Genomic DNA, 288358 nt, shown 5'->3' on the forward strand with positions numbered 1-288358 from the left:
AGGGTTAAGTATCCGGCATTGCCTTGAGCTGTGGTGTAGCAGGTGGCTGTAGCTCTGATTCGCCCTCTAGCCTGGGAACTTCCATATTCTGTGGGTGCGGCCCTGAAAAAACAAAAGACAAAAGATAAAAAAAAAAAAAAAAAAAAAAAAAGAATGACAGTAGATAAGCAAACTCTTGTCAAAAAAAAAAAAAAAAAAAAAATGCAAGCCAGATGCCAATGAAGCAACTGCTTTACATGCTGACAGAAAAACAAAAACAAAAACCCCTGTCAGCCTAGAATTTTATACCCAGCAAAGTGAAAGGCCAAATAAAGACTTCTTCAGACACAGAAACACTGAAAAGCTTTTCACTTATGCCTAATCCGTTAGGCATAAGGAAAATGATACCAGATGGAAATCTGGATTATACATCTGGAGGGAGATCATACATGAACATAGCTAACTCTACGCCATTTCTCAACCAAACCAAGGTAGAGAGAGGGAAAAATGGACACAATAGGACAAGGTAAAGATGGAGAGGGGGTTGGAGTTAGTAAAATGGTCTGGATATTTCCTTATTCTCACATATGTCCTTATTAGAAGCACCACATTGGGTTGGTTTTTTACAGCCTTATTTTATTTGCCTTTTTTCTCAAGAATATGGGTCTTACTTCCTTGAGTAGAGAGAAGACTCCTTGATAGCAGGGACTTCACTTTGGCCTATCTGAATGTATGGCATCTAGTCCATGGTAGGTGTAGCAAAATTAATAAAGAGGAAAAATACTTTATATTTATGTAAACACAAATGAGTTAAAAAGTTATTGTAGGGATCAGGCCTGCAAGTTGGAGAGGGGATGAAAAGAAATCAGTTATCATTTGGTACCTGTTTGGGTTTTCTCATCTTTGACATATAACTGACAAATAAAATTGTAAGATATTTAAAGTATACATTGTGATGATTTGATATATGTATACACTGTGAAAAGACACTGAATTAAACAAGTAGGTAATAAGGTGGTGTATAGTGGGAGCAAGATAAATATTTACCAAGCTGAGTGGTATGATTTTAGACCCTTTTTCCTTGTTTGCCCATTTGTACATTCTACTTTTTTTCCAAGAGACATTTTATTTACAAAAGTAGAAAAAAAGATATGCAAGTATTTTTAAAACTGAGTGAAATTCTGGATTCTCATTAAGAATTTGGACACTCAGGGACGTTTCAAATATCTCACCTGTCTTCAATGCCTCAGAGGTGTTCTTACCTGGGGAGAAGGATGTGTGCACATTCCCTTCAGTGGAGGATAAGCCATTCATCCGACAGTCCAGGCAGGTATGAGAAAGCACAGGGCTAAGGAATCCTCAGGAAACCGACACAGAAGCCTCAGGGACATTGAAAACAACCTAATGGTAATGGCATTTTTAAGTAAACAGTAAATTATGGTACCTTGAGATAATTGGAATATTTGCAGCCATTAAAATCTATGGTTTATACGAATATTTAATAGCAAAAGTGCTCAAAGTTTTACATTAAATCTAAAAAGTTATTTGCAGTGTTATGCTATTTGAAAGAGAGTTATATGTGTAATTTAATTTCCAAAAGGAAATAGACCCTAATATGAATAAACATTATCCCTGGGTGATAAAATTTGAATTATTTTGGTTTCTTTACCCTGTTTGCTACTTTCAAAAAATTTCTACCATGACTTACTTTTATAATTAGTGCATACACAATATCATTATTACAATTATTTTAAGAGGAGTTGGCTTATAGAACTGGAGAGTGGTTGTGGCACTGAAGCAGGCAGCCTGGGTGTGCACATTCCAGTTCAGCCAGGCTGGGAAGCCACTGCCCCTTTCTGGGCCTCAATTTCCTTATCTTAAAACAGAGATAATGATAGCATCTACATAACAGTGTGGCTGTAAGACTAAATGAATTAGTTCATGATAAAGTACTTAACATAATGCTGGCAGTAAGCACTCCCAATTTATCTAGATTTATTACCATAGGTTGGAAGCTCTAACCTCTTACCTATTTACAAGTTTATTTCAATAAAGGCTATTTTCTGAATAGAACACAGACCTTCAAGACCAAAGAACTTGCATAAAATATTTATTGCAAAAAAACCCTAACAATTTCCTGGAGGATGGGGAGTTAAGCTTGCTCAATCAGGCAATGGAGAACAACTAACTGGAGAGCAGGCTGTGTCTGCTTTGCCTCTTTCTCCATGGCTTTAATGCTGCAGGTGGGATCACTGAGTTATACCTGTTTATTCAAAGAGTTTAAGGGGAAAGGAGCCCCCTCTGAGTTTTTCTTTGGTGTGCTCCAAATTTAGAGCTGTATCTCCACCTCTCTGAGTTTGGTTCAATCCCATGATCCAAATTTGGGTGAAAGTGTTCCCATCATGGCACAGGGGAAATGAATCCAACTAGGAACAATGATGTTGTGGATTCGATCCCTGGACTCACTCTGTGGGTTAAGGATCCAGCATTGCTGTGAGCTGTAGTGTAGGTCGCAGAGGCAGCTCAGATCCTGCATTGCTGAGGCTGTGCTGTAGGCCAGTAGCTGTAGCTCTGATTAGACCCCTCATCTAGGAACCTCCATATGCCACGGGTGTGGCCTTAAAAAGAAAACAAAAAACAATTTAAAAAAGACAAAAAAAAAAAATTGGGGTGAAGAGATTCCATGCCCATGATTACCCAGTCAACAAAGGGCAGATCTGGGGTTTGAACTTACATCTATCAGGCTCCACATGTTAGTGTTTAATTTATAATTTATAATACCTTCCAGCTATAAGACAAAAAACTTTTAAGAAGGCCACTTTATTCTTCAAGACCCAATGGTGGGACATAGAGATGAGAAGTTTGTTTCCCAACTTCTCATTTCTGAATGCCATCAACAAATCAAGACCTAGCATTGCACCCATACAAAGATCAGTTCCTGACTCTAAAATAGAGCATAGGGGAGTTCCTGTCCTGGCTCAGTGGTTAACGAATTCCACTAGGAACCATGAGGTTGCAGGTTTGATCCCTGGCCTCACTCAGTGGGTTAAGGATCTGGCGTTGTCATGAGCTATGGTGTAGGTTGCAGACATGGCTCGGATCCCGAGATGCTGTGGCTCTGGTGTAGGCTGGCAGCTACAGCTCCAATTAGACCCCCAGCCTGGGAACCTCCATGTGCCAGGAAGCAGCCCTAGAAAATACAAAAAATAATAAAAAATTAAAAAAAATTTTTTTAAATATAGCATAGGGCAGCAGGGACCTACTTTCCTCATAAAACAGAGGATGAGTTATAAAAGAGGCCCCATATGCACCTTGAATTGGGCTAGAAATCCATGTTCCAGTGTCATGATCTCAGGGAAATCAATCTCAGTCGAGGCTACAACTCTAGGTGACTGCTTAGGAAGGGAGGGGTGGCTTGGTCCTCTGAGAGCCTGGAGTTTCCCTGGATCCTACAGTGCCTACAATCTGTGTGATCAATCCCTGTCTGTCTTTCTGTTGTATGTCTAGCTCGCTCTCTGTGAGGCATGTCTTTTTCCTGCTTAGAAACTACAATGCCACCCTATGAAGACTGCCCTTACTCTCTGGGGACAGCAAATCCTTTCCTCCCTACTGAGCTTACCAGCCCTGGTACTGTTGCTTCGTTACAGTGTTCTTTTTTTTTTTGGTCTTTTTCTAGGGCCACACCCGTGGCATATGGAGATTCCCAGGCTAGGGGTCTAATCGGAGCTATAGCTGCCGGCCTACACCAGAGCCACAGCAACGTAGGATCCAAGCCACGTCTGCAACCTACACCACAGCTCATGGCAACGCTGGATCCTTAACCCACTGAGCGAGGCCAGGGATCGAACCCGCAACCTCATGGTCCCTAGTCGGATTCGTTAACCACTGAGCCACGACGGGAACTCCATGGCAGTGCTTCTCACACTGTATATTATTATTCTCTGTCCTGTCAAAACCCAATGAACAATCTGAGGTCAAAGACTACAACTTTTTTTTTTTTTTTTTTTTTTTTTTAAGGTTGATGGGAGATTAAATTGAGGCGATGTAAGTAAAGTAATAGTGTCTGGTACATAAGAGGTTCTCAACAAATGTTCTCCCACCTTGTTGATTCTCGATCATTTGTGGACCCAGTACTCATGGTAATTCCTTCAAGGACATGGTGACTAAACATATTTTTCTTTTGGGGCACCCCCTGTGGCATGTGAAAGTTCCCGGACCAGGGATCAAATCCACACCACAGCAGTGACCAGAGCCACTGCAGTGTCAACACCGGATCCTTAACTGCTGGGCCATAAAAGAACTCCCTTAAGATAGTTTTCTTGAATAAATGAATGAGTAAATAAACAAATGCATTTGACCTCCTGCTCCCAGAGCAGGTGCCACATCTTACACTTCTCTATATCTCCTGGAATATCTTCTCTCTTTTATTTATATCCCCTGAAATATCTACAACAAGACTGGTCATGTGATTAGGCACAGTACGTAACCTGATTGACTTTCTCTTCTCACAAAGGATATTGATAGATTGAATATTAACCTCTGAGGCAGCTGCAGGAAATATATATTCTATTGTTTGTTTCATCTGGAATGGAGTGAGACTGTCAGGGGTCTTATAGTCAGTTTTCAGTCTCGCTAGTAAAACTTCAACTTAACCCATGTGTTAAGGAAAGAGCTGTTTTCTTTCTAAACTATTAGCAACCGAGGTAAACGATAGAAGGATAAGCCCTGCAAAATGAGAACCAGGAAGAAATTCAAGTGGTTACTGTTATGATCCTAAGTAGGCCTGGAAAATCTCATTGATTTCCATATCCCCAGTGCTGGCCTTGTAGGTACTCAAAAAGCGTTTCTTTAATAAATAAAGTTCCTTTTAAGGAAATAAAGCGAAGGAAATTGATGAACTCAACACTGTAATTTTGTCATGGTCTGTGGCTTTAAAGCCAAATAGTACAGAGGAGGGATGAAAAAATAATACTTCATATATCTGGATAGCATTACACAATTGTAAAAGCATTTTCCCATGTGTTATACAGTATTAGTTACATAGAATTAATTGAACCTTTACTGTATAATAGGTGATTTAAATACCATTTAAATAGCATTGTGTCTAATCTCAACAACAAATCTTGAAATGTTATGATAGTGCCCATTTTATAGCTGAAAAAACAAGCTTAGGCAGGTTAAATGATTTACCCAAGGCCACAGACAAGTATTGATCACCTTCCCCTCCACTAAAATGTGAACTTCATAAAGGCAGCATCTCTAGCACCTAGAACAGTACCTAGCATATAATAGGTGCCAAATAAATATCTGTTGACAAATTAACCTGGTTGGCTGATTCCAACGCCTTTGCTCTTTCCTTAATGCCACGTGCTATTCTGTAAAATGGTCTTTTGAAGCATTCAGAGAAAGCAATGCCCTCTTTACAGCCATGAGGAACTGAGGTTCTGGGACATGAAGTTAATTTGCCTATAGCTAACAAGGGTAGCTGGGCCAGGACTGGAACTCAAGGTCCAGACTCCTAGCAGTATTTTCTGTCCATCTGCAGTTGGCTTGTCTGCATGGAGGCTGTGAGGCAGGGACAAATTGCAGCCCACTTTCTTTCCCCAGGGAAATCCAGGAAGTGTGGCCTGAAAACAGTTAAGAAAGAGTTAGGGAATAGAAGGGATAAATTAGGAGTATGGGATTAACAGATACACAGTACCATATATAAAACAGATAAGCAATGAGGATTTACTGTAGCACAGGGAACTATATCCAATATCTTGTAATAATCTATAATGGAAAAGAATTGAAAAAATACATATATACCAATTCACTTTGCTGTACACCTGAAACTAACACAAATTATTAATCAATTTTTTTTTTTTGTCTTTTAGGGCTGCATCTGTGCCATATGGAGGTTCCCAGGCTAGGGTCAAATTGGAGCTGCAGTCACGGCTTACACCATAACCACAGCAACGTCAGATCCAAGCAGCGTCTATGACCTACACCACAGCTCACAGCAATTGCTGGATCCTTAGCCCACTGAGCAAGGCCAAGGACCAAACCCGTAAACTTGTGATTCCTAGTTGGATTCGTTTCCGCTGTGCCATGACAGGAACGCATCAAACCGTAAACAAATTTTTTAAAAAAGTTACATCCAAGACTTTCTACCTAGAAACCAAAACGCAAGCTGATACTGGAGGAAAATTATATCCCGCAATAGATGAATGGATATTTGGGGGTTATTTTCTTATTATGCCAAAATTTGCTGTTTTGAGATAGGTCTAGTCTTGTGATGTCTAACCAGGTGGCAGCAACCTGACAGTAGCTACTTCATCACACCATCGCACATGGTTTTTTCTCCTAATCATATTACTTCAAATGCTCACGGGCCTTGAATTTTTCAATTAAGCATCCTAAGGTTATACAGATATCATTCATTCATATATATATATCTACATATTTAAATATATATATACACACATACATAGTATATATACACATATATGGATATACACATTTTTAATAAAAAATTTTGCATAATACCTTTTTCTTCTCTTTTTTCATTTTATTTTCAATGCCAAAGAAAATATCTACGTATATCCTACTGTTATTATAAGTTAGGAGTTAGCAACTCCTATATTGATTGGTTAAGTACCAAACTGGGTATGTCTCTATATTAGGTATAGTGTAAAACAAGTATGTACATATATACCTAAAGAAGGAAAAGCTGGAATTCCCGTCATGGCTCAGTGGTTAACGAATCCGACTAGGAACCATGAGGTCTCGGGTTTGATCCCTGCCCTTGCTCTGTGGGTTAACGATCCGGCATTGCTGTGAGCTGTGGTGTAGGTTGCAGATGTGGCTCGGATCCCGCGTTGCTGTGGCTCCGGCGTAGGCCGGTGGCTACAGCTCCGATTCAACCCCTAGCCTGGGAACCTCCATATGCCGTGGGAGTGGCCCAAGAAAATGGCAAAAAGACAAAAAGACAAAAAAAAAAAAAAAGTAAAAGCTTACAGTATTCCATGCAACATTAAAGAGGCCATGTAAACGTAGATATTCCAGTTCCACAACAATCAAATAAATCTATTATTATCTGATATAATGGACAATGAAAATATTTATAGGACATTTTGACTGTCATTTCTTTTTTTATTTTATCATCATCATTATTATTGTCTTTTGAGGGCCGTACTCGAGGCATATGGAGGTTTCCAGGCTAGGGGTTGAATTGGAGCTGTAGCCGTCAGCCTATGCCACAGCCATGTCAGATCTGAGATGTGTCTGTGATTTACACCACAGCTCACTGACAACGCAGGCTCCTTAACACACTGTATGAAGCCAGGGATGGAACCTGCGTCCTCATAGATACTAGTCAGATTCGATTCCACTGAGCCATCATGGAATTCTTCCTGTTTTTATGATGTCTTTTTTTTTTTTTTTTTTAGGACTGCACTCACAGCATATGGAAATTCCTTGGCTAGGGGTTGAGTTAGAGCTGTAGCTACCAGCATACACCACAGCTACAACAACACAGGCTGTGCCAGGGATCAAACCCGCATCCTCATGTATACTAGTTGGGTTTGTTAAAGCTGAGCCACAATGGGAACTCCTGTCATTCCTTTTAAAAAATTGTTTTTTCTGTTTTTGCTGCCCCATGACACATGGAGTCCCCCGGCCAGGGATCAGATCTGAGCCGCATTTGCAACCTGGACCATAGCTGTGGCAACTTGGGATCCTTTTACTCACTGAGCTGGACCAGTGGCATCCTGACACGGCAGAGGCATCTTCGATCCCATCATGCCACAGTGGGAACTCCGTCATTTGTTTTTTGCTTTCAGTCTATCCTTCCTCTTTCTTTCTCATCAAAAACACAAAAACCCCCACAAAACCTTATTTGGTCGTTATTCTTTTCAAAGCATCACAGTGGTTGGAGACAAACCTGAGCCTATTCTGGTTACATCCACCTCAGGAATTCCCAAACCTAAATTTCTGGCAACAGCTTGCAGAATAGCCATAGAAACTACTCCTGGTAGGGAAAGAAGTCATCAACTTACTAGCAGCTCATGTGTTAACAATATCCCAACAAAGGAGATGATACATGGTCATAACAGCCCCACGGATATACCTTCTGCAGCTGATATATCAGCTCCTGGATTCTCACACTGTATCTGCTGTATGTCCTGGCAAAGCTCACTCTGAGGACACCATGGAATAATGGAGCTGTGTTTTCCTTGGCTGTTGTTCCTCCCCTCATCTCCATATTTAATAAATCCACATTGTACAGTGAAATCCTTGGCAAGGTAAGGAAAAAATCAAGCCTGGGAGCCGGAGACGGCTGCTGTCACTGGAAGGGATCCGTGTTTCTCTCTTACCCTTCTCTCTCCTTCTCAGTGCACTTTTGCTCTCCCCTAATTTTTCCATCTTATACATCTTTTATTGTTTTCTAAATATAGCCTGGCTGAAACCTCAGTGGAAAGACCATCTACTGAAACCAGAGTGATAGCAAGTAATGCGCCCAGCAGGCAAATCACAAAACAAACAGAGGGTTCACTCAGCACTTTTGCTTCTGCTGCACAAAAGCACCCAAATAAGGCTCCTGGAAACATGGGTTGAGTAATCAAGTCCTTTTCCTGAATGTACAACAGCACAGCTTTGGGAGATAACAAATTCAGCTCGTGTAACTCTGCACCCGTCTAGAAGAGCAAAAGGAAGCACAAAAAGGGAGAAATGGGGAGCGGGCCAAACTTTTAACTGCTTGCCCTCCTTTTGCACCTGCCATGACTCACAAGCATAATATCATGTCCCAGCTGGCCACTTGTCCTGAATCCTGAGCCCCCAAGACACCCATTGCCCTTGGAATTAAAGAATTACTAATGGAATTTTTGCACCTGCAAGTTTAAAAAAAAAAAAAAAAAGATAGTGAGAGAACATAGAAAAGATCCTTTGAAATGTTCCTATCACCCTCGTTAGGCTGTGTTTTCTGCCCCGGTGAATGCTAACCAGACATATGAGTAAAGACTCCTGAGGACCATTTGGCTGTTTTACTGAAATTAATTTTGGTTCCTACAGATTAACCATAAAGATGTGCACTGGTTGCAGGTGTACCAAAGCCCGCATTAGAGCAAACCCAGAAAATTTTGTGGAGACAGTTAATGACTCCTGCAAAATTAATTTAAATTGAAATAGGATAAGAACATATGGAAAGAATCAACTATTCCCCATTTTGAGTGAATATTATTTTAGCATGCATAGATTTCTGATATAATTTTCTTTCTTTCCCTTAAGGGCCGGGATGTACTCATACACTAAGTCTTTTTGCAAAAGAAAAGATTTTTTTCCCCAGGAAAGAGGAGATATGTGTTTCATAAATCTTTTTCCTTGTCTAATGCCTAAACATACATCTGGGGCTTCACAGACACTGATAAAAGTCCTTCCAGAAAACACAACTCTGTTCTCGGGGTAATTATGCTTTCCTAGTGTCTGGACACTGGCTCTGGCTTCCATTTAGAATAAGATCTGGGCCCACTTATTATGCATGTCCACACTAACTGGAAGGTTTACAGAATTTAAATGTGAAATGAGGAGAAAGCACAGAGGCAATGGCAATAGAATGGAAAATATCAAAGAAAAATATTTTTCAAGTATTTGGAAGGAAATGACTACATTAACAAAAATCCCACAGCCACATGTTCACACGCTTGTACTCCCACTCCATGTGCAAAGCCATCTCCAGAGTTCGGCTCCAGTTTCTCTGGAGGGGAGTTAAGACAGAGGTAAGCACAGGCATTTTAAGGGATGGGTTCCCAGAGCAGGAGTTACACTGGTGTAGCCCCTACCTCTCCACAGACATTCTTCTAATACTATTTATAGTTTATTTACTTTAGTTACTTATACCTTGTTCCACAAAATATTTAAGGTATCGTTATTGATATAAACCCTCATCTACATCAATCACAGATATTTATGAACATTTATTTCATGATATTTATTTATTCTTTTTTTTTTTTTTTAAGGACTGCACCCACAGCTTATGGAGGTTCCCAGGCTAGGGGTCAAATCAGAGCTGTAGCTGCTGCCCTACACCACAATCACACGGAATCAGAGCCTCATCTGCCACCACAGCTCACGGCAACACTGGATCCTGAACACACTGAGCGAGGTCAGGGATTGAACCCGCATCCTCATGGATGCTAGTGAGGTTCGTTACCACTGAGCCATGATGGGAACTGCTATTCATTCTTTTTTTTTTCCTGTTCATTCTTTATTCGTCAAATGTGGATTAAATTCTGCTCTGTACCAGGTTGTATGAGGCACAGGGTAGGGAAGGATACAGAGAGGCATAAAGACTAGTCCCTAGTTATGTTAAGGATCACATAACTCTGGCATGAAATTGACATGTAACACCCTAAATTTAAATATAGCAACATTGTTCATGCAAAAATGATCTACTGATTTTTTTTCCCTCTTTTCACTTTGGATTTATTTTCACATGTATTTATTGGACATCTATTACGTGGCAGGCAGTATGCTAGGAATTGGGGATATAAATTTGGATACAAAAATCCAGAGAAGAATTTCAAAACAACATTCCACAATTCTACGGACAGAAGGAAAGAAGTCAGCAGCCATCTATTTGCAAGATCTGTGCCAGTGGAGATGGAATAGAAAATTCAGAAAATTAAAAAAAAAAATCATTTCTATGTGGCTTTGGAAGAGATCTTAAATTCTGTGAAGAACAGGGGACGAGGGGAGCGGTGAAAAACTAATGACTATCTAATTCAACTTTCCTTAGGCTAATGTTACAACTAATCCCTGTTCCCCAAGCATTCATCAGCTGGGGACCATGGGGGTGGGGTAGGGTGGGGGAGCTGGTGGCAAAGATTAAATCCAGATTCCAGTAGTCAGGTTTCAAACATTAATTGTACAAAATCCGCAGAAGAGATCCTCTGGAGTTGGCTGTGCAAATAATAAAAAGTAGGGAAAGAAAGGGGATGTGAGGGAGCCAGGAAAGGAAATCCTTAGAGAAAAGGCAAGCTGGAGGAAAGTAAAATAAAAGACAAAGCCAGATAGTAACAGACCAAAAGAATTGCAACCTTCTTTCAGCCTTGCTGACTAGAATCCTGGTTTAAGTACCTAACCAAGGGGTGAGATCAGTTTATGTGCTCCATCTGCCTAGCTAGTCTCTAGGGGGCTGTGACCATGTTCTGGTCATCCGTATCCCTAAATCTCAGTACGGTGTTGGTGTTGGCTTTCAGGAAGTGCTGGTTAAATAGATAAGAATCGAGTGAGAGAGAGGATAGACATAAGTTCAACAAGCACATGCAGGAGTTCTCGTCGTGGCTCAGTGGCTAACGAATCCGACTAGGAACCATGAGGCTGTGGGTTCAATCCCTGGCCTTGCTCAGTGGGTTAAGGATCCGGCGTTGCTATGAGCTGTGGTGTAGGTTGCAGACGTGGCTCGGATCTAGCGTTGCTCTGGCTCTGGTATAGGCTGGTGGGTACAGCTCTGATTTGACCCCTAGCCTGGGAACCTCCATATGCTGTGGGAGCGGCCCAAAAAATGGCAAAAAGACAAAAAAAAAAAAAAAAAAAAAAAAGCACATGCATTCTGTGCAAAGGAGGCTTTAGCTGCATCCTGTTAGTTTGTAGTATGTTGTATCTTCACTTTCATCCATTTCAAAGTAGTGTCTGATTTCTTCTTTGACTCACTCACTGGTTATGCAGCTGTGTACTGTTTCATTTCTCACATTATGTGTGAATTTCCCAGATTTTCCATAGGAAAATGATAATGTAAACTGCCTTAGTCTGGGAAGCTCAAGAAGAACACCATTTGGAGAGGATGTGAGCTGAGCAGCATACAGATTAGAATAAGTACAAGGTTTCCTGGTGACCTCTGCTCAGGGTGAACTCATCTAGATAAACCTGTCCTCCAGCTCTCCACCCAGAGAACACAGATGTGTGCTACAGGTACATATTTTTCCAAAATAGAGATGAGAAATAAATGGCCAATAACATATGATCTCAGATGTGGAAGAGTGGATACATAGCAGAGTCAGGATTGCAGGCAGGCTCTAAGCATCATGGTTAGAAATTTAGGTTCAAATCCCTGATCTGGGAGTTCCTGTCATGGCTCAGCGGAAACAAATCTGACTAGCATCCATGAGGACGCAGCTTACATTCCTGGCCTTGCTCAGTGGGTTGAGGATCTGGTGTTGCCATGAGCTGGTCGAAGATACAGCTCGGATCCTGAGTTGCTGTAATTCTGGTGTAGGCTAGCGGCTACAGTTCCAATTCGACCCCTAGCCTGGGAACTTCTATATTCCATGGGTGCAGCCCTAAAGAGACCAAAAAAAAAAAAAAAAAAAATTCCTATGCTGCTATGTTTTGGGCTGTATGACCTTGGGAAAGGTACTAATTTCTCTAGGTTTCGATTTCCTCCTTTGCAGAAATGGGTATAATAATAGTACCTACTGCATAGGCTTTTGTCATAATAATAATTCACATAAAACACAGCACCATAGGAAACTTTCAATAAACATTAGCCAGTATTCTTTTTAGTGCGTTAGGACCTGGAATCTGAAATTTTTAACATCGAAGATGCTGCTGTCCTCCTGGGCCCCCATGGAATAAAAGAACTGGAGCCAGACTTCCCGGGTTTGAATTCTCCCATGTAACTCTCCCATGTAACAGCTATGTGACTTTTATCAGATTACTTAACCTCTCTGTGTCTCAGTGTCCTTATTCCCAAAGGTCAGGTCAGAAAGACCCTCACAAGATTATTGTGAGTAGGTGAATTAATTCAGGCAAAGCTCTTGGAATAATGCCTTCTGATGCCAGTCCCTGCAATGATGATTCAATTTTGTTAAGGAAACAGACAAAAACCAATAAAGAGACAATTAGATAAAACAGTTACAAATTTGTGATAAGTGCTAGGAAGGCAATAAAATAAAGCTGAAATAAAGAATGGGGAGGGACACCTAATTTAAGATATCAGGTGGTCAGGAAAGCCTTTCCTGAGGACTAAATGTTTTTGAGCTGAGAGTTAAAGAAGAAAAGGATGACAAACAATTCAAAAATTTACATGGAACCTTAAAGAGCCAGAATTGCCAAAGCAATTCTGAGGAACAAAAACCAAGCAGGAGGCATAACTCTCCCAGACTTCAGGCATTATTACAAAGCTACAGTAATCAAGACAGTGTGGTACTGGTACCAAAACAGACATACAGACCAATGGAACAGAATAGAGAACCCAGAAAAAAACCCAAACACCTATGGTCAATTAATCTTTGACAAAGGAGGCAAGAACATAAAATGGGAAAAAGACAGTCTCTTCAGTAAGTATTGCTGGGAAACCTGGAGAGCTGCATGCAAATCAGTGAAACTAGAACACACCCTCACAACATGCACAAAAATAAACTCAAAATGGCTTAAATACTTAAAAGTAAGACAAGACACCCTAAAACTCCTAAAAGAGAACAAGAATATAGGCAAAACATTCTCTGACATCAACCATACAAATGCTTTCTTAGGTTAGTCTCCCAAGGCAACAGAAATAAAAGCAAAAATAAACCAATGGGACCTAATCAAATTGACAAGCTTTTGCATAGCAAAGGAAACCATAAAAGAACCCCAAGAAGACAACCTATGGAATGGAAGAAAATAGTTTCAAATGATGCAACTGACAAGGGCTTAATCTCTAAAATACACAAACAACTTATACAACTCAACAGCAAAAAACTCAACAACTCAATTGAAAAGTGGGCCAAAGACTTGAAGAGACAGCTCTGAAAAGAAGATCTACAGATGGCCAACAGGCACATGAAAAAATGCTCACCATCACTAATAATTAGAGAAATGCAAAGCAAAACTACTCTGAGGTATCACCTCACACTGGTCAGAATGGCCATCATTAACACATCAACAAATAAATGCTGGAGAGTGTGTGGAGAAAAAGGAACCCTCCTACACTGTTGGTGGGAATGTAAATTGGTACAACAACTATGGAAAACAGTATGGAGGTACCTCAGAAAATAAATATAGAACTACCATATGACCTAGCAATCCCACTCTTGGGCATATATCCAGACAAAACTTTCCTTGAAAAAGATACACACACCCGTATATTCACTGCAGCTCTATTCACTATAGCCAAGACATGGAAACAACCTAAATGTCCATTGACAGATGAATGGATTAAGATATGGTATATATACACAATGAAACACTACTCAGCCATAAAAAAGAATAAAAGAATGCCATTTGCAGCAACATGGATGGAACCAGAGACTCTCATACTAAGTGAAGTAAGTCAGAAAGACAAATACCATATGATATCACTTATATCTGGAATCGAATATATGGCACAAATGAACCTATCTACAGAAAAGAAACTCATGGACTTGGAGAACAGACTTGTGGTTGCCAAGGGGGAGGAGGAGGGAGTGGGATGGACTGGGAGTCAGGGATTAATAGATACAAACTAATGCATTTGGTTGGAGTGGATAAGCAATGCAATCCTGCTGTATAGCACAGGGAACTTTATCTAGTCACTTGTAATGGAAAATGACAGAGGATAATGTGAGAAAAAAGAATATATATATATATATATATGTCTGGATCATTTTGCTATACAGTAGATTGACAGAACACTGTAAATCAACTATAATGAAAAAAAATTATATAAAATAAAACAATTTTAGTTCTTATTTACCAGCAAAAAAAAAAAAAAAAAAAAAAAAAAAGAGAGAGAGAGAGAGAATAAAGGATGAAAAGTATTCAGCACCATCCCAATCTCAACCTTGCCAAGGACTGAAGTAAAAGCCTCTTATAGGCACAGGGAACAGAAGAGGCAATGACCGGAAGCGCATTTCAAATTGAATTCCTAATAATATCTGCAGTTGTAACATTCCTTAACATAAATATGTGTTACAGAAACATGATACAAAATGATATAACATGATGAGACATGAGATAGGTGCCAAATACACATGCCTTAAGTGGACACGTGTGGATCTGAATTTTTATAAGAGACTAGCACAGACTTGGGCCTCCTAATTAATGATTCTTTTCCCCTGGCTGCACCTGTGGCATATGGATTGAATCCGAGCTGCATCTGTGACCTATGCCACAGCTGTGGCAACACCAGATCCTGAACCCATTGCACCACGAGAGAGCTCCTTTCAATGATCATTTAAAACATTCAAATAAAATATAGAAGAGGCAGGGGGATTTTTATTTTTAGGCTTGCACAAAAATACATTTACCTGGCAGCTCGAGCTGATGATGACTTGTTTCCAGTGTGTTCACAATTTTGATATGTAACGTGTGTTTGTGTGTGCATGCTGCGTTTTAGCAGAGCTTTTAAATTGTTAGGGAAAAATGTATTTAAAACAAAGGAAGAAAAGTCTGTGGAACCCCTAATTTCAATAAGCTCTTTGTGTCACAGAACAGTTTAAAAAGCCCTCCTGCAGAAAGATTCCAGGTGGGAAAAAATTATTGATCACTGTCCTCTATTCTTTTCCTATTGGCTAGTTTTATTTCATTCATTCATTTAACACATTTATTGAGCTCTGTGCTGGTTATTCTTCAATCTCTGCTCCTTTCCTGCTCAAATCTATTTATTTCCCACTTTTGTCTGCACTGCTTCGTGTCTTGGGAAGTGCATCACTCAGCGTCTCTTGTCCTTAGGGGTTTTGATTCCTATAACTGGTGGGAGCAGAGCAGATCAAAGGCGAGTTCTCTCCCTGCTGGGTTCCGGTGCTGGCAGTGACTGGATCCCTCTGTAACTGAAGCTGCTGTTAGGAGAGCCTCTATGGCACCTCCAGTGCTCACCAAATCTAGTAACATCACTTCCTTCCCTACCCTTTTAAGCTGAGTGTTTTTCACGGCTCTCTTCTGTTTCTCCTCTTTGGTGCTTCAGCCTCCTTGTGGATTTCTTTAATTTGCCCACACTTCTATAAATCATCCCTTCATTAATATCTCTTCAAAATCCAAACTGAGTATACCTTCTTTTGCCTGCTAAGACCTGACTTAAACAAGCCTCTGCTATGTTCTAAATCAATCCTGTCCAATAAAAATCTGAGGGAGTTCCTGCCATGGCTCAGTGGTTAACGAATCTGACTAGGAACCATGAGGTTGCAGGTTTGATCCTGGCCTTGCTCAGTGGGTTAAGGATCTGGCGTTGCCGTGAGCTGTGGTGTAGGTTGCAGACGTGGCTTGGATCTAGCATTGCAGTGGCTGTGGTGTAGGCTGGCAGCTGTAGCTCTGATTGGACCCCTAGCCTGGGAACCTCCATATGCCATGGGAGTGGCCCTAGAAAAGGCAAAAAGACAAAAAAAAAAAAAAAAAAAAAGGAAATCTAAGAGGACCCCCTTGACTTCCCTCTGCAGAAAAAGGAAAAAAATATAATGGGAGTGACATGTGAAATTTTAAAATTTTTAGTAGAAAATGAAACAAATTAAATTGATATTTTAATTCATATCCAAATATTATCATTTTAATGTGTAATCAATATAAAAACTTAAAAAGATATTTACATCCTCTTATTCATATGTCAAAATCCAACACATACTTTACATGTCTCAATTTGAACTAACCACAGTTCAGATGCTCAACTGCCACCTGTGACCTGTGGCTATTGTGCTGGAGAGTGCAGTTCTGGATACTGGGTTGGGGCTGGAGATACAGAGATAAAATATATTGTCCCTATCATCATGGAGCAGATGATCCATTAAGAAATATGAACTAGAGAGTTCCCGTCTTGGCTCAGTGGTTAATGAATCTGACTAGAAACCATGAGGGTGTGGGTTCAATCCCTGGCCTTGCTCAGTGGGTTAAGGATCTGATCCAGCTTGGATCTGACGTTGCTGTGGCTGTGGTGTAGGCTGGCAGCTACAGCTCTGATTAGACCCCTAGCCTGGGAACCTCCATATGCTGTGGATGCTGCCCTAAAAAGACAAAAAAAAAAAAGAAAGAAAGAAAGAAAGAAGTATGGACTAGCACGCCATTACAAAACAAGAGTAGTAAATACATAATCAGTGTTATGTACAAGATGCTGTGGAAATAGAACTCTCTACCAGTGTGGTTTAGGAAGAGTAGATAATAGGGAAGATTTGAGTTGATTCTGAATGCTGATTAGGATTTCATGGCGGGGGGAATTCCCATTGTGGCACAGCGGAAACGAATCTGACAAGGAACCATAAGGTTGTGGGTTCAATCCCTGGCCTTGTGCAGTGGGTCAAGAATCTGGCATTGCCGTGAGCTGCGGTGTAGGTTGCAGATGTGGTTTGGATCCTGCGTTGCTGTGGTTGCAGCGTAGGCCGATGGCTATAGCTCTGATTTCACCACTAGCCTGGGAACCTCCATGGGCCGCAAGCGCAGCCCTAAAATAGCTTAAAAAAAAAAAAAAAAAAAAAGGAGAGTGGATAGAGCAATACAAGCAGATAGAGTCCTCACCTTTCCATGTGCCCTAGCCATGTCAGGGCTTTTTGGACGACCTCTGAAATGGATGTCCTGACCATCTAGGGTACACTTGAATCTCCCTCACTTCTTCTGGCACAAATTTGAATGGATCTCTGTTGTCTTAGTACAGGCTATGGGATGAAAAGTTTTCAAAGGAAACTCAAGGAGGCAATCAACTCAAGTAGGGTGCTGATGAGCTTTGGTTGTGAGCATGCCTGTAAACGGACATCTTGAGAGAACCTGGACCCATTTTCCGAGGTAATGTGAATCTGGCCACTGATTGGCTTAGTTGGTTCAGTTTCCTTAGCACGGAGCCCAGTTTTATTTTTCTTATGTTTCCTTTGCTATTCAGTATGTGTTGTCACTGGACGGATATTAAAGCTCATTGTTCCTATCCTTTGGAGATGCTTTGTTGTTGTTGTTGATCTATTGTCCTTATATGAGCCTAATTTCTCCAGCGGTTCTGAGGACCTAAGGCTCAACATCAACATCCCCAATGTCTGTTTCATTTGAAAATCCTACTGGGAGTTCCCATCGTGGCTCAGTGGTTAACAAATCCAACTAGGAACCATGAGGTTGTGGGTTCGATCCCTGGCCTTGCTCAATGGGTTAAGGATCCGGTGTTGCCATGAGCTGTGGTGTAGGTTGCAGACACGGTTCGGATCCCGAGTTGCTGTGACTCTGCTGTAGGCTGGCGGCCAAAGCTTGGATTAGACCCCTAGCCTGGGAACCTCCATAGGCCGTGGGAGTGGCCCAAGAAATGGCTAAAAAAAAAAAAAAAAAAAAAAAAATTCCTATTGCCTTTAGCCAAAGATGTCTATTTTCCAATTTCGAAATGCGGACTCCCTATAGGGCAGCTCAAAAAGTTCTTATTTCCCAGCTGAGAATGGCTGGTTCTCTACTCTTGGAAGAAAGGATATAACTTAAGTGACACTGAGATGGTCGCATATTCCCTGCCTCAATTTACCTTCTCAAGTTACTTTTTGGAAGACTCGCCAAATCCCCCAACTTGTTTGTTTGCATAAAAGCACTTCACACATATAATAATAACAACATAGAGCTGCTCACCTTTTAAGACCGGGGTCTAAAGCCGGGTTCCTCTGATCCTCTTCAGGAAGTAATGAAGAACCCTGTGCCACAGGCTTGACCCTATGGGGCCTTCCAGAGACAGGTCCTTCACTCATATCCTCTGTTTTAGCTCCTCTCTAAAGTATCAGAAGCACATTTCTTGAGTTGTTTTGCAAATGTGAACACCCCCCTCCCCACCCTACACACCAAGTGGAAGATGTTGATTATTTGATGACCAGGAGCACAAAGCCCTCAAGCCTCCTGGAACCTAAGGACTGATAAATGTGAACCCTTGTGACCCCGCCCTATTACCTATCAACCAATCAGAACTGTGCACCAGCTGATCCTGGACCCTGCCACGCCCTCCCTCACCTGGCTTTTATTTTTATTTTTTGTCTTTTTAGGGCCTCAGGTGTGGCATATGGAGGTTCCCAGGCTAGGGGTCAAATTGAAGCTGTAGCTGCTGGGCTACGCCACAGACACAGCAACACCAGATCTGAGCCAAGTCTGTGACCTATACCACAGCCCACGGCAATGTGGGAGCCTTAACCCACTGAGTGAGACCAGGGATCGAACCTGTGTCCTCGTGGATACTAGTCAGTTTCGTTTCTGCTGAGCCACGATGGGAATTCCTCACCTGGCTTTTAAAAATGCTTTAATGAAAACCCTTGGGGGAGGTCGATGATTTGGCGGGGGCACGAGCCAACCATCCCCTTGCATGGCACTGCAATAAAACTTTGCTGATGTTTCGGTTTGGCCTTCCTGTGTGTTGGGCATGTGAACTTGCACCAACACCTGCAGATCTCTGGGTAATTCCATGATGCTTAATGGCTGGTGGGGATTTTTAAGGATACTCAAACAGTATTGGGAGAGGAAAGGAGGATAACTATTCTTAGGTACTGAAAAAGAAGTGTGCACTTAACTCAGACAAACATTCTGGCGCCTTTCTCTATGAGCCTTTGCTGATTTCCAGGAGTTGGAGAGCTATGGCTGTTTACATCCTTTGTCTGCAGCAGTCAGATGGCATATACACTGTAGCCTTATTTTCCTTGTCTCCTTTTTAAATCAACCATAAATCATTTTCAATGCCGAGCTTTCCACAAAAATTCCCTGTGGTTTCCTTCCGTCTCGCACTCCAACTATCACGTTGCGATTCCCATTGGCAATAATGTCAGCATCTGTTCTCCATACCAGCACTATTTGCAAATACTTTGAGACCAAGTCCTTGATTACTACGCAAAAGTTCAACTTCTGTTTTCTCAGAGCCAAAACACATACTGGGTGATCCAGTTTAAATAGTTTCCAATCCTCATCTGGGCAGTGGGCTTCTTCAGTTCCTCCCACTCCTCATATTACTATTCTTAAAATTTTCTTTATCCTTTTCCTTCAATTCATTCACTGCTATGAATGGTTAACTTGGGTCTTGGACATGATTAACTCTGCCCTGCTGGGCTGTGCTTCATTCCCTCCCTAAGAATTTCCTCCATCCATGATGTTGTGGACTCTGGGTTCTTTTACTCCCCAAAGCAATTACTGGAGTTCCCGTCGTGGCTCAGTGGAAACAAATCTGACTAGCATCCATGAGGACGCAGGTTTGATCCCTGGCCTTGCTCAGTGGGTTAAGGATCCGGCGTTGCCGTGATCTGTGGTGTAGGCCAGCAGCTACAGCTCCGATTTGACCCCTAGCATGGGAACCTCCAAATGCCTCGAGTGTGGCCCTAAAAAGACCAAAAAAAAAATTTTTTTTTAATTGATGCCACCTTTTTGTTTTCCCTCTGAGTGGTCTAAGTCAGATCGCAGTTCGCCAGGAATCAGGCAACAATTGTACACAAAGAATCAATTACTCTTAAAGAGAAATTTTCATGGCTTCCAGCTGGCTATCTTTATTTCTGGCTTAAAACCTCTGTAGTTTTGTTTGTTTATAATGTGCATATGTGCACATGGTTTGTTTTTGATTTTGATTTTGTAAGTGGGTGTATGTATGTGGTTTGATTTTGCTTCTGGTTTTGTTTGTTATTTTTCTAAATGGCTTGGTTGAACAGTTCTTCAACCAAGTTGGGCGTGCCATTCTAAGCACTGTCCTAATCAACATTTTTCTGATCTGCTACTTTTGTATAGACACTGGTTTCTGGATTTGTGAGAAAGTATGTACTCATTCACTTGTGTGTGAGTACATACGAAACCAATACAGAAATTGAAAAAAGAAACAGTAAAAAACCAAACCCAGCAGACTAAAGGAGTTCTATCTAATGATATAAAGAGGTCTCTTACCATTTAGTCAAAGATAGTATGCACTTATACAAAGACTAGAAAGAATCATAAAAATTATAAAGAAAATTACTAATATTTTATTAGATAACTAACACCGATGCTGCTACTAGCTCTTTTTTTTTTTTTTTTTTTTTGGAAGGTTCTCCATGTGGCAAGTACTATTTTATATGCTTTACATTTATTTATTTGTTTATTTATGGCCACACCCGCAGCCCATGGAAGTTCCCTGGCCAGGGACTGAACCCATGAACAGCAGTAACCCGAGTCACAGCAGTGACCATGCCGGATCCTTAATCTGCTGAGCCACAGGAAACTTTACATTTAGAAGATCTATTTAAATCCTACAACAACTCTGTAGCTAGGTGCTATCCTTAGTCTATTTACAGATGAGAAAACAGCAACAGAGAGATTAAGTGACTCATTCATAGCTGCACAGCCAGACAGATGGAAAAGGGCACAAGGAGACAATTCGCAGAAGATAAAATGCAATCACAAACGGAAAAATATTCAAGATTGCCAGCAATCAAAGAAATGTACATTGACATTAAGTATAATTTCATAGCACACCTTTGTGAGGCTGTGGTTAAACTGTCACTCTCAGATACGGTGAAAACAATGTAAATCATTGTAAATTTTTAGGAAAGATGTTTGTCAATATTTATCAACAACTATAAAGAGGCTTCCTTGACCCCTAGAATGTATTCTTAGAGAGTTATTCAAGGAGTTCCCATGTGGCTCAGTGGTTAACGAATCCAACCAAGAACCATGAGGTTGCAGGTTCGATCCCTGGCCTTGCTCAGTGGGTTAGGATCTGGCATTGCCGTGAGCTGTGGTGTAGGTTGTAGACGTGGCTCAGATCTGGCGTTGCTGTGGCTGTGGTGTAGGCCAGCGGCTACAGCTCTGATTAGACCCCTCCCTAGCCTGGGAACCTCCATATGCCATGGGAGTGGCCCTAGAAATGGCAAAGAAGACAAAAAAAAAAAAAAAGTTGTTCAAAAGAAGAATCATATGAATAAAAAGTTTGCTGTAACATTATTAAATATTTTAATTATTTATTTTTATTAGAGTTGATTTGCAATGTTGTGCTAATTTCTGCCATACAGCACAGTGACCCAGCCATAAATATATATATATATATATATATATATATACTCTTTTTGGTATTTCATCTCCCATCATGTTCTATCCCAAGAGACTGGACACAATTCCCGAGCGAAAAAGTAGGACCTCATTGCTTATCCATTCTAAATGTAGTAGTTTGCTTCTACTAACTCCAAACCATATTATCAAATATTGAAAGCAACCTAAATTTCCAAATATAGAACTACTTAACTATGGCACATCAATGAAACTGAATATTATATAGCCATTTACATATAATTATGAGTGATAATGATAATATATAATGTCAGATAATATCAAGTAAGGTAAGTCAAATATACAGTTTTAACTATTTGGAATTATATAAAATTATGTATACAGGTGTTCAAGAGCAGCATAGAACAGGAAATGAAAACATTTGACATGTTGGGGTGGTGGGACTTTTTCTCCTATTTTTAATTGCCTTTAAATCCCATATGATGGCAAAACCAGGAGTTAGGGAAAAGATAGATGTTTCTGCCTTTTGATAATATATAATTTAGCTGAGAATTTATAGAATCATTGACTTTTAGAGCCGAAAGGGAACTTATCAGACTCTTAGTTCAGCTTCCTGATTTTACAAACAAATACTTTGAGGCAGAAAAAGATTGACTTGCTCAATTGCTCATATTTAATTAGGAACTAGAAATTATAACCCCTAAATGACTCACAATCATTTAGGGCACATTTGCTGCAGAGAAATTTTTGGAACACTATCTTGAAATATATCCATAAAAATAACTCTTTTACTAATTCTACTTTCTTATCTGCATTATCGACTGCCTCCTTTCCCCACCTGAAATAAGTGTTATGCCAAAGCAAGAGCTCTAATTTTTGACTGTATGGTACACATCATGCATATTTTTGGCATTTCAAAGAATGTCAAAATATTTATCAAGAAAACGAGTATTTCAATAACAATGGGAAAGCTGCTAGTCATTTTCCTTTGATGGTAACAGTAGGAATTCAATTAAGATTTTATAAATCAATTAAATTGAATTTCACTTTAAAGCATTTTAAAAATGTTTTCTAACACTGACTGACTAAAAAAAAAACTATTTAAACCTCTTAAAAACGAATTTCTGGAATAGAAATGAAGAATATGGGTAAACATATAAATGTTTACATAGGTCTTGCCTGGAGGCTCTCATCTACTCATCTGGGACCACAAAAGAAAAGTGTGTCTTCAGGAGAAGACCCACCTGGCAGGTGACACTCTACACTTAAACCCATTTAGATTATGATTGATTCCGCTGGGCTCTCTGAAAGGACAGATGAAAAACAAATGAGAAGTTCCTGCTGTGGCTCAAAGGGATCAGCGGCAGGGTCTTGTGAGCCCTGGGACATAGGTTCGATCCCTGGTCCGGCACAGTGGGTTAAGTGTCTGGCGTTGCTGCAAATGCAGCTTAGGTGGAAACTGGGGCTCAGATCTGATCCCTGTCCTGGGAACAACAGACAAGGAAGAGACTAAAAAAAATGTTGAAGTTGCCTGTTAGTGTGGCGATAGTAAAGTTCTAGTAAGCGTGTGTCTTGGGCAGTTACAGTGAGCCCCCAAGGCTGATGTATAAGTGTGACTAAGGTCAAGCTGAGGCCATGATGTGCTCACTGCTGGGATTCAAGCATGCCTGGGCAGAGTGCATTAATACAGTGAGTTTCTGGGGGCATCAACCAAATGGTACCAGCAGCCAACGTGACAGTGGTGGCTGCCCCTACCAATAGCCTGTACCTGAGCCTTCAACAGCAGCGGGAAGCAGCATCAGCTTTGGGCACTGGGACAAGAGCATGGCCTTCTCACTGGGCTTGGTGGAAAGCCCTGGATGCCATTTAAGAGGAGAGAGCTGTTGAGATGCCCAAAGGACTAAGGAAAAAGACAATAAGAAACAACTAAGAAATGAGAGGAAGACTTTTAAATCACTTATACATACAACCTGCAGTTTCAAGTTAATATTCATATATTTAGATGTGAAGCCTATTTAGATTTAACAATCTGACTACATTTTTACAACTCCAAATCAGTTCAAAATTCATGGACTTCTCTGAGATATTTTTCTTTAAATCGTACTCTTATTGGTTCTCCACCTTGGCTAAACATCAAAATCTCTTGAGAAAATCAAAACCAAACACCAATGCCTAGGGCCCCGGGGAGATGGATAAAATCAAAATCAGGTGGTGGGACTGAAATGTCAACAGGTTTTAAGAGCCCCCAAGTGCTTGTAAAGCACAGCCAGGTAGAGATCTCTTGCTCCAAGAGAAACAATTATGAGCTTTCTAGATAGTCCTACTTTTAATATGCATATGAATTACCTGGGGAGCTTGTTAAAATGCAGATCTTGATGTAATAGGTCTGGGGTGGGGATGGAGATTCTGAATTTCCAACTACTTCCCCTGGTGATGCTGATGCTGCAAACCACCTTTGAGTACAGAAAGGATCTAGGATAATTAGGTCAGTGGTTAATTCTAGAATAGAATGGGCAGAGATAAGCAACAAAAAAAATAATAAACTTTTTTTTTGTAATAAAAAAAGGGCAAAACAGAAAGTGAACATGGCCTCATTTTGTATTACCAAAACTTTTAACTTGCTCGCCTGATCTAAATATTTCCTTTAAAGTCAAGGAAATACTGAATTTGGTAGCATGGACCTTTCTATATTGTCCTCTACCTCTCAGGGTTGCCATGGGTATCATATTTGTGACACTCCCTAGGACCAACCTTTAGGGAGCACAGTTGGAAGGGACATTTGGATTGAAAAAGCGGGGGAGCCACGGTAATAAGTAAGATGAGAATGAACTCTGAAGGGAGATGCAAGATCAGAAAAAGGGAAACGAACATTTTTGTCAGAAGGCAGGAGGTGGAAAGCCGGAGTAAAGGCAGTGCCTAAAATTCCAACAAAGGGCTTCAACAAAGACAGGGGTGGTTCTCTTCTGTTGTGCCAGTGTACCGTGCTGGAGACTCAACCATAACACGTTTGCTTTAGGCCCTTTCCATCTACCCATCACTCCCAACCCCGAGGGTTGGTGGAAGGTCTGAAATTTTTTCTGTCTGCTTGGTGAAGGATCTGATGATCTCAGGGCATTCTTAGTGGCAAGTGCTACGAGAAGGTACTGTGGTGCTAATAGCCCAGGATCCCTTGTACTTAAGTCCCCTCTCCTGGGACCAGGTGATTGAGTGTATGCAGAGTGCCAGGGTGAGTCCAAGTGGGCAAGGCATAGTGAAGAATGGTGGGAGGTGGGGTGGCGTGCACGGGGAGTGGGAAGGGCAGAGAGCTAGAGACAGAGGCAGCAAGTTCACCATCTGGGAGATCAGGTTGAACACAGGGCTAGCTTTCGTTTGTTTTTAACTGTGGCAAAAATACACATTACATAAATTTACCACCTGAACCATTTTTAGTGTACAGCTCAGTGGCATTAAGTATATCACACTGTTACCATCACCACCATCCACCCACACCCTCTTTCCATCTTGCAAAACGAAAACGCCAGCAATCCCAGGCTACTTACTGTGTCTATGAATCTATGAATTTGAATATGGTGTCATATTCCAAGAAATCATTGCTAAATCCAATGTCACGCAGCCTATTTCTTTGAGTTACAGGTACTTCAAATAAGTGGAACCATACCTTGTCCTTTTGTGACTGGCTTATATGAACTAGTATAGTGTCTTCGAGGTTCACTCATGTTACAGCATGTGTCAGAATTTCCTTTTTATGTATATACCATGTTTTGTTTCCCCATTCATATGCTGATGAGGTTGTTTCCATCTTTTGGTTATTATGAAAAATGCTACCAATGTATAGGATCCTTAACCCACTGAGCCACCAAGGAACTTCCCATGGTTTTTTTTTTTTTTTTTTGTCTTTTCTAGGGCCGCACCAGGAGCATATGGAGGTTCCCAGGCTAGGAGTCTCATCGGAGCTGTAGCTGCCAGCCTACGCCAGAGCCACAGCAACACCAGATCCAAGCTGCATCTACGACCTACACCACAGCTCACAGCAATGCTGGGTCCTTAACCCACTGAGTAAGGCCAGGGATCAAACCTGCAACCTCACGGTTCCTAGTCAGATTCGTTAACCACTGCACCACCACAGGAACTCCCCATAGCTCTTTTTTTGAGTTTTTTCTTGTTGAATTATAGGAGTTCTTTATATATGCTGGATATTAACCCCTTATCAAGTATATGATTTGAGGATATTTTCTCCTGTTCTATGGGTTGCCTTTTCAATCTGTTGAGTCTTTTTTTTTTTTTTTACTTTTTTGGCTGTACCTGAGGCATATGGAAGTTCCTGGTCCAAGAATCAAATCAGAGTCGAAGCTATGACCTATGCCACAGTTGCAGCAATGTTGGATCCTCAACCCACCTCACCAAACCAGGTATTGAACCTCTGCCATTACAGAGACAATGCCAGATTCTTAACTTGCTGAGCCACAGCAGGAACTCCCAAAATTTTAAATCTTGATGTATTCCAATTGATCTATTCTGTTGTTGTTGCTTGTGTTGTTTGTGTCATATTCCAAGAAATCATTGCTAAATCCAATATCATGAGCCTTTTAGCCTATGTTTTCTTCTAAAAGTTTTATGGTTCTAGGGTTTATATTTGCTTTTAAAAAATCCATTTTGAATTAATTTTTCTATGTGATTTAAAGTTAGGTTCCAGCTTAATTCTTTTACATGTGGAGATCTAGTTTTCCCAACATAATTTGTTGGAAAGACTGTACTTTTCTCATTGAAAGCTCTTGGTTCCCTTTGCAAAAATCATTTGAGATTATATGCATGATTCTTCTATTTCTGAGCTCCACAGGGGCTGGTTTTTTAATTTATATGGTCAGGTGATGACTGTGGCAAGAGATGAGCCAGATCAAGTTCCTTGCTTGGATGACCAACTCAGGTGAATGCAGTGTGGTGGGGTGGGGATTTGCAGCATTAATAGGAGAATTTTTTTATTTTTATTTTTTGGTTTTTAGGGCTGCTCCCGAGGCATATGGGTCCAACTGGAGCTATAGCTCCCGGCCTACGCCACAGCCACAGCAATGCAGGATCTGAGCCGTGTCTGCTACCTACACCACAGCTCATGGCAATGCTGGATACTTAATCCACTGAGTGAGGCCAAATGGAGGCTAATCAGATTCGTTTCCTCTGAGCCATGATGGGAACTCCAACAGGGGGAGTTTTGTAGCTTTCTAGAAAGCAGCCCAGACCTCGCCTCAATTGTGACAGGTTGGACGGATTGTGGTAACCTGAATGGTACTGTAAGTTATAGTAAGTGGAAGCCCTAAATTCTGTGGCAGGAGGTGATTGGTGTATGGGCAGCATTATTAAGTGACCTTGGACACCAGATTGTATGTGACACAGGGGTTACACCTTGAGGACTTGTTTCACATGCTTTGTTTGGATTTTGCTGTGTAGCACATGACCAGATTTTCCTTTTTTTCTTTCCCAGGCTAGGGGTCCAATCAGAGCTGCAGCTGCCAGCCTACACCACAGCCACAGCAATGCAGTAACTGTGCTGCATCTGTGATGTACACCACAGCTCACGGCAATACTGGAGACCCTTAACCCACTGAGGGAGGCCAGGGGTCGAACTTGCATCCTCATGGATCCTAGGGGTTCACTACCACTGAGCCACAAGGGGAACTCCCAGCACATGACTAGATTTATTCATGGAGAGTTTTGAAAAGGGTCTCAGAAACTAGGATGCTAGTTGATATGCCAATGATGGGTAGTCTATGGTGGTTAAATTGTGGTGGCCAGCTGAAGCCAAATATTTGAGTAGGAGACACTGCATGTCAGACAAATGGGAATCCACCCTAAGTTGTAGGCATCTAAAAAGCAAGGGCCAAGTCCTATTCATTCCAGTCTTGTGGGTCTGGCAGTTTCTGGGACACAGTGGATGGATGCCTAATATGCGTTTGCATGGAACTGAATGTAAGCCAAAGAAACAGCAATAATACGAAATAAGAAAACTCTTCATAGTTAGGATAGTTTCTTATGGCTAATTTAAATTATCTATATTGCAGGAGGAGTGCATTTCTCCTCCCTTCTTCAAAAAGATAAAGACTTGATCAACATTCCTTTGTTAAAAAAATCTATTAATCACTGCTTATTAAGCAACAAATATCTCCAGACATCATGCCCTGTACTTGATATGCATTATATTCAGTCCTTGCAGCAGTCTTCAGGTAAGCAATAATAATCTCTAATTACTGAGGCTCAGAGATGCCAAGTGTCTTAAGATTATACAACCAGCAGGAGCAAAGCTAGGATTTATATCCAAATGGGCCACATGTTCCTTCTCTGAGAACCCTTCTTACCTGTTTCTTCCTGGGAGCTATCATTCTCACCTTCCAGCATGCTCTTCTTCTAGGGTAAATACACACGTTTTCTTCAGCCTCTAATCATGGCCCTTATAAAACAAACTATCAATAGTCTTTTAGCTTTCTCTGGCCTCTCTCCAAGTTCTCCATGTTGAGTTTGGCATCAACCCTGTATTTAAATACTATTGAGTGTGTGTGTGTGTGTGTGTGTGTGTGTGTGTGAATCACAAGTGTTTTTTTTTTTTTTTTTTTTGTCTTTTTGCTATTTCTTTGGGCCGCTCCCATGGCATATGGAGGTTCCCAGGCTAGGGGTCAAATCGGAGCTGTAGCCACCAGCCTATGCCAGAGCCACAGCAACGTGGGATCCGAGCCGTGTCTGCAACCTACACCACAGCTCCCGGCAACGCCGGATCGTTAACCCACTGAGCAAGGGCAGGGATCAAACCCGCAACCTCATGGTTCCTAGTCGGATTCGCCAACCACTGCGCCACGACGGGAACTCCCTGAATCACAGTTTTGATCTCAAGGAAAGGACTGAATCATTTCCCTTTCCATCTTACGTCAGCATAGAAATGATTTTGCACCAAATCACATATTCACAAAAAGTCAAAATTTTAAAAAGTGAACAAATGAAAGGAACAATAATCACCAGGAACTCTGAGGGAGCTGGGTGGTGAGATGTGGTTTTATGTGCTTAACAAAGACAACGGAATGAAAAAGATACTGGTGGAAAGCACGGAACATCTGGACCAAACATTTTCTAGGTGCAAGGGCCCAGGCCTTGGCACTGTACACCCTGAGGTGAAGAGAGACAATAGGGCTCAGGAGGCCAAGTTGGACAAATACTGTGACATAGATTTAGTCTCTCTGTGGTTTAGAGCAGAGCAGCTCAAGTGGTGGGTTGTGGTTGGGTGCTGGTCTGTGAACCGTTTCATTCCCAGTCTTGATGGGTAAGTACAAAGACTGAGTAAGTTTATATCTGCTGAATCTAGCAAAAATCTTGGGTTTGTCTATCTATACTTTTTATTTATTTATTTATTTTTATTTTTTGCCTTTTCTAGGACCGCTCTCGCTGCACATGGAGGTTCCCAGGCTAGGGGTCTAATTGGATCTGTAGCTGCTGGCCTATGCCAGAGCCACAGCAAAGCGGGATCCAAGCCATGTCTGCAACCTACACCACAGCTCATGGCAACGCCGGATCGTTAACCCACTGAGCAAGGGCAGGGATCAAACCCACAACCTCATGGTTCCTGGTGGGATTCGTTAACCACTGAGCCACGACGGGAACTCCTATCTATACTTTTTCTCTGTTCATCCCTTCATTCCCCAAACCTAGAGCAATGCTTGACAGGCAGCTGGTACACACTTGCTGCCTGGGGGGGGGGGGGTCATAGGAGATTGTGGGGCGAGGACAGTGACCAGGAAACAATGCCAGGTAGTGGATTTTCCCCTACTAGTCCATCTTTATTGTGTTTTACAAAAGTATTGGTCTGTGACAGGTTGGAAATGGACAAAACCAAAGGCAACCACTGGTCCTTCACCTCAGATAGTTTGGGAAGTGCTGGGGTACACTAAGTCAAGGTAGACGTGGTGCTTGGCAGAGTTGCTAGACCTTCTGGCCATTTATTTGGCAATCTGGTAAAGATTTTAGTGTTGTAGGGTTCAGTATTGTTCCAGTATTCATTGTGTTTGCAGTTCCAATATTCTAACCACGTACAAGCATCTGATGGGTACAGAGTCCACCTATCACAAAGGCAGATGCTTCCAGACCAGGTAAGCTGCCGCAGGCTTACAGGTAAATGCTGGTGTGTCTCTGAGCAGACGACTCAGAAAGTGACAAAAGGACAAAGCACAGGCCATTCCACACTGCTCCAGCCTCAGTGTGTGTGGGGTACATTTTACCTGGCACTTACAGAACGTTTAGGCAATTCCCACTCCTGTTGGTTTTTGCCATGGAGAGGGACAGCAACTGTCTTCCTCATCCCTGGGAGAGGTGAAATGACTGAGGTAATAATTCATTTGGGAAATGAATTAGGCATCTTTCTCCTAGTCCTCTTTCACTCTCTCTTGGAAGCCAACTACTCTGTAAAAAAGACTTGACAAGGGCAGACCCCCATGAGTAGAATCTTGGGGCTGTCCGGCTAGGGGTCTTGATTCTGGGGTTCACTATTAGGGGGAGAGCTTTTTTCATGCACCCTGAGCCAGTCTCTCCAGGATCAGCTTCAGCAGTAGTTACGTTTATATTTTAATCTTCATCTGTTGACCCCTTAGTCTTCCTTAGTTCGTTTAAAATGTTGGCAGGGAATATAGTGGTAATCTTTTGGGAGCCTTTCAAACCTCACCAGATAGTGGTGACTGCAGATTGTGGCACTGTCTTGTAGGCTGTTCTGGCCTGTGTTCTCCCCTTGCCCTCTGTTTGTTTCCTTGCAGAGGGTCAGCAGATCTTGAATCACTTGGTGACTCTATTTATACTAATACTTAATCTGTTTCCCTTCTGCAAAGTAGGAGCTAGACCCTCCTCTGTCACACTGGGGAATGAGGACAATCTCTTGGCCTGGCCAATGTCTCCTTCCACCTGTACCTCTCTGGGTGTGTTTATCCTAAAGCTGTACCCCACCTTCCCAGGTTTATGAGGACAATAAAGTCATACTGTGTGTGATATGTCATGGTGGAAAACAAACACAAGGGCTCTGGAATCAAAAGTAAGAATCTGGTAAAGGCAAGCTTTTGCTCTTCTAAAAAAGTATCAAGAACAAAATGGAGTTCCCGTCTTGGTGCAGTGGTTAACAAATCCGACTAGGAACCACGAGGTCGCGGGTTCGATCCCTGGCCTTGCTCAGTGGGTTAAGGATCTGGCATTCCCGTGAGCTGTGGTGTAGCTTGCAGGCGTGGCTTGGATCTGGCGTTGTTGTGGCTGTGGTGTAGGCCGGTGGCTACAACTCTGATTAGACCCCTAGCCTGGGAACCTCCATATGCCGTGGGTGCGGCCCTAGAAATGGCAAAAAAAAAAAAAAAAAGTATCAAGAACAAAATGTCTTAAGGGCCATTTCTGTGATCCAGTTCAGATACACAGAAACAAGAGCTCATGGCCTCTGCAACCTTCCTATTCCCAAGACTCGGTGAGCTTTCTTTGGTTCTTCCTGAGCCAGGCCAGGGGGCATTTAAGCTTACAGTCTAGTTCTCTTCGGTTCAGTTAGAAGTCACTCTTGCTACAATCTTCTGTGACTTTGCATTTTTCTTTGGGTCACTGGAACCATATTTGGCTATTCTGGCTGTGAACACTGACTACTTTCTCTAAGCTAGAGTGCCAGCTGCTTCTGCTGGTAGCCCTTCCTAGTGGTCATTGTCTATGCTTGGCTGAATTTTAGAGGAATGACTGACCCTAGATTCCTTGTCACCATACTGACATGGCACACTTCTTCAACTGCACCTCATCTATACCAATGACATTGTCTTTGTCTGTAATCCCCACCACCACCCACACACATATCATATTTTATTTGCCATATTATTATTTTTTTCTTTTAGGGCCTCACCTGCAGCATATGGAAGTTCCCAGGCTAGGGGTCCAATTGGAGCTGAAGCTGCTGGCCTACACCACAGCCACAGCAATACCAGATCCGAGATGCGCCTGTGACCTATGCTGCAGCTTGTGATAACACCAGATCCTTAACCCAGGGAGGGAGGCCAGAGATCGAACCCTCATTCTCACAGAGACAATGTCGGGGTCTTAACCTGCTGAGCCACAATGCGAACTCTGCCGTATTATTTAATATTAAAGATTAAGACCTTAAAGACAATGCCCACCCCAATGTAGTTAAGATCTTTGTCAGTCGCTTTCTATTTATCATCCAACTTTCCTAGTTCAAACATCTTTGAATATAAAAATGCATTAATTTTATATAAAAAGACTGGCTCCAGGTTTAGAAAGCCAGTCTCTTTGGAAAGTTACTGACACCTCATAACAAACTACGAATAAATTCCCCAAGGTAGGATGAACCAAGAGTAACTTGTATTCACATATACACAATGATGGTATAGACCCAGTTGCATAGCTGGGTCTATAATAAAAAGTAATGTAAATGTGCCAAAGAGAAGAAACAGCAAGATGTTTAACACTTACATGAAATAAGAAAACGTTCAGTTGAATAATAACCGAAGCTTCATTAACTCAGCAGTCTTGGGGATCTAGAGCATGAGGTAGCTCGAGCCAAATTCCTTAGATGTTATGGTTCCTCCTGTACCAAGCCAGGCAATTGGTAATGGAACTGCAGTAGGGGTAAGCGCTGCATGGGTTATGTATCATTTTCATTGGAGGTAAAAAACAGCAAACAGGGAATTCTTTATTCTTGAGAGGTTCTCTGTGCCCATGATCAGCTTCTGCATGCACTTGGAGGAGAAACAACACTACTAAAATATCTTTTAAAAAGCCAAAGCTAAATGACTAAACATTAAAACTCCGAGGAACAGAAGAAGAAGAAAAAAAAAAAAATCTATGAGGAAAGCATCCACTTGCTTATCCAGGGAATGAGCAGAATTTAATTCTCATTCCAGCATGGGACTGCTGGGCACCCAGCTCCGTTCACTCTGGGCAGAAAACGAATCCCCAGGTTGCTACTGAGCCAGACTTTAAAGGCCAGTGAGGAAATGAGCAGCACTCCCGAATGGGAAAGGCTGGATCAGTGTTTTTCTGCTTTTTTTTTTTTTTTTAAGTAAACAAAAGATCTGCAAAAGTATTTTCTTGCACTATTTGGCAAGAGAAAGAAGCACCTGGAGAGTGAGTTAGGAAGAGAAAGCATATAAGACATGGGAGTAAAACAAGGATGGCCATAATGAGGCTTTGTCTCCCTAATCTCCAGAGCCCAAGTGTTCTGTTATGAAACAAAGCAGCAAATGAAGAGACCGCTCAGAAAGACTGGTTGATTAAGAATACATTCATGCACAGGAGAAACAGAAGAAATGCTTTTCTGGATCCTGAATTTCATCTTTCGTTTGGATTTTTTACAAACCTTTAAAAATATCTTCTGGAGAGTCAAAGTGGAAGATACACATTAAAATAAATGAGGGCTGTGGAGGAAGATGTATGAGCCACGAGAAACACTATTATCCTTGGAGACGAATTTCCTTGCTTCAGTGTGGCAAGTGACACTGGCAATTTCAGCCATTCTCTTTCGGGCTTTCAAGGCAAGTTCCAATTGCTGCTTAAGGGGACACTGCCTCAGCTCACCTGAGGGAGGGGCCATAAGTACAGGTGTTTGGTGAGCTCTCGAGTTCTGTATAGCAGGATGGCCTTGGGAGAAAGACAAGTCACTCTTGGGAGGCAGGGGGTGAGAGAAATAAGGCAGCAATGGCACAATGTTGCTTGTGTTAACTACACAGCATTTAAAAAAAGGACAAATAAACAGCAAACAAATGCAAGTGACTCAACAGACTCTCATCATTTTAGGAAGTTACAGTTTAGAGCTTTTTCCCAAAGAGAAAGGCTTAAAGACTGGAAGGGTGATCGCCCGTCCCTAAATTTTTTTTGAAGCAATCAACAATTAATTCATAGAGATTAACCAAAAAAAAAAAATTCTGCTTTTTCTGCAGTGAATTAGGAAGTTTCATAAAGAAGAAATGGTTTGAAAACATTCCCAAAGAATTTGCATGAGGAAAACACAATTTGGTTTTCCTGGACTAAACCCCATCAGTCCAAATAGGAGAGATGTTTGGGGCTTTTTAGGAGGCAATCAATAGCTCACTTAATTTGGTAGGTAACACCTGATTCATACTCAGAGGAAAGCTTCTACTTTCTGGATGGAGTTCAGGCTCTGCTTGGTGCCTACCTACTGGAGAAAATCAAAGAGAAAGATGCAAATCACTGGGATGCCAAGGACACAGCTAACTAAACACTATCTGTGACTATTTGAATTCCATGTGCTTCTAAATAGTATTGATTTTTTTCCTCCTTATGTAATGTTAACATGTATTTATCCATTCGCCTGCCTCTAGCTGTTCCTCACTAAAGGTTAAGTGGCTGTGAAACCACATGCACTGCAGAATCCAAAGCAGCTGTTTTAAACTCTTGAACAGTGGTGGTGCCTCGTAGCTTGCTTTTGATGAGCTGTGAGAGCAGCTGAGGGTGGGCTGTCTTTGACCATCTGGAGGTTTGAATGTGGTCCATGCAGCTCGTGCCAACCTGGCTTGCCACCAGGGTTGGGGCCACTGTGCCCTGAAACACTTCAGGATGGTGCTCAAGGGCGCTGTAGGCTAAGCCTCCTGGGCCTCTTGTGCAGGTGAACTTGCATTTGATGCTGTTTTTCTTGCCCTCTGTAGGCATTCACACGAAGAACTATTATTACTTGCTTGTTACTGCATGTTGCTGATTCATACTCAGAGGAAAAAGTAATTTTGTCTTAACACCTCTTCTCTGTCATTTAAGGCATATGTTAATGAAAGACAGACCTTGGCATCCTCTCTCCTTTGTAGCTTTGAGGCCACAGTATATACTCATTACAAATGAAGATGCAACTGTTATTTTACTTCTATTTATATTTATAACTACACCAAAGCCATCATCTTGCAGGTAGCTGTGTGCCTCTCAAATCCCAAACCATATTCCAAGAAATGCTCAACATTTCATGCTTGAGTTGGCATTAATGTGGCATTGATGTACATACAATTTTTAAAATAAAGATGTTTTCACTCAAATTTTATTATTGACACTCCCTGATCACATATTTTTGATTATGCTGGAGCTAATCCCTTTGAGGGCATTTTAAGGGTCCCCCTCACCCCCGCCTTGCAGTACAGACTGATTTTTTTCTTTAAGTGAGGAGTGTGCAAGTGATGGGTGCTCTGGAGGGGAGCCAAGCGGAAGGCTGAAGCCTGAAGGGGGTGGGGTGAGAGCAGAAGTAAACACATGCAGAATGCTGAAAAGAACCGACTGCAAGCTTTTGCTTTGTCATTCCCCGCCATTCCTTTCCTTCTCTGCCTTCCCAGTTTGTAGCCGTGGACAAGTGCTACTTACTTACTTCATAGACTCACTGGATCCAGAATGAGCTGTCAAGTGAAGAGAGTCTGATCCAAACTCCCACCCATTGCTATAATTCTGCTTGATTCAGGAGCTCGTTTTTCTTCTCCAGCAGCTTTCTCAAGCAGCATTTGAGTCTATCAATTGAAAGTGCATTAATGAAAGGAAGGGTTTTGGAATCATACAGTTCCAGGTCCAAATTATGTTTCTGCCACTGACTGGTGGTGATGTCCTAGGCAAAGTACCCAATACCTCAGAGCCCCAGCCTCCTCTGTTAAATAGTTATAATAACAACTAATCTATAGAAGACAGAGGATTAAATGAAGGAATAATGTGGTATATAAAAGTGTAGTCTATAAAGGACTTAGCACTCAGAGCTAAATTAAGAGCAGCTTAGTGGTTCAGTAGGAACCAGGACCCATGCTTCACTGTCTGACTCCCAGGCAATCCTTTTCCATGTATTTTTACTGTCTTTCTCACAGGGTCTCATAAAAGCATGGAAAAAGTTTCTGTTGCTGGAGTACTCTGTGTACTGCCTTGTAGGCTGTAAATGCTGTTACTAATAACAATACTTCACATTTCTTCAGTGCTTCAGATTTTACAATGCACTTTCACAAGGTGGGGGAATACCCACGCCAGCATGTCATCCACTGATGACTAATAAGAGACAGGAAGCAGAAGGAGCTGAGGCGCTGAAAGAGGTCTATTAATGATGCAAATGTGAAGTTTATCTACACTTGTGAGGAGCATAATAAACATTAAAACCAATTAGAAGTAACAAGGCATGATATAGTCCGGCTTCAGAACTTGGCTTTGATGGGTTGGAAAAGCAGAAGGAATACAGCATAGGAATTTGGGGCAAGAACTGAAGTTACCTGAAGTTTAATGGTGAAAATGGTTCAGATGCCCAGGAGGGCAGCTCTTCGCATCTGTGTGAATAATTTTCATGTACAAACAAGTATAGCAAAGATTTAGACTGCATGACGGTAGAATCCTCGATGTGTTTGTAATGTAGAGACAAAGCATATGGAACCGAGACAAGCAAAGCAAATAAGTTCTCAGAAGTCAACATTAACTGGCTGTTTCAATACGACAAATGTGTCATACCGAAATGCAAAACTTTTAATAATAGAAACTGTTACCTTGGCTTTCTCACAACCTTCTTGAAACAGGACTTTATGCGTGTGAGAATTTTTTACATTTGGAAAATGGCTCAAAAGTGTTTTTAGAAATGGAGGAAAATGGAAGGTGCATTTTTAATAAAGCATATTTCATTGTTTCTGCATTATAAGATGAAGGAAGATAGCTTTTTCTGTTAGAAAGAAAATGGTCCTTTTGAAATTCAGCTCCCTCAACAGATGAATTTTTAAATATTAAACTCTACCTACATAACTAGTCCTAGCTCTATTGATAGGAGGGAAAAATGATAACTTCAAGCAGTTATCAAATACTTGAACCTAATACCCAAGCAGATACATTTGCAACATTTCGTGATTTCCTAATATCTATAGGCAGTATAACAAATCAGGTCTTTCTCTCTTTTTTTCCCCTGCCAAAAATCTACATTCTTGTCTGGCAGCAAACTCCAAGTAAGGGGTTGATTGAGATAGGCTAAGGGACAGAGAAACTGACCAGATAAGCAGAAAACACTGGTAGAAATGGCCTGAAGAGCAGCCATGTGGAATAGGAGGTCTATGCTAGACAGAGCCCAAAAGAGCCCAGTTAAGTGTCTCACAGTCCAAATTTGGTTGATGTATTTTTGAAGTTTCTAAAGGTTAACTACATGCTGTAATACATTATAGAAAGACACGAAGCAGGATTTTACTGTGCCAGTCAAGAAGCTGGCTTGAATCTGCTATTTAGGACTGAGAGAGACAGTACAATTTACATGTGTGAGAATGTGGGAATAATTTTACCTTCTGTTGTTTTTAAAACCACCTTGGGCCATGATTTTTAAATTGAGACACAAGAAGAGCTGCTGGGGTTCCCATAGCAACATTAACTTATCTAACTGCCCTTGTTGTATAGAATACTTTCATTACTAGTTTGGCTTTTAAATGTATACTTCAATTAGGAAATACAATGGAGCTAGGAGTCTTGGGCAAATTCTAACTTTACATTTATTGCACACTTAAGCAGAAACTTTGATACTGTATTTCTGAGGCCTTGCCACCAAGGCAAATGTGTGCAAAAACACACATTTTTGTGTCTTATGCTGTCTTCTTTCCAATCTCTGACCTCACTGGATTCCATTCTACAGCTGTCTCCTCAGTCGATCTCTCTATGTTTATAACATGCCATGACCAGGATAAAACAGAAACAACCTTCAGATGGCTCCAGTCCAGAGACTAGAACTCAACACAGACTTTATTCAAGGCTGTCCGCAAACTGATGCCCCCCTCATCTTTTCTCCACTATTCTGGATCATGAATGTCTCAACCAAACATACCTGTTTTCTCATGATCTTCTGGGAACATATGGTCAAGGATGAGCCTGACACTCACCTTCTCTCAGGACACTGATTCTCCCCCTTCCTTTCTACAGCTGATCTTTCTCTCTCTTCAGAACCATTATCACCACTGCTACCAACGCATGTTGTTTGTGCCTGGGCAGCATCCCCCCCTTCTTTGTTGTGTTTTTTTTCTTTTTAAGGCTGAACTTGTGACATATGGAAGTTTCCAGGCTAGGAGTCGAACTGGAGCTGCAGCTTCTGGCTTACACCACAGCCACAGCAGCACAGGATCCGAGTCGCATCTGTGACCTGTGCTACAGCTTGCGGCAGTGCTGGATCCTTAACCCACTGAGCGAGGCCAGGGATCCTGCACCCTCTAGAGACAGCGCCAGGTGCTTAACCCACTGAGCCACAATGGAAATTCTTCCTTCCCTCTTTTTGATGACAGCATTTTTATTTTCCTTTGAGGAACTTTCCCCCATTCCATATAGACTGGTGGTGCCATCAAATAAGCTGCCTTGCCCTAGCCTGTCAAGAGATGAATCCATGACCCAAACTGGACCTATCACATTCTTCCAGGAAGTTGAATTTTTTTTTTTTTTTTTGGCTACACCTGAGGCATATGGAAGTTCTGGGGCCGGGGATGGGACCTGCACCACAGCAGCAACACAAGCCACTGCAGTGAAAATGCTGGGGATACCTAATCCACTGCGCCATACGAATACTCCCGGGAAGTTGAATTTTAAGTTATAAAAACAGTTGTAACTGATCATTCTGATGGTGGTCTTTCTAAGAGACTGTCTTCTTGGGATAGACTATGATAGAAAATAATAAGAGAAAAAGAATGTATTTATGTGTATGTCTGGGTCTCTTTGCTGTACAGCAGAAATTGGCACATTATAAATCAACTATACCTCAATAAAAAAAAAAAAGATTTTCTTCCAGATTTCTGTGGCTCATAGTCAACGTTTAGCTGATAAGCTCCCTATTTGAGTATTTACTTGTATATTATCTTGGATCATGATTTAGAGGCTTGGGATGTACACATTTTGCTTAGCCAGCTTTATTTGTTGTATTATTCTATGTAATTCAGTACAATGCAAGTACTAGGTAATGAATGCAAGACCAGTCTTAGAAACTCCATTTATACCAAGTGCAATTTGAAAGCCAACCTATATCCTCTCTGAAGCAAAGTGGTAAATACATTTTTAATTGCTATAATTGAAGACTTTTCTTGGGTATAACAGTTACCTTAAAGAGGGCTTACAACTTGTATACCTAAGAATAGCCTGAAAACAATGTTCATACTTCCCCAATTTAAGGAAAGAGAAACTAAAATTCTATTTCAGACATTAGTCTCCTAAAAAACACAAAGGTTTGAGACGGACAACAACAAAACAAAAAACAATATACCTTTGTCTTGGCCTCGTGACTTTCCTTGGAAACAAGGTGAGCTGCCTCTCTGCTATCAGTTAACAATGGAGAAAAGTTCAACTGTATTTAACTAAAGCATAAATAAAGTAGATGAGTTTTCTCACTTCTAGAAAATGGCAAGTTATGGTTTCTCAGAATCCTTAATATCAGGAACTTAAGTGAATGCTTATAAGACTCAAAGAAGAAACAAAATGGTTAAGACGTAATAAATCCAAACAAGCTTGGGTATATTAAGGATTGAAAACACAGAATAATAGTGCGCTTTCTTCCAAATCACTTGCATGTGCTTACAAATGCACAAAAGAGCTCACCCATGGTAAACAGCAGGATATACACATTTTTTTCTTTTGGTTGTCTTTTCAAAAGTGAAAGATTTACAGAAGACTTTGAAGAGTGTGATCCTCTGGTTTCTACTTTAACATGATACACAGTTCAGCCATGAGAAAGGACGGAAAATACCCGTTTGGAGCTTTTTTGAGTCAAGTATAATGGTTTCTGGAATTTGCCTTGGACCCACACTCGGTGCATTTTCACTTTTTTCTTCCTATTAACTTGCAAGCGACGATCAACCAAATTTTGCTTCTCATCTAACCCAGCCTTGCAGAACATATCGTGGACTTCCCCTGTCGAATAGAAACAGCAATCAAATGTATGATATGTGATGAGGGAGGGTTCGGTCAGGAACAATGGGACATTAATAGAACGGAATGGAAATTCATGGAATGACGGACCACCTAAATTTCATTTTTACACCAAGAAACACTCTCTAGTTCAAACTGATAAAGGAAACCTGTGACACCAAATGGGTTTCTTCTACTTCACACAAATGCACCAAGAATAAACAGTTGAACGCAGCAGTTGTAAATAGATATATAACACTACTAGTTGCAGCTTTCAATGTTTTGTGTTTGTGTTGGTTTGCAGAGATCCCAAATGACACACTATAAGGGTACTCACATACGTTTGGGGAAAGTGCCTGAATGTATGATTCATTTTAAATGCTTTTTAAAAATGAGGAATTGACTAGAGATAAGTCATTTTCTATGGACTCTGAAAATCAAATTCCTTCTTTTGGTAGTGGTACATCATACGAATATTTTCCTATCTGGGTTAATGGTACCTCCAAAATGGAAACTTCATTTGGTTATGAGGAGGAACAAGTGATTCTTTAAAGCAGTTTCAACTGGAAAAAGATGAAAGGGCAAAAAAAGGCCATTTTCAAGCTTACTTACAACAGGTATTAATCACCAAAGTATAAAGGCATTTAATATTTAATCAACTATTAAAGCCTCATTTTTAGAGCTTTTGAATTTGTCCCTACAAATAATACCCAAGGAGAGGTGGGTTTGCTTGTTTGTTTTTTAAATAAAAAACCCCAGCTAATTATTTCCTTTTATAGATAAGCATACCTTTTGTAAAGAAATATGCTCTGGTACCATCTCCTCGAACATAAAAATTTTCAGATAAACAGTGTCCTAAAAAAAAAAATTGTGACAAGAGAAACTTAATGTTTCTTAAAAAAAAGAAACTACCACCACCACCAATAAAACTGACATGAAATGTAAACAATGGCATTCTTTAAAACACATGAAAATAATTTCAAACTGTATACCATTACCCCTTTTAAAACGAAGCTGAGTCTTATCATATCTTCCATAGTCCCGAAATAACAGCATCCCCCCAGGTTTCAGTAACTTGGACAGCTGCTTCACAACACCTTGCATCCTTTGAAAACAAAGCAAAAGACTGTTTGTGGAAGTCTTGTTTTATATGCCACATTTAACCTTCTCAATGATAAAAGAAGCAAAGCTTGATGACAACAAAGAAATCTAAGCCACAGACATAAGGGCAACAAAACCAAAAATATTTTGTATAGAAAGAAAAAAGGATACCCGCTTGCTAAATAATCAGGTTAAAAAAGCCTAGAATATCAAGAAATCACCCAAATAACCAGAGTGGTAACTTCACAGAGCTTGAGGTGTGATGTCAAAGCTAAATTGCAAAACCATATAGACATTCCTGATATTTATAGCAAATTAAGGTGGTTCCAAGGCAGAAAAAACTGAAGTCATTTCACTTCTCTTGCAAGATAAAAAAACATGCCAGAGCCGTCCCAAGTTGTACATATCTAATCAGGGGTCATCTTTCCAAAACTAGCTACTACCTCCCAACTTCTTTCTTTAGTTAAAAGATACCATCACTCACCAAACACCCCAGAGAAATCTTTAAGCCCTTTCCCTCTTTTATTTTTCTCTTCTTCCTCTATCCTCTCCACAATCATTTGGTCATCAAATTGCATGTCTTTCTTTTTTCTTTTTTTTTTTAAATGGCGTATATTTGATGTTGTCTCCCTTTTGTTTTCCAATGCTACTCCCTTAGTACAAACTCCAACCTCTTCCAGCTGGAAACAGAATTACTTTGCAACAAACTTTCTTCTCCCTGCCAATCCCTCCTGCATATTATTGATGAATTATTTGCATAAAACGATGGTTTTGTCAAATCATGCCTTCGCTCAAATTTTCATGATTTATCCATAGGGTAAAATCTTAGTTTCCTAGCTGAGCCCCTACAACTGGCCTCAATCTTTCCAACATCTTTCCCACTACTTCCTAATCTGAAGCATCTCTAGCAAACTGTTACATGCTAGGCTTTAGCAGTCCATGGCTTTGCTCACGTGGTTTCCCCTCAAAGAATTCTCCTTACTCCCTGCCTATTTAAATTCTATTCACATTCCAAGTCCCAGCACAATACTGGGAAGCCTTTAGTTTCTTTCTTTTACTATTTATTCTACACGTCTGTCTCCCAATCAAATATGACCACTTGTAACTGCTCTTGATTTAATGTTTTTGGTTAAGCATTCAAGGCTTTATGTGTGATAAAAAGAGATAGCAAAGATTTCGGATCTCCTATCAAGACAAGTGACTGGCATTGGTTGCCTACAGAGCTCTTTTGAGAAGGACTCTTAAGACTCACAGGGAATGACAATCTACAAAATCAGTTATCAATGTCTGCCCTGGGCAGAGAATGGTAAATGGCAGCCTGTGTACTAATCCTCGTCGTCTCTGCCTTATCCAAGCAACTTAAAGCTTCTGAGGGTTCCCTATTTTTAAAATGAGGGGTTTGGATCTGTTAATCTGTAAAGTCCTTCCAATTAAAACATTGTTCAGTGGAATCATGGGTGAAAGTATGTCAGGCTATGAAGGAAGTAGGTGGTGAGAAAAAAGAAGAGAGAAACATGACAGAAAAAGGTGGCATGATTAGAAGAAAATCTTTAAAAAAAAATGGAACATGAGTACATGAGAGAGAAAAAGAAAAGCATTTTTCCTTGTTTATTTTATTACAGGTTATTTTCACACTGTGTTTACATGCTTAGGACTCGGCAATTAAAGAAAACCATATCTAAACCTTAAAATGTTCACTTTCAGGATAAATGTTTTATGTACAGAGAAAAATCGCTTTGCAATTATCTGCAAAACAAGCATGAAACAAAAATACAGAAAAACAAAGAACCAAATACTTCAGCATGTAGCCTGCTTCTGCAAATCCTTTCCTCCCAACTGTCCTTTAACATCTGTGTGTGGGTAAAGGCAAGAGATGGGAGCTGCTTCTCTTACCATCTATTCTGTCTTGGTTCATTTTGTAGTTCCAGAGACATTTTCTGAGAAATGCAGGTGCGAGTGGGTTGGGGGTGAGATGGACAAGATAAAAATGGAGGAAATCTCCTTTTTTAAAAAAAATATGACTTGGGCCAACTCTGCTATCCTCACCTACCTCTGGATGGAGGGAGAGAAGAAGGAAAAGAAGCGATTTTAAAAATGAGTACTGACTATCTACTTTATGCTCGGCTCATTAGAAAATACATTATACTTTTATTTCTGTAACAAGAAAGACAGTTATCTCTTCTTTTGTAGCCTTCTATGGTTTACTCCTATTTAAGCTGGGAACCTCATATTCAAAATCTAGCTAATCACTTGTCATTCATTTTTGCATGGATTTTCCAAGGTAGCAAGAAGACACTTTGCTAGAATTTTCCTAGGTCTGAATCTACTACCATGGTGCCGGATGACCCTAAAGATACTGCCTTACTTTTTACTTTACTCTTACCCATTTTCTACTTATTCATCTTATTTTTAGATCATTTCTAGGTAGGTAAGAAAGTAGCTACTTAACACGATACATCTGAACTTATTTTATAATAAATAAATAGAATGAATATACGTACTATGAAAACAATCTTCCCAAGGCATCTGCTTCCCCTTCTCTTTAATGTTCAATTTAAATCATGAAAAAAGACATCATCTAAACTAATGTCAAATAATCTTTTTGAGGTCTTATTTTGAATTTAAACATTTCCTGTTATGGGTGTCAGATAGAAAATCTTGTTCACTACCCTCCTACTCTATCCTTTTAACTATGAAACAAAATACAGAGATGACATCTTTCACCAAGTACCTGAATAATGCCAATAGTATAAACAGATTAACAGAAAGAAATAGGTTATAGAAACTGGGAGGGAAAAGTAACTTCATGGAACTTGATATATCACACCAGGTGCAATTATCTATTTCATTCATTATCTGGAAGTCTAATTTGTTTTTCCACCAGTAATTCCACTTGCTCATCTCTGAATGAGAAGTGAAAGGACTATGAAGGGTCCTCGTGACCTTGTAATAGCAAAGAAAGATGCACACAATAACTCGATTTCTTTGGGTAAGAGTCACATTCACCAAACAAAAAGCAGTCGGGTGCCAAGTCTGTGCTGACTACCAGAAGATCATGAAAATCCAATTTTAAGAAAACTTATGAAGGCACAACCTCTGACACTTGCCACATATGTGTCTTAAAACATATGAGGTAGTGAAATTTTAAGAAAAGTGATCATTTTAATTGCTGGTACTAGCTCCTTGGGCTCCTCTTTGAAGAAAAGCTGTATTTATTATTTCAAAACAGGGAACAAAAAGATTTAAGCCATAAATATTTAAATGATGGCACTAGGCCACCCTTAGAGGATAAAGGTCCCAGGTTAATCTGGTAAATCTTGATAACCCCCTAATTCCCCAGTGGGCTTCTTTAAAACAAATTATTTTAAAGCCTGTCCCAGACCTGTGTGAAGCCAAACAGATTCACAGCCCACCTCTTCAAGAACATTCAGCAAGATGTTAAATCAAAGATGTTTGTTTCTGATCACCAAGTACAATTTTCCTCTTGGGAGTCTATTAGGCTGTTCTGAATTTGTAATTTCCTTGAAGCACTGTCACTTTTAATAGGTATGTGCTTTGCCAGAAGATGCTCACTTCATTCTGACAGTGACAGAAAGCTCACTAATGAAGTAGTCTGACCAGTTTCTAAAAGTCTGACGAAAGGAAAAACCGCACTTAAAAGGCTGCATAGTATACATAATGTAGTTCACTAAATAATAAATTCCAGAATTGTCATTTTTGCTTTGATAGTTCTGAAAACCACTCCTGATAAAGGGGCTGTACACGTGTGCTCTGCCCTTTCGTCGTAGTCATTTACCTGTCAGGATGAATAGAAGAGAGCACAAAGACAAGGAGAATGACATCCAGGATCCCGTCTGGGAAAGGGTAGGCTAAGCCATCGTCACAAACGTCATGAACAAAAGCACAGCACTGGGCTGCTCTGTAAGATGGGTGTGACTGTCACGATAAAGGAATGAAGAGAGACAAAAAAGGTGTCAGCAGACTACGAATATTTTTCTTAAATTAAAAAGGTCCATTTTTTTTTTAACCTCTTCAAAGCGCCTTTCTTCTACAAATTTGATTTTCCAATCATGTATTCTGTTAGCTTATTTCAAGATGTCATAAAAAATTAAATCTAGCACTGGGACTTGATAACAAATATACTTTGCAATCCCTCTTTAATTTAAAAAGCAGGGTAGGGCAGTCATTTCTGAGTCAACAGGCAGTGTTAATGGGAAGCCCACCCTGTTTTACTTCTGAGACATTGAGATGGTCCCGGGCTCTGTGTTTCATGCCTCCTTTGGCTTAAAATATAAATATCCTATGGCACATAATCAACATACGTAGTGGTGATGTTTGCACAAATAGAGAGAATAACTGGATTCTATACTTGAAAATGGTAAATGTTATGGTATGTGAACTATATCTCAATAAAGACGCTATTTTTAAAAATGGCATTAGAGCACACACACAATTTCCCTATTAAAACAACACCAGAAGGATATATACAAAGTACTAACACTGATTCACCTGAGGACTCCAGGAAGCATAATCATAGGTGGATTTTAATTTCCCCTTTGGGTTTTTCAGAATTTTAGAAAATGTCTACAATGAAAAACTATTAACTCCATTATCAGAAATTATGTTCCGTGTGTTTACTATACATTTTTGTTAGGAGAATTCCCTTTCCTTTTCCATTTCCTGAGTTATTCTTTTTGCTATGATAATGCTTATTAGCATTTGGGAATTGGTTACATAAAGCCAAGTTCCCACCACTATTTTCCTATTTTCCTGATAGTCTAAGACATTTTAGATTTGTAATATACGTCTTTTCAGACTTCCCCCCCCCCAATTTTTAATTTAATGAGTGCTTACTATGTGCTATGTGTGTAAAGCTCTAGGAACATAAATTGGAATATTACCTTCTAGGAGGTGCTGGCCTCTTTCTTTCTTTCTTTCTTTTTTAAAGACTCCACGGAAGCATATGAAGTTTCCCAGGCTAGGGGCTGGGTCAGAGCTGCAGCTGCCAGTCTACGCCTCAGCCACAGCAGCCTCAGCCACAGCAACTCAGGGTCAGAGCATCAACTGCAACCTATACCACAGCTCATGGCAAAGTTGGATCCCCAAGCCACTGAGTGAGGCCATCCTTATGGATGCTAGTCAGATTTATTTCCACTGAGTCATGACAGAGCTCCAGCTGTTGGCCTTTCTATGTGTACCACTCCCTTGAACTCTATGTTAAATCTAAGACAACGACTATTGTTTTAGGATAATATCTTAGCCGTCAGCTGATGATATGATTCACAGAAATAGTAACAGCTCAGTTAAAAATGGTCACAGATATAACATTAAAAAATCCACCTCAACAGCAAATAAATTAGATTTTTAAAAATATAGGTCTCTTTAAAGAAAATATAAGGCATACCTTTACTAGTTCCACAGCTCCAGAAGCAAAATCACAACAATAAAGAAAGGACTCTGGAGTATTCCTATGAGAATGGAAGAAATATTTAAACATAAGAGTCCAGATATGCTACAGCTAAAGAAGAAAGAAAACTATAGGTCTGAACTTGTTAAAAAGTGTTTCTTCAATAGAATTGTGAATGACTCTTGGCTTATCATTTCCTCTTTTTAGATACTGTATAGTGACGTGTGGGTGTCTGCATGTTATTTCTGAACCAGCATTGTCTCAAACACTTACCAATTACAGGGTAACTTTCAAATTCCTGTCCTGGTTTTAAGGCCCTCCATTACTTGGGCCTACCTGTCCTCTATCCCATCATGCTCTCACGTGGGAAACTTCCAAAGCCATCCATTGGCATCGCTCAATTTTCCTCCTACCGCCCACAGGCTCTCTTTCTTCTCTGCCTCTAGCCAGCATGGCCTGTAACCCCTCTTAGCTTAGCTAAGTTCTTCCCTTTTCAAACTCCTGTGCCCTCTTTCTGTGTGTGCAACTCATTTGCCCCGGGCCTCTCATGGAAGCTCGATGTACTAATGATGATGATGATAAATATAAACACACACATATACATTTTTAGAAGTTTTATTTATGTGCTATTAAATGTTAATAAAATAATAAAACACCAGTATGTTAACTTTTTGTTATCTTTTCAAGTTATTTTCAAACTTTTATTGAGCCTCATATATGTACCAAGCATGAGAATACAAACTAATAAATGAAACTAAGGAAATAGTAAGAGTACAGGATTTGGGAACCACTTAAATCTGTGTTTAAATCCTGCACTTGCCACTTTTTGGGGGGCCACTCCCATGGCATGCAGAAGTTCTGGGCTGGAGACTGAATCCATGCCATGACAGTGACAAAGCTGGATCCTTAACCTACTGAGCCACCAGGGAACTCACTGCCACTTATAAACACTGCATTAGACTTAGCTTCTCTGAGACTCATATATTCTAAATAAAGTAAACAAATTCAGGGTTTTTTTTGGGGGGGGAGTGGTACTATTTATCCGTATGAAAATCTTGACTAATTTTAATTGACCTCCACTGAACTCAGACAAGTTCTATTTAGCCTTTATCTGAAATCCAGGAACAATGGCTGAGCCATGGTTACTAATGGGCAGACATATACAGTTGTCCCCTGAACAACATAGGCTTGAACTTTGCAGGCCCACTTACATGCAGATATTTTTCAATAGTAAACGCTACATGGCCCTTGGTTGCAGCTACAGAGGAACCACAAATAAAGGGTCGACAATAAATTATTCATGGATTAACCTCCACTCATTACTCAAGGGTCAACTGTGTTCTGAATTTTGTGGGTGAGTAGCCTTCTTGATCATATCTTGTATGCTATTATCAAAGAATCCTTGCATCATCTTGCTTAGCAGTGTATATGAATCACAGAAAGAGATCAGTGTGTCCTTAAAACAGTAATTAAAAGTACGGTCCTGGCTCTTATGGGTTTTACAGCCTAGCTGGGGACATATAAATGTCTACAGAAGTATGGATAGGGCAAGCATCCTGAGGTGAAAGTCTTAAGAATTTTGACGGAGGGGGATGGCACTGCTAGCTAAGCGGGGAAAAGGGGAAAGGGTTTTTTAGAGGTGGGAGTCACATGCCAGGGATGGGAAGCATTGTGGATCCCAAGAGCCCAGAATGTTGTAGGAGAAAAAGATGGGCTTTGAAGCACATGATTAGAACTTCTAATTTGATTCAGGAGGCATTTCAGTGACGAGACTTCTAAATAAATATGGAATACAAGCACAAGCATGCATGTAGCAGAATCGCACCCCGACTCACATTACACTCCTAAACACTACTCATTGATGAATACTACATTCGTGTATAACTCATTTATTCCATGGCTCTAGGGATTTGCATTATGATCTGTGCAAATAAATTAACATTTGAGGAATAGGATTTGGCCATGAAAAGTTAACCAGTAATGAATCAAAGTTAAAACTTGTGCTGCTTGTCTTTTCTCAACCACCCCATATAAAAATAGTGCTTTATTGCAGCATATGTCCTTATTGTTTCCTATGAAATTCACACATTTGTGACTCACAATTTGTTGGGTGGTCACACATGTTTGAAATGTCCTCAATATGCATGTAGTATTATGTGGTATGATGGCTGAAGGCAAGGGCTCTGAAATCAGACTGCTTAAGGTTGAATCCTGACCCTACTACTTAGTTGGGTGACCATGGAATAGTTACCTAATTTCTCTGTAATTGGTTTCTTCATCTTTATTTTTTTTTTAATTTTTAATTTTAATTTAATTTAATTTTATTTTTGCTTTTTAGGGGCCATTAACTGCGGCATATGGAAGTTCCCAGGCTAGGGGTCAAATTGGAGCTGCAGCTGCTGGCTGACACCACAGCTACAGCAACACCAGATCTGAGCCGCATCTGTGACCTACACCACAGCCCATGGCAATGCTGGATCCTTAACCCACTGAGTGAGGCCAGAGATCCAACCCTCTACTTCATGAATACTAGCTGGGTTTGTAACTTGCTGAGCCACAATGGGAACTCCCGGTTTCTTCATATTTAAAACAGAGATAAATATGGCATCTAAGGCGGTTGTGAGGATTGAATGGACTCATAAGGTAAAGTTTCCAGAAAGGTGCCTGACTCAGAGTAAGCACCTGATAAATGTTAGTCATTCTTATTATCGTCGTCATCACTATTAATGTCATCATCATTGAATGATCTGCCTTTGCCTTCCAGGAGAGCAGATCATCCAATGAACTTAAAAACTGAAGAACTTAACATGGGTCTGTAAAAACTTCCATAGAGCTCAAAATACCTTTTTGGGACACTGGCACATGTAGCTCATTATGAAAGGTATGCAGTCTACCTTCAGGCAGTGGTTACTGAACACCCACAAAATATAGAATAGTCTAGTAGCTAAAGGAAAGCATGTGCCATCTGCCATGTGTCCTACCCAGACAGCAGCATGACCTCTGAGGCGGAATTGCCATTGCATCAGCAACCCAAGTTGAAGTCTTGTGACCACCCAATGACTTTCCAGAGATCTTCTGTAAAATCAGCTGACTGCCTTGGCCCTTTTCCCAGCAAACAGGTGTAAATATCACTGCCACCACCACACCACCAAGCACTATCTTGGCAGGGGGCTTAAGAATTAAATGATCCTTGGAGAATGATAAAACCAATCAATTTCAGAGGTCTAATTACGGTAAAATATTCTGAAAATGTAACACATTACTCCTATACGCTCTAAAAGTAATAAAACATAATTTCTTTGGTAGGGAAAAAAAGTCTAATACTCCCTTTGGAAGGCTAATCACTGGTTTCTTTTTAAAAGTGAATTAATTATCTCAGGTTTTTGAGCTACACGACTTCTAAAATATGGATATGAGGCAAAAAAGACACAGCCACAAAAAAAAGTCAGGGGGTGAGGAAGGAGGAGCTTGAATTATTAGTTGGAGAGAGAAGTAGGAAGCAAAAAATACAAATGACAAGTGGGAAATCAGAGATACTAATCAGTCAGTATATACTGAGCTCTATCTAACTATATTGTACTGTTAGGCTACCTGGAAAATCAGATTAGAGTAAAATACACTCTCTTCCTCAAGGAATATATAAACAGTGGTTGGAGAGAAAAGACATAAAAGAAATGACATGCTAAATATAGCCTGAGTTGAGTCATAAAGTAAACACATAATCAACTGTCAATGTAGTAGATTTGTGTGTATTACAAGTTCAGAGGTCACTGGGGTGAAGGGATGTGGCTATGTGGTGTAAAAGAACAGGAAATTTGGCCCAGAAATTGGAAAAGGAAAAACAAAGAAAATAAATCCTGAAAGAGAAAGGCCATTCAGAACTGCAGACTGGCCAGCATCACTTCTGGCTAACCACTTTAACTGGTAATTTGATGATATTAGGGAATTCTTTTTTTTTTTTTTTGTCTTTTTGCCATTTCTTGGGCCTCTCCCATGGCACATGGAGGTTCCCAGGCTAGGCGTCGAATCGGAGCTGTAGCCGCCAGCCTATGCCAGAGCCACAGCAACGCGGGATCCGAGCTGTGCAACCTACACCACAGCTCCCAGCAACGCCGGATCCTTAACCCACTGAGCAAGGCCAGGAACCTGCAACCTCATGGTTCCTGGTCGTATTCGTTAACCACTGAGCCATGATGGGAACTCCTAGGGAATTATTAATATTTATATTATATTAGGTTTATAAGAGTAATGAAGAATATCCTAATTTTTGGAGATTCATCATAAGTATTTAAAAATGAAGTATCATGTTGGCTTTAATGTTAATAACTGCTGCATCAAGGTGGTGGGTATATGAGAATCCATTGAATGCTTTTACATTTTCACAATGTACATTTTTTTCTGAATGCTTTTACATTTTCACAATGTACATTTTTTTAATAAGGAAATCTTTTTTTTTTGGCCAGGCCTGTGTCATATGGAAGTTCTTGGGCCAGGGATGGAAACCACACCACAGCAGCAACCCAAACTGCTGCAGTGACAATGCTAGATACTTAACCTGCTGCATCACAAGAGAACTCCATCCCATCATGGCTCAGTGGTTAACGAATCCAACTAGGAACCATGAGGTTGTGGGTTCGATCCCTGGCCTTGCTCAGTGGGTTAAGGATCCGGTGTTGCCTTGAGCTGTGGTTGGGCTGCAGATGCAGCTCAGATCCTGCGTTACTGTGGCTGTGGTGTAGGCTGGCAGCTACAGCTCTGATTTGACCCCTAGCCTGGGAACCTCCATGTGCTGCGGGAGTGGCCCTAGAAATGGCAAAAAGACAAAAACAAAACAAAACAAAACAAAAAAAAAGAGGACTCCAAAAAGGCATTCTTAAATTTAAAAATATGCGTAGTGAAAAGACTGAAAGAAACAATAATAAAAATTCTGTCAAGAGCTATGCTATGATGTGGGAAGAATGGGTTAGGCCCTCCTGCCCCCGATCTTTCACCTAATGGACATGTTCTATGATGTGCTTATGTTTATTTTGTCATGGAAAAATAATGGGAAAGCTACTGTGTAAACTTAAAAAAAAAAGAATAGGTCCTGACAGACCAGCCATAGGTCAAATGTGCTGAAGTTTATTGAGGTGTGTCTTCCTTGTTACCTAGTAAAATGCATAGGTGAGGTGGTGAACAGGAAGGGCAGGTCAGGAGAACATCTCTGTTCCTATCAGCCACTTCTGCATTTTTGAATCTTAGGATTAAGTGCTATAATTCCAAACAATTTCAAGTCTACAGTCATTTGACGCAGGAAGTTTTTATACCAGGTGTGACTCCAAAAGTCATGTCAAATAAAATGAGTATAAAGTGAGTATAATGCTTACCCCAAATAAAGCGTAAACTCTAAACTCAATTCTCTATGTGTAAGACGATACCTAAGTATCCTGGAGGAGCAAATAAATCTCTGAAGTTCAGCAATTCCCAGCTTAGCAGAAGGATCAAATCTCTTGGTCTTTTCTTATTCCCTTATCCACACAAACATAAGCTGAAAAAATGACTTTAACTCATGGTGGACAAGCCATGCCTGTAAAACATTATTTTCAGAGTAATTCCCAGTTCACATGAAATTAGACCCTAAGACTTCTATTGAAATTTACTTTAGTCATTGTTTACATGGGAATAAGAGCACTACAGGCATATACAGGACAACATTTTCCCAGAATTTCTCCACATCCCATATATATATGTAAAATCTTGTAGGAAAAAACTCTAGTAAAACTCACTGCAGAGTGTTCAGAATTGGAAAAACACTATTCCCAGCACCACAGCCAACCTAAAATCAAAAAATAAACAAATATGAAAAAAAGTTAAATTTTCTTCACCCATGTCAGATTTTTAATTAAAAAAACCCTAAAAGATATTTACTGGCTCTCTGGGTATAGTTTTCAAAATTCAAAAGCAATGGAATAAATCACAAGAATAATACGTACTGAGAAATTATTTGACTATGGAAATATTTAAAATTTTTATACATCCAAACCCCAAAATAAACCAAATTAAAAGGTGACCAACACACTGAAAAAAAATCTGCATTAAATATGATTCAAAGAGCTCATTTAAAAAAAAAACTGATAAAGGAAATAAACAGAAGACAAAAGAAATGTAAATGGCTTCTAAACATATGAAGAACTATGTGACCTATTCAACAATCAGAGAAATGCAAATTGAAACAAGGTATAATTCTTGTCTAACAAAGCAGAAAGCACTAAAATAAGACTATTCCAATCAATGAGGGTATGATGAAAAAGACCTACATTTGCTATGAATGGGTATCAGTACAATTTCTTACAAAGCAGTTTGGCAATATATTTTAACAGCATTAAAAGTTTTAATAAATTATGAACTAGTAAATTGAACCCAAATAATAAAGGAAAATGCAGAAAAGTCTATACTCAAAGACATTTGCTGTAGAAAACCTGAAAACAATTCGAATGCCCAGTCAAGTAAAAACAGATAAGAAGAATTACAGTACTCCACACAGTAAAGTATTTTGCAGCCATGAAAATGTTTATAGAGAATTTTTAAAGATAGAAAGAAAATTGCTTATAATATTAAAAAGAAACAAAGCAAAACCCCAAAATGCAGGTACAGCACAGCTCAACTATGTAAAACAGTATAAATAAAAGGAGAAAAAGTCAGTTACATATTAACAATAGTTAAATCCTTGTTTATAGGATCGTAGACAATTTTATTATTTCTCTTCCCTACTCTTTTAACAAATTCTCTGTGATCAATATACACTACCTTTATGATCAGAAGGAAAAGCTTTTTTTTTTTTTTTTTTGTCTCTTTGCCATTTCTTGGGCTGCTCTCGCAGCGTGTGGAGGTTCCCAGGCTAGGGGTCGAATCGGAGTTGTAGCCACCGGCCTACGCCACAGCCACAGCAACGCGGGATACGAGCTGTGCCTGCAACCTACACCACAGCTCACGGCAATGCCAGATCCTTAACCCACTGAACAAGGCCAGGGATCGAACCTGCAACCTCATGGTTCCTAGTCGGATTCGTTAACCACTGCGCCACGACGGGAACTCCAGCTTTGTTTTTTTAAAAAAGAAAATCCAGGTCTACATAGCAAATCATATACCTCACTTATTTCTATCTCACCTAAGAAGTAAGAGTTAGAAATTAAAGGCAAAACTTTATTGGTATTTAAAACTGCCTTTAAGTTAGAAATTAAAAGACAAGTTAGAAAAAAATTTACAACTACAAATCAAAACCTAAGATATAAATCCCCTAAATAATTTTTATGTACAAAAGTACATGAACACTTAGTTAGACTTGATCATTTTCCCCCTAAAAAAAATGGATTGTTAATGAAGTAATATGGAATGTTACATTAAAAAAATTTTGCCCCTGTGGTACAGTACCTCTAGGATTCTGAAAGTGGCATTGCTACCAGGAAACAATTCAGTCTTCGAAGGTCCTTTTCTGTCTTCTTTAGAATCGAGGTTGGAAAAATCAGATCCTGCTTTGCTTTGACCATCAGATAAGCCAGAAATTTTTTTATAATTTTTTTCTTCAGGCACAGTAGTGCAGTACATTCTTGAGAAACAATTTGGAGCATTCATTTTTACATGATCCTGTGGTAATTCTTTCGTCTTCTCTTCAGTATTTTGATTGATTGGAAGAATTTCAGGAAATTCCCTCAATAGCCAATTACGATCTTTGAAAAACTTATTCTTATGAATCTTGTAAAATGTGTCCCAATATTTACTAGCTTCATTTTCATACTTAACTAAAATAAAGGGAAAAAAAGATTTATTTTACTATAAATTATATTTACTGCTAGTAACTGTATTTTTTTTCTGGCTGCGCCCACAGCATACGTAAGCTTTTGGGCCAGGGATCAAACCTGTGTCACAGCAATAACCAGAGCCACTGCAGTGACAACAATGGATCTTGAACCCACTTCCTAATGGATACAAGCTGGGTTCATTACTGCTAAGCCACAAAGGAACTCCTACTAGTTACTATTTTAATAACTAAATACATTTAATAATTAAATATATTACATATACTGTTTATCATATAAAACAATTATATTTACTACTATTCATAATTTTTATCTTATTTAACCTCCTAAAGATTAAAACTACAGAGTATTAAAAAAAAACTAGAGTACTAATCCTTTTTTTTTTCTTTTTTTTGTCTTTTTGCCTTTTCTTGAGCAGCTCCTGCAGCACATGGAGGTTCCCAGGCTAGGGGTCGAATTGAAGCTGTAGCCGCCAGCCTACACCAGAGCTACAGCAATGCGGGATCCAAGCCATGTTTGTGACCCACACCACAGCTCAAGGCAATGCCGGATTGTTAACCCACTGAGCAAGGCCAGGGATCGAACCTGCAACCTCATGGTTCCTAGTTGGATTCGTTAACCACTGAGCTACGACGGGAACTCCCTTAATCCTCTTAAAATGTGTCAATGTGTGGGGTATTTAGGACTACATCTGTAAATTTGCTTCTGTCTTTATAGTTTAGCCAATAAATTTTTGTGAGGAATATAATCATAGCAAACTACTTTCTATAGTCTAATCCTGGAATCTTAGTAATCAATTTTTTTTTTTTTTTTTTTTGTCGTCTATCTTTTCTAGGGCCACACCCACAGCATATAGAGATTCCCAGGCTAGGGGCTGAATCGGAGCTGTAGCTGCTGGCCTATGCCACAGCCACAGCAACACAGGATCCAAGCCGCATCTGCGACCTACATCACAGCTCAGGGCAACGCCAGATCCTTAACCCACTGAGCGAGGCCAGGGATCAAACCTGCAACCTCATGGTTCCTGGTTGGGTTCGTTAAACACTGAGCCACGACGGGAACTCCAATAATCAAATTTTATCAGTAATCCCCAAGGCTTTTTATTGCCTTAGACAAAGGATACCTCATCTTTTTTGTCTCTGTAAATGCAGTTTCAACATGACAAATGCCTGTGCAAACTGGTAAGCAGACACGAAACTGGAATTATAAATGACATAATCTTAGAGGAGTTCCCATTGTGGTTCAGTGGTAATGAACCTGACTAGTATCTGTGAGGATGCAGATTCGATCCCTGGCCCTGCTTTGTGCGTTAAGGCTACAGTGTGAGCTGTGGTGTAGGTCGCAGGGTCAGCTTGGATCTGGCATTGCTGTGGCTGTGGCGTGGGCTGGTAGCTGCAGCTCCAACTGGAGCCCTAGCCTAGGAACTTACATATGCTGCTGGTGCAGCCCTATAAATTAATAAATAGATAGATAAATGACACAATCTTAGAGTTAGAATAGCCCACTGATATAATCTATTCCAACACTCTTGTTTCATATCTGAAGAAAGGACAGCACAAAGAGATGAGCCCACTTGTTCCAGGTCCTGGAGCCCTGTCACAACAGAACCAGGACCACGTATCCTGACTCCTGAAATCTAGGGGCCATCCCCATAACTCCATTCTTCCCTCACCTCCAGAGGCATCTCTTCTTACTGACACTTTCTAGTATGAAGCCTGAAGAGAATTTCTAATGCATTTTTTAAAAAGATATGCATTTTGTGATGTCATCCCTTAGATTACCCTGGGTCCCACCATCAGGGTTAGGTCCACAGTATCAGAACTTCAAGTAGTTCTTAGCTTTCTGCCTCTTTCTATCTCTAGCTTAAATTAATAAAATCATTAATTCACTCACTCTCTCACTCATTCATTCAACAAACATTTACTGGATACTAATATATACCAGGCCTAATCCCTGGGTTAAGAATTACTTTCACCCAGCAGTTCCTGTCGTGGCTCAGTGGTTAACGAATCCGACTAGGAACCATGAGGTTGCGGGTTCAATCCCTGCCCTTGCTCAGTGGGTTAAGGATCTGGTGTTGCCTTGAGCTGTGGTGTAGGTTGCAGATGCGGCTCAGATCCCACGTTGCTCTGGCTCTGGTGCAGGCCAGCAGCTACAGCTCCAATTTGACCCCTAGCCTGGGAACCTCCATATGCCGCAAGAGCGGCCCAAGAAAATGGCAGAAAGATAAAAAAAAACAAAAAAAAACTTTCACCCAGTGTAGGCACAGGACATTTTTTTAAGTTTTATTGAAATATAGTTTATTTACAATGTTGTGATCATTTCTGCTGTACAACAAAGTGATTCAGTTATACATATACATATACACATATCCATTCTTTTTCAGATTCTTTTGCCACATAGATTATCACAGAATGCTGGGTAGAGTTCCCTGTGCTATACCATAGTTCCATATACTACAGTGTGCATATGCTAATCCCAAACTTGACACAGGATGTTTTTAAAGTGCCTTCAAGAAAACAAAAGCAAAAACAAAACTTCCATTGATATAGCGTAGTTTCTAAGACTTAATGTTAGGTGAGAAAGCAAAGTGTAAAACATTATGTATATGATGCAACCATTTGTTAGAACAAAAAGAAAAAGAATATATGCGTGGACATTCACATAAAAACAGTCATGTATGTATGTATATACACATATTTGCTGGTATATGGACAGAATACTTCTGAAAGGATAGTCACATAATTACTAATACAGGTTGCCTCTAAAGAGTGGAACTGAGTGACTGGGTACCAGGGTTTGAGGAAGAATTTTCATTTGAATTTTGATCCATGTGAAATTACTATTTATTCCAAATATAAACCACAACTGAAACCAATAGTCTCGTTTCTTTCATAATTTTAAAGAAGCCCCTACCCCTCAGAATAAGCAGTTCATCTCTGTTAGAGAACCCCATCCTGAAGCCCTTGTAGTTTTCTCTTTCTTTCCACTTTAATCTTTATGGCCTTGTATCATGGACCTCCACCCATGTGGCCGCAAGACTTCCTTCCCATCCAGGCTGAACTGTATCTGGCAGCAGGACCACTATAAAGACAGAAACTCCCATCTGCATTTAAAGTCTGAGAAATGAAAGTATATTTTTGTAACAAAAGAATTATGTGATGCTGAAGAACAAAACACGCTCACATCTGCCCTAATGGGAGGAAGCCTATTTTTGGTAATCTAAAAATATTGTCTATCTTTAATATAGTTCTATCTCTACTTTAAAAAATTGGAGTGTACCTGATATACTATGTAAGAAAACAAAACCACATTCTGACTCAGGAGGAATTAGGAAACTGTCAAGTTTCCCAAGGTCTTCTTATACCTTCTCATCTTCCTTTTACTTTTAAAAACTCTATTTGTAACTTACTCTACGGTGGTAAAAGATTTTTCTGCTTAATAAAAAGCAACCACCTAAGAAGACCTATATTTAGTCAAATCTCTATTATCTGAGTTTCCAATACTAAGCTACTTGTGAAGTGAGTTTGAACCTAACTATCAGTAACTAGAAAGTAATACTATACCTTGATGATTTTGTGGAAATATTCCCCTAAGAATTAATGGAGGGGAAGGAGGGATAGACAGTAGGAACAACAGCAGGGGAGTAACTTGAAAGGAAAGATGTTCATAACAGTGCTATTTATAATAAGAAAAAGTGGAAATAACTCAAACAGCCAACAACATAGGAATGACCAAGTGAACCATGCATGTCAAAACAAGAGTAATCTTACATAGCAACTAAAAGAATAATAATATTGAGAGAAAACAGCCACACAGAACGGTCTATACAGTGATTGCAAATCTAAAATTTATTTTATTGTCATTTGTAACAATCAGATGAAAACCTGCAGTGATGGTGACAATTTGACAATTTTGAGGTCTGTCTTTTGCAAAGCTTTGGCTATATCTTACACAAAGATAAAGAATCAGGGTTGAATTCTTCATTCTACTTGCCTGAAGAGCTTCTTCATTTGATGGGGTAGTTGAATTAGAGTATCTCTATGTTCAAGCTCTAAAAAGTCTATGTACTTTCATATTAAATCCCGTGAATTTATGAACATTAAACATTATCAGTTCTACAAACTGCAAAATCTTGGATCAGATTACTATCATAAAAATGAGCCTCTACTACTGTTTTAATTTCTACAGTTCATAAAGAAAATGAATCTGCAGTGAGGTGACTGGGATCTGGTTCAGATACCAAATATATCAAGCACCTAAATTCAACCCTAGGCTGTCCAATCTTTAAAAAGGACCTGATTACTATTAGGAGACAACAGTCAAGGTCCGCGAGTATACACACTTTCAAGTCTTTTTCAAGTATTTCCCACTCAGGAATTAGGAGGGAAAAAAACCAAACAAGTCCATAAATCATTATACCAACAACAGCAGCATTAAAAATAACAATAGCATGCACTAAGTGTTTATTTTGTGCCAGGCATGTCCAATGCTTTACTTTTTCCCATTCAGTCCTAATAATACCTCTCAGATAGACATATTATTTTGATTTACAGACAAAGAAGTTCACGGTCAGAGAGGATAAAAAATTTGCCCAAGGTCATCCAGCAGAGCCAGGACTTGAACCAAGTCTTTCTGACTTCATGCTCTTAACTATTATACTATATTGCCTTCCTAGGACAAAAACCAAGATTAACCCCCTCCAAAATACCTCTGAAAATACTGTTTTCCTAATTCTATCTTTTCCTCTCGTTATGAAGCATCAAGTTGAAATTACCACCTTAGTGTGACTTATAATTAGTATAAACAAATAGTAAAAATAATGCTGACTGGAGTGGACCTACATAAAAAACAGATCAGAAATACAGAATGAAGAATTCCCGTCGTGGCTCAGTGGTTAACGAATTCGACTAGGAACCATGAAGTTTTGGGTTAGATCCCTGGCCTTGCTCAGTGGGTTAAGGATCCGGCATTGCCTTGAGCTGTGGTGTAGGTTGCAGACGTGGCTGTGGCTCGGATCCCGCGTTGCTGTGGCTCTGGCGTAGGCCGGCAGCTACAGCTCCAATTTGACCCCTAGCCTGGGAACCTCCACATGCTATGGGAGCGGCCCTAGAAAAGGCAAAAAAAAAAAAAGAAAAGAAATACAGAATGAATTAAACCCGATTTGTGTTATATAAAATATAAACTATGCAAGGTTGTAGGATGAAATTATGACAAGCAATGGGAACATACAATGCTCTATGCAAATAGCTGGGTTTGTGGGACAGCAACAAAACAAACAAAACAGGATGGGCTGGGATAAAGGCTAAGGGACTGGAACTTTGTTTTGTCTTTCTTTTTAAAGTTGTGCTTTCAGCAGCACCTTCAATTAATGCTGGCAACTCCACACTTCCCAGTAAAATGTAACAGCTTCTGAGACTCCATGGAAGCTCAAACAAACTCATGATTATGGTTATGAGACAAGGTAAACACCTCTAGCATGATTTAATTTCCTGAACTGCAAGAGTATTTGTGATAACAGGGAAACTGAAAGAGTGACTTTCCTGACCATGAGTGAAAAACTGAGTTTAAACCTGCTGTTCACTCATCTCAAGTGCAGGCCATTATAATGATAAAAGAGTATAGTGTGGAGAAATCTGCTCTGTTTTCTCTTGTCCAACTGATTTTCTAAACAGGTATATTAATGATGAATTTTTCCTGGAGGAGCATTTTTTCCTTTTTCCTTTCCTAGTTTGCCAATTCAGAGTTAACTGCTCAACGGCAGTAAAACGGATGTAGTGATTTGTTCACACACAGACAAATGAAGCAACTTCTCATTTATTTATTTATTAAATTCAATACTGCTGAGGGGAAGAAGGAATATGACACAGTAACCATACTTAAATATTCAGAACTCACCCTGAATCACACTGAATATCACAACTTAGAAATTGAATTAAACCATTTATATCTCTGACATCTATGATATGATTAATATGAATTATGAAAATTTATTCTAAGTTGCAATGTAACAAAAGGCAATTTAAAGTCATTTCTGCACATCAGTTACACAAATACCTGAGCTCTCAAAGTTGGAAATTTCCACATGACACTGTCTAATAAAAGAAAACTCTTGAAGTTATGAAATTTAAAGTATATTTCTAAGAGCACTGTATGAAATTTTAAACAACCAAAGCTGACCTATAATCAACTGCCCTAAACTTATCAGCACACAAAACACTTAGCTACTCTCTGTTTTGTTTTTTCACACAGGACACCCTCAAATGGTGAAGTACCCACAAAGGAAGGTATAGTGGGATGGATTCTCTTACTATTCCCTTGACATAGGTAACTCAATCTAGGTAGATGGTTATTTACAACAGTATTTTAAAGCAAACATAGCAGCTGTTATTAAGTTTTAGAAACCCATTACATTTGCTAAGTAACCAGCTGAGATATAACACACTGGAGATGTTTTTAGGAAATTATAAAATATAATCATGTTAACTCAAAAACTGCCAAATATATCTTTCTCATGTCTCTGCATTAATCTGCTCTAAAAAGAAACCTGAGCTATTATAAAATTTAAAATAAATTACCCAAAGGAAATGTGGAATTAAAAATCATTAATCTGGGCATCTAATTGAAAGAAATATTGCTAATCAGAGCTTGGATGCTATACATTTTAATCACAGATTGAAATGTCAACCATTGTACAGCAAAAGACTGTCTCATTTGTGATGGATAGGTTCTTATTTTCAGAATTGTGAGGGTGTTTCCTGACTTCAGTTCTCACCAACAGCTGAGACAATAGGTGAGAAATGGGAAATGGGAGTGACAGGAGAGACTGACACACACAGAGACCAAAAGAAATGTGCCAGAGAGCTGGCCAGCCTGGAAGAACAACCTGTATTTCCTCCCAGCGGCACTAAAATAAGGAAGACAAAATCAATGAACAGTGGTAATGCCGTATACTAATCTCCAACTGGAATACTACGATGGACGAAACTGGCTCTTGCAAAGACTTAGGACCCTGCTGGATAAGAAGAGATGGTAGTTAACAGGAGCACTGGGAGAAGAAACGGGTCAGAGCTTCCTCTGGGTTTTCACAATGTCTGGGAGTAGAGCTTTTAAGTGCATCTATTCACCCTGACCCATATTCATCAGAGATGTTAAGTATCAAATTAGAAGTCTCACCTAGGGCTTCTGCAGACTAGCAGGCTGATCATCCCTGGCAGACATTGGACTGGGGGGGTGGGTAGATGTGTGCTCTCACTGTAATGTCCTGTTACTCAACATAGTTCCTGAGGACACAAGTTTGCTTTCTTTGCCACCCTCACGGCAGCCTCAGTTGCTGCTCTGTGCAACTTTGCTTAAGGGTGAGGAAACAGCATCCTCGTCGTGTGGTCCTCTCCTTGGAGCAGCCGTTCTCCAACATGCACGGCATGTATGAAGTCCACTGCACTGAGCAGTGTTAAGGCGGGACGCAGAGGGGACCCAGCAGAAGCCTTGATCCCTCTGAGTCATTCTGAAATGGACTCTTTTGTTCTGTGTCTCCAAGGCAGCCAGAAGGCTTGATCAGAAAGGGACTGGACATGCTAATAAGCAAACCAAATGCTTCAAAGCAATATCCTCAGTCCTCTCCAGCCTGCTTTTCCTGCTTCTATAGAAAGAGGCCAGTCACCACCTTTCTATTTCAGTCACATTATGGTTCTGTGGGAACTGTCATTTTTCCTTTACTGTGGTTTCCAAGGCCTGAAAATAACCTTCTCATTAGCTTCACTCAAGTTCATTGTTAACATAAATAGGCCAAAATAGGCAGCCATGTACAAGAGCACTTAAAGGGAACATTATCAGCACTGCTCATCTATTTATGTTCTAAATAGAAATATTCAAAAGAGTATGGACAAAAAAATCCTGGGTTTTTCATATTCTCAGGAAATACACTGTGGATAATTTTTAACTTCCTGGAAAAGAATTAAGATGACTGATATCTTTTAATTCTCTTTAGGCCTGACTCTGTCACATCCAGGTGGCCACTAGCAGAAGCTTGAGTAATGTGGAAAATATGTCTGTGCAGCTGCTGGCAAAGAAGCAAAATTATACTTCCTCGGAAATAGTGTGACAGAGTTCCTGCAAAGGAATGCAATGTTGGCTGATTTGTAAGCAGAACTGCCACTGGTATGCACTCTCAAATCCAACCCCAACACTCCCTGGCCACATCCCACTCTGGGAGTGCATGGCTGGAGCTCATAAAAATAGAATGGTTCCACTGTGGATCAGGTGCTCTTCTTTCCTGTCCATCCTCCAGGACACATTCATGCTTAGGGTAAAGAAGGAAAACGAGTTCTGAGGGACAACAGATGATGCCAGAAGATAAGACAGGGCCACAGTGCCCACTTCACTGGGTAAGGGCAGCTAAGGAGGGCTGTCTCATTAGCTGTTTCAACAGCTACCTTTGCTTCAGACTTTAGCTTCAATTGTAGACGAAAGTCACCCGAACAACAGTTAACTACCAGTGGGATTAGTGATTTTCACTATGCTTGGCTTGCACAGAAGAATGCGAACATCTTTCCCTGGGGAGTTTCAGGACAGCTGATCAATCTGGAAACAAAATTCTATTTCATGGGTTGGCAAATTTTTTCTGTCAAGGGCCAGATAGTAAGTAGTCTGTGTGGGCTACATAAGGTCTCTGCTGCAACTATTCAACTCTATATAGCTCAAAAGCAGCCACAGGCAATGTTAGCAAGTGAGCATGTGTTCCAATAAAACTTTATTTATAAAAACAGGCAGTGGGCTGGATTTGGCCCCTAGCCATAGTTTGCTGCCTCTTGTTTTAACAGGCACACTGATATTGCTACAAGAGTGATTGAGAAATGATGATGGAAGTTCCCTGATGGCTCAGGGGGTTAAGGATACGGTGTTGTCACTGCTGTGGTGTGGGTTTGATACCTGGCCTGGGAATTTCTTTATGCTGCAGGCGCAACCAAAGGGGAGGTGGGAAAAAAAAAGGAAAGAGAGAGAGAAATGATGATGACCAGGACCAAGTGTTCTGGCAAAACTAATCTATGGCATTAGGAGTCAGAATAGTGGTTGCTCTTTGTGGAATTTTAGGGGTTTGGGAAAATAATAGAAACGAAGCATGGTGAAGTTTCTGGGTTACTGATAATATTCTATTTCTTCATGTGGGTATTGGGAAAATTCACTGAGTTTTGTGAGAACTAGTTTATGAGTTGTGTTAATTTCTGTGTGTCTGGAACCTCAATACACTGTTTTTTAAGGAGAAATCATTTAAGAAAAATAAGGTAGAAAATCCTCTCTAGAGAGTGGAGGGGTTGGGCCAACTGTCTGTGGGTTCCCAGCTACGCAGTGACAAGGACAGAGGTCAAATTTTTTTCAGTGTGCTTTTTAAAAAAAATTGTGGTAAAAACCACATAACATAAAATTTACCATCTTAACCATTTTTAAATGAACAGTCCAGTAGAGTTAAAGTATATTTACATTGTTGAGAAACAGATGTCCGGAACTTTTTCATCCTGCAAATCCAAAACTCTACCCATTAAATAACAACTCTGTGTTTCCTCCACCCCTCAGCCTTTGTTAACCACCATTCTGCTTTCTGTTTCTATGAATCTGACTACTTTAGGTACCTCATGTAAGTGGAATCACAGAATTTGCCTTTTTTGACTGGCTTATTTCCTTAACATAATGTCCTCAAGGTTCACTCAAATTACAGCATGGGACAGGGATTCCATTTCTTTTTACGGCTGAATAAAATTCCATATTAATAGACCATGTTTTGTTTTTTGTTTTTGTTTTTACAGCCACAACTGAGGCATATGGAAGTTCGCAGGCTAGGGGTTGAATTGGAGCTGCAGCTGCCACCTGCAGCTGCCATCACAGCCACAGCCACGCCGGATCTGAGCCCACTTCTGCAACTTACACCACAGCTTGTAGCAATACCAGACCCTTAACTTACTGAGCGAGGCCAGGGATCAAATCTGTACCCCCCAGACACGGTGTCAGGTTCATTTTTTTTTTTTTTTTCGACTTTGTGCCTTTTCTAGGGCTGCTCCCACGGCTTATGGAGGTTCCCAGACTAGGGGTCCAATCGGAGCTGTAGCAACCAGCCTATACCAATGCCAGATGTGAGCCACGTCTGTGACCTACACCACAGCTCATGGCAACGCCAGATCCTTAACCCACTGAGCAAGGCCAGGGATCAAACCTGCAACTCATGGTTCTAGTCAGATTCGTAAACTGTACCACGCCATGACGGGAACTCCCGTGTTGGGTTCTTAATGTGCTGAGCCACAACAGGAATCCCAACAGACCACATTTTGTTTATCAAGTTATGTTGGACATTTAGGTTGCTTCCACCTTTTGCCTATTGTGAAAGTTGTTGCTATGAACATTGGTGTGCAAATATAAATATGTCTTCAAGACCCTTTGATTCTTCTGGTTGTAATTCAGAGGTGGAACTGCTACATCCTACGGTAGTTCCATTTTTAATTTTTGGAGGAAATTCCATACTGCTTTCAATAGAGAGTGTATACCCTTTTATAATTACACTGAGAGTGCATAAGGATTCCATTTCTTCACCTCTTCATGCACACTTATTGTTTTCTGGTTTTGTGAATGTAGCACAGACCAATTTTTTAGAAGTCCCTTCCCCCCCTTTTTTGGGTCTTTTGTCCTTTTAGGGCCACACCCGAGGCATATGGAGGTTCCCAGGCTAGGGGTCCAATCGGAGCTGTAGCCACCAGCCTACACCACAGCCACAGCAACGCAGGATCCGAGCTGTCTGCGACCTACACCACAGCTCACGGCAACACCGGATCCTTAACCCACTGAGTGAGGCCAGAGATGGAACCCAAAACCTCATGATTCCTAGTCGGATTTGTTAACCACTGAGACACGATGGGAACTCCCAGAAGCCATTTTTTGAAGGCTGGCAAAGCTTTACCCAAATTAAACTCTAAGTAGCAAAGGCCTCCAAAAAAAGAACCTCAAATCCATATGGAAACTTTACATTCATCCTAAAAGACCAGCGACATTTTGATATGACTTTATCCTCTCAGCTCAAAGTTTCTGAATTGGTTGAATGATCCTAGTAGGTGAAATGTCTAACAGCATACTAAAAGATGCATAGCAAGAGAGAAAAATTTTAAATTATGTTTTGGAGTTCTCCTGTGACACAATGGATTAGGATCCAGTGTTGTCACTGCAGCAGCTTGGGTTGCTGCTGTGGCACAGGTTTGATTCCTGGCCCAGGAACTTTCACATGCTGGATATAGCCAAAAAACCAAAACCAAATAGCAAAAAAAAAAAAAAAAAAAAAAAAAGTGTGTCTTCATATCTTGTTTGAAATGCCACCCTTATGTATCTCCCAGAGAAAGCAATAATATGACTATTGAAAGAGCAAGTCTAGGGTGAATTTATTTAATTAACTTTGGTCCCACTACACTGCAATAACTGGGAATTCTCCCAAAGGAACAAGTAGATTAGCACAGGGAGGAGCTAGAAACCCTCCAAAGTAGTCACACAAGCAGAAAGAAAAGAGAAAGTTGCGAACTGAATCAGTGGAAGGTCAAACAGAAAAGCCAGGCTCCAGGTGCGACAACATGCAGTTGCCTACCTTGCTCTTCTAAAAGGACACGAACAGCTGAGTTTTCCTCCACTTTTTTTCTGGCTGCTGCTTCTTCTTCTTTTGACCACTGCATGTGATCCCTTTCAAAAAAAAATGAAGATTATAAAACATGCTTTATAACTGAAAAAGGCAGAAAAAGAGTGACAAGGGATACGTCTTTTATTTTAGATACAACAAAGACAAATGATACAAACAAATTCCATCTCAAATAAATATACTCTGTCGGATGTTCCTTCAGATGGTGCTGGTACAACCCTGGAACTCCTACGGTTCTGTTTAAAGCTTGTTTTGTTGCAAGCCCCAGCCACTTCTGGGAAATGATTGCTAAAGTTATGCTCCAGGAGGACCATGGTGTACATTTATTTGGGTGCTGGCATGGTTTGCTATTTCACACTAATGCTAAATTTATTTACCTTTTTGTTAATTTATGAACAGGGCACTCTTTGATAGTTTTTTAATACTCCTTTTACACTTTTCTTATTAGCTGCCTTAATTTCTGTATATGAATTCATTTATATTTAAATGATAGACTATTTGATATAGCTTGTAAGGTCATCTTTCTAGGATCCGGCACTTTCTACATGTGTTTTCATTTTCCGAATTTACTCTATATGAAAGGATATTATTTTCTGCTACCAAAATTTCTTGGAATAGAAGAAACATCTTTATACAATAAAAGGTTTTTTTTTTTTTTAGCACGAGGCATATGGAAGTTCCCAGGCTAGGGGTCAAATTGGAGCTGTAGCTGCCAGCCTACGCCACAGCCACAGCAACACCAGATCTGAGCCATGTCTGCAACCTACACCATATCTCACCGCAACGCCAGATCCCCAACCCACTGAGCCAGGCCGGGAATTGAACCCACATCCTCAGGGATCCTAGTCGGGTTCGTTAAGCACTGAGCCATGAAGGGAACTCCAAGGTTTTGTTTTTATAAAGTCTGCATTTCTTTTTTTTCTAATAAGTAAAACTGTAAGTGAATGATGTAGTTTCCTGGAGAAAACCATTTTTCTAAACAATAAAGAAACTGCATGCCCAAAATTCAAGTCTGTTGCAGTGGCCTAGGAGCAATGAGTCCTAGACAAAGCTAGTAGCAATGGAACACAGAAGCGCAGAGTGGAGGGAGACACACTATGAAAGAAAACAGTAGTTATGACCTAGAGATTAACTAGACGTTCGGGGGAGAAGAATAAGTCAAGAATAATTCCAAAGTCTTAAAACTAAGTATGAAGGAAAATGAGGGTAACAATGACAGAACAAGGAGTTGCTTTGGGTGGAATGATAATAAGCTTGCTACTATTTTAAGTCATGTTTATTCAATCAGATATGAAAGGGTATATTCCAATAACCTGGCTATAAATATACCACTGAAAGATGAGAAATTTTTTCTTTTAAGAAGGATGAAAACTGGTATATTGAAATTCCTAGGAAACGTATATCGTAATGCAAAAATCAGAGTTTCACAGATGAAATTTTAACTACCATTATTTCAAATAAAATGCAGTTATTTACAACCCAAGTAATCACTAAACAGCTTTGTCACTTGCTGTAATAAATGACATGAGAACAAATTCTTACTTTGACTTACTTTAATATATATGAGCAATCAAATACATAATTTGGAGCTGGTAACTACATTTTAATTCTGTACATATAAATATAGAGAGGATATTAATCATCATGTGACACTTATGACATTAAAGATAATAAACCATTTATTGAAAAAACGGTATTATTAAGACTGGGGACAAGTTTCTCATCTATAAATTTCTACAAAATATAAGAAGGAAAATAGAACAGTCCATTTCTCTGTAAAAAAAATTAAGCTCTGAGACAAAGACAGTGAATGTGGTTTTTAGCTTTGAGCATTTGTTTTAAACTGTTAGTTTAACTTGCCTCTTCCTGAGTATTTAATAGATTGAGTTATTTCTTAAATTGTTTTAACTTCCTTACATTGTTTTTTATGTTGCTTCATTTTCTTAACTGCTAAGTAAGGAGAATATTATACCCTAGGCCCCTACAGAACAGATCTTCCACTGTACCGTTAAAGAATCCCCATAGAAATCTATAAAATGTTTCTACTGTATTTATGGGGACTTCCTCCAGACCTGCTGCTTTATGGCAGTTCTTTATATTAGAAGAGTCTGATTCATGCACACCAAAACCCAACAGACGGCAATAAAAGAATCATCCAGGTTTATAAGTAATAAATACAATTATAGTAGGATTCAAACACAGAGACAACTAACAAACAAACTGCAAAATAATCAGGTATTTAACAACAACTACCAGCACCACCGAAGGGAGAAAATGGTTCATATTGTTTGACTTGCAAATTGTACTTCTGGGAATTTATTGTAATGAAGCCACTAAAAAAGAAAAAGAGAGAGAGAGAAGTTCTATACAGAGAAGTATCTGTACAACAGTATTCACTGGAATATCAAATGTAACAATAGTAAAAAATTAGCAACAACCTCAGTGATAAGAAATGGAAAAATTATAGTAACTCAAAGGAATATTATGTCGACATTTAAAATGGTAGATATGAAGGTTATGTAACAACATGGAAAAGTATATATGAAATAGCATGAATAAAGCAGCAGGTCACCAAATGCATATGTATTTTAATCACAACTATATAAAAGTATATATACACTAGGTGAGATTAAAAACAATTATATTAGAATAGTGGAATTAAGAGATAACTGCCTTAAAATTTCCCTAATATTGTACAGCTGCTTCAACTAGAGATAATTTTTTAAAAAATTATCTTTAATTAAAAAAACTATACTGTATGTTTAAGACATATAAAAACGGTCATTAAAATTTTTATCATCCTTCTTATGGGAAAACCTAGCAATCTTTGTAATTAAAAAGAAGATATATTCTCTTGGAGTTCCTGTGGTGGCTCAGTGGTTAATGAATCTGACTAGGAACCATGAGGTTGAGGGTTCGATCCCTGGCCTCGCTCAGAGGGTTAAGGATCTGGCGTTGCCATGAGCTGTGCTGTAGGTCGCAGATGTGGCTTGGATCCTGCGTTGCTGTGGCTCTGGCATAGGCTGGCGGCTACAGCTCTGATTAGACCTCTAGCCTGGGAACCTCCATATGCCGTGGGAGCAGTCCTAGAAAAGGCAAAAAGACAAAAAAAAAAAAATATATATATATATATATTTTTTTTTTCTTAAATAAGAGAATTGAAAAGAAAATACAAAATATTCTGAGTATTTTTCCTGAAAACTTGAATTTGAGAAAAAGAAATCCTATAAATAAAAGATAGCAGAGTTCCCTCGTGGCTCAGCAGATTAAGGATATGGCATCGTCACTGCTGTGGCTTTGATTATAGCTGTGGAGTGGATTTGAGTTCTGGCCCCAGAATTTCTGTATGCCTTGGGTGTGGCCAAAAAATGTTAAAAACATTTTTTCGGGGCCACACCCATGGTACATGGAGGTTCCCAGGCTAGGGGCTGAATGGGAGCTACAGCTGCCAGCCTACACCACAGCCAAGCGTGCCTGCAAACCACATCACAGCTCATGGCAACAATGGGTCCTTAACCCACTGAGTGAGGCCAGGGATTGAACCTGTGTCCTCATGGATACCAGCGGGGTTCGCCACCACTGAGCCACAACAGGAACTCCAAAAATTTTTTAAAAAATAAATAAAAGATAGGATTTTTAGCAAGAAATTTTCACAACATGGCTAGTAGAATTAAGTCATAAATCCTATGACTTTAATATGTGTGTGTGTGTGTGTGTGTGTGTATTTCATATTCCTTCCATGTGTATAGTGCAACTGGATGATGATTCCTTCCTTTAGCTTTAAATTCATGGCAATAAAAGTCTAACCAATTGTGTATTTGGTTTGATTTGGAAAAGTTAAACATACACACACACACCCCTTCTCCTCAGTTGTTTGGCTTGGGTACTAATATTTTTGAGAATCCTACATATAGAAAATTCTGCTAAATGTGGTGCCACTTCCTATTATAATTTTTAACAATCAGATATAAACCAAAGCACCCACAGTGTAAGCTATGTGGCTAAAATATTTTTCTGTCTTTGTCATTTACTGTGTATGCAAAAGTGTCGTTAAAGGACAAAATTTAAAGACAAATGTAACAAATGTATTAGGAGACTAGGGCATTAAAAATAAAATATTCTTAGGTAAAGGGAATAAATAAAGTTTATTAGTTTCACCTTAAAACAATTTCAATAATCTTTGGGAGTTCCCGTTGTGGCTCAGTGGTTAAGGAATCTGACTAGGAACCATGAGGTTGTGGGTTTGATCCCTGGCCTTGCTCAGAAGGTTAAGGATCCGGCGTTGCTGTGAGCTGTGGTGTAGGTCACAGACTCGGCTCAGATCCCGAGTTGCTGTGGCTCTGGTGAAGGCCGGCAGCTACAGCTCCGATTCGACCCCTAGCCTGGGAACCTCCATATGCCACGGGAGCGGCCCTAGAAAAGGCAAAAAGACAAAAAAAAAAAAAAAAACAACAACAAAAACTATTTCAATAATCTTTAATTCCATAACAGAGTCATTTTAAAGTTACAATTATAGTAGTAACAGAAAATTTTAAAGAGAAAAAGTCTCACCCTAATCAATTAACAGTTCCCTTCCTGTATGGACACATACACACACACACAAAACATTCTTCTCTATAGTTACAAAATCTTCATAATTCTAACTTAAAACTGCCGTATAGGACCTATGATTTGGGCCTAGAAATGGTCTTACCCTCCTGCATAAACAATAATAAAATAAAAGAGTACATGACACAACTGTATTTAGGCACTGGAACAAAATTTAAAGACAAATTTAAATTTTCAGACAGCACAGAACTATGTTCCTTAAGAGAAACACAAGAGGCCAATCCTCACATTTACCCTGGCCTTCTAGACATGTTCTAGACTGTGGTGCAGAGGTGGAACTCGAGCAGAGCCTTGCTCTCTCACTGAGTAGCAGTGTTGTGAATTGAGAAGGCAGCGATCAGGGTTCAGAGTTGCTGAGATGGTGAGACTTTGTGCAGCAGAACACTGAAGAAGAGGGGTGGCTGGACAAAGGGGAGGTCCCTGAAGTCTGCAGAGGCAGTGACGTGCAGTGCTTGGAGATAGATACTGGAGTTCTGGCTAAGCAGAATGGAGAGATCTCTCTGAACACTGTGAGTATTCAGTTAAGACCCCAGAAATGCCTTGCTACAGGAATAAGACTACCACACTAGACTCAGAATTAATATCAAAATAATCCCACCCTAACAATACCTAAAATTATACCTGACCTGACCAAGAAGATCTGGCAATAATTTAACCACTTGCCAGGAAAAAACTCAACACCTTTAAAGGAAGAAAAAAACATAATCCAGATTCCACATAAAATCTCATCCATAATGTCCACTGTACAATCAAAATTATTAGCATGTGAAGAAGTAGGAAAATGTGATCCCTAATTAAGAGAAAAGGCAGTCAACAAATATAGACTGTGAGAAAATCCAAATGCTAAAATTAATACACAAGGACTTTAAAACAGCTTTTAAAAATGTTTCAAGATTTAAAGGAAAAGTTGGACAGAGTAAATGAATAGATGGGGGACACCTTAGCAAAGAAATGCTAACTATTAAAAGGAAATTCTAGAACTTATCCATATGTAATATCTAAAATAAAAAATTCATTGTGTAGGCTTAAAAGCTGATACTGCACAAAGAAAGGGTCAGTGAGGAGTTCCCACTATGGTGCAATGAGATCAATAGCATCTTGGGAGTGCTGGGACACAGGTTCAGTTCCCAGCCCAGCACAATGGGTTAAGGATCATCACTGGGGCAGCTGTGGCTTAGATTGCAGCTATGGCTCAAATCTGATCCCTGGCCTGGGAACTCCATATGCCTTAGGGTGGCCAAAAAAGGGAAAAAAAAAAAAGAAAGAAAAAAATAAAGATGAGTGAACTTAATGATATAGAAAATATCCAAACTGAAGAACAGAGAAACAGAGGATTGGAAAAAAAAGTACTAGTCTTGGTAAACTATGGGATAATACAAATTGGTCTAAGAAACACATAAATTGAAGTCCCAGAAATAGAGGAGGGGGTGGGGTGGGGAAAGAAACTGAAAAAATACTGGCTAAAAATTCTCCAAATTTGATTTTTTTAAAAAGTGCAATCAATAAATCCAGGAAGCACAGCAAACCCGAGGGAAGATAAATACATACAAAACTGCTAAAAATTAAAGCTAAAGAGAAATACTAAAAGTGCTATTATTTATAACAGAAAAAGCAATGCAAATGACAGATGACTAATCAGAAAAAATGGAGGCCAGAACACAAAGAAATAACATCTTTAAAATGCTGGAAGAAAAAAAAAATGTCAACTTTGATTTCTATATTCAATTAAGATACCATTGAAAATTTTAAATAGTCATTTTCAGGTAAATAAAATCTAGGAGAGGCTATTATCAGCAGAGTCTACAAGAAATGTTAAAGAAGAATCTTCAGACTAAAGAAAAGTGGTACCAGATAGACTCAGACCTGCAGAATGGAATAAAGAGACCAGAAGTGATAAATATGCAGCTACCAATAAAAGACAATCTTTTTTTAATGCTTTCTTAATTTCTTTTTAAAAAAGCACTAACTCTATACAACAAAAATAATAAGGAATTATAGAGCTTATAACATGTATAGAAGTAAATGATAGGACAACAATATAGCAAACACTGGATGAGTAAATGGCATCACAATATTGTAAGGTTCTTACATTTTATATAATGTAGTACAATATTAATTCTAAGTAGACTGTATTAAGTTAAGGAAGCAAACTGTAAACTCTAGAACTGTGGTTCTCAAACTATGATCCATCCACTCATTCAGTGTCCCACTAAGTCAAAGCTACTTTTGTTTTCCCTTTTTTTCAGCCCCACTTGCAGCATGTGGGAGTTCCTAGGCCAGGGGTCAAATCAGAGCTGCAGTTGGGGCCTATGCCACAGCCTCTGCAACACCAGGTCTGAGTCGTGTCTGTGACCTACACCACAGCTTACGGCAATGCTACATCCTTAACCCACTGAGCGAGGCCAGGGATCAAACCAGCATCGTCACAGAGACAATGCCAGGTCCTTACCCCACTACATCACCACAGGAACTCCTAAGTCAAAAGTATTTTCATGGGAGTTCCCTTGTGGGGCAGCAAGTTAAGGATCCAGAGTTGTAACTGCTGCAGTTCAGGTCACTGCTGTGGCACAGGTTCAATCCCTGGTCCAGGAATTTCCACATGCAGCAGGCACAACTAAAAAGAAAAAACTACTTTCATAATAATACTGTTAATTTGCCTTTTTCACTGTGTGACATTTGCCCTGATGGTATAAAAACAATGGTGGGTAAAACTGCAACTGCCCTAGGATGAACAAGGCAGTGGCATCAAAATATATAATCTCTAACTTAACGATGATTCAATTTATGATTTTTTTTTTTGTCTTTTTGCCATTTCTTGGGCCGCTCCTGCGGCATATGGAGGTTCCCAGGCTAGGGGTCCAATCAGAGCTGTAGCCACTGGCCGACGCCAGAGCCACAGCAACGTGGGATCCAAGCCGTGTCTGCAACCTACACCACACCTCACGGCAATGCCAGATCCTTTAACCCACTGAGCAAGGCCAGGGACCGAACCTGCAACCTCACGGTTCTTTTTTTTTTTTTTTTTTTATTTTATTTTATTTTCCCACTGTACAGCAAGGGGGTCAGGTTATCCTTAGATGTATACATTGCAATTACAGTTTTTTCCCCCAACCTTTCTTCTGTTAACCTCATGGTTCTTAGTCGGATTTGTTAACCACTGCGCCACGACGGAAACTCCAATTTATGATTTTTTGACACTACGATGGTGCGAAAGTTCTATGCATTCATCAGAAACAGTACTTTGACTTTTGAATCTTGATCTTTTCCTGGGCTAATCATATGTGGTATGAGATGGCTCTCATGATGCTGGGCATTGGCAGTGAGCTGTAGCTCCCAGTCAGCCAAGTGATCACAAGAAATATACCTGCAACCATTCTGTGTCCACCAACATTCTGTTTTTCATTTTTGGTACAGTCTTCAATAAACTACATGAGACATTCAACACTATATTATATAATAGGTGTAATTTTATAGGCTAATATTAAGTGATCTGAAATGAATTTTTTTTTTTTTTTTTTTTTTTTTTTTTTTGCTTTTCAGGGCTGCACCTGCAGTATATGGAGGTTCCCAGGCTAGGGGTCAAATCGGAGCTATAGCCACCAGCCTGCACCGCAGCCACAGCAACGCCAGATCCGAGCTGCATCTATGACCTACACCACAGCTTGTGGCAATGCCGGATCCTTACTTTAAGCCACTGAGCAAGGCCAGGGATCAAACCTGCATCCTCATGGATACTAACCATGTTCATTTCTGCTGAGCTACAACGGGAACTCCCTGAAATGCATTTTTGACTTTTAATATTTTCATCTTACACTGGATTTACTGAGATGTAACCCCACCGTGAGTTGTGGAAGAGCTGTACTAGTAGGCATTAATTCTACACTACCAGCCAGAGGATGATAAAGAATACACCAATTTTTATTTTAAAAATTTCAATTCACTGAAGAATCTGCTTGATGAAGTGGTATGCTATTCCACAAAATACTGACCCTGGGATACAATTATTTTTAATATTCTATAGGACAAAATAGGAGGCATGCAAAAAGCTGCATACTGAAATCTGATGACCAACTTATGGAAGAGCACTTGAATGACTGCATTGCGAACTGAACTTTTTTCATGTGCTTTTTTCATGGAATGCTATTTCTACTTGAAAGAGCAACTGTAGACAAACCAATACTATTCAGACTTGGGCATACAACATCTCTTAAAAGAATAACAAAGTGAGCCTAGCCCTTGAAGAAAAATAATGACAGTAATTGTTATCAAGGATAAATTTTGTGCTCTCGAACAAAAGTTAGAGTTTTTAGTTTTGGAAAGTTGTGTCCACCATCATGAGCTGGATAGCTTCCTAATTATTATTTAGAGATTTTCCTGATGAGAATAATAGTAATATTAAAAATGTGATTTTTAAATATTGTATAATGAAACGTGTCATTTGGATCTACATAAAATAAGGTACTAAACTTATTCATGTATGATGTTATAAAATTATGCATAGGTTAAAAAAAAGATCCATCCAAAGTATAAGGTGTACAAATGGATTACAGTATAGCAGAATACCGAAAGTTCATGTTCCATATCGCAACTAGAAACTGCTATTGCTGAGGTTTAGTGTAATCTCAAGAAAAATACCTAAAATTACCTTTAAAAGCTATTATAAAACTCCTTTCCTTTACAAGTACTTATCTGTGTCAGGCCAAATTTTCTTCATATAATTCAACTTAAACAACTTAACACAACAGATTGGATAAAGAAGCAGATATGAGAATCCAGCTTTTTCCATTAAGCAGACATTAAAGAAACTGTCAAACATTTAAAACAATGCCATTCTCTGCACTATATTTGTTGGAAGAAAATAGATATTTTCATTAAAACATATAATTTATGTTAATGTATAATGAGTTTACTGTTGTTTTAAAATGAATTAATAAATATTTTTAATGTTCAGTTTCAATCTCTAACATGAAACATATCAATAGGTATATAATCCACATAAATAAAAGGTTTTGTAATCCTCAATGATTTAACAGTGTACAGGGCTCCTAAGGCCAAAATACTGCTCTAACATAACACCTAAAAAAATAAACTAAAGATGTATAGCTGGAAAACCCATAGAGAAAATAAAAGAACAGATGAGCCAAAAAATATACAGAAATAAAACCAGATGGTATTAACCTTCAATGCTACCAGGACTGGATGTTAGCTTAAATTTCTTTCTCTATCTCTTTCTCTTTCCTTTTTGGTGCTATCTTAATAGATCTAAAAAGGTACCAAATTGTTTTGATTTGTATTTCTCTTACTGTTGTATATCTTCCTACACGTTCATATGTACTTCCTCTGGGCCAACTTTCTACCCATGTCTGTTACCCACTTACCCATATAACAAAAGGTTTTCATGCTTTTCTAACAATATAACAGGCACTCAAATGTTAACCTTGATGTATGGCAGTAGAAAATAATTTACATTTTCTGTGTCTCTCAGTTTTTGTATCAGTTAAGTAAATATTCTTCCCAAAACAGGGTACAATTAAGATTATGTACTTTGAAATTATAATTACCTTACTTCATCAAATCTAAGACCAATTATAATTGTAAGATGCCATCAATTGCAAGAAATACCATGATTTCAGAGATGTTAATTGGTGAAAAAAAAACGTGATTCTCACATGGATAAAATATAGTTGCTATGGGTATATTGGTGAATAGCTGAACTAACTTCAATTAAATCTTTTCAACTATTGACACTAATTTATATTTCTGACTCCTGGCTTTCCACTTATCTTTTTGGCTATACTAAATATTTCAGCTGATTATTCTTATTAGCAAATCAGTTTCTTACTTCAGAATGAGCAACTTACAAAAGACACAGAGAAGAACCAATGCCTTCCCATTTCTGCGTACAATGGAGTAGAGGTCACAGCTGTTGGAAGAAACCAACATTCACTTCTCTCGTTACACATTTATTGAGAACCTCTACCTATCAGGCATTGGGCTGTGAACTGGGAACATGAAAATGAAGATTTGGTAGAATATAAAATTGCTAAGAAGATGAGGAATGGTAATTGGTTACAGATAGGCAATAAGATGGGAGTAGGTTCATGGGGAGGCATTCTTTCTAAAAAATTCAAATTCAAATACTACTAATGCTTATAAAATATGAAGTTTTGACTCTATCCTACCTCTCATCTCTATGCCCATCCTGAGATAAACATTGTTATCAGTATGATGTGGACCTTTCCAGATGTTTCTCTATGCATATAAAAACAGATACATATACACACATAGCACACGTACATCAAAACCAATTCCTTAATAAAAATGAGACCATACCAGAGATACTTCTCTGCAACTTGCTCACTTTGTTTAATGACATATCAAAGTTATTTGTTGATATCAATACACATGGATCTTATTTTTATTCACTGTTGCGTTATTTTCCAATGTAAGGATGTAACCATATTTTTAAAATGGCTTTACTGAGGTATAACTGACATATGGCATATACTTAAAGTGTACGACTTGATGTTTTGACAAATGTAACACTCATGAAACCATCACTACAATCAAGATAATGACTATATCCATCACCCTCAGAAGTTTCCTTGTGCACTTCTGAAATTCCTCCCTTCCACTTCTCCTCCTCTTCCTGCTCCACTGACAACCACTGATCTATTGCTTGCCTCTATAGATTAGTTGGCATTTTCTAGTAGAGTAAAACTACAATATGTACTCTATCTCTAGCTTCTTTCACTTAGCATAATTATTGTGAAATTCATTCAAGCTGTTATATATTCCTTTTTTTTTAAATCTTTTTTTTTTTTTTTTGAGGTGGGGGGAGGGCCTGCATCTGAAGCACTCGAAAGCTCCTGGGCCAGGGACTAAACCTGTACCACAGCAGTGACCCAAGCCACAGCAGTGACAACGCTGGATCCCTCACCTCCTGCACCACAAGGGAACTCCTGTATTCCTTTTTATCAGTAATATTCCACTATATAGAAATACCACAATTTGCTAATCCATTTACTTGTGGATGGACATGTTGTTTCCAAATTTGGCTATGAACAATCCTGTCAAAGTATCTGTATGGACATATGCTTTCTTTCTTTTTCTTTTTTTTTTTTTTTTTTGGCCTCACCCATGGCATGTGGAAGTTCTGGGGCCAGGGATCAAACCTGAGCCATAGCTGTGACAATGCCGAATCCTTAACTGCTAGGTCACCAGGGAACTCCTGAACATATTTCTTTTCTCCTGGATAAATATTTAGGAATGGAATAGCCTAAATCACATAGAGGGCATATTTATTTATTTATTTATTTTCCCACTGTTCAGCAAGGGGATCAAGTTATCCTTACATGTATACATTACAATTACATTCCCCCCCCCCTTTGTTCTGTTGCAACATGAGTATCTAGACAAAGTTCTCAATGCTACTCAGCAGGATCTGCTTGTAAATCTATTCTAAGTTGTGTCTGATAAGCCCAAGCTCCCGATCCCTCCCACTCCCTCCCCCTCCCATCAGGCAACCACAAGTCTCTTCTCCAAGTCCATGATTTTCTTTTCTGAGGAGACGTTCATTTGTGCTGGATATTAGATTCCAGTTATAAGTGATATCATATGGTATTTGCCTTTGTCTTTCTGGCTCATTTCACTCAGTATGAGATTCTCTAGTTCCATCCATGTTGCTGCAAATGGCATGATGTCATCCTTTTTTATGGCTGAGTAGTATTCCATTGTGTATATATACCACATCTTCCTAATCCATTCATCTGTCGATGGACATTTAAGTTGTTTCCATGTCTTGGCTATTGTGAATAGTGCTGCAATGAACATGCGGGTGCATGTGTCTCTTTTAAGTAGAGTTTTGTCCGGATATAGAAGGCATATATTTATTTTTTAAAGAAACTGCCAAGCTATTATCCAAAGTGGTTACACCATTATATATTCCACCATCAGTGTATGAAAATTCTAATTCTAGCCTGGGAACTTCCATATGCCATGGGTGCGGCCCTAAAAAGGCAAAAGACCAAAAAAAAAAAAAAAAAAAAAAAAGAGGAAAAGAAAAAGAAAAGTTCAGACTATATAAGAAAAAATTCTTGATATCTGAACTCTATTGGGATTCTGAAAACAGTCAATTATTTAAATAGGATATATAATAGAAAGCCATGCTGCAGGATATAGGTTCTACTATGGATCTACAGAGAATTGCTTAGCTCAGTGTTTTTAAACTAAAGTGACAACATGTTTTATGAGTTATAAAATCAACTTAGTCTACCTACACTTAAAAAGATAAACAAAAATGAAACAGAAAAGAATAAATGGAAATTATCAGCACATGTCTCACATGGTAAAACTGTATAGGAAACTTTTATTCCTATTTCATATATGTGCATGTGCTATGTGTTTACACATTGGTCCATGATGTAAATTGTACTTCTTACTGTGGACCATGCCAAAAAGCCCAAAAGCTGCTTGCCTAGCTGATTTTGTCTAATGATAATACAAGTGCTTACCACTTCCTTATAAATTTCAGGGGTTCCCTGAAAAGTTTCTACACACTTAAACTAGGAACAATGTGCAATAAAGAATGATTTTTCCAAGTAACAGTGTAAGTTGCTCAATGTAGACAGATGTCTGGGAAATGTCTCACTAACATTCTGAATATAGTTTCAGGTCAGTGCCCACCAAATTGATAAATGTATAAATGATAAACTAAGTATAATTAAAAGACTACAAGCAGTATACAAAGTGGTTCAGTCACTGTGGAAGAGTTTGGCAGTCCCTCAAAAAGTTAAATATATTGGGAGTTCCCGTCGTGGCACAGTGGTTAACGAATCCGACTAGGAACCATGAGGTTGTGGGTTCGGTCCCTGCCCTTGCTCAGTGGGTTAACAATCCGCCGTTGCCATGAGCTGTGGTGTAGGTTGCAGACGCGGCTCGGATCCCGCGTTGCTGTGGCTCTGGTGTAGGCCGGAGGCTACAGCTCCGATTCGACCCCTAGCCTGGGAACCTCCATATGCCGCGGGAGCGGCCCAAGAAATAGCAAAAAACCAAAAAAAAAAAAAAAAAAAAAGTTAAATATAAAATTACCACATGACTCCACAATTCCATTCCTAGGTATATTTCTTAAAGAGTTGAAAACAAGGACTTAAATAAGTACATGTACACACGTGTTCACAGCAGCTCTATTTACAAGAGCCAAAAGGCAGAAATTGCTTAAATGTCCATCAGTGAATGAATGGATAAACCAACTCTGGTATATATACACAATGGAATATTATTCTGTCATAAAAAGGAATGAAGCATTGATACATGTGTAATGCGGATGGGCTGCCTAGATTTTAGGCTAATTGAAAGAAGCCAGACCCAAGAGATCATACATTGCATGATCTCATTTATACAAAATATCCAGAAGAGGTGACTCTGTAGACACAAAACACAGATTAGTAATTGCCAGGGCTCAGAACTGTACATGAGTATAAACTGCTTAACAGGTAAGGGATTTTGCTTTAGAGTGATAAAAATGTTTTTGAATGAGTTAGAGATGCTGCTTACACAATGTTGTGAATGAAACTAATGTCACCGAATCGTTCACCTTAAAATGGTTAACTTTATGTGAAATTCATTTAAACTATTAAGAATTAAGAGCCCATAGGCAGATGTAAATACTAGCAATACAAATATCCAGATACTTGAGGGCAAATATTATTCAGGATATTAGAAATTTAAAAAAGGGTATTTTTATTTCTTCTCATAAAAATTTTGAAAAAAGGTTCATATATAAATAGTTTTTACTGACTAAACTAGAAGCTAAAGGGAAAGTGAACTATAGACAGTTCTAACGTCTCTGAGAGAAAACATGTGTGCCTTTAAAGAAATATCTTAAAGAATCAAAATTCAGCACAAGAAAACATTATTCTTTATATAAAGGAGGAAATGAAAGAAGAGAGGACTTTTTTTTGGTCTCTTTAGGGCCAAACCCACCCGCATATGGAGGTTTCCAGGCTAGGGGTCAAATTGGAGTTGCAGCCGCTGGCCTATGCCACAGCCACAGCAATACCAGATCTGAGCCGCGTGTGCAACGTACATCACAGCGCACAGCAACACCTGATCCTTAACCCACTGAGTAAGGTCAGGGATCGAACCTGCGTCTCCATGGATACTAGTCAGATTCATTTCCGCCGAGCCATGACGGGAACCCTGAGAGAACTTTTGGACAGAACTTTGGACCTGAATTAAGGGGAAAGTAAACCTGTCCTCTGGTTTTCAGTTTAACTTACATGTCTCCTCCTCAAGCCAAAAAAAAAAGGAGGGGGTGGAGGTAAGGGGGGTGGGGACGCAGGAACGTGATGTGAAGCAATTACATGATGTGAAGCAATTTCCTCCCTCCTCCTTTGGAGGAAATTATTGTTATGATTATTAGAGTGTGTCTTTGAAGTGAGTTCACTGGAGATATCCTGGCACAGGCAGGATAACCTCTTGGAGGGTACGTTATGGAGGAGGATGGATTAAGAGAACAGATCAAGGTTTTTCAAATGGATCAACCGACCCCTAAAGGTCCTCTAAGCTGCTGGAGTGAGGGAGGGGTGGGAGAGGAAAAGGGAGGTAGAGCTGTTGACACCTTAAGCCTCCAGGCCCACTTCACTCAGAGTAGGGTTTTTTTTTAACCTTTTAAATATTGTGATTGTAATGTTAAGACTTCACTTATGAGAAAATTCTGCTCCTAAGGAAAAGCTTGGAAGTTCCTGGTGTGGCTCAGAGGGTTAAGAACCTGACTAGCATCCATGAGGATGTAGATTTGATCCTCACTCAGTGGGTTAAGGATCTGTTGTTGCCTCGAGCTGCGGCACAGGTCACAGATGTGGCTTGGATTTGGCATTACTGTGGCTATGGCGTAGGCCTGTAGCTGCAGCTCCAACTGGACCCCTCGCCTGGAAACTTCTGTATGCCATGGGTGCAGTCCTTAAAAAAATAAAGTTTGAAAACCACTGGACTGGCTCAAGGATTCCTAAACCCGGCTACTCAACAGGTTTACTCAAAGAGCTTTTTCAAATGACAAACTCCTGGGCCATACTTCTAGACCTAGTGAAATAATAACCTTCCAAGGGATTCTTGGGCAGCAGCCCTAACCACAGTGTTTGAGAGGCACTGAGCCAGATGACCCCTGCCTCCCTGAAAGCCTATGACGACAGAACTTAAACGTGCAGGCAGGAACCTTGGGCAAAAGAACTGGTGGTAGCAGATGGAAAAAGAGATGCAGAAACTAACTCTTTAGAGTCTAATGACAAAGAAACAAAAAATAAACAACAACAACAACAACAACAACAAAACCCTGGCAAATGAGGAGCTTGCCTAGGATCAGAAGTTCTTCTGGAGGTTTAACTGCTTGGCATTTGTCTCATAGCCTATTATAACTGTCCAAATTAATGATGATAGGTAAAATGGTTTAATTCAGCAACCTTCAAGAAAGTCTAATGTCAACCACACATGTAATTTAAAATTTTCTAGGAGCCACGTCAAAAAAAGTGAAAATAAATTAATTTTAATAATACATTTTATTTACTTCAATATATGAAAAATGATTTTTAACATTTAATTAAGTTCAAAAACTATTAATGATATATTTTACCTCTTATTTGTATTAAGTCTTCAAAAGATTATAGCACATCTCAATTAAACTAACAAGGTTTCAAGTGCTTAATAATCACATGGGGCTAGTGGCCACCGTATCATATAGTGTAGGACCAATTCATAAAAGGTCAATCTATTTCCTTTTAAAATTGAAATTATGTTGCAGCAAAAACACAAGAAGTCCATGAATCACCTTCCAAGCTTTAGAGGCACTGCTCTCAAAAATAGTCAGTGAAGAATTTTGTCTGCAGATATCATACCCAACCTTACATCTTCAGCCCTCCCTCTCTCTTCCTAGCAGTGGAGTCTTGTGTTCTGGACATTTTTCTCAGAATGTCTTGCTCCCAAAACCTATTAAAAATATTTTAAACTAAATGCACCATCTTTGGAGTTCCCATCATGGTGCAGCGGAAATGAATCCTACTAGGAACTATGAGGTTGCGGGTTCAATCCCTGGCCTCTCTCAGTTCATTAAGGATCCGGCATTGCTGTGGCTGTGGTGTAGGCCAACAGCTATAGCTCTGATTTGACCCCTAGCCTGGGAACCTCCATATGCTGCAGGTGCAGCCCTAAAAAGCAAAAAAAAAAAAGTTAAATGCACCATCTTTATTCCAAAATAGAAAAAAAAAATCAATGTACCTCTTGAATTTTTCTATTTCCATTAGTCATCTAGGATCAAACCTTCAGAATCAAATGTTTCCTTTTCCTTTATTCTACAAAAGCACTAAGTTCTCATTTTTCTTTCTTTGCCATCTCTGTCTCATCAGCCCTTCCTGACTCCTAGTTCCACCCACTGATCTGCCCAGTATACTATTACCTAAATACTTACACTTAATATAACATGTATAACAAATGCCATTTCTCTTCAGGGGCTCTCTAATACCTCTCACTGAAGCTGCAAATTTAAGACCACACACTATCTTGCTCCTGCCCCCACATGGCCTTTATCATCCCAACCTTACTATTTACCAACCCCCTGGGAGAGCCTTTATTTTAGGCAAAACATCCTGTTCTGAATATGCCTTACACTCTCTCATCTCTAGGTGGTATGACTCTCTATCCACCTAGAATGACCTCAGTCCAGCATCATCATCTATCTAAGTCATTATTCCGCAAATACTTATGTGTCAGGCACTATACTAGGTACCAGACACGTTTCCATTTCCCCACTTAATTCTTCCTTTATATGCCAATTATACCTCAATAAAGTGAAACTAAAAATAACACAATTTAAAAAAATCTTCCTATGCCAAAACAGAAATGGTTTTGTATTGCTGAGTTGTTCTTACAGAGACTCAAGCCTGAAAAGAACACACTGGGCCTTTATAATTTACTCCCTTATATTGATAATCACCAATTTTCCCTATAAATATCCATTTATCTTTACAAATAGCAGGTGGAATTCCTAAAAGCATGGATTAAGGTCAAACCAATGCATTCTCCCTGGTTCTCAGTAAGCAGCAGGTACAGGTACACATTTGCTGGTAAGTACTGGCAAGAGGGAAGAGTCTGTGGGGCTGGAGGAGGGCTGTACCTAGAAAAGAGGCCCCCTTGCTGATATGCTGCCAAATCAGCATCAGAGATGAGTGGAAAAGGGCCTGCAAAAACCCTAAAGCTGAGGAAAGCACTTGGGAACCTTCACTTTTCCAATTCTATTTGCAAAGAAATTCAGAACTGGCAACACTTAAGTTAGGGTCAGTTACCCTGGCTTCTGAACCTCAACAATGTAAGTTAAGTGTTTGGTTTTAAAAACCCTTTTCAGGCACTAAGTGAAAATAGTAACACTGGTGATGCTTAATGTACCAACATAATATCAGACCTAGAAAGATAACTCACCACATGTTGTGTTCAAAAACTTTAGCTGGGTCAGTTAAAATCCTTGATCCCAGAGGGGCCGCTGGGTGATAATGACTTTGGTACCTGTGCGGCAGCTTTCTTATTCTTCGACAGGAAATATAATTTCTCCACATCACACTCAGTACCTGGAAAGTTACAATGATTAATTGGTCAATATAGATTACACAGTATAATGTTTATCTAATAGCTAAAAACAGGTATAAAAAGGTTTATAAAGCTGAGAAAGGACATGAAAACTAAAAATTTTTAAATGAAAGATGGGCATGATAGCTTCTCTCCTACAGCATTTTTTTTTTTTTTCTTTTTATAGTCACACCTGTGGCATATGGAAGTTCCTGGGCTGGGGTCAAATCGGAGCTGTAGCTGCTGGCCCACATCACAGCCACAGCGATGCCAGATCTGAGCTGCTCTGTAACCTACACTGCATCTCACAGCAATGCAGGATTCTTAACCCACTGAGTAAGGCCAGGGATCGAACCATATCCTCATGGGTACTGGTTGGGTTTGTTACCGCTGAGCCACAACGAGAACTCCTCCTATAGCATTTTTCAGGCCAAGAGAAGGGAAAAGAATATCTGGAGTGTGAAACCCTGGCTGGCATTCTTTATTAGTCACAGTCTTGACCAACTTTGCTTTGTTTGGAATTTGCTTATATAATTTTTAGCAATGGTCAAAGCATGTAAGCCCAGAAATCTGGACTTTGTATATTAAAAAGCTCTGTAAAGTGATTTTATTATTTTGTTTTGGGAATTCTAGGCAAACATAGTTCTGGGATTACATGATAACTACTAGACCCAAAAACCCAATAGGAGCAGAATAAGAAAACGAATGTATTAGATCTCATTCTTTGGGCTAAGCTGAATAATATGAAAATTATTCAAATAAATAAGTAAATACTGTATTAAGATATGATCTTAGCAATTCTTAATTCTAACAAGCCTGTATACATACATTTTAAAGAATAGTCAGTAATATGTTTGCAAAGTAGATTTCCCTGCATAAAATAAATGCTTAAATTCTGTCTCAAGAGGAGACTCATCAGCTGATTAGCCAAAACTACCCTCATTTCTGGAAGAATAACTTAAACATTTAAAGAGTATGATAATTTAATTACGTATTGGTATATATATCAGTCTAAAATCTTTATAAAAGTATCAAATAGCAGCTCTAGAGAGCTTGCTTTTTCCAATAAGAATCCACTGTAATACCACTCGGCATTTCACCCCCATTCAGTTTTTCATCACAACATTCAGCCTAATGGTGTAAGCTGTCAGGTAGAAACAGATGCTAAAAGGTGTATATATATAATATGCATTAGAGACTATCCAAGATGCCATTAGGCATAAAAATGACATGTATTCTATATCTTTTAGCACCTTACAGAAAGTCATTGGGTTTTAAGACTGAATTCCAAAACAAACTGCAGAATATCAAAAACATTTCATTGTGATTTTAAACATAAAATTTAACATTTTTCTTTAAAAAAAAAAACAAAAAAAAAAGGCTTAGTTATACACACCAAAAAGACTGTAAGGTTCCATTCAAATGTGATGAAGAGTGATGAGAAATGAAACATTTGATTGCTAGTGCAGATCTCCTGTTTCTTATTTGTTTTTCCTTCTCCACTAAAAGCAAGCTCTTTGGCAGAGGCAAAATAAAATCAAATGCTCCGCCTACCACTACCTTTCCTCTGATGTGCCTTTGTTCTTTTCTTCTGCTGCTGTTCCAGTAAGACTAACAAAATCCTTACCAGCACAATTATTTTTAGAGCTCTCTTTCTGCAGCGAATATTATTCATAAAATCTCCTACATGCTGAAGAGTAGAAAAGGATCACACTTTAAAAAAAGAGGCAATTCCTGCTCAAAAGTATAAAATGATGTAAATGTTTTCCACCCAGGAAAGCCAAATCAAAATGAAATTTCAATCCTTCAAATAATCATGTGATACTTATCTCTATCTATCTATATATAGAAGAGGAAGAGAGGGGGAAAAAAGATATGAGTTTCTCTCTATAAATGACCAAGAATCTATATGGACAGCAGGAGACAAAAAAGTCATAACCAGACTGGATATTAGGCAATTCACAAAAATGTCAGGGAATTGTGTGCCTTGCAAGCTGCTAGCCCATAAAGTAAGTATGGCATGGCCAGGGCCAAAATATGTGACAATTTGTCCTGCTTCGGCAGCTGTTTTACTAATTAACAACACAAACATCTTTATCCATTTCATTTATTTACTATCTGTAACAGTCACACACAGCCTTGCATTGCTCTTTATCATTTTTATTATATAATCATACAGTAAACATAAGTAATAAGTTTAATGTAGACAAATACATAATAACATTATATAAATGCCTTCTCAACTAAATTGCAAACTTCTAAGAGCAGCACTGAGCTGCTTGTGAGTTGTATGACTGGTCACCCAACAATGATACTTGTCTTGACATAAATTAGGTTGGAAGGAAGTTACTTCATATTTCTCAAGGTTGCTCCTTAGATCCTTGCAGTGTGGAAGAAGGAAGTGACAGAAGACTGTGACGGTATGCAAGCAGCTATCCAGTTTTAGACTGCAATGATTAACAAATACGTGTTTTATATCATGATCATCATGTCGGCTTAATATTTACTAGGTCATGGTTCCATTTTTTGATGGGAAAAGAACAGAAGGGTAGGGTCAGCCTCAAAAAGAAATCTAGTAGAAAAAGTTGGTTTCTGCTACCAGGGAGCCCCACTTTCTTCATATACCCTCTATTAACTCTTTTTTGGTATATCCTAATTTGAACACAAGTTTAACTATATTATTTGCATAATGAAACTATATGGATAAGTAGTATTTTTATTTGAAATAACACAAAGTAGTATACCTAAAAATATTCCATTTATCCAAAAGATCCAAAAGAAGGCAGGAAAGGAAGAAAGAGGAAATAAAAACAGATGGGACAATTAGAAAGCAAATATCAAGACAGCATATTTAAACCCAATCATATCAGTAATTACATTAAATGTAAATGTTAAAAGACACAGATTGCTAATTTGTATGAAAAAGCAAGACTCAACTATATACAGACTTCCCCCACTAACTAAAAATGGAATATTCCTGTGAAACCTTTCGTAAGCCAAAATGATGTTTAAAGCAAAAAAGCAATTACCTTCTGACACATCTTGCTAATAGATGTGCAAAATAAATCCAGAAAAAGCACAAATGCTCAAAACTATGGCAGTTTGATGCCGAGCGTCATTCCCAGGGAAGGAGCTTGGAGGTGCCACTCTTGATGCTCAGGGTTCACACTGCCTTCTATAACAGCTCGCTGAGAAACAAGTGCTGAAGGCTATTTTTGTTTTCACTTTTTTCCGTAAAAGTGAAAATCCTCTTCGGATTGTTTTCATTTAGTGAAAACAGGTACCAAGGCAGGTCTTCTATGAAAGTGAAGTGGGTAAAGCAATCTTTTAAAAAGTGGGGCATACCTGTATTGTCTATAAGAGAAGCACTTTAAAGATACAAATAGACTGCAATTTAAAAAGAGACACCATGCAAACACTGCATGAAAAAACTGGTTGGAGGTATAATAACAGAAAAAGTAATTTTTAAAAAGAATATTGCATTCAATACTGATGAGCCAATTCATCGAGACACCACAAGCCTAATAAATGTGCATGTACTTAATAACAGAGCTTCAAAATACATGAAACAATAAACGGAATTTTTAAAAGGAAAAGTTAACAAATTCTCAGCAATACTTGAGAGATTTTAATAGCCCTCTCTCAGTAATAAAATAGCGCAACACTCAGAAACAAATTCTCAAAAAATCAATAAGGACACAGAAGATTTGAACATTACCAACTTGACCTGAATGACATTTATAGAAAAAACAATATACATAATAACAGAATATACACTCCTTTTAAGAGAACATGGAGAATTTGCCAAAGCAGACCATATACACTGGGTGATACAATTCATAAATTCCAAAGTATTCAAATCATACAGAGTATGTTTTCTGACCACAATAATAACAGTAAATGTTAACATTTTTATGAATTGATTCATTAATAAATATCCCTCATTTCTAGTAATAGTCATTTTCCTTTTTTTTTTTTTTTTTTTTTTTTTTTTTTTGCCATTTCTTGGGCCGCTCCCGTGGCATATGGAGGTTCCCAGGCTAGGGGTCCAATCGGAGCTGTAGCCTCCGGCCTACACCAGAGCCACAGCAACACAGGATCCGAGCCGCGTCTGCAACCTACACCACAGCTCACGGCAACGCGGATCCTTAACCCACTGAGCAAGGCCAGGGATCGAACCCGCAACCTCATGGTTCTTAGTCGGATTCGTTAACCACTGAGCCACGACGGAACTCCATTTTCTTGAAGTCTACTTTATCTAACAACCCCACCAGCTGTCGTATGCACTATTGTATATGGTATATCTATTAAAAATATGTTTCTGTGGTTACATTTGAAAAAGGAGCATATTGTTGATCCTTGCTTTTTTATCCAAACATAAAATAACAAGCTATCTAGAAAAATTTCCAAATATTTTGAAATTAAGCAACATACTTCTAAATCACTACATGAGTTAGTAAATCTTAAGGTAAATTAGAAAATATGTTGAACTGAATAATAATTAAATCTTAAAATATTAAATATTATGGGATGTAGCTAAAACCCTGTTTAGGCAAAAATGTCTGGTTTTAAATGCTTCTATTAGAAAGGAAGAAAAATCTCAAATTAATGATATCCACTTCCATATCAAGAAACTAGAAAAATAGTAAATCTGATACAAAGTAAGCAGAAAGGAGGAAATAATAAAAATAAAAGCAGAAATCAATGAAATAGAAAATGACCAAAACAGAGAAGATCAAAGTCAAAAGCTACTTTGAAAATATTAATAAAACTGATAAACCTTGGCAAGACTGACATCAGACGTTTGTTTCAAAAAATAAAAATTTCTAATAACATGAATGAAAAAGGAGACATCACTACAGCCCCTACAGACCTTGAAAATGCTAATAAGGAATTTTTTTTTTTTTTTTTTTTTTTTAGGGCCACTCTTGCAGCATATGGAAATTCCTAGGCTAGGGATCGAATCCAAGCCTCCATCTGTGACCTACACAGCATCTTGCAACAATGCCAGATATAAGACGATTATTATGAACAATTTTATTCCATTTATTAGGTGGGATAAATGCCTTGAAAAATACAGTTTACCAATAATAATTTACTAAAAGAGCACAAAAATCTAAATATCCCTAAATTTATTAAGTAAATTAAATTTGCAATTAAAAGCAAAACAAATATCACATCCATTAGGATGGGTATATTAAAAAAAAAAAAAAAAAACAGAAAATAGTAAGTGGGAGTTCCCGTCGTGGCACAGCAGAAACAAATCCAACTAGGAACCATGAGGTTGCGGGTTCCATCCCTGGCCTCGCTCAGAGGGTTAAGGATCCAGTGTTGCCGTGACTGTGGTGTAGGTGCAGACGTGGCTCAGATCCCAAGTTGCTGTGGCTGTGACTATGGCCAGCAGCTGTAGCTTTGATTAGACCCCTAGCCTAGGAACCTCCATATGTCACGGGTGAGGCCCTAAAAAGACAAAAAAAAAAAAAAAAAAAAAAAAAAGAAAATAATAAGTGTTTGGTGGGATATAGAGAAATTGGAATCTTTGTGCATTGCTGGTGGGTATGTTAAAATGGTGTAGCCATTGTGAAAAACAGTATGGCAGTTTTTCAAAATATTAAACATGGAATTACCACATAATCCAGGAATTTTACTTCTGGATATATATCCAAAAGATGCTAAAGCAAGGGCTCAAAGAGATATCTGCACACCAAGTTTCACAGCAGCATTACCCACACATACCACAAAAGGTGGAAACAATCCAAGTGTCCACTGAAAGATGAATGGGTAAACAAAAGGTGATATACACATAAAATGGAATATTACTCAGACTTTAAAAAGATAGGAATTTTTGGAGTTTCTGTTGTGGCTCTGCGGGTTAAGAACCTAAATAGTATCCATGAGGATTTGGCTTTGATCCCTGGCCTCACTCATTGGGTTAAGGATCTATCATTGCTGTGAGCTGCTTGGATCCAGCATTGCTGTGGCTGTGGTGTAGGCCGGCAGCTATAGCTCCAATTCAACCCCTCCCCTGGGAATTCCACATGCCACAGGTGTGGCCCCCAAAAGACTTTTAAAAATAGAAAAATAAAAATAAAAAAAGAAGGGAATTTTGGCACATGCTACAACATGGATAAGCCTTGAAGGCATTATGCCAAGTGAAATAAGCCAATTGCAAAAATATGTAAATGTTATATCATTCTTGTGTAAAATTTCTAGAGTGATCAAAGTGTACAGAGACAGAAAGTAGAATGGTGTTGTCGGGGTCTGGGGAGAGGGGAAATAGGAGAGCTAAGTGTTTAATAGGTATAGAGTTGGAGGAAGATGAAAAAGTTCTGGAGATGGTTGGTTATGGTGTTTGCACAACAGTATGAATAAACTTAATGCCACTGAAGTGTACACCTACAAAAGGTTAAAATGGCAAATTTTACGTATATTTTACTATAATAAAAAAAAAAAACCTTCCTACAAAGAAAACTGGAGGCCCTGATGTCTTCTCCAATGAATATTAAATGTTCTTACACAGTTTATTTCAGAAAACAGAGGAGAGAACACTCAATTTATTTTACGAGGCCAGCCTAACTTGGAAAAGTAGTATATGAAATAAAGGTTTGAATACTGGCCACACTGTTACATGCAGTTTTCCCACAGACTTATGGCCTCTCATTATAGTTCTGAGTTACCAAGTGTCTATCAGGAATAAAATTTGCAGAATTCCAAAGAGTGGAAACCTGGCAAGAGTTTTCTAGGTATGTCTTGGTATACTCTAATTGCTAAGGCTTATATTTAGTTTGAGTTATATCAGTCCAGAGTAGAGAAATATTTTAGGAAACAAGAATCTCCACAAATTCTTGTTAGATATGTTTGCGAGAGTTTTTATTTCCTGTTGGAAGCACCTGAAAGGTTTATGGTCCTGACGCTTAACTTTGCTCAAACTAATTCTGCCATATCAAATTCTAGTCCATACATTAGTTCAAATACTAATCAGTAGTATTTCTTTACTCACTTGGTCTACAGGGTCTCACTTTCAGCTCACAATCCTATGGCAATTCTTCCTCTCAAGTCCTGTTAGGGTCAAAATGAAACAGAATGAAGAATGAGCATGCCTTTAGGACCATGGCCCTCTGAGATCTCCAGGCCAAGACTCAGACATGAATAGTCAATTGGCTAAAGTAATCACTAAGGAACAGATTCAGAAGGGAACTGAAGCTCATGTAGGTATCAGAGTGACAGAATTTCATTATCAATAGCATTTATTATGCTATAACTATACAGAAGTATGCCATGAGGAGCTGACATACTTTCTGCCAGCTCTTAGACGTAGGTATGTGCGCACTCACTTTAGAATGCAAGGAAATGAACAAATATACAAAATGACTTGGGTTTCACATACATGTAGTATGACAGGCCAAGGAGAAAGTGGTTTTAATACAAGTGTTCTGAGCCCACCACTACCACCACATACGCTTGTGGCAAAAGCAGCAGCCTTGGTGTAGAATGATGACTTGTGGGGAAAGAGAGCTCCACCCTATTTCCAAATTTTGGCTTTTCATTAAAATGAAGCCCTTTTTGGAGTTCCCATCGTGGCGCAGCAGAAACGAATCCAACTAGGGACCATGAGCTTGTGGGATTGATCCCTGGCCTCCCTCAGAGGGTCAATGATCTGGCATTGCCATGAGCTGTGTAGGTCGCAAACGCGGCTCAGATCTGGCGTTGCTGTGGCTGTGGCATAAGCCGGCAGTGACAGCTCCGATTCTACCCCTAAGCCGGGAACCTCCATATGCCGCGGGTGCGGCTCTAAAAAAGACAAAAGACAAAAAAATAAATAAATAAAAAATAAAAAAATAAAATGGAGCCTTTTTTACAATAACTCACAGACCTTACCATACCAACAAACTATATCATATTCTATCATAACAGGTAAGCTGTAGATAGGATATTTCATGTTACAAACATGAAAAACTATTCAAGTAATTGCAAATGTTATTTTTTGTAGATTAAGTAGTTTTTAATGAAAAGGATGATTTTAGTTAAAGGAAACACTCCATAGTATATTTTGCAATTTGAAAAAAATCTTTGAGGAAGTAAAGCACCAATCCCAATTTCTCTCTCATATAAAACTCAATTTTAAAAAAGGTAATTATTAGCCATCGAGGCCCTGTTCTAAGCACTTTACATGTATTATCTTATTTAACCTCCATTTCTCTACCAAAGGGTTCTATTTTTATACTCGTATTACAGAGGAAAACCTCACATAGTATGAAGTAATAGAACACACTTAAAAGTTACCCAACTAGCAACTGATAGGGCTTCAATATGAACCCAGGCAGTCAACTGGAGAGCCTATGCTCTTTTTTTAACATCTTTGTTATCCACACACATACAATTTGCCATCTACTTTTGCACATCACATACAACAAGGGTCACGGTACTGATTCCCTAGCCATGACTAGGGTTGCTGCTTTGTTGTATTTGATTCAAGGAGGCCTAGAATTTCTTTCTCTCCCTTCATCTTCCTCAATCCCATTTTTTTCTCTTGGGCCTTAATCAAATAGCAAGCTCTGTCGCTGGCCGACACCACTCCCAGATGTCGGGGAACATAGTTATTCTCTTTTTAGTACTCAAATCTCAAGATACAGGCACAGTGCTCTTGCATCACGTATGAAACATGACTTTTTTTTTTTTTTTCTGGCTGCCCCCATGGCATATGGAGCACCCAGGTCAGGGACGATATCTGAGCCGCCACTGCAAACTAAGCTGCAGCTCCAGCAACGCCGGATCCTTAGCCCACCGTGCCGGTCCAGGAATCGAACCTGCATCCCAGTGCTCCCAATCCTGTTGTGCCTCAGAGGGAGCTCCTGGAACATGACATTTTAATGCCAGTTCTTTTCACTGCTCTTCTACTTTTACGCAGCTGAGGAGGAGAGGCAAAGAAGGACTTACTTCCCTTGCTCTTTAAACTTGAGCCTAGATTGTTTTCCAGTACAAATGGCGGAGCACTAGAGAACTAGAGCAAGTGGTATTGCCGTTTGTGTGAATCTGCAATGATTATCCTTGGAGCACTTCTCGGGCTCTGAGCTGCCTCCCTAAGAGTGATTCCCCGTGGTCTCAGCTCACTGAGGGAAAGAAACTGCCATTAATCATACACTAAATGCCTGCCCTTCGTTTAAAAGTTAACTTCCCTTCAGTGTTTCCTGGGTTCTCAGCATCCTTTAAACAAACAAATGAGTGAGACATTCGTGTTTTAGCTTTTGTAACTGTTTAGCTCTTCTCAGATGGGAAGCTGGTACAAAGGTTTCATTCAGAGGAACAAACATGATCTAGATAAAGCCGCACTAACATGACCTGAGGGGCTCCCATTAACGAGGAGCAAATTAAAATGCTATTGTTGTACTATTTTGGATAGTGAAAGCCGACAGGTAGGAAACACTGAAGTATCAACCACACTGCGGTGAAAACTGAAGCTTCAATTAACTCCGGCGATTTCAGAGAACTCTGAGGGTGACCGTCTGTAAGGCAAACAGCTCAGGCAACTCACACATCTTGTTTTAATCTCTCTTTGGATGATTATAATTTCAGAGTATAAATAAGGTTATTAGCAGGAACAGAACAACAATAAGTACAGTAAGTATTTGCAGAGCACTTTGATCACAGTATGACTTCAGTCACCCTGCAGCTTCAAAATGGGAATCTCATGCTGTTTGCTCTCCGTGACCACCCTTAAAGGCGTCCCCAGTACTCACACACAAACAGGTTACTGGGACTCACATGTTTTTTGAGGGATTTCATGTAAACCCATCTCAGAACTAAGTAATCCTAAATATTTGAAGGGTATATTATTCTATTCTTTCTTTTAAAATTTTACGGTTGTACTCCATGGCATATGAAGTTCCCAGGGCAGTAAGTGAATCTGGGCCGCAGCTGCAACGTATGTCACAGCAGCAACACCAGATCCTTTAGATGGAATGTCCTGAAAATGTCGATTAAGTCTAACTTTTCTACTGTGTCCTTTCGGGTCTCTGTTGCCTTACTGATCTTCTGTCTAGAGGGTCTGTCCACTGTTGTGAGTGGGGTGTTATAGTCTCCTACTATGATTGTATTCCCATCAATTTCTCCTTTTATGTCTGTTAGTATTTGTTGTAGGTATCTGGGTGCTCCTATATTAAGGGCATATATATTGATTATTGTAATATCCTCTTCTTGAATGGATCCTTTAACCAGTAAATAGTGTCCTTCTTTGTCTTTCTTTACGGGCTTCGTTTTAAAGTATATTTTGTCTGATATGAGTATTGCAACTCCCGATGTCCTGTCTTGTCCAATGATATGAAATATCTTTTCCCATCCCCTCACTTTCAATCTATATGTGTCCTTTGCTCTAAGGTGGGTTTCTTGTAGGCAGCAGACTGAAGGTTTTTGCTTTTTTATCCAATCCGCCACTTTGGCAACACCAGATCCTTTAACCCTCTGCATTGGACTCAGGATCTAACTTGAATCTCTGCAGCAACCCCAGCCGCTACAATCAGATTCTCCCTTTTTTTTTTTTTTTTTTTTTTTGCTTTTAAGGGCTGCACCCATGGCATACGGAGGTTCCCAGGCTAGTGGTCGAATTGGAGCTGCAGCTGCCAGCCTACACCACAGCCACAGCAATGCAGGATCCAAGCCACATCTGCAACCTACACTGTACCTCACGGCAAAACTGGATCCTTAATCCACTGAGCAAGGCCAGGGATCAAACCTGCATCCTCATGGATACTAGTCAGGTTTGTACCACTGAGCCACCATAGGAACTCCTGCAGTCAAAGTCCTTAACCCACTGTGCCACAGTGGGAACTCCAAGATATACGATTCTAATTGCCATGGAAGTTGTCTCCAAAAACATTATGCTGGACCAGAATAAACTCTGTTTTAACTCATCCACCTGGCATTTCACATTTGTGTGCACTATGATAACTTCTGGCAGTAGTAATCAGATTTTGGGTACTAAGAAAAGTATTAAGTTATATGCATGCTTTATGCATTACTAGTCCTTGCAAGTTCTAGTAAAAGACTCACATGGACGACATTAGTGGATTTCTAATGAGACTTCTAATGAGATTTCTGCTGTGTGATTCACTGCAGATGTCTCTAAACCTAGGTACACTAGAGGGCAGATGATGCTTGTACCTGTATGTAGGATTTACCCAGTCATGTTTGGACAAATGTACCAATAAGGCTGTCCTGGCACAAAAATGGAATATTATTAAAAATTCAAGCCATGAATGAATGTTATATATAAAAAATTTGAAATATAACACTAGTGAATAAAAGTGTCCAAATGAACGTATTTCCATAATTTCAAAAGAATGTGAGATTTAGGTAGGCAGAGGTTATAGCGCTGCATAAATTCTATTTTAAAAACTATGATTAGTTATAATCTGCAAAAAAGCAAGGCAAACTGCATGGTCTATCAGGTAAAATTTTAGCTGCCAACCACAGAAGGCATGACATAGTCGGAAAAGGGGCCAGAGAATGGAAAATAAAATTCACAGGAATGGTAGAAGTTCTTCATGAGAACAGACACGTTGAAAGTTTCCAGAAAGCAGTACAGAATGCTAAAGGACAAGATATAGTGGGTAGATAGAGTATGTTAAGATTCCTCACTAGATGTACTGTGCTTTATACTTTAACAGTCAGGTGCTGCTCCCACTGGGATCACCCCTTTTCTCCTCTTGCCTTGAAGAGTCTTCTTGGCCTGGTCTTCTATCTATCCTTGGGTCTTTCATTCAATATGAAACAGATCCCTGATTTCTTTGTGGCCTTGTGATTACACGGAGCTTAATTCCAACATCTTCTCATTGAAAAGATTAGCCATCCTAAAAAATTCACCTCCCCAGCTTCTCTTGCAGTTGGAGGAGACATGTGACCATGTTCTAGAGGACAGAAGTCTGCTAAAGGGCAAAAGTCTTCTTCTATACAGAAGGAAAAGGGGTTGGAGAAGAGCTCACTGGCACCTTCACTCTGCCTCTTTCCTGAACAAAGGAAAGTGATGCTGTGTGCATGGAGGAGGAAAAGGGCCTGCTTCTTGATGGTATCATTGAATAGGTAAACCAATGATGGTTACCACCTTCCTATGAACTTCCTGCTAGATGAGAAAAACAAATCCTTACATAATCTGGCCACTATTAGGTTTGCTGTTATTTTCACTCAAGAGCATTCTAACACAACATCCACTACTAGGAATCCAGGGACAAATCTATTTAGTTCCTGCCCTCAAGAACCTTACCACCAAGTGAAGAAGAATGAGATACAAAGAGCCCTGACATGTTCAGGAAAGCCTCCTGGTGGAGGGAATATCTGTGCTGGGTCCAGAAGATGGGGTGGCAATATTCTAAGGCGATAAGGGTAAAAGCTCAGGCACCTCAGCAAGAGAGATGAGCACAAATAAAGGCAAAAAAGTGTGGAAGCATGATACATTCAGGGAATCAAAAGTAATTTGAAGAAAGACGCTAAGTAACTTTGGAAATGAGTAGAGTCTGTAATACTAAAGGCAAGGAGAATTGTAATAAGCTCTGTACTTAATTGATAGAGGGTTAACAGTTCTGAAACCACTATACAAATATACTGGAGTTGAACAATTAAGAAATAGATGGTAGAACACAGGTTTCTCACCAGGAGTGGAAGGTTACATATATGCGAGGGGAGAAAGCTAGAATAATTCATATGTTAATGCATTAGGACTGGAGTCATCAGTATGAACTCATATTTAGCTTAATATAAATACAGATAGTACATACAGAACTATATGTAGATATGTGTGTATACATGGGTTAGTATACACGTATATCTCTTTATTCTGACAGTTGAGAGGCAAACATACCCCTGTGGCAAGAAGCCATTGGTTTCTAATACCATTCTCTGATAAAAAGGAACCAGGGCTTTTTAAAGAAATGGCTCATGTTAGGATTAGGGCAGGAAATATATAAAATGAGCCTGTGGCATAGTGCCAGAAAGTAAGGAACTGCTCAAACAAATAAACAAATAAAAAGGCCCACGACAATAAGGGTATGTCAAGGGACCCATAAGCAAACTGCAAGAGCTCCCAATGGCCAAAGCTGAAATTCTCTGAACAACAAAATAATCTTGGCTTATAACGCAAAATATAAAATAAATACCCATGTGTTTATATTGATACAAATGACTGATAGGATAAATAAATGGGGAAAAGAGACAAATCTCCCAGGCAGAAGCAATCCAAATAATTTATATAGACACGCCACCCTCAAGGAGGTGGAGCCTAACTCCTCATTCTTTAAGTGTGGGTCATGCTTAGTTACTTCCTTCTAAAGAGTACAGTGCGGGGAGTCCCTGTTGTGGCACAGAGGAAACGAACCCGACTAGTATCCATGAGGACAGGGGTTCGATCCCTAGTCTCACTCAGTGGGTTAAAGTTCCAGCGCTGTGAGCTGTAGTGTAGGTCGCAGATGCGGCTCAGGTCATACGTTGCTGTGTCTGTGGTATAGGCCAGCGGCTATAGCTCTGTGCCCCCTTGCCTGGGAACTTTCATATGCCCCAGGTGCAGCCCCAAAAAGGAAAAAAAAAAAAGAGTACTGTACAGGGTTGTGGGGGAGTAACTGCAGTGGAGAAAGTGCGCACTATTGCAGTCAGGTGATCAAGGTTAACCTCAACAGTGAGTAAGTCCTGTTGACATGTATTCTTTATGTTATGTGATGAGAATATTGCTTTGTTCCTGTATTTTTCCTCCCCAAACTCACCACTCCAGTCTAATCATGAGAAAGACCTCAGACAAACCCCAACCGAGGAACACTCTACAAGGTATCTGAGCAGTACTCCCCCACACTGTCAAGATCATCAAAAAACAAGTTAAATCTGAGAAACTGTCAGAGTCAAGAGGAACCAAAGAGATACAACGACTAAATGTAATGTACCTTGGATGGGTTCCGGAATAGAAAAAAGAAATTAGGTAAAAACAGAAAAAAAAAAAAATCTAAAGAAAGTATTAATGTAAGATGTTGATAATCAGGAAATCCAGTATGGAGTATATGGTAACTATCTATTCTATCTTGATGGAGTATATGGTAACTATCTATTACTATTCTTGAAATTTCTCTGTAAATCTACAACTGTTCTAAAATTAAAAGTTTATTTTTAGAAAGTAATTTAGTATGCTTAGAGCCTATATGTGAGGGACAGATGGAGGTTGGAGTGGAGAGGTGTTTATGAGGTTGGAAAATTAGGGAGGGGCCAGATAGTGAGGAATCTTTATGTATACCACATTAAGCGGTCTGAATATTTTCTTACAGACACTGCTAAACAACTGAAGAGTTCTAAACACGTAAGCCACATGGTCAGATATTTACAAGGATTGTTATGATGGTCTTACCATGCCAACTGCTAGGCCCTACACCAGAGCAGTAAAAATCAAAGCTCTGGGAACAGGATTTTTATAGCTGTTTAAATCTTCATATATGATCCTGGTGTACATCAGTGACTGAGAACCACTTCTATACAGAATTGATTAGATGGGGGCTATACATAGTGACAATCTGTCATCTCCCTTTCTTGCTCTTTCTGTCTCTCTCTCTCTATCCCTCCCCTTCCCCCCAACCCTGCCTGTGCTTTCTCCACACCTATCTTTTCTCTCTCTCTCTCTCTTTTTTTTTTGCTTTTTTTAGGGCCGCACCTGCAGCATATGGAGGTTCCCAGGCAAGGGGTCAAATTGGAGCGACAGCTGCTGGCCTACACCACAGCCACAGCAATGCAGGATCTGAGCTGTGCCTGCGACTTACACCACAGCTCACGGCAACACCAGATCCTTAACCCACTGAGCAAGGCCAGGGATTGAACCCGCAACCTCATGGTTCCTAGTCGGATTCGTTAACCACTGCGCCACGATGGGAACTCCTCTTTTTTTTTCTTTTAATAAATACTTATTTACCTTACTTAAAAAAAAAAATTATCCCAGATCATCACAGCCAAAGGTAGTGGCATAAAAAAATCAAGGAAGGGGAAAAGTCAAAACATTTCAGAAGCTGAATCAACAGATTTTTTGAAATGACTAGCTGTGAAAGCAGGATGAAGCCAAATAGGAGCAAAGATTTCTGACCTGGGTAACTGGGTAGGTGATGACACTATTCAAGACAGAGTTCCAAAAAAGGTGGATAATAGTGGGATGGGGGAAGGGAAGGGGAGAGGGTAAGTTCAGTTTGCACATACATTTTAAGGTTCCCACAATACACTCACATGGATATCCTCAATACGTACTTGGAAATGAGTTCAGGTAATTTGTAGGCATCAGAGACACAGATTTCAGAGGCAAGTCTGGTTTACAGGTGGCGGGTGAAGTCATAATGAATTGATCAAGAAAAAGTGAGACAGAAACAAGTCATGGGACTACAACACTTAGGAGGCAGGCTGAGGAAGAGGAGCCAGTTTATGTGATCAAATATTAAAGAATATTTTAAAAGAAGCTAAAAATAAATAATTGGTTTTGGAAGTACAGATCAGTGATGACCTTTATCAAAGTGATGTGAATCCTGGCTATGCCAGCAGAATGCAGAGTAAGAATAAGCAGGTCAGTGGGGTGGTGGAGCCGTAAATGCAGATGACCCTGAGAGTCAGTGAAGAGGAAAAGAGAAGTTGGGCTGTCTCTTTGGGGATTCCCGAGGTCAAAGAAGAGTATTTGTTAAAATGCAGAGAATACTAATTATCTTTGTAGAATGAGAGAAAACCTAATGATGGAAACAAAATAGACTGAAGATATTAGAAAGAGATGGATAGCTGACAAACAAGTTTCAAGAAGTAGGAGGCACGGAGGAGGACTAAGTACACAGAAAACGTGTTATCCCCGTTAAGTTATCAAGAACAATCTCATCCGCTGATGAGTGACAGCAGGTGTGTTTGGAGTAGAAGGGATGGTTGCTAAGAGAGCCCCTTGTGCTCTTTTTCGTGAAGGGAGAGGCTGCAAGGTAGGGGACTTGAGAAAAGAAGGAATCAGAAAAAAAATGAGAAAGGAAACTAACGACATTTGAATAAAGGAATGTCAACACCATAACTGGCCCATGTGAAGTTGCATCTCAAGTTAGCAATCATTTATTGGCTGCCTCCTGAGCAATGACTCCACACTTCCAGTAGCTCATGGACCTGGGATCTATGAGTCTGCAGGGAGGCCACAGGGGACCTGGCTGAAGCCAGAAACGGACTGTATAACCTATGCTAAACCAGTCAGCACACTCCACACCTGTGGGCATAGTGTCTAGTTCAGAGGTGAGCAGGAGACAAACTCTGGCCAACAGAATGCATCTTAGGTCTAGTGCTAGAGATGTGGAGATAAAGATGATTTCTCACAGCTGTTATACACGAAAGAGGAAGTATGAAGCCCTAGAGCTGTTGAAAGCTGTCTTAGTCACTCAGGCTGCCTTAACAAAACACCACAGACTGGCTGGCTTAAACAATAGACGTTCTGGAAGCTAAAAACCCAAGATCAAGATGGCATCAGGACTTGTTTCTGGTGAGGCCTTTCTTGCTGCCTTCTTGTTGTGTTCTCACATGGCCTTCCATCTTACATTGTTGTGGAGAGAAAGACTGCTGATATCTCCTTCCCTTCTTATAAGGACACAGTTCTAGGAGTTCCCTGGTGGTACAGAGGGTTAAGGTCCTGGCACTGTCACTGCTGTGGCTGTCTGTGGCTCAGGCTACTGCTGCTGCCAGGTTCAATCCTGGCCTGGGAACTTCTGCATTCCATGGGTGTGGTGCGTGTGCACGCAGGCACACACACAGACATACACACACACACACACACAATCAAAACAAAAGGCAAAAATCCCATAAGGACACAGTTCTATCGGATTAGGGTTCCACTCTTATGACCTCATTTAACTTTTATTTACTTCCATAAAGGCCCTATACACAGTCATATGGGGATTTGGGGACTTCAAAGTATGAATTTGGGGGAAGGAGACAATTCAGTCCACTAAAAAAAGCTATCTTAAAGCCATGAGTTGTCTGGCCTAAGGATGATTGGCATGGTACAACTTTAGGACAAAGCCAACTCTGATGAAGGAAAACTGGTAAAATAAAAAGAAATTAGGTCCCACTATTAATTTGTTAGTTTCATTTGAAGCAAGTCACACCTCTGCCTTTTTCAGTTATTGAGTCAATATGTCCCCTTAACTGTTTAAGCCAGTCTTGAGTTTTCTGTTATTTCCAATCAAAAGTAACATAATATAGTAGTTATGTGACTTCCTCTATCACTTGGCAGTCTGGGGGAAAATATTTGGTTTTATCCAGATTAGGCCTGTCCAGGCTTGCTAGTATAGAAAGTAGTGGTGATTTAGGATGCGGAATTAGGGAGACTATAACTGATAACCATAAAGTAAGCCCCAAATGCCTAGAAATTTAAAAATTAAGAGGGGAGAGAAGGAGGATTGGAGGTGGGGGAAGGTTGATGTGTTTGATGTGGCTGAGGTCTGAGTTTAACAGAAACAAGGGGAAAGAAAGACAAATAGAAGGCACTGGTGAGTAATTAGACCTTCTGAGCTTGCTAACCCCTGTCACCAGTAACAAAAGGTCATACTGTAACAAAAAGGAAATTCTGCTTTGAATGAGAGACTTTTACAGGGTGAGAAAACAACAAGGCCAAAAACACTTAGGAAAAAGAAACTTTTTAGCATGGACAAAAAGTTGAAATATGAACTCCCACCCACCACCTCATTTTAATCTTTAGAAGGTTGTTAAAATAAATCACCATTCTTTGCTCTCCAGGAACAATCACCCACTGGATACAAATGAGATCCTATTCCTGTGGTGGCTCAGTGGTTAACGAATCCGACTAGGAACCATGAGGTTGCGGGTTCAATACCTGGCCTTGCTCAGTCGGTTAAGGATCCGGCATTGCCGTGAGCTGTGGTGTAGGTCACAGACGTGGCTCGGGTCCCGCGTTGCTCTGGCGTAGGCTGGCAGCTACAGCTCCGATTCGACCCCTAGCCTGGAAACCTCCATACGCCACGGGAGCAGCCCTAGAAATGGCAAAAAGACCAAGAAAGAAAAAAAAAGATCCTATGACACCTTTTTAAATTGTGTATTTATCACGGTAATCTAAAAATAAAATCAGTAAGAGCAACCATCTAACTGCTAATTGATTTCAGGGCCTCTATGGTGATCTTGTTGGCAACAAGCAGTACAGATGAAAGATGGAAAAGATGCATCTGAGTATACAGCATACTGTAAAAAGATTCTGCAGCATTTTGAATTGAGAGAAGTGGTGAAGGAATTGAGAAGACACAAAGCACACAGTACAGATAGGCTGAAATCAAAAGAACCTGTGTGGTGGACAGTTCCTTGTTTATAATGAGAGCTGCAAATCAGTTGGGTGAAACATCAGCAGTCAGATTATACTGTTTATTTGAATTTTATAGGCTTTGTGGTTCTATTTGTACTTATTTTGATTTTATAGCTGAATAAGAGCTCTATGTACAAGGAGCTTTTACCGAGATTTATGTAATAATGTAGTAAAAGATCAACTCGGGGTCTGAGAATTTTGTTTCCTTTAAATGGAAGTTTATATATTTTTCAACATTGAGAAACGCAGAGAAATACAGTATTAGAAGATTCTGTTGCGGAGATTTCTTCTCTCACCCCACCTTAAGAAATACTCCAAGTAGGGCCAAATCACCTCAGTTCTCCTTGGAAAACAATTTCAGGTGAAGAGGCAAAGAGTGGATTAAGTTGAATCCAGGCTCTGCCCTTTACTACCACATAACCTCTGATACTTAACTTTGTTAATTTTAATTTCCTCAATACAATGTGACTAAGAAGATTATTGCAAAGTATGGGAAGGTTTATAGGAGGTGATCTATCTAACATCTATATAATAGTGCTGGGTGAATGGTAAGTGCTCAAAACACTTTAGATGATATTACTGTTGTTACCATTACAATTCCATAGGGCTCTTCTTTCAATTTCCATAGGGCTTCATGAATATCATAGGATCAAGCCTTCCACTCTGTTTATTAAATAGCCCTAAGTAGCCCCAACTTCCCAGGAAACTAAGAGATTAATTTACCAATAAAGTATATGTAAGAAAGGTGCTGAACTGAGAACAGTATAAGCATCAAGTTATGGTCCAGCCAACTGATCAATCATGATTTTGGGGAAAGTCACTTACTTCGCCTAAGGCTCATTTGTAAAATAGAGATAATCCCAAAGACATAAAGTTCTTATAAAATACATAGTGTTTTACAAATGTAAAGTCAAATTATTATTCAGTGAATTCAGGGAACATTTCTAAAGGGTACCCCTTCAAACCTGAAGAGGAAAAAAAAAAATCACACAAAATAAATCATTAGGAATATCATTTCCACTTTCTACTGTTGAACAATCAGGTATTGAGGTGGCCCATTAGGACAAAAAGGCAAACCGAAAGTAATAATCAAGCCTTTTACCTACTGTAACAGTACAGGCAAGAGGCGAAAAGAGGCACAGCTCCCATTTTCTCTTGTGCAACAGCAGCAGGCCAGGATCGAAGGGATGCAACACAGATGGGGGCAATTGGCTCACTGCCCAGGACCCCTGAAAAAGAGGCTAATGCCTTTTTGTGGGCCCATGGACGGGGGTGGATGTGGGGGTGGGGCAAAGGGGATGGAAAGAGCTAGAGTGGAATGGTATGGGGCGGAAGCTGAGAGAGTGTCTCCTTAGAGGCCTCCAGTAAGGAGTCTTCTGAATGCATCTGGTCTAGGAATTCTCAAATGAAAACACTAAACAAGTCAGTAAGGACATGGATGCCCTTGATTCAAGGGGAAACAATCCACGGACTGAAGGAATATAAAGCCTCACAAGTAGTGAGGCGCAACTCCCAAGGGGTCTGGGCCAAGAGTGGGTTTTATAGTATCTTAGAAGAGCAATGGGAACTCAGGACATGATTGCCTAGGATGTCAGGGATTTCCTTATAAGGCCAGCAGGCCCTGTTTTCTAGAGTAAGGTGAGCTAGCTAAAATTAGGTTGGAGGATTGTAACTGGAGTATGTTAGGTTTCCCTGACAGGTGTTTCCCACAAGTGCAGGCTAACTGAGATTTAGAAACATGACCTGGACCAGGCCCCTGGACCAAATGGGTCCCCATATATGAATTAACTTTATCGGAATGCAGATATACCTAAGAGCATGGCCGCAAGGAGCAGGGAGGGCTGGTGGGAGAGAGGAGGTCTTGACTGAAATTCCTCCAGAAAACGCAATGCATTGGTTATATACCAATGCTGGTGTGCGGATTTCAGCTTCTCCTGATGAGGCCTTGCAGTAAAAGTTCTAATTGCTTATGGTCAAGTCTGAAAGATCACGCACATGATTCTGACCTAGGGCCACACTCCTCACTCCCACCCCCCAAAAAGAATACAAGCATTCTTAGCATATACCCATTCCAAGAAGTTATGTAAACTAAAAAAATAAATACCTTTAAGAATGATTTTTTTTTTTTCTTTTTAGCCCCCCCCCCCCGGCCCGGCATCTGGAGGTTCCCAGGCTAGGGTTCCAATCACAGCTACAGCTGCTGGCCTATGTTATAGCAACAGCCACAGCAACGCAGGATCCAAGCTGTGTCTCCGATCTACACCACAGTTCATGGCAACGCCAGATCGATCCTTAACCCACCGAGCGAGGCCAGGGATCAAACACGCAACCTCATGGTTCCCAGTCAGATTCGACTCCACTGCTCTACCATGGGAACTCCAAGAATGATTTTAAAACAGCCCATGAATAATAATGAAACAGCAAGTTGCTTAAGAATAATTGAGAATACTAATTATACTCTTAACTTCTTTTTTTTTTTTTTTTTTTTTTGTCTTTTGTTGTTGTTGTTGTTGCTATTTCTTGGGCCGCTCCCGCGGCATATGGAGGTTCCCAGGCTAGGGGTTGAATCGGAGCTGTAGCCACCGGCCTACGCCAGAGCCACAGCAACGCAGGATCCGAGCCGCGTCTGCAACCTACACCACAGCTCACGGCAACGCCGGATCATTAACCCACTGAGCAAGGGCAGGGACCGAACCCGCAACCTCATGGTTCCTAGTCGGATTCGTTAACCACTGCGCCACGACGGGAACTCCTATACTCTTAACTTCTAAGGACTACAACATGTAGAGAAAACTTGGTAGTCTTCAATTTATTTTTTAAATTTTTTTACGTTTTTAGGGCCATACCTCAGGCATGTGGAAGTTCTAAGGCTAGGGGTCAAATCGGAGCTGCAGCTGCTGGCCCACATCACAGCAACACAGGATCCGAGCTGCATGTGTGATCTACACCACAGCTCATGGCAACGCTGGATCCTTAACCCACTGAGGGAGGCCAGGGATTGAACCTGCATCCACATGGATACTATTCGGGTTCATTACCGCTGAGCCACGACGGGAACTTCTATAATTTATTTTAATTTTTAACTTTTTATTTTTTAAATCTTCACTTCATAAACGGTTTTATTTCTAAGACCACTGGTAAGTTAGCTGTTAAGAGCTCAGAACCACATGTTCTATATGAATATACATATATTTGCTTTTTAGGGTTGCACTTGCAGCATATGGGGCTTCCCAGGCTAGGGGTCGAAATGGAGCTGTAGCTGTGGGCCTAAGTGCCACAGCCACAGCAATGCCAGATCTGAGCCAAGTCTGTGACCACAGCTCATGACACCGGATCTTTAACCCACTGAGCGAGCCCAGGTATTGAACCTGTGTCCTCATGGATAAATCTGATTCATTTCTGCTGAGCCACGATAGGAACTCCTATAGGAATATTTTAATTGATGATTAAAATACCAGGCTAGACTACACATGCTTTTGAAATCCATAATGTGGATGAAAAGAAATTTGTTTGTTTATTTTACATACTCTTAGAAAACTGGCAAATTCCATTTTCCCAAACAGCTGAAACACTGCCAAACCATAATGCCTGGGGCAACATGAATCTTAAAACAAAAACAATCAGATTAAATGATTCTTTTAAAACAACAACAGCAACAAACACATAAAAAACCTGTCAGCCATCTCTTTGCCACTGGATAACATAAGATGTGTCTATAAAGTAATGTTATTTAACTAAAAACTACACCTTTACATCAAAATAAATGTTGTCCTTTCAAGTAAATCTTAAGAGATTATTACTTATGCCCATAACAGTAAAACATCTTTAAAAACATTACTTTTAGATAATGTCCTCATAGTAAGCTAGTAGATTTTTTCCATATATATCTCCTTAGTGGTGGCAATTTTTTTGCTTTTTGCTCTTTGTTGTTTTTAGAGTAAGTTGTTCTTGTTGCTGTAAGTGTATAGATTCCCAACAAAGCCAGCTTGGAAGAGGATCATATTCACTGAGATATAGCTCTGGTATGTCCTGTTTCCTTTAATGGCCTTAAACAGTCATACCTCATAAATCAAGTCCACACTGTACGACCACAAATGACAGTATGCTTTGTGCTTAATCTTTTTGGGAAACCAAAACTAACTGGAAATATGAGCTAGACTTTTATAGTTTTTTTATATATTAACAATGAAAACAGTAAATATACAAGGGAAAGATCTTTCTTATGATTGCGACAAAAAAAAAAGTATGAAATACCTAGGAATCAAGTTAGTCAGATATGTACAGGACTGATATGAAAAAAGTTAGAGAACTCTACAGAGAAGCATGGAAGATAATTAATAAAGACAGGAAGATAGTGCATGGGTTTTATGGAGCTGAAGATTCAGTATTGTAAAAAATGTAAATTCTTGCCAAAATTAAAGTAATTCCAATCAAAGTTCCAAAAACTTTTTTTGGGAACTTGAATAAATAATTTTAAAGTTCATCTGGAAGAATAAACATGCAGGAAGTATCAGGAAAATACTGGAGGGGAAATGAGTGTTGTTGACTGTGGTAGGGCAGTGGAGGGTTAAGGAGAGTGGGGGCAGTGTTTGCCCTTCCATACATTACAGCAACCTATAAAGCAAGTATATATGCTGGCCATGTCTATAGTGCCAGGACAGACCATCAGAGCAGTAGAACAGAATAGAAAGTCCAGAAACTAGTCTATTTCATTTGTAATAAAGCTAGTATTTTAATCAGTAGATTAAGGCTGGCTAATTCAAAGAAAGTATTAAGAAAAGGGGCTATCAATCAAAGATGACACAAATAGATGGAAAGACATACCATGCTCTTGGATTGGAGGAGTCAATATTATCAAAATGACTATACTACCCAAGGCAATCTACAGATTCAATGCAATCCCTATCAAATTACCAAAGACATTTTTCACAGAACTCGAACAAAATATTTTAAAGTTTGTTTGGAAGCACAAAAGACCCAGAATAGCCAAAGACATCCTGAAAAAGAAAAATGGAGCTAGAGGAATCAGGCTCCCTGACTTCAGACTATACTGAAGCTACACTCATCGAAACTGTATGGTACTGGCACAAAGACAGAAATATAGATCAGTGGAACAGAATAGAAGGCCCAGAATTAAACCCACGCACCTATAGTCAACTAATCTATGACAAAGGAGGCAAGAATATACAATGGAGAAAAGACAGTCCCTTCAATAAGTGGAGCTGGGAAAACTGGACAGCCACATGGAAAAGAATGAAATTAGACCACTTCCTAACACCAGACACAAAAATAAACTCAAAATGGATTAAAGACCTAGATATAAGACCAGATACCATAAAACTCTTAGAGGAAAACAGGCTAAACACTCTCCGACATAAATGACAGCAACATCTTCTCAGATCCACTTCCTAGAGTAATGACAATAACAAAAATAAACAAACTGGACTTAATTAAACTTAAAAGTTTCTGCACAGCAAAGGAAACCCTAAACAAAATGAAAAGACAACCCACAGAATGGGAGAAAATCTTTGCAAGGGAATCGACTGACAAGGGCTTAATCTCCAAAATTTATGAACACCTTCTGCAGCTCAATACCAAAAAAACAAACAACCGCATCAAAAAATGGGCAGAAGATCTAAACAGACAATTCTCCAAAGAAGACATACAATTGGCCGAGAAACACATGAGAAGATGTTCAACGTCATTGATCATTAGAGAAATGCAAATCAAAACCACTGTGAGGTACCACCTTACACCAGCCAGAATGGCCATCATCCAAAAGTCTACAAACAAGAAGTGCTGGAGAGGGTGTGGAGAAAAAGGAACCCTAGTACACTGTTGGTTGGAATGTAAATTGGTATAACCACTGTGGAAATCAGTATAGAGATTCCTCAGAAAACTAAAAATAGAATTACTATTTGATCCAACAATCCCACTCCTGGGCATCTATCCAGAGAAAACCATGACTTGAAAAGACACATGTACTCCAATGTTCACTGTAGCACTATATACAATAGATAAGACAAGGAAACAGACTAAATGTTCACCAACAGAAGAGTGGATAAAGAAGATGTGGTACATGTACACAATGGAGTATTACTCAGTCATTAAAAGGAAAGAAATAATGGCATTTGCAGCAACATGGATGGACCTAGAAATTACCATGCTAAGTGAAGTCAGTCAATAAGACACTAACATCAAATGTTATCACTTATATGTGGAATCTAAAAAAAGGACACAATGAACTTCTTTGCAGAACAGATACTGACTCACAGACTTTGAAAAACTTTTGGTTTCCAAATGAGACAGGTTGGGGGATGGGGGGGGTCCACTGAGGGTTTGGGATGGAAATGCCCTAAAATTTGGTCGTGATGATTGTTGCACAACTATAAATATAATAAAATTCATTGAGTAATTAAAAAATAAAAATAAAAAAAGTTGCTATGAAAGAAAAAAAAAAGGGGGCTATCTACTTAGTAAAAATAAAGTTATATCCCTACTCCATTAACATCAAAATAAATTCCAGATGAATTAAAGTTTCTAATGTAAAATATACTTTTTAAGAGGCCTAGGAAAAATACAAGTGACTACTTAATAAAAAATAGGGGTGAAAAAGACTCTTTTAAAAATGATACCAGGAGTTCCCGTCGTGGCGCAGTGGTTAACGAATCCGACTAGGAACCATGAGGTTGCAGGTTCGGTCCCTGGCCTTGCTCAGTGGGTTAACGATCCGGCGTTGCCGTGAGCTGTGGTGTAGGTTGCAGACGCGGCTCGGATCCCACGTTGCTGTGGCTCTGGTGTCGGCCAGTGGCTACAGCTCCGATTCAACCCCTAGCCTGGGAACCTCCATATGCTGCGGGAGCGGCCCAAAGAAATAGCAAAAAGACAAATAAATAAATAAATAAATAAAAATAAAAATGATACCAAAGCCACAAAGTATAAAAGAAAAAAAGATTAACTGCTTATAAGAATGTATGAGATGATACACTATAAAAGACACTCATGGAAATAAATGCAAAATAGTATGTTATGATTATTAATATATAAAGAATGTCTAGAAAATAATTAGAAATGACCCTTAGTAAAAAAATGTGCTGGAGTTCCCAACGTGGCTCAGCAGAAACAAATCTGACTTGTATCCATGAGGACAAAGGTTCAATCCCTGGCCTTGATCAGTGGGTTAATGATCTGGCATTGCCATGAGCTCTGGTGTAGGTTGCAGATGCAGCTTGGATCTGGCGTTGCTGTGGCTGTGGTATAGGCCAGTGGCTACAGCTCCAATTCAACCCCTAGCCTGGGAACCTCCATAAGCCGCAGGTGCGGACCAAAAAAAAAAAAAATTTGGAGTTCCCATCGTGGCTCAGTGGTTAACAAATGGGTTAAGGATCCCGGCGTTGCCGTGAGCTGTGGTATATGTCACAGACTTGGCTCGGATGCTGAGTTGCCGTGGCTGTGGCAAAGGCTGGCGGCTACAGCTCTGACTGGACCCCTAGCCTGGGAACTTCCATATGCCTCGGGTGCAGCCATAGAAAAGACAAAAAAAAAAACCCAATAGTAATTAAATTTTAAAAAAAAAAGCTAAGACCGTCAATAAGCATTCACACAAGAAATGCAAATGCCCTCGAAACACTTAAAAATGTTCATCACATTAATAATAAATATCTTTGGGGGATGCTTTTGACTGCAAATAACAGAAGACACTATTCAAATAATAAGAGAATGTTATCTCTCATAACTGTAAGTTCCAGGTAAAGTTTCAATTCCATAATGTCATCAAGGACCCAGGTTCATACCATTGCTCCATCTCGATCCAAACAGCATCACCTTCATCTTAAGGCTCGTTTGCTTTGCCAATTATAAAATGGCTGCAGCAGTTCCAAGCATCACACTGACATGGCAACATTCAGAGGAAGAAAAGGATCACCTTATATTTTTCTTTTGTGATGAGGAAACTTTCTCACAGGCTCCTCATAAACTTGCTCTCAAATTTCACAGGCCAGAATTCGGTCACAAACTATTTCTAAACCAGTCTCTGGTAAGAGAATGGGTTCCTATGATTACCTTCGTCCAGAGATTCTCAGAGTGTGGTTCACAGATCCCAGGAAGCCCCAAGACACTTCAAGGGGTTCTGCAAAAGGTCAGAATTATTTTAATACCATCCATAGGTTCTTTGCCTTTTTTACTGTGGTGACATTTGCACTGATGGTGCACAGGCAATAATGGAAAAATTGCTGGCACCTTGGTCTGAATCAAGGCAGTAGCACCAAAATGTACTGGAGGTCACTGCCTTCTTCAGCAGCCATGCATGTGAAGAAAAAAGAGAAAAAAAAAATTTTACTTAAGTATACCTTTGATGAAGCAATAAAGACTGTTTTCGTGGAATACCATTTTTACTTTGGCATTTTCTCAAAAACAAAGTAAGCCTGTCAAGACAACAACGGACATCATCCGTTGCCACTGATAAAATTTAAGCTTTCAAGCAAAAAATTAGAATTTTGGAAAGCCTGTGTCCACTACTGTGAGCTTAACAGCTCACTGATACTTTAACACTATTCTGTTGAGAATAGAGTATTTTCGATGTTATATAATGAAATGTGTCAACATTTGGAAGACCTGCACAACTCAGTGAACCAATATTTTCCAGATGGCCAACATATCACATCACAAAATCATGCACAGGTAAAAGATCCACTCAAAGTGCAAGAAAGACCAATGGATTTTAATGTCACAGAGTATAAAAAGTTTACAGATAATGATTTCAAATATCATATTCCAATTAACCTTTAAGAAACTACCACTTACTGGGATTTAGTGTAGTATCAATGGAGACTCTTCACCTTCATCTGAATAGAGTATTAAGGTACCTCTCCCCTTTCCAACCACTCATATACATGAGAGATCAAATTTTCTTCATATATATCAACAAGAACAACATATCATAACAGACAATGCAGAAGCAAATATAAAAATCTAGTCATCTTCTCTCAGTCCATACATTAAGAAGATTTGCAAAAATGTAAAAACCACATCACTCTTCTAACTATTTCTTTTGGAAAATATTTTTTAATTAAAAGGGCATTCATGCTAATATGCAATAGGTTTATTACTGCTATTTTAAATCAATTTAAATATTTAAATTTTTCTTAGGTTTAATCTTTAATATAGCAAATATGATAACTATGATCCACATAAACAATAGCTCTGGGGTGGGAGGATTTATAATTTTTCAGCATGCCAAGGGGTCCTGAAACCAAAAAGCTTGAGAACCACTGCCTTAGATTAATTTCCTGGGGTACATGTCACTTAAAAAAATGGTGCAGGAGTTCCTGTCATGGCCCAGCAGTTACCGAACCCGACTAGGATCCATGAGGATGCAGGTTGGATCCCTAGTCTCGCTCAGTGGGTTAAGGATCCAGCGTTACGGTGAGCTGTGCTATAAGTTGCAGACACGGCTGGGATCCCTCATTGCTGTGGCTGTGGCATAGGCCAGCGGCTACAGCTCCGATTGGACCCCTAGCCTGGGAACCTCCATATGCTGCGAGTGTGGCCCTAGAAAGCTAAAAAAAAAAAAAAAAAAAAAAAAAGGTGCAATGGCTTACTATCATTTTGGCAAAGGTGAAATACTGTGATCAATGATGTGCAGGAACAAGCATCCTCACACATTGTCACGGATATTGCACCAAAAGGCCTTTCTGGAGGGAACTCTGGCAACACACATGAAAATTTTTAAAGAAGAAATCTGATGGAAAATTCCATTTCTAGAAATACATCCTAAGACTATAATCAGAAGAATATATTGAGGGTTTAACTTAGCTTGCTGAAAAACTGCAAGCAATCCAAATACCCATCTTCGGAGGATTGCTGAAATTATTGTACACCCCTATAAGGGAAAATTTTGTAGCTACTTAACAATTTTCTTTCTTTCTTCGGCATCGCCCACAGCATGTGGAAGTTCTCAGGCCAGGAATGGAACCCACGCCACAGCAGTGATCCCAGCCACTGCAGTGACAACACTGGATCCTTAACATGCTATACCACAAGGAAACTCCTGTAGCTACTTTAAATGTTGCTAAGGACTTAAATTTATTGATATGGAAAGAAATCCAAAAAAGGCACAAAAGAGTACTCAGGATATTATCTCATTTACAAAATGAATATATATATACCAAAGGATATATGTATACTTAGAAAAAGTCTAGAAGAGTTTACCATAGTTACCTTTGATTGAAAAGCTCAAAGTGATCCTTTTCTTCTTAATATGCCCTCGCAATGTTCTTTTCATGTAAAATCCAGTCACCTTTTTTTTTCCCCTGTGTCTGCACCATGTAGAAGTTCCCAGGCCAGGGACTGAACCTGAGTCACAGCAGCGACAATGCTGAATCCTTAAGTGCTTGGCCACCAGGGACTCCAAGTTACTTTCATAATCAGAAAACATAAAAATATTATTAAAACCACTAAATACATACATTCTAAATAATATTCATGGGTAGAATGCTTGGTAAGGAAGGGGGGGTAAAGATGATATGGGCAGTAGTGACAGTAACACTAAAAGGTTGCAAAATTTTCCAAGGAGGAAAAGATATCATGGAGTCTGTAAGTGCCTGGTTAGTGGGACCCAGACAGGGTGCTGTGGCTGGCTGGATTCAGGACCCAAATACCTTAGGGCCAAACAAGTCCAGAGAAAGGCTACTTTTTTTTTTTTTTTTTTTTTGGCTTTTTGCCATTTCTTGAGCTGCTCCCGCGGCATATGGAGGTTCCCAGGCTAGGGGTCTAATTGGAGCTGTAGCTGCCAGCCTACGACAGAGCCACAGCAATGAGGGATCCGAGCCACGTCTGCAACCTACATCATAGCCCACGGCAACGCCGGATCATTAACCCACTGAGCAAGGGCAGGGATCGAACCCGCAACCTCATGGTTCCTAGTCGGATTTGTTAACCACTGTGCCACGACGGGAACTCCGAAAGGCTACTTTTAAAAGACCCCAAGTTTTTAGACCACATGAGGCAAACAACTGCAGATGCTGAGAAGGTGAGGCAAAGAACCTGGAAACAGAAAGAAATTGGAAAAGGCAAAGAGAAGCAGCAAGAGGAAGAAAGCAGAATAGCTTATGATAGAATGTCAAATTCCAGTTATCCAGAAACGTCCTATTCACCCTCTAGGGCAGGTATTTGCTACATTGCTGTGTGACATTATGGCTGCTCTCGCTGTCTCTCTTCATTTGGTATTTCTGATGTGCTAGAACCTTTTCATTTATAGTACTTGTTAATCATCAGGCAGCAAACACAGATGGCACCAGTCAGGTCTGCCCAGCCTAGCTCCTGGGAAAGCTCGTGCACCCTCTGCTGGTCAGCTCCACAGCAAGACAGGAGGGGCTGTGTCTGCAGGAGACAAATTCCTCAATCAGAGGGATACAATTTTGTGTTCTCTATTTAGCCAATTTCAGGGAAGAGTTTGGAAACCATTTCCTCAAACTGCCACTTGAAATAGACAATTCCAGATTAAAACAATGCCCTCCTTTGTTACACCAAAGAAAAATATCATAAAAACCAAAGTCCTGTGAGGAAACATACCATCAAAAGCATTTTAAATTCAAATGATTTCCATTTACTACATAATAAATAAGTAAAGGTGTGCAGATGACTACAACAAGACGTGGCTATAAAGCGCCGCTAGAATTTTACTCTGGTTGAAAACCTGAGATTATTATAACAAATAATACTTGTATAGGCTTTACAACTTACAAAGAGCTCTCACATTCATTTTCACACTTAATCCTTATAACAATTCTATAAGCCAGGGACGAAGGCAGGGCAAGATTTTCTGTTATCACCATTTTACAGATGGGAGCTAAGGTTCAAAGGAGTTACATGAGTTGCCTTGATTACACAGAGCCCACACTCCAGGCAGGTTTCCAGACTCCAAATTCTACCTGAGATGCTATTCTATAAGGGGTGTTCTGAAGAGTTGGTATATAAACTAGGCAGAGAAGTAAAAGGTCAAAACATATTGCTATAATACATTCATTCCATTTGGTTTCAAATATCATCAAAATTTTAGGTGCTGAATTCTCAGTCTGAGGGTGCGCCCTGTAGGCAGTGTTTTGCCCTAAAAGAACATCAGTTTAATAAGGGAAGTGGATATTTGAATGAGGATCTACTGAAAACCAACAACGTTAACTTCAGAATTTCAATGTGTGGCATGTCTAGCCCCATAAAAAGTAGATCCTGTCAGGTTTTGCAGTTTCTGCATTCACTCAGTTGATACTACTTGCATACAGCAAAAAACTGGGGCTGGGAACCAGCAAGTTCTAGTCCCGCTTTCTCTTTATTCTTTATAACTTTAATGATTTCCACCTTACCAACAAAACATGAATACTGTTTTGTCAGAGTGCCAAGCTAAAAATTAGTATGCTGAAGGAGAAAGAATCAGCGAAATTCAGCTATAATCACAGAGATCCTCAAAACTAAAGAGCAAAGGAGGAGTTCTCGTCGTGGCGCAGTGGAAACGAATCCGACTAGGAACCATGAGGTCGCGTGTTTGACCCCTGGCCTCGCTCAGTGGGTTAAGGATCCGGCGTTGCCGTGAGCTGTGGTGTAGGTCCAAGATGTGGCTCAGATCTGGCATTGCTGTGACTCTGGCGTAGGCCAGTGGCTACAGCTCAGATTGGACCCCTAGCCTGGGAACCTCCATATGCCGAGGGTGCAGCCCTTAAAAAAAAAGATGAAAAGACAAAAAAAAGAAAAGCAGTAAAGATAAACAGATTCAAATAATTATATAGTACTGGCTATATGGCAGGCATTACTCTGAATGCTTTACATATATTAGTTCACTTAGTCCTCCCAAGACCTCATTTAACAGATAAGTAAATTGAGACACATACAGGTTAAGTAATTCTAGTTACTTAGGGTAACAATGTTCACAAAGCTAATAAGTAGTGAAGCTGAGATCTGAAGCCAGGCAGACTGGTTCATCTTCTTTTTTTTTTTTTTTTGTCTTTTTGTCTTTTGTTGTTGTTGTTGTTGTTATTGTTGCTATTTCTTGGGCCGCTCCCGCGGCATATGGAGGTTCCCAGGCTAGGGGTCGAATCGGAGCTGTAGCCACCAGCCTACGCCAGAGCCACAGCAACGCAGGATCCGAGCCGCGTCTGCAACCTACACCACAGCTCACGGCAACGCCAGATCGTTAACCCACTGAGCAAGGGCAGGGACCGAACCCACAACCTCATGGTTCCTAGTCGGATTCGTTAACCACTGCGCCATGACGGGAACTCCTGGTTCATCTTCTTAACCACTAAAGCTACGCTGCCTCTATACAGTGGTATCTACCATATTCCTTTTGCTTTTTTTTTTTTTTGGCCATGCCCATGGTATGTGAAAATTCCCAGGCAGGGATGGAACCTGCACCACAGCAGTGACCTGAGCTGCTGCAGCAACAATGTTGGATTCTTAACCGACTGCACAAGGGAACACCCCTGCTGCATTTTTAAAGTAAACTTTTAGTTCTAGAATGGTTTTAGATTTACAGAAAAGTTGCAGGTAGTACAGAGAACTCCCATAGTCTGACAGTTTCCCCTACTATTAAAATCTTACATTCCATGGTGTACTTGCTACAATTAATAAGTCAATATTAACAAATTATTATAAACTTAAACCCACACTTTATCAGATTTCCTCCCCCCCCCCCAATGTCCTTTTTCTCTTCCAGGATTCTGTCTAGGACACATTATATCTCGTCATTGGGTCTCCTTAGGAGCATGCTTGGCTCTAACAGTTTCTCAAACTTTCTTTGTTTTTGAAGATCTTGACAGTTTCAAGAAGTACTGATCTTTAGATAAGTTATTTATCAATATTTATGAGATGTTCTTCTCATGTTAGACTGGGGTTATGGGTTTTAGGGAGGAAAACCACAGAGGTAAAGTGCCATTCTTACCACATCATATCAAGGGTACATGAGAGACACATGACTTATCACTGTTGATGTTAATCTGATAAACTGGCTGAGGTAGGGACTGACAGGTTTCTCCACTGTAATCTCCCCCGACTCCCACACAGTGTCTACCTCGGCAAGAAGTGACTACACACAGCCAACACTTAAGGAGGGAGGAATTATGTTCCACCTTTTTTTTTTTTGGCTGCACAAGGCATGTGGAAGTTCCTGGGCCAGGGATGAAACCCATGCTGCAGTTGTGACCTACACCACAGCTGCTGCAACGCTGGATCCTTAACCTGCTGCACCACAAGGGAACTGCCTGTTTCACCTTTTAAAATCATTTGGAATTCTTTCGCCCGGGAGATTTGTTTCTTCTCCCTCATTTATTTCATTTCTTTATATCAGTATGGATGCACAGATATTTATTTTAAACTTTGTGCTACAACCTAAAACTACTTAATTTTGTTGTTCAAACTATTCCTGCTTTGGCCATCAAGGGCTCTTTCACTTGGCTCCTATATCCTTTTGCCACCCTCTTATCATTGTATTTTGAGGCACTTCCCTACTTTCTGGCACTACGAGATGTTGCAGGCTCTTGTATATTCCTTGACCCAGTCCTAGAATCAGCCATTTCTCTAAATGTGTTTGTTCCTTTTATTGGAAATGGTCTGGATGCTGGGTGTGCCCCTTGCTACTAGGCTGTTATTGCTTCTAGGCCCTCTCGACCGACAAAGCAAGTAAATATATATGTGTATACTAAACTGTGTATATATACAAATATCTTCATCTGTAAATCTTCTCATATGTATCCATCTAAATCCACAGTAAGCTAAACTAGAGTTTATACTAATGTCGCCAACTCTAATCCATTATCACATGGATCCTTCTAGGCTTCTCCTCTTGTATATAACCTCCTACTCCACCAGTAAAAAACCTGGTTCCCATCGTCCACCATCAGTTATTAATTGTTCAATTCCAGACACATGTGTGATAATTTCAGAATTGTTAACCCATACCCCTCTGGGAAACTTTTATCAACTAGAGTACAGTGCTTATGCATAGTTCTCCTACTGCCTTTAGTTTTACAGTGTCAATTTCAAAGTTACTTAACGTCAGCACTTTTTCCTTGGCCTCTTTCACTGAGGCTACCACATACATTTGTAATAAGGCTAGATTCTTTGGTTATAGCATGCATTCTATCCTGGAATAGAATAGAACTGCCCTTGTTTTTTAAATTTTGTATACATTAAGGTTTACTTTTGTGCTGTAAAAGCTATACAGGTTTTAATAAATGCACAGTGTTAATGCATCCACCATTATATCATACAGAATCATTTTCTCCACCCTAAAAAGAAAAATTCTGTGTGCTACCTAATCAACTCTCTCTCCTCCCCAAATTCTCTACAACTTTATAAATTCATGTGATTCTCAATCCAGTTCTGTTTCCACTTAGCAGATGATTGAATGAGACTCAGAAAGAGTAAATGGCTTGGTCAAGATCTTACTAAGTGATGCTGTTGGTGCTACAACTTGTGCCTTTAGATCCTGCTGTGATGCTCTTTCTTTTTTCTTTTTTTTTTTTTTTTTTGGTAACTCGCTGAATTTATTTATGGCATCTATTTTGAATTCTCTATCAGATCACAATCTTTCATGAGTTTAACTTTTGTTTCTGGAGAATTGTCATTTTCTTTTTGTGATTCTGTGTGACCATAGTTTTTCATGGTGTTTGGTGAGTTATTCTTTGGCCAGTGCATTGGAAGTAGCAAATACTTTTCTTCTTTAGATAAAGCTTCCCCCCCCCCTTTTTTTTTTGGCTTTTTGCTATTTCTTTGGGCGCTCCTGCGGCATATGGAGGTTCCCAGGCTAGGGGTCTAATCGGAGCTGTAGCTTCCAGCCTACACCAGAGCCACAGCAACGCGGGATCCCAGCCGCGTCTGCGACCTACACCACAGCTCACGGCAACGCCGGATCGTTAACCCACTGAGCAAGGGCAGAGACTGAACCCGCAACCTCATGGTTCCTAGTCGGATTCGTTAACCACTGCACCACGACGGGAACTCCCTGTGATGCTCTTTCAATTACACAACTTTACTTCCTTGTTTTCAACAGGAAGGATCATGGTTGTATACAGAGACAAGGATAAGACAGAAATGGTGGTAAGTGATCATATGTTGCATTAATGGAAGCTTTTACACTAAAAATATGAGGAAGTGGAATTCTAGTCTAGTAATTTGGTGAACCTGATACCCCAAAAACTTTCTGCTATAAATTATTCCCAAAAGGCTGGACAAATACATTAGAAAAGTATATCTTGTTAAAAACATCAGTGAACCAGCAAGAAAGAGAAATCCTCAGAGACCAAAAGAACTCAGAGACCAAAGATACAAAGAGCTGAGAGAGCAATGAAGCCACCAGTTGTCCAAATCCCACAGTGGATTAAAAAAAACAAAACACAAAAATGTATTTAAATAAATTCAAGCTTCATTTAACATCAGAAAATATATTTATGTAATTACCACATTATCAGACAAGAAAAAAATTACGTCATCTCAGAAGTTACAAAGTATTTGATAAAATTCAACACCCATTCATGACTGAAAATAAAATGAACAAGGAGTTCCCGTCATGGCTCAGCAGAAACAAATCTGACTAGCATCCATGAAGACGCGATTCAATCCCTGGCCTCTCTCAGTGGGTTAAGGATCCAGCGTTGCCGTGAGCTGTAGTGTAAGTCACAGAAGCGACTCAGATCTGGCGTTGCTTTGGCTATGGCATAGGCCAGAGGCTACAGCTCCAAAGCGACCCCCAAACCCAGGAACCTCCAAGTGCTGCAGGTGCAGCCCTAAAAAGCAAAAAAAAAAAAAAAAAAAAAAAAGAACAAAACTTTTAGCAAATATAAAGTGAAAAAGGAATTCATTAACCTGATGAAAGGTAGCTACCAAAAACCTACAATATCATCCTTAATGGTGAAGTATTAGAAGTATTCCATTTATAAACATAAATAACACAAGGATGTCCACTATCACTGATTCTATTCAACACTGCATGGAGGTCCTGGCCAGTGTAGTAAGAAAAGAAAGAGAAAAAAAGGTAAAAGAATTGACTTTAGTCCTTTTTTTTTTTTTTTTGGGGGGTGGCCCCCGAGGCATATGGAGTTCCCAGGCTAGGGGTCCAATCGGAGCTACAGCTACCCGCCCACGCCACAGCCACAGCAATGCAGGATCCAAGCTGTGTCTGCGATCTGCACCACAGCTCGTGGCAATGCCGGTTCCTTAACCCACTGAGTGAGGCCAGAGATCCAACCGCAACCTCATGGTTACTTGTCGATTTCGTTAACCACTGAGCCAGGACGGGAGCTCCAGAGAGAAGAAAGTAACAAAACCGTCAGTTTCCTGAGGACATAATTATTTATATAGAAAAATCCCCCAAATCTTACAAATGACAACTATTGCTATTAAAGTTTGGTAACATTGCTAACCAAAAGATCAATAAACAAAGACAATTACATGTTTATATACAGCAAAATATACTTAGAAAAATCTAATTTAAAATATTATCATTTACAACACTGACCAAAAATATAATTTACTTAGGGAGTTGTAAAATATGCAATGCATTAAGAAAAAAATTATAAAATATCGCTCGCCCTTAGCGCCATCTTCTGAGAAACCTCCGCGCCATATGAGAGCGAAGTGGAGGAAGAAGCGAACGCGCAGGCTGAAGCGCAAAAGAAGAAAGATGAGGCAGAGGTCCAAGTAAACTTGTACACCATGGAAGCCACAGGATCAGAAACAAAGAAATCCCAGAGGCCAGGGACGTTGGTACAATTTGTTGGACTGCATGCCTTCTGTCTAGAACTTGTCTCAATGGGTCTAGAACAACTTTTCACCGTTCTGATCGCCTGGACCACTCTGAGACCCACCTTGCTCATATCAAAATGGTCCCTTTTGGTTTTTTGCCCTGGACCTGTGACTTTCTGGACTAATTCTGTTCTCAGTTGTGGCTGAATGTAACACGTGTACAATAAATTATCTGCTGTCTTAGCTGAAGAGAAAAAATTATAAAATATCATTTAAAGACACTAAAGAGGAGTTCCCGTCGTGGCGCAGTGGTTAACGATCCGACTAGGAACCATGAGGTTGCGGGTTCGATCCCTGCCTTGCTCAGTGGGTTAAGAATCCAGCGTTGCCGTGAGCTGTGGTGTAGGTCGCAGACTCGGCTTGGATCCCGTGTTGCTGTGGCTCTGGCGTAGGCTGGCAGCTACAGCTCCGATTAGACCCCTAGCCTGGGAACCTCCACATGCCAAGGGAGCGGCCCAAGAAATGGCAAAAAGCCAAAAAATAAAAATAAAAAATAAATGGAGTATAAAATAAATAAATAAAGACACTAAAGAAGATCTAAATAAATAGAGGGATGTCTTCAGATAGAATAATTTGATATGGTAGAGATGTCAGTTCTTTTCAAATTCATACGTAGACTTAATGTCATCCCAATCAAATTTCCAATAAAGTTTCTACAGAACTTAAGCTGATTTTAAAATGTATGTAGGGAGTTCCCATTGTGGATCAGAAGTAATGAACCCAAGTAGTATCCATGAGGATGCAGGTTCGATCTGTGGCCCCGCTCCGTGGGTTAATGATCTGGCACTGCCACGAACTGTGGTGTAGGCTGGCAGCTGCAGCTCTGATTCAGCTCCTAGCCTGGGAACTTCCATATGCTGCGGGTGTGGCCCTCAAATTAATTAATTAATTAGTTAAAATGTATGTAAAAGTGCAAATGGCCAAAAAAAAGAAATGACACGCTGGAAGCAAAGGAATAAAGTAGAGGACAAGCTCTACCAGCTAACAAGCCTTATTATAAAAATGGTCAAGGATTCATTAACCCTGAAATAGAAAAACAGAAATAGACCAGAAAAAAGCACCTAGAGATGGACTGACATGTATCTGTGAAGAAATGAAGCCCTTTAATAAATGGTTCTGGGACAAGTGGTTATTGGATTATTGGTGTAGGGAAAAAAAAACACAATAAATGGGTATTAATTTAGGCTGCTTAGTTTGTGGTAATTCGCTCCACAAATATGTTCTTTAATGCATACACTAAAAGACAGGTTGAAGGAGGTCTATAGCAGCGCTTTTCTAGAAATAAAAAGTCCAAAAGAAACAAATGCCCAGCTACGAGAAAATGGATAAATAAATTGTAGTAAATTCATACAGTGAAATAACTATATATTAATAAGAATAAATGAACTACAGGTATTTTGTCAAGTGTAACATTGAAGAAAAAACAGACAAGTTGCAGAAGAGTACATACATACAATATGATTCCATTTATATGATGTTCACTTCAAAAACATTCAAAACTTATGTTTTATTTGGAGGAAAGAGAGATCCAGGAAGCCTCACATGGGAGATGTCAAAGTTTTAGGTAATGTTCTGTTTTTTTTAAAGTTGACATTAGCTATCTGGGTATTCATTCTATAATTATTTGCATTATGCTAAGCTATGTTATCTACACATGTTCTTTTGAATAAATAAAATATCTTTTCAAATAAGAGGAATAGTTTGCGAACTTCACTACCAATCCTTCAAAGATAAATCTTCCCGATTTTTGTAAATGAATGAATGTGCTACAGTTTCAGACACATATCATTAAAATATATAGAGAAAAAAATTGGTCAAAAGACTTGCTAATTTCAAAATAAATTTCCCAAAGTGACTCACTTTCACCTGAAACTACAATTACCTGCTAACTGGTCTCTCAACTTCACTCTCGTCCCTGATATTGTACCCAACCATATCTGAAAGGGAATGTTGTATCCATCACACCACCACGGTCCCACACGCTCTGACCCCTGCCTACTTCTGGGACCTGATTTTATTCCTCTCTCCCCACATGCCCCAACCACAGGACAGATCCTAACATTCGCCAGCATTAATGTCTATAATGCGAATGTATAATAAAACCTATGCATCATTTCACTGATACCACATCATGAGCATTTCCCTGTTTTCCATTTGTTCTGGGGAGTTTGGGGTAGATTGTTTGTGGTTATGCTTTATTATGATTTCACTTGACCCTTTTCTTCATCTTTAATATCCACTACATCAGAAGTCCTATCGACTCTACTTTCAAAATACACACATCCTGAATCTGGTCCCTTCTTTCTATCTTTCTTGCTACCACTCTAGTCTGTCTATTATCTCTTATGGGGACCAATGCAATGCCACCTGTCTCCTTGCTTCCATTCTTCCCACTGCTGTTCATCTTCCACACAACAGCCTTAATGATGTTATTACAACAGATGGGATCCTGTCGCTCTCTTCTTCAAGGTGTCCTACGGCTTCCCATCACAAGAGAATAAAATCCAAAACTCCTTTCACCTGACGTCACTCGGTCCCAGCCTACCTCTGCAAGTTCACCTCCCTCATGCACACTATAGAATCACACCAGCCTTCTAACAGTTTGAGAATAAACCAATGTTGTTGTTGCCTTGGGGACCCTGCACTGGAGCATCCCTCTGTCTGGACTACTCACACCTTAGTTCTGTGTAGATGGGATCATCCTCATTACTCAGCGCTCTGCTCCAAAGTCCACTTTTCAGAGAGGCCTTTCTGACCATTCTGGTTACAGCAGGGCTCCCAACCACTCACTGTGGAGCACATCACCCTGTTTTATCTTCCTCACAGCACTTACAACTACCTTAAAATCTTATTTTTTAAATCTATTGTCTATCTCCCCCCACACATGAGGAACTTGTTCCCTGTTCCCTGTTCGACCCGATGCCAAAATAGTTCCCAGCACAATGTAGATGAAAAAAGTTACATGTTGAATCAATGACCTCTTGTGACCTTGGTCCAAATTTCTTTGTCTCTGAACAAATGTTCAGGCTTAATAAACAGAGTGTCTTATGTCTTTATTCCGTTATACTATGCCTCTTTAAACAAAGCATACAAACAAAAAGCATTTTATTAACTTCTGAACTCACATCTCCTCTTTTTTGTCTTTAAAATATCATGGCAAGGATGGTTAAGTATTCCATAAATATCACAGACACAGAATGAAAAAAATCAAACAAACCAAACACCAATGTTTATTTTATGCCCCAAATTAAGAGAAGTCATTTCCAAATCTTAAGCTAGAGATATATGTTCATGCCATTTTACCTTCAATAAGAAAATATCTACTTTATAGGTAAAACTGTTAGGGATTAAAGTTTTTAAAATGTTATTTCTTCTGATTAATATTGTCATTTCCTATTTATTTGGAAATAAAGAGACTAAATCTGATTCTATGTTACAAGTACTTAGTTGCTGATAATACAACCTACACAAACATTGTTTTCAGAATAGTTCATTCATTCCATATTCATATGCATCTGGAGTATACTGCCTAAAATGTGGTTAATGCATAAGGAGGCTAAATGAATGAATGGACAGCTCTGAACACAATATGTTGGGAAGAGAGACAAACAACAATTCTATTAGTGCCACAACCAGTGTATGCAAAGTACATGTGAGAAGAGGCAAAACTACATCTAAAACGGAGGGGTCTGGAAGTGTCTGAGTGGAGCTAGAAGACCTGGGATGAGTATTGAGATAAATAGACAAGAGAAGAAGGGAGCTCCAGACAAAGACATGTTCAATGTAAAGGCACCCCAGTTTGAACAAGTAGGCAACATATCAGAACCATGAGAGCAAAATGTGGGCAAGGCTGATGAGGCTGAAAATGGGGGCAAGATACAGATAAGAGAGTGCCCTGTATTCTACACTAAGGCATTCAGATTTTGTCCTATAAGGGGACCTAGACATACCTAGAGGGATTTGTATATGTAGCCCCAAGGTGATGAGATGTCTCGAGAGAAGTTTTTTATTTCCAATTTAATAAAAATCCAAAGAGAAAAAAAGTTTTTTTGAACAAAAGGATATTCTGGATCACCTGGATGGCACCTTTTAATTGATTACTGTCACAAGATTTCATTTTACACGTTTGTGTTCAGGACTGCACTGGCAAACAAGTGGTACCATTTGTCACTGGTGCAGGATAATGAGACATGGAGACTGTCAGGTGAAGAGCAAATGAAATCATGACATATGGATCAAAGGAAAGTTTTACAGGCTTAAATAAAGGGGTGAAGTCATTGTGTAATCTCTCAACACAAGGACAATATAAACGGGCTTTTCGGTAAGGAATTTATGCCCCAAAGTACAGTGAAGATTGTTTTAGAGCATTATAGGTCCAGCAAAAACAGTCTCATTGGTAACAATGAACAAGCAATCATCAGAATTTATGTGTATTATAGTTTTGCTTCATTTAACATATAATTGAGCATTATAGCTGTACAAAAGATACAACATAAGGAGTTTATATACAGTTTCATATTTGCATATATTTAACATACTGATCATATTTTAAGTTAATCCTGGGTATCTACGTGGGTTTGAGAAATTCTGCTCTGGGTGATTGGGAGCCACGTAAAAGCTTTAATAGGGAAATGACAGATTTGTGCTTTAGAAAAATCGTTCTGGCAGCAGAGTGGAGGGCTGGAATTGAAAGTATTTAAGTAAGGCAGAAAGGAGGCTATTTAACATAATAATGTGATAAAATGGTGAGGCCCTAAATTATGCTGGGGTATGAAGAGGAGACAGATATCAAAATCAAAAGTACTTGGTTGAGGATGAGGGAAAAGATGGCTGTCCCTTGGGTGACTTGGGGCTTGGAAGGTGAGATAAAGACCACTGGAAGACAAATAAGTGGGGGTGAAGGGGAAGATGAAAAAAGATTATGAGTTCAATTCAGCAATGATTTGAATTTCATTTCAGCCAAAGAAAATCCCGTTATCTTTTCTGGGTCCCAGTTTTCTCAGCGACAGCTGCATTCATGAATTAGCAAATTAACTATTATAGCGCTCTCTAAAAATATACAAAGCACTCCACAGTATGCTGTAAATAAGATATGAAAAATCAGCAAAAGCCTAGGCCCTAAAGGAAATTCAGCAGGGTTAAAAAGAGATATGACAAATTTTTCCTAAACACTTAACCCAACACACTCACCCAGGGTTGTACTTTTTGCTCTGTCAGATGGAGTTGCTGCCTTGCCTACCTCTGAACAAGAGGCCACGTGGGAAATGCAAAGACACCACCCTCAAGGGACTCACAAGCAGAGCAATAGGACAAGTCTGGTGCAAGATTGCTGAAAATGCAGTGTAGTGGGAACTCTGACCTACAGGCAGGGATAGTCACAAAGTCATCTTTTACTTAAGAGCAATCAAACTGGAATGCCTCGGGCAGTTCAATAATAATGTAAATATGTGATATTTCATTCCCGATAAGGAGGGAGTAAAATGTGAAAGGAAAATGCAGCAATTATTGCAAAACCTGCCCGCGTCTCTGAGGGCCACAGCAGGGCAGACCTCTGGTAAAGGGTAATTCAACTCCAGTTTGGCGGGAATGCCAGCATCTTCACCACTAACTCATAACACAAAAGCAGTGTTTACTGATCCCAAATGTTTAACTATACATCTCATCCAAAACGTTCACAGTACACTGAAGGGAAAGCCGAGGGCGTACCTTTCTTTAGCACATGATGCTGCCTCGGGGGGAAGGGATCGCACACGACACAATGCCCCTCTCGGCGTCCCGCCAGAGCCTCCCAAAGCAAGAGTCCAGGGGTTCAGAGGCTTGGGGGTACCGGGCGGCAAGAAACGAACCCCTGGGCGAAGGGCGTATTCTAAGAAACCGAGACCAGGAGGCGGCAGTACAGAGCCACCAGGCCCTCCCCCGGCGCCGCGTGCAGACCCGGAAAAGCGCGCCAGGCCTACAGCGCAGACTCAGCCCAGCCCCAGGAGGAGGGGCGGGGCGGGGCTGTGGTGGGTTGAAGGCGGGGCCAGGGCAAGGGCTCGCTGCCCGCTGCCTGATGGGGATTGTAGTTCTGGGAACAGGCCAGGCTCCCTCAGCGTGTACTGGGAACTACATTTCCCGGTGAGGGAACGGCTCCATCCGACCGCGCGTTACGCAGGCGTCGCGCTGTCGGCAGCCGGGTCCCGAGCCCTAGAGCGTTGGAGGGGCCGACGGAGAAGGGAGTTGCTTTTCCTTCCCACTTCTCCACTCACGGGCAGCACCGGCTCTGCCTCCCCTCGCCCCACCGCCCTGCGCCCACTGCCAGGCTCCCGGTGTCACCTTTTCCTGGGCCCCTCAGGGAGTTGGGGCCTGGAGGTTCGGCGGTAGGGGCCCTTGCTCTGCGCGGGAGTGAGGGGCGCGCCCCTCTTGGGCCCGGACAACTCCGCGATTGGCCCGCGCCTCCATGGGGCCAAGTCAGAAGCCCAACGTGTGCTGCCGGCTAAGTCGCCGGGCGCTGGGCTTCTTCTCGCGCGACGCGGGCGTGGTGCAGAGGACCAACCTGGGCATCCTGCGGGCGCTGGTGTGCCAGGTGACCACCCGCCACCGGGAGCCGGACCTGGGGCAGCGGGGCGACGGGGCGACGGGGAGGTCAAGCCTTCTTGCTGGGGTGCAGTTTTTCTGCAGGACAGCCCGTTTTTAAGATCTCACATGATGGTCAGGGTGATCCAGGCCTTGAAGCGGGGGGATTAGTAAATAACCATTAAAACGGAACCGCCGCATGCTTTTAGTTTTAACCTTCGTATATCTTCTTAGAAACAGTTTTTCTAAAATCGATCACTCCACTTAAGCCAAAACGCGAGGGCAGATTGAGGAAGCATTGAACATAATGTTTTCTAAAAAGTACATGAAATTACTTTGCAAACTGTCAATTTAACCATCCAACTTAAAATTGGTGCAGAGTGGAAGCTTATGAGTTATTTCCTAAACTGAAGTTCCTTGTGTCTTTCAGGAAAGTACTAAATTTAAGAATGTTTGGACGACTCATTCCAAGTCACCTATAGCCTATGAGAGAGGAAGAATATATTTTGATAATTATCGATGCTGTGTCAGCAGGTATCTGGTGAAAATTTTTGTTGTAATTCATTTGACTGTTGATCTGAACTCTAATATTTATGGAAACACTTATGCCTACATTAGTGCTTGTGAAATAAGAGAATGGAAAAATGGGTCCAAAAATAAGAGTAGGGGATAAAATGTGTGTAACTTAAAAATCTTGTTAAACCTAAAGCTTGAGGTTTCATTTTCATTTTATTGGTATTCGCTATAATACCAATTTATAGCGAATTCATGTTGCAGGCAAAATGATAGCTTGCTGGGTACAATGTAGTATTTTATGCTGCTTAAAAGATAGAGTCAAGAGATACAGGTATCTAATAATTAGATGCTTATTTATTTATTTACTTATTTATTGTCTTTTTGCCATTTCTTGGGCTGCTCCTGTGGCATATGGAGGTTCCAAGGCTAGAGGTCTAATCAGAGCTGTAGGTGCCGGCTGACAGCAGAGCCACAGCAAGGCGGGATCCAAGCCGCGTCTGCAACCTACACCACAGCTCCCGGCAACGCCAGATCCTCAACTCACTGAGCAAGGCCAGGGATCGAACCCACAACCCCAGGGATCGAACCCACAACCCCATGGTTGAACCCGCAACCCCATGGTTCCTAGTGGGATTCGTTAACCACTGAGCCACAACGGGAACTCCCTTCGTTCCTTCTTTTTAAACAGCTTTATAATTCACTGATTTAAAGTGTATGATTCAATGAGTTTTACTTCCTTGAAATTAGTATTCAATGAAAATGAATTTGATGAACTATTGGTGATTCATATAGGCAACCATCATTACGGTTAATTTTAGAACATTTTCATTACCTTAGAAAGAAACACTATACCCTTTAACTATCACAGCAATACCTTCAACACTCTCAGGCCTAAGCAACTAGTAGTTTATTTTCTTTCTCTATAGATTGATCTATTCTGGACATTTCAAAAAAATGAAATTGCATAGTATGTGATTTATTTGTGATTGGCTGTATTCCTAGTAGATTACCAATTTATTTTTTATTTCTTTTGTTTTTTTGCCATTCTTGGGCCACTCCCACGGCATATGGAAGTTCCCAGGCTAGGGGTCAAATCGGAGCCATAGCTGCTGGCCTACACCAGAGCCATGCCAGAGCCACACCAATGCGGTATCCGAGCTGTGTCTGCAACCTACACCACAGCTCACAGGCAATGCCAGATCCTTAACCCACTGAGCAGGGCCAGGGATCGAACCCAAAACTTCATGGTTCCTAGTCGGATTCGTTAACCACTGAGCCACGACGGGAACTCCCTAGATTACCAATTTATTATAAAAGTTCATAAGTCAGGAGCAGCCAGAAGGGAGAGATACATAGGACAAGGTATATGGAAAGGAGCACAGAGCTTTGATCAGGCTCTGCGTTCAGGCCACTCTCCCTAAATCTTCCTGTGTTTACTAACCTGGAAGCACTTTTCCTTTTCTAGTATCTTTATTTAATGCCGTACATTTCCCTTTAAGCACTGGGGGCGGGGGGGGGGGGTTGCTTTTTAGGACCACACCTGTGGCATATGGAGGTTCCCAGGCTAGGGGTCCAATCAGAGCTACAGCTGCCGGCCTATGCCACAGCCACAGCAATGCCAGATCCGAGCCATGTCTGCGATTTACACCACAGCTCACAGCAATGCCAGATCCTTAACCCACTGAGCAAGGCCAGGGATCGAACCCAAAACCTCATGGTTCCTAGTCAGATTTGTTTCCACTGCACCATGACGGGAACTCCTCTCCTCAACTTCTGAAGGTTAACCTCCCAGGACACAGAATTCTAGGTTGGTAGGAGGTTTGTTTTGTTTCATCGCTTTAAATAGTTCACTGTCTACTTGCTGGCATGGTTTCTGAAGTGAAGTCCTGTGTAACTCTTACCCTGTTCCTTTAGAGGCAAAGTGCTTTTTTCCCCTCTGCCTTCTTTCACAATGTTCTCTTTGTTTTTGCTTTTCTGCAGTTAGAATATGATATGCCTAGGTATAGATTTTTGGTATTTAGCATACTTCACCTTCTGCAAGCTTTCTGTACGTGTAGTTTGGTGTCTGTCATTAATTTTGGAAAATTCTCAGCCATTATTATTTCAAGTGTTTCTTCTGTTTTGTTCTTTTTCTTCTCCTTTTGCTATTCCCATTATGTATATGTTGCACATTTTCTAATTATCCCACAGTTCTTAGTCTGTTCTGCTTTTTTCATTCTTTTTTCTTTCTAGTTTGGGAAAGTTTCTGTTGACATACCTTCAGGCTCAGTCTTTCCTTAGCAATGTCTAGTCTACTGATAAGCTCATCAAAGACATTCTTCATTTGTATTATGGTGTTTTTGATTTCTAGCATTTCCTTTTGATTTTTCGTAGGGTTTTTTTTTCTCTCTCTGTTTAATTATCCATCTGTTCCTGCATGTGTTTGCTTTTTCCATTAGAACCTTTAGCCATATTAATCATAGCCATTTTGGGTCCCCAATTTGATAATTCCAAAATTTCTGCCATCACTTAAGTCTGGTTCTGATGCTTGCTTTGTCTCTTCAATCTCGTATTTTGCATTTTAGAATGCTTTGTTGTTTTTTTGTTGAAAGTTGCACGTGACGTATCAGGGACTAGAAATTGCAGGAAATAGGTGTTTAGAGTGAGATTTATGTTTATCTGGCTAGGGGTTAGGCTGTGTTTTGTTGTTTGCTGTAGCTGTAGGTGTCAGAGCCTAAAATTTTCTCTAGTGTCCTTGTTTTTGTCTCCTCAGTATGGACTCGAGCAACTTACCCTTGGGTTTTTGTTTCTAGTAAGCTGTGATTCTTGGTATCTACTTTTTTCTCTGATTTGGGGTGGGGGGCAGCAGTTTGTCCTGTGACCTCAATTTTCTGATGTCATCATAAGAGTTGTTGATTTTCCAGTTTATTTAGTTTTTTCTTGTTGTGAGAACATGAGTGATGGACCAGAAACCAGGAGTTAGAGACGATGGTTTTTTTGGTAGTGTTGAGTTGGGGCTAGGCAGAAGAAGGGAGTTCCACCTCTTGACAGCACTTAACCCAAGACTCAGGCCCAGCAACGAAGTGGTAGAGGCTGGATGAAAAATGCTGTCATTCTACCCTTCGAGGGAAGGTGATCCTCTTGGAACTAGGGGTTGAGGGAGCCCTATGCTCTTGGCTCTTCCAGTCTGGAGTGGAGTTTTCATCTTGCTGAGCTGAGAATGGTGGGGAGGAAGCACATCCTATTTCAAACACCATAGACTCTCACTGTTTTTACTGAACTCTAGTAGATATTTTAGTAGATGTTCTTCTGTTTGCTGTTTGGTCCTAGGAGCACTTTTGGAGATATTAATTAGTTGTCCTTTTAAAATTTTCCTGGGGAGCAATGCCCACAGATCTCATGCTGAAAGTGGAAATCTGCATACCTTCCTATATGAGCATATGTCATTTATCATGTGTAACAAAATTAACAGTAATTATTTGGTTTTTTGTTTGTTTGTTTTTACTTTTTAGGGCCCTGCCCATAGCACATGGAAGTTCCCAGGCTAAGGGTTAAATCACAGTTACAGCTGCTGGCCTATGCCACAGCCACAGCAACATGGGATCCAAGCCACGTCTGTGACCTATACCACAGCTCATGGCAAGCCAGATTCCCAGCCCCACTGAGTGAAGCCACGGATTGAACCCACATCCTCATGGATACTATTCGGGTTCGTTTCCACTGCACAACAAAAAGAGCTCCCAATTCTTTGGGAATTTAATGTCCATTTCATGCCCATTTTCATAATTTTTCCAATTTTAAGGTATCTGCTTTAATTAATTTGTGTGTGTGTGACTGCGTGTGTCTTTTGAGGGCCACACCCATGGCATATGGAAGTTCCCAGGCTAGGGGTCTAATTGGAGCTATAGCTGCCAGCCTACACCACAGCCACAACAATGCAGGATCCGAGTTGCATCTGCGACCTATACCACAGCTCACAGCAACAACAGATCCCTAACCCAGTGAGCAAGGCCAGGGATTGAACCCCTGTCCTATGGTTACTAGTTTGGTTCGTTACCTCTGAGCCATGATAGGAACTCCTAATTAAATTTAAAAAAAATCAGAGTAAGTGGCACTGGTTGGTGATCCAGTGATAAATAGTATTAGAGTTCTTTAATATGCCATTCAGAGGTGTTTTACCCATAGGTTAAATCATACATAGGGTTTCAGAGTTCCCTTCATGGTTCAGTGGTTAACAGACCCAACTGGGATCCATGAGGATACAGGTTTGATCCCTGGCCTTGATCAGTAGTTCGGGGATCTGGCATTGCTGTGAGCTGTGGTGTAGGTCGCAGATGCATCTCAGATCCCGCATTGCTGTGGCTGTGCCATAGGCTGGCAGCTGCAGCTCCAATTTGACCCCTAGCCTGGGAACTTCCATATACCGTGAGCGTGACCCTAAAAAGAAAAAAAAAATCATATATAAGTTTGCTTTAATTCCTGTGAAACTCTGGTTTAAATCTTTGAATCAGTAAGAAAACATCAAAGGTGAATGAAATTATCACCTTAAGAATCGTTTGCAAATAGTTTAATTTTAAAGTTCATGTGTTTGAAAAAATGAAAACATCTGTGATCACATCTCAGTAGTAATCAGAGAAGTATAAATTAAAGGTAAGGGACTCTTTTTCATATCAAAAATGTAGTGTTCAGGAGTGCTTATTGTGGCTCAGAGGAAACAAACTTGACTAGTATCCATGAGGATGCAGGTTCAATCCCTGGCCCCACTCAGTGGGATAAGGATTTCAAATTGGCACAAGCTCTGGTGTAGGATGCAGACTCAGCTCAGATCTGACATTGCTTTGGCTGTGGTGTAGGCCAGCAGCTGTAGCCCTGATTCAACCCCTAGCCTGGGAACCTCCGTATGCCAAACATGCAACCCTAAAAAAAATAAATGAAGTGTTCAGTATTAGCAGAAGTGTAAACTTGTTCAACCTTTCTGAGAGGCAACTTGGAAATAAAAAAGACCTTAAAGAATATTTCCATTTTTATTTACTAATTTTCATCTTGAAATAAAACAACTCTCTAACTAATTTTCATTTTACAATGTTGGAATGATATGGAATTCCACAGAGATATTAATAGTAAATGTTTAAGGGTAAAGAAAGAATTCAGTATCCAATTTTGGAAAATGATCTGCAGGTAGGTATATAGATGTAAGGAAAAACTAGAGAGAAATAAACCAAAATGTTAGTAACTGTTATTTTGGATGGTTTTATAGTGTAATTTACTATATATTTTAGATTTTTCTTCAGTCATGATCAGAAGAAATGTTAACATTTAGTTAAGAGGGAAAGCAAAGTAGCAAGTTGTATTTTTGGTATTCTGAATCTCTGAATTTAAATAAAACAACAACAAAAAAACCCACGCAAATCTGAGTAAACATTCTCATTTATAAAGAATAATCTTTTTTTTCCTTCAGTGTTGCATCAGAGCCAAGAAAACTCTATGAAATGCCAAAATGTTCCAAATCAGAAAAAATAGAGGATGCTTTATTATGGGAATGCCCAGTGGTAAGATTTGTTTTTAAGCATTTGTTTCTAAAACATTTTTAGCCTGGAAGAACTGAGTATCATTACTATATTGTATAAAGAAATAAAACTTAAGTATCATAGTTATTCTTAAATCTTGAAAGGAGTCAGGAAGAGAGCTTGTCATTTGATTGTCATTTTTCTCATGAAATAATTTCGGTCTTAGCTATATTTTTTGATACTATGAATATATTTTTAACTTTTGATACCATTTATAAATCTTAAAAACTAGAAAAAGTTATGAACTGATTAAAAGTTTCATTAGCAATATAAGCTGGTTTATAGTTATTCTTAGTATTTAAGAGATTATTCTACTTAATATGTTGAGACAATAAAATATTAGGGCAACAGTTATCTTTGAAAGTGGATTCTTATGAGTTTCCTCTATGTATCTTGTTAGGAAAATAATAAGATAAAAATAAAAAATAAAATGATAGATAAGCTCATTCCATCAGACTAGCATTGCCCCAATGTGGATTTTTCAGAATACTGTTTTCATAACCTGTTAACATTTTATTCTTGGTTAAGGACTTGGGAGAATTAGGTTGTTTAAAGGGTTAAACAAATTTATTTATAGAATTACTTCTCAGAGCTTTTAATAATGATAATAATACTTAGAATAATTATGTGTATGATGATTGTAAGGCCATTTTCCCAACTCCATTGTAGAACTTTTTTGAGATATATTTCTAAGCATTATTTTTTCATGAGATCAGTGTTCTAAGAAACACACTTAAAAAGTACTGCAACAGGGAGTTCCCATCGTGGCTCAGTGGTTAACAAATCTGACTAGAAACCATGAGGTTGCGGGTTCAATCCCTGGCCTTGCTCAGTGGGTTAACGATCCAGCGTTGCCCTGAGCTATGTGCAGACGTGGCTCGAATCCCGAGTTGCTGTGGCTCTGGTGTAGGCCAGTGGCTACAGCTCCGATTCAACCCCAAGCCTGGGAACCTCTATATGCCATGGGAACGGCTCAAGAAAAGGCAAAAAGACAAAAAAAAAAAAAAAAAAAAAAAAAAGTGCTGCAACAAATTAATCAGGTCTCTAAATCTGGCTATCTGTTTTTTGGGAAAAGTAGAACTCAGAATCTGTGGCCAAAAATAATGTTTAAAGGTTAAGAGACTAGGCTTTGAATTTACTATTAAAAATTTTTTTTTGGAGTTCCCTTGTGGCACAGCAGGTTAAGGATCCCTCGTTGTCATTGCAGTGGCTCCAGTTGCTGCTGTTGCAAGGGTTCCACCCCTGGCGCAGGAAGTTTTCACATGCTATGAGTGTAGCCAAAAACAAAAATTCTTTTTTCTTTTTTTTCCTTTTTTGGCCACCCCGTGGCATATGGATTTCCTGTGCCAGGAATCAGATCTGAGCTGCAATTGCAAAACCACTGTGCCCAGCCGGGGATCAAACCTGCATCTTGGAGCTGCAGCAGAGACACTGCCGATCCTGTTGCACTGCAATAGGAACTTGTTTTTTTTTTTTTTTTTAAGACTTGCGTGTACATAAAATTATAGTTTTCTAGACTGCTGCTTTCTGTTTTCCTGGACAGTTACTCTCTTTTCCTAAAAGGCTCCTTTTTAAAAATCAATAAAACTTTAAATCTATGCTTTTTTCTCTAACTCCTTATTGAAAATAAAAAAAAAAAAAAAACAAAAAAAAAAAACTATTGTGACCCCCACATCCAGTCTTTTAATCCATGCTCATTGGTGAGGGCAAGAAGATGGCAGATTTCTTTTTTTTTTTTTTTTTTTTTTTTGTCTTTGTCCATTGAGGGCCGCACCAGTGGCACATGGAGGTTCCCAGGCTAGGAGTCTAATCGGAGCTGTAGCCACCGGCCTACACCAGAGCCACAGCAATGCCAGATCCAAGCCACGTCTGTGACCTGCACCACAGCTCACGGCAATGTCAGATCCTTAACCCACTGAGCAAAGCCAGGGATCGAACCCACAACCTCATGGTTCCTAGTTGGATTTGTTTCCGCTGCACCACGATGGGAACTCCATGATGGCAGATTTCTTAATAGAAAAAGTTTCAAAGACACCAGTGCAAAATAACAAAAATTTAGAGCAATCCTGCAAAAATAAAGTTTCTAGTAAACTAATTCCTAATCTCACCTTTCTTTAACATTTTGTTCTTATTTGAAGTGAAGCAGGATTTTCCCCTAAGAAAAACTATGAAGCATATTGTTTTTGTTTTTGTTTTTTTTTTTTTGTCTTTTTGCTATTTCTTTGGGCCGCTCCCGAGGCATATGGAGGTTCCCAGGCTAGGGGTCCAATCCGAGCTGTAGCCACTGGCCTACGCCAGAGCCACAGCAACACGGGGTCCGAGCCGCATCTGCAACCTACACTGCAGCTCACGGCAATGCCAGATCGATAACCCACTGAGCAAGGGCAGGGATAGAACCCGCAACCTCATGGTTCCTAGTCGGATTCGTTAACCACTGCGCCACGACAGGGACTCCATATGAAGCATGTTGTTAACATGCTGATGTGAAACTACATTTAAACTAGCACCTTTGTTTTCTGATACAATGTGCGAAATATAACTTTTAATTTAGGAAAATAGCTCAAATCTATTATATATTCTACCTAATTCTTTATTTTAAGGAAACAAGGTATGAGTGGTACATTTTTAAAAGCTTTAAATTCTCCTTGAGATGATGCTTAAATAAGACACCAAATAATAAAAATATTTACATTCTTTTGTGATGATGATTTTAGTATAAAATTTCAGTAGCTAATAAGCTTAAACACACACGCAAAACCAAGAAACAACAAAAAACCTTGATTCTTTCCCTAACATTTGAAAGGGGAGGTAAAGCTTAGGAGTATAAATAACTACACCTACATTCTTTTCTATTCACTTTTCAGCCTAACCAAATAATAGATTGATTTCAACTTTTCTTAATTTTTCTGTTAGACCTTCCCTTACAAATCAAAGTAGAACCCTTTGCTTCTCTTTCTCTTCCTGCCTTAGACTTTCACCTTGTGACAGCTCCTCAGGGGCAGATACACCTAGGCAGCTTTCCTCTCTCATTGTTGAGAGTATTTAACTGGAGACAGAGGTACTTTTTTTTGTTTTTGTTCTTTAGGGCTGAACCTGTTGCATATGAAGTTCCCTGGCCAAGAGTCAAATTGAAGCTACAGCTGCTGGCCTATACCACAGCAACTCAGGATCCGAACCGCATCTTCGACCTATACCATAAGGGTAATGCTGGATCCTTAACCCACTGAGTGAGGCCAGGGATCGAACCTGCATCCTCATGGATACTAGTGGGCTCATTACTGCTGAGCCACAACGGGAACTTCCGAGACAGAGGTTATCTTTAGAATTAGGTACATTTCTGTTCTTTGGCTGCCTTGATTCTGGATTTTAGCTTTTCATTTGAGGTTAGAGTAGCGCCACAGTGAACAATGGGTTAATTTGCCCTTTTGCCATTTTGCCTTCTAGCAAAAGGAAAACAAGACTTGGAATAAAGAAATATCTATTCTAGCAGATGACTCGTAATTTCTTATGCTAGTGTTATACGTAGTTTTAAGAACTGTTACTGCTATTGTCATTGTTATCACAGCAGCATCATTAGTAGTACTCCTATTGCTGTAGTTATTATGATGACAGTTGGCTGACATTTGTTGAATACTTAGTGATTGATTAATAGTTATAATAAGTTATTTTTTAAGTTTTATTGAAGCATAGTTAATTTACAAGGTTGTAGTAATAAGTAATAATAAATTATTACTGGTACTGTTTTTGTACTCTATATGAATAAACTCAGGAAATTAATGGTGAAAAAATTACTCAAGTTTTAATATTTCTTATCTTAATTCTGTGTTTGTGCATTAATATTTCTTCTTTACTTATTTGACTATTGCTTTAAGTGTTTAGTTACTTTCTTTGGAGGTGGATTACTGCAGATCATTCATGACCAAGCAGTTTCAGTTTTATACCTCATTTCTTTTTTTAAGGGCGAAATGCTTCCCAATTCATCCGATTATAAATCCTCACTCATAGCACTGACTGCTCATAATTGGCTACTTCGTATATCAGCAACTACCGGAAAAGTCCTTGAGAAAATATATCTTGCTTCATATTGCAAATTCAGGTATTAACTGTGACTCTGTTATTGAAAATTTTATTATAAAAATTTGAGATTTGTGGCCTAGGATATTTCAAGATTTTTTTTTTAAGTTTTCCATTGTGTACCTGGATCTCACTTTATTAACCTATTCTCTCTTTTTCTCTCCTTATGACTACTTTTGAAGATCTGAGGGTAGAGATATTTTATCATTTATCTGTGTATTCCTCATAAGTAACTAACTTCTAGTAGTTGGCAAATACCCTTTTTTGAAAAGTTGCCTTTGTACAAGTAGTATTTTATAAGTAGGATGTGTAGGATGTATTTTATGGCAGATTTTTTGAAGGCTAGTTTGTTGCAGTTAAATAACCTACCTCGTATAATCTAAGAACTGTTATTTTAACCAGTAGTTTTATAAATTAGATATAAATTTTTGCAGTGAATATGTGCATACAAATGTGAATGTAACATTTTAAATGATTTTGTAACTTGTAACATTCTACAGCAGGAGTTTTTTTGTTATCTAAGTTTTGAATATTATCAAATGGAAACTATTTTTATTCATTGATACTCTAGAAGGATTAAAATTATATGTGTATTTTTAAATAGGAATAAATGCATAGAAGACTCTAAAGGGAATTCTTTTAGCTATTTATTTGTTTAATAAATTACTTTGCTTTTATAATTTAAGTAACTGAAAACTGTTCACTCATAAAATATCTATTTTGTTTTAAGCGTAAGGAAATGGACTCAAATAATAAACTTTTCTTCATTCTTTCAAAAGATACTTGAGTTGGGATACTCCTCAAGAAGTCATTGCAATCAAGTCAGCTCAAAACAAAAGCTCAGCATTGGCCCGGCAGGTAGACATCTTTAAACATTCAATAAAATGAAGAATTTGTTTCCAGAGGAATTTGTCTGAAAATTTGTTATGAAAGAACTGATGATCTTTGATTTCTAAAGGACGCCATAAAAGTTGCATACCACAATTTAAGAAATTCTCTTCAAGCCACTCTGGGGAAGATTGTTTTATATTCTATAGTGAAAAGAAATTGGCTAAACCTTATTCTTCAAAGTAAGGGAGCTGTTGTCTTCAGGCAGAGAAATGGCTCAACATTTTCTGTTTGTTTTTTTTAGGGCCACACCCATGGCATATGGAGGCTCTTAGGCTAGGGCTTGAATTGGAACTGGCCTACACCACAGCCATAGCAATACCAGATCCTTAACCTACTGAGGAGGCCAAGGATCAAACCTACATCCTCATGTATGCAGTGGGGCTCGTTACTGCTGAGCCACTATGGGAACTTCCTGTTGATATTTTTAAAATTTCATTTAGCCATGTCAGTGTAACGCTATTTTGTAATGTTAAATGATATAACCATGATAACTATGTATCTTTTGATGAGGCTCTTTACTATTGGAATTCAAATTTATAGTATAAATTATATTGCATAATAATGTATTATAAATATGCTATATTTATATTATATTCATGTAAATATGTACTCATTTATATTATAACAATCATATAGTGTATACAATATATTTTGCTTTTAGTATGTAAAATATGTTTTTGTAAAATGTATTTTGTTGTTAAGAAATTTTTACTGTTAGGTTTACTTTTATAGATTTTTGTGTGTCATGCATTTTGTAGTGTCTGAAGAGCTAAAGGTTTAGTGGACATATTTTGAATATGTAGATCTTCCTGTTTAAGTAAATTTGCTATGTAGATAGAGGGATGTTTTCAACTCATGGAAGCAGTGTTTGGTTTTTTGGGATTTTTTTTTTGGTCTTTTTAGTGCTGGCTGTACCTGCACCATATGGAGGTTCTCAGGCTAGGGGTTGAATCGGAGCTGAAGCCACCAGCCTACACCACAGCCACATCAACTCAGGATCCAAGCCGAGTCTGCAACCTACACCACAGCTCCTGGTGACACTGGATTCTTAACCCACTGAGCAAGACCAGGGATCACCCGTGTCCTCATGGACATTAGTCGAGTACGTTTACTGGTTAGCCATGACGGGAACTCCCAGAATGTTTTTTTTTTAATTTAAAAAATTGTTTTAAATTGAAGTATTGTTGATGTATAATACTGTATAAGTTACAGGTGTACAATGTAATGATTCATTATTTTTAAAGGTTATATTCCATTTCTAGTTATTATAAAATATTGGCTTTATTCCCCAGTTGACCAGTGTACCCTTATAGCCACTTTTATACGTAATAGTTTGTACTTCTTAATCCCCTGCCCACATGTTGCCCCTCCCCACTTCCCTCTCCCCACTGGTAAGCACTAGGAAAACATTGGTTGTAAAGTACTCCTGAGAGCTGTCTATGATTTTAGTTTCTCCTTTTAGGCAGGCATTCAACAGCCTGTTTTGCTGTACCTTGCAGTGTTCCATGTGCTACCTTTCTCACTAATAGGGATTTTGGAAATCAACAAAAAGGTAAGAACTCATTTCTGATTTAATTGTAATATTAATTTTTGACAATGAGATGTAATGTCATTGTTTAATGATAGGTTTATTAAGTCTGTGGATTGGAAATGGTCCATTAACTATAAATGCTTGCTGATCTGGTTTGTTTCATATCAAAATACACGAGAACATTCGGGAAGAGAGCCTAATCATCCCTTCATCTTTCTGCATGTTTTTATGTTTCTCAAGTGGACAATGTTAAGTATCTGTGGTCATTAACAAAGCGCTGTTTTAAAAAATTATGAAATGAGTATTTTTTTCAGAGGGAATATTCCAAAGCTTGTTAAAATGATCATTAAAAAAGGTGGAAAGCTGCAACAAAGAGCCTTATTTTAATTATAAGGTATAGCTCTACCTTTTTATGAATTAAATATGTAAATTTTTCAACTCATTCAGTGTTGGGTTTTTTTGTTGTTGCCATTTTTCTTGATTTATAGGGTGATTATATGGAGAGAAAGAAAGGGCATATTTCTTTTGAGTAAAAGAATCAATAGTTATCTACTCTTCTTTAAAAAAATTGTTACTTAGACTGGGTAAATAGTTATTTATTGGTCTAGTCTACTAAAATTAAGCACCAGAAATACTATTGAGGCCAGATCTTGAGTGTCCACTAATATTCATGAGCAAACAAGATGAATGTATTTTTGAAAAATTTATATAAGCATAATATACTAAACGGCATAAAGGCATAATGATGTTAATTATTTATGGTTTGTTTTGTACCAGGTATTTTGAATATTTTACAGAATATGATAATAGTGTAACATAAAAAGTATTCAACTAGGTTAAGTGGCTGCCGAAATCCTAAAGGTAGTAAATGGAAAAGCCTAAGTTTGATTCCAAAGATTAAACCAAATTTTAAAATAGAATGTCTATTATAGTGTTCATTATTTGAAAAGTACATAGGAATTACTCCTTTTTAAAGTGAGGAATGAGGATAAGATAATAAAAAGTCATAGTAAGAACAAAGCAAACCGTATTTATTCTTTTAAGAGGTGACAGAAAACACAACTCAGTGAATTTAATTGTTCTCTTTGTGCTTGTCAATATACTTATTACAGTTTACAACAGGAATGAACACTTAGCAAAGTCATAAATTATTTCTATTCTTACATATTCAAATAATCATTTGAGGGATCTGATTTTGATTATGGTCATTTGAATTTAAGTAAATTTTTCACTTACCATGCTTAACAAGACTAACCAGAGGCCAGGCTCAGAATGTACTTTAAGCTATTTGTTGGGGTAGTAAATATCACTAAATGATTTATCTTGAGTAGAAACAGAAACAGATCCTCACTTATTTCTAATGAAGATCCTTCACTTATTCTTTCAGTGCTGTGAATATTTGCCTATGTTGGTTGGCTTTTGTTAAATATTAAAATAGGCACAGAATTAAGTTCTTTACCAGAGCTCTGTAGAGAATCATGACATAATCCTGTACATAGAAGAGAGACAGAAAGGGCAAAGCGTTACAGTCAACTAGGCTAAATGTCTTTGTATGTATTTGGTCTTTAACATATTTGGTTTTTATGTGTCTAAAAAATCAAACAGTATTAGATATTTAAAGAACAGGTAATGATAAAATTCTGGAGTTAGTTGGTTTTTATTAGAATTATGTTCCTAGACCCAATCATTTCATCTCTAGCTTAAAAATGTCCTTTTATAGATAACATTTTACCCTAAAGGAATATATCCCTGTACTTACTCAACTATGCATATCCTGCATGGTGGTATTAAATAGACTCAGTTTACACCTATGTCCATGAGGAAAAGGATTTGTTATTTAAAGATTGACAAAACAGTGAAGCAAATGGATGAAGCAAATGAATGCTGTGGCATCCTTTTGAGGGGTTTGTGCTGCACTCCCATAGTGCTTCAGTTTGAGACCCCAGTGGCTTCCGCTCATGCCTAATAACACCTTAGCTTCAAGTTTCTGAATTATAATTATGATATAATGTTAGGCAGCAGTGTTATAGGGATTACTTGAGTATTAAGCAGATACACAAACACTGTAAACACTCAGAGGATTGGCCTTCTGGTCTTTTCTCAGGTGATATCTACCTTTCCCCTCAGATTTTCGGGAACGTTACAGATGCCACCTTGTCTCATGGAATACTGATTGTGATGTATAGCTCAGGACTGGTCAGACTTTATAGCTTCCAAGCCATCACTGAACAGGTAAAGAAAACTGAAAGTTGCCATATCATACTTAAGGTGTAGACTGAAGTATGATTTTTTTTTTAATGGGATGTTTTTAAAGTAAGGCACTTGTGTAGATTGCAACTCTACAAAACTGTAAAAATGCAGAAAGACAAAGTAACCTTTAAAAGAGGGGTGGGAAGATAAACAAGAAAGGCCCTTGAATAAATAAAGCCATTTCCTCTGTCATATACATGTCAATTTGATTTTTTTCTCTCCAGACAGCAAATAAGTAGGTGCTAAAGCCACCATTTTTTGTTTTGTTTTGTTTTTAGTTCATGCAACAGAAACTTGACTTAGGGTGTGCATGCAGATGGGGTGGGACTACTGGAACTGTAGGAGAGGCTCCTTTTGGCATTCCTTGTAATATTAAAATCACAGGTATGGCTACAATATAGTACTTTTTTCACCTTAAAAATTAAGTGGTTATATTAGTATTTATTAATTGTATCATCCAAATGTTTTTCTCATAATTTAATTATAAATTCCATTCATTTTACTCCTATACAGAGTATTCCTTGCTTTTGAATAGGTGTCCACAAAAATCTGTTATTCATTGACATAAAGGCCTGGGGATGCTGGACTTTGGTTGGCCAGAGATCAGTGACCTTTGGCAAGTTACTTTACCTTTCAGTCCTTGATTTCCTTATTTGCAAAATAATAAGTTGCAGCAAATGATACCATCTTAGTTCCTTTATAACTTGAAATTTTACAAGTCTGTGAAATTTACCCAACTTAAAAATCAACAGGGTTCTCTTGTGGTGCATCAGGTTAATCATGTAGCATTGTCACTGCTACAGCTCAGATTTGATCTCTGGCCCAGGAACTTCCATATGCCATGCGCACAGCCAAAAAAAAAAAAAATTAACAAAGTACAAAAAAGAAAATTATACATAATTTTATAAATATAATAAAAATGTTCTATATTTAACTAGCTTATCAAATTCATCAGTTTATTAAAAAAGAAATCACCTACTACTCAAATAAACCATGACTTACCAGAGTTTGTCTCAGCAAAACTGGGATAAATTAATGCAAATAGGTATAAAAATCATGTGGATAAATAAAATATATTTTTTACCATAATTTTTATCCTTGTTTAGGTCATTAAGAACCATTATCATGTTGAGGACATTTCCTTTTACTTCTAGCCAATAAACACATATTTAGGTGAAACTCCAAAGGTTTTTCTAACATGGGTCAAATAAGGCAATAATTTTTTTCTGTTATTATTAACATTGTATCATCAACAGATCAAGAAACAAATGAAAGATTTAATTGTGACAAAGATGTTCTTTTTTTTTTAAATCTTTTCTAGGCCCTCACCAGCAGCATATGGAGGTTCCCAGGCTAGGGGTCGAATCGGAGCTGTAGCCGCCAGCCTACACCACAGCCACAGCAACACGGGATCCGAGCTGCGTCTGTGACTACACCACAGCTCACGGCAACGCTGGTTCCTTAACCCACGAGCAAGGCCAGGGATTGAACCTGAAATCTCATGGTTTCTAGTCAGATTCGTTAACCACTGAGCCACAACAGGAACTCCCAAGATGTTCTTTTTATTAGTAACTGACAAACTATAAAAAGCAGAGAGGAGCTATCATGGCTCAGCAGTGATGAACCTGACTAGTATCCACGAAATGCAGGTTTGATCCCAGGCCTTCCTCAATGGGTTAAAGGATCTGGTGTTGCTGTGAGCTGTGGTGTAGGTTGCAGACAAGGTTTGGATCTGGCATCACTGTGGCTGTGGCTGTGGCAGTGGCGTAGGCCGGCAGCTGTAGCTCTGACTCAGCCCCTAGCCTGGGAACCTCCATATACATGTGTGCGGCCCTAAAAGGACAAAAAACAATCAGAGTCCAGTATAGCCAATTAAGTTATCCGAGAGGCTCAAAATACTCAAGTTTTGGAGTTCCCACTGGGTTAAGGATCCAGTATTGTCTCTGTGGAGGCTCTGGTTGCTGCTGAGGTGCAAGTTCGATCCCCAGCCCAGGAACTTCCATATGCCACAGGTGTGGCCCAAAATAAATAAATAAATATAAATTTTAAAAAATAAATCACATTGTTAGATGTCTTGGACAAGCTGAATTAGGCAGTTTTGTGAAAACTCTGCTTTGGCAATACCTCCTAAATTTGATACAAATTCACTAGTAGGAATCTATTAAGAATTTTAAAACGGTAGGCCCCAGTAGTACCTAAATTGAATTATTTTATTTATTTATTTATTTTTTATCTTTTTTTTTTTTTTTGTCTTTTTAGGGCTGCACCCATGGCATATGGAGGTTCCAGGCTAGGGGTCAAATCAGAGCTGTAGCTGCCAGCCTACACCACAGCCATAGCAACTTAAATTGAATTATTTTGAAGAGAATTTACTACAATGGCAGCATTGTTCTCATTGAAATGCAGTTAACAAGCAAGTAAAACAAAGAACAGGGTGACAAAGAAAGCTCATAGACCCTTTGATTGTGCCGTGATTTTGGTCCTGTTTGTAGAGAGATTGGCTTTGAAATCACAGTCTTATTCTGCTATTGGTAAGAGTGAAATTCCACTGTAACCAATGGTATGATAATGAGTAAATTACTTAACCTCTCTGGGCCTCACTTTTATCAACCTTAAAATAATAACGTTTCAAAATATGATCTATAAAATCATGAGCCATTGTAAAACAATACAGTGATTGTTGGATGTTTGGCTAATAAAAGTAGCATGTTATATAGGAAACTTTGAGTATTTTTTCATACCATATTGACTGAAATCCTGTTTATTTCTCCAGTTCTGTTTTTCAGGGTCATTAACGTCTATACAAAATAATGTTCATTTTAACTTTAAATATTTTTTTTAATGCAAAGCAGTTCATTTTCATTACGTAAAAACTAGGAAATAATGATAAACAAAATAAAGTTTTAAACAGTCATAGTGTTCCTGCATAGAGTTAACTGTTATCACCTGTGTGGGGTTTTTTTGTAATCTTATAATGTATATATTTCTATATGTCTAAAACCAAAAAAAAAATCATGCTGTGAATACGCTTTCGTAACTTGCCTTTTAAAAAATCAGTTCTGTTGAAGTATAATTTATATGCACTTAAATGCACTCATTTTAACTGTACAGTTTGAGTTTTGCCAAATGTTTATATCCATGAAACCACCACTACAATCAAGACTTAGAATTTCTTCATCACTCCAAAATGTTCCTCTGTGCCCTTTCCAGTTAATCTCCTTCCTATTCCCAGTCTTAGGCAACCAGTGAAACTGCCTTCTTTCACTCTGGATTTCTAGAGTTTCATATAAATGGAAGCATGTGACAAGTCCTTTTTTTGTCTGGCTTCTTTCACTCACCATATTACTTTTGAGATCCATCGCATATTATTGCACATATCTGTAGCCTAACCAGCTTTTAAATGTTAATATATTACAAACATTAATTTTCATCTAGATTATTTAATAGATGGTGTTAGGAAATCAAAAAAGTTGGAGTCCTATATTACTCTTTACATCAAAATAAATAATAGATGGATTAAAGTTCTATAAAAACTTGGAGAATCATTTTATCTCAGAATTGAGAAGAACTTTCTGACACAAAACCCAGAGACATTAAAGGGATTGATAATTTGCTTACATAAAAATAAAGTGCTGCAGGGCAAAAACAAAAACAAAAATTAAAACACACAAGGGAGTTCCTGTCGTGGCACAGTGGTTAACGAATCCGACTAGGAACCATGAGGTTGCGGGTTCGTTCCCTGCCCTTGCTCAGTGGGTTAAGGATCTGGCGTTGCCGTGAGCTGTAGCGTAGGTCGCAGACGTGGCTCGGATCCCGCGTTGCTGTGGCTCTGGTGTAGGCTGGTGGCTACAGCTCCGATTTGACCCCTGGCCTGGGAACCTCCATACGCTGCGGCAGTGGCCCAAGAAATAGCAAAAAAAAAAAAAAGACTAAAAATAAAAAAACTAAAACACACAAACCAACTCAAAAATCAAACTACAAACAGGACATATTTGTAGTGTATATAAGGGGTAATTTACTCATTATATACAAATTCTGCAGATCAGTAAGAAAAAGTGACAACACAAAAACAACAACAAAAAATGAGCAAAGGATATTGTTCAAAAGAAGAGGAACTATCAATGACTTTTAATTAGGGGAGGACAAAGCCCAATGTCACTGATAAGAGAAGTACAAATTAACATTATCATAAGATACTTCTTTTTAGTTTCTCAAATATCAAAATGTTAGGTTACAGGGTTGATGAAAGCCTAGAAGAGTCACTTTCAGTTACTTTTGGAGTCTCTTGTGAAAAACAGTTTTGTCAGTATGTATCAAAATTTTAAATGCATATAGTCTTCAAACACTTACATTTCTAGGAATTTACCCCAGCTATGTTCACATGTGTACAAATGACAACTGTACAATTACAGCATTGTTTCTTACAGCAGAAGTTTGGAAATAATGTGTACATTGATAGGTGACGTTAGTATTATTTCATTGTTTGGCTTTGTCATAAATTTAATTGTTAAAAAGAAACCGGAATTATTTTTACATGGGTAGAGAGCAATTTCCAATATAAGTGGAAAAAAAGGAGTACAAAACTGTGTAATAAAAAGCCTTATTTTGGATTTTGCCAGTGGCTCAGCAGATTAAGGATCCAGCATTGTCACTGCTGTGGCTGAGGTTTGATCTCTAGCCCCTTGACTTCCACATGCCATGGAGGTGGCCAAAAAAAAAAAAGCCTCATTGTGTTTAAGTATTCATATGCATGTATTAAAAGTGCGTGTGTGTGTGTATATATATATATATATATATATATATATATAAGCTTATGCTTTTAGGATTGCTTGAAATATCTGGAAGGACACACAGAAACCTGATAAATAGTAGTTACCTCTGGGGGATATAAATGAAAAGAAGACTTGAGTTTTCGTTATATTTCTTCAGATGCTTTTCGAGTCAGTGCTTGTATTCCCATTGCTAGGAAGTGGTCCTGTGTATATGTGTACACACACTAAGCAACTCGAGGTTTCAAGAACTTGATTTATACCATTTTATGCTTGAACTTTAAATTTATTTAATTAGTTTACTATGGACATTTAGGTTGTTTTTAATTTTCTGTGACTATAAACAGGTCAGGAATATTCCTGTAACTATTAATAATCCTAAAATTTCCTCACCACAGACTTGAAATCAGCCATTCTCTGAGAATTCCTTGGCCCTTTCAATTGACCATGGTATTAGAGATCAAAATTTGGGCTCCTGGGGCTAATGGGGACCCATCAGAGTTGTGGTGAGCAGAGTCCTGCTACTGCTTTGGGGCCATTTTTAGCAATTGCTGAGAAAAGTATTTCTTTTTATTTATTTATTTGGTCTTTTTGCATTTTCTAGGGCCACACCCGTGGCATTTGGAGGTTCCCAGGCTAGGGGTCTCATCAGAGCTGTAGCCACTGGCCTACTCCAGAGCCACAGCAACGCCAGATTCCTAATCCACTGAGCAAGGCCAGGTATTGAACCGCAACTTCATGATTCCTAGTCGGATTCGTTAACCACTGAGCCACGACGGAAACTCTGAAAAGTATTTCTTTTTAAACACATGTTTTTGCATTGATTTTTGTTCTATTTTGAATTCCTATTTTCTCTGCAACATACCTACTTAAATTTTAACCCCCAATTCAAACTCTAACTGTATTTTTTCTTTTTATAATTCTTAGTTTCCTCACTGACCATCATTTGATAGCCACCATATTATCATATATTATGTTTGTATTTCTTTCATAATTTACCTTTTGGTGTCCTTTGCCCATTTTTCTGTTGGGGTACTCATAGTTTTCTTATTATTTAAAAAGACCTCTAGGAAGTTCCTGTCTTGGCCCAGTGGTTAACAAATCCAACTAGGAACCATGAGGTTGCGGGTTCCATCCCTGGCTTTGCTCAGTGGGTTAAGGATCCAGCGTTGCCGTGAGCTGTGGTGTAGGTCACAGACGTGGCTCGGATCCTGTGTTGCTGTGGCTGTGGTGTAGGCCAGTGGCTATAGCTCCGATTCAATGCCTAGCCTGGGAACCTCCATATGTGCGGGAGCGGCCCAAGAAATGGCAAAGAGACAAAATAATAATAATAATTAATAAATAAATAAAAATAAAAAAATTAAACGATCTCTAAGAATATTACCTTTTCTTTAAAAGTTTAATGAAAGGGCACTTTATATATGTTTGATATATTTATACCTGTCTCTTCTTTCTTCTCAAGATTGTCAGTTTGTAAACTCAACTTTTCATCATTTTTTTCCTTTGTAAAGCTCTAAGTAGTAAATTGCCCTTATGAAGAGGCCTAATAAGGCACACACTTTTTTTTTTTTTTTTTTTTTTTTGTCTTTTTGCTATTTCTTGGGCCGCTCCCGTGGCATATGGAGATTCCAGGCTAGGGGTCGAATCGGAGCTGTAGCCACCAGCCTACACCAGAGCCACAGTAATGCGGGATCCGAGCCACGTCTGCGACCTACACCACAGCTCACGGCAACGCCGGACCCTTAACCCACTGAGCAAGGCCAGGGACCGAACCCGCAACCTCATGGTTCCTAGTCGGATTCGTTAACCACTGCGCCACGACGGGAACTCCGCACACTTCTGTATGTAACATGTGACTCTTCAGTGAATGGTCTCCCTAAGACAAGTTTCTTTACTGACAGTGGTAGCCTCATAAAACCAAAAAATTAAACTCTCAGGTTAGAGGGGTCAGCAAACAACATGTAGATCAGCCACCTTCCAAACACACTCAAATGGTGTTTCATAAGGGCTTCCCAAAGGAATTCTGGTCTTCTAAAGCAGCAGAATGTATTGCTCCAAAAGTAAATCAGTTATGCTCTACCTAAAATTAATTGTCATCAAAGAAGGCTAGGATTAGTAACATGTGCACTAACATGTTAGTTAGTTCATTAATAACATTAACACTAACAGATAGTTCTTTTGTAGTGTCAACCTCTGAAAGACAATGGCTGTTTGGACGTGTCTAAACTACCTTAAAATTAACCCATCTCATAATTATATGACAGTAGTGACTATCCTTTGGTAAAGCTTCCGCTGTGACAGAACCCACCCTAAGCAGTGGTTAATGAATCTGACTAGGAACCATGAGGTTGCAGGTTCGATGCCTGGCCTTGCTCAGTGGGTTAAAGATCCAGCTATTTGATACCACTTCCAAAGTGGAAATCTTTTTTTTTTTTTTTTTTTTTTTTTTTTTTTTGTCTTTTTGCCTTTTCCAGCGCTGCTCCCGCAGCATATGGAGGTTCCCAGGCTAGGGGTCTAATCTGAGCTGCACTGTAGCCGCCAGCCTATGCCACAGCTCACGGCAACACCAGATCGTTAACCCACTGAGCAAGGCCAGGGATCGAACCCGCAACCTCATGGTTCCTAGTCGGCTTTGTTAACCACTGAGCCATGATGGGAACTCCCAAAGTGGAAATCTTAAACACTTCTCTTGTAAAGTTTGCTTAAGTATAACCTGTTAGTCTAGAATATGAAATTCCTCACATTTGAAGAAATTATTAGACCTAATTACCTTTTTGGATTGTTGTGAAAGTTGGAAATAGTATCTAATCCTTATAGATAGTAGGTGCTTATTAAATGGCAGCTGCATTTATTTGGTCTACTTTGTCATTTTTTGTCACCATAAGCACCTTCAGCCCACTTTTTATCTCCATCCAGTTTCATGTCACACATATCCTCAAAACAGATGTCTAGAAAGTTGACTCATAACAGTTATTTCCTACCAGCTTTTTCTTTTCTTAGAAGTAAGCCTCTTACTTCAATTGTATTTTATTCCCTTGAACATAGTAATTTTTCATTAATGGAAATTCATAGGTGATGCATGCAAAGAAAGGTTGAATCCAGTTAATGAATGTTCCAAGTATTCCAGAACAAAGAAGCTAATAAATTCCTTTTGCCCATCTTTACAGACACACCACCACTGCTCTTTGAGGTGTCCTCCCTAGAGAATGCTTTTCAGATTGGAGGCCATCCTTGGCACTACATCATCACACCTAATAAGAAGAAACAGAAAGGAGTTTTCCATATTTGTGCCCTCAAGGACAATTCCTTGGTAAATCCTGGTGATCAGACTTTAGTAGTAAATTTATATCGGAAATTCCTTATTCTCTGCTTTTCTAGTTGGTACCCATTCCTATGAATTACTTTTTTGTTTGTATTAATAATTTGTAAACAATCTAAAGTACAGAAGAGTACAAAGAATATAACAACACTGTACATACTACCCAGAATTTTAAAACATTAACATTTGAATATTCTCAGGGCACCAAAGATTTATTAGTTTTTTTTCTTACCAGTCTCCTTGATCCCATGTAAAACATCTCTGAAGCTCTATGGAGGGAATTGTTGGAATATATTCAGGCTGTCTCTGAAATTACTGGCGGAATGTGTTTTTGGTTCTACTGCTTTGTGGTTTGTTGCTCTTTGCCTTCCAGAGCAGATCCAGATGGAATTCTGTTGGTCACAATATAAGCATTAAAACACTTTTGAGTTTTGGAGTTCCCATTGTAGCGCAGTGGAAATAAATCCGACTAGTATCCATGAGGTTGCGGGTTCCATCCCTGGCCTCGCTCAGTGGGTTAAGATTCTGGCGATGTCATGAACTGTGGTGTCAGTCGCAGACGCAGCTCAGATCCCACATTGCTTGCTCTGGCCTAGGCCGGCAGCTGTAGCTCCAATTCGACCCCCAACCTGGGAACCTCTATGCCGTGGGTGTGGCCCTAAAAAGACTAAAAAAAAAAAAAAACCGCACTCTGTAAGTTTTCAAGGATATTTTTAAGTTATATATGGCAGAATAGAAAGAAAGGGTACATGGCAAGACAATAGAAATTTCTACCCCTTGAATTAATTCTTTAGTTTCTTTAAAAATATGATTTAGACATTGACTTATTTAATAAACATCATTTAGGGCCTGCCATGTGCCAGACTTGCTGGGGACGTATTCCCTTCCCACAGGGTGCTTACACTCTCGAAAGCAAACATGTAGATAAATAAGATGCAGTCCATTAAGTACAGTGATTGAGATAAGTGCTGAAGAGTGAGTGCACAGAGGGAGGTTCTATCTCTATTGTATATTGCTGTTTTAGTTTAGTTTGTTTCTGGAACTTCTGAGGCAGACTCAGCCTATTCTACGCCTTTTCTTCCAGAATCTTTCTTATCAGTCACTGTTAGATCCAGTAGCTATGAGAGTCACAGGTCGCCTATCACCACACTGAAGATCTGCACAGTCTTAGATCCAATTATCCATTTTCCTTGATGTCGTGGCCACCTGGGAATATTGTGTATAGTGTCTTGTTTTTTTCCATAAGAGCTTTGTTGCCTTCCTTTTTCTTACAAACTTATCACATGTGGCAGTTCCTGTTTGGCCCAGCCCAGTGCCTTCCTCCCTTATACCAAACTTTTGCATCCAGTCAAACCCTGCAGTTTACATTCTGGACAGTTAGTACCTAGTCTTCTAATATAAGAACTGATAATACATTTTCTTTTGTGTGTGTGTATAAAATGGCCTCGAACATCTACATCAGGTGTGCTGTCAAGTGGGCTCCTGTAATTACTGATTAACATTTAGTCAGTTCTGTATTTCAATATATTCTTAAATAATCGCTAAATCCAGGGGAGTTTTCAGTCCTTTTGCTGTACTACTTTGTTGCATTGATACTATCTTAATGATGTATATGCCCATTACCTCCCTACCTGTCAGTCAGGTAACCTCAGTTTAGGTAACCTCAAAACATATATGCAGGCAAACTGAAGGATTCAGAAAATGATTCATAGCCGTCTCTTAAACTGAGCTTCAAACTAACATTTGAGCAATAATAAACACTACAGAAGCTAGTAATAATGCTGCCTAGTATTTAACAAAAGAGAGATAATGTTTCATTTACGTGTTGTATTTAGATATTACAATAAAGAGAAGAGTCTCTTAAAGAAAGGTGTGTGTGTTGGGGGGTACCCACACAAACAGTATAAAAAAAGTTTTATGTTAAACAAAAGAACATTTGGAGCTAATGCCAAAATGGACACATTAATTTCACTGGTTGTAACCAAGATTTTTAATGGCATTGTTTTTCTTAGATGTAAAACGTAGTAATACCACCATTTCTATTAGAAAATGTTAGGATACTTATAAAAATTCTTGAAAAATTAAAGCTCATAATTTTTAATTGATACTTAAAAAGTATTAAATACCATTTAAAAAAAAAAGCATGGCATACAAAGCACTTGTGATGTGGCCCCAGCCTACCTCTTGACTAAACACTCTACTGCTTAGTTTAATTTTGTCTGCTACCCATGTTTGTGCACATGCTACATGTTTGTGCACATGCTCCTGTGCTTTTGATTTTGCTGTTTCTTCTTTGCAGCCATTTTCTTCTCATTTCAAGGCTAAGTTCAGGCTCTTGAAATTCTGTTTACCTAGGTTGGATGCTTGTTAATATCCTGTGTATGGCTTGACTGCTTTGTCTTTTATTTTTTGCTTTATTTTCTATTTGTGCTTCTCCCTTGAATATGAGCTTCTTGATGACAAAGATTATGCTTAATGGATGTCATGTGAATGCTTAGTGTGATACCTTAAATATAGTGTCCTGTGAGTATATGTGAATGGAGTTAATAATTTTACATGTCAGAAAATCTTATGAATATCTAATAGGAAAAATGGTATCGTTTCATTTATGTTGGAGAAATTACAGTAAATGATTCAGATAAAGCCAGTGAAGTTAATGTATCCATGCTGGTATTAGCCCCCAGTGCTACTGTGTATAAAGTAAAACATTTATGACATTATGTGAATATACCTGGAGGTATCTTTATTTTAATGTCTAAATATACTGACATGAAATAAATCACTCTGCTTACCTTAAATGCTAAGCAATCTTAAGGCATATCCTTAGCATCAGCATTTAATATCTGACTTAGCCAAGGAGATTTAATGACCTGTTTGGTCGCATGTTTATTTTTGTTCTATCCACTCTTCTGATTGACAGTTTGTTGGGGATGGGAAAGGGAGGAAGAAGTTATAGGGGGCTGCATGTACATAATTTTGGCAAAATTAAATAGTGGAAAATCCATGGATTTTGGAGTCTGATCTGCTGTTTAGTAGGTGCAGAACATTAAGCAAATGATTTATCCTCTTCATGACTCAGTTTCCTCATCCATAAAATGGAGATAATAGTATATGCTTTGAGTTGCTAAGATCAAAAGAAATAATGAGTATAAAACATCAAATACAGTACAGACACAAATTAGGTGCTCGAGATATGGTAACTGTTAAGTTATTATTTGTGAGGATTAATGTATGATGCATGGTTAATCTATGAAATTTCGGAATTTAAATGTTCTAGATTTCTCAATTTTGAGTGTCCTAGTTCAGCCCTAATACATACTGCAGTTCAACTTGTTAATATTTTCTCTTCCTTTTACCTTCGACTTAACTGATCTATCACTGTGTTAAATTTGCAGAATTATTTTATTTTCCCTTAATTTTTATTTTCAATACTTTGTCCCAATTTCAGGCCAAAAATGGGATCCAAGAAATGGAGTGTTGTTCTCTAGAATCTGACTGGATTTATTTCCATCCTGATGCTTCTGGTAGAATAATACATGTTGGCCCAAATCAGGTCAAGTGAGTATTTTCCTTTAAAGTTAAAAGTAGCTTTTGGTAGTATTTAGTGGCATCTTTATTTTTGTCAGCTACCTGTTGAGCCAGTTGAGGAAATAATTAACTTATGGTAGGGTGCTTCTGTAGAGACCAGCATGGAGAAAACCTGACTTTATTCTTTCAACCTCGTCATTGACTGTTTGAAAATAGTACATTTGACTAAGTTCTTTGATGGGTGAGAGATGATGTATTAGTGAAAGGAGATTACTGGTCAGTTCATCCTCATCAGGCCTTAATTCATTCTCAGGGATTATTGAGAGAGACGATTTATTTTTATTGTAAAAGACAGCATTACTTGCAGAGAAGCGTGAGGTTTTTTCAAGTAAAACTTGGTTTGTTGGGGGTATTTTTGGCCATGTGTGCGGCATGTGGAAGTTCCCCTGTCAGGGATAAAACCCAAGCCACAGGAGTGACAATTCCAGATCCTTATTAACTGCTAGGCTACCAGGGAGCTCCAGCCCTTGTTTTATTTTATTTTATTATTATTATTTTTTTTTTTTTGGTCTTTTTGCCTTTTCTAGGGCCACTCCCATGGCATATGGAGGTTCCCAGGCTAGGGGTCCAATTGGAGCTGTAGCCACCAACCTACACCAGAGCCACAGCAACGCAGGATCCGAGCCACGTCTGCAACCTACACCACAGCTCACGGCAACACCGGATCCTTAACCCACTGAGCAAGGGCAGGGATCGAACCTGCAACCTCATGGTTCCTAGTCGGATCTGTTAACCACTGAGCCACAACGGGAACTCCCCTTGTTTTGTTTTCATTACCCGCATCTTCCACACAGTTGACCTCACCTTCCTTTAAACACTCTTCATTTGGCTTCCCCAACACCACAGTGCTCCTGAATATTTTCCTCCCTCTCTTACCTTTCTTAGGATCCTTTCACGTTCTTCCTCTTCTACCCAGACTTTAATTGTTGGATGACCTCAGTCCTTAGACCTTCTTTTCTCACTCTTCATTATCTTTCTATATGATTTTTCTGTTTTATTCCTTGGCTCCAAAGATTATGTATGCCCCAAAACTCCAAAATATATATGTTAGCCCAAAGCTCTCATCTAAGCTTGTGTCATAAATCTGGAACCATTCTTGACACTCTCTTATCTTTTTGTCTTTCATCAGTCTACATATACTTAAAACGCCTGCATTCCCCACCACCTCTCTGTCACACACACACACACACCCCTGTATAGTCTGTCAGTGTAGTTTATTTTGCTACTGAATATTTCTTAAATCTGCCTCTTTCTGCCCTTGGCCACTACCACTATTTTGGTCAGACCATTGTCATCACAAGCCTATACTACAGTAAATAGCCTGCCTATAGGATTCTAAGAAACCACTTTTTACTCTTTTATGTCTGTTTTCTTCTCAGCAGCTAGAGTGATTTTTAGAAACATTAACGGATTATACATTAACCCTCTTTATGTCCTCCTGTTGCATTTGAGATAAAGACTGACACACTTGGAGTCCCCGTCATGGTGCAGCAGAAACAAATCTGACTAGGAACCATGAGGTTGCAGGTTCAATCCATGGCCTTCCTCAATGGGTTAAGGACCTGGCATTGCTGTGAGCTGTGTTATAGGTCATAGACGCAGCTTGGATCCTGCATTGCTTGTGGCTGTGGTGTAGGCCAGCAGCTGTAGCTCCAATTTGACCCCTAGCCTGGGAACCTCCATATGCCGCAGGTGCAGCCCTAAGAAGCAAAAAAAAAAAAAAAAAAAAAGACTGACTTACTTAACTGGTCTAAAAGATTCCTCCCACTCCGATTACATCAGTCATGCTGTCTTTTCAGAAAGCTGAAGATCTGGTCCTTCTGTTTGGAGCCGGTTTTCCCTACCTGTACTCCATCCTAATTTCTATTCATATTTTATGCCCTGTTAAATGTCCCTTTTTCAAAGAGTCCTTCCCTGATAGCCCTCATTAAGTTAGCTCTCCCATCATATTTTCATGGCATCCACTCTGTAATCCTCCGTAGAACTTAACAGCAATTTAAATTAATTATTTGTGTGATTATCTGTTGAAATACCTAACTTTGGAATCATGAACTCCATAACAACAGGAAATGAGTCTGTTTTGCTGACACCTATAACACTCGCACTGAGCACAGGTCTTAGTACAGAGTAGGTGCTCAGTATTTGTTGAATAAGAAGGGCAGTGTCTGCCTTCTTTATTTTTTTATACTTCATGACAATTAGTCTACTCTGAATCAATTACAAGGAGGATGAAGGTGCTTAAAAAAAAAAGATAATGAACTTTTACACAAGGTGGTAAAAACTGTGGTTAAACTTTAGTAAGCCTTACTCTTTTTTTTTTTTTTTTTTTTTTTTGCCTTTTTCCAGGGCCGCTTCCCACGGCATATGGAGGTTCCCAGACTAGGGGTCGAATTGGAGCTGTAGCTGCCAGCCTATGCCAGAGCCACAGCAACGTGGGATCCGAGCCGCATCTGCAACCTACACCACAGCTCACGGCAATGCCAGATCCTTAACCCACTGAGCAAGGCCAGGGATTGAACCCGCAACCTCATGGTTCCTAGTCGGATTCCTTAACCACTGCGCCATGATGGGAACTCCAGCCTTACTCTTAATGTTTGTTACCACTCATATTAGTTTGAGTCTAAGAAAATAAGGTCCACAGAGAGTTTGTTCCCTTTCTCCAGGTTTTGAAAGATAGCCAGTCTTAAATGTTGCCACTAATTAACTAATTAATGAATGTAAAATATAATCTAATTTCGTTGTCTGGCAAATTCTAAGACATCCAGTTCTCCCCAACCACAGCAGCAGCTTCTTGCTGCTGTTCTCTTTGCCTGCATTTGAGACTTTGGGATTTGAGGACATTGTATGTTTGATGCTTGTTAATGCTATGAACAGATTTGTGTGGGTGGTGAGAAAGTCATTTTATTTTCACTTGCTTAATAAGCTTGATCCCTGAGGCCATTTGCATTCAGAAAACCCAAATCTTTCAGTAAAATACTAAGAAAAAATAAAAATATTAAGTCATTTGCAGGTTTTTGTTTTTGTTTTTTGTCTTTTTTTTTTTTTTTTTTTTTTTTTTTTTTTTTTTTGCCATTTCTTGGGCCACTCCCGAGGTATATGGAGGTTCCCAGGCTAGGTGTCCAATCGGAGCTGTAGCCGCCGGCCTACGCCAGAGCCACAGCAACTCGGGATTCAAGCCGTGTTTGCAACCTCCACCACAGCTCATGGCAACACTGGATCCTTAACCCGCTGAGCAAGGCCAGGAATCGAACCTGAAACCTCATGGCTCCTAGTCGGATTCGTTAACCACTGCGCCACGTCGGGAACGCCAAGTCATTTGCAATTTTAAAATATTACTCTGTCATGAGGAGTTCTCGTCATGGCGCAGTGGAAATGAACCCGACTAGGAAGCATGAGGTTTCGAGTTAGATCCTGGCCTCCCTCAGTTGGTTAAGGATCTGGCATTGCCATGAGCTGTGGCTGTGGTCAGCAGCTATAGCTCTGATTAGACCCCTAGCCTGGGAACTTCCATATGCCACAGGTGCGCCCCCACCAAAAAAAAAAAAAATTACTCTTATCATGAAAACTCTTAGGTTAGGTTTTGTTGCTAATCCAGTCTGTATTATATTTAATTCAGGGTGTTGTTCATTGATACCTCGTTCTATATTCAGAAATAGAAATGTAATTATCTACCATAATGCCATTGCTAAAGCTGAAACATTAAAGATGCTGCAGGATAGCAGAGGGGAGGTTCTTTAAAATAGCTTTCATTAAGCCAGTTTGGAAGATGACATAAGCCTCAGCAGGCTGCTGCATTAGCACCTGCTGCCACAAGTCTTTATGTTTTTCCGTTTAACAAAACCTCTAAATTTAAAGAAATTTATGGACACAAGTTATCAGATATGAATATTTTGGGCTAATCAGGAGGAGAAGAGAACTAACTCACTGTTGTTACTGTAATTTTCATTTGTTGAGTTTCTTTTCAATAGTTCAGTTTTGACACTTTGATGGTATGTTGAGGTCTTAGGTTCTTAGAATCTTTTTTACTTTTTTCAGAGTTTTAAAACTAAGTGAAGTAGAAAATAATAGTGCCCAGCATCAGATCTCTGAAGATTTTGTCATTTTGGCTAACAGGGAGAAGAACAAAGTAAGTCTGGAGTACTTTAAAATCCTTTGTATATCACTGCCTTTCTATATAAGAATATAATATGCAAATATGTTTGCCTTTTAGTGTGGCTGAAAAGAACAGTACAGTCTGTTCGTTTTGACCTGGGTAGCCAGCCAGTCTTAGCCCATGTACCTAGGAGATTTGAAGAGAGTCGGTTGTACTGAGCTTATCTTTTGCTTAGTTTCTGTTTCCTTTCTGGGTTTCTCTTTAAGCTTTTATTGATGAATTATTATTGACCTTTGGGTTTGTTTAATTAATTGTGCAAATTTAGGGTAAGTTGGGGTAGATGTAAAGCTTTAAAAATCATCACCATTCTTTAGCTTCAGATGGTTTTTTTTTTCTTTAGCACACAGATTAAGAACATGAAGAAAATCATGCAGAGAGAAATTTCCAAAAGCAGATCCACTCTTTATTTGCTGTACTATTACTAAGGCAAAAATCAGAAAAGCAAATGAAGTAGTAACCTTTGTATTTATTTTTGCCTCTTTTGGTATTTTATCTATTAAAAACTTTAATGAAGTATTTTCACTAAGGGGAAGATCTGAAATCTGATTCAGAATTTTCTCATTGAGGGAAGAATTGTGGATGTTGGAGAAAGGTTGGTTAGTTTTAACAAAATTGTTAATAGAGTTTTGCCATTGACTACATATAATAGGACTTGTCATATCTTTTTATTTCTCTCCACACTATAGAATGAAAACTTACCCACTGTTACAGCTTCTGGACGGGTGGTAAAAAAAAGTTTTAACCTTCTGGATGATGACCCAGAACAAGAGGTATTACTTTAGCCAGAAATAATAAACTAAACTAGTATAACTTGCTGTGGGGTAGAGATGGGGTAGCTCCATGCGCCCTTAGTCTGTAGGACTGTGTGTGCTATTTGAACCAATTCATCCCTATCATCCTTCTCTTTTCTTTCTTTTTTTTTTTTTTTTTTAAGCTGTGCCTGTGGCATGTACAAGTTCTTGGGCCAGGATTCAAACCCCTCTGCCACAACAGCAACTGCAGAGACAATGCCAGATTACTCTGCTTCGCCACTAGAAAACTTCTCATCCTCTCTTTTCATAAGATTTTGTTTGCAGAAGCATTCAAAGGACCGAAATAATTGAAAACACTATTATTATTAGCTTACTGTTTTGTTTTATTAATGTGTATACTTCCTAGGGAAATCTTTTCATAGAAAATTATTGAGTTATATCCTGATGACTGTGGCTTTTGCCTTATTTTTCACTTGCTAGATGTAGATGTGTTTGTCGGTGTTCATAAGCCAGGGGAGGAGGGTGTGAGGGTGTGGTGAATCAGTTCAGCCTTTGGCCGCAACTTGACATTGCCAGTCACTGAGCTAATGCATTTTTACCCTTTCCTTTCAAAAAGCATTGGAAGTACTTATGAAATCAACTGAAAGTGATCGTATTTCAAATACATAGTCATTGCATAAATACTGAATCCATTTATAACTATATTGTTTGTATAACCATCTCTAGGTAGAAATATAGAGTGGACCTCTAAGGATGGTCTTTGAAAATCTTTTAAAATGGGCTGGAGGTGGTACAGTATGTGGCTACTCTCAAAAAAGCAAAAATATATATATTTATTCTTTTAGACCATAGGAATCTATTGAGAACAAAGCAGAAGCTTCCTATTTGGCATATAAAACTGGATTTAAGGAAAACATACCAGAAGTAGCAAGAGGTAGCAAGAATAAGAGCAGAGAAGTTAGTAGCAAAGAGAAAGATACTCTTCATTGTGAGATTAGAAAACAAAAACTTTTCACTTGTAAAGGAAAAGTTAAAAGGAGTTATAACTAAAATCCTGACACTCAGGCAGGAAGTCACACTTTGAAGTTTGACAAGGTAAGATGAAGACAAAAAAGTAAACAAAAGGAATCACTATGTAAATTTTTATGTCATCAGTGAATAAAGGCAGAAAATATAAATGGATTAAAAGGCAGTTTGACCAAATGTGAATGAAGGATTAGTATATGGTGCCTGCCAAGATGTGCCATCCCTGGATGGTGGACATGGATCTGCTTTCTCATGAGGCTGCTGGGGTCCAGGTTACCTTCCTTGAGACAGAGTTGTGGGGTTAGATTGTTCTCTCTTATCATCTTTACCATCGTTAGTCATTTCCAACTAACATTTCTTATCCCCGTCTTGCTCTATGGGTTGGATTTCAGTTCCTAATATTCTCCCTCAAGTACAAGCAGCCATTTTTGCTTTCTTAGGGAACCAAAACGAAAATGGAAAATAGAGTCAAAGTAGTCGTGTATGACGGGCTCTCAGTTCTTCTTGAAATGACTTGTGCTTTTCTGGTGTAAGCACCTTCTGAGCACGGCAGGCCGTCTTCAGTTCAGAACAGAACGTCGTACATTTCGTCCTGTCTGGAAACCAGTAAACATACTTGTCAGCAGCAGCAGTCGAAAACTTCCTTTGAATTTGGAGCTCTGGCTCACTATCATAATAGAGAATTTCAGTTTTGCTTTGGCTGAGAGCTACATGGACTTGGTTCTGTTCATCAAAATCTGTAGGCTACTATTTGATTCTTAAAAATCTTGGGAGTAGTGTTTTACTAGGCAGATAAGTGGAGACATTTCTATCAATGTTCCTACCCTTTCTTTTTTCTTTCTATGTATTTTTATAAGTAATAGAATAGTTAAGCCACAAATGTGGAAATAATACTAACTGGATTTTGCTCCTCTTTTCTTCTGCCTTATCCATCTATTCCCCAAGACTTTCAAAATTGTGGACTATGAAGATGAGTTGGATTTGCTTTCTGTGGTAGCCGTTACTCAAATAGATGCTGAAGGAAAAGCTCACCTGGATTTCCACTGTAATGAATATGGAACTTTACTTAAAAGCATTCCACTCGTGGAATCATGGGATGTGGTGAGTAGAGTCCATGGAATATGTAGTTGTAAGAGATTTCTTTGTGGGTGACATTTATTGGAACAGATGTTACTGCGTTCATGTCAGTCCAGGTTCACCTATACCAGTGATCACATGAAAGAGGTTATCATCCTATATGCAGGACAAAATGAGTACCTCTTCAGCCTTTCTCCCTTAGAGTAGAGGGTGCCTCCTTACCAGTGGCCTCAAAGATAAAGATTTATGTTTTGTTTTGTTTTTTCTGAGACATGCTGCCTATTTCCTTACCATGGTCTGGTTTTCTCCTATTTTATAAGTTTGGTAATGTTTTTTCAAACAAAAATAGACTGTGTTGAATCCCCACAGTTATTTAATAGAGACAAGTCTAAGCATGTAGCGATTTCAAGCATTCTTGGAAACATTTGTCTGCTCTTCTGAGTATTATAGAATATAAAAGTTATAAGGAACAGTAGATGTGACTTTATCCCATCATTGTTTTATCAGTGGAGAACCTGAAAGGTTTAGCAACTTGCCCATGGTCACGAGTGAAATAGCAGTAATCTTGGTGATAGAATCTGGGAGTCCAGGGCTCTTTTCATTCTCAATGTTTTGTGTAATGCTTTTCTCATAAGTCATTTGCGTATTCACAAATAATGAAAAATAAACTATTTCTGGCAACTGTTTTGCCTCCTAGTGTATATATGAACCTCCATGGCATAGATGCGGTGACATTTTAATGAAACAATAGTGAATATGGTTATGTGAAGAGGAGATCCCATTTGCCTGTGTTTTCATTACAGACATATAGCCATGAAGTCTACTTTGACAGAGACTTGGTATTACACATAGAACAGAAACCCAGCAGGGTCTTCAGCTGCTATGTTTACCAGATGGTATGTGACCATGGGGATGAAGAAGAAACCACAAACAGAAGTTGTAAGAAAGACTGCGGTAATTTTAAATTTTGAGATGTAACTTATGAGACTTCTAGCCACACACCCCAGCAGCCATGTCCAATCCTCCTTTTTATTACCTGCATAACATATTCCCCAGTATTTTCCAGAAAAAAACCTTGTGTTGACTTCAGATGACTATGACTTCTTTTTTAAAACTCTTGCCCTATAAGGTGTAAGGTTTTAAAGAATAACATCTCAAGAAGGCTAGTAGCATTTTGCAGCTTTTAGGTGGTGGTCATGCAAATGAAGAACAGAGAAGGACAGGTTAATTTCAGTTATTAGAAGAAAGTCTTTGATAAGGAGGTGCTTAACATGGTTATTGTAGGATGGCATGGAATTTCGATTGGTAAATCCAAGAGGAGAAACAGAAAGAAAGATGCAAAAGATACAGAAAGAAATCCTCTGTCCTCTAAACAAAACTTGGTTTAAGCATGGAAAATGGGATCTATAATATGAAGGCGTACTTTGAACCAAAAAAAAAGTTAATCACAGTTTTTAGAAAATATGTCTGTATATATGTTTTCTATCTGTATATAGTATTAAGAAATTGGGAGTTCCCATCATGGCGCAGTGGTTAACGAATCCGACTAGGAACCATGAGGTTGCAGGTTCGGTCCCTGCCCTTGCTCAGTGGGTTAACGATCCGGCGTTGCCGTGAGCTGTGGTGTAGGTTGCAGCCGCGGCTCGGATCCCGCGTTGCTGTGGCTCTGGCGTAGGCCGGTGGCTGTGGCTCTGGCGTAGGCCGGTGGCTGCAGCTCCGATTCAACCCCTAGCCTGGGAACTTCCATATGCCGTGGGAGCGGCCCAAGAAATAGCAAAAAAAAAAAAGGAAATTGGCTATAGTTCCCAAGTTGTCCTTTCTTCCATGGTTTTATTCTCTTGGCTTGATGTTCCCATTGGTTTTTTGTGTTTCTATTAGACTAACGTAAAAAATTTCAAGCAAGCTTTAAGTGAAATTTTTTTCTCTTATGTAGCCTGTTAGTGGTTAATAATCTAAGAATGTTGTATTCATTTCAACATTCTGTTTATTTGGTGAGTCTTTCAGTTCTGCTTAGGCAACATGTTCACACCTAAGCCATAAGATAAAAGTATCCTGGGTTGTACCAGCTCTGCTCCCTGTGAAAGAGTAGATAAAGTCCAAGGAGTTCTTACTAGCTTGGAAACGGACTGATAGCTAGAAAAAGCTTTTGGCTCTATCTTAGTTGCGAAATAAGCATTTTTTCTTCTTTGTTGGAAGCAATAGAAATATGATCCTTGAACTCAAATAATCATTCTTCAGAATGTTAAATAAAAGCAACCAAAGTAAAGGGAGAAATTGTTTCTTTGTGCTTCCTGTTTGAGACATCCAGTTGCTTACAGTCTACGTGTTTATTAGCACATTTCTCTGATTTTGGCTTAAAAGAGTAGCTAGTAAGAACAGAAGGGCAAGAAACAGCAGTAAAAATCTTTGCTAATTCAAATTTAAAGTTAAAATATGGGATTTTAGCTTGGATGATTTATATTAAAATTTTCCAGTTTTTGGAGTTCCCATTGTGGTTCAGTGGTAATGAACCCCACTAGTATCCCTGACGGTATGGCTTTGATCCCTGACCCTACACAGTGGGTTAAGGATCTGGCATTGCTTTGAGCTATGGTATAGTTCACAGACATGGCTCCGATCTGGCATTGCTATGGCTGTGGTGTAGGCTGGCAGCTCCAGCTCTGATTCAACCCTCACTTGGGAACTTCCCTACACTGTGGGTGCGTCCTTAAAAAGACAAAAAAATAAATAAATAAAAAATCCTCAAGTTTTTCCTTCAGTTTTGGCTTGATCCCTTGTTAAGAACATGTTCTACTCTTGAAGTTTGCAGATAAATTTCAAGCTTATTATGATCAACAGGGCACCTGTGAGAAGGGTGTTAACTATTCCAAAAGTTAAATTAGTAGCAGAGTCCAAAAACTGACGAGAAATAAAGGGAACAAACCTAAAACTGTCTTTTTTACAATAAAAAAGAAGATTGCTAGCATTTTAGAATAAGGGAAAATATATGTTGGCAAAAAAAAAATCTTTCCAAATCTGCTCCTGTGTGTAATAACCCTGTGGGAAAGTAGAAATGATTACCTCATGAGCAAGATGATAAAACTATCTTCATATATTAAATTCTAATACTTTTATATTGAATAATTGAAAAATCCATTCTCATTTTATGCATATTAAATGGTCCTATTTAATATAGTATTTGAAGCTCTCAGAGTATTTTGGAGACATGATTGTGATGACAAAGCAGTTGTATAGTTATGATGTGCTAGATATTGCCCCAAATTTCCAGCTAGACAAGAGCTATTTCTAAACAGTCTGTGAATTCATATCTTGAAAAACAAGTCCAATAAGAGGGAATAGATTTTAAAAATACCAGAGAAAAGAAGTCAATGTGTGTGGGTTTCAAAGTAGATGCTGTGCTTTGTAGAAGCAGAAAGCCTGCTCTCCATTTCTAAAAGTGTCTCAGAAAAGGATCTTCAGTCCTCTCAGATTTTTTCTTAAAGGGGGTTTGTTGAGTTTTCTCTAAGTCATTCCCTTTTGATGAAGTGATAGAAAGGAACTCATCTATTCAGAAAGGCATCTAAGAACTGTCTGAGATTGCTGGCTGCTTTTTTGGTGGGGGCAGGGGTGAGTGGAAAACTTCTAGTGGAGATGGAAGCTGACACTAAGAACTCCTGATGTCTCACTGCTTCCCAGATCAAACTAGACCTGGATCCACATGCCTTATGGGCCAGGCAGGAAACACACCTGGTGCGAAAGACAGCAGGGAGTTGTGGGCAGTATAACAAGCGGGAAAGCCTATGCCCCAACTAAAGGGACAAGCTGCTACTGCTTAGTTTCAGCCAATTGCAACATTATGTGGGAATGTCGACTCCATGATTGTTAACAGGAATGTTAATAAAAAGATGCCAAAAGATAAAGAAGACAGCGAAGAATGTGGGAAGTATTCAAATAACACACATCGCAGGAGACAGTGCAGCATGCTTCCCCCCACATTATGGACTTCCCAGCTTCCACAGTGGCATGCAGCTGCTCATTCTGCCACCTGCCAGGCATGAGACTGCCATTTGTACTTTTGAGGGTAGAGGGAAATGGTAGTTAATGTCCCCCTGCTCCCCTTAACCCCCCTCTACCTGACTCTTTGAGAGACTTTATGTGCCCACCTACTTAACAGGTCCTAGCGACAGGCATGAAACATTTACGGGTGACATTCTAAGTGTTTAATGCAAGATTGGGTGAAGCAGGGTAGCTTCTTTCAGCAGGTCCAGATGTTAAGCTGATAAGAGATGTATTTTTGCATTTTACTCTTTGATCTAAGATTCTGTATTCTCAAGTATCAGTGCAGCAAAATTATTGCTCTTTGACTTTCTAAAACATTTCTCACACCCTGGAGAGAAAACAAAACCAAACCTATTGTAGTTGCTATTTGACCTACCTAGTGAGGAGATAATACTGTTCTATTTAAACCGATTAAGGTACTCCACATTCTTCATCAGTTGAATGTTTTGTTTCTTGTACATACTTTTTTCCTTAATGAAAGCTTATATTTACTGAGTGCTTTCTATCTGCCAGTCACTGTGCTACAGGTAAAATAAATGGTCTAACTTAACATTTAGAATAACCGTATAAGTTATGGACTACCATTATCCTTCCTCATTTTACAAAGGAGGAAAGTGAGATTTACAGAAGTTAATTTGCCCAAAGTCCTACAACTAGAGAGTATAGAGATGGGAAACACATTCAGATTTGTTTGATACAAACATGCCAAATCTCCTCTAAAGCTCTCAAAAGGCCAAAAACGTTATTATATCCCTTATATAGCATATTAACAATGATAATATTGGGTACATAGGAAAATGGTTTTTAAATGATGATTGTACATGCAAATTTTGGACAAAGTTTGGGTAAGATGCACTGGGCCTATTCAGGTATATAACTTGACATAAAAGATGGCTCTTCCTGCAATGGTTAAAAAAATCAGTTTTTTAAAAGGTACAAAAAATGGAATTCTCTTCTTGTTTGTGGTGATAATAAACACCGGTATTAGTAATTACTCTCACTGGAACTTGGTTTCCTTTTCAATAATTATTATATTTTCTTACCTTTCTTACAATGTTTACATGTATGACTTACCTTTTAGGATCCCAGGAAGGATGCAGGTGCTAATTTCTGGTCCCTGTGTTTCTATAGAGTCTCTATCCTATAGAAAGAATAATTTATTTCAGGCCAAGGATATGTAATAGAAAGATAAGACCAATGGGGGGTTTTTCCCCTCATTTTATTATAAAAATTTTGAAACATACAGCAAAATTGACAGAATTTTACAATAAATACTCAATACCAATCATATGGATCTTTTTTTATTCAGAATGTTTTATTAATCATCCATGTTATTTTATGATACATTTCAAAATAAATTGCAGGCATCAGTCTACATCCCTATAAATACTTCAAAACAAGTATCATTAAGTAGAGTTTAATATGATTTAGTTTTTAAAATTGTTAATGTACACTTACATGCAATGCAGTGCACAAATGTTAAGTATAAATTTGCTCATTTTTCACAAATCCATAGACTCATGTGACCTAAACCCTTATCAAAATTTAGAACAATGTTGTTATGCCAGAAAGTTTCCTCATACTCCTTTCTAGTCAGTACCCACCCCACCTCTCAGATGTAACTACTCTTCTGGTTATTTTGCCTCACAGATTAAGCCTGCCTATTTTAAAGCTTCATGTAAATGAATTCATACAAAGCATAATGCTTCTTTCACTCAGCATGTTTTTGAGATTAATTCATGTTGCCTGTATCAGTTGTTCATTCCTTTTTATTGCTTGAGTATTCTCTTACATGAATATGTCATAGTTTGTTTTTCTTCTTTTTCTTTCTTTTTTGCTATTATGAGAAAGAGTGCTATGAACATTCTTACACAGATTTTTTTTTTTTTTGGGTCTTTTTACCATTTCTTGGTCCACTCCCGCGCATATGGAGGTTCCCAGGCCACGGGTCGAATCGGAGCTGTAGCCACCGGCCTACGCCAGAGCCACAGCAATGTGGGATCCAAGCCATGTCTGCGACCTATATCACAGCTCACGGCAATGCCAGATCCTTAACCCAGTGAGCAAGGCAAGGGATCGAACCCACAACCTCATGGTTCCTAGTCGGATTCGTTAACCACTGAGCCATGACTGGAACTCCTTTACACAGATTTTTAAAATTTTTTGTCCTTTTTTTTTTTTTTTGCCTTTTCTAGGGTCACTCCCGTGGCATATGGAGGTTCCCAGGCTAGGGGTCAAATCGGAGCTGTAGCTGCCAGCCTACACCACAGCCACAGCAACTCGGAATCCAAGCTGCGTCTGTGACCTACACCACAACCCACAGCAACACCGGATCCTTAACCCACTGAGCAACACCGGATCCTTGCGGCCAGGAATCGAACCCGCAACCTCATGGTTCCTAGTCGGATTCATTAACCGTGAGCCATGAGGGGAACTCCCACAGATTTTTTTTTTTTAATGCATGTCTTTATTCCTCTTGAGTAAATAGCTAAGGATGGAATCATTGAATTGTAGGGTAGGTGTATGTTTAGTTTAATAAAAAACTTCCAGAGCTTTTTTCCCAAAGGATTGTACCATTTTACATGCCAGCGGTGGTGGAAACTATGAGCTGCTTCACATCTTGTGGTTGTTTTTCTTTTGTACCTTAGTATTTATTACCATTTCCGATTGATACTTAGATTGTTTCTTCTTGAACCTAGCAGCCCTCTTGTCAGATTTATCCCTTTATCCTTTTGAACACCACTCCCCACCAGGAATTCCTAAAAATATTCTTTCTTTGTGGTAATAGTTAAGGTAAACCCAAACTCAGCTTGAGTTATTCTTTCTCAACCATGGAATACATTGCTCACCAAGGAACCTTTTTTCCTTTAATGGAAAACCAACATGTGAGAAAAAACCTGGATTGCTAAAGGGACATCTTAAACTGTTCCACATGACTGCTGGAGCTAGATGGCACCAGAGAAGATGCCACATAAAACATTGTAATAAAAGCAGAACATGACCTTTTCCTGTAAAGATTATGAGGTCATGTTATTTCTAAATCAGGTGAATTTTTGATGCTAATATGAAAGTATATTAAACAAGCTTTATCCTTTTGCCAATGACTATATTAGATCTCTGCGTGGTTTTAATATATATTTCCTTTTAACTAGTGATAGCACATTTTCATATGCTTATTTGCCATGTGTAAATTTTTAATTTTCTTAACAAATTTATTGAGGTATAATGTACATACAATAAACTGCATATTTGAAGTGTACAGTTTTATAATTTTGACATGTATGCACTGAAGAAACCATCACCACAATCAAGATAAAAATACATCCATCACCCCAAAATGTTTCCTACTTCCTTTGTGATTCCTCCCTCCTGCCTCTCTCGCCCCTCCCCCTTCCCAAGGCAACCACTAATCTGTTTGTGTCACTTTATTTACTTATTTATTGTCTCTTTAGGGCTACACCCACAGCATGTGGAGGTGCCCATATGCCGTGGGAGATGTAGCTACTGGCCTATGCCACAGCCACAGAGACACCAGATCCCAGCAGCATCTGTGACCTACACCACAACTCACAGCAATGCCATATCCTTAACCCACTGACCAAGGCCAGGGATTAAACCTACATCCTCCTGGATACTAGTCAGATTCATTTCCACTGAGCCACAATGGGAATTCCTGTTGCTTTAGATTAGTTTGAATTTTCTAGAATTTTCTATAAATGAAGTTACATTGTAAGTACTTTTTTCTTCTGGCTTCTTTCACTCAGTATTGTTATTTTGAGATCAATCCGTGTTGCATGTATTAATACTTCATTTCTTTCTTTTTTTTTTTTTTTTGTCTTTTTGCCTTTTCTTGGGCCGCTCCCATGGCGTATGGAGATTCCCAGGCTAGGGGTCTAATCGGAGCTGTAGCCACAGCCTATGCCAGAGCCACAGCAACGCGGGATCCGAGCCGCGTCTGCAACCTACACCACAGCTCACAGCAACGCCAGACCCTCCACCCACTGAGCAAGGCCAGGGATCAAACCCGCCACCTCATGGTTCCCAGACGGATTCATTAACCACTGCACCATGACAGGAACTCCTTTTTATTGCTGAGTAGTAGCACTCCATTGTATTTATGTAGTCACAACTTGTTAATGCAGTCACCTGTTAATATACATTTGGGTTGTTTCCATTTTTTGGCTGCTACCAATAAAGCTACTATGACCATTTACAGACAAATTTGTATGGTCATATGCATAATTATATTTGGACATATTCTTTTTAAGACACTTCCAAACCATTTTTCCAAAATGACTGTACCATTTTATATTTCCATCATCAGTATGAAAGTTCCAGTTGCACTATGTCTGTGCCATACTTCCTGTAGTCAGTCTTTTTAATCTTAGCCATTTAGTCTAGGTTTTGCATTTAGATCTATAATCCATATAACTTTTGTATATGGTACAAAGTATGGATCAAAGTTCTTTTTTTGCATATGGATATTGAATACATAGGGGATAGCATTCAATTTTTTACCATTAAGTACGGTATTAGTTGTAGGTAGTTCATAGATGCACTTTAGCAATTTGAAAAAGTTCCCTTCTAGTCCTAATTTTCTGAATTTTTATTGGATACAGATGGAGTCTGTCAGATGCTTTTTCTGCGTCTAGTGAAATGGTCATATGGTTTTTCCTATTTCAGGCTATTAATATAAGCAGCTTTGATTGCTTTTTGAATGTTAAAACCAACCTTGAATAATTGGGATAAACTCACCTGAGACTTCTAAATTTCTAACCACATTTTTAGTCAGACTATTTCTGCAGTTCCACTTTTTCACATTGTGTGAAAAATAATGAATTCATAAATTTACCATCATATTTGTACTGTGGTACACATTAATGGTTTCAAGTTATTTACATTTAGATGATGTTCTGCCTTTACAGATAATTTCCAGATATTTTTTGGCCCTTTGCTAGAGGCTTTATTCTCATATAAACAGAATTTACTAGCAAGTTAGGACTTATAAGCTAATTTGGAGAAGCTTTGGGCATGTTGCCAATCTCTCCCTGTCTTATCTCAGTCTAAAAATGTGATACACTAAATAAAATTATATCTGAAGTAGGTCAGTTAATATGCCTTCAATTGTTGCTTTGAACCCATTTTAGTTTGATATACTTTGAAACCTAGGACCACTGTGGAAGTGATGAAAATTAGTTAACTAAATTCATAAAGATTAAATCAGTGAAAGGATTCATATTGAAACCTCTCTTCCTGCTCAGGTAATCAGCATCCATAAATTGCTCTCTCAAATGAAATTTTCAGAAGAAAATTATTTACCAGTAAATTCTTTACCATTTTTTTAACCAATAAGTTTTATGCCTCAATTAAGTATTTTTGATTGTCTCTTAAAAGCGCATCTGCTCAGAAAGACAATCCCTTCTGAATCCTTCTATCTTAAACACCATTTTTTTTTTCTTGGAAAATCACAGCCTCCAAGGGCACAGTTTTTCAAGCTTTACCTGGAAGAACAAGACTATTTAAAGCAGGCTGATGAAATACAGTTTAAAAGCCATTCTAACACTTAATTTACCTCCGTAGTCTGTCTTTTTTTAGCAAGCAAAGCCAATGAGAGTTAAAGCGTCTCCCAACCCCAGCCCCTCCCACACCTAAAACCTCACTTATTGTGGACTATCTGCTTGAAGATGTGCTGACACCTAGTGTGAACTTGAAGAGGCCCTTGGGCCCACTACTCCACTAATGTGAGATCCTGGATGTCCCATTCCCAGAGTTTCTCTTGGTCTCCCTTGCCAGCTAGACTCTTGATCCATTGGTTTCTATTTCAGCTTCCTCTGGAGCATCTCAGGTACCTCTGCCACTTTGGCTAGAGTTAGAGTGATAATATAACCTATTGTCCAAATACAGACCCTTTTGAGAGTGAAAGGAAACATTACTAATCATCCCTGGCCAATAGGCATAAACCAGGCCTCTTGGGAGCCTGGTCACCCTACCTAGATCTAATAGAAGTAATCAGGGAATTATAAATCTACCTACTTAACACATTGTAATTTCTTTTCAATTAGTATCCTAGTTTCTCAAAGTCAAGGACATACCTCATTGAAACAATTTCTCATTTTCATCTGCAAACCATTTACAGTCCCTTGTACCAAAGGTGATCCTGTTGTTACCCTTGTATTCCAGGATGTTTCCTCCTACAGTTTACCTATGTCTCTCTCAAATCAACCCAGCTGTTTTAAGGTCTAGGGTCTTTGTGTCAGTCTCATTCCTGATACCAATTTGTATCTTCAAACAGAAAAGTAAAATGAATGATAGAAGGACACCAACAGTCAGAGCTAGAGGATACAAAATTTTCTGTAATAAAAAAGTGTGTGAAAATTTACAGATCTGATCCCCCCCCCCCCACCCAATACAGGGAACCACAAAGCATGCTGAAGATACAGGCTTTACAAATTCTCACAGGGATAAACAGCTGATGAAGTTCATGCCAAGTGAGGTTCCTCCAGGCATGAACCACTTTATTTTCCCTCTTCATTGGGAATTTTATACTTACCTGATTCTAGAGACTGTTTTGTGCCTCCATTTAACCAGGTACTACTACAAAGCCATCCCAACACATTCTTGAGTTTTTACTGTGAGACTAGGTAAAGTGAAGATCAATTCCCTAGGCTTAACATCTGTCAGTAGACCCACCATTTCTACAAGAATCTAATATTGCCAGGTCTTAGGATTTTTTTTTTTTTAAATGGGAGAAATCTTGATTTTTTTTTTTTTTCCTTTTTGTCTGTGTCTGAGGCGTGCAGAAGTTCCCAGGCCAGGGATCGAATCCACACCACAACAGCAAACTGGAACCACAGCAGTGACCACACCAGATCCTTGACCTGCTGTGCCACCAGGGGAACTCCTAGAAATCTTGATTTGTGTTAAATGTTTTCATTTTAAATGATGGCCCTTAATTCTGATTTTTAAAACACTACACAAGCCAAACAATCTGCATGATGTGATACTCTATATAGAGAACCCTAAAGACCACATAGAAACTATTAGAACTAATAAATGAATTCAGCAAAGTAGCAGGGTACAAGATTAATATACAGAAATCTGTTGCATTTCTTTACACTAACAATGAAATGCCATAAAGAGAAAGTTTTTTGTTTTTTTTAATACTTTAAAAAATTGCATCAAAAGGAGTTCCTGCTCTGGCACAGTAGGTTAATGACCGACTTGTCTCTGTGGAGGCACCAGTTTGATCCCCAGCCTGGTGCAGTGGGTTAAGGCTCCATCATTGCTGCAGATGTGGCATAGTTTGCAGCTCTAGCTCAGATTTGATCCCTGGCATGGGAATTTTCATGTGCTGCATCTGGGGAAAAAAAAAAGAAAAAAATCAAATAAACTTAACCAAGGAAGTGAAGACCTATATACTGAGAGCTATAAAACACTGATAAAGGAAACTTAAGATGATTCAAAGAAATGGAAAGATAGCCCATGCTCTTTGACTGGAAGAATTGATGTTGTTAAAATGGCCATACTACCCAAAGCAATCTACAGTTTTAATGGAATCCCTATCAAAATACCCAGGGCATTCTTCACATAGAACAAGTAATCCTGAAATTTATGTGGAACCATAAAAGACCCAGAGTTGCTAAAGCAATCCAGAGGGAAAAGAACAAAACTGGAGGCATAATCCTCCCAAATTTCAGAAAATACTACAAAGCTACAGTAATCAAAACTGTGGTACTGGCACAAAAACAGATACATGGATAAATGGAATAGAATAGAGTGCTCAGAAATAAACCCACATACCTATGGACAGTTAATCTGTGACAAAGAAGACAAGTGGTATTGGGAAAGCTGGATGTAAATCAATGAAAACAGAACACTCCTTCACACCATGTTCAAAAATATAAGACGTGACACCGTAAAACTCCTAGAAGAGAACATAGGCAAAACATTCTCAGACATAAATTGTTGTGATATTTTCTTTTATCAGTCTCCCAAGGCAATTGAAATAAAAGCAAAAATAAACAAATGGGGCCTAATCAAAGTTAGAACTTTGGCACAGCAAAGGAAAGCATCAACCTATATACTGGAGAAAATATTTGCAAGCAATGCCACTGATAAGGGGTTAATCTCCAAAATATATCAACAGCTCATACAACTCAATGTCATAAAAACAATCCAATCAAAACATGGGCAGAAAACCTAAAGAGGTGTTTCTCCAAAGAAGACATCCAGATGGCCAATAAGCTCATGAAAAGATGCTAACCGTTGCTCATTATTAGAGAAATGCAAGTAATAATGAGGTATCACCTCACACCTATCAGAATAACTATCATCAAGAAGTCTACAGGAAGTTACCTTGTGGCACAGCAGGTTAAGGATCTGGTGTTGCTGCAGCTGTGGTGCAGGTTTGATCCCTAGCCCAGGAACTTTCACATGCCATGGGTATGGTTAAAAAAAAAAAAAAAAAAAAGTCTATAATAAATGCTGGAGAGGGTGTGGAGAAAAGGGAATCTGCCTACACTGTTAGACTGTAAACGGTGAAGCCACTATGGAATACAATATGGAGTTTCCCTAAAAAACTAAAAATAGAGCTACGATATGATTCAGCAGTCCCCCTGATGGGCATTTATCTGGAAAAGACGAAAACTTAATTTGAAAAGATACGTGCACCCCAGTGTTGATAGCATCACTATTTACAGTAGCCAAGACATGGAAACGACCCAAGTGCTCATCAACAGACAATTGGTTTAAAAAGATGAGGTATACATATACAATGGGATATTAGTCATAAAAAAATGAAATATACTGTCTTTTGCAGCAACATGAATGGACCCAGAAAATATCACACTAAATGAGTTAAGTCTGACAGAGGAAGATAAATATGTGATATCACTTATCTGTGGAATCTAAAAAATAATACAAATGAATCTATAACAGACACAGACTCACAGACATGGAAAACAAGCTTATGGTTACCAGAGGGGAAAGAGGGGTGGGGAATTAGGACTGGGATTAATAGATACAAACTACTATACATCAAAAAGATAGACAACAAGGTTTTATTGTGTAACAGGGAACTGTATTCAAAATCTTATAATAACCTATAATAGAAAATAATCTGAAAAAACATATATATATAACTGAATCACTCTGCTGTACACCTGAAAGTATCATAATGTTGTAAATCAACTATACATCAAATTTTAAAAATGTAAATTGGTATGGACAAAGACAAATTGGCAGACTCCTGACTGCTTTACAGCATACTCATGGGTATACCTACCAAGGGTCAACCGTATTTCTAAATCTCTTTTTGCCAGTAATGTGTACTACTGCCATTATATAATTATTTATTACATTAATCCATGAAATATGAGTATTAAAAAAGAAAAGTTTGCTTTTACTATTAGAAAGATTAAATGCTTTAGAGGAGTTCCCCTGTGGCACAGCTGGTTAAGGATCTGACATTGTCACTATAATGCCTTGGATTGCTACTATGGCGCAGGTCCAGTCCCTGGCCTGAGAACTTTGTAAAAAATTACAAAAAAAAAAAAAAAAAAAAAAAACCACTAATGATTAAATGCTTTAGAAAGACTGCTGGGAGTTCCCGTTGTGGCTCAGTGGGTTAGGAGCCAAATTAGCATCCATGATGATGCCAGTGCAATCCCTGGCCTTGCTCAGTGGGTTAAGGATCCTGTGTTGCTGTGAGCTATGGTGTAGGCCAGCAGCTTCAGCTCCAATTCAACCCCTAACCTAGGAACAGGTGCAACTCTAAAAGGAAAAAAAAAAAAAGCAAAAAACACAAAAGTCTTGCTAAAATCAGGTCACTATAAATTGCCATTAAATGAATGGACAAAATAGCTGTGAAAGATTGAGAAATGTTTTAGCTTTGAGTTCCCTCAAAAATAGCCTGAAGCAAAGCTTATGTACTGCTCTTGTGATAGTGAAATCCCTACAGGAATGAGAGGCAGAGGGAATGAAGGAGATACAGAAGGAAACCCAGTATCAAGCTGGCTAAGTGCAACTTAATGCTTATCTCATGGTTTAACCTCCAAGAAGCCACATAAATTGCCCCTGGGCAGTTTGTGATGGGGGAAATGGAGAACTTGTCCCCCAGTTCTTATCACCTGCCACTCTTCAAAGGCTCACCCCGGAACATAATTCCCCTGAATTTCCAGACTGTACAAGGCTAAAGTTCACCTTGACATCAACGGGCAGGGAGGAAGGGGAACTCAGAGCAACATATGGTATGAATGAGGTCCTGTTAGGCAGGCTGTGCCAGCATGAAGTTTGCAGCGTCCGCACAGAATGGTGTTGGTAGCAGTGGCTAGAACAGGAGGGGGTGAGGCCAAGAGGATCTGATTTCATGCCGGGTGTCTGATAAAAGTGGGAATTGGAAAAAATGGAAGGATTCTAGATTCAGATTCATTCATCTGTGTCTCCAAATTCTGGTCTGCTTTAAAAATGCCAGTTCTGGAAGTGATATCTGACAAGTATAGTTTATGCCAGAGACCACCAGTCAGCAAAATCAAACCTAAAGAAAACTCGTTAGCCTTACATCAAGGATAGTTAAATGAATATACCCTTTTATGTTTTAAGTTTAATAAAATGGTTACAGGTTGTGTGTGTGTTTGTGTATACACACATATATCTTTATACAATGATTTCCTTTTTTTTTTTGACTTTTCAAGGCCACACTTGCAGCATATGGAGGTTCCTAGGCTAGGGTCTAATTGGAGCTGTAGCCACTGGTCTACACCACAGCCACAGCAACACCAGATCCGAGCCGCATCTGTGACCTACACCACAGCTCATGGCAACACTAGATCCTTAACCCACTGAGCAAGGCCAGGGATCGAACCTCATGGTTCCTAGTCAGATTCATTAACCACTGAGCCATGATGGGGACTCCTCCTTTTTAATTAACTTTCAAATTTAACTGTTCAGCCTTCCTCAATAATGTCAGATAATAGAACTTGTTTATTCTTTCTAAAAGATTAAGGCATTGATTTTTTTTAATATTTCTTTGATTTTAAATAGTGGGGAGATATTGATTTTTGTATTGAAATGTAGTTGATTTACAATGTTAGTTTCAAATGTACAGAAAAAATAATTCAGTTATTAATGTGTGTGTGTATTCTCTTTCAGATTATTTTCCACTATAGGTTATTACAGGATATTGAATACAGTTCTCTGTGCTGTACCGTAGGATATTGATTTTTTAAATAACAGCTTTATTGTGCTATAATTCACATACCATAAAATTCACTCTTTGAAAGCATACAATTCAATGATTTTTAGTGTATTGACAAAGTTGCAACCATTATCACTAATTCTGGAACATACCACTATCACTATCTAATTCTAGAACATACCACTATCACTGTATAATTCTGGACATACCATTATGACTACCTAATTCTAGAACACTTTCATCACCCCAGAGAGAAGCCCTGTGTACCTTTGCAGTGATTCCTCCCTTTCCCCCAGTCTCTGGCAACCACTACTCTACTTTCTATCTCTATGGCTCTGCCTATTCTGGACATTTCATAAAAATGGAATCATACAAAATGTAGTTTTTTGTGCACAGCTTCTTTCATTCAGCATAATGTTTTCAAATTTCCATCCATGTTGTGTCCTGTATCAGAACTCCGTTCCACGTTATGGCCAAATAATATTTCACCATATAAATGTAACACACTTTGTTTATCCATTCATCTGTTGATGGATGCGTTGATTCCGTTTTTAGCTATTTTTCAATAACACTGCTGTGCACGTTTATATACATGTTTTTGTATAGCTACTTGTTTGCAATTCTTCTGACAAAGACCTAGGAGTAGAATTACTGGGTCATATGGTAGCTCAGTTTTTGAGAAACTGCCAGACAATTTTCCAAAGTAGCTGTGGCATGCAGAAGTTCCTGGCAGAGTTCCCGTTGTGGCTGAGTGGCTTAAGAACCCGACATAGTCTCTGTGAAGATACGGGTTTGCTCCCTGGCCTCTCAGTGGGTTAAGGATCCAGTGTTGTTGCTGTGGCTGTGGCATCCGCTGGTCGCTGCAGCTCCAATTCAACCCCTAGCCCAGGAACTTTCATATGCCACAGGCGTGCCTGTTAAAAAAAAAAAGTTCTTGGGCCAGGGAACCCTTGCCACAGCAGTGACAATGCTGGATCTTTAACCTACTGAGCCACCAGGGAACTCCTCATTGTGGTTTTGATTTAGACCTAGTGTCTAATGATGTTGAGCATCTTTTCATGTGCTTATTGGCCATTTATATCATCTTTGGAGACATAGCTACTCAAATCCTTTACCCATTTTAATGTCATTGTCTTTTTATAATTGAGTTGTAAGAGTTCTCTATATATTCTGGATATAAGCCCCTTATCATGTGCGATTTGCAGATATTTTCTCTCACTCTGTAAGGTTTTTTTTCTTTCTTGATACTGTCTTTTTTTTTTTCTTTTTAGGGCCCCACCCACAGCATATGGAGGTTTCCAGGCTAGGGATCGAATCGGAGCTACAGGTGCCAGCCTATGCCACAGCCACAGTAACTCAGGATCTGAGCCACGTCTGCAACTTACACCACAGCTCATGGCAACACAGGATCCTTAACCCACTGAGTGAGGCCAGCGATCAAACCTGCAGACTCATGGATATTAGTCAGATTCGTTTCCACCCCGCCGCAATGGGAACTCCTCTTGATAGTGTCTTTTAAAGCATAAAAGTTTTTAATTTTGATGAAGTCCAATTTATTTATTTTGCTTTTGTTTCTTGTGCTCTTGATGCCATAAGAAACAATTGCCTAATCTAAGGTTTTAAACATACTCCTATATTTTCTTCAAAGACTTTTTCATTAGTCTTTATATTTAAGTTGATTGTTTTAATCTATACCTTGAAATGAATGGAATTTAAAGTTAACACTGCTAACTTACATTTTTTTTTTTTTCTTTTTGCCATTTCTTGGGCCGCTCCCGTGGCATATGGAGGTTCCCAGGCTAAGGGTCTAATAGGAGCTGTAGCCACCAGCCTATGCCAGAGCCACAGCAAAGCAGGATCCAAGCTGAGTCTGCAACCTACACCACAGCTCACGGCAACGCCGGATCCTTAATCCACTGAGCAAGGTCAGGGATCGAACCCGCAACCTCATGGTTCCTAGTCGGATTCTTTAACCACTGAGCCACGACGGAAACTCCTGCTAACTTACTTTTTATCTCTCCTTCTAATACCCAGAAAACAAACAACAGTTTGAGTCTATGTTTATTTGCAAATGTGAGGCTAAGGCCTGCCCTGGGAAGGGTGAGCATGAAAGTTAGGAGGGATGTTGCTAGCAGTCCATTCCCAGTTGGGGGTGATGAGAAAAACAGGCCCCAGCCACTGGCCTGACCTAGAGCTGAAGGTGTAAGATTTCTTTTCTTTTCTTTTTTTTTTTTTTGTCTTTTTGCCATTTCTTGGGCCACTTCCGCGGCATATGGAGGTTCCCAGGCTAGGGGTTCAATCAGAGCTGTAGCCGCCAGCCTATGCCAAAGCCACATCAATGTAGGATCCAAGCCGTGTCTGCGACCTACACCACAGCTCATGGCAACACCCGGATTCTTAACCCACTGAGCAAGGCCGAGGATCGAACCGGCAACCTCATGGTTCCTAGTCCGATTCGTTAACCACTGAGACACGATGGGAACTCCTGAAGGTGTAAGATTTCATCTACTTCATCTGCTCCTCCTGTGGGAGAAACACAAAGGTACTGCCAACATATCAGGCCCATTGACGGGGATTATCTACTCCATAATTCTTAAATATGTTGACTTCCCCAAAGTTGAGGTAATTGTGGTTTTTCACATGCTCCTCCTGTGAATGAATATGCATTCCACGATGAGTGAAATTAATACCTGTAATTTTATAAATATTGACTCAACGTGTGAGGGCAAAATACAGTTTGTGTTAACAAGCTTGTATAACTTTCTGAGCAATTATTAACTTTTTCTGTCTAGCATCTATCTTAGAATTTTGATAACATGCTATGATAAATACTTGTTACCCATTTTGAACTTAATAGACTACGTAGAACTGTCTAAGAATGCTTTTGAGTCATCGCAGGGACGTGCCTGCTTTAAAGACTAAAACATTTAGACCCAGCAACGTCCATGGCCATCTCATGAGTTTGATCATTGAACTCATTAGGTGTGCTTATCATTGAAGAACACCATTGTTAATTGTGCTTTTTAATGACATAGGAATAAAACAAGATGCCTTTTAACAATTGATACCTGCTAGAAGAAACGTATGTTAGGCAAGAAAGTGCAGTTAGTACTAAAATGACCGTGTCAATGAATGCTAAAATTACATACAGATTATTGAAATAAGACTCTGTGTGCTGATGTTAATCTAAAACTCTGGTGAGGGAAAGTGCTATATATAGGTGAGTTCACAAGTGCAAAGTCACAGTCATTCTAATAATATTATTTGAGGTTATGTACTATAGTTAGTACTATAGTACTGTAGTTAGTTAGTATAGTATATAGTTAGTGAGGTTTTTTTTTTTTCTTCTGTCTTTCTGCCTTTTCCAGGGCCGCTCCAGCGGCATATGGAGGTTCCCAGGCTAGGGGTTGAATCAGAGCTGCAGCTGCCGGCCTACACCACAGCCACAGCAACACGGGATCCGAGTCACATCTGCAACCTACACCACAGCTCACGGCAACGCCGGATCCTTAACCCACTGAACAAGGCCAGGGATCGAACCTGAACCTCATGGTTCCTACTCGGATTCGTTAACCACTGCACCACGATAGGAACTCCTAGCTAATGAGTTTTTAAGACTTAGGACATTTACTCATCTTTAAAGTTTTGAAAAAATATTGATGATCCCAGGAGAATCAACAGATTAATCAGGAGGAAGGGGAATTTCTGAGTTCTTTTTTTAGTAGCAAGACAGTCCACACTTATGAAGGACTATGAGGAGTATTCCTCCCTATGAGGAATAGGGAGATGTCCTCATCCAAGGTGTTGGAAGCAGCTGGAAATGCACCATATACTGGATTGTCAGTATATGACTGAGGATAGGAACCCTGGGAATCCCAGCTCAGTGAAGCTCTTGGCCTCAAGGTCCTAATCACAAAGGAAGAACTTAGTGGTTTCTGATAGTGTCTCTCCCAAGTCTGGGTCTGTATTTCAAGAACAGCATCTAGATCTCTTCAAAGAGCCAGTTACTATTAGCCTCCATATCTATGTCACTTAGATATGTTTTAATGGGGTACCTTCCAGTTCCAATGCAGGTACAAAATTCAAAATGTTCGGAAATGAGAAGTAAATCTCTCTCACCCCTCTCTGGGTCTGTGCCTGGGCTGTCTCTTCCTAATCCTTATCTTTTACGTTTGGAGCTACAATCCTCGTGGAATTGGTTTTTGCTTATGGTGTGAGGTGAGGGTAGTGGTGTCTCTTTCCCTTTTCATAAAAAGTCCAGTTAATCCAGCACTACTTTTGCAGTGACACCTTTATCATATGAAGTGTCTATTTATGGACTCACTCTGTTCCTCTGGTCTATTTGTCAATATTTTCACTCATATCATACTGTATTAATTACTGTAGATATGTATCTCAATATTCAATAGGGTATGTCCTCACCATTTTTCTTTCTCAGGAGTGTTGTCATGGTTATTCTTTCTTTTTTGTCTTCGTTTTTAGGGCTGCACCTGTAGCATATGGAAATTCCCAGGGTAGGAGTCAAATCAGAGCTACATCTGTAGGCCTATGCCAACAGCAACTCCGGATCCCAGACGCATCTGCGACCTACACCACAGTTCACAGCAATGCCGGATCCCGGACCCACTAAGCGAGGTCAGGGATTGAACCTGCATCCTCATGGATACTAGTCGGGCTCGTCTGCTAGCCACTACGGGAACTCCCTGTCATGGTTATTCTTGACCCACAACATATTTTTTACCTTTACATTTTATTTTTTAATTTCACTTTTTTTGAACACACCTGGCCAGGGATCTAACCCACACCACAGCAGCAAGCCAAGCCACAGCAGTGACAATGACAGATCCTTCACCAGCTGAACCACCAGGGAACTCCCTACCCTTACACTTTAGAATCCATTGGGATTACATTGACTCTATAGGTAAACCTAGGGAGAAATGACATCTTTACTATTTTGAGTCTTCTAATACATTGACATTGTACATCCTTCCATTTATTTAGATCATTTTAATTTCTCTAAAAATGCTTTAGGTTTTCTGTATAGAAGTATCGCACATATTTCTTTAGATTCATTACTAGGTGTTTGATGTGTTTTGATGCTGTTGTAAATGGTACCTTTTTAAGTTTCAGTTTTTAGTAGTTTGATGCTCAACAAGGGAAACCCCACTAGTTTTTGCATAGTAATATGTATCCTTTAAACTTGTTAAACTCACCTAATAATTTTTTTTGTTAGTTTGTCTTTTTAGGGCCTCACCTGCAGCATATGGAGGTTCCCAGGCTAGGGGTTGAATCAGAGCTGCAGCTGCCGGCCTACACCACAGCCACAGCAATACCAGATCCGAGCTGCATTTGCAACCTACCCATAGCTTGCAGCAGCACCAGATCCTTTACCCACTGAGTGGGCCCAGGGATCGAACCTGCATCTTCATGGATACTATGTCGGGTTCTTAACCCAATGAGCCACAATAGGAATGCCTCTTTCACTTTCTTTGGGTTTTATTTCTATTATTTTTCTTTTTTTTTCAGGTGCTTTAAACTTTTCATTCTTACAAAATACTATAAAAATGAATCCAAACTAAAAAGATGTGTACATGTACATATGTTCAAAATTTTACTTCTGAAGAAGAATCTATAAAAGTAGACAGTTAAATAAAACAACTTAAAAAGATTAAAACTAGCACTGTGAAATTGATTTTCTTGAAGTAAAAGTAATTTAAAATTGCTGATTTTGGAGTTCCCGTCATGGCTTAGTGGTTAATGAATCCGACTAGGAACCGTGAGGTTTCGGGTTTGATCCCTGGCTGTGCTCAGTGGGTTAAGGATCTGGCGTTGCTGTGGCTGTGGTATAGGCCAGCAGTTACAGCTCGATTCGACTCCTAGCCTGGGAACCTCCACATGCTGTGGGTTGATCCCTAGAAAAGACAAAAAGACAAAAAATGAAATTAAAATAATAAATAAATAAATAAATAAAATTGCTGATTTTAATTGGTTTTGTAGGCTTATTTACATATTTTCTTGTTGTCAGGTATAATATAAAGGCGCTTCTTTTACTTTAGAAGTATTTGGTTTCATTTTATTTCATCAAAATTGTCCTGAATGTTTTTTCCTTTGCACATCTTTCAACACAAACGCATGGCATTTAAGTTACAAATCAACTTTGGTCTTCCTATTGAGTCACAGGTCAGAATTCTAATCAGTTTACTTGCCAGAACTGAGTTCATGCTTTGAGGAGTAAGCAAGATAAATTGTCTGAAACACTGAAAATCTGCTGTCTTAAGCATCACGTCCATTGTAGTTTATCAATTAACCTTGTATCACATAGACATCATACTTATCCAGGCATCTGAAAGGAGATTCAGCAATAGACCACAGAGAAAGAATGAAGCAAACCATGGAAAAAGAACATTTACCTCCGATCAAGACCCTCATGCCATTAAAAGCAGCTTTGTTTCCCTCTCCAGACTGAACTGATATAGTGAGTGTTTCATCCTTGTGGTCAAAATTCATTTCTCCACACCAGCTCTACTGGGATAACAAGTTGTCAAAGTACAATTTGCATTGCAAAGTAAAACACCTTCTAAATTGTTGATATATTTGTATCTATAGGTCCTTATTTCTTTTAGTAATTTAATAAATCTTTTTAAAGTCCTTACATTATTATCCAGGTCAAGATAGATTTCTCTTGCTTCTTAGTGCTGCCTCATTATTTCCTCTTGAACTACATGAGTAGCATGTTCTGCCTGTATCTTTTGTCTTAATCTATTCATTTCTTTGTCTAGAGTTGATGCAGAATTTTTTTCTTTTGTCTGCTCTGAGCAGATTTGTCTTGCTTTTTTGTGCCATTTTCTCCTCTAGCTCTTTTTCTTTCAAATCTAGTTCTCATTTCTTTCTATTTAAAGTATCTATCTAAGTGTTCTTTTTGTTTTTCTTCAGCAAGATTTTTTTTTTGGCCATGCCCACAGCATGTGGAAGTTCCCATACCAGGGATCAAACCCTCGCCACAGCAGCAACCAGAGCTGCTACCGTGACAACACTGGATCCTTAACCTGCTGCACCACAAGGGAACTCCCAGAATCAAGATTTAATCCATCCTTAAGTGAATCTACTAGCTGATTAATTTTCAGTTTGGCTGCATCATATTTCTTTTCAGCTTCTATTTTCAGACTTTTTAGGTGAAGGTGTTTTATGTTTTTCTTTTTGTTATTCCATATTTTTCTCAATCATTTTCATTTGATTTTCTTGAGCCTCATTTTCCAATGTTGCAATAGTTACAGACTGGTTTTCTTCCATATTCTCAAGTTCCCAAATTTTAGAAGTACTCTCATCTTAACTCTTTGTGATGTAGTTGGCACCTTCTGAGAAAATTTTCATTGTGTTTAATATCTTTTTCAAGGGTAGACAAGTGTTGCTGAAGATTTCATATCTGGGCTTATTTTCAACCTCCTTCTCCAAATTACCACATCTCTGCTTAGAAACTTATGTGTTGTGGTCTGTGCCCAAGTTGGAAAAGAATTTCCAGACTGAGAGCAATGTGTAGAGAAAGATTAGTTTGTTGAGGCAGGAAACGCTGCTAGCACAGCGAGCCAACTTCCTGATAATAAGGGAGAGCTAACCCTAAGTGCTGACCCTGGTCCATGTTTGTTTTTATAGCTCAGGGACAAAGGAGAGAGGAGAGGTCTTAGGATACACCTGCTTACCTACTGACTGGTTGGGGAAAGAGGGGGTCTTATGATGCCCTTGCTGGTTGGTTGGGGGCATATAATGCCCCGTGGGGTGGAGTGAGGAGTGGACAAAATACCTTTCCTAAAATGGTGCAGGAGGGAGTAGGCTAGGTTGCTAGGGGTGGGGGTGGGGAGCCAGGGGGTTGGGACTTAAGAACTTTGTAACGCAGTGAGACTGGTGTGACGATAAATGCATGGTAATTTTTGTACGGGCCAGAGGCTCTTTGCATTCATCTCCTTGGAGAGGCCTTGAAGTCTCACATTAGGTCTTGTGTTTTCAGATAAATAATAATGTCCTGCAAAAACTTGATGACCATCAGCAGTAAAAGCTGTCATTCTTGGGTAGCTTTGAGACTGCATGACTGCATAAGCTACACAATTATTTTTGATTAGTAACACTGTCTCTATGCCTCTCATGTCAGGCTATTTGCAACAACTGCATTTTCTATTTCTAAAGCTGTCAGAACTGTTGGAAACGAGATGATAAGCAGCTCTGTGTCTAACATCATACATCTTATTCTAAAACTCAGAAACTATTATCTGTAGCTGTGAGGCCCCTGGTGAATAAAACCTTTTCATCAGTGCCCGAAGCATTCTTTCATCAGCATGATTATGGCAACAGTAGGCTCACAGAAATCCTTTTAAGCAAAATTCAATAGCCAGAGCAACCTCAGGGGCCTGAAGATGAATGCAAGCTCCTGAAGGGCCTACAGGCTTATATATAAAATGTCCACATCTATAAGCCTCATCTATGGCTTCAAGAAGCATTGGAACATGAGGGCCAAATCCTTTTAGTCGATTGGTACTATCTTTTGAGTTCTTTCAGTTGCTTCTGATTATAGTCCAGCGTATGGTTCACATCTAATTCTTCTCTCTTAATTCTGGTATGTTCTTTGTCCTTTTATATGGCTTGCTAAAACTGTTCACTTTCTTGATCGACTGAACTTTCTTGATCTGTAAGGCCTTAATACTCTCTTTCACCAAGTTTTTTTTTTTTTTTTTTTTTTTTTTTTTTTTGCCTTTCCAGCTGCTCAAGTTCCAAAGATTGATTGGTACTTGTTTTGGGTTTTTTTTTTTTTTTTTTTTTTTTTTTTTAGTTCTTCAGTTCTTTTGCAAAGCTGCTCATCATCTTTCTTTAATGTCTATACATGTTTAGGGAATGGTTATATAAAACTTCAGCTTCATTATAGGCCCTTTTTCTTAGGAGTAACATCTGCTTTCAGTACCATACAGTCTGGTATGCATTTTTCTCTTTTCTATTTTATCTTGAATATCCTTGTATTTTTTCTGTTTCATTAAGTCTGACCTGCTGTTCTTCCATTTTCCTGTCAAGCCTAGCAGCACAGTCTTCTCCAATTTTTATATTAGCTCTGATAGCATTCAATTGTTTTTCAATTTCATTGACCACTGCCCGAGCCATTTCACATTTCAAGTATCCTAAATTAGCCTTCATTAAACCAGCAATACTTTGAAAAAGTTCTTTTTTTTCTCAACACTGGTACCTCAGTTCAATAAATTGCTCTTCCTTGGTTTATCAGCTTTGTTCTTTCTTTTGTCTCCATAATGTTAAATAATCTTCCTTCATCTGTTCAAGTTGGATTGCTTTCATGAAGAATTTGTATCTGTCTCCTTCGGTTTTAGATGGCCATAACTGGGTCCTCATCTCTTGTGTTAAAACAGAAACTATATTATTCACCTGTATGTTAAAATGATCAAGAACTGAAATCAGCATTTCTTTCCTAGCAGAAACCATGGTTCCCATTTCACTTTTTAGTTTATAAGATCAACTTCTGTCCATGCTGATGGGATGTTGCACAGCTGTAGAGTCACTGTACACATTTGTTTTGTAGGCATCGCCTCTGCTGTTCCTTAATGTTATTGAGATAGCTGCTGAGTTCCATTGTTGCCAACGACAAAGTTGTTATTAGAACCAGATTTAAAGAGTCCAAGGATCAAATGACACATGAAGTTTCTTAGCTGAATTCTCTCAATTATTCTGCTCATTCCTGCTGCAAAATGGAAGTACCATTAGTGAAAGAAAGTCATCTTCATTACTTTATCAAAATCCTCTAACTCTTATCTCTGTCATTTGGAATTTTCAGGAGAAAAGAATTTTTCTTCCTTTCTTTTGGCCATCAGGTCTCAAGTCAAAGCTCCTCAAGGAACCCACTTGGCAGGGCTGCAGTGCGCAACCCTATCCTAAGGCCACCTGTGGATGTCTTGGCCTCACCTGGCCACCACTGGCCCTCCAGGAGCCTTGTACCTGCCACCCGATGCTCCACGCCTGCCTTTGCTATTTTTTATAATTTCTGAGGCAGATTTTTTGATCATTAGTTTCCAGTCTTCCTTCTTTACTAATATGCACATTTTATATACTATAAATTTACCTCTCAGCATGGCTTTTACTGCATCTCACAAGTTGGGATAGGTTGTGTTTTTGATATTAATCTATTTAAAATATTTTCTTTTTTTCATTTTTAAAAAGTTTTATTGAAGTATAACTGATTTCAATGCTGTGATAATTTCTGCTGTACAATAAGGTGATTCAGTTATACATGTACAAACATCCATTCCCTTTCAGATTCTTTTCCCACATAGATTATCACAGAATATTGGGTAGAGTTCTCTGTGCTATATAGCAGGTCCTCGTTGGCCAATCATTCCATATACCTGTGTACATATGCCAGTCCCAAACCCCCAGTCCATCCCTTCCTTCCTCCACCTGTCCTCTTTGGTAACCATGTTTTTCAAACTCTGTGAGTCTGTTATAAAATATTTTCTCAGAGTTCCCGTCGTGACGCAGTGGAAATGAATCCGACTAGGAACCGTGAGGTTCCAGGTTCGATCCCTGGCTTTGCTCGGTGGGTTAAGGATCTGGCATTGCTGTGAGCTGTGGTGTAGGCTGGCAGCTGTAGCTCCATTAGACCCCTAGCCTGGTAACTTCCATATGCCGCGGGTGTGGCCCTAAAAAGCAATAAATAAATAAATAAATAAATAAATAAATAAAGTATTTTCTAATATCCTGAATGATTTCTTGTTTGAACAGTGGACTATTGAGAAATACATTTCTTAATTTATAAACATGTGAATTTTCTCCTTACAATTTTTTTTTTTTTTAGCTTGATTCCACTGTGGTCAGAGAATATGGTCAGTGTCATTTTAATTCTTTGAAATATTTTGAGACTTGCTTTGCAGTCCAACATCTGGTTAATTTTGCTTTTTTTTCCATGGATGCCTGGAAGTTTCTACTCTCCCCCTGAATATGCCTGTTCATTCCTGATACTGTCTTGTGGCTTTTTTATCCTAGTGGTGATTTCCTTTATTTATTTTTTTAAAAAATTAAACTATGAAATATAACACTCATCATGCAAAAAAAATAAAAAATAAAATAATTCAAAAAATAGCCACAAAACAAGTAACCACATAACCCATCCTCCATGTCAAGAAATAGAATATTATCATTACTCCAGAAACCACATGTGCATGCCTTTCTGATCACAATTCTGTCTCTCCCCCAAGATGCAATCATTATTCTGGCCTAGAATGATTTATCTGATTTTCTTTATAAAGGTACTACCTCTGTGGATATCTCTAAACAAAAGGGCTTATTTTTGCCTCTTTTTATACTTTAAGTATATAATCACATTGTATGTATTGTTTTGAGTCCTGCTTTTTTTTTTTTTTACTCAATATTAGGTATATAAGATTCATTTATACATCTCCAGCCTTTCCTTTTATTGCTTTTTAGTTGACTTTTATTATCGTATTCAGTTATATCAAAATTTATTTATGCATTCTACTATTGGTGGGCATTTGGGTTGTTTCCAGTTTGAGCCAATTATTAACAATACCACCACGAAGATTCTTTTATATACATTCATAGGCACATCTGCAAATATTTCTCTTAAGGTATAGATCTTGGATTTAAATTCTTTGGTCAGGGGTATGCATATGTTCAACTTTACTGGATGCCACATGATTTTTCCTATAGGTTCTACAAATTTACAATTTTCACCAGCACTGTTCGAATGTTCCTGTTGCTCCACTTTCTCTCCAACACTTAATAGTGTCAGATTTTCAACTTTTTTTTTTCCAATCTGATAAATGTATATCCCATTGTGGTTTTAATGTGTACCTCTCTAATTACTAAAGGGAATGTCTGCTTAATTGTCATTTGGATATCACCTTTTGTGTAGTACCTGTTAAAAATCTCTTAGGCATTTTTCTATTTGTTTGTGCCATCAGTTTGTAATAGGAATGTTTATAGGCTTTATTGATTATATATATTGTAGATATCTTCTATCTTTTTTTTTAACACGAGTTCTAATAATAATGGAATCTTTTAAGAAAAAGAGTTTTTTAATTTTAATGTGGTTAAATTTATCAGTCTTTTAGAGTTGCTATGTTTGCGCCTTCTTTCTTTTATACATTTTTTACTGTCCTGGGGCTATGAAGATAACTCTCCTCCGCTCTTATCTAAGAGCATTACAGTTTTGTCTGTCTTATCTTAGGCTTTAATCTACCTGGAACTGATTTTTATTTTCTTTTATTTCTTAAACATTTTATTCATTGCTTTTCTATATCTTGTTGCTTGTTTATGAGGAGTCTCACTAATGGTGACTTGCCTTGCCTTCTCATGAGCTTGATGCTGTTTGATTGTAAGCTCATTTCTTGATCTTAATCTGTGAGAGTCCCATAGCGCCATGCTAGGAAAACTTTCCTTCAGAGGGATTTGTTTTTGCTTCTGCCTGTAACCAATGATGCCATCATTCTGGGATCACTTCAGGGTCTTGGCTCAGTTTATCCTTCCCAACCTTTTGTTGGCCAAACCCTCAGTATTGCAATAGCAGTGTTTCTACTATCGTCTTTTCCCTCAGAACAATCCTGGTTTTATTTTGATTTTTGGAGGGAAGGGGTCTTCAGAAACATCCCCTATCTTTTGAGAGACCAACAGTGTCTCAAAGAGATGGACTATCCCAGGTCTAGTTGTTCCTTAGAAGAAAAGTGCCTCTGTGCACCTAATCAGTTATAATACCATCTGGAAGTCCTTAATAATATATTTTGCTTATTTCTGCAGGTAAGTACATATAGAGCCTTTTCATTCTTTTATAAGGCTGCATAGTGACCTATTGTATGAAATTTATTTAACCAGTTCCCAATGGTGGACCTTTAGTTTTGATTCAATTATTTATTATACATGTTGCAGTGTAATTTCACACCTATGTGAGTATATCTGTATTATAAATTCCTAGAGGAGTTCCTGCTGTGGCGCAGTGGGTTAAGAATCCAACCTCAGGAGTTCAAACCCAGCAGTGGCTCAGCAGTAACAAACCCAGCTAGTATCCATGAGGATACTAGCTCAGCAGTAACAAACCCAGCTAGTATCCATGAGGATTCGAGTTTGATCCCTGGCCTTGCTCAGTGGGTTTAAGGATCTAGAGTTGCCATGAGCTGTGGCATATAGGTCATAGACATGGCTTGGATCCTGCACTGCTGTGGCTGTGGTATAGGCTGGCAGTTGTAGCTCTGATTCAACCCCTAACCTGGGAACTTCCATAAGCGCATGTGCAGCCCTGAAAAAAAAAAAAAAAAAAAAAGACAAGGAAAAAAAAAAGAATTCAACTGCAACAGCTCAGGTTGCTGCAGAGGTGTGGATTCAGTTCCTAGCCTGGCTCAGTAATTAAATGATACGGCATTGCAAAGCTATGGTGTAGGTCACAGCTGCGGCTCAGATTTAATCCCTGGCCCAGGAACTTCCTTATGCTGTGGGTGAGCCATTAAAAAAAAAAAAAATTCCTAGAGATAGAACTATTGGATTACACGTCCTCACCCCCAGCATAGAGTTTGTTATCAATTTAAACCCCAGAAATGTAGGATCATGCCTATATTTCCATATTCTCAGCAAATGCATTTTAAAACTTTTATATTTATTCATCTAATGTTGAACATGTTATTTCATAATTTCATTTTGTATTTTTTTTTCTACTATGGATGAGATTGGGTGCTTTTTATACATCTAAAATAAATTTATATTTCCTTTTCTTTGAATTATTATGTTCCTAATCTTTGCCTTTTTGTCTGTTGGGTTTTCCAGGTAACTTTTAAGAATCCAAAGTTTGCAAAGTCTTATTGCTTTACTGCCATATTTATATCAAAAATAGCATTGTTTATAAATACTGAAATATACATAGAATGTTTGCTTTATGCAACTTTTAGGAAATACACCACAATGTTTAGCTGTAGCATAGATGCAGTATTGTGATTTGGATATTTTACTCAACTCATCAAAATGAAGATATTATGGGATTTGGGGAAAGAGTAGAACTTTGAAAGTGAACATGGAATATTAAGCAAAACTGGTCTAGGAGTTCCCGTCATGGCGCAGTGGTTAACGAATCCGACTAGAAACCATGAGGTTGCGGGTTCGGTCCCTGCCCTTGCTCAGTGGGTTAACGATCCGGCGTTGCCATGAGCTGTGGTGTAGGTTGCAGACGCGGCTCGGATCCTGCGTTGCTGTGGCTCTGGCGTAGGCCGGTGGCTACAGCTCCAATTGGACCCCTAGCCTGGGAACCTCCATATGCCGTGGGAGCGGCCCAAGAAATAGCAAAAAAGACCAAAAAAAAAAAAAAAAAAAAAAGACAAAAAAAAAAAACCTGGTCAAATGCTGTATCATTAAGCAAATCTCAAATGTCCCAAGTGTGTTACTCTTTACATATGGAAGACTATCTTGTTTCTCTTTCTCTATCAAGAACCAAGCTTTCCAAAAATTTATTATTGAAGAACTTTGAATCTAGTCAATTAATTTGTGAATCATTTATTGTAAATTAATTTAAATAAGTATGAAAGTCTGAAGTCCTTTAACAGAACAGATGTCATGGAATGGAAGGTACAGCTAAAACGGGCAACAGATCCCATTATCTTATTTCTTCTGCACTTAAAGCTAATAGCACTTTCCAGTGGTATTTTTATGATAGAAAATTAGCCCAGCTTCTTCAGCATTCATAAACTTAAATATAGCTGAACTTTAAGGATATGAACACTAATCATTAACTTAGAATACTATTGACTGAAATTAACTCTGTTCTTGTTTTAGAATTATAGTAGTAAATTCCTTTGGAGGCAAACAAAGGGAAAGGATTTTCATGTCATCCCCAGGTTTTCTGATTTAGGACACTAGTGTATCTAATGCAGACTATCTTCAAGGTAAAGCAAGTTTAGATTCTCACATTAAAGATTTTTAATGTCTTTGGAGACCCAATAATGTATATATATTTGACCAGCAGAATATATTCTTATACTTCCTATGTTTGAGCCACTAATTGAATTATTTTTTATTTAAACTACACAAGGATTTGACAGTTCTCCTTTAGACTATATCCAAACTAAGCATATAGCCTTAACACTATGGTTAGAAAAATCTGACAGTTAATCTCAAGTTATTATTTTGCAGAATATTTACTCTTTAGCTCTTGCCCTTGGAAAAGATTAACAGACATTTTAAACATTTAAGCCACAAGGTAAATACCATATTTTTAAAATTCAGTTATTTTAGGATTGGAGGAATTGCAAAGAATACCTGAATTATTCTCCTAATTCATCCTAGGTAAAGAGTGAGACACAGAAAGATTGTGACTTGCTCAACAGTTAAAAGCAGTGCAGATGTACAAAACTTTTGATTAAGTCTGCTTCCAGTATATTAACAGAATTATCATTGTGGGAGTTCCTTGGTGGGTAGCAATCAAGGACTCAGTTTTGTTACTGTTGTGGCTTTGGTTCAGTTCCTGGCCCTGGAACTCCTGCATGCTGCGGGTGCAGCACCCCCCCCCCAAAAAAAACCCTTATCATTCTGTTCTAAGTTTCATCTTTTTAAAAATTTTGGCCACCACATGCAGAAGCTTGATGTGGGGTCTCAGTTCCTAGACAAAATTGTCCTGGCCTCAGTGGTGAAAGCACCAAATCCTAACCACTAGACCACCAGGGAACTCCCTAAGTTTCAACTTCTGATGTACAAAAGATGCCAGTGATGGAAACCATCCAAAGAAAATAACCTCTAATTCTATGGAGCTTGATTTTAGTAATAAGGAGGACATTCTGAACAACTAAAATAGTCATTCTAGTGCTTAAGGAGAAGCATCACTTAAAAGTCTCCTACCAAAAATTTAAGGCTGATGGCAAATATCCTTGCCATGAAAACCATACCACTCTAGAATCAATGTAAAAGATTCTAAGTTTAATGTTAGAAAAATATTTAAGGGCTCAGCACACAGATGTAGTCTTCTCAGTTTTAATGCCTATGTCAAACCAGAGAGCTAAGGCTGGACTTCCTTAGACATCATTATACATTTCCATAAAACAACTTCCCATGAATTTTACCTGGGTGAATCACGCAAGTTAAAAAAAGTCATTAGTTCTTAATTACTTCCAAATAAAGACTATTCCCACATGGACAGGTATGGGTAAGAACATGAAAAAGAAATACTGTAACTGGAGTTCCCATAGTGGCTCAGTGGTTAACGAACCCGACTACTAACAATGAGGTTGTGGATTCGATCCCTGGCTTCACTCAGTGGGTTAAGGGTCTAGTGTTGCCATGAGCTGTGGTGTAGGTCACAGACATGGCTCAGATCTGGCTTTGCTGTGGCTGTGGCTGTGGCCGGCAGCTGTAGCTCCGATTTGACCTCTAGCCTGGGAAACTCCGTATGCCATGGGTGCAGCCCTAAAAAGACAAAAGGACAAAAAGACCAAAAAAAAAAAAAAAAAAAAAAAAAAAAGAAAGAAAAGAAAAGAAATACCATTACTCATTTCATAGTTGGCATGTTCTATCTTTGCCAAAAATTGCTGTTTAAAGGAGACTGCCAAAAATCAAATCCTCAAACCAATGGCTTTTAAGACTCTGTACATAAGCAAAGAAAACCGGGGAGTTCCTGTCATGGCTCGGCGGAAACAAATCTGACCGGCATCCATGTGGACACGGGTTCGATCCCTGGCCTCAGTGGGTTAAGGATCTGGCATTGCCGTGAGCTGCGGTTTAGGTTGCATCCAAGGCTTGGATCTGACATTGCTATGGCTGTGGTGTAGGCTGGCAGCTACAGCTCAACCCTCTAGATTCAACCCCTAGTCTGGGAACCTCCATGTGCTGCAGGTAATAGTCAGAGAGAGAGAGAGGGGTGGGGGGAGGGAGAGAGAGAGAGAAGAGAAAAGAAAGAAACAGAAAAAGAAAAGAAAGAAAACCAGGAGGTTACTAGAACCTTGCTTTAGTACTTTAGACTTAAGTAATCATCTTGACATACCTCAAATGCAAATTTATTACCTAAGAGATGGGTTTGGAGGATTTTCTAGAAGCTAAGTTTGTCATAGCTTAGAATGCAGCTAGACCTGGAGTGGCCTGGTCCACAATGGGGATGCACTGATTTTTTTTTTTTTCTTTTTACAACTGCACCTATAGATACAGAAGTTCCCGGGCTAGGGGTTGAATTGCAGTTACAACTGTGGCCTGCACCACAGCCACGGCAACACCGGATCAGAGCCACATCTGCAACCCATGTCACAGCTTATGACAACATCAGATCCTTAACACTGAGTGAGGCCAGAGATTGAACCTATATTCTCACAGAGATGACATTGGGTCCACACCCACTGAGTCACAACAGGAACTCCAGGGATTCACTGATTTTTATAGTTGCCTATTCCTAGTGTTACTCTGCCTACCTGATTGGGGAAGACACGGAGGGAACTGACCTAACTGACGATGGCCATGGGTAGATGTCCAGCCAGAAGATAGACAGTGGTATCTAAAAGCTATGGCCACAAACAACAGAAAGATCAAGTCAGCAACAGGTAGGTGCGACCTGGGGTAGGTAACTTAAAACTGATGAATACGGGAGTTCCCGTCGTGGCGCAGTGGTTAACGAATCCGACTAGGAGCCACGAGGTCGAGGGTTCGATCCCTGGCCTTGCTCAGTGAGTTGAGGATCTGGCATTGCCGTGAGCTGTGGTGTAGGTTGCAGATGCAACTCAGATCCCACGTTGCTGTGGCTCTGGCGTAGGCCGGCGGCTACAGCTCCGATTCAACCCCTAGCCTGGGAACCTCCATATGCCGCAGGAGTGGCCGTAGAAAAGGCAAAAAAAAAAAAAAAAAGAAAAAACTGATGAATACGGTTGTTCAAATCATGCGCTGCACAAACTTAGATGATGCCATTCACATAGACATCATAGACCTGCTATATGCCCCAGCAGGTGGACTGAAAATAGATATTGGGAATGCAGGAATAATAAATAAATGGCTGTCCAAATAGGTATATGGAGACAGCTGGAACAGACAAAGTCTACCAATAGTTAAGGATTCAGAATCTTAAAGGTTTTCTTCACCTTGCAGTATCATCGAGGGGTGATTCAGCAAGTGCATCTAACCACCTCCTTTTGTATTTCACCTCCTCTGGATTCTTGCTATGGCCACAGGCACTGTGGCCCAGTAGTCCAGGGCTCTGCCATTAAAATTCTGGTGCAAGTACAGGCAAAAACACCTTATTTCGAGTCTTCCTAATAGAGTAGAAATAAACTAGAATTTTTTCAAAAAAAGATTTCACCAAATTAAAAAAATGAACAAAAAAGAAATACTTAGGGACCAAAAAAAGAACTATTTCTGGAAGTTTCCTTTTGGCTCAGCAGGTTAAGGACCCAGTGTTGTCTCTGTGAGGATGTAGGTTCAATCCTGGTTAAGGATCCAGCATTTCTGCAAGCTGCAGCATAGGTTGCAGATGCAGCTTGTATCTGGTATTGCTGTAGCTGTGGTGTAGGCCACAGCTGCAGCTCTGATTTTATCCCTGACTCCTAGCCCTGGAACTCTCACATGCCACAGGTGTGGCCATAAAAGGAAAAAAGAAAAAAGAACTATATCTATCCAGCTTTTGCACATCTAGGAATTTATCCAAAAGAAATAGTTATGAATGTGTGTCAATTAGAGTTTGATCAGAGAGGCAGAACCACTTATGAGGGATTGAGAGGCATTTGTGTAGAGATTACACCTTCCCCAGTTGTGGGAGCTGTGTAAGCCTATGGCTCTGCATCCAGTGTCAGGCCTGAAATCAGCAGGACAGCAGTTAGGGAGGGAAGATGCCTGTGCAGTGGAAGAGAGGGGGAACAAATTGGAACCCACAGGATGAGCTAAAACTGACAGGATGGAACTGAAACTTGCATCTGCCTCTCACTTCTTCCAAACATCCAACTTCAGTAATGTGGAAGACCTCTAGGAGTTCCCGTCGTGGCTCAGTGGTTAACGAATCCGGCTAGGAACCATGAGGTTGCAGGTTTGATCCCTGCCCTTGCTCAGTGGGTTAAGGATCCGGCGTTGCTGTGAGCTGTGGTGTAGGTTGCAGACGCGGCTTGGATCCTGCCTTGCTGTGGCTCTGGTCTGCACCAGCGGCTACAGCTCCAATTCAACCCCTAGCCTGGGAACCTCTATATGCCGCGAGAGTGGCCCAAGAAGTGACAAAAAGACAAAAAAAAAAAAAAAAAAAAAAAATGAGGAAGACCTCTAGAAGATCTGGTACACATCACCACAGGGCTGCACCTACACCTGGGCCAGGATTTGGAGAAGCTGAAAGAGGAGATCCAGTGTGAGCCCATGAAGAACTAAGTAGAGTTGCCACAGGCCTTGCTGTGGCTCTTTGACAAGATGAACCAGCAGATCCATGATGATGTGCACGAGCTGCAACAGTACCTGACCCTGCACCAGCCTTCCAGCCTGCAGCATGCCTGCTGCTTCATTTCTACCATCTAAATCTCGAGTGAAAAATGTATGGCTCGGAGTTCCTGTCATGGCGCAGCGGAAACGAATCCAACTAGGAACCATGAGGTTACAGGTGCGATCTCTGGCTTCACTCAGTGGGTTAAGGAGCTGGTGTTGCTGTGAGCTGTGGTGTAGGTTGCAGATGTGGCTTTGGATCTTGTGCTGCTGTGGCTGTGGTGTAGGCTGGCAGCTGTAGCTCTGATTGGATTCCTAGCCTGGAAACTCCATATGCCGTGGGTGTGGCCCTAAAAAAAAAAAAAAGTATGGCTCTCATTCACTTGGAACCATGTAGGGAAGGGGCTTCTAGGAAACATAAGTCCAGGTGTCTTGACACAATACAAAGACACTGTAGAAAGTGTGCTGAAAATTAACTACAGAGATTTTCACTGCAGTGCTATTTATAATGATAAAAAATAGGCTATGACCTAACTGCCCAACAATACAGAAGTGGTTAAAATTTATGGTATAGCTACGTACTAGAATATAATATATTACAAGGCATGTAAAAGAATGTTTATGTCCATAAACCTGTGTTCACAACACAATTACTATTGTATCTGGTTGTGTAAATACAAAATTTTGGTTGAAACACTGTGGTAGGCAGAATAACAGCCTCCCAAAGAGCTTCGCATCCTAACATTCAGAACCTGTGGCTATGCTACCTTACATAGCCAAGGAGAATTCAGGTTGCCAATAGTTAAGCTTAATAATCAGCTGACCTTAAAATTGGGAGATTATTCTAGGTTATCCAAGTAGGACATTTAAGAGTACTTGAAAGTAGAAGAGGATGACTAAAGAAGAGGGTCAGAGAAAGACATGTGACGGTAGAAGAAAGGCACAGAGAGATGCGTGATTTGCTCGCTTTGAAGATGGAGCAGGGGGCCGTGAGCCCAGGACTGTGGGTGGCATGTAGAAGCTAGAAGAGGCAGGGAATGGATCCTCCCCTAGAATCTCCAGAAAGAAATGCAGCCTTGTGACCTCTTAATTTTAGCCTAGCAAGACCAATGTCAGCCTTCTGTCCTACAGAACCGTAAGGTAATAAATCTGTGTTGGTTACGCTGCTAAGTGTGTGGTAATTTGTTGCAGCAGCTATGGAAAATAGGTACCATAAAATAGTAGATATGAAATATAGGAGGTGTGATGCCAGAAACATGAAAGTAGTTGACATGTTATATAGCCATAAAACCCACAAGGAAGATATACAAAGATTGTGAAAGTGGAGATAGGCTATTTTGTTGAGGTTTTCTCTGGGCAGAGCAGTATGGAGTTTGTTCTCTCTTTTTCCAGGAGAATATTGGTAGGGAGTAACTGCCCCTTCACTTCAAGTCTAGTTAGAGGGGCCTAAAAAGCTTAATTTGTGTTCCCTTGAGTTTGGGGCCACAAAGGACTGAGTCTAATCGCTGCTCAGGGAACTTAAAGAGCAAGAGAGATGAACTGGTGATGTGCTTTGGTTTCTGAGGATGAAACTGCTGTTGCATTGGAATCAGTCTGTCTTCCCAGGTTTTTTTCTTTTTTCCAAAATAAACAAATACCACTTGGGCAATTAAAAACATTGAAACTGTGGAAAGCAAGCAAGAAAAAACTTACCCAGGCTTTTATGATCATGAGCCTACCTACCCTATAATCTGGGTTCACAAGCCTTGTTACGTATCATGTTCCATCAGAAAGCCTGAGTCCAGGAGTTTCCTTGTGGCTCAGTGGGTTAAGGATCTGGTATTGTCACTGCCCTGCCTCTGGCACGGGTGTGGCATGGGTTCAGTCCCTGGCCCTCGAACTTCTGCATGCTGTGGGTATGGCAGAAAGAAAGGGAGGAAGGGAGGGAAGGAAGGAAGGAAGGAAGGAAGGACAAGCCTCAAAGTGTGGGTATAGTTTACCTCCATTCCCTCAATCCCCATTCACTAGGATGTAAGTTTTAAAAGGGAACTGGTCTTTGTTTTTTTCACTGATCTGGTCCCAAGGGCCGGGCACATAATAAATTCAAGACATTGAACTAGTTTTCTTTCTGTGTTGCAAACAGCTTACTCTTTTACAGACAGCACAACACAGCAATTCCATATTACTTTTTTTTTTTCTTTTTAGGGCTGCACCTGCAGCACATGGAAGTTCCCAGGCTAGGAGTCAAATTGGAGCTGCAGCTGCTGGCCTAGGCCACAGCCACAGCAACATTGGATCCTAGGCCATCTGTGACCTATGTTGAAGCTTGAGGCAACACTGAATCCTAAACCCACTGAGCAAGGCTAGGGATTGAACCTGCATCCTCATGGAGACCACCTCGAGTTCTTAACCCACTGAGCCACAATGGGAACTCCAACAATACCTTATTTTTAAATTCAAGACAAGGAGGCCTCCTGTGCTTTCTCCCTCAATCTCCATCTTTACCTCATCCCCTAGGAGAGGTTGCTGATTGATGAGTTAGAAACCTGGACAATGACTGGGCTGAGTGTTCTAGGGACAGAGGGTTCTGATGTTAAAAGCTCGGTAAAAGGTCGGTCATTGAGGAAACGACCTGCCTCAAGTAACTCCCATCCCATTCTCTCCAGGCTCCATTCCCCTCCTGCTAAAGCAGGCACTGGATCTACTTTTCCTCATACCTGAACTGATTTCAGGTCCAGGATTCAAGTTTAGGATTTGGAGAGGACTGTGAGTTCCATCCAGACAGAGACCTTGTCAGTTTCTGCTCAATTATATTCTCAGCATCTAGCATAGGATCTGGCATCTATCTTTATAAATAGATACAGATATAGACACACAGAATCTCTAAATCTTTATATAAAGAGAAGTTGTTCTGATTGAGTGAATGTGGAAAGATCGAGCTCAAAGCATACTTTGGCTAATTTAGGGAAACAGCCTTTCACACAGTCTAGCTCAGCATACCAGATTTCCACTTTGAGGTGCAGGTTCATAATCAGCTCATGGTAAAATGCCACTTTACCTTCTAGTGTTGGTCATTTTCCCATGCCTACATTTCCATCAAGAACCTTACCATGTTCTCTGGTGACAAAACCACTTAAGAACCCCAGGAGTTCCCCTCTATGGCACAACAGGATTGGCAGCATCTTGGGAGCCCTGGGACACAGGTTCAATCCCAAGCCTGATACAGTGGGTTAAGGATCTGGTGTTGCCACAGCTGCAGCTTAGGTTGAGACTGTGGCTTGGATCTGATCCCTGGCCTGGGAACTCTGTATGCCACAGGGCAGCCAAAAAAGAAAACAAACAAACAAACAAACAAAACCAATGTTCCCATTGTGGATCAGTGGTTTAAGAACCCAACTAGTATCCATGAGGACTTGGGTTTGATCCCTGGCCTTGCTCAGTGGGTTAAGGATTTGGCATTGACACAGGCTATGGCATAGGTTGCAGATGTGGCCCTGACCTGGCATTGCTGTGGCTGTGGTGTAGGCTGGAAGCTGCAACTCCAATTTGACCCCTAGCCTGGGAATGTCCATATGATGCAGGGGCAGCCATAAAAAGAGAAAATAAATAAAATAAAATAATGGGGACAAACTGAAAAATAAAAAGGATTAGGTTTATATCAAACAAGATATAAAAGAAGATTCTTCCCTAGAGCATCCATAGCCACTACTGGCCTTCTCAATCTATTTGAGTAATAGCTCAATTTCATTGACTGGACACCATTTCATGCAGAGCTTGAGCCCTTTTAAGTTATCTACTCTCCTTGGAGTTCCTGTCTTGGCTCAGCAGAAATGAATCTGACTAGCATCCACGAGGGCGCAGGTTTGATCGCTGGCCTCACTCAGTGGGTTAAGGATCTGGCGTTGCCGTGAGCTGTGGTGTAGGTCACAGACATGGCTCAGATCTGGCATTGCTGTGGCTGTGGCATAGGCCAGCAGCTGTGGCTCCGATTGGACCCCTAACCTGAGAACTTCCACATGCCGCTGGTGCAGCCCTAAAAAAAAAAAAAAAAAGAAAGAAAGAAAGAAAGAAAAGAAATAAATACAACTCAGAAATGTCAACTCTATATATGTGATATTATGCAGCCTCCCAGGAAGAGAGTGATTTAAAAAAAATTAATATGTCCCTTTTGCAGATGCCTGATTTTCAAATCTTAAGTTACTTAAATATCCCAAATTTCCATCATTATCTATATAACAGAATCCAAAACTGTGAGAAGCTGGAATGTTATTTCTTTGTTTCCAGCACAGTTGGGGATAAGCACGTTGCATATTAAGCAAGGAATCTGATCTGAGATTAAAGGACTCTTTTCTCTAAGCACTATCTTTATCATGCTTACCATTTATCTTTTCTTAACATTACTTCATTCTTATACAATTTTTTTTGCTATGTCAAATGGACTGTTATTTGGCTCCCAAACCCCTTATAATTCATTTCACAGTCTTTTCCTTAATTATTTTACTATAGACCTGAGAACTGTATAGCTGTTCAGAGTGGCAATAAACATGATTATATCTGCAAAAGACTCATGAGTTAATTTTAATGGCTTTTTCTGATTCGTAACTACTTAATCTGGATTAAGCCATCAGGCAGAAGAGGGGTCGTGTGGCCACTGAATTCTAATTTTTAGCAACAGTGTGTGCAAAGGAAAGATCCAAAGATAAAAAGGACACAGCACTTTGAGAGATGCTAAATAATCTAGGATGGTGGCAGAGGCAGTAGATTGCTGGAGGAGAGAGGAGAGGGAAGAGGCTGGGGTGATAAGCCAACGGCTGGGTCAGAAAGGTCTTGCATGCCGTGCCAACCCTGGTACCACTGAAAGACATGGGACTTTTATGTCTTCTTAGGGCTGCACCCTAGGCATATGGAGGTTCCCAGGCTACGAATTGAAACAGAGCCCTAGCTGCTGGCCTACGCCGCAGCCACAGGCAGTGAGGGATCCAAGCCACATCTGTGGTCTACACCACAGCTCAAGGCAACATTGTATCCTTAACCAAATGAGCAAGGCCAGGGGTCTAATCGCATCCTCATGGATACTAGTCAGATTTGTTACTTCTGAGCCACAATGGGAACTCTCTTGAAAGACTTTTAATCAGAGGAATGTGCTGCAGTTGGCAATTCTGGATTATCTTTGATAGAATGTGGGAACTGCACTGCATGGAGGAGAGAGAAGCAAGAAAACCAGTTGAATGGTTGGATGCTAATCTAGGCTTGATATGAAGGTGGCTGGAGCTAAAATAGTGGTAAAGATGGAGAGAAATGAATGGATTTCTAAGGGAGGAGAATGGACCCATTAATTGGAGATAGGGGCTAACAAGGGGAGAGAACCTCAAAAGACAGGAAGGAATCCCTCTCTCCAGTGATTTCTGAAGAATGTGGAAAATTTGAGGTGTGTGGAAAAAAGTAATTTATGGTAGCATGGGTAGTAGTAATCAATATGTGTGCTAAAAAGTTACAAGATACAAGGAGGTTGAGAATAGAAATGTGCTTAGTAGGGAATTATTTTTCCTGTCTTCTCATTGCAGTAGGGTTGCAATCAGATGAAATGCAGCTTGAGAATCTCAAGGACAAAGTACAGGAACAGAAAGAGTTTCCCTGCTCAAACCAAGAGGTACTCAGAAAGAGCTGAGAATGCTGTTGATGACTTAAAGTCACCCAAATAATTCCCTAGGTCTCATGATGCTAAACATTGTCAGACATTGTGCAATCTCAATCTTCTCATGCTCAGTAAAGAACTAACATTCTTTTTTCCCCCATTGATGTACATCAGTATGTATGTGTGTATGTGTTTAAATTGAAGTAGAGTTGATTTACAATATCATATTCGCTTCAGGAATACAGCAGAGTGATTTAGTATTTTTATAGATTATACTCTTTTAAAAGTTATCACAAGATAAGGGCTGTAATTCCCTGTGCAATAATATATTCTTGTTGCTTATTTATTTTATACATATTACTTTGTATCTCTTAATCACATACACCTAATTTGCCCCTCCCCACTTCCCTCTCCCCTTTGATAGCCATTAGATGGTTTTCTGTTTCTGAAGCTGTTTCTATTTTGCATATTCACTCATTTGTATTATTTTCTAGATTCCACCTAAAAGTGATATCATACAGTGTTTGTCTTTCTCTGTCTCACTAAGCGTAACTTTCTGTAGGTCTGTCCACAGAACAAACATTTATTATTTCTGGTTAAATCTTTCCAAAGAACTACATTAAAAATTTATTAGGAAAGAAATAGTACATAAAATAATAAAAGAGTCAAGGAAAGGAACAAGCAATCTCAAAACAAGAAACACAAATGACCAATTAATATATGAAAAATGTTGCTTCCTATAAAGCAAATTACAGTGAGCATCATGTGATGTCCATCTGGCTGGCAAACATTTTAAAAATATAGAATGATAATACCCTTTATAAGCAATGGTGTGAAGGAGCATAATCATATAATTCTGGCCAAGTGGCTATAATCTTTTGTGAAGTAGTTTAGCAATTTGTGTAAAAAAACCTTTTATCTAACAGTTTAACTTTCAGAAATTTGCCCTAAAGAAACAACCAGCAATATGGGAAATTATTATGTATTAAGACATTTGTTAAGGCAATTTTCTAGTAGTAAAAAACTATAAACAACATAAATGTCAATATCAACAAATGGAGAATTTGTTAAATAAATCATGAAAGTCTAGCACAGTGTCTGTAAGTGAGGGCTGTAGAGCCAGACTACTTGAGTTTGAAACCCAATTTCATTCCTTCTGTGCCGTGGGATCTTGGGCTGGTAGTTTACTTTCTGTGTGACTCAGTTTTCCCAGCTATAAAATGGGGTTTTGTAAGAATTAAATTAATACATACCTGGAGAATTCATAGAACTGTGCCTGGCACATATGAAGTGATCATAGTACTAATAATTTTCATGATTAATATGACCATCGGCCATCAATACTTAGCATGAAAGAGACCTGTAATTACTCCATATTGATAGGGGGTAAAAAAAATGGTTAAGTCTCCATTTGGAACCTTGACGGTGGTAAGAGAAGAATGAGTTTTGGGAGTTCTTGTACAAAACATGGCTGCTAGGAAGAAGAGCCAAGAAAGATGTAGCTGCATGGCGTTCCCGCTGTGGCACATCGGAAACGAATCCAACTAGGAACCGTGAGGTTGAGGGTTTGATCCCTGGCCTTGCTCAGTGGGTTAAGGGTCCGGCATTGCCATGAGCTGTGCTGTAGGTCGCAGATGCAGCTTGGATCTGGCCTGCTGTGGCTGTGGTGTAGGCCAGCAGCTACAGCTCCGATTCGACCCCTAGCCTGGGAACCTTGGGGTGCAGCCCTAAAAAGACAAAAAGACAAAAAAAAAAAATGTAGCTGCAGGCTAATAACTGCTGTGACTCTGAAGAGGTGCTGAGCACAGATGCTAAGCTGAGATATTTACAACAACCCTCCATGGGAAGTGAGAATATCAGTGATTCCTACTAGTAACAAAATCATGGCCACTGCAAATACCATTGGACTTGTCTGTGTTCATAATTAAAGGGATTGCTAATTTTCAGTTAGAAGTTAATGAAAATAAAGACTCTATTTTTCTCCCATTTGGGTTCTATCCATAGACATCAGGTTAAGAACCATGATCTATACAATGAGACACCAACATCAAATGCTTTCACTGACATGTGGAATGTGAGAAAAGGACAGACTGAACTTCTTTGCAGAACAGATGCTGACTCACAGACACTGAAAAACTCACAGTCTCTGGAGGAGACAGTTTTGGGGGGTAGGGGGACGTGCTTGAGTTGTGAGATGGAAATCCTGTGAAATTGGGTTGTGATGATCATTATACAACTACAGATGTGATTAAAAAAAAAGAACCATGATCTATCTCGAAGCTGTCCTGTCACAGACTAGCCAACCGCCTCCCAGTTTTTGACCCCTGTAAACTGGTTATTAAAGTAAAGCAGTAGCAGATTGAAGTCCTGGAGCAATGTCTGTTCCCTTATTCCAGACTGCTTCTTGTTGACCAGAATCTCAATGATAGGTTTGGAGAAATATATAAATGGAGAAGCCCTGCTAAATTATTTTGGAAGAAAAGTAAAATTTGGACTTGCTAACATTTGGTTTTCTCTTTTAAAAAGAGCTTTGTCTGCTAACAGAAATTATAATCAAGCCTTCCTAAGATTCAGTGAGGTCTGTCTAAACTGTTCACAGATAAAATTTATGTAGCCAAATATTTGGCCAATTAAGAAAGCCTCTCTGGTCTACTTTCAGAGCTCTTCTTTGGAAATGCACAATTTCTTCATACTTTAATAAAATCTTGACATCTGTGAGCAAAAATTCTGGAAATATATTTCTGAGACACTCTGTCTGTGAACGCCCTTCAAAAACTGCCTCAGCAACAGAAAGGACTGTAATTAGAGCACTCGTGCCTGTTATTACAACGTCAAACAAGGAAGCATTCAATAAAAGTTCTTCAAAAGTAAATGGTGTTTGGGCTACTCATTAATAATAGTATAACCCAGTTCTTCACATACTATAATACTCCATCCAAATAGTCCATTGTGCTTATAAAACTTGACTTATGTGGAAGAAAGCCTAGTCATAAGAGGAGTGTTCCAGAGCATTCCTTTCTTTGCTAATTCTCTGGCTTGATTTTAGGCTATTCTAACTTTGTCAGTCTACCAGTCTAGGAATGTGTTTTTAAATGCCTTTTCCTTGGTTAACAACTGACTATTCTAGGCTGTGTTAATTATATTATTTTCTGTTCTGTATTCTTTTATTTCTTCCAGTTTTTTTTTTTTCTTTTTTTTCCACCTGCAGCATGTGGGAAGTTCCTGGGCCAGGGATCGAACCCATGCCACAGCAGCAACCCAAGCCACTGCAGCAATGCCAGATCCTTAACCCACTGTGCCAAAAGAGAACTCTGTCTTTTTTCTTTTCTTTTTAGGGCCACACCTGAGACACATGAAAGTTCCCAGACTAGGGGTCAAATCAGAGCTATAGCTACAGGCCACTGCCACAGCAATGCAGGATTGGAGCCGCATCTGTGACCTACACCACAGCTCACAGCAATGCTGGATCCTTAACCCACAGAGTGAGGCCAGGGATTGAACCTGAGTCCTCATGGGTACTAGTTGGGTTTGTTACTGCTGAGCCATGACGAGAACTCCAAGAGAACTCCTTTTATCTTCTAGGTTTATTGAGATATAATTAACATACAACACTGTATAAGTTTGAAGTGTACAGCATAATGATTTGATTTACATATATCATGAAATGATTACCACAAGTCTAGTGAACATCCATCATTTCATACAGATCCAAAATTAAAGAAACATTTTTTCTTGTGATGACAACTCTTAGGATTTGCTCTCTTAACTTTTATATGTAACATATAGCAGTGTCAGAGTTCCCTGGTGGCTCAGGGGGTTAAGGAGCTTCTGGCCTTGTCACTGCTGTGGCACAGGTTTGATTCCGCTGGGGGGCTTCCACGTGCCTCAGGCAAGGCCAACAAGAAATGTAAGCCATACAGAGATGTTAATCATATTTATCATATTGTACATTACATCCCTAGTACTTATTTATCTTATGACTGGAAATTTGTATTCTTTTCTGTATTCTTCGTGCTCTGGCATTTGGAGCCTGATAGGCCAGAAGCCACTCCTCCAAGAGTTAACTGCTTCCTGGGGATAAGTTGCCTTCCAGCATATTTTTGATGTGGAGACAGACCACTTCAGGTCTATCCCCCCAACTCCACTCCTTTTATCAGGCTTCCCTAGTCCGGGACACCATCCCTCGCCCCATTACTCCAGGCCAGGTGCCAGGCAACTGGGGACACCCCTATAAGCTGAGCCTGCCCACTTTATTTATTTATTTATTTATTTTTGTCTTTTGAGGGCCACACCCACGGCATATGGAGGTTCACAGGTTAGGGGTCTAATCAGAGCTGGAGCTGCTGGCCTGCGCCAGAGCCACAGCAACGCCAGATCTGAGCTGCATCTTCGACCTACACCACAGCTCACGGCAATGCCAGATCCTTAAGAGGCCAGGGATCGAACCTGCAACCTCGTGGTTCCTAGTCGCATTTGTTTCCACTGCACCACGACGGGAACTCCTGCCCACATTATTTAAACAATGCTGTCCAATCCTAAGTTTGTTCCACCTGCTTGACTTGCTTTGCCCCATTCCTTCCCTCGAAAACCACCACGAAGGCTCCTGACCACAGTTCCCTTCTCTGCTGGCTCATCTTGCTATGCGGCCCTGCATGGCAGGTGGTACCTCCTCTTCCCAGGGAACTGTGAATACAAGAAAACAACCACTTCCTTCATGACAATTGTTTTCATGCCTGTGTGTCATACACACCGTTTGAAACCAAATCCCAGCACATTTTTAGAACATGGGCCTAGGCAGAACAGCAGCGAAAAGGTCAGACCAAATCCTCACCTTCAAGGAGTTTACATTTTAACCTAGGGTTGATAAATTTGCATGGGGAGGAGCACTTTAGAATAAATAGCATAGGTGGGATCAAGCCCATCCTTTCCTTCCTCACCTGGTTATTTCTTGCTAACCTATGGGGTAAGTGCGGTAAATGAGAATTGGAGAATGGAGGAGTTTGTTCTGGTTCTCTTCTGCCTGGATGGGGCTCAGATTCTGCCTCAGTTATATGCCATGACTAATGCCTGGGCTGAGCAGATAAAGTCAGGATGGGGTCATTGTACTTTTATCTTCCCAGATGATTAGGAAGATGCAAGATGATTAGGAAGCATTACCACGATCGCTTTCCTACGTGCTTCCTGCTTCACCAAACTCGGGCGGGATGATGATGGGAGCAGTCTCAAACTTAGGTAGATCTTACAAAGCAGGGCAGTATGGCAGGAACGGAACCAATGCCTAGGTCTAACCTACCCCACCCCCATGCCCCCATGGGGAAGAAGCGCTATTGAGTTGGCTCTCCTCTTGGGCACCTCCCAGGGTGCTCTCCTCACTCCCTCTGCTCTCTCCAGACACCTTCCTCTTCCCGGGGTTGGCTTCCTCAGGAAGAGAGTTACTGCCCGCCTCTTCCCACATGGGGGCTCCTCAGGCTGTGCCAGACACAGATGAACTCTTTCCTTGTCCGCTTAGGGCGAGTGGACCCTGAGAGCCTAAGGTGAGGGAGGTGGTTGAGGCCAGCTCCATAGCCACTCACCCCACAGCACAATCTCCTCAGCAGTTCCCGCAAAGGAGAAACACCTTGGTTGGCAACGCAGACATTTGGTTTTTGCTCTGAAGACAACACAGTCTAGCCTCACAGGAGGATGTAAATATATATTCCTCCCATTAACGTGGGTTTGACTGTATTCTTTTCAAAATTCTTGTTTTCTTAGGCTAAGGAGGCTTTGACCACTGCCTGGGCTTGGCTTACTGAGTGAGTCATGGTGTCAGCTGAGAGCGGCTTTATCTTAGTCATCTGAGACAGCTTTCTGATCCCCAAGTCTCTCGTCCAGGAGAAGAGCTCATCCCTCCTGCTTGTGATTTCTTTTCTTGCTTCATCGCTTCCTCCTTTCATAGTGCGTCTTAAGAAGGCATAGACAGTTGGGTGGGGCTGGGGAAACAATGCTAGGAAAGAATATTTTTCTGTCAGGATGTTGCAGGAAACAGCTGGTTTGCACAAAGGTTTTCATTCAAGAGAGTTTACTAAGGGGGACTCTTTACAGGGGTGCACACAGACTCCTCAGTCTGTTTGGGTTAAGAACCCATCAAGGAAGGATGAAGACTAGGGACAAACACCAGAAGGCAGTAGATACTCCAGATAGCCCTGGACGAAAGAGCGGGCACAGTGCTACTGGACCCAGGGAGAGCTGTAGCTGGGGAAAAGGGGACACTCAAAAGTCCTCATGACAGGAGTTCCCGTTGTGGCACAGTGGTTAACGAATCTGACTAGGAACCATGAGGTTGCAGGTTCGATCCCTGGCCTTGCTCAGTGGGCTAAGGATCCAGAGTTGCCATGAGCTGTGGTGTAGGCTGCAAATGCGGCTCGGATCCCGTGTTGCTGTGGCTCTGGCGTAGGCTGGTGGCTACAGATCCGACTCGACCCCTAGCCTGGGAACCTACATGTGCCGCCGGAAGCGGTCCTAGAAAAGGTAAAAAGACAAAAAAAAAAAAAAAGTCCTCATGACAAAGAGGAACACAACCACTGTAAAAACCATGGGCTAGCAAGGAGGCTCAGTGGGATACATAGGTTGATGACCTCTCTTTCTTCCTGCCCTCTGATCTCCTTCTACCACCACCCATCGGCCAAAGTCAGTTGGAAGCCAGCAGGCAAGGAGCCTGCCAGGGCAGAGGGCAAGGCCAAGAAGGGTGGAGAATAGAGGGGCAAACAAAGAGGAACAATACACAGTCAGCATTTGAGTTTAAAAAATGGCCCACTCATCTCATAAAACAAACTACTGTGTACAACTTACTATACTTTACATTAGAATACTCAACTTCTATAAGCACCAAAGAAATGCAACACCGCTTCCTGCAAGTTCAGCAGGTAAATGGCAAACAAAGCACTTGGTTCCTGATGTTGCGATGGGGCATGGTGGTAGATTTTTTTTCTCCCCATTCCTTCACATTCTATCTCCCTGCTCTACGTCATGTGCCTGTTGGGGACAATAAAAATCTGTGTCAATATGTACATGTTTCTGGAATCACAGTGTTTAGGAAGGCTAAACTGTTCAGTGCCCCACTTCATCCTCCATCCTCCACTCATATCAGGAAACCCTTTGATAGCATTCATGTAAAAAGTACTTAAGTGAAGTACTTGAGTAAACACTTTCCCACATCAGAGAAACTGATATTATTTAACAACTCTATTTTAAAAAGTTGTTAATATTAAGCCCCTACAATATTTATTAAAATTTTTCCTCTTTCAAGTGGGAAGTTTTATCAAAGTTAGGTCCTTACAATACCATAAGGACCCCCCAAGCACCCCCCCATGTTCATTGCAGCACTCTTCACAATAGCCAAGACAAGGAAACAACCTAAATGCCCACTGACAGATAAATGGATTAAGAAAATGTACATATATACAATGAAATACTATGCAGCCATAAAAAAGAATGAAATATTGCCATTGGCAGCAACATGGATGCAACGAGAGATTATCATACTAAGTGAAATGTCAGAAAGACAAATACCATATGATATCACTTATATGTGGAATCTAAAATATGACACAAATGAATCTATCTATAAAGCAGAAACAAAGTCACAGACATAGAGGACAGACTTGTGGTTGCCAGTGGGGAAAAGGAGGAAGAGAGAGGGATGGACTGAGATTTGAGGGTTAGTATATGCAAACTATTACATTCAGAATGGGTGAAAAATAGGGTCCTACTGTTTAGCATAGGAAACTATACCCCATTTCCTGAGACAGACCATGATGGAAAAGAATATCTTAAAAAGGATTACATATATATGTATAACATATATATATAATAGGATTATATATATAAGGATTATATATGAGTCAATTTGCTGTATAGCAGAAATTGGCACATTGTAAATTGTACTTTAATTAAAAAAATTAAGTTAGGTTCTTAAAGAACAACTTAAAAGTTGAAATTTTCTCAGTTTAACTTGTAACTTAAAGATGATTCAACACCATCCATGTTTTCATTGTCCTGAGGTATTTTGTTAAATGGAATCCAGAGATTCTTTGCTGCAGCTGTCGAAGACAATCAGCTCAAGGGTGGAAGGAAGGTGTTGGGTTGAAAGGGTGAAGAAGAAGTTACCTGGGGACAAGGACTAGATACTTTTACAGAGAAGAACAGGGACACAATGACATTGTTGTGAAAGAATTACTAGTTAAAGGTCAGAGAGGAAGAGAAACAGCATAAAATTAAACAAGGAATCTTTGTAGCACTCAGGAATCCCAAAAACCCTGAAAAATTAAAACTGGAAGATTCAGTGACAGTTTCTGTTTGTCTCTGCTCTACCCTCACCCTTCTCCATGCTGCTGTGTCCTGGGAGCTGACCTATATGCGACACATCATCTTCCTTCCGGGTTTCAGACGAGCTTCAGCCATTTGGAAGGGAAGAGAGTAAGGCTAGACCAGTCACGCTGCCTCCCATTTTCCTTCCCTGTAGGGTCCCTGCAGGCTGGCTGTATCCCTCAACTCAAGGCCCTAGCCCTAGTCAGGCTGCCCTCTCCACACTCCTCTCTCTGGGTGTGTCTCTGTCTCTTTCTCTCTCTAGATTTCAGTAACCCTCTCCTATTCAAGCTGGGGCACTGCAATGCCCTTGTGGTTTCTCACACCCTGCCCACAACTTTGTAAATAGCCCTGCTCGTTGTTAAATTGCCCAATCAGAAGGAGTAACCTGTTTCCTGCCCAGAGCCCTGACTGACCCACTCAGTCCCATTCTTCTCCCAACAAACATGCCAAGGAAGTCTAAAATGACAAGGACTACCTAACCTCAAGGGGGCTGTCTGGGGAGTGGAGACAGCCACAGAAACAGATGGTCACAGCCCATCTTTTTTTTTTTTTTTTTTTTTTTTTTTTTTTTTGTCTTTTGGCCATTTCTTGGGCTGCTCCCGCAGCATATGGAGGTTCCCAGGCTAGGGACTGAATTGGAGCTGTAGCCACCGGCCTATGCCAGAGCCACAGTAACCCGGGATTTGAGCCGCATCTGCAACCTACACTACAGCTCACGGAAACACCGGATCCCTAACCCACTGAACAAGGCCAGGGATCAAACCTGCAACCTCATGGTTCCTAGTCGGATTTGTTAACCACTGAGCCACGACAGGAACTCCGGTCATAGCCCATCTTGATAAGTGTGCAGAAAGGCACTGGTTGGGGAAGTGGGTGGAAGTGTAACACAGGGGCATAGGCAGACCCAGGGAAGGTTTCTTGGTGAAGATGGAGTTGGGCAAATATAGAGACAGAGATATGGGTAGGCAGTGGTCAGAAGCTGGGAGAGAAGCAGTGAACATTAGGGTCAGACCATAGAAAGCTTTATACTGCTGGGAGGGGTCCTTCTTTTCCATTTGCTTCCTTTCTTTTTCTTTCTTTTTTTTTTTACCACAGAGGGGAAAATGACACCAGTGAAGTCCACAGCTTCTTACTCTTAAACCTCAATCTTACCCCACTACCAGTGCTTGACACTCCTACTTCATTGCCTAAAACCTGTCTTTTCCCTTGAAAATCACTCCCATATACCACCTGCACATGCCGAGGTCTTTAAAAATGGCAACACGACAATATGGGAAACTGTTCTTGGAGATGAGTAGGAAGACGGCTAGAAGTGAACTTTTCCATATGCATTCTAGGATCCCTAATCGCCAGAGCCTCGTTTTCTTTAGCAGCAGTGGATAACCTCCAACGCTATTTCTTGTCCAATGAAGAAGGATGAAATTAATGTTGGAAAGAGAGCAGGGAGTGAGTGAGCTTCACTCCACCAAGGTGGGGCTTTAGGCCAAATAGGTTGGAGCAGGTGGTACTTATAAGATCCATTTTTTATCACACAGGGGCAAGTCCAGGCTCCAGGAGGTGTCTGTCTTCCTTTTCTTAAGCACAAGCGGCACCGTAGTTTCCTTGCTAAGGCCAGGTCCACACTATCCCACAAGCTCCTCCTTGGCATCAAACAGAGCCGATCTTCGAGGACTGAGGCTCAGGAGACTTCTAGTCAAAATCACACCCACAACGCCAGTGCGCACCACTGCCTTACTCAGCCTTCCCTCAAATAAGGAAGCGACACGGGAAGAGTTAAAAGAAAGTGGTGGGTATGGACTCCTCCGAACGCTCGCTCGTAACTAACTGGATTGGTTTCTCCAGCTCTCTGCAAATTCAGATGCTGGGCCAGGAGGGGCGCAGCGAGAGCTCTGGGCGGCTACGGGATCCCGAGGGTGGGGCTGGTCTCTGAGCGACCGCCAGCTGCGCACCACCGAGGCCCCGCATCCCCGACAGGCCCGCGAGAAAGCCCCTCCCCCGGGCGGAGACAGCTTCAAGAAGTCGACGCCGCGTCCCGCCGCGGGGCCAGTACCCAGAGGCTGCAGCGGCCGCCGCTTCGTCGAGTTCCTGCGGCTGCCACCGTGCGGAGTATGGGGCACTGATGGCCATGGAAGGTTACAGGGGTTTCCTGGCGCTGCTGGTGTCGGCTCTGCTCGTCGGCTTCCTGTCCGTGATCTTCACCCTCATTTGGGTCCTCCACTACCGAGAGGGGCTCGGCTGGGACGGGACTGCGCTGGAGTTTAACTGGCACCCAGTGCTCATAGTCACCGGCTTCGTCTTCATCCAGGGCATCGGTACTGGCACTTTCTGGGAGGCGGAGGGGCCGGAGGGGCCGGAGGTTCCCGACCGAGCACCCACCGAGTGGGGCTGAGCGAGGGAGGGGGTGAGAGAGCAGCGCTCGGGCTCGCGGGGGGAAGCCGAATCCCCCGGCGCGGCGCTGGAGAGAGGGGGGCGGGTTCCGGGACTTCGGGGCCGCTGGCCCGGCCGACTTGGGCGAGCGCGGGAGTCCGGGTGCTGGGGCGGGGCGCGTGGGGCGGGAATTCACGGCAAGACGCTTAGCGAGGTCGCATGGGCACCGGCGGAGCGGGGAGGGTCGGCCCGAGCACGCCGGCCCGGCTGGGTAACTCTTTGCTGCAAGTGGCTGCAACGCACGACGCACTTGCGGTGCCCCCACGACGCCAGACGCGGGAACGGAGGAAAGCTGCGGGAGTGCCTTGCGGCCCCGCAGCCTTCGACCCCGGAAAATAGCCCCCTGAGGCGCGAGCCTGCGCAGTCAGGGGCGCGGAGATATCTTGAGGCGAGGCCTTGAACTTGCTTCAAGGCTGCAGATGAGGAGAGGAAAACAGCGAGGGGGGGAGGGGAATGAAGGGGCGAGAATTTGCCCCTTCTTTTATCTCGTCCTCAGTCCTGAGCGAAGGGGCCAGTCAGCGGTCGGCGGGTAGCCAAGGTGGGTGAAGAAAGCATCAGTTCTGGTTTCACGCCTTCTACAGCGTTAAACTCAGTCGAGCCCGAGAAGCTGCCAGGACTCCAAAAGGGTGTTTCGCTGCCAGGCTTGGTCATTGGACAGTCTTGAGTCCGACTTGTTTTTGCGGCTGCTGACTGGAGAAAGTTCGCCTGCGGGGCTTCCGGTTGGGCGCTGGCCCGGAACGCGGGGCGGAGGATGCCCGTAAGGGGTCCGCAGCGGGCCGTGGCCGCCCTGCTGGGAGAGATGCTTCTGCTTGGGACATATTTGGGGCTTGCTCCGTCGGCCTGCATTCTCTGGGATGTGGCTGGCGCCGAGGGAGGGCTCGGTGGATGGCATTTTGGAGTTTTGGTTTTTGGGGGGGGCTTTTTTTGAGATATTATTGATATATTAATTTCAGGTGTATGACAGTTATGGAAATGATCACTATAATGTCTAGTTAACGTCCACCACCTCACATAGTTACATTTTTTTCCCCCTTGGGACGAAAACTTTTAAGATCTAGTGTCTTTAGCAACGTTCAAGTATACAATATAGTACCATCATCTGTAGTCACCATGCTGTAAGTCCCCAGGGCTTATACTCTAAGTGGGTGAAGGTGACTTTGCCGCCTACCTTCTCTCCTGGTCAGTGGCCGTTTTTGTTGTCGTTGCGTGGTACTACTCACAAAGTTCTGGCAGTTTTCTTTCCCGCAGCTGCTGTTGGGCTGGAAGAACCTCTAGCTAGTGGTGCAAGTGCCATTTATTTGTAACCACTTTCCAAAAAGTGAAGTCAAGCCCTTGGCAGAGAAAGTGTCTAGAAAAAGGCAGACAGTGGTGGACCTGGGTTAATGTTGTAGAAAGTAATGGCGAGGAGGGGAAAGGGTTGGGCAAGAAGTGCTCAGAGGCTAAAAACTCTAGCGTTTCCTCGGAGTCCTTTTCTGAGCAAGCTGCCTTTTCTCCTCCAGTATTTAATTTTCCACAAACAAACGAGAGAACAAAAAAGTGCCGATCTCATTCCTAAAGAAAAGATTTTTTGTTTCTGTCTAAAACTTGGGCAGCAGCCTTGGCCGGTGTGGCCGGTGTGGCCGGCATGGCCGGCATCCTCCTGCTCTGGGAGACAGTGGTTGGAAGACGTTGCCAGTGTCCAGCTGTGGTCCAGCTGTGGTTCTGAGGCTTTCCTGGTGTGAGACTGGCATCCGGGTATGAGTGCCACTGGCCAGCTGAGTTATTTCATTGCGTAAGTCCCAGTTATTTCCCCACTAAACTAAAAAGAGAAAAACATACTCAAGTTCCAAAGTCGTTGTCAGCAGAAGCACTCTTTCCTTCGTGGTGGAGCCCTTAGGTTTGGCTGGAGCTCTCAGCTCTGTTTGCTCAAAGCAGTAGGAACAGTCTCTTCATCCCTTCCAACCAACTCTCCAGAGCAGCTCCTAATACTAAGAAACCTTCCAGAGGGGCTGGGATATCTTCTCATAATTAAGGTTAAGGGAAACACAGGTGGTAATAGTACGTGTTTCTTAACATAAAAAGAGGAGAGAGTCTAACATTTGAGTGCCTTCTGTGTGCCCAGTAAGTGGATTATTTTACAGATATATGAGAATAAACTGAGGCACAGAGCAGGTAAGTAATTTACCCACAGAAGTAGTATGTCTCTTCAGTAGCTTTATTTTCAAGGTTCACTTCTTTGTTTTTATGGCAATATGCATATTTTCCGCAAAGTATTCTTTTAAGAGAAGCAAAAAGCTTCATCTGAAATACTTTGAAATTCTTTGTTCATGTTAGAGTCCATTACAGTTTTCCTAAAAGAATTTATAATATGTCTAAACTTTGCAATTTTCTTTTTGTCTTTTGTTTAGGGCCACACCTGCAGCATATGGAGGTTCCAGGCTAGGGATCAAATCAGAGCTGTGGCTGCAGGCCTACACCACAGCCACAGCAACGCCAGATCCGAGATGCTTCTGTGACCTACACCACAGCTCACGGCAACACCAGATCCTTAACCCACTGAACGAGCCAGGGATCGAACCTGCCTCCTCATGGATGCTAGTCAGATTTGTTTCTACTGAGCCACGATGGGAATCCTAAACTTTAGACTTAATCTGTTTATATTCACTTTGGGGCAAGACTCTGTACATGAATATTTTGGAAGTTTTCATCTGCTGCTTTTATTTAAGCTTAGCTGCTGTGTTGTGTTAGTTTTGGAATGTTTGTCCTGTTGACATTATCCATCCTGTTTACTATTTGGCTTCCAGATTTGCAAAGCAGTTTAATCAGATAATGCATTTAACTGACATGAATGTAAACTTTCATACATATAGGCACAGGAATAGCACTCATAAGTTCTTGCAAATCCTGGCCCACCTGCACCTCCTCATATCCAGTGTTAGGAAGCATCCAGTAAAGGAGTAAATAGTTGACTTTAAAGGCCAGAAGGGAAACACACATTTACAGACTAGCCATGTTATGAAAGCTTTTTTACTATGTGTAATTGCTTCAGGGAGCACATTTTTAGGCTGTGTTATTTCAGAGCCCTGATAATGAACATGATGTAATTGAGCTCTTCTGTGATAGATGAATGTTTCGAGATGCAAAGGAAGGGCCAAAGTACAACTATTACTCTTAAGCATAAAATGTTTTACAAATGCAAACAGTAAACACTATTAAAACTATGGGAAAACATGTGTCCTTTGAAACACCTTTAAGAAGTAAGCGCTAAAGAAGGCAAAGCCTAATGAAAGTGACAAAAATCTATGAGTGTATTTTGGAAAATATTTATATTCTAAAATAAAATATAACAGACACAATAGGATATCTAAAACTGAAAGAAAATTTTAAACTAGTAGGAAATCTAGGGAACATGAATGAGGAAGTTGCAGAGAGAATGTTAGAAGAGCTTTGTGCTTCTCTAAAAGGAATGTTTCCCATGAAATAAATATACTGCCAGGAAATCAGAGAAACAAAACTTGAATAAGGCCCCAGAAAAGACTGAAACAAATAAATGCTCTCAAAGTGCCTGTTGGCCTTTTAAAAGGTTCAGCAAGGTGGAATGTGTTCTTTAGTAAAAGGTGGAAAATTCAAGTATATAAATTTAGTGAAAAGAAATCTCAGCAATTCTATACTCCTTTCTATTCCACATGTAGAACTCTCTTTTTACTATATAAATTGAAGGAAGAGAAATTCAATAGTATGATGATCTCAGTGTGGTTTTGTGAGAGAATATAACTTCATTTAAATAACACTTAAAAGACTAACAAAAAGAAATTAAGGGTAGTTCTTAAAAGGTTAAATGGGATATCCTATTAATGTATCTAAAAGTGACCAAATTCCAAGACCTCTTGAATATATTCGAAAAGGCTCTCAGAGTAAAGCCTGGCAAAGAGGAAAATGGAGAAAGTACCCCAGGTACCTACCCCAAAACCAGCTTGGGGGACACCAAAGATAATAAACCTATTACTCATAAAGAAACGGGTTTTGCAAAGCATGAAGACACAATTGAAGACAACCGCATTGAAGAAGAATAATAAAAAGACAACCCCGAACACATTTTTTTGTTGTAAATAAATACATGCAGGTCTCTTCATAATGTAACTAATCAAACTGTTTTGGAAATGAGTATTTTGCTCACTGTTGTTTCCATAGCATCTAGAATAACACCTAGAACTAACTAACACAAAGTAGGCCAATAAATAATTGTTGAATGAATGAGTGATAATTTCGGTATCATTGTTAATTGTTAGCAACAAAATGCCATTTCACAGCCACTCATTTGTGTTGATAACAGTAGCATCTAAAGTAATAGTGCCCTCCCTTCCCCTCCACGATTCTCTTGTTTACAGCCTGTTGGGAATCACTGATTTAGTCAACCTCAGGGGAGCACGGGTATTATATTATATTGGAAATGTACCTCTTCCAAAGGCCTCAAGCTCATTAGAATATTACTGCCTAACTATTATACACACCTCCTTTTGCCTAAGGACATTACTTATCAATTCTCTCTTTTTCCTTGTGCATCAAGTTTCTCCCTCATTGGGTTATTTCCAATGTGTTATAATTTCTACCATCTTAAAAACAACCACACCTGGAGTTCCCTGATGGCTCAGCAGGTTAAGGATCTGGTGTTATCACTACTGTAGTTTGGGTCACTGCTGTGGTGTGGGTTTGATCCCTGGCTCTGCAACTTCCACCTGCCTCAGGCATGGCCAAAAAAAAAGAAAGAAACCAAACGACAACAGAAAGTAAAAGTCTTCCCTTTTAAGAAAGATAGACAGATGTTTTTGTTATAACTTTTTTCTTCCTATAGAAACTTTCTTGAAAGGTTAAAACAGGCTTTGAAATGACTACAGACTTCAGCTGGAGTTTTTTTCCCCGAGTCTGTGCATTCACTCACCCATTCTTTCAACTTCTTCATATATTATCCTATTTATTTAATTAGCCTACATATATTAAGCACTAATTGTATGCCAGATACTGTGTAAAACAAATGAGTAAAATGTAGCCCTGCCTACAGGCTTTTCTCATTTGAGTTTGTTAGGCCGAAGTTAGGGTTTTCTTTTAGAAAACATGAGCCCTAAATATTTAGCGCTGACCAGGGTTAGACCACCAGGTAATATCAGAGCCAATACTATTTCTAATTTGTCTTAACATTGATATGAGGCACAAGTAAATATAGCTGGTGTTTCTAACAGTGCAGAATTTCTGGGTATTTTTAAATATATAGCCAGTTAACTGAATTATTCTCTTTTCATACACTACTTGGTACCAAGTAGCCACCTTTGTGAGCATTTCAGTCACTTCAAAGAGATGCTTCTGGTGCCAAGATGCTAAAACAAATCTTCCAAATCACTTCCCTCACTTTGATTCTCCAGCAGTTTTCAGTTTCATGATATTCATGCTGTGAGACAGTTTGAGTGCAGAGGCATGTTTCAGAGCTCAGATTTCCTTTGATAGCCCCTTCAGGACTCTTTTCAAGATGTGTATTTAAAGAGGGGTCTCTGCTTTTACATTTAAACTTGAGGTCCTTTGGATTGAGTCTGATAAATTCTGGGGTGCACAGGGAAATCAACTGTAAATCTCGATAATCCTGCTCAGAACATTCTACCAAGGAGGTCAAAGTAATTCTTTATTCAAAGAGAAAGTGTAACGAGCGCATTATAAGTGTCTTAAAATTCCACTGTATTTCAACCTCAATAATTTATTCTTTTACTTATTTATATTTAAAATTTTTTATTATACTGGATTTACAATGTTCTGTCAATGTCTGCTGTATAGCAAAGTGACCCAGATATACATATATATACATTCTTTTTCTCACATTATCCTCCATCATGTTCCATCACAAGTGACTAGATGTAGTTCCCTGTGCTATGCAGCAGGATCGCATTGCTTATCCACTCCAAATGCAATAGTTTGCATTTTTATTTTATTTTTGAGTTCACTTAAAGCTTACCTAAAGCTAGTAAGTGGGTCCAAGTACAGAATACTTTTTACTTACTCGAAAGGACTGTTTAGTTTTATATGAGCCGACTATTGGGTCAGCAGTACAAATTGCCCTGAGTTTTTAATTTGTGCGTTTTAAAAGAGGATCTGCTCATTTTCTGGAAATAATAAATTAATATACTTTATTGAGATTTATATTCAACACATACTTGCTGAAGTCCTACTATGTGCTAGGTCTGTGCTAAATGCTGGGATCTGACAGTCAATAGGATAGACGTACTCCTGCCTTCATGAATCACAAAATTTAAACACAGAGGAACTAGAGTCAAATTGTTTTCTATGTTTGGGGAGATTTCTCTCCCTCTCAGTACCCTTCTCCTCATAGTCACTTCAGCAAGTTCTAAATATGCATTGACTGCTATGAGACAGCCTTGTATATATGGATAGTTCCCATAATGATCTATGGATGGAAAACTGGTATCAAACCAAAGATTATGAGGTCCTTAGCAGAAGGAACTATACCTGGTCTCTTGGGATAGATCATGATAGACGATAATATAAGAAAGGGAATGTATATATATATATATACACATATATGTATGACTGAGTCACTTCGCTATACAACAGAAATTGACACAACAAATAATAATACTATGTTAATAATATAATAATAAAAAACAGATTACACCTTAGAGAATATATATTTCACATATTCCTGAGTTGATTATTCTGCTAGCAACTGAGCAATTTTCTAATAATTCAGCTCAAGTTACTGCATTTTCCCCTTCATTGTCAAAAGAGTAATTATACATAGGGATTGATTTCTTTCTCCTTTCCTTCCTTCCCTCCATTCTCCCCTCCCTCCCTCCTTCCCCTTCCTTCCTTCTTTCCATCCTTTTTAAGTTTATCACAATAGCATGTTCCACAGCTAATAATATTTCTTCAGAAAAGATTTCTTTTTTTTCTTTCTTTTTTTTTTTTTTTTTCCATTTTTGGTCTCCCTGCAGCATATGGAATTCCCAGGCCAGGGATCAGATCCCAGCCACAGTCATAACCTATGCTGCCCCTGCAGCAATGCTGGATCCTTTAACCCACTGTGCCAGGCTGTGGGTTAAACCTGTGCCCTGGAGCCGCAGAGACACTGCTGATCCCATTGTGCCACAGCAGGAACTCCTGAAAAGATTTTAAATGTTTTTCACATATATGTGTTCATGTTGCCCCTCATTTTCTGGGTGAAAAAGTTCTTGCCAGCTAGGGCCTCTAACAGAAAACCCTTGTTTCAGTCACAAGTAGCCGTTTGATAACATTTCCGTCCTCATGGGCTTATGAGACCTTTTTCTTCCTTCTCACTGAACTTCAGGAATGGTGTCTAGGTAAGTGCCAAGCCAAAGAAGCAAGAGATATTTAAATTCCACTCTCCAGGAAGTTTTTACAACTGTTGAGAAGAGTTTCTTGTTTAAGAAATGTGGTCCATTTGTGAAGGTCGCCCTTTTCTCCTGAAGTCCTCCATATTTTGGTTATTTATGCATTTTTTAAAAGCATGTAAACAACTTATGCAAATGTAATGTTTTGCAGTTATCCTCCATTTATCCAGAAAGCATTTGGAAACAAAGTCAGCCACCCAGCAAAACTTTTCTATCATCAGAATATGTGCCGAAAACTCCATGCCTCATGCATATGGAAGCCCCTGGGATTTCTACAAGCTGCCTACTTAGCAGTTGAGACTAATTGGTTATTGGGTTTGGAAGCTTACAAAAATATTGTTCTAACTTTAAAACCATTATGAACTCTTTCAACCATACAAAAAAATAGTATAACAGATCCCTGTGTACTCACTGCCCAGATTTAACAGATGTTAAAATTTTTGCCATCATAAAAATTTATAAACTAGAACTTAAAGCTGGTAGGAATAAAAGATAATGCAGGCTGATGGAGGGGCTAGGTTGGTGGCAGGCACCCTAACCTGAGCAAGAAACTGAAAGAGGTGATAGAAAAACTCTAAACTAGACCCAGGACTGAAAAATCATAATTGTCTGGGCCTGTTTGGATCAGAGGTAAGGACCTCTCCTGCTTCAAAAGTCCCTAAGGACTTTCTCTTATAATAGTAGGACAATATGTTTTATTGATCACCCATAATCATCAGTACAAGATTAAATTGTGTTCCATTCAGGCTACTGCTGGAGAGGGCAAGCTAGTGTGCAATCAATTTGAAAAACCTTTGAGTAAATGTGAAAGATTTAAAAATCAAGTTTTGGCACTCAAGGGGGGAAGACTTCAGTTTCATGGAAAATTTAACAGATATCTCTGTGGTGCCCACAGTTTTGAGAAGAGTGAAAATTCTTTACTAGGAACGCAGCTGTCTTTGATTTGGGGCTTTTTTTTTTTTTTTTTTTTCTTTTTAGGTCCACACCTCAGCAGGAGCTACAGGTGCCAGCCTGCACCACAGCCACAGCAATGCCAGGTCCTTAACCCACTGAATGAGACCAGGGATCAAACCCGCATCTTCATGGATACTAGTTGGGTTCGTAACCCACTGAGCCATGACAGGAACTCCTGGGGCATCATTTTAAAGGTACTTTTTATTGAAGAACCACATACATGCAGAAAAGTACCTAAATCATAAGTGATGTGTTTTCATCACATGAACACACTCAGTACCAATCCTGAAATAACATTCCCAGCACCCCACAGTCGTCCTGGTAACCCTTATAACTCTCCTCAATCCTGCTAGCTATCCCTCATTTTTAACATCTGAGGTTAGTTTTCATTTTGGAAATTTTTGATATAATATGATTCAGATTGGGGAGGAAAAGCCATTGTGCTTTATATGTTCAGAATTTGCTTTTTAAGCAAACATCTTGAGTATTTTCTTTTTGCATGTAGATGTTTAAGTTCCCTCATCTAAAATTCCTTTCCCTGGGAGTTCTTGTTGTGGCACAGCAGAAATCCGACTAGTGTCCATGAGGATGCAGGTTCGATCCTTGGCCTTGCTCAGCGGGTTGGGGATCTGGTGTTGCTGTGAACTGCAGTGTAGGTTGCAGACATGGGCCAGATTTGGCGTTGCTGTAGCTGTGATGTGGGCTGGCACCTGTACCTCCAGTTTGACCCTAGCCTGAAAATTTCCATATGCTGCGAGTGTGGCCCTAGAAAGCAAAAAAAAGAAAAAAAAAATCCTTTCCCTGAGATGGTACCTGAATGATATGATGATGGTGATGATGATAAAAAGGGCTCAGGTTTGTCTGTGTGTCTGTGTCTGTGTGTGTGAGAGAGAGATAAATAAGGCTAAACCAAGAGAAAGGAAAAAATATCATTAGGTTTTGATATTTTGCACATTTTTATCCCTGCCTAATCACACAGATTGCAAAAAGGCTTGACTGTGTGGATAGAAGGTCTCTAAGTCCTTGGGTAAAGAGGCATTTGCTTTCCTTAAAAAGTAGAGAATCAGGAGTTCCTGTCGTGGCTCAGTGGTTAGCGAATCCGACTAGGAACCATGAGGTTGCGGGTTCTATCCCTGCCCTTGCTCAGTGGGTTAAGGATCCGGCGTTGCCGTGAGCTGTGGTGTAGGTTGCAGATGCGGCTCGGATCCCGCGTTGCTGTGGCTCTGGCATGGGCTGGTGGCCACAGCTCTGATTCAACCCCTAGCCTGGAACCTCCATATGCTGCAGGAGTGGCCCAAGAAATAGCAAAAAGACAAAAAAAAAAAAAAAAAAGTAGAGAATCATAAAATTACAACAATGAAATTTATTTTAGTAATTATTGGAAATTATATGTCCATTATATGTCAACATACAATTGATTAGTCTATTATCTAGGAAACAATGTGTACGAGAATATTGTACCGTCTTTAAATTCATGTTTTCAAAGATAATTTAATATGTGAAATGTTGATATAATTTTAAGTATAAAAATAATTTAATGAGAAGAAAAAGTATAAGGAGGGAAACCGTAGTATTGGAATTGACATCAATTTGTTTTCTGGACTTTGATCAGCCTGCAGAAAATGCCTTACATTTATTTGTTTAGAAAAAAACTTAAGGAGTTCCAGTCATGTTGCAGCAGAAGTGAATCTGACTAGCATCCATGAGGATGCAGGTTCGACCCTTGTCCTTGCTCAGTGGGTTAAGAGTCCAATGTTGCTGTGGCTGTGGCATAGGCTGGTGGCTACAGCTCCCACTGGACCCCTAGCCTGGGAACCTCCATATGCCGCAGGTGCAGCCCTAAAAACACAAAACAAAACAAAACAAAACAAAACAAAACAAAACAAAAAAACCTTAAGGATCTGACATACACACAAATAAAACTAGCAAAGTCTGAATAAGGTCAGTGGATTACATTGATATCAGTTCCCTGGTTGTCACACTGTACTGTAGTTATGGAAGCTGTTACCATTGGGGGAAACTGTATGAAGAGTATGTGGAATCTCTCTGTACTATTTGTTACAACTGCATGTAAATCCACAGTAATCTCAAAATAAGAGTTAAAATACTCATAGAGCTACATACATATTTTGTCTTTTTTTTTTTTTTTTTTTTTTTTGCTATTTCTTGGGCCGCTCCCGCGGCATATGGAGGTTCCAGGCTAGGGGTCCTATCAGAGCTGTAGCCACCTGCCTACACCAGAGCCACAGCAGCGCGGGATCCGAGCCGCATCTGCAACCTACACCACAGCTCACCGCAATGCTGGATCGTTAACCCACTGAGCAAGGGCAGGGACCGAACCCGCAACCTCATGGTTCCTAGTTGGATTCGTTAACCACTGCACCACGACGGGAACTCCTACATACATATTTTGAATTCAAGGCTCTCCTCACCTGTGGAGATACAAGGAGATAGAGCAAGACACATTTCTGCCCTCAAAGAGGAGGAAGTAGGGTGAGAAGGAGCCTTGAATGAACTTTGAATAGTGTACCTTTAAAAGTATTGCATTAAATGGTTTGAAAAGATTTGTTGAGTATAGAAATGATTACTACAAAGTTTCCATGTCCTCAAGGGAATATAATAAATCAACGCTTATAAGATAGATATAGGCACTAAAATTAGTAAGTAGTAATCCTTTGGAATTTGAACCAGATAGAAGGAAAACTGTCCTAGTGGTGAAGCCGTCAAGTGCTGGAATATGGGATCAGAGAATGAGAAGATTGACATCTTGCGCCGAAAGCTTTCAAGAGGCAGAATTCACATCTCTTTGTGGTGTTTTTGTGCTTCTACCTGAAAATGGATGAGATCTTTTACATTTTTATGATCCAATTAAGTTTCATATATTCAAATTATAAATGTCTTTGAAGGAAAAAGACAGCAGCTGCTTCTTCCGTTCTTCCTTTCTTCTCCTTCTAGAAATACGTATGATTCACTACTGGTATAATGGAATCCATCTTCCAAGGAAGTATACTTTAAACTTTGTCAAAAAAACAAAAAACAACAACAGCAACAACAAAAAACAAAATAAACTTTTTCAATCATACATTTCCAGGTATCTAAATTTTCCCTGACATGGACAGAAAGGGGATGGATAGGGGCATGATATTGTCTTGAGAACAAAAATAAATTGCATGCTGATTAGGGAAGCCATATAATATATTGCTTAAACCAAGACACTAAAAAAAAAAAAAAAAAAAAAAGCTTTTCAAGAATCTTTTTGTTGAAGTTTAATCTACATTCAGAAAAGTATATATATAGATGTATAGCTTAATGAATCTTCCCTCTGAAATCACCTATGTAACCAGAACCTATGTTGGAAATCAGAATACTACCAGGAGCTTAGAAATCCCTTGTGCATGCCTTTCCGGTTGCTATACCCCTTCCTCACAAGGGCAACCGCTTTCCTGACTTTTCTTATTGCAGAGTTGAGCTTTGCCTGTTTTTATACTTCATATCAGTTGAATCATACAGAATATACTTGTTTATGTCTGGTTTCTTAGCATTAACTTTATAGGTTGGTCCATATTGTCAGGTAAATTTCTAGTTTTAGATCCTTCATTCTCTTTGCTGTTATTATTCCATAGTGTGAATATATCACAACTTATTTTTCAGTCTCTTAATGATGGACATTTGGGAAGTTTCCAGGTTTTGGCCACAACAAATAGTGCTGTAATAATACTCTGGTACATGTGTTTTGGCAAACACATGTACCTATTTCTTTGGGGCACATACCCAAGAGTAGAATTACTAGATCGTAAAGTATATGTAAGTTTAGCATAAGTAGATACTGCTAGTTTTCCTAAGTGTTTGTTCTCATCTAAACTCTTACTAACTGGACATGAGTTCTGATTGCTTCACAACCTCTTCAGTACTCAGTATTTTCCATGTTTAGCCATTCTGATATGTAGTAGAGGTATTCTCATTTCTCACTTGACTAATGAAGTTCATGTATTTATTATGTTTATTAGCCACTTGGGTATACACTTTTGTGAAATACTTGGATGTATTCTTTTGTTTGTTTAAATGTGTGTGCATGTTTTTCTATTCTTTAGTCTGTCTTTTTCTTTCTAAACTAGGGCACTTATATGAAGAAACCAGATCATAAGAATTTAGTTTTGGATGCGTTGAGCTTGAGATATTTGGGAGACAGCTATGTGGAGATGTCAAGAAGCCATTTGATTATGTGGGTCTGGAGTTCAAAAGAAAGTTCTGGGCTGTAGATGAGGATTTTGGAGTCCCTGCCATGTAGGTAGCATTTCCTTGAAAGAATAAGTTCCACAGAGGAGCAGAGGGAGGAAAAAGTTCTAATCTGAGCCTGAGGGGTACCAAGGTTCATTCATAAGTTGGGAATAAAGAAGATGCCAGCAAAGAGCCCAAGAACCCAAGAGAAAACCCAAGACAAAAGGGTTTCACGGAAGGGTTTGAGTGTCAAACTGTTCATCTTGGTTGATTAAAACAACAACAATAACACATTCTGTCCCTTTTTCCTCTCTTTCTAGCCATCATCGTATACAGATTGCCATGGACCTGGAAATGCAGCAAGCTCCTGATGAAATCCATCCACGCAGGGTTGAATACTGTTGCTGCCATTCTTGCAATTATTTCTCTTGTGGCCGTTTTTGATTTCCACAATGCCAGAAAAATCCCCAATATGTACAGTCTGCATAGCTGGGTTGGACTGGCAGCTGTCATCCTCTACATGTTACAGGTCAGTGTCTCAGTGTGTGTATAAGTCAGATATAAAAAGTAAAACAGTTCACAAAAGTTCACACACTGTCAATGTTGTCTGTACATTCATAATTTCTCGGAAATCATCTTATTCCCACTAGTCATTTTTCAGTTTATTTCTAATAAGTGTTTTCCCCTGAAGGGGCACCAGAACTGCAGAATTTGCAGTTATGAGCCAGAATGTGAGGTTTTAAATATGGACCTATGGATGTAGGGAAATTGCCATCTCATAACATCTAGGTTGCTGTTGTTTGAACTTGAAATTCCATGTGCTGGTTATACTAGCATAAGCAAGAGCTATTGATTTCTTTCCCACACTGTCTGTTACTTCTGTTTTCTAAGTTTAACTTTAAGAGTGGAAAAATGAATTTTTATCTCTGTTAGATTTTGAAGGCTCAGTGATTATTTTCTTTCCCCCGTCTTTTCTTCAGTTATTAAAAACACATACTCTTGAGATGTGTTTAATCTCAAACGTGTTAAAGATATGTGCACTATATTTAAATATAAGTCAATGGAATGAGAAATGAATTTGGCTCTTCTAGGTCACTAAAGTAAAGGTTAATTTTTAAAGTTTTGGGTGTTACCCACTTTGTTAAAATGTTTGTAAACTATGTCAATTCCCTTCCCTTCCTTAGTACATATATCTAACTCCTGACTGGGATATCACTGTGAATTTTACTTTTCTGTGGATATAGGAGAAGTAAGAAACTGGTGTGAGTTCACAAAACCCCAAGGCATATTTTAGACTATGTGAATGTGTGACATCTTTAAAAAAGGATCTCCTGGGGGAAATTCCCATTGTGGCTCAGTGGTTAACAAACTCGACTAGTCCCATGAGGACGCAGGTTTGATACCTGGCTTTGCTCACTGGGTTAAGGATCCGGCATTGCCATGAGCTGTGGTATAGGTTGCAGACGCAGCTTGTATCCAGCGCTGCTGTGGCTCTGGTGTAGGTTGGTAGCTACAGCTCTGAATCACCCCCTAGTCTGGGAACCTCCATACGCCATGGGTATGGCCCTAAAAAGACAGAAAAAAAAAAAAAAGAAAAAAGAAAAGAAACGAATCTCTTGGAGTTCCTGCTGCAGTTCAGTGGGTTAAGAAACTGACTGCAGCAGCTCAGGTCACTGCTGAGACATGGATTCACCTTGGCCTGGTGCAGTGGGTTAAAGGATCTGATGCTGCCACAGCTGCAGTGTAGGTCGCAGGTGCAGGTCAGATTCAGTCTCTGGCCTGGAAATTTACATATGCAGTGGGTGCAGCCATAAAAATGATTTTTTTTAATTTAAAAAAAGGATCTCTTAGCAGACATTCTTCTAAAAGTAAGGCTTTTAAAGCCTTAAGGCTTTCTGAATTTTAATTAACTAAAACTTGATATCTGTATAGATGTTAATTATTTAAGGTTGCACTAGCATGCCTGGAGGTAGGGATTAGTAAATTCAACGGGATTAACAGGAGGAGAGCATGAGGAAAACCCTTATCAAACATGATCTTCCTGATCAAGAAGGAACAAGGAAAATATCTCATATTGGATGGCTGAGCTTAGCTCAGATCTGCTCTCAAAGTTGATTTTCCCTCCGTGTTTCATCTGGGAGCCAGCTTCCTCCTCCGCTAACAACTGGTGGACCCTCTCGCTTCAGACAGAGGCAAGAGCAGTGGCCATTGAGATGCTATCACTTGCTTTGGGGATCCCCTTGGCCTCCTGGCATCTCTCTGGGACTTTCTCAGTTCTCTGTTCTGCTTTCAGTGGTCTCTTCCTCTCCCTTTGCCCCAGATCCTCTGCACCACTCAGGACAGACTGCAAGACACCACAGTCAGAGCACAGTGGGACGCATTCTGCTTATCTCACATAGTCTTTTAAGTAAGACAGGCTTTACAGATGCTGAGGACGCACAGGTTGCACAGCAGGTGGCAGAGCTGGAACTTAGACCCTGGTCTTTCCAATCCCAAGCCCTCCCCATTTTGTCCCACTGTGTCCCCACAATCACTCAGCCTGTTTTTGAGATCCTCAGTGGAGGGCTGTATCTCTGACAAACAGAATGGAAATAACCCCAAAACTCTATGTAGCTTCCTTGTGAAAGCGTCTGTAGTTTTGAGTGGTTGAAATGGACTGGATAAAATGCCTCTACTGAGTTAGTTATATGCCAAAGCATTCTCTGAACATTTTTGGAAAGATACACATCAGAATGTTAACAGTGATAATCTCTAGGTGGCTGGATTCTAGTTGATTATTTTTCTTTTCACTTTCTGTACCTAGTAAATACACCTGCATTTCTTGTATAACAATAAAAAGCTTTTAAAGCTAAAAAAAAAAGTTTTCTGTACTAGATATGCCTTTCAATCTGGATTTTCTAAAAACCAATTTATTCTGTGCTCTATATCTTAATATGTTAGATAAAGAAATATCTGGGAAATATAGGCTTAAATGCCTTTATTTATTGGGAAGAAAAACAAAATATTTAAACTAAGTATTCACTTTAAAAACTGAAAGATTAATTATATCTCAATATAACTAGAATAAAAAAAAGAAACTAGGAGTTCCCGTCGTGGCGCAGTGGTTAACGAATCCGACTAGGAACCATGAGGTTGCGGGTTCAATCCCTGCCCTTGCTCAGTGGGTTAACGATCCGGCGTTGCCGTGAGCTGTGGTGTAGGTTGCAGACGCGGCTCGGATCCTGCGTTGCTGTGCCTCTGGCATAGGCCGGTGGCTACAGCTCCGATTCGACCCCTAGCCTGGGAACCTCCATATGCCGCGGGAGCGGCCCAAGAAATAGCAACAACAACAACAAAAGACCAAAAAAAAAAAAAAAAAAAAAAAGAAACTAAAGAGAAGAATAAAATATACAAGGAAAAGTAAACAAAAACCAAAAAAATCCACGAAAAATTGTATTAATTTTCTATTGTCGCCATAGCAGTTTACCTACCACAAACTTAGTGGCTGGTTTCTCTGCTCAGGGTCTCAAAGGACCAAAACCAAGGTGTCAGCTGGCCTGGGCTTGAATAGGAAGACTCTGGGGTAGAATGAGCTTGCAGCCTAATTCAGGTTATTGGCAGAATCTAGTTCCTTGTGGTGGTAAGACTGAGGTCCCCATTCTCTCACTGGCTCTCAGCTGAGGGTTGTCCTTAGCTCTTATCACTTCTCTCTGTTCCTTGCACATGGCCCCCTCCATCTCACTGGCTTAGAATCTCCCTGACTTCTCCTTTCTCCTCTTCATCTTCTCTTCCTCTAGCCAAAGTTCTCTGCTTTTGAAAGGGTTTGTGTGATTCAATTGGGCTGCCCATATAATCCAGTATTATCTCCCAGTCATAAAATTCATAACCCTGATTACATCAGCAAAGTGTGTTTTGCCATATAATATAACATATTCACAGCTTTCAGGGATTAGGTTGTGGACATCTTTGGGAAGGAGCATGACTCAGCCTATGTCAACTGTAAATAAAGAACAGAAGTTATCAATAAAATGATAAATGGTTCTTAAAAAACAAACAGGAGTTCCTGTCATGGCTCAGTGGTTAACAAATCTGACTAGGAACCATGAGGTTTTAGGTTCGATCCCTGGCCTCGCTCAGTGGTTAAGGATCCAGTGTTGCCGTGAGCTGTGGTGTAGGTCGCAGACGTGGCTCGGATCCCAAGTTGCTGTGGCTCTGGCATAGGCCAGTGGCCACAGCTCTGATTAGACCTCTAGCCCGGGAACCTCCATATGCCGCAGGTACAGCCCTAGAAAAGACAAAAAGATAAAAACAAAACAGAATAAAGATAAACCATTGCCAATCTATGGAAAAAAATACAACATTCAGAATAAGAAAGAAATGTAATCATAGATACAAATAATATTTTAAAATAGGACAATGTATTAAATTTTAATATATGATAATGTTCTTAAAAATCTTAAAGAAAAGGGAATTATTTTCTTGCCAGATAGAAACTACCAAATTTGACCCAAGAAGATTTAGAAAACCTAAGCAGACTAATAACGTTATAAGCAATTGGTAAAATCATTTGAAATCTATTACTAGAGTTCCCTTGTGGCACAGCAGTTTAAGGATCCAGCACTGTCACTGAAGTGGCTTAGATCGCTGCTGTGGCACAGGTTCACTCCCTGCCTCAGGAACTTCCACATGCCCTGGGCCCAACCAAAAAAAGAAAAGAAAAGAAATCTATCACTAAAAAAGGCATCAGATAGTTTTATACCTTTGACCTTCAAAGAACAGATACTTTAGGAGTTCCTGTTATGGCTCAACAGTTAATGAACCTGACTAGCATCCATGAGGAGTTAAGTTCGATCCTTGGCCTTGCTCAGTGGGTTAAGGATCTGGCGTTGCCATGAGCTGTGGTGCAGTTTGCAGACACAGGTCAGATCTAGTGTTGCTGTGACTGTGGGGTAGGCTGACAGGTTCAGCTGATTTGACCCCTAGCCTGGGAACCTCCATATGCCATAGGTGTGGCCCTAAAAAGACAAAAGGCCAAAAAAAGAGAACAGATACTTTCAACTGATCCAGTGCACGGGGCGAAAACGTGCACTACATACTTCACATCTAAGTACATGCTTCACATCTAAGGTGGCAGCTCAGATGATAAATACCTTTACCAACATCCAGCAGCAAACACGAGCTTAAACTCTGAAATACTGAAGAAATTTTCATTAAATAAATAAGATACTGATACTTGCTACTTTTGTCATTCAAGCACGTTTTAGAGGTTTTAATCCATGTACAGGCAATGAAAAAAAATCTGGATAAATAATAGAAAATTTGTGATTTTTTTCCTGTTTGCAGATTATATAATGTATGTCTAGACCCAGGAAATGACTAAAATAATAAGATAATTTGAAAATGTGTCTGGATATAAGGTAGACGTACATAATCCAATAATTTTTGATCATGTTAGAAATAACCATTTAGCATAAGAAGTAGAAGCCTACAAATCTTATGGTAGAATACTATAACATCTTTTTGAAAAACAAGAAACATGATATGATTAGAGCAATACCATGTTACTGAAAGAGAAAAAATAGTATAGAAACATCCTTCCCTCTCCAACCAATATTTATATTTAATATAATTCTAATTTAATTTCATTTAACATGATAATTTCTAGGTCCAGCCGTGTTGCAAATGCCGTTCTTTCTTTCCTTTTAATGACTGAGTAATAGTCCATTGTGAATATGTACCACATCTTCTTTATCCACTCCTCTGTCGATTGGCGTTTAGGTTGTTTCTATGTCTTGACTATTGTATATGTTGCTGCAGTGAACATTGGAGTACATGTATCTTTTCGAATCATGGTTTTCTCAGACAGTGAGATACCAACATCAAATGCTATTACTTACATGTGGAATCTAAAAAAAAGGACACAATGAACTTCTTTGCAGAACAGATACTGATTCACGGACTTTGAAAAACTTATGGTTTCCAAATGGGACAGGTTGGGGGATGGGGAGATGCACTGAGGGTTTGGCATGGAAATGCTATAAAATTTGGTTGTGATGATTGTTGTACATCTATAAATATAATAAAATTCATTGAGTGAATAAAAAAATAAATAAAAAATAAAATGAAGCCATTAGGGTATTGCCCTAATCCAGTCTGAAAAAAAAAAAAAATCCTGTATGAGGGAGGAGGCTGGTAAATTGGTTGGAAATGTAGAAGCAGAGTGATGGATACTCAGGATTCATTATGCAGTTCCATCTACTTTTGTATGTGTTTAAATTTTTCAATAATAAAAAGTAAAAAATGATGGAAATGTAAAAAAAAAAAAAAAAAGACCATTGGGAATTTTAAACTTTATTCAGAAAAGCAAGTATCCACAGATAACCAAGAATTTTGAAGAAGTGAAGGGAGACTTTCTTTATTCAAAGCAAGGTATTCACATAGGAATAAACAAAATACATTCCTGGCAAGAATAGAGAGGACTGAAACAACCCAGGTGTATAAAAGAATGCTTATTTAATAAATGTTATCATCGGAGTTCTCTTGTGGTACAGCAGGTTAAGGAACCATTGTTGTCACTGCATTGGCTTGGGTTGCTGCTATGGTGCAGTTTCTTTTCTTTTTTCTTTTTTTGCTATTTTTAGGGCCATACTCTTGGCATATGGAGGTTCTCAGGCTAGAGGTCAAATTGGAGCTGTAGCCACCAGCTTACGCCACAACCACAGCAACGGGGGATCCGAGCCACGTCTGTGACCTACACCACAGCTCACAGCAACACCAGATCCTCAACCCACTGAGCAAGGCCAGGGATCGAACCCACATCCTCATGGATCCTAGTCAGGTTCATTAACCACTGAGCCACGATGGGAACTCCATTCATTACATAAAATTAAAAAAAAAAATACAGTCATCTCAGTATCTTTGGGGGATTGGTTCCAGGACCCCCTGGGACACCAAAATCTGAGGATGCTTAAGTTCCTTTAATAAAATGGCATGGTGTTTGCATATAATCTACACACATCTCCTATATACTTTAAATCGTCTCTAGATTATCTAAAATGCCAAATCAATATAAATGATACGTAAATACAATGTAAAGCCTATATAAATAGTTGCTGATCAGTGGCAAATTCAAGTTTTGCTTTTTGTTTCTGCTTGTTTATTTTGGCTGGGATTTTGGCATGTGGAATTACCTGGGCCAGGGATCAAACCTGCACCATAGCAGCGACCCAGGCTGCTCCAGTGACAATGCTTTATCCTTAACCTGCTGCACAATAAGAGAACTCCAAGTTTTGCTTTTTGGAACTTTCTGGAATTTGTTTTATTTCTGAATATTTTTGATCTGAGGTTGATGGAATTCATGGATGCTGAATCTGTGAATACAGAGGGCCAACTGTCTATGTGACAAATGATATTAAAATCAGCAGAACTGCACAAGGGGATATGGAGAATAATCATGTCATCTGTTAAGGGTTAATGTGTTTAATATACAAAACAACTCCTGAAAATTAATAATAAAAAGGCAACCTAATAGAACAATGAACAAAAGATTGAATGGTAGTTCCAAAAAGAAAAATATTAAATCACCAAGGAGCATATGATAAAATGTCCAACCTCACTAAGACGTTATGGAAATGTAAATTAAAACAGCAGTAAAATACCATTTCCTCCCATGAGACTGACAGAACAACAACAGTGATGTCTGTTGCCGGCATGAATGTGGGGTAAGGGTGCTTTCCTACACTGCTGGTGGGAAAGTGAATTGCCACCAAATTAGGGAAGTAGTTGGTTAACATCTACTATATTTTTTAAAATATACTTTTGGAGTTCCCATCTTGGCGCAGCAGAAACAAATCCGACTAGGAATCATGAGGTTGCAAGTTCGATCCCTGGCCTCGCTCAGTGGGTTAAGGATCTGGCGTTGCCATGAGCTGTGGTGTAGGTCGCAGACAAGATGTAGATCCCGCATTGCTGTGGCTCTGGCGTAGGCTGGCAGCAACAGCTTTGATTAGACCCCTAGCCTGGGAACCTCCATATGCTACGGGTGCGGCCCTAAAAAGACAAAAAGACCAAAAATATATATATGTATATATATGTGTGTATATATACTTTTAATTTTTATACCTTTAATCTAGCAATAGTATTGTGAAAATACTCTCACAAAAGGAACTCGAAAACAGATTTTTAGTGTGGCCATGTTTATGCGGCCAGGAAATAGGAAGCAACCTAAATGTCCATCAGTAAGGGAATAAGGTTATGGAATTCCCTGGTGGATAGGTGGCTTAAGGGTCCAGTATTGTCACTGCTGTGGCTCTAGTTACTGCTGTGGCTCAGGTTCAGTCCCTGGCCCGGGAACTTTCACATGCCATAGGCATGGCCAAAAGACAAAAAACAAAAACATAAGGGAATAGTTGAATAATTTGTGGGAACTCCATGTTAAATGTTGGACAGCTATTACAAAGAATGTAGCATTGTCTGCTGACCAAGAGTGAAATCATGATGTGTTTAGTAGAAAAAAATACTGAATAGAAATGTATAAAGTGTCATTTTGGGGGGAGGGGAGGGGGAAGGAAAGAAAGGGAAAAAAGGTACGTAAAAACAGGTATGGGAGAATATACCAAATTACTATTGTGGGGGGGATTGTTTGGAAGGGTATTAAATTTTTAATATATCTTGTTTTTCCAGCTTGAACATGTGGCTCTTTTAAAGATAAGTAAATCGCATATGTTACATAAAAATCATATGTACATAATTTTTAAAACTAAATAAGCAAAGAGTGTCCCCTCACCTCAGGTTATGAATATTCATGTCATGTGTGGTGCCTTCTGGTTGTTCGTTCAGGAACCAGATGAATAGTTTCCTATTCTGGAAAAGATGACTGCATTCCAGTTTTATTCTTTTGTTGCATACAAGCTGTTTTTAAGTTGTTTGCATTGTTTTTCTGTAGAAGTGACAGAACAAATCACCCAGATGTTCTCAGGGAGAAATTAAAGGAAAGAACGTTTCATTTACCCATGGAAAGAAACCAATTCTAAGCTTGCTTTCTTCACTGTTTGGAGGCGCTCCTTTCTCATTAGGTTTTCTCATAAGATTCCTGCTTATTCTTAGCTGCAAAAATTCATGGGCCCCCAAACATGCTTTGACAGAGATATGCCTCTGTTAGATTTTCTTAAGTTAGGAGTAAAAAGGGGAAGCTGTTCCTCTTTGTGAATTACGATGCACTCGCTCTCCCTAAGTAGAGTTCTAGGAGGTGCCGCTTATGGGTGGAGAGCAGAAAAAGCCCACCCTCTCTCCCAGCAGCTGCAGCAGCCTGCTTGCTGCTCACTTACACAGCCAGAACCTTTGTGCACTTCAGCTGCAAGCTGTAATTTTGTGCAGACCCTTATGAGGTCTATTTACATTCCTCCCAAGTCCAACTCCAGAAACAAATCTACTACAGGGTATGAAGAGCATGGGGAGGATTGTCAAGAGCTTTCCTTAGTTTTGTTGGGGATTGCTTTAACCACTAGGCAAAGTCATAATTTACCCAGCAAATGAAGCCAATGTCCAGGTTGTTTCAATAAATAAAGGGAGGAAAGGACGAAGGCAAGCACCAAACCAATACAACTAAAACAGAAAAGTCCCCACCCTTCCTCATGTTTATACATTAATTACAAAGCATTTCAAATGTAGACTTTTTTCTACTTATGAGATCTAAACCATAAGTAGGAAAATAACAAACCATTGTGTGTATATAGAAGTTATGAAGCACAATAGAGGTAACTCTCATGATTCCACCATCCAATTTAATTCAGAAAACATAGAACCTCTCCATTTTGATCTCCAGTTTGATCTCCAGTTTGATCCCATGTCTCTCTACCTATCCCAACTCCTGGAGGTAACCATTCTCCAGAAGTTTCTTTTTTTTTTTCTTTTTTGTTTTTTAAGGCTGAAAGTGCAGCATATGGAAGTTCCCAGGCTAGGAGTAGAATCGGAGCTACAGCTGTCAGCCTATGCCACAGCCACAGCAACACTGGATCTGAGCCACATCTGTGACCTACACCACAGCTCATGGCAATGCTAGGTCTTTGACCCACTGAGCAAGGCCAGAGATCAAACCTGCAACCTCATGGATGCTTGTCGGATTCGTTTCCACTGAGCCACAGTGAGAACTCCCCAGAAGTTTTCTTCTCATTCCTACTTTTCTTTATAAATTTACCACATAGCGTAAATTCTGAAACAACAATGTGTTGTTTATTTTTTACTTTTTACTTGTTTGGTTTTGGCTTTTTTTTTTTTTTTTTTTTTTCCGGCCATGTGGAAGTTCCCCGGACTAGGGATCCAACCCATGCTGCAGTGATAACCCTGGATCTTTAACCTGCTATGCCACAAAGGAACTTCCTATTTTTTACTTTAAAAAAAAAAAATCATAATATATATATTTGATTACAACTTTTTCATTCTACTATATTGAGTCCTCTAGGTATATACAGTTTGTTCACTTTTTCTTTTGTTTTCCACTGTATAAATAAGGCACAAGTTTGCTTATCTATTTTGCTCTTAGACACTTGGCTTATTTTCAGTTATTTTCTGTTACAAACAGTGCTGCATTGAACATGTATATACACATCTCTTGATCCTCATATGCAGAAGTTTCTCTGACAGTATACTTAGTCTAAAAAAGTAATGCCAGAGTTCCGGTTGTGGCTCAGTGGAAATGAATCTGACTAGTATCCATGAGGATGCAGGTTCAATCCCTGCCTGGCCTTGCTCAGTGGGTTAATGATCTGGCGTTGCTGTGAGCTGTGGTGCAGGTTGCAGATGCAGCTTAGACCTGGTGTTGCTATGGTTGTGGTGTTGACTGGAGGCTGCAGCTCTGATTCGACCCCTAGCCTGGGAACCTCCATATTGCTGCTGGTGAGGCCCTAAAGAGAAAGACAAAAAAAAAAAGTAATGCAAAGTTGTTTTCCATAGCGTTTGATCCCAGTTAATGTTCCTACCAGCAGCAAATAAGAGCTCTCACATGGCACATCCTTGCCAACATGTGACCTCTTCAAACTTTTTAAATATTGTGAAACTAGTGGGTATAAAATGATGTCTTCTTACGGCAGTGTTGTTTATTTCACTGATTACTTATGTTTCACCTCTAAAAAAAAAAAAAAACTGTTCCTGTCTTTTGTCCATTTATGAAATGAGTTTGTTTTACTTCTTCCTAAAGATTTGTAGACGTTCTGTGTCAGATTCCTTTTCGTTTGTATGTATTGCATATATCTTCCATTTTGGAGCTTGTGTTTTCTCTCTTTTGTTAGTATTTTTGATAAACAAATTCTCAGTTTTAATGAAATAAGTTAATCATGTTTTCCTTTAAGGTTATTATTTTTTGTTTTGTTTTGATGATTTGTTTATGAAATCCTTTCCTACCAAAACAAACCAGATTCTTAGGTTCTACCCCAAACCTCTTAGATCAGAAAACTCGGGGGTGTGGGGCTCAGGAATTTGTGCTTTTGTAGGCCCGCCAGGTGATCCAGATGTGTGCCAATATTTGAGAACAGCTGGCCTAAGAGAAAAGCCTGCACTAGGCAAGAGGTTACATTACAGTAATATTAGTGAAAATTTTAATTTATCATGCTTTTTTTTAATTAAGAGTGTTAAAGTCTTGTCTTTGATATTTAAGTACTTAATTCATCTAGAATTAATTTTAGTTCATGATGTGTTATGGTTCTCTAACTTCTTTTTTTCTCGTATCAATAGACTCTTTCCTTGGTATCTTGTATTGAATTGTCCCTGTCCTTGCCACTTTTCTGCAATGACAGTTTTGTCATACATTCTTTCCCCTGCATCCTAGCCAGTGCCATACAGGATTGAAAGAGTATAGAAGTTTTGAAGTATATAGGAGTATATAGAAGTATTTACAAAGAATAGAATAGTAGAGATAAGAATCTTCGGGGAGTTCCCATTGTGGCTCAGCGTTAACGAACCCGACTAGTATCCATGAGGACATGGGTTTGATCCCTGGTCTCACTCAGTGGGTTAAGGATCCAGCGTTGCTGTGAGCTGTGTTGTTGGTTGCAGACGTAGCTCGGATCTGGCATTGCTGTGGCTGTGGCGTAGGCCAGCAGCTGTAGCTCTGATTCATTCCCCAGCCTGGGAACTTCCATATGCTGAGGGTGGAGCCCTAAAAAAAGACAAAAAAAAAAAAAAAAAAAAAAAAGAATCTTCGAATTGTTCTTATTTTAAAGAGAATGCCTCTAGTATTTCACTATTCAGTACATGTGCTTCACATTTCTTATTATAGTTTGTGAAAAGGTTTTGTGGAGTTTTTTTTGAAATCATGAATGAATGTAGAATTTTATTGAATGTGTTTTCTGTATATGTTGAGATGAATATGGTTTTTCCTCTTTAATCTGTTAATGCAGTAATTACATCAATAGATTTTCTCATGTTAAAACGAGTGAAGTGAAAACATTTTTAATTATCTCAAGATTCTCTTTTGCTCTCTGAAATATTCAGATTATTTATTTATTTATTTTGGTCTTTTTAGGACCCACCTGTGGCATATGGAGGTTCCCAGGCTAGGGGTCAAATGGAATTATAGCTGCTGGCTTTCACCACAGCCACATCAACATGTCATCCAAGCCATGTCTGCATCCTACACCACAGCTCATGGCCACGCCAGATCCTTAACCCATTGAGCAAGGCCAGGGATTGAACCTGCGTCCTCACGGATGCTAGTCCGATTCGTTTCCGCTGAGCCACGATGGGAACTCCTGAAATATTCAGATTCTTATCTCCTGTCGTTTTATTTGTGTGCTAACTAGGCTTCTCAAAAATGTCATGTCACAACTTCATGACTTTTGTTTAGCAGTAGAAAATTTAGCCCTTGTTTCTACCTTGCTCAACTCCAGGGAGCAAGTACTATTTAAGAACATAGGACTTGGAGTCAGGAAAACCTCCATTTGAATCAGGTACATCTATGCATAGATGGTGACCTTGGGCATGTTATTGAACTTTTCTGGACTTAGTTCACTCACCCATAAACTAAGACTTTGATACATCTTTGACAACATCATAGAAACCAAAGATAAATAATGCATGGAAACGCTTGGCCTAGGGCTTAGCCTCCTGGAATGACACAAGTCAGCTGTTGTTATTAGAGGTCTAAGTCTTGTGCTAGGCTCTTTATGACCTGAAGATGGCATTTTTAATTTCAGGTGTGGATCAGAGGCACCTTCATGGTTCAGAACATTCATTTTGTTATCAGTGAAATCTTATTCATGAATCCATCCATTTATTCAACAGAGTTAAATACCTGTTATGTATTGGATACCTTACTGGACTGTGAAGGGTCCCAAAAGAGAGGGACCCAAAGAGACATGCTCTTTGCCCTCATGAAGATTTCAAGGGAAGACAGGTCATTGAGTATTTGGTAAATCAGGAGTGTTCTTGGAGAGCTCTCACATGGTATAGAGGATAAAGGAAGTCAGATCCACACCAGGAATCATGAGGTTGGTGGTGAAATGGGAGCGAGTGCTCTATGCATGGAATAGTATGTGGGTAAAAGTCAGCTTTATTTGAGGAACAGGAAGGAGGCCGAGCTGCCTGGAGCAGGGTATGGAAGATGGATTGGAGGCTGCACAGGAGTAAATTTAGGGAGACTAGGTTCAAATGTTTATAGATCCTGTGAAAACGATGGTGGCTTGGAGGAGCAGCAATAGCAGTTAGCAAAGTTAGATATCTTTAGCAATCTCCTAAAGATTTTCAGGAGATACAGTTAATGAGATTTAGAAAGTCAGTGATTTGGGGAAGGAGAATCACTTAGAGGTTTAAGCAAGTAGGGGCTGAAAAAGGGAGCATTAGAGGAGGAGGAGAGGGCTTAAGAGTGCCAGATGTTTCTGGGAGGTCAGGGAAAATAAGGTCTAAAAACTATCCATTGGATTTAGTGACTGGAAGTCACTGACGACCCTGGGGAGCAATTTCTTTGGAAGGCAGAAGCCAGATATCAGGAGATTGAACAGGGAATGGAAGGTGATACCGACTGAAAGAAAATGCACAGCGTAAGATCTATGAGTTTGTTTTACTAAGGGTCTTACTGAGGGCTATACCCTGGGAGACAACCACTCAGTAGCTCCAAAGAGGTAGGAGGGAAGCCTGTATATAAGTGATTTGGGGTTTGGGAATATGTGCATTAGGTTACATTCCAGTAAAGGATTACTGCTGGTCACAAATAACAAGTGTCTCAAGTTTATGATTATAGTTTTTTTTTTTTTTAATATAAGGGAAGATGCAAAAATCTGGGCTTCATAGAATTCTTCTTGAGATACACATTTAACTACCTAAGGGGCCTGTTTGTCAAAGCACAGAGCATCCTGTTTTTGTCTTCATTTCCTCTGTCTGAAGCACAGGGTACACTGTCAGTCTGCTGAACAAAAACACTCTTTTGTTCTCCTTTGTTTACTGTTCTCCCTTTTTGGTTATAAATTCAACCCAGGTTTGGGAGGCATTTTTTAACCAATCTGACTCGTGGCATTAGGAAGGCTCATTCCTAGGTCAAGTGAGGATTTTGTTGATAGTGAAGATTTCATTCAGTGACTAAATTGAGCCCTCCTAATGGGAGCCCTAAGAGCCTTGGGGCCACCCATAGGTCTGTTATGGTCCAGCAAATGGTTCTCTCTATTGCTTCTTCCTGCATCTAAAAGTTACACTGTTAGAATTATTTTGATCTTATATAGAACTATATAACTGGTCTGTCATTTCAAGTTACCTAGTCATTAATTTTGTTGGAAGCTCAGTTACACACTAAGTAAAATAAGAAACAAGAGGCATTCCCTCGTGGCTCAGCATGGCTCAGCAGGTTAAGGATCCAGTGTTGTCATTGCTGTGGTTCGTGTTACAGCTGTGATGTGGGACGGTCCTTGGCCTGGTTATATCTTTATACTTTGGACATGGCCAAAACAAACAAACAAAAAGCAAAAGTCTTGATAATAGGCAGAATATAATATAGCTGGTAGCATTTATAAGGTCATAAGTAAGAATTTAAGTCAAGAACTTCCAGAACCAAACCAGCTCTTTAAAAGATCATCATGGTGGGAGTTCCCATTGTGGCTCAGCAGTTACGAACCTGACTAGTATCTGTGAGGATGCGGATTCAATCCCTGGCCTCATTCAGTGGGGTAGGATCCAGTTGTTGCTATGAGCTTCGGTGTAAGTCGCAGATGCAGCTCAAATCCTGGGTTGCTATGGCTGTGGCATAGGCTGGCAGCTGCAGCTCTAATTCGACCCCTAGCCTGGGAACTTCCACAGGCTGCAGGTCTGGCCCTAAAAAAAACAAACCAAAAAAAAGAAAAAGATCATCAAGGCTAGGAAGAGGTTCACTTAAGACAGAAATCCGATTTTTCATGTGGCACATTAAATGTGTTATATTAGAGGATTCATCAGGCATAAAGACACAGCTTTCAGTCTGAATTATAGCTCAAGTGCCCCCTTGGGATGCTATAGGATATTGAAAGTCATGTCCAAATTGACAGGCTTGTAGCTTTGAGCCCCAGGGACTCCCAGGGTATATCTTCCTATCCATTGTGCCTGAAGCCAGTGCCATAAATTGGTGCTGCAAATCCATTGAGTTCCATTAGATGCTACCCAGTATATCTCTGGTCATGAAACCCAGTCTGTGCCATACCATCACTATCGTTAAGGGTAATGATATGTTGATGTTGTTCATAAACCACCCAGCCAATTTCCTAGTGTTATTTGGGTGCTTATCCTTAGTATGATTTCATTGTTCCCAACATAAGGGAGTTTTTAAACTTAAGTGACTACAGCCTGGTGTTACCCATGTATATATCTATCCCATAACTAAGGGAGTATCCCTCCTAATATTTGAAGTTATGTTTTTTGACTGAAATTTAGCTTTCTGTTCTGACTGAGCTTGAATACCCTTTAAAGAAAATTCATGGAGTTCCCGTCGTGGCGCAGTGGTTAACGAATCCGACTAGGAACCATGAGGTTGCAGGTTCGGTCCCTGCCCTTGCTCAGTGGGTTAATGATCCGGCGTTGCCGTGAGCTGTGGTGTAGGTTGCAGACGTGGCTCGGATCCCGCGTTGTGGTGGCTCTGGCGTAGGCTGGCAGCTACAGCTCCAATTAGACCTCTAGCCTGGGAACCTCCATATGCCGCGGGAGCGGCCCAAGAAATAGCAACAACAACAACAACAACAAAAAAAAAGACAAAAGACCAAAAAAAAAAAAAAAAGAAAATTCATATTTAAATCCAGGGTCAGAGCAAGTATGATTCGTTGGCCGAGTAAAGGGATCCCATCTAGTAATATCATTAGTGGCCCAAATAGAACTATAACTTCTTTCTTCTAAACTAAATTTTCTAGGGACATCCAATCAGGGTCTTGGAGAAGAGAAATCCACCAAAGCAATTGACCATAAAACCCAACGATTGGTTGAATTTTTAAACACTGTATAGAATTGTGCTCATGATAGAAAAACTTTTGATTCATTTGCAAAGGTCCAAGAAACCAAGAAAACACTATAGGTATTCGTATAGGTCAAATTTGATATCTTGAAATAGCTGTTTCTGATGTCATCTTCTTGTGCTGGTATGGATGTCATTTCTTTTCTGTTTGAGCATTATTTAAGATGATTTTGAGGTCAGCTGTCTTCCCTATAGACCAGTTTGGTGCAGAGATCCTTGTTAAGTGGAAAATAGGAATCCCTTTAGTTTTGCTGTGCATGAGTTAGTTAGGAATACTTGATAAGGGTCTTGACATGTAGGCTGGAAAGCGTCCTTTAAATGATGTCTTTTGTGATATGCATAATCTCCTGGTTGTAGGTTATGGGGCATTTGATCTTAATCCAAAGATGGATTGTTGTGATAAGCCTCAGGTTTAGGATGTCCTGTTAATAATTCATTAAAATTGTATAATGGTATATAACATTATTATAAATAAGGAGCTATCCAGGAAGTGAGTCTTAGGCTCACCAAATCTCAAAGACAGTTAACAAATATTAGAACTTAATATCCATATCCACTGAAACCTAATTCTTCTATCTCCATTTCTACCAAATATAGCTAACTTCAGGCTAACTCGTTTGCAAAATAAGCCTATTTTCAATAAATTTGGCCTCGTTGTTTGCATAAGGGTAACAAGAATAGTTAAAGATCTTATAGGCTATTTTAAATTTTATTTTGCTGGAACTTTTCATAAGAATCTCAAATTGACTTTTAAAAAGGCATCTCAAGGCCAGGAAAGCCACAGCAAGGATTTGCCATCAGAGCCATCTGCAATACCTACAGATTTGAGGGAATTCCTCTCTCTTGAGGTCTCCCAAATATCCTGAGGTTCCTGCACCTACCAAGAAGGGACATTTTTACTCACCTGGCCAGGTTGTTGGGAACCCTGTAAAAAAGGCATTAGGCTGTTTTTTTCCAAAGAGCTTTATGGCTCTTTAAAATCCATCTTAGTTTTTTTTAAGCTGTCTGGTCATGTCTGGTTTTATGCATATTCTCAAAATGACATTCCAGTCAAAGCCATGGTAATATAACCAATATTTCCAAATGTGGTTTTTTTTTTTTTTTTGGTTTTTTGGGTTTTTTTTTTTTTTTTTTTTTTTTTTTTTTTTTGTCTTTTTCCATTTCTTGGGCCGCTTCCCACGGCACATGGAGGTTCCCAGGCTAGGGGTCCAATTGGAGCTGTAGCCGCCAGCCTACGCCAGAGCCACAGCAACGTTGGATCCGAGCCACATCTGCGACCTACACCACAGCTCACAGCGACACCGGATAGTTAACCCACTGAGCAAGGGCAGGGATCAAACCTGCAACCTCTTGGTTCCCAGTCGGATTCGTTAACCACTGCGCCACGACGGGAACTCCCCAAATGTGTTTTGTTATAAGGAGAACAGATTTTTCTTGAACTTATGCTATAACTGTATTGCCATGAAAATAAGAATACTAGTGAGAATTTCCAAATTCTCAAGGGATCAGGTAGAGAGAAAAAGATAAAAGTTTCATCTTTATTTACGAAGGTATAATTTACAAAGCTACTGTAAGTCACAGTAAGCTCAAGAGAAAAGATTTCATTAAATCTGGAAAAGCAAAGAGTAAAAGGACCAGTAATATTTCAGACAAAAAGTCATAAATGTTATAAAATTTATCAGTTCATCAGTCCTATGTAACTAATTCTTATTGATCTTAATATTCTGTTAACAGTTTTATGAAACCATCAGATTTTTCATTAGACTGCTTTAATTTTTTAACCCAGTTCAGTGGTATAATCTGAACATTATCAGAAACCTGTGCTTTCAAAAAGTCTTTTCTATAAATCTTCTTGAAGTTGAAGCATGTTTGAAAAAGCACCAGAATAAAAGAAGACCTGTCTATAAATGAGGAAAGGCTTAAAATGAATGGTTAAAGATCTGACAAGAAATTTATTTCTGTGACATACAACTTTTTAAGATAATAATTAGAATTATAACTGATAGCATGATACCAGGACACATCCAAATTTTAGAGATTTCATATAATTTCTAGAACATTTATATTAATAACTTTCATCCATATAATATACCCTAAGAAGGTTTATCATCACTTGTTTCACAATGTTTCCATGTAATTTAACATATCAAATAAGCCTAATTAGTTTAATATCTCTCTTTGAGATGTTTCAGGGGCTCTCTGAAGCATCCCAAACTTAGGTAGAGGTCAGAAGGACTTCACTTGGAGAAGTTTGTCAAGGATATCAAAAGAGTTTTTTTCGTTTGTTTGTTTGTTTATGGCTGTATCTGGGGCATATGGAAGTTCCTGGGCCATGCAGTCTGTGCTGCAGCTCTGGCAGTGCCAGATCCTTTAACTCACTGTGCCAGTCAGGGGATCAAACCCACGTCTCCACAGCTACCCAAGCTGCTGCAGCCAGATTCTTAACCCATAAAGCCACAGCAGGCACTCCTGAAGGTTTTAAAACACTGGTCCAATAGGGTCACAGTCACTGTGAAACAATGCTTATTCACCTAACTAAAGTCATAATAAATGATTTCGAAAGCAAATACAGGTGGTTACAGCAGATTACTTAAAAGGTAAATAAACTTTACAATCTCTTGTCAAGACAGGTCAATATTATGAGAAAACTTTGTCCTCTTAACAGAAAGAAAACTAAGTTCTAGTTTTTGTACCACCTTAATTAATCTTTAATATTAACATTCATTTGCTCAGTTAAATTTATTCTAATCTTAGACAGTCCTGACTGTGCACAAAATTCTTTTCTCAGGATTTCTTTTCCACAAACTTTCTATAATTTACTTTACCTCCAGGTTTTTATCCTATGCTCTCCTTTTAACCTCTCTTTAGAACAGAATATGTGTCTCCTTTTAACATCTTTTTAGGACAAAATTAATTTATTTTCCCTTAACAAAACGTATTTCCAGTTCCTACACCTTTTTTTCTTGCAAATAAAGATATTTTCTGTATTAATGTCATTAGTTTTAATTATATAATTTAATTAGAATTCTTAATCTTTAAAAATCTTTTTATTTTTGTTTTTATTTTTTTAATTGTTATTTCCCCAATACATTTTTTTTCCTACTGTATAGCATGGTGACCCAGTTACACATACATGTACACATTCTATTTTCTCACATTATCATGCTCCATCATAAGTGACTAGACATAGTTCCCAGTGCTACACAGCAGGTCTCATTGCTACTCTGTAATTGCTAGTAAAAACTAAGAAGTAAGCAATTATGGGAGTTCCTCTTGTGGTCAGCAGTAACGCACCCAACTAGTATCCAGGAGGATGTGGGTTCAATCCCTGGCCTCGTTCAGTGGGTTAAGGATCCAGCATTGCCATGAGCTGCAGTGTAGGTTGCAGATGCAGCTCAGATGCCACATTTCTGTGGCTGTGGCATATGCAGCTCCGATTTAACCTCTAGCCTTCCATATGCCACGCGTGCAACCCTAGAAAGAAAAAAATAAAAAACAAAGAAGTAAGCAATTATGAACTGACTGTCACATCAGAATTTCTTGATTGGCAAACTTATAAACACATTTTATAATTTATAGAAACATGTATTTCCTTGTAGCATAATTTTTTTTCTCAACATGGTGTAAGACAAGTGTCTGAAAAAAACCAAACATCTTTAATTTTCTCTAATAAGACAAAAGTAGGTAAATTTAGACTTGCTTAGCAATTAATGTTTCAGTATTTCATTTTATATAGAATGATCCAGACATTTATTGAATTCCTATCATTTAGCTTAATGTAGCAAAATCGTAAAGTTTCAAGTTACCAAAATGATTTGGAGAAATTATTTTTAGTTAGATTTATCATAGAACATAATTATTCTTAAAGGGTTTACCTAAAATGTCTTATTTAATTTACATTTAATTTACTTATGAAAATATCATCATGCCAAATTATTTTTCTGACAGATTTTGTAACAGAGATAATATGAACTTATGTGACTTTTGATTAAACCTAGGTCCAATAAATGTTTTACATTTAGTGTTGTTAACTCTAAAGTTAGGCCTATTAAACCAACAAACTGAAACTTGCTTTAATCCTAGATTACATGATCTTGAAAAACATTGGGTTTGTTTCTATTACATTTAGAAATATTTAACTTATAGGCATTTTCTTTTAAGCCAATTAAATAGAGGTCTTTTACAAATTAAATTTGATAATACCACTCAAAGGTAGAAACATGTCATATCTATAACATACACACAGACCTGCAGATAGACACAACCACAGATCTCATAGCTTCATTTTATTTTATTTTATCTTATTTTTGTTTGTTTGTTTGTTTGCCTTTTTTCTAGGACCATGGCCGCGGCATATGGAGGTTCCCAGGCTAGGGGTCTAATCGGAGCTATTGCGCTGGCCTACACCAGAATCACAGCAACTCGGGATCCGAGCCGCGTCTGCAACCTACACCACACCTCAGGGCAACGCCGGATCCTCAACCCACTGAGCAAGGCCAGGGATCGAACCCGAAACCTCATGGTTCCTAGTCGGATTCGTTAACCACTGAGCCGCAACAGAAACTCCCGCATAGCTTCATTTTAAAATTTAGTTATGAATGAGATGTTACAGTATAAAACTCACTAATGTATATATAAAGAACAGTTGGAATGAGTTTGCTCGCTTGACTTTAAAACGGCTTCTTTTCCCATTTTCCCCCTCAGTCTCAGGAATTGGGAATGGTCTAGATAAATGTTTCCTGAGAAGACCTGGTAAAACATTTACGTCTCAAAGGCACAGGGAGACAAATGTAAGCTCCTTCTAAGAAGGACTTTTATTTCCTTGGCGTCAGAATTTCAAAAAGATGGGTTTGGGTTTTTTCAAGTTAGTGTTCCTTGCTGCCTATGCAGAATGATGAAAGAGCCCTGTTTTGGCCATTTCATGGAAAGATCTCCTTTAGCATAGTTTTCCTATCTAAGTAAGTACTTAGAAGTATCAGCTCATATGTACATAAACCTGACTGATGTGTTAGAGATCGATTATCTGGTGCCTCCTCTTCTGTTTGGGAAACCTTATTTCCCTTTTGATGTTGGTTTGTCAGGATAAAATTACTGTTGAAACTGTGGTGGGCCAGTGTGCTATTTTGTGAGTTTAACTTCTCCAGGTATCATCCTAGAGTTATTTCAGCTCTTTTATGTGCATCGGCCTTTCTCTCTGGCAGTCTAAAACTGCCATGGTGATGTGGAGCACTGGATGGCTGATTCTTAAAGTGCAACCCCAGACAAGTTATTTTTTAATTAATGAATGAGTTTCCCTATCGGTCCACTGCATGGTACAAGAATTTGTCTCTACTTCCCTAAGTTTCTAGGTTGCCTGAGAAAGCCATAGCTGGCCAGGAGGAGCTATTGTCCCTTGTCTTTAGAGCTAAAATATCTCATAAGTTATCATCACTTTTATGCCAACAAACTGTTAAAGTAGCCAATTCGAGGAAGGACACCCACCTCAGCCCTATATCCACTCACTTAGCCTGCACCTTCTCAGTGTCATTCAAATGAGCAACCTTCTCAGTGTCTTTCCACTGAGAATTTGGGTACCTCTTCCTGATTTGCCTTAATTTCACGGAAAACCTCCTCCTCATAGCAAGTTTATCCACCACCAAATAAAACTCAGGATTCTCAACCAAAACAGGAGATCTAAGACCCAAGAAAGACTCACTCAGTTGTCTGGAATCAAGGAAGCAGACAAGCATAAGGGGCCCTTGCTCGTACCAAGGCTCTGAATTCTGGTAGCATTGGGCTGAAGGAGAAAGTCTGCTCTGTGTCCCTTCATGGTTGCCAAAAATGCCAACTGAAAGAAAAATGCACAACATGAGAGTTGTGAGTTTAAGTTTTATTCAAGGTCTTAACTGAGGACTGTAGCCTGGGGGACAGCCACTTGGTGGCTCTGAGTAAACTACTCCAAATAAATGTAGGAGAAGCCAGTGTACATGTGATTTAGGGCTGGAGAATATGTGCAGTCACGTATACATCTCGGTAAAAGATTACTGTTAGAGAGAATGGATATCTCAAGTTTATGATTTTAGTGCTCTCTCATGTATGAGAAGATGTGAGAATACTGGTTCATTAGAATTCTTCTCAAGATACATGTATCTAACTCATTAAGAGGACTTTTTGTTCAAAACCCAGAGCATTCTGTTTTTGTCTTCATTTCCTCAGTCTGTTGGTCAGTTAGTGCAGTAGGTTAATCCTTGCAGAATAGAATATTGAACAGAACTCTCTTTTTTTCTCCTTTATTTACAGTGAGCAAATAGAGGCAAGTCAATCAAGAGGTTTGAGTAAGAAGGGAAGGAGAGAGAGGGTGGTTACCAGTCAGAGACAGGAGTCAAGGCAGGCACTTGAGTGCCTTTTTTTTTTTTTACTTTGTTTCATTGTGAGAAGTTTGTACATGCTCACAGGATAGCACCAACAGAAAGGAAAAGGCAGTGAATACTAGAGAGAGGAAATAATTTTTTATAGCTGTGTCTTCAAGAAGCAGATTACAGAGACTGCTGGAAAATTGGAGGATACCAACTCCATTATAATTGAAGAAGGGAAGGAATTGTTGGCTTGGGATGATTTTTGCTTTGTTTGGTTTGCTGGCAGAGAAATGACACTCTTGGAGTTCCTGCTGTAGAATCAGGTTAAGGATTCGACATTGTCTCTGTAGCAGTGCGGGTTCATTACCCAGCCTGACACAGTGGGTTAAGGATCCAGCTGTGGCATAAACTCGAATTTGATCCCTGGCCCAGGAACTTCCATATGCTGTGCGTGAGGCCATTGAAAAAGAGGGAGAGTTGAAATTGCCTGCTTTTCTCATGCGGTAGTAGTAGGATCATCTGCCAATAGTGGGGAGGTGCACAAGAGAGCCTAAACTGGAGCATGGAGGACCAGTTGATAAATCAGAGAAGAGAAGGATTATTGAGCAGCATTCAAGAGCTTATAATCATGAGCATCATAACCATGAATTTATAGCAATAGTAGTCTCCCTTTTTTTTTTTTTTTTTCTTTTTACAGCTGTAACTGCTGCATGTGGTAGTTTCAGGGCTAAGGGTCAGATCGGAGCTACAGCTCCCAGCCTTCACCACAGCCATGGCAACACCAGATCTGAGCCATATCTGCAACCTATGCTGAAACTTGTGCAACACCAGGTCCTTAACCCACTAAGAGACCAGAAATCAAACCCACATCCTTACAGAGACTACATCGGGATCGTCTCCTTGACTGTGTGGTTAACTCCAGTGGTACTGGTAGACCAGGAGTTGTCTTGAGGATGGCTGAGCCAGGTTGAGAATTACCAGGTGGATGAAAAGGTGATGAAAGACAGTGCAGCAAGAAGATGTAGGGTATTGACAGGAAACTTAGTGTCCAGTTTGAATGCCTGTCATTTCTTTCTATAAAAAACTATGAACATATTATAGTTAGTTTTGATTAGATGTTTTACCCCAGAAGAAATGTGCTGTTATGTTTGAAAAACACAGCTTACAAATGACCTAAGATAGAGCTTCTCAAACTGTGGTGCCTAGAATGGCAGCATTAGAATCACCAGGGAAGTTAGCAATACAGATTCTCAGGTTCTACTCCAGACCTACTGACTCAGAAACTCTAGAGATGGGACTCAGAAATGTGTGCTTTAAATGAAGGAATGAGTGAACAATTATCCTTCAGTATCCACAAATGATTGGTTCCAAATCCACAAATGCTTAAGTCCTATATATAAACTGCCATAGTATTTGCATATAACCTATGCATATCTTCTGGTATACTTTAAATCATCTCTAGGTTACTTATAATACCTAATACAGTGTAAATGCTAAATAACTTTTTTTGGTCTTTTTCGGCCCACACTTATGGCATCGGGAAGTTCCCAGGCTAGGGGTCCATTCAGAGCTGTAGTTGCCGGCCTACACCACAGCCATAGCAATGTGGGATCTAAGCCACGTTGGGATCTACACCACCCCGTGGGATCCAAGCACGTTGGGATCAATGTGAGACCTACACCACAGCTCCTGGCCCACTAAGCAAGGCCGGGGATCGAACCCACAACCTCATGGATACTGGCAGGTTTGCTTCTACTGTGCCACTATGGGAACTCCCAAATAATAACTTTTTAAATGAAATTTTACTTTTCTTTAGCTTGCCTAAAAATTCTGTTGTGGCTAAGAGCAGTTTTCTGTATGTGATGGTTCCTAAACACTATAGTACTTAATAAGTTTTGTAGACTGAAGGTGACAAAAGATTCTACTGCCTTCACTTTTACGAATTTTCCAGACTGTACTTAACCCCTATCTCTGAAATAGTTTGAGTGAATCAAAAGCAGCTGTTTTCAGACTTTAATATGTATTAAGAACCATATTGGTGTTCCATCAAAATGCAGATCCTGGACCCTACTTCTAGAAATGCTGATGTAGGATGTGGCCTAGGGATCTTTTAAATAAACACCTTAATAAGAGTTTCTGATGAAGGTCTTCTGTGAACACTTCAAGAAATACTGACTTAGAGTTCCGGTTGTGGTCAGTGGTTAACAAATCCAACTAGGAATATGAGGTTGCGGGTTTGATCCCTGCCCTTGCTCAGTGGGTTAAGGATCGGCATTGCGTGAGCTGTGGTATAGGTGCAGATGCAGCTTGGATCCCGCGTTGCTGTGGCTCTGCTGTAGGCCAGCAGCTACAGCTCCGATTAGACCCCTAGCTGGGAACCTCCATATGCCGCGGGAGCAGCCCAAGAAATGGCAAAAAGACAAAAAAAAAAAAAAAAAAAAAAAAAAAGGAAAGAATACTGACTTAAAGGGACCAAGGGATTTTGTAATATTCAGTCCACTAAGTTTTTATTTTTATATTTATTTATTTATTTATTTTTGACTTTTGTCTTTTTAGGGCTGCACCTATGGCATATGGAAGTTCCCAGGCTAGGGATCAAATTGGAGCTGTAGATGCCAGCCTACGACACGGCACAGCAATGCCAGATCTGAGCTGTATCTGTGACCTACATCACAGCTCATGACAATGCTGGATCCTTAATCCGCTGAGTGAGGCCAGGATCAAATCCACAACCTCATGGTTCCTAGTCATATTAGTTTCCACTGCACCACGATGGGAACTCCAGTCCACTAGGTTTTAAGTTGCCATATTATTTGTGAGATAGTAAGGCTAAGATGGTTAAAAGGAAATAAAAAATGATTAATATAAATTTTAAATGTTTATAAGTTATTATGTTATAAATTTGTGTTGTTTGTAACACTTTCCATCAAAGTTAGACATTCTATAAATTTTTTCTTTCTTCCTTTTTTTTTTTTGGTCTTTTTTAGGGCCACACTTGTGGCATATGGAGGTTCCCAGACTAGGGTCTAATTGGAGCTATAGCGCCAGCCAACACCACAGCAATGCCATATCTGAAATGCGTCTGTGACCCACACCACAGCTCATGGCAACACCACAGCTCACAGCAATGCCAGATCCTTAACCCACTGAGTGAGGCCAGGGATCAAACCTGCAACCTCATGGTTCCTAGTCAGATTCGTTAACTGCTGAGCCACAACAGGAACTCCTTCCTTTCCTTTTAAAAATAATTTTCTATTGTTGAAAAAAAAAATGTGTTCATGGTAAAAGTACAATTTAGAGGAGTTAAATTGTCTTGGGGCCCTGTGAGCAAATTTCTGATGTCCCATCTACTTAGATCATTGAGCTCTACAGATTACAAGAGACACACACGATACATCTTGAAAGAATAAGAGAAAACAGTAAGAGAGATTCAAAACAATAGGAATCTTAGGAATAGAAGAGGCAGGAAAATAGGAATATGGAAAAATATATTCCCATGGGTAAGTCACAGAAAAAAATGTAATAACTTATTCATAGAAATATATATTTGTGCTAAATCTTTGGCAGTCACTCACCTGCCAAAGACACATTTTTATACAGAAAGCACAACTTGTACATCAGGATGCTTGCCATTTGATATTAAAAGAATACTAAAGATCACTGAAGGAGAATTAGGAACATTCTGAACCTCCAATGGAACTCTGAACTGTTTCTAATATATTCAGGAGTTGTGGTATTAATGGACAGTAAAACATCCAAATCAGCTTATCCAGTGCATTTTCAGTTGCTTTCCATTCATCCCTGTTGCCTTTAAGCTGATTCTAGGAGTTCCTGCTGTGGCGCAGTGGTTAACGAATCCAACTAGGAACCATGAGGTTTCGGGTTCAATCCCTGGCCTTGCTCAGTGGGTTAAGGATCTGGCATTGCCGTGAGCTGTGTTGTAGGTTAGATCCCGCGTTGCTGTGGCTCTGGCGTAGGCCGGTGGCTACAGCTCCGATTGACCCCTAGCCTGGGAACCTCCATATGCCGTGGGAGCGGCCCTAGAAAAGGCAAAAAGAAAAAAAAAAAAAAAGCTGATTCTAAATATGCTTCAGGGCATCATGCCCCTTCTGCTTTCATTCTTCTCCATCTCCATTAGTCCTTTGATCTCAACCAGGAAAAATGAACAGCGATGCTAGTGTTTCCTCTCATTCTCCTCTCTTCTCATAGTCGTTTTGTTGGGGTGCTAGATCCCAAAGAGATTATCTGAGAAAAAAAAAAAGTTCCTTTAAACTCAGTAACTCATTGGTCACTAAGTCATCTCCATTTTCTTGAGGAGAAGAGAGTACTTAATGTACAGGGATGTGGGGCAACAAAATAAAATTGTGAGCGCATTCACAGACTTTAGTTTATGTAAGAATCTTGTCTTCTCTGCAGAGTTATCCCACTAGAGATTTAATCATCAGGGAAATGGAATTTTCTGCAGAATTCATTTCTTCCTCGTCAAACAAAATTTTCAGGTTTTTTCCACAGAGTTTTCTTATGTTGAACTGAAGAAATATGTCCTATTGTTTTGGGTTTAGTGACTTAAAAATCTTGTCTTCCCTTCCTACTTGGCAGCCTGAAGGAAATGGATAAAAATAAAAAAGTGAGAATGTTTGGAATGTTCACTGTAGCCTTGTTAGTGACAGCAAAAAACTGGAAATGTCCATTGATAGGGAACTGAATAATTTAAGTTAGAGTTTTAACATAAAACATTAGCCATTAAAGAATAAACTATTATAAGCATGTGTTGATATGAAAATATCTCTTAAGATATACTGCTAAGGAAAAAAGCAATATGCAGAACAAATATATATAGTAAAATGCCACTTACACTTCAAAAAACTCCCTCTCTCTTTAAACACACACACACACACACACACACACACACGCACACACACACGCACGCACGCGCTTGTTCATCATAGAAATTTTTCTGGAAGGATACTTGAGGAAGTGATAGTAGGCGTCACTTTTGAGTGGAACTGGAGTGGGGAAACTTCATCTTATGCCATTGTTTTTTTGTTTTTTGTGTGTGTGTGCCAGTTTTACACGAAATTTTTTTCATTTCATACAATTTCTTTATGATAATTTTTAAATTAGTTAAAACTTATAAAGGATAACCTTTGTACTTTTCGGTGTTTAGCTGCTTCTAGGTTTTTTTGTCTTTCTGCTTCCTTGGGCTCCACTTTCTCTCCGAGCACTTCTCATGCCCATACACGTTTATTCTGGACTTCTCATCTTTGGAACAGTGATTGCAACAGTACTTATGGGAGTGACCGAGAAACTGATTTTTGCCCTGTAAGTTTGTTCATAGTTTTCCTAATTGCAGTAGTTATGTGACAGAATGTTAAATACTTGTTCATTGAATGAATATAATATAAATGTAGCAAAATTTTTAAAGGTTGAAAATAAAAAAGGTTAAATATTTATTTTAAAAAATATATTATACAGGTAATTTAGCATTAATAATGCTTGGAAGAAAAACCAGTCGAACAGATTGTACCATTCTTTATTATTAAAGTTATGCATGTTCTTGCAGTCCTTTTGATGTGCATGTTTTTATATTAATTGTAATTATGGCATGCATATGTTTGTGTGTCCTTTTTTCAATTTTAAGTAATACAAGTGTTTTAGATAATAAATTTTTATTTTTTTTTATTTTTTAATTTTTTTTGTCTTTTTGTCTTTTGTTGTTGTTGTTGCTATCTCTTGGGCCGCTTCAGCGGCATATGGAGATTCCCAGGCTAGGGGTTGAATCGGAGCTGTAGCCACCGGCCTACGCCAGAGCCACAGCAACGCGGGATCCAAGCCACGTCTGCAACCTACACCACAGCTCACGGCAACGCCAGATCGTTAACCCACTGAGCAAGGGCAGGGACCGAACCCGCAACCTCATGGTTCCTAGTCGGATTCGTTAACCACTGCGCCACGACGGGAACTCCGATAATAAATTATTTTCATACTTATGATTTTTAATGATTTCATACTAGTCCATTGAGTGAATTATGGCCTCACTTAAATTTCTCCATATTATCAAGCCTTAAAGGGATTTATGTTGAAGCCATACCAGTGTGTATTTTGAGCAGATACATTCAAGACTCTGTGGCGTGTTGTTGTATCACCCTCTATAATTGGACACACTTTCTCCTTTTTTGTAGGCAATCTCCTGCATACAGTACCCTTCCACCAGAAGGTGTTTTCACAAATACCTTCGGCCTTCTGGTTCTGGTGTTTGGGGCTCTCATTTTTTGGATAGTCACCAGACCGCAATGGAAACGTCCTAAGGAACCAAATTCTGTCCTTCTTCACCCAAATGGAGGCGCTCCAGAGGGAGCCGAAGGTACCATGGCAGTGAACTTTGGCAACATGGACAAATCAGATTCAGAGTTAAACAGTGAAGCAGCAGCAAGGAAAAGAAACTTCGCCCTGGATGAGGCTGGACAGAGATCCACCATGTAAATGGGGTGGAGGGGTAACCAGGTAACATGGCTTTTTCAAACAAGCTCTAGAGCTTAGCTTCTCCTATTCAGCTGTTAGATGATTGAGCTCCACAGAGCCAATATTTATTCTAATCATGAAGTAGGATTTCTTGGAAATGTTTGTATTGATTGAGGCCTATGAACTTAACCTGAATTGAAAGGGAGATGATCAGTGTAAATAACAGTGGATATAAATTGGGGTTCTGTTACCTCTTTCTTGTTGAGGACCAAAGCATTTAGCATCGTGCCTTGTGTAGAACGAATGACGAGAATGTTTCTATCAGTTGGTAAATGCGATAAACTGACACCTTCCCCAGGCTCTTGTCACGCAGTCATTCTCTGTTAATTCTGGGAGTCTAGTTCTAAAGTTTCGGAATCAGGTCATGAAGATCTGGGACAGGGTTTATGCTGCACAGATATGACCAGAGCACAGAAAAAAATTTAGGAGAATAACCGGTTCCCTTTTCCCTGTGCCTGCCCTCTGCTCCTTCCCCAGCTCGTTTGACCTTAGATTGGCCCTGGAGACTGAGGTTTTTCTTAGGGCATTTGGGGAAGTAACTGGGCCTATGTAGCTGAACAGGTCACCTCTGATCGGACCTGGACATTTTCCCAAAACTGACTTCACCCAAGGCTTCCTTGGGTTTAGTGTACTTTATGATTCAGATTTCAAACCGAATTAGAATGAGAATATGCCTGCATGCTTAGGCAGTATAAACTGCTCTCCAAACCTCAAAGAGCACTTTTTCCCAAGCTTCTGGTTTTATTTTAAAAAGTACTTATATGGAACATACTATATGCCAGACAATACACTAAACACTTTACAAATCTCAGTTCATTCAATCCTTAGAAAAACCTCATTCGGTAGGTACTATTAAAATCTTCATTTTGCTTATGAGAGATCTGAGACTGGGGAAGGTTAGAAACTTGCCCAAAGGTCAAACAGCTCTTAAATGTTGGAACAAGATTCACAACCTGGCAGTTTGACACCTCGGTCCATGATCCTAACCACTTCACTAGGCTGTTTTTGCTGTTATGCACTAATTTATACCTGCCTTGACCCCCCTCTGGATAAACATCATTTGCTGGAGTGCAATAGAGTTGTTAAAATTTACCTTCTGGCTCTGATTCCAAGGCAGAGTCTCCAAATAGCCACGGCAAAGGGCCAACCCTTACCTGGAATTTCCTCATGGGCACCCTGCCACTGCCAACCAGCCACGGCTTACCTTCATACCCCTTTGATCTTCAAATTGTATCTTGATGAAAAAGAAAGGTTTAGTGGAGTTCCCACTGTGGCACAACTGGATCAGCAGTGTCTCCGCAGTGCCAGGATGCAGGTTCGATCCCAGGCCCAGCACAGTGTGTTAAGGATCTGGCATTGCTGCAGCTGTGGCATAGGCTGCAACTGTGGCTCGGATCTGATCCCTGGCCTGGGAACTCCATATGCCTCAGGGTGACCAAAAAAGAAGGGAAAAAAAAAGAAAGAAAGATTTAGGCAGGAACATCCATAGCTTTCGAAGATTCATCAGTTGTAATTTTAACTCTTCATGGTCTTAGCTGCTGACCAGCTCTGGGTTTGGAGATAGGAGAGAATGACTTCATTGTCTGCCCTTCTCCAGGTGTAAAAGCTAGGGTCCTTCCTGACTTGGGTGGAATTTTAGGGGATATCTTGAGCTTTGGGTTCTCAGCAGTGAATTGAGACTCAGAAATGACAACTTTCATGCATGAAGACCTCTGTCTAGGCTCTGGGCTGACTTAAGCAAAAACCTACAGTAGTACCCATGCAGAAATGATGCTTTTCACTTTGGAGTTGATTTTTGGTTACCCTGCAATTTTCTTAAGTTAATTTATTATTATTATTGGGGGGAGGGGAACCATACTCATGGAATGTGAAAGTTCCAGGGCCAGAGATCAAACCCTCACCACAGCAGTGACCCAAGCCACTGCAGTGACAATGCCAGGTCCTTCAACTGCTGAGCCACACGAGAACTCCTCCCTGCAATTTTTAACTGGAACATTTTAAGGTGAATAAAAACTGCACAGTTTACACCAAATAAACGTAACATTTTTGGTACTTAGTGAACTTCCTTTTAGAGTAGCTGATAATTACTTCCATAGACTGAGTACCAGCTACACTCCATCATGTCCCTTAAGCTTCACGATAACCATTCAAAACTCCTTTGACAAAACAGTTTTCTTCTTATTTAACTCTTTTTCCAAAATTGGCAATAGTGTCATCAGGATCCCCAATACCCTGCAAAATACCTGGTACATAGTAGACACATAAAATTCGATGTAGGTAGAGCATGCTACAATTTGGGTGCTAAGTGGAAGGAGTAATTGCATCATCACACACACACACTTTGATAAATGGATGTTTCATTATATGGATGTGCAAAAAAATTCCAGGTTTTTTTTTTGGCGGGGGGGAGTGGAGGGATTAGTGACGACCTCAAGGATTAAAGCTGCCTTCCCCCTTCATAGAGGCCAAGAAAGAGGTTATTAGTGAAAAGTTAATTATGGATTTGGCGTTAGAAATTGTGCTCTGTTGAGACGTATCTGAGCACCCTCATCTCAGCTCTTTGTTTTAATCCCTCTTGTGGGCTAATGTGAGGGTAATCGTACAGATATTATAGGAACTTCTTTTCTTTCTTTCTCAACCTTTATGAAAACAATGCATAGTAAAATATATCTAGAAAACTTTTCTGTTTGAGACTCTTCTTTTAATGGGCTTTTTATTCTAATGATAATTGTACCTTTATCTTTCAAAAGCTGATATTTCCTACTAAAGCATCTCCCCCCCAGAAATATCTCATTAAGAAGCCCACAAAAAGAATAGAGGAGAAGAAAGCCTTAGGTATCAATTCCAAAACAGTGATTGAAATCTTCCCAAATAATTATAGCTTGTATCATCTGCAGAGGTGGTTTGGCTTGTCTTACCCCATAATCTAATTTCAGGGGGAAAAAAAGCTTTATTTTAACACTCATCTAAATCAACACTAAAACCTTTTGTCTCGAAGGGCTTATTGAGAAACTCAAATGAATATACTTTCTGAATTAATGTTATCAAAAATGTATAGCTTCCTGTGCGCCTTGTGTCAGGCTACATCCACCCTCCAAAGTACGCTCTTCCCTCTCCTCCTGTGGTTTCATTTAAGCCGGGCAGGTTAGAGACAGCATCTCAGACCTTACAATCAAATGACAAAGAAGGTAATTGCACTCTTTAAGGAATACTGACAAGTGGTTTCTGTTTTCTAAAGGACAAAATAAAGAGGATGTCTTGTTTTTAATTAGGCTCTTTACCCTGTTGTGTTGGAAATTCCGGTGCAATACTGTTGACCACAACTGCCAAATCTGAAAGCCCAAAGGAAGAAGTAAAGCTTTATGCTAATTGTATTGCAGCATGATGGGATTTTTAATCTTTGTATGTCCTTTTTTAGATAACTCTGCTAGCAGACTCTTAACTGCAATGTACATATAGGAAAATATAGAAGAAAGAAAACTATTTTCTTTATCCCCTTACAAGGTACCTGAAAACTTTAAGTGAAAAAGATTTCTATGTTTAAAATTGCCTTTTTTATCTCAATACATTTATGGAAAAATATTAAACAGCCTGAATATCTTATAATTTTGTAGAAAAAATATGCATCTATTTTTTTCTTGCCTTGTTTTTATATAGCAATAAAAGTTATTTTGGAAGCTATTTGTGTATGTTAATAATTTGTCCAGACCAGAAGTTGTAGGCATTGTTCCGAAAGTCTCTTTCCCATGTTTGGTTTATTGTTCAACGGGGAAATTTTTTTAACTTTGTTTATTGAAAATGCTGTCAGATTTCTCTATAAAGTGTGCTCTGAGTGCCATCCTTTTACATTGCTACAAGGATCAAAGGACTGTTTCAAAACTGTCCTGGTGTTTCCTTTGTACAAGACCTGAACTGGAGCTGTACTCTGTCCCATAGAAGGGGGCCAAGATAGAGGCAACCAGAACAGATACCGTTTAATTTGGAAAGTCAAGGAAGAAAGAACCTGTTACAAGTGCTGATTATTATAGGTCTCCTTGTTTATAGGAATTTTTACCCTTGAGAAAGTACATAATCCACAATAGATGAATTGTATTTTTTTCCCCAAGTAAAAAGAAGGGTAATTTTTTTTTCCTTTTTAGGGTGGCACTGCCAGCATATGGAAGTTCCCAGGCAAGGGGTCTAATCAGAGCTGCAGCTGCTGGCCTGTGCCACAGCCACACCCACACCAGATCCAAGCCACATCTGCGAGCAGTGCTAGATCCTTAACTCAATGAACAAGGTCAGGGATCAAACATGTATCCTCATGGATGCTAGTTGGATTCTTAATGCACTGAGCCAGAACAGGAACTCCCAAAAGAAGCATAATTAGCCTCTAAGTGGTACCAATACTCATCCAATCTTAATTTAACTGCTCATTTCATCTTTTTTCACCTACTTCTTGTTTCCTGGGAAATGTTAATGGTATTTTATGTTATGGTATAAGTATAACAACTTAATATTATATGCCCTATTATGCAATAGAGCTTTGATGTTGTATGTGAATTGAATTTGTATAGGTTACATCATATTTTGTCACTGATTTATGTTATACACTACAGGGGTGCTGTAGTTCATTTCGGAGTGATCTTTTTTTATAATCAGAGTGATCTTCATTGGTAAGTACTTTTGACATTTGATAAATATATGGCTCAAGCACGTTATCATGTAATTTTATATATATTAGCTCATTCAATTTGACTTGCAGTTGTGCGAGACATGTCACGTGCCCACTGTGCCCTGGCCCCTCCAGGCTGCTCTGTTTTACTGACACTCCCTGCGTTTCCTCAGCCACAGCTAATTGGAGGAAGCGGTGGGGGGTGGGGAGACCACCCATGTGCAGCCTCTCCATAGCTGGCCAGCTCACTATGGAATGGCCTGGCATGAAATGAGGATGTCCTCTCTCATTTCACTCCAGATTGAGGAATGAGGATTTCAGAGGATTTGGGTTTTCTCTCTTGTAGGTGCTTGGACTGGAAAATACTTGAAGAATAAGTCAGTGAGAATGGCATCTAAATGAATGCCTAGAAACAGGAGCCATAAGGGATCAGGAAAAAATCTACAGAGCCAAGTAGATTTGTGGACTACAGTTTCTGTTGCAACTGTTCAACTCTGCCATCGTAGCCAGTAGAGGCCAGAAACAATAGTAAATGAATGAGTATGACTATGTTCAAATAAAGCCTTGTTTACAATAGCAGTGCAGGCCACATTGAGCCCGCAGGCCCAGAGTTTGCCAATCCCTGGTCCAGATCATGATGTAGGGCCGTGATGGCTCGTGGCAGGCTGAAATGATGAGATATCAAGAACTATGTGGTAAAGAGAGGAAACTCATGGTGGAGAGCAAAATTGACAGTTGGGGATAGGAAACACAAGTGGGCAGTGAACGATTCTCAGGGAGGGGCCCACTCAGATGAATAGGAGGTACTAGAATAAAGACTGACAAAGTCTTACTGAACTCAAAACATCTGTTTCCTTTTCTTGGAACTGAGCCACTATGCTGTTGAGGAAGGCTAGACCAGGCCACCTGAAGGCTTCACAGAGAGACCCTAGGGGGTAGAAATCATCTTGGATATTTGAGCTTCAGATGAGCTCAGTTGCATGAGAGGTTCCAGGTAAGATCAATAAAACTACCCAGCTCAGCTCCAGTCAATCCACAGAATCATGAGAAATAACAAATTGTCCTCATCTTAAGCCACTGTATTTTAGGGTGGTTTGCTATACATCAGTGCATGTGAAACACCATTCTTATTTTAAAAACCTAAATGAGTGTAGACTAAATCTAAATAGGTAATGTTTTCCAGAATATGTGCTACAGGGGTAGTTACATTTTCCTTAGGGTTTTATTTATTTTGTTTTGTTGAAAAAAGAAATTCGGGCTATTATATACAGAATGGATAGAAAACAAGGTCCTACGGTAGAGCACAGGGAACTATATTCAATATCCTGTGATAAACCAGAATGGAAAAGAATATGAAAAAGAATGTATATCTATTAATAACTGAATCACTTTGCTATGCAGTAAAAATTAACACAACATTGTAAATCAACCACACATCAATAAAATTTTTAAAAAGGAAAAAGAAGTTTGGGAGACAGAGTTAAACGAACAAATAGGTTTCTCTAATATAAGACTTTGCCGACTTTTCCCCCAAGATCTTACTATGAACATTTTAAAGCATACCAAAAAGTTGAATTACAGAGTGAACATGCATATACCTACCGCATCAGAGTCTGTAATTAACAGTTTGCTATATTTGCTTTACCATATTTCTCTCCATGTATCCATCCTCTTATTCATCAAATACTCAATCCTAAATTTTTATACATGTCAAAATGTTGCAATCAATAAATTGGTGTGGGGGAACATTCTTACTTTGTTCACTATCAAAGAGGGAAAATATTCAATATTTTATCATTAAATATGTGATATACAGCCCTCATCAGGTTAAAGAAGCTTAACTTGCTTAGTGTTTTTTAAAAATTTGAGTTAAATTGTTAAATTGTGCCAAATGATTGTTCTGCATCTACTGAAATAATTGTACTGTTTTTCTCTCCAATTCTGTTAATAGGTGAAATACTTTGATTTATGAAAACTAAACCAACTCAGTACTCTTGTCTTCTGTATTACAACTGCATATATTACAAACTCACAATATAGTATTAAAAGTTTTGCCTTATGGAGTTCCCATTGTTGCTTAGTGGGTTAGGAATCTGACCAGTATCCATAAGGATGGGGGTTCAATCCCTGGCCTCATTCAGTGGATTTGATCCAGTGTTGCCTCCAGCTGCAGTGGAGGTCACAGGCTCTGATCTGGTTTGCTGTGGCTGGAGCAAAGGTGAGCAGCTGTAGCTCCAATTCAGCCCCTAGCCTGGAAACGTCCATATGTCATAGGTGCAGCCCTAAAAAGGGGAAAGAAAGTTTTGCTTTATATAATATACATATTTTTTGACTGCGTCTGTGGCATGTAGATGTTCCCAAGGCAGGGATTAAACCCACACCATAGCAGTGACCTGCCACTGCAGTGACAATGCCAGATCCTTAGTGCACTGTGTCACAAGGGACATTTTAAAGAAATGAAGGGACATTTTAAAGAAATGAAGTACTACAGTCGTGTTACCCAGACCATATTTCAAATAAAAAGATCTTACCCCCACCAACAAAAAGAAAAAAAAAAAAACGCAAAAATGGCCTTTTAAAATTTACCCACGTATTTGCTTTTCCAGTGTTCTGCATCCTCTCCTGAAGTCGAAGTTTCCAGCTGGCATCATTTACCCTCATCCCAAAGAACTTATACTGGTAATTCTTTAGTGCAGTTTTGCTGATTAAATTATTCTTGTTTTCATTTCTCTAAAAATATCTACATACTTATCAGTTTTGAAGGATATATTCTCTGGATATAGAATTCTGGGTTGGCAGATTTTTCATTTTGGCACCAAAAGATGTCATTTTGCTGTGTTTTGGCCTTAATAATCTATAATGTTAAGACAGTTGTTGGTTGTATCATTTTTTTCCCCTTGTATGTAATGTGTCTTTTGTTCCTGGCTGCTTTCAAGATGTTCTTTTTACCTTTGGTTTTCAGGATTTTAATTATGATACACCTGGGTGTACACTTTTTAAAAAAATCAGGCTTTGGGTTTACTGATTTTCTTGAATCTATAAATGTTAGCATCTTTTATCAAATTTGGGAAATTTAGCCATTGTGTCTTCAAATATTTTTCTCCCCCATTATTTCTTCTCATTCTAGAACTCCATTTACTATGTGTTTGAGCTTTTGATACTGTTTCCAGGTCACTGTGGCTCTGTTCTTTTTTTTCTTTTTTTTTTTTTTTTTTAGTAAATAAGAGTCCAAGTTATTTTACATTCCTGTATTTTATATTCCCTCTTCTACTTAAGAAAAATTTTTAAGGTGTTCCTATTGTGGCCCAGTGGGTTAAGAACCCAACTAGTATCTATGAGGACACAGGTTCAATCCCTGGCCTTGCTCAGTGGGTTAAGGAGCTGACATTGCCACAAGTTGCATTGTAGGTCACAGACACAACTCGGGGATGTGGTGTGGCTGTGGCTGTGGCTGTAGCCAGCAGCTACAGTTCCAATTAGACCCCTAGTCTGAAACTTCCGTATGCTGCAGATGCAGCCATTAAAAAAAAAAAGAAAAAAAATTTAAGGAGTTCCCAGGTGGCACAGCACATTACAGATCTAGCATTTTCACTGCTGTGGCTCCAGTCCCTGGCCCCAGAACTTCCACATGCCATGGGCGCAGCCAAACAAATAAATAAATAATAATTTTTTAAAAAATAAAAAACTTTTAATTTTGAAATAATTATAGATTCACAGGAACTTGCAAAGATAGTATAGAGATATCTTGTGTGTATTTTTGAACCAGTTTGCCTCAACGATTTTATTTTACGTAAGTATGGTATAATATAAAATTGACATTGTTACAATGTGAGTGTATAGTTCTTTGCCACTTTATCATGTGTAGATCCATGAAACCACCACCACCATCAATGTTCAGAATTATTGCTTCACACAAAAGATCGCTCATGATACATACTCTTTTATCTTTATATCCACTTACTCTCCCCCATTCCATTTATATCCTCTACCCCACACACACCATTTTTATTATAGTTGTCTTAAGTATTTCCTCTACCTATTGAGAATCACATTAGACAGTATTATAATTTTTGATTCAACTATCAAAATTTAGAAAACCCCAAATAAAATCTATTGTTTTTATCCTATATATTTACCCTATTGTTCTTCCTTTCTTCCTGATGTTCCAGAATTCCTTTCAGTTCAGAAATCTCTCTTTACTCTCTTTTAGGGTATGTCTGCTGGCCACAAATTCTCTTAGTTTTCTTGTGTCTGAGAATGACTTTATTTTCTCTTCATTCTTGAAAGATATTCCCAGTGAATATTGAATTCTGGGTTGCCAGTTTTTTCTTTAAGCACTTGGCAAATGTTAACATTCCTTTCTGGCCTCTACAGTTTCTGATGAGAAATCTGTGATCATTTACATTGTTTTCCCCTTAGACTGTTTTCTCTCTTGTTGCTTTCAAGATTTTTCCTTGAGCTTTTGTTTTTGAGTGTTTGATTAGGATGTATATGGGCATGGATTTCTTTGTCTATTTATTACAAACATATTTCCATTTCTGTTCCTGAGTGTAACTTCAATAGCTGCTTTATAATCTTTGTTAATACCAATGTATTGATCATTCTGAGATGAATTCTTATTTACTGCCTTTTCTCTTGAATATGGACTACATTTAGGTAATTCTTTGTATGTCCACCGATTTTTATTGTATCCCAGATATTGTGAATGGTTGAAGAGACTCTGGGTTCTGTTACATTCCTCTGAAGAGTACTGACTAAGGCAGATTGAAACTGTAAACTATTTTACTTTGTAGCAAGCAGCAACTGAAGTCTCTGCTCAGTTCTTTTAGCCTTAGGTGGACTTCTTGGAATCTGCCCAGGAATATATAGTTCAGGGTCAGTCAGAGATGTGAATAAGGGTTTACATGCAGAATTTAAGGCTCTCCTTACAGGCTTTCTTCTTCCTAGGATTCTCCCCCTTCTTTCACGCTGTTGTGGTCTCACTGAATTTGTCCTCTCGTTCTTCAATCAAGTAAAACTGAGAGTTTTCTACTTAGTTTCAGTCTCCATGCTTTACAGAGACCAGGGCCTTCCCACAGTGGAAAAAAAAAGCAGTCATTTGCTGCTTCCAAATGTAAGCTCTACTCCAGTTCGTGCTTGCTTTTCATTGCTTTCTAGAGTTTTCAGGTAGTTTTTGTTTGTTTGTTTTTTGGCTTCTTAGGGCCCCGCCCGTGGCATATGGAAGGTCCCAGGCCAGGGGTTAAATTAGAGTTGTAGCTGCCAGCCTACACCACAGCCACAGCAACTCAGGATCCAAACTGCATCTACAACCTACACCACAGCTCACAGCAACACCGGATCCTTAACCCACTGAGCAAGGCCAGGGATCGAACCCCATCCTCATGGATACTAGTCAGTTTCATTTCCACTGACCACAATGGTAACTCCCCAGGTAGTTTTTTCAAATATTTTTTCCAGGATTTTTAGTTGTTATCTGCAGAAAAGTTTGTCCAATAGAAGCTACTCCTCCATTATCAGAAAGCAGAACTTTGAAACTTTTTTTTTAATAAGAAATATGGGCTTTATTTATTTATATTTGTTTTTACAGCTGCATCTGTGGCATACAGAAGTTCCTGGGCCAGGGATCTAATTGGATTTGCAACTGCTGGCCTACACAACAGCCACACCAGATCCAAGCTGCACCTGAGACCTACACCACAGCTTGCAGCAATGCTGAATTCTTAACCCATTGAGTGAGGCACAGATTGAACCTGAATCCTCACAGACACTGTGTTGGGTCCTTTACCCGCTGAGCCACAACAGGAACTCATGCAACATTTTTAATTCTAATAGCTAACATGAATTTCCAAGACAGAGAAGATAATATGCAGTATTTTACTAACTGGTTTTGACCAGAGAGATTTTATTTGTTTGTTTTAATGGAACAGCTGCAGAATGACTGCTTTGCTCTGAGAAAAGCTGAGCGAAAGACAGCCTTATTCAAGGCACACTTACAACTTCTTGCCAAATACAGACCTTGCTTATTATCTACTTAGATTTAATGCTCACCTAATTAAATGCTATAGGAAACATACCTGCTTTAAATGCCTTGCAATTAAAGGTGAGAATCTGACCTTTTTTATAAGGTGAGAATTGTAAGGGTGAGTGATTGTCATCTCCACTCATAATGTCTGAGCATCTAGGTTTGTGTCAGTGGACAAGAGAAAAATTATGAATATGGGACTGTATTCTGGCAGCTTAACACTTTAAGATGGGAATTCAGATGAAAATACAAAGATGGTACATGTAATATGTATTATGTGAAAGCAAAGCAAGTTTTGGTTTGTTTGTTTTTTGTTTTTTGTCTTTTCATCTTTGGCAAGATCCAACAATAAGAGAGGACATGGCACTTGGGGAGATACTAAATAACTTAGCATGGTGGCAGTGGCAGTAGATTGCTGGAGGAGAGAGGAGAGAGAAGAGGCTGGGGTGATAAGCCAACGGCTGGGTCAGAAAGGCTTTGCATGCCATGCCAACCCTGGTACCATTGAAAGACATGGGGCTTTTTTGCCTTTTTAGGGCCCACCCGAGGCATATGGAGGTTCCCAGGCTAGGGTCGAATCAGAGCTGACAGTCACAGCAACTCAGGATCAGAACCCGCAACCTACTCCACGGCTCACAGCAACGCTGGATCCTTAACCCACTGAGCAAGTCCAGGGATCAAACCCGAGTCCTCATGGATAGTAGTCAGGTTCGTTAACCAATGAGCTACTATGGGAACTCTGGCAAAGCAGTTTTTACACCGACTGAAAGGAACTACTACTGACCAATTCATTACTTTTTTCCACACTATCAACCCACTTATATTTTCCCAATGGTTTTTTGAGCATGGGAGGGGTGGTTTTTGTTTTTTAGGGCCATACCCACGGCATAGGGAAGTTCCCAGGCTAGGGTCAATCAGAGCCACAGCTGCCAGCCTATGCCACAGCTATAGCCATGCAGGATATAAGCCGTGTCTGTGACCTATACCACAGCTCACAGCAATGCCAGATCCTTAACCCACTGGGCCGGGCCAGGGATTGAACCAAATCCTCATGGATACTAGTCAGGTTCATAACTGCTGAGCCACAACAGGAACTCCCAACTTTTTATTTTTTAATTTAAACCATAGAATAACTGAAAACTGGTATAATAAATACATATACCCTCTAACAGATTCAATAATTATTTACATCTGCATTTCCCATATTTGCTTTCACTCTGTCTCTCCTTTCCATCCCCACCAGTTTGTGTGTGCATGGGTGTTTTGTTTTGTTTTCAACGAAGTTCCAGGCCAGGGATTGAACTGCTGCCACAGCAGCGACCTGAACCATTGCAGTGACAACACCAGATCCTTAACCCACCGCACAAGAGCGCACCCCACCAGTCTTTAAGGTACGTTGCAGGCATAAGACTTCATCTACAAATAGCTCGAAAAATAAGTTAATTGCACAATATCACCTAATGTCCATTTGAGAAAGTCATGCAGATCTTCCCCCAGATGATGTCTTTGGGTAAGTTAATTTTCCTCTTTATGATGCCGAACTTGGCCTCTGTGCACCAGATTGAATCTCAGAGACAGAGTTTTGGGTGAAATGATAAAGAACAGCTTTCTACTTTGCCAGGCAAAACTTACAGCAGTAATGGCCTGAACCTAGCGTATACCCAGATTGGGACTTGAACCCATGGTTTTAAATTGGAATCCCTCACCCAGTATCTGGACTCACCGAGGCTCAGGTTCTTCATGTCTCTGCACAGAAGGAATTCAGCGAGAGACAAAGTGATAGACAAGGAATAGATTTATTAGGCTAGGATGCTTGTAAGAGGGGCACATGGGCAGGCAAGGAAGCTCTGCCCCAAGGATCTGGTGGGCTACAGTTATGTCATTCAAGGGGAGTGGGGGTCTGGAAAAGAGCACCTCATCCTTTCTGGGAGTGCTAGCTCCTCCTTGGTATCCAGTAAAGTGTATATTCAAATCAGCAGAAGGGTGGTCCTCAAACTCCTGCCCTAGGTCTGAATCTGAGTACAGGCTTCATCCCATCTCCCACCCCCAACCCCCAAACAACCAGAGGCAATTCTCACACCTCCACTAGTCAAGCAAGCCTGCCTTGTGCTGATGGCTTTCTTTAGCAATTTTTAACTGAAGCTGTCTTCCAAAGTCCCCTAAGTTTCCCTTTTTATCTGTGGTCCCTCATCAGGACTTTAACTACCTGTGCCTACCATATCCCTATCAAAGGGTTCAAGGATGGGGTTGCTGATATGGATCAGGGCGTGTGCAGGGTCTGCATTCCTTTAGTCTATAGAGATCATCTGTCCTCAGGTAGTCTCCTGATGGGCTTCGGTGGTCTCAAGGTTATCAAACTGTGACCTTCTCTCTGGAATGAGCAATGTTTCATCAGACAGTTATCATCTTCCATTTGTTGTGGGGCTTCGTTCTGCAGAAGCGCTCAAAGATACTGTGAGGTATATCCCTTGAGGAGGACCCAGGACTCTGCCCCAAGGCTGTCCTTGACTGCTCCTCCTGTGTCTCTGCATCCCCTCCCTTCCCTGATTAGCAACTGTTTGAATCTGCCCTTTGGAATTCAGGGGAGGTCTTGGAGGCCGGCTGAAGGAGGCCTATTTTCTACAAACAAGAAATGGGGGAGAAAGTCTTTCGTGCCCAAGGCTTGTCAACTTAAAAAAAAAAAAAGCATAATCTGAAAGTTGAGACTTAAGTTTTATTTGGGGTGAAATTAGGATTTAAGCCCAGGAGACAGCATCTCAGGTAGCCCTAAAGAAACTGCTCTGTGGTGAGGGGAGAGGTAGGATATATGAGTTTTTGCAACAAAAGGAAGGTAGTAGGAACAAAAGATTTACAGATAACCAGATTTACAGAAAACCAGTTTCTGTGGGAAGATGTAAAGGTCTGGGCCTACTGGAATCACTCTTTTTTTTTTTTTTTTTTTTTTTTTTTTGGTCTTTTTGTCTTTTCTAGGACCACACCCTCGGCATGTGGAGGTTCCCAGGCTAGGGTCTAATTGGAGCTGTAGTAACTCGGGATCCGAGCCACATCTGTGACCTACACCACAGCTCATGGCAACACTGGATCCTTAACCCACTGAGCAAGGCCAGTGATGGAACCCACAACCTCAAGGTTCCTAGTCAGATTCATTAACCACTGAGCCACAATGAGAACTGGAATCACTCTTTTGATATGCACCTCAGCTGTAGGCCAGTCTTCTTTGTTTCTTTCCCGAGTTCCCTCAGGGCTTACTGGCTCACCTTTGTTCTCACCCTGACTATGACCTCTTTGGTTTTGTTCACTTTACAGCCCAGGAGGCAGTATTCCAAAGAGGAAAGGGGGAGTAAGTCATCAAGCTGAAGGGTGTGGAAAGTAACATAATGTCTTTTCTATCAAAGGAAATCTTGGTTACTCCATTTTGCTCCAGTTTCGGCTGAAACACCCCCCTGCGACCCCCTTCCTCTTTACCTTTTCTCCCAGCAACAGTTTGTTTCAACTGGCCAATCGGGAAGAATGTGCACCCTGACCTGACCAATGGGAAGGGGACAGGTATACCACCTGCTACCACCTGCATTAGGGATAAAGAGAGAGGGTCTTAGCTTCAGCGTGCACACTTTTTGAGCACCTGCGCCCTTCTGCAGAAGTAAGGAGCCTTGTCAAGATGTCCCCTTGTCCACATGTCTCACTTTTCAACACTGACGACCCGAGCCAGAGTTATCTTATTTGCCAACAAGGGGGAGGTGCATGCAGCCATGCACACATTTTACAGAAGTTTGGCTGCTGGTCTCGTCAAGATTTCTGTTGCCAAAATTCGGCCTCTATCTGCTGGTGCCAAATTGAAATGCAGAGACAGAGTTTGGGGTAAAGGAGAAAAAGATAGCTTTATTGTTTTGCCAGGCAAAAGGGGGCCATAGCAGGCCAATGCCTTAAAGACTGTGCCCGCCCCCCCCAAGTTGGGAAGAATTGCAGGGAGTTTTATAGTAAAAAGGAGAAAAAGGAGGTTTTCAGATAGGAATCAGGATTGGGCAGACATGCACTCTTCTTTCTTTGGGGGGATCTTCTTCATCAAAGCTGGAGTGGGGAGATCTTGGTGTTGAGGCAGGATGGTAACACTGTAGTTAGTGTAGGAGCGTGGGTTTCGTTGCATTCTTTGATGTGGCCATTGAAATCACTAACCCACTCCTCAACTGATAGAAAAGGAATGAGAGGAATGGCGACTCTCAGTCTAAGAAGAGAAGAGCAAAGAAACCTTAAAACTTTTGGGGCATTTCCACCTCTAAGACTCCTATTGGACAAGGACTGATAGAGGTAACTGGGCAAGGCCAATGGGAGAAAACTACATCCTTCTGGACCCCACATTGGTACCCCCTCTTTAAGGGATTAAAAACACCTATAGGACAATAGAGAGTGGGACTCTTCCTCCTCCTCCCAGTGTCTGTGCTGGGAGCTGTTTGCTTTCCTGTAATAAAGACTTTGCTTGCTTGCTGCCTGTTGGTTCACGAGGTTGATTCTTCAGCACCATGAACAAGAACTCAGATTCTGATGTCATCTTTCCAGCATCAGCATGATCGTGGTGGTGGTCTTCTGGGATATTGCCTAGAATAACGGTACTTGTGAAATGGGCATATGACAATGAGACACCAACATCAAATGCTTTCACTGACATGCGGAATCTGAAAAAAGGACAGACTGAACTTTGCAGAACAGATGCTGACTCACAGACATTGAAAAACCTGTGGTCTCTGGAGGAGACGGTTTGGGGGGTGGGGGGATGTGCTTGGGCTGTGGGATGGAAATCCTGTGAAATTAGATTGTTATGATCATTATAAAAAAATAATAAAATTACATCCAAAAAAAAAAAAAAGAAAGAAAAGGGCATATGGATCAGCGATTCAAACAAACTAGGAAAGTTCCTGAAAAATGACATGTGCTCATCATCTTTAACCCACAGGCAATTGTGCTCAGGGTGCTTAATTTTTAGCTTATGAGTGATTGTGTTTAGGATGCAATTAAGCCAGGGAGACAGACAAGGAAGACTCTAAGCTGTTCAGTTTTAAAGTATTCATTTCTAAAAGAAGCATAAGAAATATAACTTTTCTCTTAGGTGTATAAGATGCCTATATCATCATGTGTATCCCTTGAGAGGGAACCAGGATCCTGCCCCGAGGCTGTACTGTTGTTTCTTGACTGTTCCTCCCTGGTCTTCGCATCCCCTTCCTTCCCTGATCAGCAACTGTCTTTGAACCTGCTCCTTAGAACTCAGGGAAGGTCCTGGAGGCTGAATGAGGCCCATTTCCTAAGAATAGGAAATGGGGACACAGAAAGGCTTTTGTGCCCAGGAGCCCCACAGGGCCCTGCTTAGTTACGTCACTACTAGTCACAGACATCAGTCATCATTGAAGGACTTTAGTGTTTTTCTAGATATGAGGAGATGGAAGAATTGGGCTCATAAAATCTCCTAAAACTATCTAACCGTCTGAAGACCTGTTCTGCCAGTTTTCCCAGAGCTCAGAGTGCCCCACTCCTGGTCTCCACCCTGAGCTCCACTGGCGGGGGGCAGGGGTAGAGGCTGATGACAACTGCCAACTTCAGCATCGGTTCACAAGCCCCACCGGGTCCTGCTCAGTTTCATTTAGTGCAGAAATATCTCTCTTCAGAAAAAAAAAAAAAAAAAAAAAAAAAAAAATATATATATATAGTAAAAAAAAAGAGGGAAGCAGAGGATAAGAAAAGGGAAGATCTTGTGAAGATAATATTGGTTACTAGTTTATAGGTACACATAATACCTTAAATCCTATCATACAGCCTAAGAGTTTCTACACTTCTACATTGGTTTATAATTCTACATTGATGTGGCAAATTAACTGCTTTAAGTGGTGCTTTTCTTTCAGGCTTGGGACCAACTGATGCCCAGAAATAGCTTACAGGATGGTCAGAATCTGGTAATCAAATATCACCCCACCCTCTCTGCCTTGCTAAACTCAGCATCTCCTCTAAAACGCAGATCAGGCATCACCAAGGAAAAAACCCTCTCTGGCTCCTGCTCTTCTCCTTCGCCCCTGCTCCTACCACCCTTTAGACTGGATGGAGTGTTTCTTCTCAGAACCCTACTCCTGCCACCAGCCCTTCTCATCAGACTGGACCTGTTGCTCTCTGGCTCTCCCTCTCTGATTTCTGTAAGTGCTAGGGATTTGGAATTTGCACCCCCAGGCTATGTTTGAGCCAGATGGATACAAGCTGAATGCTCATGAAACATTCATCACCAAAATAAGCAAGTCGACTATGAAAGCAAGAGAAAGGGTCAGTGATGGGAAAGAGAGGCTGGCAAGGGACAGCAGAACTGCTGGGAGCTGCTTCCCTCTGTGCCCGGGCAGTGGGGCTGTGGGGCTGGTCCTAGGCTGAATTAAATGGCTCACTGGCCTTTTTCCTTATCCTCTTCCCTCCTAGATTCTCAGTGTCCCAACCCTACTATGTTTCTCTTGTCAAAAGCCATTCACAGGGAGTACCCTTCGTGGCTCAGTGGTAATGAAGCGACTAGTATCCATGAGGATGTGGGTTCAATCCCTGGCCTCACTCAGTGACTTAAAGATCTGGCGTTTCTGTGGTTGTGGTATAGGCTGGCAGCTGTAGCTCTGATTAGACCCCTAGCCTGGGAACCTCCATATGCCACGGGTGTGGCCCTAAAATAGCAAAAAAAAAAAAAAAAAAAAAAAATCCATTCACATTAACAAGTGGCAAGATGGGGACAGGAGGGCACCACAACTTAAAGGAAGTTTCTTGAGACTGAAGCCAAAACACCTCTGACTCGAACCCAGATTGGGACTTGAACCCATGGTTTTTTAAATTAGAAGCATTCACCTGGTGTCCAAACTTACTGAGGCTCCATTTCTTTGTATCTCAGCAGAGCAGGATCTGGCGTTGCTGTGGCTGTGGTGTAGGCCAGTAGCCATAGCTCCAATTTGACCTCTAGCCTGGGAACTTTCATATGCCATAGGTGTGACCCTAAATAAGACGAAAGAAAGAAAGAAAGAAAGAGAAAAAGAAAGAAAGAAAGAAAGAAAAAGAAAGAAACGGACACTTGTGAAGGATACAAGTGAGCAGGTGAGGAGGCTCTGCCCCGAGGATTAGGTGGTCTACGTTTTTATAATCCAAGGAAAGTGGGAAGGGGGGGATAAAGATAGCCTTCCTCCTCATTCTGGGAGTAGACGTCAGGCTGACATCACTAGCTCCTCCTTCATGTCAGGTAAGAGAGTATTTGACCCTATGAGGTCAAACTAGGACCATCATGGTATTTATTCAAACCAGCAGGAGGGTGGTAATATATGCTGAAATATGTTGAATCATCTCAGGTTCTCTATAATGAGGGTCTTCTCCTTTGGAATGTCTTCCTTCCCTTAAATTCCTGTCGTTGGTCCTAAGGACCATTATCTTGATTTTGTTTTGTTTTGTTTTGTTTTTCGTTTTTTTGTTTTTTTCTAGGGCCTCACCTGCAGCATATGGAGGTTCCCAGGCTAGAGTCAAATTGGAGCTATGGCTACTGGCCTACACCACAGCCACAGCAATGCCAGATCCAAGCCACATCTGCATGGCTACACCACACCACAGCTCACCACAGCTCACAGCAACGCCGGATCTTTAACCCACTGAGTGAGGCCAGGGATCGAACCCACATCCTCATGGTTCCTAGTCAGATTCATCAACCACTGCACCATGACAGGGACTCCGGGACCATTATCTTGCTGAACTTGAATGCATTCGAGGATCATTATCTTGCTGAAATTGAATGCAGACCTCATTTTATCTTTCACTTAATGACCTGAGGCATATCTGCTTTTATTTACGGTTTTATAGTTAAGCCTGCTTTGTTCCACTATGTTCTGATGGCTTTCTTGAGTGATTAACTTAACAGGGTCTCTCAAAGTTCCCTGGGTTTCCCTCTCTATCTATGGCCCCCTACTGGGACTTCTACAACTACCTGTGTAACTATCCTACTCCATCCCTAACGGGACCACTTAGAGAGCTTGATAAGTGCCCTGGACCTTGGGGAACCCAGTGGATTTTGTCTGCCTCCACCTGGAAAATAGAAAGAGTAGAGAGCTAGCTGCTTAATGGCAGAAGCAAGGAGGAGCTGCGCTGCATTGGGCTAGGCCTGTGCTCCAGAAACTGTTGGGAAAAAAAAAAAAAAAAAAAAAAAAAGTGCATCTTCAGTCAGCTGGGCACTTACTCTGTCCTTAGCCAACTCCTCGAAATCTGGTGACGCCTATGGTATTTCTCCTTTAAGAGGTTCTATCGCCTTTGTCAATAGCCCTCCTAGACAAGCCTAAGATGAGTTTCTCTGTATCTCCCCTGAATCCATCTCTCATCTTATGGAGATGCGGACTTTCTTCCCGAGCTACATGAAGAATAGTCTTGGACCCCAGAGAATACATCTTTTTTTTTTTTAATTTATTGTAGTATAGTTGATTTGAAATATCATGTTCATTAGAATACATCTTTAGGAGAGTTCCCATCGTGGCTCAGTGGTTAACGAATCCGACTAGGAACCATGAGGTTTCGGGTACGATCCCTGGCCTTGCTCAGGGGGTTAAGGATCCGGTGTTGCCATGAGTTGTGGTGTAGGTTGCAGACGCAGCTTGGATCCCGTGTTGCTATGGCTCTGGTGTAGGCTGGCAGCTACAGCTCTGATTCAACCCCTAGCCTGGGAACCTCCATGTACCTTGGGAATGGCCCAAGAAATGGTAAAAAAAAAAAAAAAAAAGAATACCTCTTTAAATATAGAATGTTAAGCTTTAGATGGCTAGAAAAGAGGAGGGGAGAGCACAAGCTGAAAGGGCTCCCCACTTACCACAGGGGCATGACCCATAAGTACCCATTTGAAGGACAGGCAGATTTGGGTGGAAAGGGTCCCGGATGAGTGAGGTGTATTGGATCCCACAGTCTGCCCACCTCTGTTCACAACGGAGGGAGCCCAACATGCTAGTTTATATTATGCATCTGGATAAGAGTGTATTCGTGTTTTGTCTTTCTGACAAATGGCATAAAATTACCTAAATCTCACTCTAGGAGAGGAGTCAGCTACCATTACTTTCCTTCTGGTAGGGAATCGAAGGTGCGTAAGGGGAGAGTGAGGTTTATAGACTAAAGAAGGGACCCTCATGACAGCATTTGATTGTTGAGTGAGCCACTGGGAAGGTGGGGGAGGCTTTTGTTTGTTTGTTTGTTTCTTTCTTTCTTTCTTTTTAGGGCCGCACCCATCGCATATAGAGGTTCCCAGGCTAGAGGTTGAATGGGAGCTACAGCTGCCAGCCTACACCACAGCCACAGCAACACTGGATCCAAGCTGCATCTTCGACCTACACCACAGCTCATGGCAATGCTAGATCCTTAAGCCACTGAGCAAGACCAGGGATCAAACCCTCGTCCTCATGGATCCTAGTTGGGTTTGTTACTGCTGAGCCACAATGGGAACTCTCCGGGGGAGGTTCTCTGATTGACTTTCAAGTAGAACTGTCAGTCTTTGATGGGTTCAATATCTACTGGTACATACTAAGGAGATTTCCAGGCCGAGGAGGGTCATAGTGGTTTCCTGTTTCAACTAGAAAGATATCTGGTCTTCAGCTTCAGGGTCAGAACCTTGCATACGCATTTCTTCCATTCGCTAAATATTACAATAGAAATGTAGTCCAAATCAATGTTTTATATGTATTTACAGCTATTTGTATAAATCCATCACATTGAAGACAGATTAAGACTTGTCATCAATTTCCTTAGGGGAGAATGAAAGTGAAAAGGAGAAATACAAGCATTGGATGAATGCTGCACTGGTAAGGGTTGAGATTTCTCTAAAGTTAAGCTTCTGAACTGAGGTCCCTTATTCTGTGGCTCTGGGGCTGAAGGGACTTTGAAATTGGACTGGATCTCTTCGAGGGGGGCAGCTCCCAGCTCAGCCCCGGTTGGTATCCAGGGCCACTGAACGCTCTTCCTTTCTCCACTGGGGTCCAGCCGGGGTGAAGGCATGGAGAGCTGGATGCAGCCTTGCTCTTCCCAGCTCCAACCTCTCCTAGCAAAGCCTGTGTTTCCCCTCGAATCTCTAGCTAGGGGGTCTTGAGCAGACAGACTGGGGAGAGTCTGGGCCCAAAGAACTTACCTGGAACATTCAAAGGGAAGAAGGAAAGTAAAAGAGGGCTGAGGCAAGGAGAGTAGTGACAACTGTGAAGTGTAACTATTCATCCCGGAGGGAGCAAAGGTACAGGTATAACTTGTATGCGCAAGAGTGTGGAGTGATGATGACGATTCAGTTCCTACAGGATAGAAAATCATTCCTTCCTGAAATTCCCTGGTGGCTCAGTGGGTGAAGGATCTGGCATTGCCACTGCTGGGGCCCAGGTTGCTGCTGTGGTATGGGTCGGATGCCTTGCCCGGGAACTTCCACGTGTCCTGGACATGGCCAAAAAAAAAAAGAAAAAGAGAATCATTCCTTTTCTACCTAGCTTTCCACTCCCATTTTCTGTCTCTCTGTCTCTCTTACACACACACACACACAAACACACACACACTCTCTCTCTCTCTCTCGTGCACACACATCCTCCCTTGCCTGCAATTCATCACTTTAAATCAACATGCAGAACTGGATACACATTTCTTTGCTTCATTAAAAAGACTTTTTGAGTTCCCATCATGGCTCGATGGATTAAGAACCTGACTAGTATTCATGAGGATGTGGGTTTGATCCCTGGCTCTACTCATTGGGATCTGACATTGCCACAAGCTGCAGCAAAGGTCGCAGATGAGGCTTGGATCCCGAGTTGCTGTGGCTGTGGTGTAGGCCAGCAGCTGCAGCTCTGATTTGACCCCTAGCCCAGAAATTCCATATGCTGTATGTGTGGCCCTAAAAAAAAAATGTTCCCACTGTGGTGCATTAGGATAGGCAGCGTCTCTGGAGTCCTAGGACACAGGTTCAGTCCCCAGCCCAGCACTGTGGCTTAAGCATCCAGCATTGCTGCAGCTGTGACAACCCAGATCTGATCCCTGGCCCCAGAACTCCGTATGCTTTGGGGTGGCCAAAAAAAAAAAGGACTTTTTTTTTGGCCATGCCCCAGGGCATGTGGGAGTTCCCAGGCCAGTGGTCCAACCTGAGCCAAGGCAATGACAATGTCAGATCCTTAACTCCTAGGCCACCAGGGAACTCCTAAAAAGACTTTTAAAAAATTCCACCCTCCATAATTATATTAAATGTATAAAGTTGTTCTCCTCATTCTCCAATCAGTTTCTGGTCTCCAACCTTCCCAAGTGCAAATGCTTGAATGATTTCAAGAAGGAAGCATACAAAATCTGCAAGTTGTGAGAATCTTTGTTCCTCCTTCAAGGTGGATGAGGAGAGGGGCCCTGAGGATCAGGTGGTCAAGTGACCTTTTCCTCTGTTGGTGTTCTGGTGGATCCTTGCTCCCAGAGGCCCAGAGGCCACTGGGGGCAGCCAGCCCCGCTCTCTCTCCTATTTGCAGGGCACTGGATTGTGAGCTGATACCAGTGGAGGCTGAGAATCACTCACTCTTGCTGTGACTATCTGTACGGCAAATTGTCTTTAAAGATTTCTTGTCTTTGGAAACAGTGTCCACTGAGTAGGGAATGACAAAAATTATGTTGTAGGTGAGTACTTAATACAGAAAGATGTTCATAAAATATTAAGTGAAATAAACAATATGTAAAACAATTCATAAATATGAATGTACATATATATGTGTGTATATGCATATATACATAACTGAAGACATGATATACCAAACACTTAATTGACTAATACTGGTTCTCTTTGGGGTAGAGTAGGATAATGGGCATTTTGAATTCCCCTCTGTTTTATCTGTTATATCATTTCCTATATTTAACACGTATTACTTTTGTACTAAGATAAACATTTACGGCACTGAAAACTATGTATTGGCAGAACTCCATTTGCATGGTTGACATCATCTGAATCTTGGTTTAGTCTAATTTAACAAGAAATCAAAGACCATATTTTTTAAATCAAAATAACTGCGTTCTTAACACCAGGAAAGAGGAACCAAAGCCCCTGCTAAGAGCCCGACTTGGTCAGACACCAGATGGCCCCAGGATGCCTTTGTTTGGCAGCAGCACTGCTGATCCCCAGATCCCCAGAGGCACCAGTTTCCGAAAGTAATGCAAATCACTGGAAGCTTGGCCATGTAGAAGCGTGAGAACTGGATGAAACAGGAAGATCTGGATTCTGGTAAGAATTCATCGTCATCCGGGAGTGGAACCTCCAGCAAGTCACTTGATCCCTCCATCCTCTCCCCAAACAAGCTCTTCTTATTCACTCACCAATTATTTACTGAGGCGCCTCACTGCCCTCGGCTCATGCTGGAATGCTGTGACCCTGTGCTATTTTACAGACTTGCTATGAGTGTGTTATTTTGCAGACTTGTACTCCATTTAATGTATACCACCATTTCCATCATTCTGCAACAGAATTATGTAGAATTCTCAAGATTTGTTTGTTTGTTTGTTTTTTGCTTTTTAGGGCTGCACCTGCAGCATATGAAAGTTTCAGGCTAGGGGTCAAATCAAAGCTGCAGTTGTCAGCTTGCGCCACAGCCATAGCAACCTACACCACAGCTCACGGCAACGCTGGATCCTTAACCCACTGAGCGAGGCCAGGGATTGAACCCACGTCTTCATGGATCCTAGTTGGCTTCTTTACCGCTGAGCCACGACAGGAACTGCTAGAATTCTCAAGCTTTAAGAGTGGAGTAAAACCTTTGTAATCTAGGTATTGAGAGCTCTAGAAATAAGAGAAAGTTAGTGGTCCTCGTAAGGGACTAGGGTAAAGGATAAACAGAGGAAAGAATGGGAGATGGGCGGGAACCTAATTCCTGTGGTCCAGAGCATCTTGGAGGAGGGGGCAAAGGGGAGAAACCCTGAGCCAAAGCTGTGGGGAAAGTTGCAATTCATGGTGCCAAATTCCTAAGCATGATTGTCTAAATGCCTTATTTTCCTCAATGTACGATTCATTATTCTTCTCAGGCAACCCCAGTCTGAACCAAACAATGCTGATATGTTTGCTCTTACTACAGGAGAGGGTGAGATTAAGCTCAACAACGTTGTCCTTGGAGATTGAATATCTAATGGTTAAGATCACAGGTTTTTGACAGATATAGGGAACAAGAGCCAAAATCAATAGACACTGGTATTTTGTTCCAGAAAAACTACACAGACTAAACATGGTCATAAAGGATATAATAGTGTCAGGGAATGTTATTTTTCTACTTCTCAGAAGAAATTTAGATCCATTGCTAGACACAACCTTTATTGTGATTTTAACCTATCATCATTTGATTGTTTTTCTTCATTGTACAGCAACGTGCTGGCCAAGAAAATCGAAGGCCTCTCAGCAAGAAACAATTGGAAAACAAACTAGTTGGAACTCGCTCACATAAGGACATACGTTCATGTTCAAATGCAAACACACACAGACAGGGATAAATGCCGTTGAAGGAAAAGAAACATGAGGTATTCCATAAGGCAAACTGACTACTAATCAAAATTTAACTCTGAGGAGTTCCCGTTGTGGCTCAGTAAGTTAGGGACCCGACATAGCATCTGTGAGGATTCAGATCTGATCTCCAGCTTCTCTCATTGGGTTAAGGATCCAGGGTTTCTGTGAGCTGCAGTGTAGGTGGCAGATGCAGCTCAGATCTGGTGTTGCTATGGCCTCAGCTGCAGCTCTAGTTTGACTCCTGGGCCAGGAACTTGCTATGCTGCAGGTGCAACTATAAAAAGAAAAACAAATTTCACTTCGAGACCAAAAATACCTTTGGGCAACAGTTGGTGAGCAAATTCCCTCTTAATGAGAGTCCAAGGAGCCCAATGTCAGGCTGTTTTAAAGGGCTCCCCTGTGCTCAATTATCTTAGGTAAATATGGGGCCGGCCAGGTAAAAGTGCTTTGTAAGTCAAATTAGAGGGTGGTTGATAGGAATGTAGAAGGAAGTCAGAACTGAAGATGTTTCTGGCCAGAGAGTTTGATTCATTAAAAGAACACTAATAGCAACATAAACTCATGTGCCTTTACACACACAAAAATAATGTTTCCTGATTCGTAACCCATGTGGCTGAGAGGGTCTCTTCTTTGTGTTAAGAAGCTAGAAAAGCTCACTTGAGATCATCTTAATGTTCACTTAATTAATAATTGAGATCCTATTAATCCAGAAAAGAGCCATTTGAGGATTTTTGCAGACATTGCAGGTATGGACTAGGGCTCTGTGTATCTTCTCACAATATTGGAGGATTTTATGTGTACAAAGGCCTACTAGGAATCTTCTGCCCTTGCCTCCTTCTCCGTCACACACCTACAGCTCTGCTTTCCCAAGTAAAATATTGTAGCACTATCATGCTTTACAGATTATACCTTACATATTCGGTAATTAAATATGAAAAGTAGGGAGTTCCTGCTGTGGCTCAGTGGTAACAAACCCAACTAGTGTCCATGAGGATGCAGGTTTGATCCCTGGCCTTGCTCAGTGGGGTTAAGGATCTGGTGTTGCTGCAAGCTGAGGCATAGGTAGCAGACACAGCTCAGATCTGGCGCTGCTGTGGCGTAGGCCGGCAGGCAGCTACAACTCTGATTCAACCCCTAGCCTGGGAATTTCCATACGCCACAGGAGCAGCCATAAGAAGGAAAAACAAAAAATCTGTGTTAAGACCTCAGGAAGTTTTAAGGTGTTGCTTCATAGACCCTTTCAAGCATACAAAGACCTGCAAACTATAAGCTCAGACAGTAGCTTTGCAGAGACTAAGGCAGAGAAGGGCTAAATGAGATTTGTGGGTATGGTTTTGCCTAATGGAGTGGGTCATAAATTGATTCTTAAGAAGCCTGCAATGTTTTTTCCTTAAAGAACTATGATGAACTTAAACCATAAGGGACATCAGGCCTTCGAATTCCCAAAGGGCAGGAAGCAGTCTAAGAGAGCAACTCAGCTGCAAAGATGGGCTACTTTTAGTGGAAAAGGAAAAGTGCCCAAAGGGTAGACTCAAGAGCAGATATGGTGAATGACTTCCAAGAAACAGAACTGAGTCCTCATCAGGGAACTGGCAGCACACACTCAGGAGGATTGCAGAACTGCTGTGAGCCAGGGACTACTCTGGGCTCCCCACTTTTCTCCCTTTTGAGCCTAAGTGTCTATACCTTGACCCACTGCTGTATTTTGGGTATGGTGGGGAGATGGCTTGTCTCTTGAGTCACAGGTGTTCAGATTGGGTGGAGCTACCCTAGGGGATAGTAGCCAGGGAGCCTCAGCCACATGCTACCATAGGATCTGGAAGCATGGATCGATGTCGGGAGACATGTTTCTACAATATTTTCTTAGCCACTCTGTTTCTATTTTCTTTGCTAAAACCTCCATCTTGTCCTGCCTTACTTTACCCCATCTTCCTGCTCGAAAAACAGTTGCAGTGCTGGTAAACGACTTAAGCTTAAGAACAAAGACCTAAAGGCATAAGTTATTCTTAGGGTCAGCTGAATGAGGACAGGGATGCCGGACCTGTGCAGATGGGCACGCCTGTGCAGATGGGCAGGGCGTCTGCACAACATATGTCCTATCAAAATAAGAGAAAGAGGAACCTCATGGCCCCAAGTGGTTTATGAATGGTCATTAGCAGAATATGCATCAGCAAGGAGAACCAAGGTGCAAACCTAGGCACCCCAGGTTGCCGCAGATAGACATGCCCTTTGTGGAAGCACAATGGTGATTCTTGAGATGCTATGCACAGATAGCCAAGCTTCCCCAAATGCTAATGATTGTTAAATGCCTAAAGGTCAGAATAAAAGCTTAATCATCTACCAGCTGTGTGACTTCTAAAATAATAAAAGAACTTCTAAAATAATACAAAAAACTATATCCTACACCTATAACCCCCTCCTCACTTGACGTCATCCTAAAGAGCACAGTAAAAGCAGTGTGGTTTCTTGAGGCAGCACTCTTGGTCCCTGAGACCTTGAGTCCCCCAGTTCCCACCTTTACTTAAGATAAATGTCTCTGTATCTTGTTTTATGTTAACTTTTCCTTAAGTTTCACGGCACCCGTTCTTCCGCCCTCACCTGCTGAGCTGTCTCGGCAGATGGAGAGGAGGGGGAGTGAGTATATCTTACATGTAGGGGAAATGCAAAGAATTCATGTCCCATGGGCCACCTGTGAAGTCTTAAAACATGCCTGTGAATTCGTTGATGTTCTTCCCAACAAAAGATAGAGCCCAATTCCCCTTCCCTTGAAAGGGGCTTGCTTCTAACAAATAGAATATGGCAGAAGGGATCCTGTTTGACTTCTCAGACAAGCTCACAAAAGGGGAGGCAGTTTTGCCTTGTTTCTTTTCTCTTGCCAGGTTTGCTTTGGAATCCACTGACCCCTGTGGGAGGTGGGCCAGCAGCCACCAGGGAGGGCAGGGTGGAGGTGTTCTGGCCACAGTCCAGCTGCGGTCCCAGCCCAGGGCCACTCTTACCCGGCAACCTGTGAGTAGGAAGGTGAGTTTTCAGATGTGGTCCCAGCGCAGAGATGCCACGGGGAGCAAAGACAAACTGTCCTTGCCAACCCCAGCCAAATTATAAATTCATGAGGAAAATGAATGTAATCATTGATTTAAGGCACTACTTTTTGGAGTGGTTTGTTATGTGGCAACAGATTAACTGGATGTTGATGTGCAAATACCTGCTAGAAATATCCCCATATGCAAATGCAACCTTGTAACAGTCACAAGATTTTAGGCATTATAAATTATAATTTCTTTATGGTTCCCAGATTTATCACTTACTAATTGTGGGACCTTTAGTAAGTCAGTCTCTTGAACTTCAGCGTCTGCAACTATAAAATGGAGATGAAAGTACTTGTCTTAAAAAAAATGATTTATGTTGTGAGATAACGGATGTTAGCTAAAAAAAAGTCATTTATGAATATTATCTAGCAACGAGCAAAAGGATGATGTATTGGATTCACATGATTACAACGATAAAAATGTACAGAAATAGATGATTAGGTTAGTGGAATTAAAAATATTTTTTTCCTTCTATTTTCCAGATTTCCTTAAAATGATTTACTTTAGTAATAAAAAATTAGAAAGTGTTCCCCAAAATCCCATTGCACACTCCCAGCCCAAACCCAGGGAATAAATCAATGGTTATTTCTTCTCAGTCTCCCTGCAGGTTAAACCAGGTAAATGGTTTGGAAGAGAAACAGTGATGAAACAGCTTCCTATCCTTGGAATCTGGGGGTCAATACAGGATTGACCCCAGAACCCAGATTACTTGCCTCCCCAGCTAGCACACTATTTCTTCCACCTGTAACCTCACAGTACTAGTTTTCACCTGTATAGGCTAAGCCACACGAAATGCCTTTATTTAAATAACTGGAAGTCTCAGCCATCTGATCTTAGGAGGCATATAATCCAGTGATTAGCAGAGTCAGTCAAAATGCATGCATTGGAAACCTGCCTCCAGCACGTATTATCTGGGGTTTTTGTAGATGTGAATAATGATACTGGGGGGAGATCATCCTGGATTACAAGGGTGGACCCTCTATCCAAAGACACAGACACACGCAGGTCAGGGGAAGAGAGAAGTTATGTAGCCACAAACCAGGCAAAGTCTGGAGCCACAGAAGCAGGGAGAAGTGGGAACGGAGTCTCTCTTAGATCCCAGAGGAAGGACAGCCCTGAGGACAACTTCTAGCCCTCTGAACTGCGATAATACATTTCTGTTGTTTTAAGACACCAAGTTTGTGATGATTCATTATGGCAGCCCTACGAATATAATGCAATGGAAGAATCTTGCAAATCACAAGGATGAAGGGAAAAAATTCAAATGACAAGAAAAAAACCATTTAAAGCTTTAAAAACATGTAATGGATACTTTGTATTATTTATAGATATATACATATTGACAAAAAGCATAAAGAAAATGGGAGGGAATTCCCTGGTGGTCTCATGGTTAGGATTTGGTGCTTTCACCACTGCAGCCTAGGTTCAGTCCCCAGTCTGGGAACTGAGATCCCACACCAACCCACTACACACTGTGGCCAAAAAAAAGAAAGAAAGAAAGAGAAACAAATGGGAGTGACAAAAACTAAATTTAGGGGAGCGTGAAGTGATGGAAGAAAGGTGACACAATGGAGATACAGAGGGCTTCACCTGTATTGATAATATTGTGTTTCTTAAGCTTAGTGGTGGGGTCAAGCATGATCAATATTGTATTTTTATACTGTTGTGTAGGACTTTGTTTAATAATAATTAAATTTAAAATAAAATTTAAAAGGAATAAGAAAAAAGGATAAGAAGGAAGGCTAATGATGGCACCTTGAAGGCAAGGAGCTTCTTTCCTAGATAATGTGTGACCTTTCAAATGTCAGCCAGAACAACATGGTTTGGTGCATATGTATCTCCGGATACTTCATAAGCAGATGAAAATCACTTTGTTAATATTCAGGGTTCTGATGTTGTTTATAAATAATTCCAGTAGTAACCTTTTTCATGGGAAAAACACCTGTACAGTGCCGACTGATTACTCCCTGTGGATATGGCTTAGCTAAAAATTAATATATCATACTTTCTAGAATGACACACTGTGGGCTGGAATAAGAGAAAACAGTAATTTATAAGATGGAGTAATTACTGGAGGATCCAGGTACTATTTACTGACTTTCTTCTTTGTTCTCAAGCCAATAAAATTATTGAGCCCACATTCCCAGAGTCCTTTATTAGCCTTAATCTTAGGTTGTCTATCAAAAACAATACTGTTGTGGATTAATAAACACCACATACCTGTAATAAGCCACCCGGGCCATTCCATCTTCCGAAGTAATAAGTGAGCTCAGCTGAGGCATTATCAAAGTGTCACTGACTAGCAGGGCTGTGGGCGCTTGCTCCCTTGGGTGGCCTCACCCGCCTCCCTGGCTGCGCTATCTGGACTGTCCACGAGGTGGCAGCAACTGCACAGCCGTCAACCCATGGCCTCCAAGGACAACTGAGACCGCCATTGACTTCCTCACCCTCGCCAACAGGGCTTTTTCTTTTAGTGCTGGGATTTAGAAAAATATTGTGACCATTTTCAATTAAAAATCATTCAGGTTTAACCACAACTAACATAAATAGTCGTTTGATATCTGGTACAGACCGCCTCACATTCTTTATTTTTTCTTTTTTTCAATACACTTGGTGAAATGCTTTATTATTTTAAAAGCATACCTGTTTTTCAAAGTGTACTAGGCCTGTGAATAATCTCAGGTAATAAGACATACATTTATATTGTGACAGTACAGTGGAAGTCAACAGTACAATATTCAGAGAAACAGTCTTTCAAACAATCGGCATTTTATAAAGGGCAGAATCCTTTGACAGCAGGTAAATTACAGCTGGTTTCAGTGGGATTTTCTTGTTAGGACATTATTGCTAAAAATCCATATTCAGCTGGGAAATGTCACACCCAGTCTCCAGTTTTCTTACCGAATCTCCCAGTGCCCAGTTTTGGAAACTCTGGACCCCTGAGCACTTAAGCCCCTCAAAGTGTTACTGAATAGGTCAGACAGACCCCCTGCCTAGACCCAACTTGGCGGGGGCCCTCTGCCTCAGTGAGGAAGGTTCTTTTTCCATTAGGGTTCATGCAGCCCCAAAACAAAACCGAAGCCAAGACTGAGGCAGCACAAGCTTTATTCAATGGCCAGAGAATGGAGAAATGGGAATTTAGTTCACAAATTAACTTCTCGCCCACATGGCAAAAGGGATTTGATTTTAAGAGTAAAGACCAGTTTCACTGATTTACATGCAGCTGTCCAGTTTTCCCAGCACCATTTACTGAAAAGACTGTCTTTTTCCCTTTTTATATTCTTGCCTCCCTTGTTGAAGATTGACTGTAGGTGTCTGGGTTTATTTCTGGGTTCTCTATTCTGTTCCATTGGTCTATGTGTCTGTTTTGGTACCAGTACCACACTGTCCTAATGACTGTGGCTTTGTAGTATTGCCTGAAGTCTGGGAGAGTTATGCTTCCTGCTTGTTTTTTGTTCCTCAGGATTGCTTTGGCAATTCTGGGTTTTTTGTGGGTCCATATAAATTTTTGGATTGTTTGTTCTAGTTCTGTGAAAAATGTCATGGGTAATTTGATAGAGATTGCATTGAATCTGTAGATTGCTTTGGGTAGTATGGCCATTTTTACAATATTAATTTTTCCAACACAGGAGCATGGAATATCTTTCCATTTCTTTGCATCCTCTTTGATTTCCTTGTTTAATGTTTTATAGTTCTCAGCATATGTCTTTCACCTCCTTGGTCAGGTTTATTCCCAGGTATTTTTTTGGGGGGGTGCAATTTTAAAAGGTATTGTATTTTTGTATTCCTTTTCTAATATTTCATTGTTAGTATACAGAAATGTGACTGATTTCTGAATGAATGTTCACACCCTCACACCATGCACAAAATAAACTCAAAATGGCTTAAAGACTTAAATATAAGGCAAGACACCATCAAACTCCTGGAAGAGAACATAGGCAAAACATTCTCTGATATCAGCCTTACAAATGTTTTCTCAGGTCATCTCCCAAAGCAACAGAAATAAAAGCAAAAATAAACCAATAGGATCTAATCAAATTGACAAGCTTTTGCACAGCAAAGGAAACCATAAAAAAAGTAAAAAGACAACTTACAGAATGGGAGAAAATAGTTTCAAATGATGCAAATGACAAGGGCTTAATCTCTAAAATATACAAACACACACACACACAAAAAAAAAAACTTAGAAAGGAGTTCCCATCGTGGCGCAGTGGTTAACGAATCCAACTAGGAACCATGAGGTTGTGGGTTCGGTCCCTGCCTTTGTTCAGTGGGTTAATGATCCAGCGTTGCTGTGAGCTGTGGTGTAGGTTGCAGACGCGGCTCGGATCCTGAGTTGCTGTGGCTCTGGCGTAGGCCGTCAGCTACAGCTCCGATTTGACCCCCAGCTTGGGAACCTCCATATGCCGCAGGAGCGGCCCAAGAAATAGCAAAAAAAAAATAAAAAAAGACAAAAAAATAAAAAATAAAAATAAATAAGTAAAATAAAATATACAAACAACTTATACAACTCAACAGCAAAAAAGCCAACAACCCAACTGAAAAATGGGCAAAAGACCTGGATAGACATTTCTCCAAAGAAGATCTACAGATGGCCAACAAGCACATGAAAAAATGCTCAACATCACTGATTATTAGAGAAATGCAAAGCAAAAACTGCTATAGGTACCACTTCATACCAGTCAGAATGGCCATCATCAATAAGTCCACAAATAACAAATGCCAAAGAGGGTGTGGAGAAAAGGGAACCCTCCTACACTGTTGGTGGGAATGTAAATTGGTACAACCACTATGGAAAACAGTCTGGAAGTACCTTAGAAATCTATACATAGAACTACCATATGACCCAACAATCCCACTCTTGGGCATATATGCGGACAAAACTTTCCTTGAAAAAGACACATGTGCCTGCATGTTCATAGCATCACTATTAACAATAGTCAAGACATGGAGACAACCTAAATGTCCATAGACAGACGACTGGATTAAGAAGATGTGGTACATATACACAACGGAATACTACTCAGCCATGAAAAAAACAAAATAATGCCATTTGCAGCAACATGGATGGAACTAGAAACTCTCATACTAAGTGAAGTCAGGAAGAGAAAGACAAATACCATATGATTTCACTTATATCTGGAATCTAATACAAGGCACAAATGAACCTTTCCACAGAAAAGAAAATCGTGGACATGGAGAACAGATTTGTGGTTGCCAAGAGGGAGAGGAAGGAGTAGGAGGGACTGGGAATTTCGGGTTAATAGATGCAAACTATAACCTATGGAATGGATAAGCTAATGGGATCCTGCTGTGTAGCACTGGGAACTATGTCTACATACTTATGATGGGGCATGATAATGTGAGAAAAAAGAATGTATATATATATGTGTGACTGGGTCTCCTTGCTGTACAGCAGAAAATGGACAGAACATTGTAAATTAGCTATAATGGGAAAAAAATTATAAAATAAATAAATAAAGAGTAAAGACCAAGGGAGGAGTGAGGCTAATGAACGGGAGGTGTATGCATTTGTTGATCAGGGGAGGGGTGGGGCTTTCCAAGGGTATGAGGTGCCACCCTCTTTTTATTCTTTGTCGGTCCTTGACTTCTTGACATGACTGCCCATACGTGTGTTGTTTAATATGTTAATGTATTAAAATAAGTGTCTAATGAGACTCAGTGTCTGTTGGAGGTCAGATTCCTTTCCATCTTAGTTATAGTGGGTTCCATCTGATTTTTATTTTTCTCTTCCTACAGCTTCATTTCTTATCTCCAAACCTTGTGACTTAAAGATTTACTTAACTCCTGTGTAAGGTGGGGTTGGTGAGTTTTGAGCAAGGATCTGGTGCCAGCTCTGGCAACAAAATGATGATGTAGGGGTCCCTGTCGTGGCTCAGTGGTGAAGGAACCCAACTAGGGTCCAAGAGGACATTGGTTTGATCCCTACCCTTGCTCAGTGGGTTAAGGATCCGACGTTGCCGTGAGCTGTGGTGTAGGTCACAGACACGGCTGGGATCCTGCATTGCTGTGGTTGTGGCGTAGGCCATCGGCTACAGCTCCAATTCAACCCCTAGCCTGGGAACTTCCATATGCCTCGCTGCAGCCCTAAAAAAATAAAAGACAAAAAAAAAAAAAGGTGGTTATAATAGCAGTCCTCAGAAATCTCTGAGAGGACACTGCCTAATTTTCAATGTAAAGGAAGACTCTTGCGGATGTAAGCATTCTAAGCAGCTTGAGATGTACAAAGAAAAAGAATCGTGAACTAGGAAAAACACCTTCTCTAAACTGAACAAAATTGTGGAATATTGGGACCAATGTGGTGACAGGAAGACCACTGGCTTTGGCTTCTGGGAACACAGATTCGAGCCCTTTCCCTAAGCCACCGTGGGATCTGAGCTCCCTCTTCCATGAAATGGACTTCATACCTCTCCTACTGACCTGCTGCGTTACTCTGAGCCTCAAGGGAGCAGATAATCTAGATGCTCAATGAATGTTTGTTGAAGACTGTTATTTACATCATTGCATCATTTAAGTAAATGATGGCAGGAGGACTTTAAAAACTGTACTTTAATAAACAACCCAAAATATATAACCAGAGGGTTTCAAAACCAAGACAGACAATGTAACAATGCTCTTCAGAAATGAACTGTGAATATCTTTCCATCTATACTTAGGTAGTGGTTCTCAACTCCTGGAAGCTTTTGTAAAATTCCCAGTGCCCAGGGCTTTGGGGGTGGAAAGCGGCCCGTGTTGTTGTGTTGTTGTTTGGTTGGTTGGTTAGTTGAAGTTCCCCAGATGATAACATGGAGCCAGGATGGACACTCACGGCTCTAGTGCAAAAGTCAGTCAGTATTATTATTGAATATTGGCTGTAATTGATTCAGAGTAGAAATGAGTTTCTAGTTGAAAAAAATTTCTACCATTTATGGCCAGAAATACAGGGTTGTGTCTTGTTGGCTTTTTTTTCGGTCACATCACTTACTCTTTGTACAAAATAAATGTTGTTTTGATGCAGAAGTGTGAAAAGCCCAGTGAAAATAAAATGAAAAATCACTCTAAATCTGAATCTGCTCTTAACACATCGGAGCATGTCCTTGCAGGGTTTTTTTCTTATGCATATACGTATATCTAAAATATGAGGGAGTTCCCATTGGGGCTCAGCGGAAGTGAATCCAACTAGTATCCATGAGAATTTGGGTTCGATCCCCTGCCTCATTCAGTAGGTTAAGGATCTGGTGTTGTGAGCTGTGGTGTAGGTCGCAGACGTAGCTCAGATCTGGTGTCGCTGTGGCTATAGCATTGGCTGGCGGCTGCAGCTCTGATTCAACCCCTAGCCCAGAAACTTCCACATGCCACAGGTGCATAAAAAGAAAAAAATATATATAATGAAACATGAAAATGGAATAAGGCCACCTTTTGTAGCCAGCTTTGTTCACTCAGGAATACAATGGGGACATTTTCCCATGCCAATAAACCTCCTGTGGTATGTTTTGGGTTTTTTTGTTTTTCTTTTTCTTTTTAGGGTCACACTCACGGCATATGGAGTTTCCCAGGCTAGGGGTGGGTACAATTGGAGCTACAGCTGCTGGCCTACGCCACGGCCACAGCAACACCAGATCCGAGCCGAGTCTGCGACCTATACCACAGCTCACAGCAACGCTGGATCCTGAACCCACTGAGTGAGGCCAGGGATCAAACCTGCAACTTCACAGTTCCTAGTCAGATTCGTTTCCACTCTGCCATGATGGGAACTCCTGTGGCATGTTTTTTAATGGCTACTTAGCAGCTATTAGATACACCACTATTTCTTTAATCTCTTAACATTAGATCTTCTCAATTACTCTATTATTATAAAAATATTACAGTGAATTCCTGTAGTATGCGCTTTTTTTTTTTTTGTCTTTTTGCTATTTCTTGGGCTGCTCCCGCAGCATATGGAGGTTCCCAGGCTAGGGGTCCAATCGGAGCTGTAACCACCGGCCTACACCAGAGCCAAGCAACGCAGGATCCGAGCCGCGTCTGCAACCTACACCACAGCTCACAGCAACGCTGGATCCTTAACCACTGAACAAGGGCAGGGACCGAACCGCAACCTCATGATTCCTAGTAGGATTTGTTAACCACTG

General features: G+C 39.9%; 3 protein-coding genes, 2 long non-coding RNA genes and 2 pseudogenes across 23 annotated transcripts in view; 3 read left to right on the forward strand and 4 right to left on the reverse strand.

Moving 5' to 3' along the window:
• LOC110257043 overlaps positions 1-1380 on the reverse strand; it is a 22336-nt gene extending 20956 nt beyond the window's left edge. The window contains exon 1 of the long non-coding RNA XR_002339205.1: positions 1242-1380. This is a non-coding gene — a long non-coding RNA (uncharacterized LOC110257043). The remainder of the gene's footprint in view (positions 1-1241) is intronic.
• On the reverse strand, positions 38729-125992 carry METTL8 (methyltransferase like 8). Of its 12 annotated transcripts, XM_021076465.1 has the most exons (14): positions 125745-125986; positions 112467-112663; positions 110310-110376; positions 90918-90976; positions 86947-87214; positions 83774-83919; positions 65651-65742; positions 53648-54015; positions 52003-52052; positions 46235-46298; positions 44627-44766; positions 40728-40834; positions 40519-40584; positions 39305-39732 (listed from the first exon to the last, which is right to left on the reverse strand). In XM_021076465.1, exons 5-14 carry the CDS (start codon positions 86956-86958, stop codon positions 39542-39544), a joined length of 1236 nt encoding a protein of 411 aa, XP_020932124.1. In that variant the 5' UTR covers positions 86959-87214; positions 90918-90976; positions 110310-110376; positions 112467-112663; positions 125745-125986; the 3' UTR covers positions 39305-39541. The 12 variants fall into 12 exon arrangements, with proteins under 12 accessions (XP_001925626.2, XP_020932124.1, XP_020932123.1 ...); XM_021076464.1 differs by lacking the exons at positions 110310-110376; positions 112467-112663 and adding an exon at positions 85314-86364; XM_021076466.1 differs by lacking the exon at positions 86947-87214.
• DCAF17 (DDB1 and CUL4 associated factor 17) lies at positions 126129-165413 on the forward strand. Of its 5 annotated transcripts, none has more exons than XM_005671955.3 (14): positions 126129-126603; positions 127024-127127; positions 132547-132637; positions 136615-136751; positions 137509-137587; positions 139070-139172; positions 141256-141383; positions 141680-141785; positions 149338-149480; positions 152938-153047; positions 157113-157203; positions 157917-158000; positions 159954-160109; positions 160889-165413. In XM_005671955.3, the coding sequence occupies exons 1-14, from the start codon at positions 126478-126480 to the stop codon at positions 161054-161056; spliced, it is 1626 nt and encodes a 541-aa protein (XP_005672012.1). In that variant the 5' UTR covers positions 126129-126477; the 3' UTR covers positions 161057-165413. The 5 variants fall into 5 exon arrangements, with proteins under 5 accessions (XP_005672012.1, XP_001928051.1, XP_013839723.1 ...); XM_001928016.5 differs by having other exon boundaries at positions 139083-139172; positions 141279-141383; XM_013984269.2 differs by lacking the exons at positions 141680-141785; positions 149338-149480.
• On the reverse strand, positions 183189-184026 carry LOC110257041 (annotated as a pseudogene).
• On the reverse strand, positions 184130-185174 carry LOC110256915 (annotated as a pseudogene).
• On the forward strand, positions 210624-256641 carry CYBRD1 (cytochrome b reductase 1). 3 transcript variants are annotated; one of them, NM_001128452.1, is given in 4 exon segments: positions 210794-210993; positions 223992-224200; positions 251606-251760; positions 252621-253016. In NM_001128452.1, coding segments are annotated over 4 exon segments (858 nt in total). In that variant the 5' UTR covers positions 210794-210800; the 3' UTR covers positions 252922-253016.
• On the forward strand, positions 261229-283510 carry LOC106506279. 2 transcript variants are annotated; one of them, XR_002339421.1, is made up of 3 exons: positions 261229-270734; positions 273346-273457; positions 275135-283510. It is a non-coding gene; the product is annotated as an uncharacterized LOC106506279 (long non-coding RNA). The 2 variants fall into 2 exon arrangements; XR_002339422.1 differs by lacking the exon at positions 261229-270734 and having other exon boundaries at positions 273004-273457; positions 275135-275279; positions 275682-283510.

Source organism: Sus scrofa, chromosome 15, assembly GCF_000003025.6.
Source record: "Sus scrofa isolate TJ Tabasco breed Duroc chromosome 15, Sscrofa11.1, whole genome shotgun sequence".
Classification (NCBI taxonomy): Eukaryota; Metazoa; Chordata; class Mammalia; order Artiodactyla; family Suidae; genus Sus; species Sus scrofa.

Coding starts and splice junctions, on each gene's coding strand:
- METTL8 (XM_021076464.1), bottom strand. CDS start 85,370: ATGTTTCATTTCTCATCACTCTTCATCACATTTGAATGGAACCTTACA. Junction 44,767..46,234: donor GAGCTGTGGAACTAGTAAAG/GTATGCCTTATA, acceptor TTATCGTGACAG/TCACACCCATCTTACAGAGC. Junction 40,585..40,727: donor TCAGCTTCGTTTTAAAAGGG/GTAATGGTATAC, acceptor TTTTTTTTTTAG/GACACTGTTTATCTGAAAAT.
- DCAF17 (XM_005671955.3), top strand. CDS start 126,478: ATGGGGCCAAGTCAGAAGCCCAACGTGTGCTGCCGGCTAAGTCGCCGG. Junction 153,048..157,112: donor GTTGGCCCAAATCAGGTCAA/GTGAGTATTTTC, acceptor TACTTTTTTCAG/AGTTTTAAAACTAAGTGAAG. Junction 157,204..157,916: donor CTAACAGGGAGAAGAACAAA/GTAAGTCTGGAG, acceptor TCCACACTATAG/AATGAAAACTTACCCACTGT.
- CYBRD1 (XM_005671927.3), top strand. CDS start 211,562: ATGAAGGGGCGAGAATTTGCCCCTTCTTTTATCTCGTCCTCAGTCCTG. Junction 211,647..223,991: donor GCGGTCGGCGGGTAGCCAAG/GTGGGTGAAGAA, acceptor CTCTCTTTCTAG/CCATCATCGTATACAGATTG. Junction 224,201..251,605: donor TCATCCTCTACATGTTACAG/GTCAGTGTCTCA, acceptor TTCGGTGTTTAG/CTGCTTCTAGGTTTTTTTGT.